At 42.5% G+C, this 276,972-nt stretch overlaps 6 protein-coding genes and 1 long non-coding RNA gene across 12 annotated transcripts; 4 read left to right on the top strand and 3 right to left on the bottom strand.

Moving 5' to 3' along the window:
* Positions 1-2,613: 2,613 nt before the first annotated feature.
* Positions 2,614-13,657, bottom strand: spsb1 (splA/ryanodine receptor domain and SOCS box containing 1). The gene is made up of 3 exons (XM_079558928.1): positions 13,456-13,657; positions 7,732-8,584; positions 2,614-4,044 (listed from the first exon to the last, which is right to left on the bottom strand). Exons 2-3 carry the CDS (start codon positions 8,423-8,425, stop codon positions 3,917-3,919), a joined length of 822 nt encoding a protein of 273 aa, XP_079415054.1. The 5' UTR covers positions 8,426-8,584; positions 13,456-13,657; the 3' UTR covers positions 2,614-3,916.
* Positions 13,658-18,670: 5,013 nt separating this feature from the next.
* On the bottom strand, positions 18,671-26,374 carry LOC306964643. The gene is made up of 3 exons (XR_013792987.1): positions 26,252-26,374; positions 18,807-18,914; positions 18,671-18,727 (listed from the first exon to the last, which is right to left on the bottom strand). It is a non-coding gene; the product is annotated as an uncharacterized lncRNA (long non-coding RNA).
* A 7,280-nt stretch (positions 26,375-33,654) lies between these two features.
* gpr157 (G protein-coupled receptor 157) lies at positions 33,655-37,518 on the top strand (the record flags this gene model as incomplete). The annotated part of the gene is made up of 4 exons (XM_079558547.1): positions 33,655-34,025; positions 35,351-35,564; positions 36,161-36,355; positions 37,059-37,518. The coding sequence occupies 4 exons, from the start codon at positions 33,655-33,657 to the stop codon at positions 37,227-37,229; spliced, it is 951 nt and encodes a 316-aa protein (XP_079414673.1). The 3' UTR covers positions 37,230-37,518.
* A 2,300-nt stretch (positions 37,519-39,818) lies between these two features.
* slc2a5 (solute carrier family 2 member 5) lies at positions 39,819-50,483 on the top strand. The gene is made up of 12 exons (XM_079559144.1): positions 39,819-39,922; positions 40,347-40,445; positions 40,618-40,778; positions 40,873-40,997; positions 42,600-42,752; positions 44,068-44,193; positions 44,751-44,938; positions 45,058-45,168; positions 45,245-45,346; positions 47,736-47,811; positions 47,970-48,097; positions 50,244-50,483. Exons 1-12 carry the CDS (start codon positions 39,881-39,883, stop codon positions 50,472-50,474), a joined length of 1,542 nt encoding a protein of 513 aa, XP_079415270.1. The 5' UTR covers positions 39,819-39,880; the 3' UTR covers positions 50,475-50,483.
* An 837-nt stretch (positions 50,484-51,320) lies between these two features.
* On the bottom strand, positions 51,321-57,384 carry ca6 (carbonic anhydrase VI). The gene is made up of 10 exons (XM_079559270.1): positions 57,286-57,384; positions 55,499-55,678; positions 55,231-55,379; positions 54,562-54,657; positions 53,161-53,227; positions 52,931-53,088; positions 52,717-52,843; positions 52,562-52,645; positions 52,463-52,495; positions 51,321-52,056 (listed from the first exon to the last, which is right to left on the bottom strand). The coding sequence occupies exons 1-10, from the start codon at positions 57,371-57,373 to the stop codon at positions 51,437-51,439; spliced, it is 1,602 nt and encodes a 533-aa protein (XP_079415396.1). The 5' UTR covers positions 57,374-57,384; the 3' UTR covers positions 51,321-51,436.
* A 4,557-nt stretch (positions 57,385-61,941) lies between these two features.
* On the top strand, positions 61,942-70,231 carry eno1a (enolase 1a, (alpha)). Its single transcript, XM_079558917.1, has 12 exons — positions 61,942-62,095; positions 63,854-63,948; positions 65,893-65,988; positions 66,422-66,480; positions 66,676-66,745; positions 66,947-67,080; positions 67,160-67,382; positions 68,174-68,371; positions 68,642-68,843; positions 69,210-69,318; positions 69,412-69,470; positions 69,730-70,231. The coding sequence occupies exons 2-12, from the start codon at positions 63,864-63,866 to the stop codon at positions 69,791-69,793; spliced, it is 1,299 nt and encodes a 432-aa protein (XP_079415043.1). The 5' UTR covers positions 61,942-62,095; positions 63,854-63,863; the 3' UTR covers positions 69,794-70,231.
* A 1,291-nt stretch (positions 70,232-71,522) lies between these two features.
* rerea (arginine-glutamic acid dipeptide (RE) repeats a) lies at positions 71,523-233,509 on the top strand. Of its 6 annotated transcripts, none has more exons than XM_079558572.1 (22): positions 71,523-71,814; positions 151,236-151,731; positions 163,181-163,251; positions 195,219-195,324; positions 197,206-197,302; positions 198,682-198,786; positions 203,695-203,743; positions 204,634-204,758; positions 205,095-205,194; positions 205,773-205,871; positions 214,343-214,423; positions 226,272-226,434; positions 226,519-226,611; positions 227,052-227,251; positions 227,475-227,633; positions 227,749-227,862; positions 227,970-229,294; positions 229,399-229,621; positions 229,702-230,419; positions 230,947-231,117; positions 231,281-231,461; positions 231,974-233,509. In XM_079558572.1, the coding sequence occupies exons 2-22, from the start codon at positions 151,380-151,382 to the stop codon at positions 232,005-232,007; spliced, it is 4,566 nt and encodes a 1,521-aa protein (XP_079414698.1). In that variant the 5' UTR covers positions 71,523-71,814; positions 151,236-151,379; the 3' UTR covers positions 232,008-233,509. The 6 variants fall into 6 exon arrangements, with proteins under 6 accessions (XP_079414698.1, XP_079414699.1, XP_079414700.1 ...); XM_079558573.1 differs by lacking the exon at positions 71,523-71,814 and adding an exon at positions 111,259-111,278; XM_079558574.1 differs by lacking the exon at positions 71,523-71,814 and adding an exon at positions 127,884-128,200 and having other exon boundaries at positions 230,977-231,117; positions 231,974-233,484.
* Positions 233,510-276,972: the final 43,463 nt, after the last annotated feature.

Genomic DNA, 276,972 nt, shown 5'->3' with positions numbered 1-276,972 from the left:
ACATTGGGTATTAGCCAAATTAAACCAGGTCATTGGACTGAGAGACTTAATGAAATATATCAGTTCCAAGATCTAAAATTTCTACCAACTCCAACGATGCATCCCCAAATGTTTGTAGGCTAGTTGTTTTCTATTATTTTGAGATAAACTACAATAATATATGGGCAACTAACAAAACTGTTACTCAAACAAATCACTTAATTGGGTGCAATAGCTTTCTTACTGAACAGAAACAAGTTTAAACCATAACACCAGCATTGCGTCCCTCAATTTATTTTGAGATTAGTTGATTTGCCTTGAAGCAAATGTGGCCAAACCATCAGGAACAGGAAACAAGTTTTTATTTTGATAACAGTAAGCAATGTCCAGACAGCTATCCATAAGGATATACAAATTCAAGTCGGAGTTTTTCTATAATTGGACCGTTTTATAATTTGTCCAGACTCTTTGCCAAATAATGCCTTGTAAAATAGAATATATGTGAAGCCAAGCTTTGTGCAATCAGTAATGACTTAGGCTTAATTTCGCCCTGGACTGGTGTAAACAATGGTCGTGAGCACTATCACACAGTGTCTTGTTTGTGCACATGAGTAAGTTACCTAATAGCTTTTATGAGGCCCAATTGTGAATGGCTTCATACAGATTTGTAAACAGTTCTTTATCTACCTGTGTTTCTGATAACAAGTGTAGAAGTTCTGTGAGAAAAAAACATGTTGAAAACACAGCACACTGTACTGTAACTGGACCATAACATGAGCCGTCTTGGTGCATGCGACCCCTATTATGGAATGTGCCTTCACACCTTAGACCCAGCTATAGGAATAGCTTTACTGTGCACCTTAGGGATTCTCTTTAACAATAACAACAGATGAGTGTTTAGCAGGTTCAGCAGTGCCTTGTCTTTTTCAAAAACATCTGTGAACTAGAGCAAAACAGACAGGAGAAACCAGCTGCACAAGTCTTAAGCATTTAGACCTTATAGGCACTGTGTTATGTTGTGTTTAATGTTGCACGTCTCACCAAGAAAAAATCCTCATTTGTGAACCTGTTTACAAACAATGGCAATAAAAACTATTCTGATTCTGATTCACTGTTTGGTACCAAGAACATTATAAATTAAAAAAGACCTATACATGTGTAGATTTCCATTACCATATTGTACAGTATCTCAAAAAGGTAAGTCCACCCCTGACATTTCTGCAAATATATCTTTTCATATGACAACTCTGACATAATGACACTTTGCTACAATAAAGTAGTCCGTGTATAGCTTGCATAACAGTACAATAGTGTGATTTTAATGAACAATCAAAATATCTCTATACATAACCAATTGTGTAAAAAAATCCAAATCGGGCTCAGAGTGTCCCAATATTTTCCAGCACATCCGTAACCCTCTTGGCCATAGAGTTCATCTGAGCTTCACAGGTTGCCACAGGACCCCTCTTCCACGGGGGATGTCAGAGACCTTGTGCTTCTACAACATAACCTCAAATGGATAAAGGTTATGAACTGGCCAAGCATGTCAGTTCATCTAAACCCTAGTGGGGCATCCTCAATCAGAGGTTGGAGGTGCACAAGGTCTCCAACATCCACCAGGTCAGTGGCGTCATCATGGACTGCATGTTGTCTCGTCTCAATGTTTTTCACATACTGTGGGCTATAATTAAAAGATACAGTAGCTATTATTATCAAAAGTAAAAACATCTCAATGTGAACACACCTCTGCGAACACTTAACTCAATAAAAACATTTGATTGGCTTTGCCAGACTAGTCTATTCTACACAGAAAGAAGCGGTTCTGCTTAACCAGTATAATACTGAATACTCCTCAATGTTCCTAGACTGAAATCCATTCATTCATTATATTTGAAAGAAATGGTGACATCAAGTGGTCAAAAGAGAAAACTACAAGTTTATTGCTGAATTCTTGCATTTTGAGTGTGCAATCTTCACACTACTTTGGTAGCATTTCAATAAACACGACTCTAGTGCATCTCAATCTGTAAGGCATTCCTTGGATCGTGAAATTGTTCTTTGGGATGCTTCTGTGTGAAGTTAGAGAATCAATGGCCTTGTTTGCATTGCTGTAAGGTTTTCCCACGCACTTCCTTTCACCTGTGGTCCTGTCCAATAAATTCTATGGGCAAAACACTTAAGCTGTATTTATTTTCTTACTAACCTTGTATTCACAGAGTCCTTCCATATGAACAGCTAGAATGTAGATACAAGTAGAGAATTACTCACTATAGCATAAGTTTTCCTAGTCTTTGTTTCAAACTTCCATTGATGATCTACACACACTGCAAAAGTGTCATTAATAAGAGTCACGTACAGCCTGAGCGAACAATTGTTTTTGGAGTCACGTTTCTACTAGCTCAGACGTACTTTTCCACTGCCTAAAAAGATGATCCAAAGTATTCAGGGCATGACTGTAGCCTGCAGTGTTTAGTTGCAGGTGAATGACATCATGAACTAATGGCTACGGACTAGTGGCCAAAAAACAAAATACCCATTAATCTATAAAAATGGATAATGTAAATGAGGGAGAATACAAATATAGTATAACCCAAAGAGAAAAGTCATTGTATCGGTTATAATTTCAAATATACTTTAATAGATATTTAAAACAGTTCTACAAATAAAATGGAAATTGCAAGCAAGGAAAGTTGGTTGTGGCACAGTCAGTAAGTCCATTTCCTGTACAGAACAAGGACTACATTTGCACATAAAAAAAAAACACTAAACATCGACAGGCGTGTGATATAGCGTGTCACTATTATATCTTGGCATTAAGACCTTGTTTATTTCATTTGTGCACTTGTTGTGGATTGTCTTTTTCGACTTTGATGCCTTTGACCTTCCACATTCCCACGATGCACCGCACCTTTTTCATACATCTGAACCCGTTGCATACCAGAAAACACAGACACAACATCAATGGTTGTCAACTATAAGCCACAGAGACCCACGATTGCAGAAATTATTCAAGATAGGTAGATCACTATTTAGTTAAAGTTGTTCTGGACACCTTGTAAGATATTTTAAATGTTATTGGACATTAGCAGCAGCACATTATAATGGTGTCATTGATCGTGTGTGCTGCCAAATGGGGAAATGGAACAACTCTGAATAGTGGGTCTCTATGGCACATATGTAAACTATTGTACAACTAAAAACAGGAGTGACCGACAAGAGACATGGTATTAAGTGTATTGAGAAATAATTGCTGAAAATGCATGCTACAATAATCACAGTGACTGTACCCTTCGTTTCTGCTGACAATGTTCCCGTCTCAAAGCTGAACAACCGGTCACATCAATCTCGTCGAAATATGATCGTGTAGTGCGTTTGGGAGACACTTCTCCAGTGTATTGCTCGCACTGCACTAAAATTCTTGTAGGAGCAGCTTATGAAGAGTTATCTTATTTATTCACTTTATAAAAACCACAAATCTTCTTTTGACAACTATTGATCCTTGACTTCAAAGTGGAAAAAGGGAATGTGCTGCCACTTTGTGGTCAGATACTGGCAGTGCACCTCCATCATCCTAAAGCCTCCGAAAGGTTAATTTTCCCCAAGAACAGCTTTATTTAAACCCAACCCATGATACGCAAATTTTAAAAACGCTACATTAGACATAATGACAGCAGAGGTACCGATCATGTATGCCACATCAACGTGCAAACTCAACATGTTTTACCAAAAAAATCAGCTTGGTCTGTCAGATCTGTGCATAGAGTTCAGTGATTCCTGATTTGAAGAAAGTTAGAAGACTGTTGAAGTCATAAAAACAAGTTAAGAAATGACTGACAAAGGAGCATGTGTCGGTGAATCACCCATGACTCAGCGCTGCGGGCGTCAGTTATGTGGCCGGACGAGATCCCAGGAAAAAACGCACCGGCAGGGGGCGCCGTCATTGGTAAAGCAGGTAGTTCTTCAGAGCAGCAGGTAACGGCAGTCTATGGATCTCTGGCAGACGCTCCTTTCCCAAAGCCACCCGGACCGAGCGCCGGCACAGGTCCATGAGGGACAGGGGCTCAGCTGCAGGAGAGGAGAGATGGATCAGGTTAAATATGCAAGTCTAACTATGTAACTATGTCTAATGTTTCACTATATGTATCACTATGCCTCACTTGCATATAAACCTTCATGGTCTTTCATGAGACAGACTCCCACTTTGGCTACAATATCAAATATATTTAAAAAAAAAAAAAAAGGTTTTGAAATAAAATAAATGAAATAAAATAGCCAAAATGTTCATCACTAGGCATAATTTTTACTTTTTTGGAAACTGTTTGGAGGTTGATTCTGAGCAGGATTGGATCTTACTAGGGCTGCAACTAACTATCATTTTGGAAATCGATTAATCTGCTGATTATTTTTACAATTAATTGGAGTAATCGCTTGGTTGTGAATGGTGTATGATAATTGTATTTCTTCTTTTCTTTTCTTTTTTAATTCCCATACAGCGAAAGTGGTGCCCCTTGAGGACATGTTGATGGAGTAAACTTAAAGTGTTTGAGTCTTTAGTGCCGATTCTGCTTTCTGATTGGATAAGACACAGAAAGATATTTATGAAATTTACAAAGTAGAAAACACTACGCATACCCATCGACAACTGATCAACCTATTGTTTCAGGATCCATCACTTACTGCAGCCTGGTCATCAGCAGGACTCGGAGAAACCTTTACAAAGCCACGCAGATGTTTTTGGTGGACGCAACTTCGCTTTGGTCTCAGAGCGCCTGCAGCCTTCAGTTCAACCTTAATCGATTATGGCACTTATGCACTCTGTTTAGGTGCGTGCACAGATTTTAAACTAAAACTTGCACCGCCACTTTCATACATGCATATTGTCAGGTTTTTGCACTACGGTGCACCATGGCATGGTGCATTGTTACACCCCTAGTCATATGCCATGGCTGCATAATCAGGGCAGCTAAACACGCATTTCCTCCCATAGCACTCCTGAATCGTCTTGATAAATCACCCGATATAGAAGATAACCTTCTACCGTTAATGGGACAGTTTACCAAATCTGATCCAAGAGCTGCAGTGAATCCAACCTGAAGCGCTGCATGTTCGCCACCCCGACTATAGCCTAAAAATATCTTCTGCATAAGCCAATGGATCAAATAAACTGTAAAAATCTAAATATTCCCCTAACCCAACGATAACCGGATCATGGCATTCCTCTGAAATAAGACAAATGTGTCCCATTCAAACAAAGTCCTTACAAACTCATGCATTTGTCCAGGATAGAGACTGCTACAATGGGAATATGCAGTTGCTTAAGATTTAATTGCTCTAGAATAGTGCAGCGTTTAAGAGGTCAGTTTGGCGCAATACAGTCCTCAACACACAATCAGACCTAAGTGACCCTGTCAAATTTGGCATTGCAGTACCAGTGTATCATGGTGCTTCCTTTAGTGCAGAGAAGTAGGTCAGGACTCCATGAGGACATGAAATCGTAATGAGTGCAGAAGATTTGAGGCTTGCTGGTCGTACAGCGGGTTTCGATAAGCACTATTCTCCCTCATTAAAAGCTCATGACCCATGTAGCACGTAGAATAATTGAGGATAATCCAATTTTACATTTGTCTGGAAGAGTATGTACCAAAGGAAATATGTAACACCATAAAACCAATGTCCCTGTTTTACACAGTACAGCCCAATAGCAGCGCACACAAAGGCTGCCTTTATGAAGAGCACAATTGTATATTATACATAGAATGTGCTTCAGATGCTTCACATCCAGCAACACTACAGTACATTTAATTAAAACCATAAGATGTCTTTTACAGTTCACAATTTTCATAAAATGTCTTAATTTCTGGAACATTTCCATAATAGAAAATGTTGAGATGCTGTTGAATACTTAAATAATAATAAAGCTGCCATAGGTCGGGTAGGATGAATATTAATTTAGGTTTTCATAAAAAATGCTTTGTGTGTTTTTTGTTTTTAAAAAGGACAAATGGCACACTACCTTGTTTTGGAAATATGCTCCAAGTATTAATTTCTATTTTTCAAAGGCAGTTTTGGATTGTAAAATTTTGCACATTGCCCCAACGGCCATTTCATAATCATCCTGCTGCAGACAATATTAACCACCTCTAAATTCCTAGTGGATAAACTTAGCCTTAAAGGGTCAGCATTTTGGGTTGTGCAGTAAGGGAAGACTAGTGTTTTACAAAACTGCTCTATTTGACAGTGACGCTGATCTGGTGAAGTGCTTCAGACAGAAAACATTCTCATTTTATAATGACAGTCCCATCAAAATGACATGAACTGTTATAAGATTAAACTGTTCACCCATGTTACTGATAAGAAGCATTTTTACCAATTTTAATAGATTGCCGTGAGCACTAATGAAGATTATCATGGTTTATTCATTGCATAATGCTAAATTGAATAACCAAATTAGTCCAAGACAAACATTTAACCTGAGGTGAATAAAGCAAAGCACAAAGTGCATTTATTTTTACACAAAGGGCAGCGCAGAGGTGCAGCGGTTAACGCTTTTGCCTTAGGGCAAGAAGGTCCCGGGTTCAATCCCGGACCAGGTGGGGCCTCGTTTAGTGTTTCCACAGTTTCAACCCTGTTTGGCCGCAGTACACAGCTTCGCCCGGTGTTACTCATCTACCATTTCCATTAGAAAGACAATGTTGTAGTTGTGGGCGGCGCTCCCACCGACACGCAATACATACGACATAAATACGACACTGGAAAACACATTATTGAAGGAACAACAGAATGATGACGTTTTGTGACACTGACTGTGGCACTGACTGGACAAATACTGCCTATTGATGGGGTTTATGGAATTATTCAGAGAGGCCAGAGCAAAAACTAGAGGAAAGAAGCAGCTAAAAGACGCACTATGCAGGCAAGCCATGTTCTAATGTTATGCCATCACCGGCTAAAATTATCAGCTAAATCACCCTTATGCCTGTGTGGAGTTCGCACGTTGTCCTTTGTGTAAGTTTCCCCTAGCCTGACTATCGCCAGACTAACCATCACAGGTTATATTTAGTCTGGGGACCACCAATTCATTTTCTTGGAGGAGAGGTTGGTTTACGAATGTCCATAGCCGTTTATAGGGCGCTACAAATGTCAATCATATGCGTCTGTACGCAGCCAATCGTATCCGAATATGACGTACCTGCTGTAAACTTTCATGCTAAATTATTTAGAACACGGTCTAAAACTTGATCGAAAGATGGCGTCGTGTCTGCTGCTGACATGTTGGATCCATAAATAAACGTTTTTATTTTTATGCGTAAACAAACTATAAGCTTCCATATGTCGAATAGCGCGTCATCGTCTTGCCGTCCCTCCTCGTTCTGTGATTGGTCCGCAAGTCGATGCGAAGATTTCGGCCATGGTCCCCAGACTGCTGTGCAGTTCGAAATGAGTCCAGCACACACAGCAGCATGGGTACTACCATTTTTTCCCATTTTTCTTTTTTTTACAATGTTTCCTGAAATATAGATTCCTCAAAAACATCGAGGAAGTTTCCAAAGTTGTTAAGTGGACAGGGTTGTTTGAGTTGGGGCCACTATGATTGTGAACGCATGGACAACAGAGCCAGCACAAACTAAGTACAGAATATTCCGAGTTAAAATGAGGAACTACTGACTGATTTGAATCATTAACAGCTTATTACTGTAACCCTTGGTTGCACACACACACGCCCAGTCTTGAACTCGTGAAAGAGGTACTTACGGTCAAGCCCATTGATGTAGCGGATGCGTATTTCACAGTGGCCCCACACCGCGCTCACTACGGGGTACAGCTTGCGGCCCTTGAGTCCCCTAAAGGCCACACCCAAGTAGTGTCCGTCCACGCTGTATCCCAGCGTGCCTTCATCCATGTCCAACACCACCAGCAGAGAGTCCGGGATGATGAACGTGTCTTCCGGCTCCAAGAAGGAGGGGTAGCTTTTCCCCGGATGGTTTTTACCATCATGGTACAGTTTACTCCTGCACAGGTCCCAGCCCCAGGACTCAGTGTTGCTACCAACCAAAGCCGTGTATCCCATAGAGTGCAGGGGTGCCTCGCTGGTGGCTACACCCACCACCGCGTGCGTGCCCCTTTGCCTCATAGCCCAGCTGATCTCCCACACGTGCAGTCCGCGGGTGTAGCCCACGCGGCCCCGGATGGCATCTGTGCTCTGGGCCACCGGGTGTCTGTGGAACACCAGTTTGTTGTCATCTTTCACAAAGATGTTCCTAGAGCGGTCGTCATTGTTCCAGGAGTGCTGCAGTTGGACATCTGCGCCGACAGGGGGCATGTCCAGCAGCAAGTCCAGCCGCGCTGGCTTGGTGTGGTCCAATGCTTGGAGCTCAAGCTTCAGGGGGCTGAAGGCTGGGTCCCGCATGTCAATGGTTTTGATGCCACCGGGGACTTTCTGCCCCATGCTCCGGGTGGGTTCAGCAGCGTGCCTCCTCCTCCCTCCCCCCGCCTCACACACAAATGGGGGGAGTTTAAAAGGTAAGAAACGTGTCCTCCACTGTGTTCCACTGTGCTCCACAGCCTCTGCCACGACGGGAGACAGCAGCTGCACTCTATGGCTGACCTGCAGACATTGGCAAACAAGAAATCTTTACACAATGGTAGTACAAAACCAAACAGTGATTAGAAAAATGTTGTCAGGACATTAGAATGTGGAAAATTACATTAAGAATACTTAGCATCTATAAGTTGCACTCTATAGGGAGGGGGCTCGAACAGAAAAGGCCCAAACTCTTTGTGGCCATTTGTGTCTCGGCACAACCCGATGCCATTCTGTATTCACCTTATTCCGGAGGCTCGCGTGGGCGCCGCCATTAATTGTGCCCGCCCCTTTTCTCCTATCTGTTAACATGGGAATGGAAAAGCCCACATAAAATCAGTCACTACATGAAAACAAAGCCGTTTTTAGGTCGCGCAGAGAAACTGTGCAGTGTTGACTTGTTGGTGCAAATGAACATTTTACACAAATCAATCGACTAAACATCAGATTTGAGCGGAGAACATTTTCCCTCGTTCTCCATTTAAATGAACGGGCTTCGCGCTCGACCGGAAGTGTCTGTACAACGGAAGTGCCGAGACAAAGCAAAAAGTGGCAAAAGTGGGCGGTGCGGAATAAGGTGAATAACATTTTAAAGATTAATGCATTTTTTAAAAACGAAATCTTATAGGCAGCCAATGGAGGGAACAACAAACTGGGGAAATGTGTTTCCACTTCTTAGTACCAGTTAAAAGACATGCTGCTGCTTTCTGGACAAGCTGCAATCTATGCATGTAGTATGGCTTTGACACCAGAATATAGGGCATTGCAGTCCAATCGTGAATAGATAAAAGCATGAAGTTGTTGGAGATAAAAATGGTTTGATTCTATAGATTTTTTAAATGATAACGGTCTGCTGTACAACACTGTATCTGGTCTCTTAAAATAAAATTACAATCTGTTAAAACACCAGGATTTCTGGCACTCTGTGCGACATTGGTTGCTAGACCACCAAGTTTGCCTGGTCTCTAAAATCAATTGGGACGACATCGGTTTTCAGCTCATTAAACATTAGAAAATCTTAAGCCATCGAAGTCTTTATTTGGCTGAAGCAATTATGAAAATTTACAAGACTGTTGTTACTGGAAGATAGTATCAGCATAAATTACAGGAAAAGGTAAACGATTCGATAAGATGGCCATAGGGCAGCATATTGAGATCAGATTATAGCCAAGGAACCCCATATTGTAGCTCAGCAGTTAGAGTAAAACATGTCAAAGCAGACAGAAAATTACCCATTTCATCATCAACACCGTTGAATCATCACAGTACAATGTCAAATTTCAAGAGACAAAGACTCAACTGTTGGGCAATTTAACATTTGCACAATGCAGCCATTTTGTCAAAATATACCAAGTAATTGAACAGTTCTTTGGATGAATTTAAGTTTTCCTTCATAGCTAGGCCTTAACAGCACGAGGGGTAAATGGTACATCGCACCAATGTTCAAGATCCTGTGAGCATGTAATGGAAAACCGAACATTGAACACTGTAGTAGCGCCAAGCCTATGAAAGTGACCTGCTGGAACCCCCAGGACACAAGAACGCACACTTTCTCAGATTATAGATTATGGTACCCACAAAAGCAAATTTGCAAACATTTTTACAAAAACTAAATTTTAGCCCAAAAACAGTGAGCAAAAGAGTGTATACAATATCAGTTAATACTGCGGCTGACTTATAAATAAAAAAATTAGATTTAAGAAATTTAAATTTAATGCCAGTTTGAATCATCTCATAACATTTTTCAATGAGCACCATTGAAAAATGTTATGAGCGCTTATAATTTAAGGGGCAGAAGAAAAAAACATGGAAACATGAAATGGTTTGACACAATTGTTTGGAAAGCACTACGTGTTGGTTTTAGTGAAACCAATCAAAAATACATTACAAATGTTTTATTTCTTTACATGGTCTTGAAATCGTACAACCACCGAAAGGTACCCACCCCCACTTTAGGAACCCCTGGTCTATTTGATTAGTAATTCACAAGAGAAAATCCACAATCATTGTATTACAGAACTTGTTTTCAAAAATAGTCAATAATTTTAATTTGATTTACTCCAAGTCTGAAAAGTGTCTTTGTTCCCTCATGTGATGTTTACCATCCTACTGTGAAGCAACTGACCTGATATGAGCGCAATCGTCATATGCATTTGTTGACATCAGCGTGTAGTAGTCTAGGAGTATCGCATAGCCAGACTGCCGCCTTATCCAATACGTCCCATCACTGTGACGACATAGTTAACTTCAAATATCTCCGCCTAATCTCTCCACTCTGTAGCAATCAGGTGAATCAGGGCCATGGGCCCCTCCCAGTCTGACAGTAGACAAACAAGACCAACAAGTTCCCAAAGGTCAACGAAAACATAGTTCTAAAAAGTTGAGTGTCTAGGATTACAATTACAAATAAAATGTAATCAAGATGGTGCTCAATCAATGAGGTCGTGATTATCTAGAACAGTGGTCTATAAAGGGATAAAATTGGCCTAAATCCTTACTAAACAGGGTTTTAAGTTAAACCATGAAAAACACTTAACATTACTAATAATAAGTTATGACCATCTCTAATAAAAATGAATAGTCTCAAATTGTAGATAACTCTGAGACATACAAATCTCAAATACCAAAAGTCAATTGAAGTGAAAACGTTACAAAACAATGTCTGAACTTGTCACTGTACCCTGTGGCCAACCCAGGTTCCACAGGTGAAAAACAACACAAATTCAGCCTTCACAAGGCGACCTTAAGTAGCACTGTAAACTGTGGTAAACATTAATGTTTGTCTGGTTCAACGCAGTCCATGACACGGCAGAATCATGAAAGCCACTCAAGACTGATTCGATTAGTTCTCAATTCTACACATTACTTTCACTGAAGGAGAGAGATTCAGGTTGGAGCCAAACCAAGAATTTGAAAACCTGTTGCCAACTCTGCTGTTGACACTAGAAAGAGGCAAACATTTGAGATACAGCTAACCACACAGACTTTATCATGATCTAAAATAATATTGGACTCTGCAACACTGCCACTTCTACATCTTAGCACTTTACTTCAACACTTTTTTTTTTTTTTTTTTTAAACACAATTTGGTCAATAGTTTAACATGGAACAACATTAAAAAGTAAATTATCAAGAAAAAAATTGAAAAAAATCAAATGTAGAAATGAAAAAATAAATATCCTCCTTGATAACCCAGGCAGGAACATTACATCTAATTGTCTGACCCTTACCCCGTACAGTGAAAATCCCCCATGCCAGACAGAGGGCTGATACATGACTGACTTGTGTTGATGGTAAAAACCTCTGCCCTTTGCTCCCTGTGAGTCTGCAGGGCTGCGGCAGGGCCCTCGGTGCATTGTCTAATGTGGAAAATGGTGCTACTGGGAAGGCCACTCTAATTGAATTGTAGACAAGAGTTCATTGAGAAGTGCTTTGGCTCCTCTTCTAATGCAAGTAAACAACCATTTAAATGGGTCATGTCTCTTCAGTGATTGGGAAACAGGAGGAAACAGAAAGCAGGCAGCGGGTGGCCACCATCTGAATGTAAACAATATCTTTTTCAATGGCTGTCCAGCTTTGAGCGAGAAACATGTTAATTTACACTGTCTTCAAGCCAGGAGTTTACCGTTCCCTCCTTACGTGGCAAGGAGCCATTTCCCTCACAACATGCACAAGCAAATCAAAATTACCCCAACAATAAAGGTCTTCCCACAGTTACCACGGATGTGAACACAAACAGAGCCGTCAGTGGGACAAAAGCTGGCTTGTGGTGGGTATTTTTGGGCCGGGATCCTGGCCGGTTAGGGTTCCTGGGCCCCAGCGCTGGTTTGGAGCAGATTAAAATGCAAGTGTAAACTCGCTGGATTTGCTGAGCCAAGGAAACACTTGTCTCTATTGAGGGGCCACCTGAAGCAGAGGCTCGGCCTGTTTGCAAACCTGTCGTCAAAGAAGGTTATAAAAATACATGTAAAAAAATAATAATAATAACATAGCTGGATAGGATTATCAGAAAAGGTACAAATGAAAACTCCAGGGCAAAACGTGGAATTTCACATGCTAAATAAGTGGTACAGAACAATGAGGAAGGGAGCAATAATCTGTAACAGTTTTATCTCAGATCATTTACATTTAAACATTATCATCAGATGGAAATGAGATGGAAATCCTCAGTGACTTGATGTATTGTGTCACCCCATATTGCGAGTTTTTTTTTCCACTACGTTATGAAGCCCTTACAAGTAAAGAGAGACAAAAACTCAAAACAACCACACCTGAACACAGCCACAAATGACAAAGATAGACAGGTTACAAGCAATGGAAACCAATAGGACCATAGATAAACTGCGTATAGTAATTTGCCAATAAACCACCACGTGACATGAAAGCGAAGGGTTATTTTGTTGAGGGACAGGTGTGCTATGTTGGCTAGGTGCACCCCCAGCATGTGAGTCTGTACGGGCCTTTAACCCCTTTGAAGCATATGTAATGTTAGCAGTGTGTGTGAACCCATTTGCAACCAGACTGACCCACCTGGTAAACTTCGGGCTCGGTTCTAATAAGACTGAACCAACTCCTGTCATTTGCCTATTCGATATTGCTCTTGCATTGGTTTATTTCCTTTATACCCTGCTCGGTTGCCCACACTCGTTAGCAACGGCGGCGGCGGCAACTGAAAGTGTGTTAGCAGTTAGCGACAAACGTTAAAGCATATTAGCGAGCGACTATCTCACAAACACGGCGATGGAAAACATGTCGAGGGCGTTTCTTTTCGCATTTATTATGTACATAACGCAAGCAAAGGGGGGGGGGGAAACACCTCCGCCTGTATCCCCTCACGAGCACACAACAACAGGGGGGAAAAAACACATTGAGCGTTGTAATTGTAGAGCACAAACCTGGCAGAGTTGTAGAGCAGATAAAGACACGGTGGCGGTGAGGGGTGTAGGGGCTCTGGACGGTACTACTCCATCGTGGTCGTGGCTTTACGACGCTTTCTTTAGCGTGCCTTACCTTTTAGCACTCGGGCAGGACATGAATTAGGTGAAATGATGATGGCTGCTCACTCACATCTCCTGATCACGTGGTCTAATGCTCCCAGCTGCTGCTGCTCCGCGAGATTGGGACCTCCCCAATGACGGATACATGATGGGACAATAACCTATGTTGTGGTGGTGCTGCTTCTGCAAGCTAATCTGCTTTCAATACTAACTACTTGAATCGATCTATAGAGTTTGGGAATGTGATGTCAAATCGCTAAGCATTATGGGATTAGCAGCAATTGTAAACTAATGGAGATTTTAAAAGTTAAAATACTGGAGTTATTGCTCACATTAAAACACTTGAACCACCACAGTTTGTTACATATATTTACCAGCAGTAACTCAGCAGCTAACGGAGTTGTTCCACAGCTTTTTTCTCCACTTTTATACTGTTTTTAGTTCATTTTAGTCAATGGAAATGTATGCTAACAGCTGCAAAGATGGCGGATCTCCATGGTAACTGTGGAATTTCACGCGTTAACTGCAAGGCTGTCAGAGATATCATAATCCCCAATACATTTTAAACTTTGCTATAATGTATCATTTTGTTGGGAACTGGCTTGAAGTAAATGAAATACTTAGGATGAAGCTGTACAGGTTTCTCCCCTCACTGTGATTTGGTTATAATATCATTTTACAATACTGCACTTCAAAATGACTCTTTCAGTAATTTAGATTAAGGTTCTGTTTACTTTAACTACAGATACAGAGTAGAGACGATGACTCAAGAACCTTTATCGAGGATAGACAACTCTTTACCAAGTTAAAAATCAAATAAGAGTATTACTAAGCAATTGAAACAAACTAAATTCAGTCCGACTGTCTTGCAATAAAAGAAAAACCGAAGTCCAAAAAAAGTTAGGCGGATACTGTCTGGGGTGATGCTTTTATGGAGGGCTGGCCCAAATCCAACAAGATTTCTTTTAGAAGTTTCCTGTTTGAAAGAGTTTACTGTCCTGAAAAAGGACAAAGACCTGCTCACTCCACAGTGACAAGCTTCATCTTGCCAGATTACATCTCTCTTCAAATTAAGTGCAATGGTTACAATACATCACCTAACAGAAAGGCTTTTAGAGTTGAAAAAGTGGGTCTTTGTGTGGAGATGGTTACTGAACAAAATTCTTGGAAGCTTGTCCTGATAGTTTGTCCTCCCCATTATCAAGTTAGTATCTTTACCATCACTACATCCCCTTTAACAGAACATTAACTTCATAGAATTATTTGAAAAGCCTTGATCTTAGTTTAGTCACATTGAGTGTTGTCTGCATCACACAGCATCACATCAGTTCTTTGAACACTCTATTTGGGCTTATTCCTAAAAATATGCTGTGCCTAAAGACATGATGTGAGATAAATCAAGACTGCTGCTCTGAGCACTCATCTCTATGTGATTAGCTGTGGTTGGAGCGTGATCATTAATATAGTGAACCGTGAAGCCTCATCTACTGACACTGTTGTTGATTTTGACTTTCAGGTCTTTTGGGCACCGTTGACATAGAGCAAAGAACAAAGAATGTCACGAACAGCCTGAGGATGCTTGAAAGTACTACATTCACAACTTTTGACTCACTTAGGTGGGCTCAAATCAAGATCCCATGGCAAAATATCATATGGGGCATGGATAACTTTAAACATACTGGCACTATAGCTATTTTTTAAATTGGATATTGGTTATGTTGATGATATGTTATGGTTAGGTCTGTGACTCACAAAAATGAGACAAAATAGGCATAAATTAATTCAAAATGTTTGATAGAATTATACTCTCAATTCCGTCACATGTAGTGACGGAATTGAGAGAATAGAATACAGAGAATAGAAATTGGTACTCCCAAACCCTTGGTGCACACAATAAAGTAAGACATACATCTGAAAAATGTAGAATACATAAGCAGAGTGGTAAAGTAGAGTAGTAGACAGGAGTTTGTGAATGTAGGTGGAAGCAAACCATTATAGCCAAATAGGCCAACAAAGTTTTCGGGTTTTTTTCTCAGTGAACAAACATTACCCAATCAATGGCAGTTGATGCATTAGAAACAACTGCCAGTTATTATTATTTTGTCCCGGTATGTCCCACAGTCCCACATTACAGCCACATTTGCTGTATAATATAATATAATGTCTCCCTCTAGTGGTTTATCAAGCACACGCCATTTGCTCACAGACCTATTATTTCTAATATTGACCCCTGTTTCCACTGGAACAGTTAATTGAATAATTCCCAATTCTTTATTAAATTACCATAAAAGCAACAAATGTGAAAGTGGAATGTTCAATTTTCTTATCTACCGTCTGCAATTTTAGATGTACTTTGCTTTACTTTACTTTGTCATATCTCTGTGAATTAAATGAACTAAAAATGACCTTATTTGTCCACTGTGTCAGGAGAGCACTGAAGGTAATACGGCTCATTTTACAACCTTGATAGGGAACACAGCTCTGCGACTAGAATTACCTTCCCCTCAGCTCGTCTACCGGTGAAAAAATCCCATTTTCCCATGCAGGGATGGCGCAATGTGCTGAGCTGGGTGATATCTCAGGGCCCCTAGTACAGCGGAGGAGGGGAGCGCAGACATGCTTACTGCCTCCCTTTTAGAAACCATCATTTCAGCAGGATCGATAGTACGCCCCACTCACTGCCTACTGCTGCTGCTGGGATGGGGGGAGTTGAGCCAAAGGAGAGGGGAGGGGGAGTGTGTGTGGACAGCTGCACCAAGTTAAGTGAGAGCGTTTGGAGCAGGCAGCCAAGGTGAATGATCGCGTGCTGCGTCAGACACTGGTTCTGGGATGCAGTTTGTGGGTGGATGCTGTCCTCAAGAGGAAGGTGCTGTGGTGGATGAAGACAGAAGATCAGATCAGCAGCAAAGTGTTTTATGTTCACAAGAGCTACAGTGCACTGAGCTGTGAATAACTATAAGAAGAAAAAAATATATATATATATATATATATTATTTCAGGCTGTAATATAAGCCTTCCAGTCTGGTATGTTGTAGATAGCAGCAAGTGATAGATAGTAATAATCATGCTTCTCTTGTAAAAACATATATACTATATTTTATGGCGCAGCAAACATGCAGAGTTTAGACTTTTGAGTAACGGCATTCATCAATTGAGAAGTTAATATCCTGATTTGTATATTTTTTCTTATAAAAGGTGTTATTTAGGTTGCGGAAATGTCGACTGATTATATGTATTGAGCATATTCGCCTGGGATAATTCACCAGCTACATGTATTTATCAAAAAAAATCGTATATTTAAATGCTATACTACATGACATTTATTTTGTGTCTGATTTAAAATAAAGGCAGCAGCATTGTTCTGAAGCAGTATGTATTTATTGTTGCGTTTTATAATGTTTTTAGGCATATAGATTTGTGGTCCTTGTAGTACTGTATGGACTGTGATTTGCAGCGTGGGCAGGGGCTTGGGTTTGAAAAGGTGCACCACTGCGGGACGGGGGGGAAGTGGATGGGACAGGATGTGTGCTGCAGTACGAGCATCCCCCTCTGTTCACATCGCGGCTCGTTTGTCAACGTGCCTGCAGGCTTGAATGGTGCATTGCTGCTAAAACACAAGGAAGACAATCGGCAGAAGGAACCGCACACACCTCTGAGGAGGGGTCCCAGGTGGGAATGGGCCTAGTTGGGAGATCTGCATTGGAGAGTGGAGTGATCAGGTCAGTAAATGCTAATGTCAAACAAAGATTAATTAGAATGGTTAATACTGTAAAATCAAATGAATGTGTTTTTTTTTTACTTAATTACTGGACAGGTTTAAGTCTTTATTCAGTGGTGCACAAAAAGCTCCTACAAGAAAAAGGTTGTAAAGAGCACAACAAGGAAAGGTCTGTTTATTATTTAAGTTCTAAACATGTCTTATCTAAAATGTACATTGATCTTCCAGGACCAAGAACATACATTACTTAGTACTTCCAACACACAAGTTCATAACGTGAATTGTTTACAATGACAATAAATTAAACTAAACTAAACTAAACTAAAACACACAGCAGAAAGAATGCGTATTTTCATTTTTCAAGCATTTTCAAAGTGTGCTTTAGAAAGTTTTGGGGAGACATTTACAAAATGTGCTTTGGACTAAGATAGAAAAAATAATTTACATTAACAGCTAATTAATAAAATATTTGTACTCACTTTTTGTCTCTACAGATTAGTAGCGCACAGGTAGTGGGCATTTCAGGGCATAAGGAGAAGCCCAGTGATATTGCACAGTTCATAGCCGCCTGGTTCTTGTGATGCACTTTGCAGTAAATAGGGAAACCCATGGAATGAAGCTTCAGGACTGCAGTGCGGGTCAAAGCTATGGTATAACCTAATCTGCGGTGTTCAGGGAGAGTGTAGCACATCGTCAACTCACCCAGTTCACTGGTCAGCTGCCAAGACACAGGACAGCCATGTTCACCCTTTATACTGGTGTTTGGCAGATGGCGGATTGCAGCTCTGACATAGGCGATCGTCCGTATATCTCCGCCATAAGGCAGGAAACTCTCCACGAGTTCGGCATGTGAGTCTTCCAGTGCAGAGATGGACAACTGGCCCTTTACCTAAAAGCAAACAATAATAATTATCATCGCAATATTCAAGAATAATCATTCATTCAAGCTAATCAAACACAACTTATAAACATCCTTTATCTCAGTTGCAGCAGTTTTTTGGTGCCTTGAATTTATTACGTATTACTTACTATTGTTTCAGACTTATGTGATTATGAAATACATCCAAATATGTTTCACCCAGTTACTCGACTGTTTTTAGTCACTTTTTTTTTACAGCATTTGTAATTTTTGCCAATTTTAATCTATTGATTTAAATTAAAGAATTTGCTTTAGAGACAGAGTAAAAGAAAACAACCAGAGCAAAATAGATTCTAATGAAGTCTGAGTTGAGTTGAAATAAAGTAATAATCGCAAAACGAAGAAATTCTACACTCTATAAAAAAGCGAAGCAAATATTTCTTTAAATTCAAATAAGTACCTCTGAACATGAGCCCATCTCTCCAGTTTATGACTTCTGGATGAACTAGCAAACCCCTGAGAGCCACGGGGTCCTTGGTGAATATGTCAGGAATCACATCCCAGTCTGCACCATCAGCATTAGCTCCACGGGCCTTTACAACGAGAACATACAGACATACGCAGGTAAATCCGAGCAGCTAAAAATCTTCTTTGTCCCGCTGTGTGCTGTACCTGTAAGTTACGATAACAAATGGCAGTGGTGAATGTAGGCCAGGAGTCAACGCACACTCGGAGATGACAGGCATTGTTTTGGAGGATACGCAGCAGACCTCCATAAACCTGGAAGAGTAAAAATGCTACAGCGCAAGCACAAAAAGAAAGAGTGTCACACCATCTCTGCAAATAAGAACAGCTCACATACAGTTTGCAGTAGTTTAGAAACACCAGATGTATCAGAGACTGTGGCAGCTCCTGATGAAGGATATTTTTCAGCAGACTGAGGTCCCGAACAGCCGTTAAGATCCTCATCTTGATTATCACTAAAACATTCAACTGTCGAAGGGAAACTAGATGCAAGTATTTGTGCTGTGGTCCCACCCAGACTGTGCTAAATGTGGCCTGTTGCACTATCAACCTTTACTGCGTTACAAATTAACTATTCATGTATTTATTGTTCCTGCTTTTTGTTCCCTTAATGCTTTCAGCAATAAGCTACTGTATGTGAAAGTAAGTAAGTAAAGTTTATTTCTAAAGAGCTTTTCACTCATAAAATCACAAAGTGCTGAGACGACAGAGGCTCAGATGGTAAAGCGGGTCGTCTTAAAACCGGATGCTTGAAGGTTCAAATCTCAGTGTCAGTGTGTCGCTGGGCAAGACACTCCACCCATCTTGCTATGAATGAATGTAATGTGTGAGTGAATGGTTGGTGTTGGTGGTCGGAATGGCGCAGATTGGTAGCCTCACTTCCGTCAGTCTACCCCATAGCAGCTGTGGCTACAATAGAAGCTTATTACCACTGAGTATGAAATGTATGAATAATGCAACACAAAGGGTTTGAGCATCCAGAAAAGAGCATCCAGAAAAGTGCAATATAAAGCCGATGGAGTATTAATTATTATTATTACGGTAATGTCAATGGAACTGCTTATTTCTGTTCTATCACATCAGAGATTGTAAAACGTAGAAATTAAGAAATATCATCTGAAATGGTATTGCTTTGGCATAATGAGTTTGAGCTAAAATCTGAAAGAGGTTGGTTTATGCAGCATTTTTCCTACAGAAGACAAAATGTAGGCTCATATAGGGACATAGTCTTTTCAACAATTATGGGAAAAGATCGCTCTCAATGCAGTGTAGCTCACTTACCTTCCTCCGAACACTTAAGAAAGAGCTTTTCTCTGCAGCTCCTCTCGGCAGTGGCTGATCTCTACATTGTACTAGAGCAGAGGGAGCAGACAGGCTGCTGCTGACACCCGCAGCTGACAGAGCGCACATTCACAGACAAGCACGGCTGCCACAAGTTCACATACTCCGTAATGTCAATCTGCTATTGACTCGTAACTACTGTTTCATCGTTTATATGGGAAATTGTGTCAATGTTTTGTGTAACATTACAGATAGCGTATTTGTGACCTACCTTGACTGACCTGCTTTGTCGCCTGTTCACGTGTCTTTGTCTCTTTATACAACTTTCAAAGGAATATACTCAGATTTACAAAATGAGGGCAACTTAGGCATTGGTGCAATGTACAAAGCCTATGAGCATAATTATTCTACAACAGCTTTTGTCAGACCTAAACTTATTTCCCCCAAATACATCTCCTGTTTTGCACACTGAGCTTTTTACAACCCGCCGAGCTTTAGCAATAAAATCTGCTGAACACCACAGCAAAGACAGTTAATTGTACAGTCTCAAAGGCCAAAAACTCAGTCGTCACTTGTCAGTCAAGACAGTTCTGCCTCTTGACTGAGTACTAGGGAGAATTAGTCTGAATTGATGTGTAAACCAAGCAAGCTGCTGAGCTTGTGAATCAATGTGTCTATTATCTTTTCCGGACAGATCAATAAAGGCAAGAAATAGGCTCCGAATGGCAAAACAGACAGACACGCGTACACTCACAGGCCACCACGCTCAACTCCATTATCTGTGTATGTTCAGGCATCAAGGCAGATAACCTTTTCAATTCACATGAGCATCACGTCACCACTGTCCCAGCTGGTCAGTGTGTCATAGCATCATCAATATTTACGAGCACAAAGTCCAGATCTCCCATTGGATAGAAATCTGAAATCCCCATTCATTGAGTTCACAATGAAAAAAAAATGTGTTCAATACTGTATATTACATTTAAAGGTGTATTATGGAACTTTTTATGTGGCTGTATGGGTGGTTAGCACGGCGCCCTTTTACTTTCCATCACAATGGTCTCATTGATGCTCCAGGATCAATTATTTTCAGAGTTTCTTGCAGGTTTTCACAGCTGACGACTTTTCTGACCAGAAAACCTACAAAACAATTGATTCTGGAGCGTTGTAGAGACCAGCGTGATCGAAAGTAAAGGCGCCATGCTAACCACCAATACAGCCAATAGGTCACAAAAAGGTTAATTGCGCACAAGTATCTTTTTGTTTTCTTGCGTAAAAAGTTCCACAATGGCCCTATATTTAAGCTCTATTAGTGTTGATCTAGTTTATAAAGACACATCAATTTAGTAGCAACAAAATCTGAGAGGGAATTATTGGATGAAATAGCAAACAATAACAATCAATGCAACAACGCTAAATCAACATCATTTTACACATTTCAATATTTATCTTTCTGAAAATCAAACAACCACAGAAACACAAGTTCTGAAAAACGTATTTAAGACACAAAAGTTATTGAGCATCCAAGATGTCCGATACAATGCTGAGGTGGATTAGTCATGAAGATATAACACCTGTGCAGCCCAGGGAACAACATTCACTGAAATACATACATATGTCTTAACTTATTATGCTTAAACTATGAGCCTTACACAATCTGAGCATTTACACACCTGCCTTTGCTCTGCTAACAAGAGGCAATGTTAAGACGCCAGGAGCGAAGAGGTGACAGTCGCCAGGTAAAACTCAGCCCTGTAATCTAATAGGACATGTAAAAGGGCCCCTCCTCATGCCTTATTCATCACTGGGGATGCCATTACTGAAAACGGCGTGGCCCGTGTGCGGGATCTGCTGCGGGGGCATTTTTACTTGAGTCAGTGAGTGCATAGAGGGCAGATGTTCAGTCAGACGCAGCGCAGCAGCATGCAGGTCACACATGCAGCAAAATATGCCCCAATTTCAACACCAGACAAATAGAAGATACCACCACTAATCAATTTATTTATTGGAGAAAGAGGAGCTCTATATGATGTAAATGCTGCTAATTTATATAAGTTCCATTGGCCAACAATATAAGAAACAACTGTCACTATAGTGCCTCAAACACCAAACTCAGACCTTAGATACTACACTCTCTGTAGAATTCATCGCAGAAGACCTGAGTCTCTGTCTGGGGCCCAGCAAAGTCAATGAAAAAGCCCCACTCCTGCAGTAAGCGCAGAACTGCGCTGCACTGCTGCATAGAGCCGCCAAGAGGCTAATGCTTCCAACACTGAGAATTTATAATGGGCCATTACACTACTCACAGCCCAAGCTGCACACGCAGTACGTCAACAAAAGAAAAAACGTAATACTGTAGATCCAAGTGCATTTTTGTGAAGAGATTGCAAAAAGTGAAGTTTAAGCTCATTGGCTGAACAAATGATGGATGATCTCACATTGAAGGAGTTGTGCAAAGCGCAAAAGACAAATTTGGTTGGTCAAGATATTTTCATTAGAGCACTGCAGAATGGCAGCAGTACAACAGTGCATTGTGGGTAGTGAAGGTTACAGCAAGAGCAACTACATTTTATTTCTTGATTATTATTTGTTTAGTTTTACTTTAGGAACTCTGCTTTACATCATGTGCAAATATAGCGTCTTAAGAACAACTTTCATTTTAAATAAGATTTGACTGTGAAAGGGGTAAAAGTGGGGGTGGGTGAAAGTGGTTAACAATTTCTGATATTTTGTACTGCATTCTCTGCATTCACGTACATTTCAAAATGAATCCATATTTCCATTGAACAGATTTAGAATGAGATTTCAGAGACAATAATGGCACGCTTCAAAGCAGCCCGTCTCTGGAGTCTGGAAGTGCGCTCATTCATGTCTCTGAGGAGATTTGCTGGTGTGTGAAAATGAATCAAAGTGGCTGAGGTGTGTGGAGGGGGCTCTTGCAGGAGTCGGTTACACTGATGATTGTTGGGGGGGTCAGTGGAGCAGGAAACGAGAGGGGGATGCTGAGGAGAACAGGACGGAGAGGCAGTTGGGTTGGGGATCTGCATGCGGGCTGACCCTGTAGGTTGCGTTCCCCTTTAAAAGTCCCATCCCACACAGATACGCAGAGCTCATGCAGGATCTGCTGCGGCAGTGGGGGAACACTGCTGAGCTGTGCAGTTTGTGCTGCCAGCAAGCGTGCACTGTAGAGGAGGGGGAGCGCGTACAGGAGAGGAGGGGTAAGGAGAGGAAGAGAGAGAGAGTGCAAACAATGTCATTCTGTTCAGGAGGCAATGCTGCAGTCAACTTTACCGCGCCATGAAAGCACATCACCAGCATCAGAGAGGCTCAGACTGAGTGCAGAGAAGTTTTGCTCCTGTCCCTCTTCAATCAGCCTCGTGAGTACATTGATGTTCTTTGGTTTGTTGTTTTTTGATTTGTTTCTCCAATGTATCCTTTAGCCATGCATGCTGCCTGCTATACTCACATTTTTTAAATAGATTAGTGCACTTTTGTACCATTACTTCTAGTAGGGGCAGTTCAATGCTGGGTGCCTGCCTGCCTCTGCAGCAACTACTACCAGGCACCAGACAGTTAGCAGTCAGGCTCCACTGCTCTCTCATCCATGTTTTACACATTGCATGGGATAGGAACAGCAGCCACGGTCAGATCGCTACAGCAATAGGCAAAAAGTTAAAACTAACCAGGCTGTAGTTTGTATCACACAGAAAAGACTTCTTCTAATTCAGTGTTGAGCTTAGCTGGAACAGGCAGTCCCAGTGTCCTGTTTATCATTAATTGTCTTATATTTTCAGTCTTGTGCAAATAGAGCTTTCCAAACAGTGCAGTGTATAATTTCAATTATGCAGAAAGTTCACAAGAAGCAGAAATGAGGAGATAACAAATAGGGTAGAGTGGCCTGCATGGGACAGTGAAGCCGTGGTGCAGTCCTGAAGTTGTGATCCAGCTAGCAAGACTTTGGTGCAATCCCTAAATATGGAATACAGTTTTAGGAGATTATGAAATGTAACTAGCATTGCACTCGTAAATATTGGTTAATGCTTTAAACATATTCTTAGACGGAAAAAAATATTTTTACTCTTGAGTGAAAAACTTGTCAGAAACTGATGCGGGTGTAAGGTATAAAAAAGAAATAGTGACAGAGATTGTGAGTGATGCTCTTGGCTTTGTCAGCTTATGTTTGTCAGTGTGCAGGGTTGTTGGCCCCAGGTTCATCTCAGGTAACTATGCTAAGACCTTGAAAATGTGAGGCCCATGTGTCGCAGCTGGAGGTTTGTGAGGTTACGGTAGAGTTCCTTGGCCCTCTGTCCTTCAGGCAGCAGTGGAGAGGAGCAGGCACAAAGTGTGCTGAAGGTCCGAGCCACATCCGGAGCCTGACATCATCTGCAGTTTCACTGGGGGTGGTGCTGCGCTGCCGCACTCACCTGATGTTCCTTGCACTTCGCTCCTGCCCTCCCCCACCCCCAAACTCTGCTCGTCCCTCCCCCTGGTCTCTAATTTCTCTACTGTAGTCTCTCTGAGATACAGTTGGCCAGCACAGCACCTCACCGGGCATGCTTTGCACCTATTTGAATGTCCCCCTCCCCTCACCCCCCTTCTGCCTCACACCCTCCCCACCTAAGAATTCTGCAGCACATGCTCCAAGCATCCTCCTTGAGCAATCAGAGTGAAAAGAGGAGAAAGAAAAGGCTGCGCTCATGCGGTGTCCTGCAGCAGCTGAGCTCCTGCAGTGTGCCGGCCTCACACTCACTGTGCTCATTGGGAGTCTGACAGACGTCTTCAGTCACGTGATACGCTGCTGCTGCTGCTGCTGCTGTAGCAGCACGGGCCCAGCCAAAGCCTGACTTCAGAGGAACAGACAGCCACATCCTGCATTTGGACAAACATTACTAACTTTAAAGGACACTGTGGGCAAATTATGTGGTTGCCCCCCCACCCCCCTCTCATGGTGCATTGTCCCATTCTAGCTCCAGTCCCGATGATGTAATCAATGCAGCAAGCATTGAACTTGCAGGGCCAGGGGTTTCTTTTCTTCCTCAGTCATTCTGGGACACACTCCAGTTGCTCAGAGATGAATGACCCCATTAACAACTTTGTATGATCCTTTCATTAACAAAGAGCAGAGAATGATCTCCTTGGAGAGAGTGTACTTAGACTTTCTCCATATTTCACTCATGTGCAAGCGCACACTTCCTGCTTCCATAAATTAAGGGCCACCTCTTGAAACTCTGGCACTGTGTCAAAGTGCTGCTGTTCGGTGCAGTGCCGCAACACCACTTCCAATAAATTAAAGTGACTATTTGCAGACAAACACGTCTCTTCAGCTTATTTGCGAAGTTTGTTTTCTCGCTGTTGTCTGTGGAGGATGGACAAAGCCCTGAGCCCCTGATGTAGATGTAACATCATGTGACTTTGCTCTCTCATTGATAAGGTCATCAGTGTTGACAGGCCGCAGTGAGACTAGCACACTCCTCAGTTCAGTGCCTTTAGGTGCTCAGCCAGCGAGTCTCAGGCCTAAGTAAAGCAGTTGAGTTTTGCTGAGCTGGATCCTACCGCTGCACCCAGAATCTGCCTAGTGATCAACTTCCACGATAGCAGTGCTGAACCGGCCTCAACCCTGCTCTCGTGAAAGCTAGCTAGCATTAGAGTAACTCTGCATAATTAGCACTCATTAAAGGTGATGATTCGGCAAAGTTAACCTCTCAGCGGCTAAAGCGAGAAATGCACTGCTCATTTATCATCGTGTGAAAACCTCCACAGCTCCATGAAAATACCATATTAACATCACACTCCAGGAAAATATTAATATTTTACAAATGCTTCATATTTTTGACAATGCAATCCCAAAGAGATCTGATGAATCAGCAGCTTTGATTTGAAGATGGTGCAGACTGTAGCCTGAGCTCTTATTTCTGACGTCTGATTTGAAACAAATTGTACTTACAAAGGGATAACGCTTCTTTCAATTTAATTTACTAAAACTAAATGAGAAATAGATTTTGATTAATTCCCTTTACTACGTTCATTGCTTTAAAGCTGAACAGAAAAGGTACTACAGGAGAAATTAAATTGAACTAAACATTATTCCTGACTGCAAAAGATTTATTTCAGTTTTCTTTACTTAACTTACTTAAGGGGTGCGTTAAGGGGGGCAAAAAGCCACAGCAAAAGGAGCTCTTGAATTGTAAACTTTGAAAAACATTGTGACAATAATTCAAAAGGGATAAATTATTTGATTTTGTTTGTAAACTAGTGAATAAGATTTGATTGTATTTGTTTGGGTATACGACTGCTGCATCCATCATCCTTACCTCTACACAGTCTTCATTCCTGCTTGTTACAATTGTCAATGGCATGTGTGTTTTAGCCCCTTTGGCTGAGTCACGCTGCTCCCCGGGTCTTTTCTGGGCTTCCCCCCTCTCTGATCCATGCTCCTCCCCTTCTCTGTGTGTCCTCTAGGAAACGGCTCCATCTCCAGCTCCGGCTGTTGGTGGCGTGTTGGGACATGCCTTGACTTGTACTGCCAGATTGAAGCAGAAAGACGCAGAGTTAAAGAGGGAGGAGAGAGGAACTGGAGAGGCCTGTGGTCAAGAGTTGGACAACAGTGTGCAGCAGCCAACAGGACGCGAGGAACATCTCCAGAGGTTATCAGCACCAGAGGGCACGGACGAATGAGCCCCATCTATGCCTGGTGAGTAGGAACAAAAAAACATCCTATATAGAAATATATCATTTACTCTGAAGACTTTCATTTATTGCTATTTCAAAGAGAGGAGCATATTCAAAGTGGAGCCTTTTGAAGTGCGTAGAAATCGCATTATACTTAACAAGAACCACTTGAGTCAGAAAGAAGCAGAGTTTGAGATACAGGCAAATGAGAAAGAAAAATGCTTTGTAAACTTCACTGAGAAAGCATCTTGATGTTAATGTGGCGCCATGGTAACAACTCCAAACAGTAATTGATCAGAGACAGACACAAAGCCAGGCACTGTGTCAAAGCAAAAGTATTAAAAAAGTAATAAAGAGCGCAGGTTATTTCCCTACACATTTCTACTCAATGTATTGAACATGCAAGGTACACAGTGAGGTCATTCCTACGATCAATTTCAACCTGGAATCAATTCATTGCTGTAAGAAACCGTTTGTGTTTTCAACAAATTCATTATAATTGCAATTTTTTACGTGTAGGGAAAAAAATATCTGTGTCTGAAAAGGCACCTACAAAAACGCACCTAGTTTAGTTATAGTTTTGGCCCAAAATGCTGGTGATCGTGTCCTATGCTTTGTGTATTTTACCTTTCCGGCGCCAGGCAGGTAGATAGTAACTGGGCAACTCTGTTTTATGGTCACCAGGGGTAATCCACTTTGAACGGCACCAACAAGCCACTCATGTGTCACTCTGCGAAAAACAAACAAACACACGAATACAAAGCAAAACAATTACAGAGGTCACACAACACGCGACGTCTGAAATAATCACCTAAGCTCACTCCGCATGCCATCACAGTCCTTGTCATGTGTGGCATTGTTTAACAGCGCGCCTCGACAGTAAATAGTAATGGCATTGTTAGGCGTAAGATGATTATGTTTGGAGCAGGAAAGCATGACTGTCTGGGTGTTGTAGCTGACACAGGAGCAGCCGCGACATGCAGAGGAAGAGGAGAGACCGGCGGAGTGGAGCGCAGTGGGCTGGATGGTGACGCTGACAGGATCCAGATCAAACTGTGTAGGTGGTGATGGGGCCGGGGAGTACTTTGAGTTTGTCCTGAGGAGAAGTCGGTCTATGGCAGAAGAGTACAGTGTCATAGATAGCCACACTACAGGAGTGAGTCTGGTGTAGAGAGAGTCAAAATAAACTCGCTACACACATTTACGTTTGAAATCTAACGGCATCATTCATTTGAGATTTATTTTGTAACCGGTTGCCCACTTAGCGATCGCTTGCCTCGCAATTTGTACCGAGAACTGAATCAGGGTTTGTAGCAACAACAAAAAAGCTTTACAAATTTGCAAAATCAATAAACACCAAAAGACACACACCTCCCATGACCAAACTAGATAGTACAGGAATCTCTGAGATAATAACACCTTTGATAACAGCTAACATCAATTTAATGGATTCAGGAAAATAGGTCTAGAATATAAATTGTTCTCTAAATATATATAGGTGAATCAGCAGCTTCTATAATATGTATTTAAATATCTCCAACTTCATAAACGCAGCACACACACTAGATGTAAACGTAGCACGTACACGGGACATTTTAGGCTTAGTATTGTACAGTATGACAAATGTAAAATAAAAATAATCAATGCAATAAAGTAGAGTGTGTGTGTTGAAACTAATACTGCAAAATCTGATCTGAAGGGTAAGAGTGCCGTGTGTTGCTGGTTTTGCTGATGCCGAGTTGCAGTCATTGGACCAGTTCATTCAATGAGCTGCTCTCAGTGCTGTTTGTCAATCCTGTGCTGGGGATTACATCAACTCAAGGCGGGAAAGGAATTTCTGTCATCATATGCTCAGCGCAGACAGCACGACACAACGAGACACACACATCCACTCGCTCAAAAATTAAAGCGCGGCTGGCGTCACAGCAGGATAATATACATTAGGAGCAGTGCGCAACAAATGGGAGTAATACGGAGGTGCCTCAAAGAATATTAAAAGTGAGAATAAATTGGGAGAAAATATTTAATCCTTGAAATGTGTTTTAAATTCTACAACAAATAAAGACAATATATTAAATGTTAACAGATAACGCAAGGGATTTGTGTGATTTCTTTTTTCTTTTTAGACATCTTAATTTCTAGGGGTTCATTTAAATTGAAAAACTCTGGCATGAACTTGTGCTTTTTGGTCATTTTTATTCTCGGACCACAAAGGCACTTATAGAACCTGAATGTTTCATTAATTACACTGGAGCACGGCGTCAATCCAAGGTCAGCCTGTGTTCATAAATGTGCCTCTACTCTCACCTCCCACTGTACATTCACTAATGTACAGCTCTCCTTCACAGCCCACCCCTCATTTGTTACCTTCTGCACATTTCCCCGCAGTAGGTAACAAATCCGTGTTTGTCTTGTCAGCAAAGCACAGCCCACAGGGACAGGACAGTATGGAATGGTCAGTCGGCCCGAAATAGCTTCACAGTAAGCAATACACTCGTAGACACCAAAGCTCCGGCGCAGTGGACACAAGGAAGGACACACGAATAGAAGAGAGGCATCAAACTGAGCCTCTTGTTACTAAATCATGAGTCATTGTCTATTATTAGTTTTGGGGGTGTTTGGACAAGTTATGCTCTTAAAGGGAAGCCACGCTGACGGCTAGTGTTAAGAAGCTGTTTTGCCTCAAGCGTCTACACTGTGGGCACTGAAGCCAGAAGCATCAATGTATTATCACCCATGCAATATTGCTGAGGACAGAGATTCCACTTTCAAACCAAGCTGATGCTGTAATGATTTTTTGATACTTCGAACCCAATTTTATTTCCACTTTCTTCTTGTATTCTTTCCCAGGGCCTGGCGCGGGACCCACCAACCATGAGAATTTCATAGTCAACCACAACAAAAACCCAGTTGGCAAAAAGTGTGAACGCCTGACTTACTGGAGAAAGCGTGGAACCAAAAAAACAGTTTTTGATGTTTCGCAGCGGCAGAGGAAGTGGAGACGGAGGAGGTCCGGTTGGATGCGGCTGCTGTGGGTGTTTCTCTGGCAGTGTCTTAGCTGGTTGTTGTGAGGAGTGAGAACGAAGCAATCAGCAAGTATACTGCCGCAGAAATTCTTCGCAATAAGAGGCCCCGAGCGCTCATCTGGACACAAAGGGAAATTAGGAGTGAAAACATGATGTGGGTCACACGCAGAGAGCTTAACTTCAAGCATGGCTTTTTTCATTTTAACATCAACAATATGCACTTGGATCACAGCGTCAAGCTTCTCCAGCATGGTTTATGATCTTCTGCTGCCATCTTGTGACCGTCCTCCCATCATGCTCCTGAAAGGCTGCATTTTTGACAGATGAACGACAGCAAAAAAACCACACACATACATCATTGATTCCCGCTTGAATTTGCTTTGGTTAAGTTGCAAAAGCATGAGCATTTTAATCGAATATTTGCAGCATCCTAGACGTCAAAAAGTGTTTGAGAAAGTACTGCAAAATGATAGATATCTGTGCCAGAAGATCACAACAGAACTCGCAGCTTGCTCAATTAAAATGGGATAAAGTATAGTTTTGGTAATAATATTTTTGCTATGTTCTTATCGAAAAACGCTCAATAAAAATGTCAATGACCCTAAATCGATTGGCAATTTATTTCCACACATCCACATTTTGATTATGTCCTCTGAAATTGTGACCACGCCGCACTGTTAATGATGCCAAGTGAATGCTGCAGAGGTTACGAGGTCTAATGTGAGCAGAGAAGGCAGGACACCAGGTGCAGACTAATTCCAGTTTCACAGACTACAGACAAACATATACAGATCTTGCAATTGGACATCCTAATACCAGCTGCTGTCCTGAAGCTGCACGAAGACTTTTTCTTTTTGAGAGTACGGGGAGGGAATTAGTTTCGGCGATGGGAATGCAGATGTGCTCACTGCGGGCCAAGAGGTAGAGACATCATGCTTCTAATCTACTGCATTGCCACAAAGAGGATTCGCAGCATTGCAGGAGCAGTAAAAAAAAAAAAGGGGCTTCACTACAAGGTCGACCGGCAGCATAAATTTTACTCTTTAACTCTCTGGTGACCGCGGCTATAAGCCAACAAAGAAGTGCTGCTTTGCATAATTCAAGCCGTGATTTATTACCTGCCACTGTAATAATATTTACCTTATTAATATGTGAGGCCCTCAGATCCCTGAAGAAAGAAATTAAGACGGTGGTGTATTTTCTTTGAGGCATCGGATCCAAAGTGACCTTTCATGGGATCATTTCTAAATATGTGTATGCTGACTTTGCTTTTTTTCATTCAGAGAAGATGTTTGGTAACGCAATAAGTCAAAAGTGCAATCATTTTTTATAAATAATATAAACCCATTGTGACATTTGCCTGAGCTAAACCTATGATAATTTTAGCAACAAAGACGGAAAAGCATTTAAACATAGACTGGTGATCCATAAGTTAAGTCGCTTAGTCATAAGTGGAGTAAAAATAGGTTCCTTGTCTCGAGCAACTTTTTTTAAATACGGTATAATTTGGTCTAAAATAAAAACAAATGATTACCAGTTGTCACATTATAAAGCAACAATATATAATAACAGTGGCTTTAAACACTGATTTACCCGCACTACTTCCCTGTTCCCCCTCTGTTGTGTAACACTTTGGTTATGTTACTAATCTTTTAAGCTGCTAGTGCTGAACCCACCGCCTGCTTCTGCAATACTTCTTTTCTCTCAAGGTTGGGGTTTAATAAAGGTCACTATGGCAGGTAGCTACGGCGGGGTCTGACTCACTGACCTGCAAGACGGAGCCCAGGTCTGGCAGCGAGGAGAACAACGGGAACAAAAGGAGCGCTCACCTAGAGGCAAACAAATCAAATTACTGAGCTATGAAACGATCATCAGGCATTGGGTTTCAACACAGGAAATCACATGGAACGCATGGACAACACAGTCAAAAATCAATCCCACGTCTCTTTAGCTGCAAAGAAGCCACACTTTAAAGACTGCTTGGCTGAGACACATGGATGCAATTTCTGAAAACGGCAATAGTCATGTACCAGCGCTGGCTCTGGAACAAACTGAATGAGTTTCAGAAAGGTGCTTGTTATTAAAATACATTGTGGTGCAAGTAAAACAGAGGCAAATATATTAAAATTAAGCTTCAATGCACCCTTTTGCAACCCTGTATATCTGGGCCCAGTGTTAATTTTGACAACATATTTTAATTTAGTTTTAGTCTTAGTCTTTTGACGAAAATGTAATTCAATTTTAGTCTAGTTTTAGTCGACTAAAATTGCAAGTAAATTTAGTCGACTAAATTTAAGACGAATTTAGTCGACTTTGCATTAATAATATTCATTATAATCATATTTAATCTTGTTCCTCTGCTTCATGGAGCTGTTCCACATGAACAAAGCTCAGAGCAGATCCTTTGGCAGTGAATTTACATGATCTGAGGCTCTTTCAGACGCTCAATAGAAGTTTGGATGATTTTAGTCTCTCCCTTTCATTTTTACATAGTCTTAGTTTAGTCGACTAAAATATCTGGACATTTCAGTCACAGTTTTAGTCCAATTTTAGTCGTCAAAAATATCACTTTGACTAAAATTAAGACTAAATATTTTATGCGACGATATTAACACTGTCTGGGCCTGGTGTGTAGTTATTGTAATATTATAGTCACATCTGACCGACCAAAGTGAGCTATTAGGCAAAAAAGTAAAAAAGAAGGAACATTTTACTGGATTTAAATGTGTGTGTTCAATCAGATTCCTCATCGCCCCAACGTTCCCATTAACAAAACCTATACAATAAAATGGGCACAGAATCATAAAAATAATACTGTTGCGTTTTGAGAAAATACATGCATGTATTTATGACTTCATTGGACGGTATAGGCTGCAAGTCTTGCCGAATTTATCTGTAATCATCTGCAGGGGCGGACTGGCCATATGTCCATTCTGGAGGAGCACAGAAGGGCCACTGGCTCTAGGGCCACGGGTTTGGCCTCTCAATTTTCTCCTTAATCTCTCATTTTTCGCCTTAACCGAGCTTTGCTCAAATCTAAAAGCTCAAAAGAAAAGCGCCAAAACAGAAAAAAACGAAAACGAGGATGAACACGGGACAAAAATGTGCCGTAAAAGCAACAAAAAATGTGACAAAAATGTGACAAAAACGTGACAAAACCCAACAAAAACATGACAAAAAAACAACAAAAAAGAGACAAAAACACAGCAACAAAGCAATGAAAAAAGCCACAAAAACGTGATAAAACACAATGACAAAGCCACAAAAGTATTGAAAAAAACAACAAAATCATGACAAAAAGTTGCAATCACTCTTGTAGGTCTTAGCTTTCAAATGAGGCGTCACACTGTTGCTCTCCAGTTCAGGAGCTTTTAGATTTGGGTAATGTCAATATGTATTTGTGCTGTGCGCATTTATGCTAATTCGGGCCACACTGGTCAGAGTCCAGGGCCGTTTTTAAGTCCCAGTCCGCCCCTGATCATCTGTAACGTTGCAATGTGTTATTATAGGTAGGTTAAATGGTAGCCTATTTGAAAGTATTGTGTAAACACATGATTCGCTTTCAATATCTAAGCACCTCTAACAACGTACATCCAAGCGTTACGTCCAGGTTGAGCAATATCACAGATGAACAGATTTCTTACATGGCTTTGTGGCATGTCCTGCACCAGTGGAGATCCTATGGGCCATAAATAGAGCGCCGTACATCAGCTGACTGTGACGTGGTCTGGTTCCGGTTGGGCAACTTGGAGCAGAGGGGAGGGGGCGTAGAGGAGGAGGGGGGGAGAGAGCAGGAGAGAAAAGTTTAGTTGTGTTCCTTTTTACAGCGAGTTCAACAAGACGCAAGCAGTTCCTTAAGCTATGACGCTATGCTCACTTATTTTTGAAGTGTATGACGAGGAAGTAAAGACTTTGTCAAACATGAGGACAGAGTGTGCGGAAAAGCTGGCTGCACTTGTTTTGATCCACTAGTTTTGCAGGAGTTGCACAGAGTCCGCGGGGGGGAGATCATCATCATCATGGCAAACCAGACCGAGGTTTACTTTTCCGAGCAGGTGATCGTGTTGTTTTCCTGCGCGCTGTCTTTCCTGGGCTCGTCTCTCATCATCATCACTTACATTGTTTGGTCGGACTTGAGGACGACCCCGAGGAAGCTGCTGGTGTGGCTCTCGGTGGCCGACTGGTTGTCCGCCGTGTCGTACGCTTACGGGATCGGGAAGATCTTTCACACTGACTCGGTGGACTGCGTGGTTCAAGGAGCGATATCCACCTTCGCCAACACCAGCTCGTTTTTCTGGACTGTGGCCATAGCTGTTTACCTTTACGTGTTCATCGTGAGGTCGAACAAAAGGGCAGCAGACAGTTTGGTGTTGTTCTTCCATGTTATTAGGTAAGTATGCTGTTTTTTTTATTACTTATGCTAAAAAGCTATGCTAAGCGCAAATTGATCGTTTTCAGAAATCGCGGGAGTTTCAGTCAGTCATTGACCTCTACCATCGGATGGAAGATTGATTTTCCTAAACCTTAATATATTTTTTTTTAATTATTGCTCTTATTATTTCTTAGCTGGGGATAACGCACTGTTACTTGTCTAATGTTTCACTGTTATTATGTAGTGATTTTGTATAAGTAAATTGACCAAATTGCCATTTAGCATCATTAGCGTTATCATTGTTTCCATGGGAACGGTCGATACTTTGAATTCAACTTTATTAGACCTTGAGGGGACAATCCGCTTGATCTCCCTTTGGAAAGTCATAATCATAAAATTGATATCTTGTGATGGCACCTTCAAGTGTGACTTAATCTGAATAGGATGAAAGAAATAAGTGACATCTGAAATAACCTACATTCATTTATCTTATCCAACATGTAAATTGGAAAGACCTCCCCCAGATTTCATGACAATATGACATGATTCCATAGCTTGCAATATAGGATTTAATCTTGCACTGCACATCGTTCCTATTTTGAAAAATGACCTAATCCTTCGCCCTGTCAAAAACACTTCTGTTCATTTGGATTATGTAAATCTGTTACATGATTTGGCACTGCACTGGTCTATTTCTGGATGCAAAACATTCACACCCCTTGGCCTCCCCTTGGTACTGCTTCTGCTTTGTCTGTAATTTTGTTCCACTGCTCTATTGACTTGTGGATCACAACTGAGCCATTCATTAAATCTTCAGTGCATCACATAAAGAAGGGAGGCTTTGAATTTGCTGTAATTTCTCTCTGAAATAGCTTCATGTTCATCTGGACTGGATTCGATAAAATTACGCTTTATGGATCAATAGTAAAACTACACATTACTGCATGAAAACAATCTGTAAATTACGTCTTATTTGTTCTGGAACATGCCAGTGCTAATTAGGCCTCTCACAATAGCAAACTGTGAAGTTGATATAAAAATGTTATATACTTTTATCTCCAAGCAAAAATGACAGTGAACCTATGTTCCAAAAGTGCATTGCCTAAAATACCACATAAGCTGCAATAAAATTGAAATATAGTGTAATTCAGTTTGCTTTGGTTAAAAATCATAGTTTTTCAACAGAAAAATAAGGGGGAAAGGTACAGAAAGTAAATATTGAGCCCAAAAATGTATTTATATCGTGACACTTCTAGCGCTAATCCCCTCTTAGGTCTACCATGTGGCTATAATTGTCTCAGATTTTCTTGCTTGTAAACCTTGACCCTGTTGCTCTCCCATAGCTGGGGCGTTCCGTTGGCCATCACTGTTGCGGCTTTGTGTATGAATAAAATTGGCTACGATGCATCTGAGGTGTCCGTGGGATGGTGCTGGGTCAAGATCCAGGCTCCAGACCACATCATGTGGATGCTGCTGACTGGAAAGATCTGGGAGTTCCTGGCCTACGTCACTCTACCTGTCCTGTACATCCTGATAAAGCGGCATATTCACATAGCGGTGAGAGTTACCAGTTTATACATTTTCACAATAACACTATAAAATCCATTAAATACACAAGGCTAATTGATTCTATTAGGCACAAAGCACAAATGCTTATGTTTTGGAAAAGAACAGTCTCTCACAACTGCATATTTTTAAAGATCACATTTTGCCGTTTTCTAAGGTCTGTGGGGAAGTAGATGGGAGAAGTCATGCAAGACAGTAATAAAGTACTTGTGTAATAGCCTTTAGGGTTTCTGAAACTCATAAACGCAGTGTTGAAAGAGTGATGAAATGTGATTTCATATTCTTCCTTTTTGTTCTTCTTCAGTAAAAGTACATTACTTTTTATTTATATTTTGGGAATCATGTTTTGAAAAACATGTAAATGTTCCCGAGCACAGTTAGGCTAGTTTCCATTAATAGTCTCTTTGCATGATGTTAAAAGGCAGTTTGCACTGATATGCGCAGCTGCAATTCTGTCTGCCTACCCCAAGAGCAGCTGTGGCTGTGGCTCACCATCGCTGTGTTTGAAGTGAATAAAAATACTGTATCTATGAAAGGTGCTACACAAATAAATTCCCTTCACCTAACACCTTTTTGTCTTCGTGCAGCACGCAGCCTTGTCCGAGTACCGTCCCATTTTGGCCAGCAATTCGACTGCTCACTCCTTCTCATCGATGGCTGACATGAAGCTAACCTTGATCCCAGTCATCTTTATCTTCTTGCGGATCTGGAGCACCGTGCGCTTCATTCTGCTGATGGCCAACTCTACTGCCAGACAAAACCCTGTGCTGGTCACTTTGCATGTAAGTTATTAACTTCATCAGATACAGATGAATATATAGATTTAGGATTTATTTTAATATTGTTTTTTTAATATATGCTTAGTTGTCCATCTAAAGGAAAATATAGTTTTAGGGAATGCGTAAAGCTACAAAAAGTGACAAAGCAACAGTGGCTCACTCATAAATTTGCTGTTTAAATCCAGCCTAGACTAATGCACACGGACCATTGTCGTGTCCTTGGGTAGGACACTTCACCCGCTGTGCTTCCTGTGGCTGGTGCATCTATGAGAGTGTGTTTGTAAGTGCAAACGCAGGACAACGTACGCAAATTACCTGAGGGCTACAATTTGACGCAGTGTCTTTGCTTGCATGTGTCTCTCTGTGTTCTTTAGCATCCCAACCAAATAATAAAATATAATAATATATAGCTAATAACTTGGTTTTATGGTCGTTTGACTTGCTTATAGCAGGGATGCGGAAAGGATGCACGGTAAATAATCTTGGCGCCACCATTTGAGGCTTTCCACAGACTGATAATTTAATACCTATTGCCCATTGAAGTAAATGTCACTTCGTGCCGCCAACTGCAATAATTTACAATACAATATTCTTTGGTTATTTACTCTGGACCCTTTAGCTCTAAACAAGGCAATCTTTTTTATGGCGTAATCATTTTAACATGTCACTGCCAACCGGTTTTTATTTTTTGCGTTTGATCCAACAGGGAATTGGCAACACATTTCAGGGAGCGGCCAACTGCATCATGTTTGTGCTGTTCACTCGGCCCATACGAGCGCGCCTCTGCAACGCTTTGTGCTGCTGCTGCTCCAAATGCAGATCCAATCAGGGCGCTGGGGAGGGAGACGACACTGGACAGGCCCAGACAGAAAGATGACACCGGATATAAATATACAGAGGTTGAACTGTGGTGATCGAAGGATGGCATAGTCGCCTCATTATACCAAGTGCCTCCTGGGACTAGAGGTGCTGAAGATGTCTTCCCCGTTTACAGCAAGCTTTAATATACAGTATGTTTTTTTGGGGGCTGGGTGGAGTAAAGTTACATAAAATTGCACAATACCACTATGAAGATGCACTCCAATGTTGTCTGTGTATGCCTGCTTGTTTGGAGCAGCGGCATTTGTTTGTGATATTTATGTCATCACCATATTTTTACACTATTTTTGTTCCTTATGGTTGGATTTTGTTACAGAATGTTTCAATATTCACATGTATATTGTCTAAAATAAAAGGTGAATTGCATTGTTTTGTAAATCCTATTATTACTTGAGGATAAGCTCTCTGATTCAGTCTTATCCACTCATAACTAGCTTAACAGTAATTTAGGGAAGTAATCACTCATAATTTTGTTATGTGCTGTAAAAAATAATGATGAACGTTAATTACTTAAGTGAAGCTTCTAATTTTAGCCACGATAATACTAATAACACATTTACTTTGTATGTATTGCTGGAATCCGATACATTGTTGTTAAAAGCTCAAATCAACAAAGTAAAAACACTGTAACCAGGTTTTATAGTTTCATAACTTCTTGTTGCACCACTCACTCAGTCATTACATGTTGTGATCATCATTTGACTCAAAAGTGGCTTTGTCATCATCACTGTGGGCTGAATGCATGAACTATCACATGTTGTCCTTCCTCTTAGAAACCATATTTTACTTCTCTTTTAGACCCTTTCTGCTGTAGCGCTCTGTTGGTAGACTGTTTCATGGACCCAGCTGCAGCTTGTCACTACAAATCCCCTGAGGCCTCATCAGGTGAACAACCTGTGATCAGGAGCTTGTGCTAGAGCTTAGATATTCACTTGTATGTCAAGGAACTACTGGTAAATCTTTTGCCCTGTTGAAAAAACTGTAGAGTCAGTGGGATTTTCCCTTGTTATTCTTATTGTCACATAATTAAAATATCATGAAAAAGTTTATTTACTTCTGTTATTCAACTTGAAATGTGAAACTAATATATGATATAGATTTATTACATGCCATAAAGGCTACATATCTCACTTTGTAGTAATGTCTATATTCTATATTAGTTATTATTATTATTGTCTATATTATTTTCACAGTTTAAGTTGAATAACAGAAGTGAATGCACGTTTTCATTATATTCTAATTATATGACGAGCACCTGTACATTTTAAGAGATACGGTAATATTAGATGATATAAATACTTACATTATCAGATGATTTTAAAGGTGTTGTTTGATGTTTTCTTCGTGGTTAAAAAAGGGCAAAACAACAACAACTGAGCTTGAGTTGTCTAAAGCAACAAATGTGGACAAAAGCACTTGTTTCATTTGAAAGCTAAGAACATTCAGTCACTTGGCACTAACTATAGTAGCTAGTATCAGATCTGAACATGTTTACTTTACATCTGGGGACTTCATTTTTTTTTTTCCCCAGCTGGATGTTTGATTAAGTTTGTTGCATGTAACTTCCCTGAGAACGTCTACAGTTTATGCTGAAAGCATAAATAAACACTGACTGACTTTTCATTCCTATATTTTTAGCTCTCACCAAATTGGCCTCAGAGTCAAGGTTATAACTCTATGCTAATATTTAAAAGTTGCAGGATGTTGAGGAGATAGAGTCAGTCTGGGAAAGGGCAGGCATTTTATGCATAACATAAAACAACAGTGGCCGGCCTATTCACAGCACAGACTGATCCTTTGTGCTGGTTTGGCTGACATTGACAGTTGGTTTGGACTCTGCAGGCTCTGTGCCCACTTAATTCATTAGTCCAAGCATCCTGGGCTATTATAATGCACTAAATACTACAACCACTCATTGGCCCGTTCAGTCCATGAAAACAAGACAAAATAAATAGTCCTGTTGACTATAGCGTCGCCGGATGATGTGTTTGCTCTTGCAATGTTTATCCAAAAATACACATCGAGCTTAACAGGTACTTTTCTTTTTAACTCTACTTACTTGATTTGACGTAAGCTAGGTAGCCTCACCAATAGTTCTTGTGTTTTCATTTCAGCTTTGGGCATGAAGAGATTGTACTCTTAGCAGTTCCTTACAGTGACACTGGAAGAAAAATGCTGAAAGAAAGGTTATGAGAACAGAAATGTTTGCTTTTGTGAAGTACAGTTTTGAAGCCATGGACCAACTCAGTTATTTTGAGACATTTCAGTCTCTTTGATGTTTTATAATTACAACAGATTGTAATGTTTTCCCACTGAAACCTTCATTTGAGTTTAATTGCTTCTCATTAAGTGATTTCTCTGTGATGGCGCCAGCAGGTGGATAAGCAATCAAACTCTGCCACTATTATGATCAGAAAACAGCTGCACTTCCCATCAGGAGAATTAGGCTGAAGGTGCCATAAATGCATCATAACACACATGCTGTATCCAAAGTGTATTTTACAGAACTTTCCCTAAAGCCAAACGCGCAGTCAGCAGCACTGGAGCCATAAACAGAGCTCGGCTGTTAAGCAGAGCTGAGCGATCTGTGGTCCCACGTCCAAAGGCCAGCCTGGGTCCCGCGCTGTCCTGACAGCAAAGCCTAAAGTTATGGAGGAAAAACAAACAGAAAAGCCTCACGAGAGGAGAGGGGTAAGTCTGCATAGTGTGAATGCAACTGTTGCATGGAATATTTCAATGATATGGAAATTTGTGACTCTCCATTTGATCTGGTTTTCCGCCTTATTGTTACAGTTGTGCTTTATTAGGTAATTAGTAAACAGGGCAGATATAAACAAGAAGCAGTGAAGAGCACAGGCCTCCACAAAGGTGCTAAAAAAAAGTTACTTTTTAAGTCGTACTAAGAGTTACTTCTTTAGTTGTACTTAGGCCAGAACTCCTTTGTTACTGCTTTATTTAGTGATCCAGTTACTATCACCATAATATTTTGGTTACATAAGCAGTTTATTACCTCTGCAGTTTCAATGTGTTTATGTAAAGTGAAGTACTGAGATGTCAGATACCTTAATGAAGACTTTTGTGCTGAGGTTTTTCCTTTTCTTTTTTTTTATGACAGAGATTAACCACAGTTCTTGCACTAGCTACTCTCATATCTGCATTTGGCTCATCCTTCCAGTACGGGTACAATGTGGCTGTGGTCAACTCTCCTTCCCGGGTAACTATACCCTGCCCCCTGGGTTTCAATCACATTCCTGTTTCCTGTTATTGATGACATTTTGAGGACTTTTCACCCACTCTGAAGATATAATATTTTGCCTGTAATGCCTAGACCCATAAGCACCAGATACTCACTAGTTACCATGACTGAATCTGCTTTGTTGTTGTAGTACATGAAAGAGTTTTACAATGCCACATACCTGGGGCGTTACGGCAGACCGATGGAGGAGAACTTCCTCACTCTGCTGTGGTCCCTTTCTGTGTCCATGTATCCGCTTGGAGGATTTTTTGGCTCCCTGATGGTGGCTCCTCTGGTGAATAAACTAGGCAGGTAAAAATACTACGTAGACAAACGTTTAGGCATATAGTAAGGTATAGTGTGTTGTGAAGTGTGCGTTATTTCACTATAACTTTTAATTGATCAGGAAGGGTACTCTCCTCTTCAACAACATCTTCTCCATTGTGCCCGCTGTGATGATGGGAGTCAGTGAGATCTCAAAGTCCTATGAGATCATTATTGTCGCTAGGTTCATTGTGGGCATTTGTGCAGGTATGACCAGTTACTAAGTCTTTAATAATCCTACATTATGCTTCATTCTTTTGCTCTCCAGTGTCAGAATGGGTCACTGTCAGTGAAGGCACATTCACCAGTAGGATTTGTTTTCCGGTGCACTGGGCAACATGAAACATAAAGTAGTAATATAATAAATATAATTCTACAAGGGCATGCCAAATATGATCATATAAAATAGGATCAAAATAAACAAGTTAAAATAGCAAAACTCTGTATAGACAATACATACCACAGGCAACGATATGAATGTGAATAACCACATTGTGCAACGGCACCATGTGGTTATTCACATTCATATGTAACAGGTTATTCAGGGTTCATGAGTCTGATGCCAGAGGGGAAGAGCTGTTTCTGTATTGGCCTTCAATGTTTGATAACTTAATGCATTGTGGGGCATTAAAAAGCAGTCAAAGTCATTACATACATTTTGTTTTACCAAAATGAAAGCCTTAAATTTAATTAAAAGTCATGAAATTAGATTCACACTTGCTTTAAATCTAAATTTATTTGATAATTATGACATCGACGATATCACAATCATGGTCTAAACACATTAATTTTGCAGTTTTAGCTGAAATTGACCTCATCTTTAGCTCAAAAGCGAACCCGTTTTGTCCATTTCTCTTTCCTCGGTTTGATGAAATGTTTGCAAATCTTCAGAAGTTAAAGGTGCACTATGCAACTTTTGCTTTCCCTCAGAATCAATTATTTTGGGATTTCTGGACAGTTTCTGGTACTGACCCATAAAAACAGCTGATCCTGGAGTATCATAAAGGCCACTATGAGGGAAAGCAAATGTGCCATGCTGGACCCATAAAGCCACTCAGTCGCTACAAGGTCAAATATACACAAATATTAAGATTTCTTTTTCACTTCAAAAGTTGCATGGAGCACCTTTAAATATGTGCCGATTTCTTTTCTGCGTTTGTAGCATTAAAATACTACCCGCACTCATCCTATATAGGCATTGAGGAAAGTGACGAAGTGAGGAAATTTAAGGAAATGCTTTGTATTGGAGGCAATTTGAGTGTTGAAATGGTCAGAATGAGTCCAGTAAAGGTGTATTAGATGTTAGTTGTTAATGGATGTCTATTTTACTATGTGGTGTCTTCACACTCATATCTGCTGCTAACACTTAACGCACCTGCACATCTGTAAATACACTCTGTTCTGTGTCAAATTGTTGTTCTCTTGATGATAGTTAAGTGTAATCTTCCTACGCATGCCCTTATAGTCTTATAATTTTAAGTTTTTATAGTTTTTTATTCATCTGTGTTATATGTTTTATATTTCATGTTGCACGATTGAAGCCAAAAAAAAAAAAAAATCCTAGTTGTGAACCTGTTCATAACAATGGCCAATAAAACAATTCTGATTCTGAAAAACAGCAAAGAGTCTCCTCCTCATGACATCCGTTGGTGAGTGTTTTGAGCTCTGGAGAAAGAGACATACTTATTACGCAAATGCAGGAATGAAACAAACCACACCATCAGTACCAGTTAAATACAGCAGCAAAACGTCAGCTTCATTTGGGCACTTCAAATATCACAGCACACGTAACTGTTTGAATTTTAACAGGACTGTCATCCAATGTGGTGCCGATGTATTTGGGTGAACTCTCCCCTAAAAACCTGAGAGGAGCCATTGGAATTGTGCCCCAGCTCTTCATCACCATCGGGATCCTCAGTGCACAGGTCCTGGGGATAAGAAACATACTGGGAAACAGCACAGGTAAGAGCTCGGATGCACAATGGCTGTTTACTGCTATAATAATTTTTCACAACATTAAAGTGTATTGTGTTATTGATTAACATTGATTACTGGCGCGGTAGGTTAAGGGTCAACTACATCCGAGCTACAAATTAGTTTTTTATTGCTTCACCAATCTCATAAGAGGGTAAGAGCAGAGCAATAATGCACCTCAGCACTTCTTTTATGTTCTTTTTACAACAGAATGCTCTTAACTCCATAGTCTGTTTTACTATTTTACTATTTTACTTATACAAACACAATAAATTCTAAGTGACTGGCCATAATATCATAGTTTGCCAAAAAGGTAATTAAAGTAAGATTTAAAACCACGCACTGGGTTTTTATTACGAGCCTTTATTATCAAAATCAGTGGTACTGAACTGGTGTAGAATCTAGATCTGCCTTCAACCTTAAAGGAACAGGCCACCGTTTTTACATACTTAGATATGTTATTACCTGAGTTTAGACGAGTTGATGCATAACTGTCTGGTCTTTGTGTGTGTGTGCTCAGTCCCGCAAAAAGACCAAAGATGTTGTTAGGATTTAGCGTCTAGCCTCTAGCATGTAATTAGAAGTGACCAAGCTCTTCCACGTTTTCCATATTTTAATACGATTATGTGAGCAGTTGCACGATCCAAGTATAGTTACACAAAATTAAACATCGATTTTCTGAGCAGATAAAAGGGGGTACCATATTGCAAGCTATAATAACACCTTAGGAAAACTTTGACGTCCACACCGTAATATCTTCACTCTACTGCCCGGATGTCAAAGTGCTCCTAAGGTATTATTACGCCTTACAATATAGTACCCCTATTTGTCCGCTTAGAAAATCGACATGTTTAATTTTGTGTGACTATACTTGGATCGTGTGACTACTCACCGTATTTCAATAGGGGAAACGTAGAAGAGCTTGGTCGCTTCTAACTTCACCCCCGTTTGGCCCCATAGAGGAGAGGAGGAGAGGCTAAATGCTATCTTTGGTCTTCTTGCGTGACTGAGCGCACGCGTAAAGACCAGACAGGTACGCATCAACTCGTCTAAGCTCAGGTAAGAACATATCTCACTATGGAAAAACGGTGGCCTGTTCCTTTGATGAAAATTTAAATTAATAATAAGAATTAAAAGCATTCTTAGATCAAAATACAGTATTTCCTCACAAAGGTCTGTTGATTCTTCCTTTGATCAGCTGCTAACTATGAAAAATGACCACAGCAATCTATTTATTTTTTCTGCAGAGATTTGTCAGTCAGTCTGGGTTCAAACATTCTCACTTGCCACTTTCATCTTTCAGGTTGGACTCTGATGCTGGGCCTCACTGCCATCCCTGCTGTGATTGAGCTTCTGCTGCTGCCATTTTTCCCCGAAAGCCCAAGATACATGCTCATACAGAGAGGGGATGAGAAGACGGCAAGAAAAGGTAAAAATACAAATCTACAAAGCGATATATACAGTATGCCGGATTAAGTGGCAACTTTCTCTGACATTAGTTGTGGAAGTTTAGTTATTGGATCGTCACCTGCCGGTTCAACACCCATTTTTAGGAAAGACATTCATTGCCTCCACTGTATTAATATGCAGAGATGACAACCTCTCTGCTAAAATTATAAAAGCATGGCAGCTTTTCTGAAGGCTTAATCTCAATTTTATGTTTTACTGGACAAGCAGGCTACCTAATTTAATAATTTCAGTATCATGGCTCCTCAGGACACGTTTTCTGTTCGAACTACATAGAAAACGTGCCTTCCATATGATCAGGCGACCCCTTGAAATGATCTCCCGTCCCCCCAATCCCCATGTTGAGAACCACTACACTAAACATCAAAGACTTGTATTTAATGTTTAAAAGATACATAAAGTCATTAATAATTCATGTTAATGGCTCACCTCACATATGCCTCAGTTTGGGAGTCTTGAACACCCTGATGATGGCCTTGTCTATCACCAAAAATGTCATCAAACTGGTCCTGTTTCCAGGGCTGCAGCGGCTGAGGGGCTGGGAGGACGTAGACGAGGAGCTGTCAGAGATGCACATGGAGGACCAGTCGGAGCGCGCGGAGGGCCGTCTGTCCGTGTTCGCGCTGCTGTCCAAACGCTCACTCCGCTGGCAGCTCATCTCAATAGTCGCCATGAACATGGGCCAGCAGCTGTCCGGGGTCAACGCGGTAACAGAGCTGTCTACTCACTCCGTCCTTGGCTCTGGCCTGCTGCTATGCCATGTTTCTCTGAACACACAGCCAGCTCAGTTTTGTACACTGATTAGTATTCCTTTTCTTTTTTCCAGATTTATTATTACGCAGACAGTATTTATGCCACAGCTGGCGTCAAAGAAAATGACATTCAATATGTGACTGTGGGAACTGGTGCCGTCAATGTCTTCATGACCATAGCAGCTGTGAGAAACCCATTGATTCATCTGTAGGCGACTTTTTAGTGAAAATATATTAAGCCTATTTGTTCCATTTCCTTAGGTTTTCATTGTAGAGGCCACAGGGCGACGTCTATTGCTTCTCAGTGGATTTGGGATCTGCTGTGCTGCCTGTGTGTTGCTGACTGTGGCCCTCAACTTCCAGGTACCACATGGGTTTGCGTTACTCTGGTGCCCTCTAGTGGCTGAAAGCGCAATGTGAAGTTCTAGAGTACAGTCCGGAGCTGTAAAATCGTTATAGCAGGGGTTGTGTGACATAACAACATTGTATTTCTGTTTGTTTCTGAGTTTTGCACCTGGACTGTGGCTATTACCAAGATTTGACTTGTGCATCTCTTCTTTGAGCATATTGGTCAATTGTTTTTGCTCACTCAATACAGGCCAGCTTAATCTTTAAGTACTGCACATATGTGGCTTAATTCTCTAGGCACTTGAGCATTGTCATGGGCTAATTATGTAGCTTTTTTTTTTTCTTTTACTGTATCATCACTTCAATCTAGAAAAATTTCAACAAAGCCTCTGGACTTACGTTTCACTCCGCATCTAGGGAACTTCCCTTATAAGCTCAATTTTGACTCCAGCAAAACGCTTCAGAGAGAGTAAGAGGGCGAAGGGAGAGAGATAGCTTTATGAATGTCGAGGGAAATGTATGTGCCAGAAGGAGTGATTTTAAAGACAAAAGTACACATATATATACACAGACAATCATTGCAGGCTAACTTTAACATGAGGAAGAGCAAAATGCAGTTTATTTTCTTTCGCTATCCCTCCTTGCTGAAGAGGGAAGAGTTGAACAGTCCAATGGCAACCGATATACAGGACAAGGACATGTTCCTGTAGGAGTCTCGTTTAAGTCCAAATACACTCCAGAAGATATTTTACACTTCTGTTGGTAGAGGCGCTTCTCAAATGGCTGTAACATTTCCACCCTGTCCTCAAGAGGTATGGAGGACTATGCACCTGGGACAGAGCTGTGGTCAAATTCCATCGAATTGGATGCCTCCGGATTTTGGGCACCATTTTTACCTCATCCACTACTTCATCATCTTGTGGGTGAGGTGGTCACCAACAACCAGCAATGAGGAAGCGCCGCAAGTTAACTATGTGGATGACTGATAATTTACATAGTTTATTGTGTCTCTACTTGTGGTCTTTTGTGTGTATTTGATTAAGTTGAACCCACGTCTGAGCAATATTTCAATATTTTAGGGGGGGTTTGGAAACTGTTTGGAAACAAGGTTTTTGCTACAGAAAATGCACATCAGTATATATATATATATATATATATATATATATATATATATATATATATATATATATATATATATATATATATATATATATTCATTTGTGAAGATGATGAAACCACAAAGTTTTGGCGCTCCAAGTATGTATTAACTCCCCTGCACTTACTCCAGTGCTACAGACAGACCACTGATGACTGGACGTCTGTTTCTGAGATCATAGAGTTGTAAAAGACTGACACGATGCTGAGGCATGAGAATCACTGACCACACACTCGCCTCTAAACCAGCCTGATGTCACCTGCGCATCACTGGTTTTACGCACTGGACAAAGTTAGAAGACAGCTTAAACCAGACTGATAGTAAACATTACAACCAGTAGCACACTGTCATTTATAAGTGATGATGCATACCATGGGATTTGGTAGTTCTTTTCCCTCTAAATTTGCACCATATTCTAAACTTTATTTTAAGACATAAGTAGTGGTGGTAGTAGTAGTAGTGGTAGTGGTGGTTGCGATTGGATCCTGTTTCTTGAGGCTCTATCCCCAGGCTCATTGCATAGAGTCACGGGCTGTTTAGTGAGTAGTAGATTTGACTCACTTGTCATATGCAGGTTCCCACACAGTCAACAATGCAATTGTCAGCTCACCTGTCAACTCACTTTTATAAAAAAAATAGGACTGCAGTATATCAGCACATAGTATGTAAGTCACGCTCACATGTTACAGTGTGCCAAAAACAGGAAGGAGGAGGGAAAGGATGTAGTTGTTGTAGTGGTAAAAACGCATGCAGTTTTTGCTTGATATTTTTTTCTGTTTCATTCAATATTATTTACTCAGTGGTTATAAACTTTGTGTAGGCCTATGGCTAGAGCTGGTATGGCCTGTGCCCACGTGCCCTCTGGCCACATCACACCATCCCTTAAACACATTTAATTGGCAAGCCAGGTGAGATCCAGTACCCGAAGTATGAACAGTATGAACAGTATGAACTAATTGGAGCTGAGCTTTAACCATCAACTTTATGGAATGTGGGCTTTGATTCAGCAGGTAGAGTGGTATAACCTCACAATGATTAAGTCAGCAACTCATGAGACATCCAGCACACTGTTGATCCTGTCCCAAGCTAGGATTAATGTAGAGAATCATACACCAGCACACGCTTTTTGAAAATCTTTAATTATGTATAAAACAAAACAATGCCCTTTTACATTTTTCTTTCAGTTTTTTTATTGCATTAAATTTGAAGCCTTTTCGTCAGCGTCTAATTGGTGTTTTGTTTCTAAAGGACAGCGTGACGTGGATGCCTTACATCAGTATCGGCTGTGTCATCATCTACGTCATTGGACACGCCATTGGCCCCAGTGAGTACGGCTTATTTACCCATACCCCATCACCTCTCCATTAACCCAAGTGATGTTTAGATGCAGCCAGACGTGTAATGATACATGTTTGACTTTTGAGCCTGAAGACTGATGGAGCGTCTGTAGTGTTATGGTTTTGTGGTTTTCTCTGTGTGCAGGTCCCATCCCGTACGTAGTCACCACTGAGATGTTCAGGCAGTCGGCGCGGCCCGCTGCCTTCATGGTGGCAGGTTCTGTGCACTGGCTCTCCAACTTCACTGTGGGACTGGTCTTCCCTTTTCTGGAGGTCAGTTAAAACAATGGGACATGCCTTTCAGTCATGTGACTTTTGTTGGTATGGCGGCCATTTTAAATACCGAAGTAGAATTATGCAGTATCAATCAGTATCAAACTGATTGACAGTGGCATTTTTATTTGCTTTTATCATTGTTCAAGAAGATAACAGTAAAAATACGGCCCCAGACACGCACGTTTATGTGAAGAAACCATAGAAATATATAGAAACCAGTGAGTCAGTGTTTAAGGTGCTCAAGACATTAGCATGCTACCGGTTAGCATTTCGCTTCAACAGCTCAGCTCTATCATCTCCAAGAAAAAGCCCTGAACCACACTCCAAACATCTAGCCTTGGATACAACATGTGACAGAGGTCGGAGCTGAGCTGTTACTGTAGTATTTCCTCAGCGTTCATACATGTGAGCCACACATGTGTGTATAGTGTTGAAGCCATTGACAGTTGATTGATGACAGTTTCTAACCGGTAGCATGCTAACGTCTTAAGCAGCTTAAACACTGACTCACACTGAGACTCTGTTGACATGACGAACTGTATAAATCACATAGATGTCTTTTATGTGTTAATTTAGTCTGAGGAGTGAAGCAGATCTTTAGTCAGTCCTGCTGTCGCTCGACAGACAGAGCTGCTACATCTGTGCCACATTTGCTGGTTATATCACATAAATGTGCGTATCTGGGGCCGTGTTTTTACTGTTGTCATCTTGAGCAATGATTACGAGTACATAAAGATGCCACTGTCAATCAGTTGTCTTTCATTTTCATCCTGAGTAGAGATATTGTCACATGTTGTAGTCAATGGCTGCTGGCTGCACTGCTTTTTGACCACGAACTTGGGGGCCGCCATTGCTCCGCCATTGCTCCGCCATTGCTGTAGTACCTCCATATCGCCACTAGGCCCCCATTGAAAAGCATTGGAGTTTAGACACCTTAAAAACAACTTTAACGCCTGGTTTAAAAAAATTTAACACTAGACTAGGCTAGATATTCCTACTGAGATAACGCTGGGTTATTTACATTATATGAAACCAGGCTGGTTTTCTTAATATGAATTTCGTACTTAATGAGGGTCGGACTGTTAGCATTGGAGCAGCGCGAGCTACACGTCACGCAAGGGCCGAGTCTACGGTGAAAATCCCGCCCGTATGTCCTTTTTAGGAACATGCTTCGTCAGAGCTGGTGAGGGGGAGTCTGTAAATCCGCCATGAATTCCCCCACGGCCGTGGTCATTATGGTAAACGGGGAGGAGTGAGCATAAGACGTCCATTTTTTTTTACAGTCTATGGTTGTAGTGCTGCATAGTTCTACTTCGGTATTCAAAATGGCCGCCGGAACAATGCGTGATGTCATTGGAAACGCATGTACCGATGTGGTAAGAGGGGTTTATCTTTGAATGCATGTAATTTTGAGTTCTGGTTTGAAGTACACTGGGATTTAGTTTTGTCTCAAGACCTTTAAAAGCTTTTTTGATACCTCAATGACATAACTCATCGATAGACATAACCTTTGTAGCCCACTATGGATCCTGTTTGTAAGCTTTTGTAGGTCCTTGAGTCCACAAATAATTAGTGCATCAGAAAGACTAAACTCTCAGCTTTAAACAGAGTGGTTTTCTCAAAGAAGAGGAGTGCAAAGAGCATGACTGTCTATTTTGCGAAAACGAAACAGCACAAAGATGCACCACACGAAAACCAAAAGCAACTCTCAGTCATTGGTATCCATCTTAAAGCCATAAACCACTTTGATGACAGTGAGCTTAACGTTTTATCTAAAGCAAAGATTTGATTTGTGAGGGGGGTGAAAGGAACCATTTATGTGAAAAAACATACAACATTGCCAGTTTGTTGATGTGAAATCTTCAATGACAACTCCTGTATGACTGAGAGTCTGCACAGACTTGATGTGGAATCCATTCTCGCTACTTAAGGCAGTGTTGATTATTGGTCATTTGTTTTGCCTTTTTTTGTTGCATTTTGCGAATAAACATTACTTTTTCTCTGTACCGTTTACTTCCTCTTGTTGCCTCACTTGTGTGGGATGGTAAGTGTTTGGGACACAAACCTTTCTACAAACACCTAAATCACCTTTTTATTTCTCGCAGCTGTTTCTGCATTATCTTGTCCTTTGGTTTATTTTCAGAGTGGGCTGGGCCCCTTCAGCTTCATCATTTTCTCTGGTGTCTGTTTGGCCACGCTCGTCTACATCTGGTTGGTGGTGCCCGAGACCAAAAATCAGACCTTCTTGGAGATTTCCCAGGTTTTTGCCAAAAGGAACGGAGTGGAGATCAAACTGGGCGACGGGGGGCTGCCCTTGACCCAAACTAAAGCAGGAGGCCCGGAAAGCGAGGAGGACAAGGTCACGGCCTTTTGAGACGAATGGGAGCATCACGAGGGAACAGGAAGTACTAGCTCTGACTGTCACAGAGGGAAAGTCCCGGGAGTGTTATATCTCTGTTCACTGCACATTAATTTATTCTTTAGCACGTAAAGAACTATTCTTTCTAATGTTTTTTATGGTTAATATTTGTTTGTATTGTATACCTTAGTTAAGTTAACCTTAGTTCTGCATTTGCAATGCTTTGATTATGAAACTAATGTATTATGTAAACATTCATAATATAATATTTTACGTACACATTTCTTATGTGATTAAGAATCTTTCATTACTTTGTTTTCTTCAGCTCTGCAACACTAAAATGTAAAAAAAAATGTAGGCAAAAGGAACTCAAACAATTTATATTAGTTTATATTAGTTCCTATTATTGTAAATTATCTAACTGTGGGGTCTGGTCTTGGTTTTGACCATTCTCATGTACGATAGATGTAATGTCTAAAATTGGCTTCTATAGTTCAATAACAAACCAAAACAAATGGAAAAAGTCATGAGTCTTTATTGACGGAGCAAAGCAATAGAAAATACAATCCATGCAGTAGTTAGAGTTATATATTCAGAATCAATTAGTTTTTCAGAAGCACGCACACAGTTAATATATATGACTTTTAGATGTAACACTAAGAATGTATACCGGTACTTTATTGGCTTAAGCCTCTGTCGTGGGCATGTTGTTTGCAGATTTCGTTAAAAAGTTACATTTTAGACACACAATAACAAAGAAAAACATATTAACATTTAAAAGTGGTAAACCACCACATCACAACATGAACCCAGTAAGAGTCAATCTTATAAAGTCGAAGCAAGACAACTGCTGGACGAACATATTTAAGTCTAGACTGTCCTGTTTTAACTTTACTACCTGGATAACTGAGAATTTACCTTGTAAGAGCATACCTGTATACAAACTGCACAACCTCTATGAGAATTCACTTATGTACTTATGTACACCTATATTGAGAACCCAACTGCACCCCTCCGTACAGACTCAGTGGAGTAGTGCCCCAGCTGAACACATTGCCTGCCACTGTACTGTTGCTCTCACAGGACTTTTGGTCTCTGATATCCGCTGTTGTCAACTCATAGTCCCACACATTCACATCCGTCATCTTCCCCACAAAAGCGTCCGAGTTGGAGATACCCAGCAGCCCATCCTGATCCTTCCCCAGAATGAACATCCCTCCCGGGCTTATATTGTACGCCTTTTTGAGGTACCTCTGCTCCCCCACCATCCCGTTCACCCACAGCTTCGCCCCTCCCGTGTTGGACGACCATGTGATGCAGTAGTTGACCCAGTCTCTGGACCTGTAGTTGTGCGGGAGGTTGACAAACTCATTGCCAATCCACAGCCCTACTTCGCTGCCTATGGTGATCATGAGTTCGTTTTCATTGCCGTTGCTAGAGTAGGACAGGGCAGTGTGGACGCCGTCCAACTCGGTGTGGACGTGCATGCAGACGGTGAAGTGGCCCAGGTCCATGGGCTGGGACAGACGGGCCAACGCGTAGCTGTCGTAGTTCTTCTCTTGGAAGTCCAAAACTGGGGGCAAGAAGCCACGAGAGTCTGGAGGACATAGAAGTGTAATAAATTTGATTGTGCAGGAATGTGGTGTCATATCACAAAGCATCATGGGATTTGCAACTGACTTTTTCCAGAGCAAACAAATTGAGGTTTTAAAAGGTAAAATACAGGAGTTACTGTTCATATTTGGACACTAACAGTGTGTTGGATTTGCCAGCAGTGACGGATTTGTTCCACAGCTCTTTCTCCACTTTTTATACTGTGTTTTTTACCCCAAACAGAACACCCAGTAGGTCATATTATGTACAACACTGACATTTGTAGAAAGTGGTGCTTTGCTTTGGGCTAAAATTGGCAGTTTCAGCCCTTCGTCTTTTTACAATGAAGAAAATTGGGCCTCCACCAAGCAAACTTGCCCGTACAGGTTGTATTTTAAGAAGGGTCTCACCATGTTTGGAGGGTCTGGAGCCTCGCATCCCGCCTGAAAGGAAGAAAGATTAACATTAGCAACTTATTATCCATAAATATTCTCCATTCAAACAGTCACCTGAATTCATTTGCTTCCCGATAGATGTGATCAAACCCTCGATCTTGAGTAGTTTTGACTCGATCTCATCTTGTCGACAAAATGCTGAAAAATAAACCGTATCATTCACATTATTTTAAACAAATCGATGCGTATTGCGTAGTTTACACACGTACATCCTTTGCCGAGTCGTGGGAGGAAAGAGGACTCCACCACGCGGTCATTCAGAGGCTGAGCGATCCTGTAGTCATTCCATAGGGTCTTGTTATCAATGTCCATCAATGTGCTCTCCAGTTTACGAATCTGAAAAAACCCCACAATGTTATGATTATCATCCACTTATTTACAGACACTGTGCATTAAGTTAAACGGGTGTCGCTGAGTATTTACCTGGTTGTGCGAGAGTGTGATGGGGGTGTCGAACACGGTCCACAGGATGCTCTCGTAGCAGGGCGGGGTGGTGAGTGACCCCTGATATCTGAAGAAATGGTTCATGTTTTCAGGAAGCATGGAACGCACGTCAATGCTCGAGATGTTCATGGCCTGACCTGAACAAGACAGTCAGATGAATCCAAGGACACATCACATTTTTGGTTTAGACTCTTGGTTGAGGAGCTTACCATAATATTTAATTTTGCCCAAGTTGTTGATGAAGTCGCTGTAGTAGGTGTTCTCAAAATGACCGTCCTGAAAAGACAAATGCAATTTGTGTTTGAGGCGGTTTGACATCTTGAGTATATACTGTAAAAGAGATCAGACAAACGGTTACCCCTGGCTTAATTTAAAGCTAGTATGTAGATTTGAACATGTTTACTTCATAACTAGGGACAGAAAAAGATAATGTGAATAAAATATTGATTAAAAAAATACTACACGCCATCCCTTTAAAGCAAATTAACATGCTATATCTCCTGTGATCCTTGTGTTTTTACTTAACTAGTTTGTCTGGTAGTCTGTGAAAATATTGGCCACTAAAACTATGTGCTTGACTTAAAAGGCTGTTTAATCTATGAGATCAGCCACACCTTTAATCCATAGGATTTAACCCCTGAACCCCCGCCTTAACCAAGCACATTTTCTCCAGTTCAGCTTTATCCAAATCTAAAAGCTTCTTGAAAAGATTACAGCTAAGACCTGCAAAACTGACTTTTTTTGTTGCGGTGTTGCCACATTTTTGTCATATTTTTTGTAATTGTTTTATTCATCATTGGGTTTTTTTCTTGCTTTTTGACGCTTTTCAGATTGTTTTCACTCTTTACTCGTGTCTTTGATCGTTTTTTTTTATTGTATTATTGTTGCTTTTCTGGCACGTTTTTGTTGCTCTTTTGTTACTTTATCATCCTTGTTTTCGTTAGTATCTTGACACTTTGTTCCAAAAGCTTTTAGCTTTGGGAAACTGGAGACAATGTGCTCAGCTCAGGTGGGGATTAAGAGGTTTATATTGAGAAAGTTGGGCCACAAAACAAAATCCGGAGTGAAATGTCTGCCAAATCAGCATCACCAACTATTCCTTACTCCGAAATAAAGATTACATTAGTTCTGCTCTGTATGAGACTGTCGCCTTCTCACTTCCATGTTGGCTGCTACAGTCCTCAAATACACTGCTTTAATCCCAATTTACACACATTTTTTCATTTATTTATTTTTTCCAAAATGTTCCATTGTTTCACTGTGCCAACTGCACTGATATTTCAAAGTTATGTAATTTGATAAGATGATATTCAAAATATCATTGGCTTTTTGATCCTCAAAATATGGCACCCTGCCATAAAAATGTTCTCTATTCAGTCCAGTCTCAATGGGTTGTTGTACTGGAGCGGATATGGAAACTGTCACTGACTTCAAAGGGCTGTGATTTATCAATAAACACTCATCCAAAGGGCTTTTGTAGTATGTGAAGCCCCGAACAATATCAGTTTCATTGGAATGGTTTGTGATGCTTCCTGTAATTAGTAAACCAAAGCACGGAGGTGAGGGGTATTTTGATAAGGATAATAGGAAAGTGTTGGTGCCAGCCATACTTCATAGAAAAAGGCCAGCACTGCCAGACCATCCGTCTTATCTCTGGCCTCTGTGAAGCTCTTGTACTTGTCAGAGTTGTAATGGACCACGTGGAGCTGAAATACATGAATTGCACAAGTTAAATTAAACATGAAGTAATTATATCAACTTCGATGACAAATATGTTGAGTGACAATAACACATGTCTGTATCTGATGTCTTTCATTTCCAAGATTAATATAGATCTGTTTAGTCATCTTCTTTTATTAACATGTTGGGGGGTTAGGTTTGCAGCTATGACTTTTATTGCCCTCAAAAGGTATTCACGCCAGTTTACAAAGGATTACGCATATCACAGGTTGTTGCTAGATCTGACAGGCAGACAACTACTTTTTTTGCTTTCATTTCTAATTCACTGTCCTCTCATAAGTTCTTATATTCTGCACTGTATAAACTGATGTGAAACTAACATTTTGTTTTGGGAAACGGTTTAAACCTTTCTTTAATGCACCCAGTTTAATGCTTGACTGGACTGACCCCTGATCTCTGGCCCTCCATGCTGTATACACTTCAATATGCGGCAGTCACACTCCAGTCCAGAAATCCACTGACAAAGACTCATGTGCAATCTTGGTTTGATGAAAATAAGGATATTAAACTGAGGAATGTCTGAGAGTACATTAGTTTACCTCTGCCATGTAGCGAATGCCGTCGATGGTGTGCTCAGCTCCACTGGCCTCCAGGTCCCAGCCGCCCCAGTGCAGGTGCATCTGAACCGCTGTGTACTTTCCAGGGAGCCCCTTAGTGATGGCCATGCTGGGAGGCAGGTCGATCTGAACTGAGGATGGAAAACATAAATGCTATATCCTCAGATAAAGTGCATTGTTTGTGTAATTGTGGGCTGATATGATTGTTTACACAACACTGATGGTACGAGTAATAATCTTCATGTGATACCTGAGTGCCCGTTGTTGGACATAAGGTAGTTGCCTTTCTGAGCGTCATATCCTGTAAGCTCCAGCTGGAGCATGTCTGGGTTGTGCCTCACGCTTCTCCTCTGGATGTCAATAGGAGATTGTTTCTTACCGCCACAGGCGGGGTACTTAGTGGGCCAGTGCATCTGGTCCAAAGCCCCCTCTGTGGGTAGAGGAAGGACAAGGAAATACCATGAACATCAAAGAGCATTAAGATGTTGAATTCTGAGCATAAAGTCTGAATTTTAAGTCCAAATCAAATATGAAAAAAGATCACCATTGGGCACATGCATAACTAAATATTTCCAAATATAAGAGTGAATAACATTTACACGTAATTTCAGGTCAAAACAAACAACAATACTTCTTAAGAATTTGCAAAATGTTTTGTTTATCTTCAGTTGTAAATGTAATGAGCTGCACATGTTGGTATTGAGCTCAAAACTGATTCACCCATAGCAGTTTGTATAAATTTTGTGTTTTTTTTTATGGTCTGAAAAATATTATTCATTCAAATTTATATTTTTGAGCCGTTGAGGTTACAATATACATTCAGAAAATAAGTTATTATTTCTCCTTTGTTTATAATTCGACTATTAACAACATGATGCATTACATTTAGTTAGTCTGACCCTGCAGAGTCTACACAGGTTTTTCTGGTTCCCCTGGTGTCCATCTAATTTAAGCATGACTTTTATTGCCCTCAAAACTATTCACACCGGTTAATAAAGGGTATACACATAGTCGCAGGTTGTTGCTAGATCTGACACACACACACGACTTCTTCTTTGTGGTCATTTCTCACAGAGATGGGCAAGTAGCCAAAATAGTAAAATAGTAAGAGTATTAACGCAAGTAGAAAAAGTAGAAAGTACTCGAGTAAGAATAAAAAACTACTTGGGAGATGCTGTGACATAAATTATGAAACAAAACATGTAATTGTGTGAAAGTTCTAGAGTGATGGTCTGTAAGTTCAAATGTAAGTATAAATAAGTAATATCAAATAATTTTGCAGTTCCTCCCTTATCTCTGATTTCAACCACTGATCAGAATCCCCATTGCCATGACTTTGATCAATGAGACGAGCTTTCTGGTGAATGGCCTGAATCACGTGCAACGGAACGCAGAGGAGCTTACAGGTCCAATCAGGAGGAGAAGGGTAAGGAGCGTCATTGTTAACTTTTAAAGTTCTCTCTCACTCTTTCTCCTTATTTTGCAATCAGACAGGCTGTGACTTTAATCTGTAAAGCACTTTGTGTTACACTTTAGGTGAAAAGCGCTTAACAAAGTAAAAAAAACACATCGATTTTATACATCAACGTGAGGCTTTTGCCACTTGCCAGATTTACTCACTGTGGAACGAATAACTATTTTTTAATCAAGTACAGATACTTCATTACTACAATACTTAAGTAGAAGTAACTAGTAAAGCTTTAAGAAGTAGCTTACAGTTACTTCTACTACTACTACTGCTACTACTAACACCACTACAACTACTACTACTATTACTTCTACTACAACTACTTCAAAAGGTTACTGAAGTAGGCCTACTCGAGTAAATGTATCTGAGTACAAACGCCTATGCTCATTCATAATCCTCTCATAAATAGTTTTAGGCATGTAGGATACCTAATATGTGACTTTGTAGATGAAAGATGCTAATGTTTATTCCCTTTAATCAAATATTTAAATCAACGCGCAGTGGTGCTATTCTAGCTTAACATGATGCTCAATATTGCACTTCAAAAGTCCTAAACCCACTGTACTTACCTGTGTAAGTCCAGTGGATCCCATCGTGCGGCAGGGCGCGTACGGCACCGAGGAGCAGAATGTAGAGCAGCGCGCAGAGCAGCTCCATGGCGCGGCTGATGTTTTGTGACACATCGCACCAGTTTGCGCTCCAGATTTAAACCACGAGGACCAGAGGGAGGTGTTGGTACATCACACAAGAAAACGCCCATTTTCCTTCCCAGAAGCTGCAGCGGTGGTTTAGCAGTAACCCCAAAGTCACCCCAGAAGCTCCTACGCACTTATCATGAGTCCCAAGTTTGTTGCATCGATGTCTTTGGAACAATTACGCACGAACAATGGTGCGCGCAGCCACAGCGCATTAGATTGGATTCTAGCGATGCTGGGGCTATGCTGCTTAACTGCAATCCAATGCAATATAGAACTAGTTAACACATCTCCACCTCATGTTTATTTATTGCAACAACATAGGGCCTTAGGGGGCACATTATTTCACTGAACTGAGGCTGAGAATCCACAGATAGACGTTCAGGTCACTCTGTCTATGCCACATTCCTCTCATCTGAATCATTTCCAAGAATATCCCTCATTTTCGTGAACAGTCCAGCCTCTGCTTTGTATTATTGCTTAAAACACTACATTTTGGGGAAAGCCCAGATGATACAGTCTGTGATATTCAATTCTATCTAAAAACACAGCCTCTTGTTTGCTGCACCAGCCACAACATGTCCTGATCTCCACCTACAACTGCCACAGCTGTCAAAGAGAGGAGTGTCACTGTACAGGAATAAAAGTGTATATTGCATCACTGGTGGCAAAACATTAATGACCTCAATCGTAGAGTAGGCTACCTAAAACAACACAAAACCAATTAACTTGTGGCACCAAGGACAAGATTGAGGCTCTCCACTTCTTAATTGTGTCGTGCTGTACAGGATTTATGTTGGCCCTCACTGAAAATGTGACAAATAAATAAAAACTAGCACTGTTTTCTCAAATTGTGTGAAAAGATATATTACTCCTACATGAATGAATGTAAGGAGGGTATATTGTATCAGTTGCAAATGTTTAATGTCCAATTATCAATCTAACTTATTCCCATAGATAGACTTTCCTTTACATCTTGGCCTGACCCTGGATGGTGCACTTGAGCTCACTTTATTATAAAACAACCAGGGGGCTTGGCTTGGTTTAAGACCTATTGTTCCAGTCATATCCTTTAGAGTTAAGAGTTTAGACCCTTCTCTGCCCCCGCTCCTGATTGATACCAGTTGTTTGTGTTTGCGCCATTGGAACCGGCGGGCAAATAAAGAGTCTTTAAACAGGCCCAGGTGGAAAAAGACTGTGCTGAACTTTACGAGTGCTGCGACACGAGACGCACAGTCCAGAGCTTGACATCATATTGTGGCTCGTGTTTCGATGCCTCTGAGCGCTTTACTTCAAAACGCTGCCTCTGAGAAATGTCTTCTTCCCTTGTAAATCACCGAGTTTATCTGCACCGAGAGGATCGTTTCTTAAGTTCAGGGCGAGTTTAATGATGGAATAACAGCAGCCAGGAGCAACTGAAGATTGACTGGCCATATTTAGTAAACTGAGTGTTATTCAACTGTATATTGTATTAAACTGACATTGTAAAGCACTTGTTGTTTCCTCGTAAACCTTTTTATGCTTCATTTTTGAGTAGTCATGCATTTTTAAAGTGTGTCCTTCACAAAAGCTTTCAGTGCCGCTTACCCCAGAGTTATAATACAATTTGATGATTTCAGCACTCAAATTGCAATCACTACAAATGTTTGTTGCCATAGCTGGTGGCAAATGCTCTGAAACAGTGTCAGCAAAGGAGGACTCCGTATATTGTATGCTCAAAAATATATAATACTTTGTCATACATTATAACAATACTGTGGGTGTATTAAGTAAATATAGGACCATAAGTGGTTTGACCAAAAAACTAAAATACCACAGATATTTCCTTTTTCTTTTTGACTGACACCATGCTCTGCAGCTTGGTCGACAGAACTCGAAGACCATTTCCCAGGAATGGAGTGGCTCATACTTGAACGGTTAGACATCTTCACACCTGGAAGCTGCCCAGCACAACACTCACAGAGCAGCTGCACTGGACATGGGGATGTTGGCTGTAGCTCTCGATGATATAGTTGTACACCATATGTTTCACAGACTCTGAGGGACAACCTGAGATAGACAAACAGGTCAGTGTTGAAAAAATCATATCGGATTATTTTTTAGATTTCAAGAAGTGTGTAAGAGATTCAGTATTGACCGAGGATATAAAAAACATGAGACGTTAAAATGGAGTGTGATAGGAGGCCGTTTCCCGACATTTACTTTAGGGATTGTCTCTTAAAGGAATAGGCCACCGTTTTTACATACTGAGATAAGTTCTTACCTAACCTTAGACGAGTTAATATATACCCGTCAGGTCTTTGTCCGTGCGCTCTGTCATGCAAACGGAGCACTATTCGTATCATTACGCCTCACAATATAGTACCCCTTTTTATCTGCTTATAAAATCGACATGCTACATTTCTGTGTGAATATACTTTGCTTGAAAACACTTCACGTAACTTTATTTAAATAGGGAACACGTGGAAGAGCTTGGTAGCTTCTATCATGAGCTTATTTGGAGCTATATGACATGTGGGAGAGGCTGCGTATGTGCTCCGTTTGCGTGACAGAGCGCACGGACAAAGACCAGACGGGTATATATTAACTCGACTAAGGTTAGGTAAGAACATATCTCAGTATGTAAAAACGGTGGCCTATTCCTTTAAGAGGCTAAAAATAGACCAGTTGATCTCCACCCTGTATGCTTGGCTCAACAGGTTTATGTTTGTGACAGGCCTGTTTTGAAGCAAAACAGGGAATCCCTCCAGCTGACTGGATACAAAACCGCCACCATGGAGGAGGCAATAGCCATTTGTCTAGGCAACCAAAGTGATGGGGGCCCCAGTATATGGCTGCTTTAGCGAACAGGGTTCAAAATGCAATGAGAATACAATGTGCCCTGTCAACAATTAAGTATGAAAACAAATGAATGATATTTGTTCACACTTATGTTATGTACATTTGAATAGGCCTACTTGCTCTTTGATGATACATGCTGGGTTTGATGTGGGACTTGCACATATTTTTTTTTATACGGGGCCCCATGGTTCTCTTTGAATTGAATTGTGCTTTACAGAAATGCACGCCTAACACAAACGATAAATACATTGAGTAGGCCTGACACGATAACAAATTTGAAGTTCGATATATTGAGGCAGGAAAGTATTGTGATAAATGATATTATTGATTCTAACAATACTAGATCCTGTCAACTCTCAGGCATAAAAATGACAGTAAACCATTGTTCTAAAAGTGCATCATCATATCCTCAAATACCACACAAGATGCAATAAGCTCAATTTGCTTCAGTTAGAAATCAAAGCTTTACAAAGAAAAATAGGGGGGAAATGCTAATAAATGTACAGTCGATAAATATCGAGCCCAAAAATGTATCGTTTATCTACTATTCATTGAAAGATAAGTCGATGTAGTAATTATCGTGACAACCCTAACATGGAGTCTAATTCCTCCCTGTAGAGAAACATAGGCCTAATTGCTCACACATTTCTGTCCCTAAAGGTCTGTATACAGCTTGTAAATTCCTGCGCAGCTCCAATGAACCCGAAGTGGTTTTGTGACACTTGTTGCAGACTGAACTGAGCTGTGCACAGGTGGGCAGGAGATGGCGCCATCGAGTTCATTTAAACTGCCTCAAGGTCACTGGACTGCAGAAGCATTTCATCCCATTGCTTTCTAGCTTCACCGTTCACAGACTGATGGCTCCAAGGATGCCACATACTGTAGGGCTCAGATGCGGTGTTAAAATGTGTTCACACGTCACTGTCTGGGGAATCCCAAAAGCTAAACAAGAGCAGAGAGAAGGCAGTCCCAATGGTGTTTCTAGGACTACCCTAACTGAGTACAATTTAAGCTTTAGGTTAATTATAAGGCCATAATTGTAAAAGCAAAACTGCTGTGTAGACTAAGAACCGATTTCCAACATTTTGGGTAAAGGTTTTGGTACAGTTGTCAAACCAAACCCATGTTTAAACCATTGACAGACCACACCGTCAATGGTTTGAACACATAATCCATGCTACGAAGCGGACGATGCAGATAATCCTATGGTTGTCATGGTAACGGTCGAGTCATAAGGGCGCATTTTTTTTACGTTTTTAAAAGTATTTATTTGAGTCTGTTCGGTAGCCTGTGTCTTAGTTCATTGGGTTCTGTAGGAAATTGATGTATTTTATGTATCCAGCAATTTATCCGAGAAAGCAGCAAATCATCATGTCCAAAAACGTGACCACAAAAATCACGTGACCCGCCGCAACGGAGATTCCTGCCTGGTCCTCTGCACGTACACATTTCTGCGTCATCTTCCGCATTTCCCTTGTTATAGGGCATTATACCGATGCAAGAATAAAGCCACACGCCTCACTCGGTACTACCCTTACGTCAGTCCTTTACTATAGTGCTCAGACGCAATAAAGGTGAAACTTAGCATCTTCCTCGTTGTGCCATTCATCGGGAGTCGGGATGGTGAACGTGTGCATCCTCTCTCGTACTTTTGAGTCGTGACAGCCCGCTCGGCCAATCGCGTCGCTCCGTTCCGTGAAGCTGACCAATCACAGGGCTCCATTCTGTAGTTTCTTCCTGGTTCTGTCCAGTTATCAACGCGCACCGTGCAACTCTTGCGCCTTCTCTGCCTGCCCGCACGAAGAGAGACAGCACCGTCCTTGCACACAGTTAGGCCGGAAAGGTACGTTTTTATTGTATTTTTTACCTTTTTTGTAGCTATTTCTCATCGAACTGGGTCTTGTCTCAATGAACGCTTGAGATCTGTGTCCATTCATAACATCATCTCTGACTTTTAACAACTTGATCACGGCGTTTTATCTATCGCGAACGATAACCTTTAGTCCTGACCTTGTTGGGCAATAGTTTCCTCCATTACTGTTTCGCTTTTCCGTCTTTTTCTCGCCCAAGATGATGATTTTTGCCATCGAGAGCAAGAAGTAGCTTGTAGCCCACTGTCTATTTTTAACCAGACCATCAGCTGCCGAGATGTCACTCCATTTTTGAGCAGCACAGTGTGTGGGAAACTAGGGTCAGGTTGCACCCCCAAGAAACAGACCCAACGAGCTATACAGAGGAGTAACCCATGTGTGACAGCAGCGACCCTTTATTACAAAACTAACCGATGTCTGTTCACGTGCTGCTGTGTCATGGGCCCCCAGCATCCTACCAGTTGCTTGTAGCAGACTTGGGGGTGTGTCCTCTGAGGAAAATTACTCCGTGTTCTCTGCAGCATTTTTGAAGACTATCAATCTGGATGATGCTACTACATACATTGTTAGTATCCAACATTTCACTCTTTCAGGGCGCTGCCTCCATGTTATGTTATATAGCATGTTTAGGCTTGCAGCTCATTTCTAAGCATTATCATGACTTGATGATTGACAAAGGTGTGGTGTTTTGGATTTCTTTAACATAACATAACTCAACTTACTTCAACATTATCACCGGGAGTTATGTGACCCCTTCTCCCAGTGCTTATTCATGTATTTATTTATCTGTGGGTGCCATTTTGTTTGCTCCTCTGGTGTTTACAATTAAAAAAAAAAGATATTTAACACAAGAGTTGCTCGAAGGTAGATTTAACATTGCTTTAGACAAGCTATGCATCCAAACTACAATTGGTCCTGACTTTGCCCCATCCAAGTGACTTTTTTGTATGAACCTTACTCAAGTGTACGCTCTGTTATGCTCTCAAAATCACAGATCTTTAAAACAAGTACTTAAGCGTGATGCGAAGTGTAATTCAGTCTCGTCTCGTGCTTAAATATTACGTTGTTTTCACCTGTTGGCTGTTGCCTGAAGCAAGTTTCCATGCACACTTTTGGGAGCAGGGTTTTCCATTCCGCTATCAATCTAATCTCCCACTCATGTGTTCAGTGTGGGTTGTTGGGGCAAAGTTACCCAAGGTTAGGCAAATACAAAATCAATACAGCTCAGTCAATGAGGCAATGCATCTGAAATCTACTTTGGCCTCAATGGAATTTGGATGGATAAGAACATTGAAACCTATCTCCAAAGTGATAAGAGGACAAAAATAGAGGCCCCACAAGAGCTGCAACACTTTCCCCGCATATTGTTCTCAGAGAGGACTTTCATTATTTGAGTCACTACAGTCCTACAGATTTTGTAAGCATGTCCCAACACCGTTTGGCAACCTGATCTGAGTCGGAATAGCACAGTCTTTGCTGCGGAAGCCACACCTTTCTGTGACTTGTATTGCTACAGTTGTGCCCAGCCCACTTTACTCTGCTCAGGGGGTCGTGCTTATATCCATTCAAGTGAAGCTGCTATTCACTTTCGATCCTACCTCAACACAAAACCTTGTTCATTTCTTCTTCAACCAACTCATTCACTTTTTCAGTAAGCGAACAACTCTGGATACATTGAGGATTCAAGTTCTTGATTGAGCGCATCAGTAAAAGCTTCTGTTTTTTCATAGATCCAGAACCATGTCCATTCTGAAAGTTCACGCTCGTGAGATTTTCGACTCCCGTGGCAACCCCACTGTGGAGGTCGATCTCTTCACCAAGAAAGGTAATATTCATTTAATTTGTTTGTTAGCAGCCGATCTTTAGTATTTATTAGTGTTTCTTTCAAAAAATAGTCTCAAGTCAAAAGTCATCATCCACATAAATTTTCTAGTAAAACCTTAAAATATGCATGTGATGAAAATAATACTTAATGTCTTCTACAAATTCAAAATGATATCACTCAAGTATATGTAAAACATAGTACTGTGTCATAAAACCAGAAAGTATAATTGCTTCAAAATGCTCTTTATTGTATATAGTACAATATATACAATAAACAGCATTGTATATATTGTACTATATACAACCTACAACTTTATTCATTTAAAGTTGTAGGTTTTTATTTTGGTGCTCCTGCTTTGAGTTGTTGAGATCAGATGAAAATAGCCCATGTAATATCAGACTACCTGTCACTGTAATGGCTCCCTCCAGGGACAAAATAAACGCACTACGGGAGCACTTCTAGGAACACTTCTAGGAGGAACTTTTTTGAAAAACCCACACCCAAACCTACTGATTTAACATAATTGTTTGCTGCATTATATAATGCATCACGGCCCGTGTTGCTGGACACGTAGGCCGGAGGATGTAATCAATTTACTCCACCAATGAATCGCGGAACAGTGAGGGACGTTTTAGGGCTCAGAGCTAAAACAAAAGAGCAGCTCACCCCAATCAAATGTCCCCAGAATGTTAATGGCTCAACCTGAATGTGCAGTGGCATGGAAGTGGAGCAAATGGACCTGTGTCCATCTACAAAATACTAGAAATCTGCAGCCTGTATCTATCCTCTGTTTGACATGGCACCTCTTGTTCCTCTTTTAGGAGCAATGCCTTTTATAGAGCCTTGCTGTATTTTGTCATCAATAAAAGCTCAGACGGAAGCAGCAGCAGCAGCAGCAGCAGCAGCAGCAGCAGCAGTGAGAACGTGTCTGCCATAGCTATTACTATGTCTCCTTGTTATGTAACCAGCTTGACTCTCAGCAGTGGTGCAGCTCAAAGCCCACTATGCTAGTGAGAGTAGTGATGAGGCTGTAAGCTCTCTACATTTCTCTATGCGGGTTTATATATTTGTAGGGCTTTTCTCTTGACACAAGTCACCCAGATCGCTTCATTTGTTTTACTGGTCTGTATTTCCATTCAGTTGTTGTACTCTATTATTAAAGCGAGTGCATCATGGTTGTTGGTAAAAATATGCTCTTGATTCAAATCAGGTATGTTCAAAAGATTTATGACAAATCTCGGTTTGGACAGGTGCATGGTTTTGTTTTTTGTGTTGTCTTAATTTGGCGTAAATCCATAGCTGGCGGCTGTGGCTCTCCAGTCTAATCCCAAATCTCTACAGACCCACATATTTCTCACACTTCAGTGAGTACACACTGACAGCGGTGATTCACGCATCCCTGATTTCTTATTTAGGTGAATCCAAAAGCCAGGCTCCCATTTAGAGGCGTGGTCTGGGCCCCTCTGCAGACTGCACACAGAGTTCACTGCTGTCGTTCCTTGTTACATCACTGCCCTTGCTGCAGTGGCTCTGTCTCTAGATGAGAAAATCGAACGTACGGAGTGCTGCTGCTGCTGCTGTGTTCGTAATGACATGGCATGAATCTGATAGTAGATCCCTTAGCTCAGATTTGTACTAAATGTGTAACTAAAACCTTACAAAGACACAGCACTCATTTTCTCTCATTTCGAAGTACAATATGTTTTATTGTATGTCAAAAAATGTTTTACATTTTCTCCCCTTTTGGTCTTATGTAATTAGGAAAATAGCCTAAAGAAAATGATTGCACATACCTGTGCCATTTTACGCACTTAATTTGTCTCTATTAAGGTCATTATAGTTCCCTATTTCAGTTGGTTTTCACCAAATGCAGCTGGTCGACGGTCTAGACTATGACACAGCACTTTTCAGCCACAATAACTGGACGTCCTTTGTTTATTCAAGGTCTTTTCAGGGCCGCAGTGCCAAGTGGTGCTTCCACCGGCATCTATGAAGCTTTGGAGCTGCGTGACAATGACAAAACACGCTACATGGGCAAAGGTGAGACTTTAGACATCTAACTCATTTTGTCCTCTTAGACACAGTTATTTCTATCCATCTGTTCCCTTCACTCACTTTTGTACTTGTTCCATTTCCTCTTGGTAGGGGTCAAAAGGGCAGTAAAATATATAAATGAGTTCTTGGCCCCTGCTTTGTGTAATCAGGTAAATTATGTATGCAATAACAGGAAGACTACCATGTTGCAGTGACTAGCATGAAGAATGAGTTTGTTTTGTAAATTAACCCTGGCCAAATCTAACAGATGTTCACAGACCAGACAAGGTCACTACATCTTCTGCCTGTATTTGGATTTTACACAATCTTTGACCCTATCCACATAAAATTGGATGAAGTGCTCTGTGGTCATCTGTCCTGACTGCTCTGCATGGACTTCCTGTGTCTGGGTCAGTCACGGTCTGCTTGTCCTTTGCAGGTGTCTCTAAAGCCGTTGAGCATATCAATAAAAATATTGCACCTGCACTGGTTAACAAGGTAGGACAGTTCATTGTTTGACTAATATTGTGCTAGTATCACCAATATGTAAAATAAAATTAATATTTGTCGCACTAACGACTCTGCGTGTGGTTAACTGGCTTGTAATGCATTACTAAACCATCTTTTGGGGTGTTGTGTTTTCTAATTTGTTACTCTACGATACTGTTTTAATAAGTCACGTTGTCTCATCAGAATGTGAGTGTTCTGGAGCAGGAAAAGGTTGACAAGCTTATGCTGGACATGGATGGCACAGAAAACAAGTGTAAGTATTATATTGATATGCAGAGCGACTCAGGATATGCTGCCTGTTGTGAGCTAAAGATAGAGCTCTGTGACACATCTGTCTAATCTGTCTAATGTGTCCCATTAGAAAACATGCGGCACACAAATGTATTTTTGTTGCATCAAAACGGAGCTATTGAAAACTATATGCTGTACTAATGGGCTTGTGTTGGTCCACCAGCTAAGTTTGGTGCTAATGCCATCCTGGGAGTGTCCCTGGCTGTGTGCAAGGCTGGTGCGGCAGAGAAGGGCGTTCCTCTGTACCGCCACATCGCCGACCTGGCTGGTAACCCAGAAGTCATCCTCCCTGTCCCTGTGAGTACATTACTGTTCAAATTGATATCACTGTCAGTGGTTAGCCCATAATGTTATCATGTTCCTATTTTTCCGTTAGGCTTTCAATGTTATCAATGGAGGCTCTCATGCAGGCAACAAGCTGGCCATGCAGGAGTTCATGATCCTGCCAGTGGGAGCCAGCAGCTTCAAGGAGGCCATGCGCATCGGTGCCGAAGTCTACCACAACCTCAAGAATGTTATCAAGGAGAAATATGGAAAGGATGCCACAAATGTTGGAGATGAGGGTGGCTTTGCTCCCAACATTCTGGAGAACAAAGAGGGTGAGCCGATGACAAGGGTATCAAAATATTATCATAAACCTTTAACAGATACCAGTCCACATGCCAACTGTTTATAACGTGCCGGGAAATCAACAATTACCCAGACAGTGTACACACACAGACTTCCCCCCGCAAAGAGCTCACTTATCATCTCAATCAGAGGCTGACATATGGTTTCTAAATAAAGGGCCATACTCTGGCTCAACAGGCTGCCAGCCCTGACTCCAGTGTCAGGTCAGGGTGCTGATATGGCAAATGCCCCAATGGAGCACTACAAGCTTAAGGGGTGACTCACTTTTCACATTCATCTCAGTTTGTTGTTGCGACTGGGTCAATCTTACCATACCATACCAACTTTACTTATAAAGTTGATAAACATTTTCAAAAGCAATCGTAAAAAGGTGTGTTTTAATCAATCAACCTTTGTTGATTGATCAACCTCAGAAATTATTGAACCATAGTGCTTTCTATAAGTACTATGTAACAATGTCAACACAAAATAGAAAAACATCAAGTACACATGTACAATGAGTAGTCAAAAGCTAAAGGTACGTTATCAACCTTGCTTTAAACAGTGTCAGGTCAGTGATGGCTCGTAACTCAACAGTCAGAGTGTTGTAAGAAGGGACGGGCAGAGAATGAGTCTGTCTAATCTCTAAAGGCAACTGATTCCAAAGGCAGTTAAATTTACACCAAACGCACCGTGTTGAAAATTAGGGTTGCAAGTGTCAGGAATAACTTTCAACAAATACATAATTGTCAAACATAACAAATATAATATTTCTTCTCAGCTTTGGAGCTGCTGAAGAATGCCATTGCCAAGGCTGGCTACACTGACAAGATTGTGATCGGCATGGATGTGGCCGCCTCTGAGTTTTACAAAGATGGCAAGTACGATCTGGACTTCAAGTCACCAGACGATCCCAGCCGCTACATCACTCCTGACCAGCTGGCCGACCTCTACAAGGGCTTTGTCAAAGATTACCCAGGTATGATGTGTTACAGCGTAACTCGCGTTTTAAGTGACGGGCACAATGAACTCAAGTAGAGCAGAACCCTAACTATTTTGGTCCTTCTGCTAGTTTGCTCTAGCACAAATATATATTCTACATGTAAATTTATATGACCTTGTAATTAAGAGTTTGGCATTTTTTCACTTTTGTTACCAACAGAAGTCACATAAATAAAATATTTTCTGAAGACTGTTTTATAATGACTGTAGTGATTCTCAAATATGAAGGCCCCTCTTGTCCTTTCAGTGGTGTCCATTGAGGATCCTTTTGACCAGGATGACTGGGCCGCGTGGAGCAATTTCACTGGCAGCACCAGTATCCAGGTTGTGGGCGACGACTTGACTGTCACCAACCCCAAACGTATCGCTAAAGGTGTGGCCGAAAAAGCCTGCAACTGCCTGCTGCTCAAAGTCAACCAGATTGGCTCCGTCACAGAGTCTCTGCAGGCGTGAGTGTCCACAACAAACATCAATACTCACAACAGAGTCACATTTGTTGCCAAAGCTGAAGCATTCAAACCTTAAATGCAAAAGTTATTCACCTCACATCTGCTGCTTATTGCATATTTGTAAATCTGCCAAATCGCACTTTGTTTGGTCAATTTGTGCAAATATTGCATATCAAGTCTATTAATATTATTATTATTATTATTATTATTATTATTATTATTATTATTATTATTATTGTTATTACTAGTCAATGTTTCATGTCACACAATTTTACCAAAGCAAATTCGTTTGTGAATGTACCTTTTACTGCAATAAAATCTATTCTGATACGGACAAAAACAGGGTTAACATGTATTTTTATTTAGGTGCAAGATGGCGCAGAGCAATGGCTGGGGCGTGATGGTCAGCCACCGCTCTGGAGAAACCGAGGACACTTTCATCGCTGATCTGGTGGTTGGTCTCTGCACTGGACAGGTAAACTCAGCTCTTCAGCATCCTTTTGAAATGCAACTACTATGAGTAGTTATCTGTTGGCATTAAAAAGTTGACATCTTTACTCTTTTATAGATCAAGACAGGAGCACCTTGCCGATCTGAACGTTTGGCCAAGTACAATCAGCTGCTTAGGTAACTATTCATATAGTTTTCAATAATAAGATATCTCTGCTACGTTTGGTTGAGCTTTACATTATGAAACTATAGATATAGATTTACTGCAAGTGTGATGATAAACACCCACCTGACTATTTTTCATTTGGGTTTGTAAATTATGCAAACATAAAGGTCAATCTAGTCAGTTTACTAATGTACAACAGTGAAAATGTCTTAAGTTCAGCTGAGTCTGTTTTTAAATAAAAATTATGAATCTATTCTTATGCCCCTTCAGGATTGAAGAGGAACTTGGGGACAAGGCCCGTTTCGCCGGCCAGAACTTCAGACACCCCATTTGAGCTGAATGTCTTCCTGTCTGGGCCTCTGTGTGTTCATAACTCATAAATAATCCCCACACATACACGCCACGCTAGGTCGCGTATGGAGAGAAGGTGAAAACGACTCTTAAATCTAAGGTCCAAGTCTGTGGTCTGTGGCGTGTATCGGCTACAGAAGTCTTAGTACACCACAGCTCAGCCCATCCCAAACTCTGCTTAAGCTCCTGAATAGTTCTGTTCCCGTGTCTGTATCCGTGTAACTGTGTGAGAGCTTTTTGTTAAGCTTTTTGTGAGTTGTAGTGAATACTGCCTCTACTGAGTATCTGAGCTACTGTAACTTTAGGACTGCTGTCTCCAGTGGGAGTCCGAGTAAAGTTATGTGCAATGTTTCCCATACTGAAAGGTCTTGTGTTGCTGTAAGCGTTGGCACTGTGTATTATTAAACAATATAGTTTAAAATGTCTTATGAATCATTTAAGATTTTTTTTGGATCCTATCTTTTCTAGAGATGCTGTACTCTGGACTCTACTATCTACCAATGGCAAAATCCAAACCTTTTATAATGCAGTTACAGCTACTGAGAAGGCTTGGTCAAAGTGTACAATGCGAATACTGGTTAAATGTTGACAATAAATAAGGCCCATTGGAGGGTGAAGAACAAAATGCCCAAGTACTATACTACTCAGGCACCCTACAGTCCAAAATGTTTGATGTAATTTGAGTCCCAGAGAGGCAGCAACATGACCGCGCTGCACCGGGACGCCATTTCTGCTCCCCTGGGTAAAAGAATCCCGTGGCTCTCTGCAGCAGCCCTTTGCCAAGATAAATGACGCCCTATTCAGCAGAGCTATTGCACAGCGGGAAACTGCCAGCTGGGTCTGTGCCACACCAATTCACTTTGTATGAGCCTGTCTCAACCTGTCTCTATTCAGCCATCACCAAGGAGATGTGTTACAAATGGCTGGTACAAATTCTTCATTATTTACGTGGTTGACCTGTCCACTGACAACGTCCATGGATCTGTTGTCACTGAGTAGTAGGCTTCATAATGAAGTGTGCTATAGATGTGTGAACATTATGTGACTTTCCAGAAATTGTGATAATTTTCTTGGACAATTGCGCCCTCTCGCGTCTAGAAATGTACATAACAACTGAATGTGACAAAGCACCTGTAGGTGGGCTTGGGAAAATTGCATTACTACAATAGCTTTACCCAGAGAGGGAGAGAGAGCGAGATTACTACCTTAACCAATAGCGAAAAGTATAAACCTTGTGTCGACCTATATATTTGTTATAGTTTATATAAATAGGCTAATATAAATCTATCATTTGGTTACTCACTGCACTTTTGTGCAAGGGGCATAAATGTTCTTTCCTTGCATTCACAGGATATCCATAGGGGGTTTTACTCCTCGTGGCTTTATGGACTTTTCTATGTTACTGTAGGGGACGGCTGAACCTGACTGCCAGAGTTTCTAAATAGAACAGTATCACCTCACGCCTTACAACACAAATACACATTGTGTATTTGTGTCATAGATAATATTTTGTGCATTTTTTAATTATTATTATTTATTGGCTATTTTAAACAAAAATAACAAACAATTAAAACGAAAATCTCCAAGAACCACTTGAAGTTCTGTTGCAGTTTTATTCAGCTCTTGCAGCACTCCGTGCATGTTCCCCGTTTTGTCCAGTGGGTGACGATATTTTACCGGCTGAACTTTGAGATCCCCCCAACTGCTCTCACCCCAAGATGAAGGAGGATGCTGTCATGCTGAGTGCCTCTCACACACACTAGTCTGAGCATCCCGGCACCGATTACTCCCTCTTTATCCTCAACTCCATCATTTATGACAGCGTTATATCAAACGTGTGTCGCCTCTCTGTAGCAATACCTACATACAGGTGGCACTGCAGTTGTGGTGCTACTCTACAGTGGCGACACTTGGCTCTGGCTAATTGCCCCTACTGCTGCTTTTGTTTGTTGTTGCAGTCTCTCATCAAACAAATCACAGATGTTGTAGATCAAGCCCTTTAAGGTAAGTGCTGTGAGCTGCTTAAAGCCACCTTTCGCTTTTTACATTTATGAGTAAACGTGAGGGGAAACGCTGTTATTGGTGTAATGTTTTTAAAGACACAAGTGTTAACGCCATCCATAGCCTGGTAGCTATTTGGCTAGCTAATTTGCCCATTAGGCTAGGCTAGCTGGTTGGCTAATAGAATGCTAATAGATTTGGTTGCTACTGGTTACTGTGTAGAGTAACGTTAGCGGCTAGCGCCAGTGACTAGCACAGATTGAAGAAAGGCAGCGAGGAGCTTTGTAATGTCTGGAAACAAACAATTCATTGACATCGGTTACCACAAAACACATGCATTATAGTCCTTCTTCGGAACATATTGATTGGGATGATTGTTCGCTTGCTGTTCCTTTAGTTTATAGCGCATAGTGCCATGTAATCACTACTTTGCAAGTGTGGCAGGGACTAGTCTGTAGCCATTGTCATTAGCTCACGTTAGCAGTCGAGCTAACTTGGCAGTCTTTGTGGTATTTCTTGACTTATTAGTGTTTAATCCTCAAGGTTTCTAAAAAAGCCTGTATGTTTTGCTTTGGCTGTCCTGCAGTCGGTTTTACCTTGAATGACACGTGTGACGCCTAGTTGAATTTGCAAATGTCAAACTTCTTTCATTGAAGAAAAAAGTCTGAAGAAGAAGTCAACTTACTTTATTTATATCTGTCATGTTTTTAAGCTGTTGCTTCTTTCTCTTGTTGACATTGTGGTGCTCAAACGTCGATGCCTCTTTATCATATCATCATTTTGTGCTAAAGCAGTTTTTTGAGGTCTGGTTTGTGAATTGTAAACTCAGCTTGAGGAGATGCCACTGGAGTTTTCTGCAACATAAGTCAAGCATTAAGTCTCTCTTTAAATTACTTTGAGATGTTTTTCCTTGAGCAAGTAAAAGCATGGGATTTATTTTTATTGAGTGCTTATGACTCACTCCTGACTTATTCACAGACTGCTCTGTGGTGGACTTCACCAGAACTAATGAAGCAATGGGCAGTGTCAACAAGCCTTTGAAACTGTGTTTGACTGTCAACTTATTCAAAAGCTCGAAGAAAATAGAATCTTCTAAGCCAAGACACTTTTAGTTGTGCATTGTGTCACAGCCTTTGAAGCAATTAAAAAAGTGTTTCAGCTAAGCAAGGCTGGTTGAGTACAGTACGTTGTGGTTGATGCTTCAATTGTGTGCTGTTCTGCTCATGCTATAGCTCTGGGTAATAGTCCCAAAGTCACAATCACTTTTAATATTGTTTAATGATGTTGTTTAATGATGTTGTTTAATGATAACAAAAAACTTGCACATAATATTAAGAAATGTATTGTACAGCAACATACCAGTAATCAAAAGCAACATATTCAAAGCGCTCAAAACGTTAAACAAGTGGCCAATTTGCAATCTGTCTTATTTTCTGAGTCCTTCCTTCCATAGTGCCCTTTTACACACCGTGTTGGCTTCTTGTGCCTCTTATAGCAGCTCTTCTACATTTTGATTTCCCCTAACTACCACTTAGACCTTGAACTGGTGAGGTCAGATGTGCGCTCTGCTATTACAAGCCCTTTGTTTATTACTACTCTATACATGTAATGCTGGGTTTTGTGTTTGTACATATTAAAGCACTTTTCCCTTAAGAGACACCGCTTCCATTCCATAATTTGTCGTCATTTTCACTAAAGTCAGGCTATCTCTATGTTTTTTGTTCCAGTATGCAGCGAGTGTCTTTTGAGTCAATATTATCTGCAGGCTTTAAGGGTCAGTGCAGGTCAGGCTGTTTGATAGTGTTTCAATTTGAATGGGATCTTGTCGCGACAGTGGGTAAAATTACTTGGTATCCAATGGCTCACACCCCTCCCACCCAATGTTAATCTCGCTTGTAGCAGCATAAGAGCAGTGTATTAAGCCTGCTATTTTCTCTTTAATGGCTAACATTTGCTGGAGTATTTTGCTGTGTGTAACCGTCGCAAATAGGAATAGGAAAGATTTCTCTGTTTTCTGTGCAATTTTTATTTGTTTTGTCAATCCTCTCTGAATGAAATGTTTACATGCAGCAGGCACAAAGGCATGTCGCAGTTTTTCACCTCAACACCGTCACTAGATCTTTTCCCTTCACGGTGAACTGTCAGGAGAGATGATTCCCCCGGCATAATAGCATGCGTCTGCGGCTTGTACTCTGAGGCATTGTGCACAGTGTGTGCTATAACCTGTCATCTGTGTGGTCGGCCTGTAGTTTAAAAGAAGCATTTTTCTTCCTCTTTCCTCCTGCTGCAAGGATATTGTGTGTTGAAAAGAAAGGTGATTAGGCTGACGTATTGTTTTATACAGGCAGAAATTGCACTGCGTGGAGATGGAGGGGAACATGCGCCGAAACGACCGCGTGCCTTGAGCTGCAGGAAATGGTGTGTTATCAAACATCTCTGTATGTCAGGTTGGTCACACAGGGGTCGCTTTTATTAATAACTGTCTAGTGCACTTTCACGAAATAAAACGGGTGGATGCTATGATAGCGGTTTATTAGTCGGTGTCCATTTTGAATGTGCTATTTTTCTAATGGGTGTGGGGGAGTAGGGGAGTAATATGTACACAGTGTCGAAAATAATATGGTCTCTTATTATCCCTTGTTACCATCTTTATTTCCAACCTGTTACTGCGCTGCAAAGCAAAGTGCAACCGGCAAACAATAAGCCATCAACATTAGAGGGTCTATTACACTGTGCACCATATTATTACAGAATACAAATGCTTTTTCAAATAAAAGTAGGTACATCTAATTTCACTGCCTCAATGGCTCAGTGGATAAAGGTAGTTTGCACATAATTATCTTTGAGGTTTGATTCCTCCTCTGGGACATTTACATTTGCTTGCCTATAATGAAGTTCTACAGCTTGTGTTTATCATAGCACAATGCAGCTCAAAGATAATGCTGTTTACCAGGTTATTCAAATGGAGACTTGTGATGCTTTTGACTTGCTTTTCTTATGAGCTTGTAGTACTGTTTTCCTGTTGCTCTGTTGTGTATTTTTAGAAGCCGTTTATTCAAACCAGCACTCTGACAAAAATCACCTACCTGCTTTCAGTTTTGATCTATTTTTTTGTTATATATGTCTTGCTTTAACATAGAAAATTAATGCTCTGAACAAAGTGGTCATGTCCACTCAAAGACCTCTTGATGGGCCATTCAAGCACTGTATATTCATTAAAAATACCAGTCTGTCAGCACTTACTTGACAACACGCACAACAAGCCAAACACTCTTTATTGTTCTCCAATTTTTCTTTTTTTTTCTTTCAGTTTTTGTGCCAAGTGCTGGGTAATTGGCTGGAGCTAAACCTTGCATGTGTTGTTTTAAGATATTGGACAAGAATACAGGGCACAGACTGGCAAAAACAACTTGCTGCTTTTTGGCTTAGGTGGAACAATACTATATTCTACAGCGTTTCTCTTGACAGCTTGCCTTCACCTCTCATAAAACCCGATCCAAGCTGGCTGCCTCATATCTCATCTTTGTTTGATGCTACCCTGGCTTTTGCTGCTTTTCCCCCCACAATTGTAGCATACAGATAGTATCTAGCAAATGGCGGGCGTGTTAACAGTTGTGAGCTGTCTTGCTGCATGCTGCTTGCGGTATTTGATGTCCTAGATGTCATCAGATGTGCTTTGTCTGCTGAAGTCGGCTCGCTGTGTGCTATAGGGAGCATCTCTCTGGCATGGACTCACATATTAACTAATCAGATTCATAGGGTTGTGTAGCTGCCAGCCTCCCAGCATGTGATACAATGGGAAATATAGTTATTAGGGGGTTTTCAGCAGGGCATAGGACATGTTTTTTCTCTGGCTGTACAAAACTCAAAACATTGTTGCAGGCTTCCTGTCTCATTGTTTCCATCCAATGTAGTGATTTGTCTAGAGGAGGGTCATTTAGTTATTGCCACATTGTCCGGGATAACTTCTGTAGTCTCTGTTCTGAAATTACAAGCTTGTGCCTATTAAAAAATACATTATATAAAATAAATTATGGATCCTCCTCAGCAAAGCTTGGATGTCTTGGTAAAAGCAATGGGAGGCGCATACAGACATTCACATGCACACACAGAGCTCTTGTTTCAGAAAAATAAACTTTCAGAACTGGGTAATAGATTTGTATGCTATGTTTTTTTTTCAATCCAGTTCAGTGCACATTTTAAACTACCTCCATGAGCATTGAGAAAAGACCGAGATATGAACTGCTAAATAAGTACAAGAAGGTTTTTTTTAGGCACTAGGTATTTAGACTTTTCCTAAAAGAACCTTTTAAACAATTGTTGAAACAAGAAGACCTAATGAAAATACAAGAATAATCACATCCATTTCAGAACATGTTTACAAAGGTCTTAACTACAGGTTTAACAGTGTTCTTAGATAAAAACCTGCTAAGACTTTGGTTTATAAGCTATTGTTAAATGAGATGTGATCATTGTTGTTGCCTTAATTGGCTTGTATAAACAACTTGTCCCATTCCCCTCTGCATCCAGAAACAAAGAAAATCATGCTAAACAATGGGTGCATGATGCGACTCTCAGAACAAAACATTTACACCGCATCTTAAGTCCATGAATCATTTTCATCCACATGTCTCTTTAATGACTAGTCTAAACACAAATCAAACCTAGATAATCGCCTTTGTCTCTGCTCTTAATGCTCTGCTCTTAATAACAGCACTTAGTCAATTACACAACTGGAGACGAGGAATGTGCAATATGGAGGATAAAGAAGCCCCATCCATTTGACACGTTGTAAAAAAAGGAAGAAAATGAAATGGTTGCGGATCAGCTGGCTGACCCCCGAGGAGCAGTGTGTCAGTGGTGATTAGGTAAGAGATTGCCTCACGTAATGACACTGCATGGCGCTCGCAGTGCAGAACCACAAACAATGCATAGCCGCGTTTTCCAGCTCACGCCCTCCTGCAGCTGACGCCCCGGGACGCATAAAATAGACACACATACAACAGCCTTTGCCTTTCCCTCGAAAATGTTTCCCCATCTTGAGATAAAGACATCCGCCAAAGCACTAGCCCTCTCTCTCACTGCGCCACTACACGCACCGCAGATGAAAGATGGAGGTGATTAAAAGGAAGGCAGCACAATGGGGTCCATACAGTTTTCTATCAAAGCTTATTGTTGCTATTGACAGCGGTGTTTCTCGGTGCAAATACGCATTGTTAAATAGAGCTGCATACGTTGAGCTCTGTCGGGAACAATACGCTTATGAGAGAACACGTCCCTGTCTGTTGCGGTGGCTAGTGGGTGTTTTTCATCATAATTTCTACAAGAGTAACGAAGGATTTCTCCCTCATTAGTGCAGCTCGTCACACACCAGTCATGTCGTGACGCCGCATGTTCTTGCAAATGGACAAAAGGTGCATGGATTAGTGTTGCCTGACTGTACAACATGTCATAATCATTGGCCTTAAGATGCAGCTGGAGACATTGATTTTCTATAGACATGGGCCGATAATGGCCATCCATTGTCTGACACAAGCAGTCATTACTGGGGTGTTGCCTCTCACTTTTCCAGTCGAAGATGTGTAATCAGTGAGGAGGAATGTGTGACTTAAACTCAATATGGTGCAGATACTTGTGTAACTGTGCCAGGATCATGTGGTGCTGCTTGTAAATACGTTGCATTGTTAAATCGGATATAAAGACGTGAGAGAAGGATACATGCAAATCTAATTGTTTGTATCATATAGAATTATTCTGAAAGTAAAAACTGGCAAATTATTTGAACAGTTAATTATATGACAACACTATGCTTTTGGTTTGGATGACAGATTGAGTCACCAAAGCTGCAATTATTATTTAGTAATTGTGTCCTCAGAAACAACATCTCATATCTAGTCGTATATACTGTATGTACAAAAATAGAATAGAAATACTGTACGTGTGATTCTTGTGTTTGTTACTTTAGCACTACATGTTTCAGTTCTCTTTCAAACCAAACTACCTATAACCTAGTGGCGTGCATTTCTATCTCTGAGCGTAATGATCTCTGGTCTTTGTAGGGAAAACGTACAAAGTAAAAACATTAATAAAATACTTGCAATTGGATTAACAATTGCTTTTTTGTTTGTTTGTTGTTTTGTCAAATCATCCCATAACTTTAGGGTTTCCTTACTATGCTCTTCCTGAGTGTTTTAATGTGTATTTACTCCGTCTGCTCAAGCTAGTAGTATTCCATTAGATAAGTAAATCTGCAGGATACTTAAAACTGACCGTGGTTTGACAGAGGACAAGGTTGAGCCTGTTTTTTCCTTATTGAAATTAGAGTGATGAATTAGTCACGCCGTTCCAATAATGAGCAGAAACATTAAGTACTCATGATCTTGTGTAATTTGTTACAGTCCAGTCTATTGATTCACCCGAAGCCGCTGCCGCTGCCCTTTGACCTTTGACTAATGCATGCCTTTCTCCGGTGCTTATTTCTCCTTTGAGGCCTGTCTGTTTGCAGAGCTGGACATGTCACTGGTAATTCGGCGTTGTCGGTGGTTTGTGTATGAAAAAAAACGACCCCCTGACACCGTGTGCACCCCTGTCTCCTGTCCTGTTTATGAAGCGCACGCAGCAGGTGAAGTGTCCTTGTCCGCCCTTGTGGCTCGCTCCTGCCCCCCCGGGCCTCTTCTGCGGGACAGCGCTGCCCCTGGATTGACTAGCTTTAAGGATGGACACCTCGCCTCTTTGCACTGACTCCGCGCAGCCGCCACAGAGAAAATGAGATCTGAGGATTGGGTTTAGATTCGCCACTGTAGCACTTCCACTCTGATACACTGTGGCTAGCATCAGGGGGAAAGGCTGTCAGCGCCAGTCGAGAAAGAGCGAAGGAGGGGGAGAGGCAGAGACATAGCACAGCACCGCAGAGCTATCTAATAGATCAATTTGTAATAAATCTGTTGCCTCAAGCTGTTGTTGTTCGCTGCTACTCAGTAAAAGGTGTCTGCGTTTCTCAGGCAAGAAAATGCTTGTCGGGTCTGGCCATACAGAGCTATCAGTGAGCGAAGCAGGCCTAGAGCAGTAAATCATTTTCTCTGTACTAGCTTTACATTGCTTCGACATACTAGCCTTATCAACCCCCTTTGGTTTTAAGAAAAAAAGGCATGTTATTAGCGATCGATTGCTCAGAGAGTCAGCGCTCCCCTCGTATTAAATTCCCCCCGTTATCCAATATCAGCCATTAATCACGATGAAGGCGCTATTGATTAGGCCATCAGCCAATTTATTTGAGAGTCCGTGGCCCGGGCAAAGCTGCTGAGTGTCAGAGTTGGAAATGCCCCATTATTATGACACCAGTTTGATCTTTAAGGTAACAAAAGCAGCTTCTATAAAGACCACAGGGGACCCCCACTCCTGCTCCTCCTCCACCGGCAGCCATATGGACCGTACTAATTGTGTTTTACGCCAACCATTTTCGACCCTGTCCATCGGGGACTTGTGGAGAGTAGCTGTAGCTATAATGTCACCAGCAAGCGGGTTCGGCTCATGAAAGAAACATTAGCGAGCGAGATGAGAAGACAGGAAGGCAATACACTGCGAGTCAACACAATTATTGATTTTATTCAAATGAAAGCTCGCCGTGCCGCTGCCTCTGAATCTCTTGTCGGGTTTCGCCTTTTAAAAAAAAAAAAAAGTATGTATTTCCATTTTGTTTGTAGTCTAAAACAAGCGTTCACTTTGCTCTCTGTCAGCTGATGTTACTGTGGGCGTGATGTCAGAATGTAAACCAATTGTAAACCCCCCCTGCGCCTAACAAACAGTTGTACATTGTGATCTCTTTCAGGCAATCACATTTACGCGGCTGTAATTGCTCAATTGAGAAATGCTTTTTTTTTTCTCCATACATTTTGTTTTATGACAATACAAAATGGTAAGGCTTGGATGTTGAATGTCAATTTGGCATTTGCAAGGTTCGCTGTGCCCTTCAGGCCAGCTCCTGCTTGTAGAGGGTTTGATGTGCTAAGTGCGACACTGCCGACTCGGGGTGTGTGTGTGTTTTAAACGTGTATATAATATGCAATGATGAAAAGGGCAAGTCTGCGGGAATGAGCTCGGGGAGGGGCTGGCAGTTTTGCGACTCTTTGTGTGTCCCCTCTAACAGTTTTGCTGTAATTATTGAAATTGATGTTTGCCGCACAGTTGTAAATCAGCGCGATCTTGTGTTAATAAAGCGACAGAGGCAGCCGGAGTTGTTAAAACGGGGGAATAAAATGCAATGGAGCCTCTGACATGCCGAAAAAAAGGAAAAATGAACCAGTGGAAATCCTAATTAAAGGCGACGAGCAGCTCATGGAGTGCGCCTCTGTGTGTCAGGGCTGGGTTTAGTGCCGTTTCCATCCGATTCTATACACTGCAGTTTAGTTCATTTGTGGATGATTGAGGTGGTGTTAATGATATTGACTTGCGCTCCCTGTGCGTGACATACTGCCATTTAGAGATCGCAGCATTCACTTCATAAATAGTAACTGCCTGATAAGTGGCTTTATATATGAAGCATGTTGATGAGAGGGTGTTTTATTACACTAAGAAGGATGTTTTTCTGGTTAATATGAATCATAATGAAATAATAGTAGCATTTTTAGAAATATTTATTGGAAGAGTAGCTTCAGCGGCATAGAAATAGTAAGTGATTATTAATTATGTTTTATAGGATTCCTAATGTATAATGAGCTGATGTTATAGCAAGGCAACAGAAGCCAAATGAGTGGTAAGTCTGCATTGTTGCATTGATTTAACATTGATCGACTAAATGGGGAACTTTGAGGGCTTTATGTGGAGTGAAAAGGATGCAGACAACTAGGGCTGCGCAATATATCGCAAAAAATGTATCGCGATATTAGGTGATGCAGTATCCGTATCACAAGAAGCCACAGAAAAGAAAAAAACATCACTAAAGTCTTCATTGGACTGAGATCGACGCTTGTTTTTTGCAAACTCAGCCACAAAATGCCCTGAATTTATTCCTTTGTAAAAGTTCTAGTTAAAGTTTTAGTTAAACATTTCCTTATTTAGTTAAAGAGACTATATAAAAATGTGAAAACTAAGTATTTTCCTCCCCCTACATGTTCCAGCCACGTGTAGAATGAGCTCAGACCTGTTCACCACAACTGCCTCTAAAATCCTGCATTGTTACTCAAAAAGATGTTGATTCGGGTCAGAAGTGCCTAATATAGAAGCTGCAGTTACGCGTAAGACCTGAGGTGGCAGTAGTGATAAAATGACTAACTTGCATCTAACCCCTTTAAATTTTCGTCTTCTTGTGGTGCTGAAGTCTTGTTTTGACACAATTTGCTGAAAAACTAGTTACTTACAATTTGTGTATAATTAGAATGGAAAATATCGCAACAGTATTGTTATGGCGATAATGCACAATGGTAGGCCTGTCACGATGGCAAATTTGAAGTTCGATATATTGAGGCAGGAAAGTATCGCGATAAACAATATTATTGACTCGATACTACATACTGTCAACTCTCAGGCATAAAAATTACAGTAAACCTTTGTTCTAAAAGTGCATCATCATAGCCTACAATACCACACAAGCTGCAATAAACATGAAATGTAATGTAACTCTATTTGCTTAAGGGGGAAATGCTAATATAATAATGTACAGACGATAAATATTGAGCCCTAAAATATATCGTTTATCTGTTATTCATTGAACAATAAGTCGTAGTAGTAATTATCGTGACAGCCCTTCACAGCGGCATTGCATATCGCGACTTACTTCAATGTCGCCCTACAAACAACCACCACGTAAATGCTTGTACTATTATCTACTGTGTGAAGTAGTTTTGAGGGCGACGCTGGAAACCTTTTTGGAGTTTTCAGAATAATGATTCATTAGCGCTGTCGTAAGTTTAGCGCCTTATCTAGTTTGGTTTCTGTTGCCTGGAATTCAGCTGGAAAAAAAATCTTTGTTTCCAGCAATTAAAGTGTAATCATATTTTTGTTTTTGTTAAGCAACATATTCTCAACTGCAAATAGCTCCCAAAATGCTTACATTGTTGAAACCTCTTTCTTCTCCCTGTGCATGACTCTGAAACCGCTTCTGATTATTCTTCTGTGAAATGAAATGCTGTGCTTGTTTTTTTTTTTTTTCCCTCCCCTCTCCTTTTACACCGCTCTGAATCACCAAACTCTGAACCTTTTAGTGCCTTATAAAAACATTTAAACGCCTCTTAAACGTGTCTTGTGCACTAGTCGTGAGTAGTGTTTTGTATCTGGCAGCTCGATCTTCCTCCTTTAGTGAAGCCAATGCGGTGCCTTCTTTGTTGCCTGAAGGAGCGCGCGGACTCGTGCACGACAAAATCCGTGCGCTGTGACTGTGATGGCCCCTCTGATGGTTATTAGTGCTTATGTAAAAGTGCTGGAGAGACACTGTGGGGGAGGACGCATTGATCTCATCCTATTGACTTCAGAGATCTGTTTGAGGGTGACAATAAAGTTGCCTCTGTTTGTCATCTTTCGAGTATGACCTTGTCAATCGAGTGATGGTGGTTTGTTGTTGTTCTTTGTGCAAGATTTTGTAAGAAATATCTATGCACGATTTCTATTAGATTAGTGTTTTTGAGACATTATTTAGTCCACATTGCACACTCTAAATGCATCAGAAGCTTTTAACATTTTGAGACGAGGTTGAAATGAGAGCCGCATTTCAGAACATTTTGTAAAGGTCTAAACTATTTACAGAGTTAACAGTTTTTATACATTAAACCCATGGACACAGGTGTTTTTTAGTGGCATTACAACCTTAAAAAATGCTTCGACAATTTTGTGTGCTGCTCCGTGCAAATGTGAAGAGTGGAAGGTTGAATCTTCCTTTTTTTTCAACATATTTGTTCTTGTGTACCCTCGCACTGCAAAGGCTTTGAACCTGACATCCAGTAATCTGTAGGTTATATTAAAATGCTGTGCTGTGTTTACCCAGCGCCTCCTCTGTAAAGAAGCCAATGGGAAATAAAGAGAGCTCAGTGAAGTGAGGCATACTCGGTAATGGAGGCGGTTTCTGCATGAAGTAATGTATATCAAGACTGGCTTTTAGTCCAAATGGGTTCTTTATACAGACCATTTTAGGAGGTGGCTTGATAGAAAGCCATTAGCCTGTTGACATTTTGCAAAATTGTTGAATTTATGAACAATTTTTTGAGAGCATCTTTAAAATGTTGTGTTGAAATGCAGCAATACAAAACCGAGTCGGGTGAGATTGAATTTGAGTGGACATTTTGCTTTCGCATTTCTTCCCAAGCAATCGTTTCACTTTCTTTACGTAATGCCGTCTTTCTCAGAATCTTGCTTGTTTCTGTCAAAGTCTATTACTAACTACAACCTCAAGGGGTCAGTAGAGAAACTTTGATTTTTTTTTTTTTCATCTTTTTACATTTTCACCTGATCTTTCCCTGACTCCAGATTTGACGAGTTGCTTCCACTTTTACATTTTTGCCTTTTCAGTCGATAAAAGTTACTCTCTGAAAATAGACTCCACTGTAACACGATAGTTCAAAAGCAGTTTCCCGCCCCCCCCATTAACTACGGTCTATCCTGTTTGACATCTCAGCTTCCAAATCATGTTTGTGGTATCAACTATCTCTGAACCCGCTGAACTCTGTTACTCATGCTATGTTAATGTTTTATGACATGTGAACCTCGGGGGGGCCTCCAGCAGGGGGGGTTGTTCCCGTGGACTACTTTCCCTCCTTCATCACGGCCCATTTGACGCCACCCCCACATAACCCATGTTTATTGCAGTGAAGGTAGGTGGCCATGATTGATTATTTGAAACCTTACCTTGCCATCTGCTTTTCACTATTTACCTGTCCTATCTGCTTGGCCCTGTCTGTGAACGGCTTTGGCTTGGGCTCTCCTCCTTGGCCCCCCCTCCCCTTGTCTTTGTTGTACCACGCTGCCCGGAAGCCCCGGGGGGATGAGCCGACAAATACAAGACAGCAATAGGTTAGTTTCACCCCCTCGATTTCCTCAAGCTCTCTCTCCCTGGCGAACGCTTGGAGCCAGACAAGTTTGCAGCCACTCAAAAGCAGCAAATCGACTCACTGTTGGCTTCACTGTCACTTATAGCTGAGCCGGGGCATAGCAGCGCTCTAGGAGTCCAAATCCCTCCCCTCCTTCCCTCCTCCTCAGCCTCCTCCAATTGAACTGAAAACGCTATTTGGCACGGTACTGCAGAGGCTTGAGATTAGCTCGCCGAAATCTGCTCTTCATTTAAACATTAGTGGTGCGGCGCTCATAAAGTCTGATTAAGTGCTTGTCACGTTTTGAATAATTCCGGCTGGATGGATCGAGTCTTGATTTGCTGTGGTAAATCCAAAACAATGGCAGAAGTGTGACAGTGTTTCTAGTTTAAGGTTTTAAGAAATGTGATAAATGTTTGATTGAGAACAAGAAATCCAAAGTCATACTGTGTGTGTGTGTGCGTGCGTGTGTGTATTATTTTCTCTCCTTTTTCTTTTTATTCAAGGCACAAAACAAACGATCTGCTGGGCACCAAGCCAGCTCTCACTGCAAAGACAATGTAGTCAGCAGCAGCAGCAGCAGCAGCAGAGCAAGGTGGTGTCTGGCTGTGCTTTGCCCTTGCACTGTTGTGTTTGTGAAACCTATAAGTCGTCAGGGAATCTTCGACGGTAGAAGAGGTTTTTCCAAAGTCACCAATTGGACTAAGTTGACTGATGGAATGCGAAACCTGTTCAACTCAAAAAAGCTTGTCCAGTTGACCACTTTTGAAAACCTCCTTTTTTGTTTGCCTTGATCGTACTTGAAATTGTGTGGATGCCATTTAAAGTAGCACAGCACAGCAGAGTATGCCCTTGATGGTGCTTAGCATTGAAAACGCCATTCACTGTGTTATAGAAAAGTACATGTCGACACAAGGTTTTCATTTCACATTTATTTACTGTTTGTGGCTTAGTTTTGTGAAGGCTGTTCTTTGTCCAGGTTGACATTTAGGCTATTATTGAATAGAGGCAGCGAAGACAGAAAACATGAGGCAGAGAAAAGAAAGGCAAGTAAACAGATCTAGACTAATAGTGTTTGGCGGCTGTATATATAGGACAGAAATGAATTGATAGAGGAGTTTAATGGCTTGAGTCAGACTGTATAATGCTGTATGTTACAAATCTAGCCTTTGCTTTATAAAGAGCCATAAAGAAAAGAGCAGGTTCAGCCTGTGCAGTGTGAAAATATTTTATTGTCATATTTACTGTAGCTGCTGCTGGTATATTTCTTTAAATTATGCAGTCTTTTAAATCAATTCCGGATGTTAAAAGCATTGTGTTCATTGTATAAATCGAGCCGCGCAGACTCACAAACCACTACAGCTCCCAAGTCATTAGAAATGGAGAGAGTTAGTCAGTTTAATTCAATTACTGCACTCATGAGACCCCTCAAACTGAAGTCTTAAAAACTATTCTGAATCTTGTTAAATATTTGAAAATAATTAATTAGTGATGGATTATGAAAATCTTACATTGCGCGATTACATTTGGAAAGATGCTCTAATTGATCAGTTTTAGACACCTGTATCCCGCCATTTTCTGAGTGCTTTCTAACGTTAGCATGATTTCTTGAAGTGATCTTGTATCTGAGGAATGGTGGCTTTTAAACATGTAGCAATAGCTCTATTCATTTAGCTCAGGTGTATTGTAAAGAACTTGACAACAATAATACAAACCTGCCTCTATTCTGCGTCACACAGAGAGGGATCCATCGCCTCCAGAGACCTTCCCTCGCCCCCTGCTGCTCTTTGTATTTAGCACTACTCCTCTGTGGTAATCAGCCGAAGCCTTGAGAGAGTCTTCTTCTATCACCTCGCCTTTCTCTGCTTCTGTCTCATTCTTCCCTGGAGTTTTCTCTGCCTCGTGCAGCTGCTACCGTTATGATGCAGACAACAACAGGCTAAGACATAAAGGAGGCTTCTTCTTTGCCCCGCTGATGTATTAGTCCGAAACAGCACAACCTAGCATTTTTTGTTGCCATAAGATGACAACAATGACAGTCTAAAATGTCTTCTCTGTTGAGGAATGATGGAGGATATGATATTTCACATATGATTTGGGCTTTGTTTGCTGAGCGCTTGGCTGTGGGGGGACCCTCGGGGCGCCTCGTTTGACGGCTGTGTTTTAATTGTTTGTGACACATGAAATGAGAGACAATAATGTGTGAGTACAAAGCCCAGGGGATCAGTCTGGTCAACCACCATAGAGATGTATCAGGACTGCCACACCAGCCAGTCTGAGGTGTTTAGCCCTGGAAAACCTGTCCTCTGCACTAATGCCTGTGTGTGTCTTTGCTCGCAGCGCGGCTCCTCAGTGAATCTCCGCAGCACCACCTGATTTGACTTGGTAATGGAGCATTGATGAGTCTTGGGGGAAATCGGAACAGGAGCACAAAACCGCTCGGCGCTGTGAGACGGCAGCAGGCGCAGGCTCAATAGGTGTTGACAAAAGGAGAAGGAAGAGGCTGAGGGAGAAATGAAGGTGTGGAGATAGAGCTGTCATGTGTTGATGCCTCCGGCCGCACACCATTTCTCCAGAGGCGGCACTAAACTGAGAGGAGATCGTTTCACTGCAGTCAACTAAATGTGTGTTTTACTCTCAATAGGCTGGTGTGCTCTGCCGGACAGCAGATTATTTAAATGGTTAGCCCATTGCTCCCAGAATATTGAGTTCAGAGTAGAGGACATAAAAAGGTAGCCGAGGCGGCGGCGGCAGCAGCAGTAGTAGAGATAAAAGCCGGATCACTTATGCACTGGCTGTTATTTGAAGCACATTTGTACTGCTGTTGATGTAGCCTATAATTCATCCAGCCTTGTTTTATCACTCTGCTCACGCCTACAGTGTAGCTGCTCACAACACAAATTCCCCTTGACAGCGAGGGTAGGCCCTTTTCTAATATAAAACAAGGATTCAGAGATGAAATTCTCATCATTACGCCGCCTCACCACGGCCGTCCAACATGAGGAGTGCTCAGAACAAAAAGCAGGGCTGCCTGTGCTCGGCTCCCTCACAGGGGCATCTTGTCTGCTGTATCACTCCTGCTAGTGCTGCAATTAATATTAATGTGCTTTAAAGCACGCTCCAGCAGCCTCTCTCCTCCCCGCTCTGTGTGTCAGTGTGTGTTTGTAACAGGAGGAAGAGAGCAATAACGCTGGCGGGGATAAGAATCTAGGCAGGATATGACAGTCCTCATGTCAGCTGTCTGAGCTGAAGGGGCGTGTGGATAAAGACAAGGACTCAGTCCCTGCAGCAGACGCACAGGTAGTGGATACATGCAGCACAGAGCTGACTGAGCTTGTGAGCAGCCTGTTTATTTAGTCATGTTGTAATAATGCCTGACCTTTTCCTCTCAAGTCCACTGACTGACCTTTAACACTATACTGCTCTGCAAATCACCCCCGACACACAACATACACACACATTACAGTGAGAGAAGGAGCCACTCCTTTACAGCCAGCGTCACGCTCTGCCAACTCCAGCAGTGGATTGTTCCAAATTAGTATGCATTAGGTGCTAGTGCAAAGCATTTAATTATGCAAGATGGCTCTTAACTGTCTATGTTATGATTAGCCCAACACGTTTCAACCCTAATCTCTTTTTTTCACATGGAGGGGGTGGGTGTGTGGACGTTAGCGAGTGGCTTTAGTAACAGTATATTGTATTCCCTTTATCTGAGTTTTCTCTTCACCAGGATTTTTCTCTCGTCTGGCCATGCCCTCGGATACATTGTCGGCCCGATATTGAATCAAGCCTGTCTGCCTTTCATGTAAGTGTGAGCAGATCCGTGCCTCTCTGTCTTCACTCAGCAGGCTTTTCATGGTAGGCAGGGCTTTTTAATCTTGGGCAGCGACAGTGACAGCAGCAGCAGCAGCAGCAGTAGCAGCAGTAGCCCTGTTGGTTGAGTCAGTCCCTGCATCTCCCTGGAGGAGCCCATTATACAGCAGAGATATCAAACCATGAATCATTTACGCCAGTTCAGCCCCTCCCCACACACACAGCCCCAATGCCAAGCCGGCCGCCTGCTTCCACTGTCTACATTTTAATGAATGATATTACATTTCATAAGCATGCCCGACAGTAATTATAGCAGTATTGATCCCATCCGCATCGGCTGTGAGGTTGGGAAAAAAATGTTTCTGTTGGCTTTCTTCTCTTCACACATTAGATTTGTCACTATATGCTGGACAGAATAAATGCTACCGACGACAGATAGCTGTGATTTATTTAGCTTTAACAGTTGTTTTTCTTTGACAGCTTTGGCATTTATTAATTCCAAAAAGGTAATCATTCCTTTTTGTGTATTTGTTTGGGCTTCGGTGTGACTCATTATCATTGTGTTTGGTGGGAAAAGTGCAGGACACGGGGGTTAATGTGCTGGAAGAAAGTGATTTAGGTCAGTGGACGTGCCGGCATCTGTCAGCGTGACAAGTGAGTGCTTTAGGAGGCTTGTGCTTTTGAATAAAGCACACAGAGGGAGAGATATGCTTTCAAATAGGGAAAGCCTGACTCTAAAGTAGGGATGAATGATTTGGGGGGAAAAAATTGATATTCTTCTGACGAGTATTGCAATTATCGTTTTCTAAAAAATGTGCAACCTTTTCTATTACGTACCTGCAATCATTGAAAATTAAGATTTTTGATGTGATTGCAACCCCCCAGAGATTGAAGCCAGCGATGTGTTACATGTAGAAACCTAATCACTCTCATCTCTTCAACTAAAGCAACTAAAGCATTTGTAGATTAATTTACCGGTAGTCTTCGTTTCTCTCTCTTCGTCCTCGCTGCAGATTCTGTGTAAATATCACGATCGCTGATGAGGGAAAGTGCCAGTCGCTCTGCAGGGGGATCCGCACAGCCATTTTGTGTTTCTTATTAATGTATCTTTGGCGCTGCCTCCCTTCGAGCTGTATAGATTACCTCCTGCCTCACAGCAAATATTGAAAGTAAATGCCTTTGTGCCAATGCCAGTTTAATCATCACTGCCTCCTCTCAATTTCCACTGTAACTGTCTGTAATCCTTCAAATTAGCTTGTACACCACGCAGAGAGGACACATTGATTTCAGACTGTTCAAGCATGCAGTTAATTTAATAGAGCAATGTTACAAAGAGTTGCCTTGTTGGAGTTGTGAACAAGTCTACTTTGGTATTGTTGTTACCGGAGATGATTCCTAGTAATGCTAAGGCTAGTTTGTAGGATCTATTTGTTAGCAGGAAAACAGTAATGGATATTAGTGAGATGTGGCTGATTTGTGAAGTACCATAGTCAAAGTATTATAGAACAGTAATCACCGGTTTATCCTGACATGATTCAAATGCTAAACTCAAGGACTTTCTTTGTGAGATGAAATTGTTCCTTGCTGTACTTTGAGGCATGTGTGTGATCCCCAGATGTGTGATTGTATTATTATGTCAGTTATGATTTTGGAGGTACTTTACATACTTGACTCAGAATTGGGTGCCACTGCCAACCTCTTACCATTGTTGTTTAGTGGCAAAGCAAGTGTGCAGTTGCAATATGCTTATGCCATTTAAAAACATTCTTCAGTTCTTCAGTTAACAACAGCTCTTGGCTTGTATTTTTAATCTCTTGTTTCAGTTCTAGAAAACTGTGCCTTCGGAGCTTTGCAGATAACCCAAATGAAGTGGTTTTTGCGGTAGTGAACAAAGATATCACATATTGCATGTGTTTTTCCAGTACAACAGTGGCTCTCTGTAAATCTTTCACACAGTGCTGTTTTGAAGTAGCCTGCTCTGACGGTTCGCCTCTCCTCCAAACCCCGCGGCGCGTCCCTTTGTTCCACCACCACATGGCTCACTACAGGGCTTAGTCTAATCACTGCTAAATATTCAGCCCAAGCACAATCATTGTGGACCAATTGCATTCCTCTTGACCTCCCAGATGGAGGTAAACTGCACAGCCTCTCCATTGCACCGCCTCAATTACTGCAGCAGTAACGGTGATAAAGAAGAGCAGGGCTCAAATGAAAATGGCTGATTGATGCGGACACACATGACTCATAATTGGATTATAAGGAAGGACGTTAATGGTGTTAGGGCCGCGGAGCTGGAGACTCTAAACACTGACAAGGTATTTAATGATTTGGCCTCTGTGGCTCGCTCCTCTGCAGTTGTGCATCACAGCGGTATTCTCCGGGGTCTTGGCACAGAAGCACAGCCCTCTTGTTCCAGCGCCGATGCCATGTCAGGCCAAGGAAAACGCTTCTGTGTGTCACACTGACTGGATCCGTTATGCCACTGACAGCTGTGTGGTCCAAACAAAAAGCTGCCTATTTCCAACGCAGCAGCAGCACACACTGAGCCAGTCTCAGAGATATTAGGTTGCACTGTACTGCCAGTAAATCTATACAATATACTGTTGTACGTGTTCACAACATTCTCAGGATACACACATACTTTTTTTTACAATCACACGTCCCATAAAAATGAATGGAATGTAAAATGAATGATTAACACGGTTTAATCTCTATCATTTGCACAGTATACAGTGTCTAGTATCAGATAAAAGTCTTGGACACACTTAGTTCTTTTATGACTGAATTGAATCATCCATTACCGGGTAAAAGTGATTATAGCCCTCAGTGGTGTCTCATTATTATGGTTGGTGAGTTACTCATAGCCATTTGACCTCCCTTGATAATGCTTTACGGATAATGTAGTGTCTGTGACTTACTGTTAGCGTTGAGAAGTGCAGCTTTTTTTGTGCTGATAAAGATAATGAAAGTAGAAAGAGTAATTATCTCATGAAATAAAAGCACAACAAAGCTTCCTCTGGGAAATGGACCAGTGTTTTTTTTTTTTTTTCTTTCTTCATAATATAGCTTACACACTGTCCCCACCATAGCTGTTCTCCCAATGATGTATAGTGCTTTTTCGTACAATGAGGTGGCCAGTCGTTGCTCCTCTCATTTATTGCTGTACAGCCTAATGGTGAGTGTTAAGAGATAGATGTAATTAATTGGTCCTGACAGCTCCGAGGGGCAGCAGTGGAGTCTGGGAGCAGGTGCTGACTGGGCTGCCCTCCTTTCTCCTCCGCTGGCCCCTAATCTGAGAGTGCATATCTCCACTCCTCCCTCTTCTCCCTCACTCTGAGCGATCGCTTCAGACGGCTCTCGGTAAGTGCCATGAAGCAGGATGGACGACTGCTGTGAGCTGGGTATTACCAGCTACTGCCTGAAGGAGTGCTGTACATCCACTGACTATCTTTTTTCACTCCAATGCTCCAATCAGGTTTGCGTTTAAAGATCGTTTGTTTAAGTAGGACTCTTGCAGTGCTGTTGGCATGACAACGAAAGCTATCGAGTTGACAATCGCCTTAAGATTGAAAGTGCAATTTGAATTTTCAGAATCGTCTTTCTTGCACTAAAGAGAATTGTACTGTTTTTTAAATCGGTAAACAAGTAAGAAGTGTAGGAAACCTTTCAACAATGCACTTTCCATAAACATACAATCAAATAATACAGTGGAAGAAAAAAACATTTAAAAATAATGATAAATATTAGAGATGCACCGATCCAGCTTTCAACCAACCACTTTCTTAAAACTATTACAGTTTTGTTTCTTATAGTAAGACAGAAGGTTTAGTTTACCTGCTTGACTAGTTTCGATCTAGTCAAGCAGGTAAACTAAACCTTCTGTCTTACTACAAGAAACACAACTGTGATAGACTTAACCTAAGAAGACAGTATGAACCTTCTACAAACACTTTCTTAAAAGTGTCTTTCTCTGAGTAAAAAATTGAATTGACTCTTCTCCAATTTAAGATCAATAAAGTCATGTTCTATTGTCATATTACCGATCAATTATATATTATATCTATTGATAAACTCTTGGATAAACATTTAACAAGGATCACTGGACTTTTCTACACTAAATATCCATAGGTATATGACAGGCTTTCGGTTACATTAATATAAACAACTCACATGAAGTGATCTGATCATTACAAATATGTTAGAACAGTTATTTCTTAAAGGGGCTAGATGCAAGTTGGCCATTTTACACTCACTACTGCCACCTCAGGTCATACATGTAAGCTCGTGCATGACGGCACTTCGGACCTGAAGTAACACCTTTTTCAGTGACAGTGCAGGATTTTGGAGGCAGTTGTGGTGAACAGGTCTGAGCTCATTCTGCACATTAGGACATGGCTGGAACATGTAGGGGAGGAAAATACTTACTTTTAACATGTTTAAACTCCGTATAGTCCCTTTAAACTAAAAATACAAACACTTGGCTTCAGCAGTGGTTGATTTTATTTTGTTTTATTAGGCTACTTTAGGTATTTCTATCTTAGTTTCTGTCGCAGCGTTGATTAGGTTTCTCGCTGACGCTAGCTTTAGCATACTGACGCTAACCACGGCACTCACAGCGGTCAAAAATACGTTTGCGGAGGTTGAAGCTAACTCAGTGACTGAATTACCCTGGTTATTAGCTTTCCATCGTTATGCAGCATGCCCATGTTCACTTAGATTTAGGTGGTAAAAGTTATGTCTTTAAGGCGTTGACAGCCAAAACTGGTATCGGTTCAGTATCGGATATTTGTAGCCGATACCCGATATCGTATTTTTCCTAATAAATATAAGACGAAGGACAATGGAGACGCGATAAAACTAAACACGACAATCTCGAAAGGTTGCAATTATCAAATCGCAAAGACTATATTCTTATTGACAATGACATACCAGCCCTGTAGTTTAAACTTCTTCAAATACTGTATGTTCTGAAATGCATGTGATTCTCGTTTCACTTTAACCATCTCATCTCAGTTAATGCCCGTGAATATGTTTTGAAATGCAAACCAAAACACAACCATTGTAGTTATATATTTTTCCAGACTCTTTCAGCTCTTTTCTCGCCCCACTATACTTCTCAGCCGCATTCTTTCCTTCACTGTCAGTGTATTAAACTCAATCAGGCTCTTTTTTTTTTTCTCTCCCTCCGTTGTTGTTGGATTTGTAACAAGAGTCAAAGCTGTCGTGCCAGATAAAAGACAGCCTTAGCCCCTGAATTATACAGTGCAGGAGCAGTGTCTGTATTTACTGCGTCTCTCTCGGCTGGTGTCAAGAGCAAGGGGGGGAGGAGAAAATGGTGGACACAGTGGTGCATTCATGTGTCCGTGCATTGACATGTTTCATCAAAGCCAGAGCTGGACACCCCACTCTACTGTGAAGCCATCCGTCAGGCCGCGCCAATCCACCGCAGCAAGCAAACCCCACTGCCTGACAAAAGATGGTTTTATTGCTGCTGTTGACATTTTTTCTGCTATAAGACTCATTTTTTATCACTTAGCTTTGGCAGATCGACCAAAGGAGTGTGTGATAGCGGCGGGGGAGTACTCCGTTTATTGCTAAGCTTTTGTTTTTGCAGTTCAACAATCGCAGCGTGACAAAGGAGTGCTCGTGTTGTGCAGTGCTCCGTTTTACGTGATGGGCATTTTGACACATGCAAAAAAATCCGAGGTTTTAAATGCGTTGTACAGGCTTGTTTACAATTAGTGTAACTCAAATATTTGTCATGTTGTTTCCTCGTAGTTCTTTTGTGTTCTGCTCCCGACATGTCTGAGAAATCACTGTATTATAATTATTATTTTTGACTGACATAAAACATAGTATAATAGTGAGCGCAAGTGAGGATTCATAAGTTACTTTCAATATCTTAAACGCACTGAAATAGTAAGTAAGAGTAATTCAAAGTGCTTTACAGAAAAGCAGTGTATTGAAAGTCAGCTTTTAATGCATTGCGCTGAAAAGGCAAACAAAATCAATAGAATATAAATATTATGGAATTAAATCACAAGTGAAGATTGCAAATGAAATAGTAGATAGTTGTTTTATGCTCTGACAAATGGAGCCACTGTCAATGTTCAATAAGATTTATTTTATAGGGCAGTGAGACCTTAAAGGTACACTGTGCAACATTTTGGACTATGCTGTTGCTGGCAAAACAAAACATGCTTCTAATGACCGGCTCAACACCGAAAATGTTATTGCTGCAGTGGGTAATCAAAGAATGGATTTGGGTAAGAATGTAACCTATTTAAATCTCAAATGATGCTGCCTTCAGTCAACATCTCCATAGAGACGAGATGGAGACGTACCCTCTTCCGATAAAGTTACAGTCATGTCTTCAGAGAGCTGAGCCGCTCACAGCAAAAACACATAATTGTTTATACAGTTATAAGGGATTTTTCAATGATGATAATATCTGTCATAAAATAAATGCTTCTATTTCAACTTGATTTATCAGGTAAAATTCTACTTGGTGTGACTTTAAGTCATTAAAAAACATTCATCGGATTCAAATGGACATCAAATCAAAATTTCTTAGAACATATAATTTTACTGAATACATTTGTCAATAATATAAAAAGTATGGTCTGAAACACATTCAGCTGCAGTTCTGACCTAAATGTTTCAAAAGTTTCCCCCTGTGTGACTGGATGTTTACAAATGTTATGAAATGAAATAGACCATTTGTGGGATTAAAAAGTATTTAGGCATTAAAATGTCGTCATTGTGTGAAGGTCACCAGAGTTACACTTTTGTCTAATTTTGCTTTTCTTCAATTTAGGATGTTTTTACTGCTAAATGTTGTAGATTAAATGATTGATTGACTCATTAATGTTTGGAACAACTCTGGTCAGTGTTGCTTCTGAAATTGACAGCCGACATGTAATGAATATTCCTACAGTGACAGTCAATAAAACAATTTGGAAAGATAAACTGTGGCCCCTTTGACACACAGATGTGATGATATTACTTCCCCAGTACTTCGACTAAATCAGATAATTGCTTGTTATTTGGATGTGAACTGCAAATAAGTGTTTTTCTCCCCTCTCAGACTTACCTTGAAAACGCAGATTAATTTCCCTGGCTGCGACGGTGGGTCACTCTCATTTTTCAGCTGCAGCATCATTTCAGTGGGCTTTAATTAACACAACAAGGATCGGGTGTCCTCCTGTGTCATCCACTCACACAGCCAGCCCAAACTCATTAGCCCGGCCGCTCCCAGACAAAATGCTGCCATAGACTGCCTTTATAGTTCTTATTTAGTCATTGAGTTGTGCATAATAATAGGGCTTTTGGATCGTATGTTTTGTTTGGACTGTTATCTCCCGCGCATTAGATCTGCGGTAATGAGGAGAGATGATATCTCTTTGATTAAGGTTAAATTTCAGTATTTTTCAAAATGTTGCGTCAGTGTGTGTAACAAAGAGTGAGAAAGGTTGTCCTGGTTGGTGCTGTCACTGTATGTTTGCAAAATGGTGACTCTGTTTCTGCGTTCAATCACAGTACGGCTGCAATTGATTGATTTTTTTGTATCAAATTGTCATTAAGCTGTGGCTAGATATTGTTTCAGGTCAAGGTTGGTTTTGAAACGACTGTCTCCATAAAATACATTGTTACTTGATTTTAATATGGACAAAAACATTTTTAATTGAGATTGATCCATAAGGGGAACAATAAAAAGTTTATTTTCCCCATATCGCCCAGCCTTGAAGCTTAGGGTTTGTGCTTGTTGAGAAATTATCAATCTGTAAACTGAACAAAAAGCCCAAAGCTGGATATTTACACCTTTTATTGTTTTTATCTTCCCTTCCCACAATACACTTGCTAATTCAGGCACTAGGTGTTTTGAAAATGGCCGCTGACTAAAAATATTTTTGTCCTTGTGTAGCAAAAATGAAAGCCTTAGGTTTGTTTCAATAGACGATAGTTTTTCAATAGTTTCGCATTTTTTATTCATTAATGCAGCGTTACCATTTCAATTCCTGTACGTTCAAGCAAATATTGCCCGCCTCGTTTGCACAAGCAGTTTTCCTTGTGCCTGCATCTGCCTGTCGTCCTCTTACTCGTCTGTGTCCTTAGTGACAGCATGACTAATGTATTCAAGCCGCTGCCACGGTGAGAGCCATTACTTTACCTTTGTTTAATTGAGGGGAAACTCCCTTGACACCTGGTTAGCCCTGTGCTATGGTAGCAGAGCGTCCAACCCTAGGCACAGAGGCCACTGAACCCTGACTGAGCACTCCCCACGACCACCCCGGGACAGACGAGGGGGAGAAACATTTCACTGCTATGAGATGTTGATGAGAAGACAACCCCTCCTCCGATGTATCTAAAGTGGACGGTAGGTGGTGCCCCCTAGGAGTATTCAGATGTATGTTCTAAATATTTTAAAAGGTGCTGGAGGGTGAAAAATCCATGCGGCAGGTTTTGACATGGGATTGTTCAGTGGGTTAGGGTGCGTTGTCAAGGGCAGACGGGGCAGCCTTGTAATTGGCCGACACTGGACTAAAGCGCATTGCCTTGTGAGCTGTGAGGTAATGTGTGAATAAGGCAAAAAATATCCCTCCCACCACACCGCATACTTGGCTCCTCGTGGTGTTGATAGCTGCCATAGCCTTGCACCGAACCCAATGTTGATCCCAACTACAACAGACACTGTATTATTTCCCCATCTCCTCTTCTCCCCCCTTCTCCCCCTCTCCGGAGCTTGCCCCGCGTGAGGATTGGCACGTCAAGCCGACAGAGCTCCTGCCTGGTGTTTTAATTGTCCCATGCCCCAGAGGCTGCTGGGAGCAAGGTGGGTAGGGTTGAAGCCTGTCTCTTGTGGGGGGTGACGGCGGCAGGAGGGGGGGTTGAGGCGGTGTGTGTCATATGCAGGTGTGGAGACTAGGGGTTGATGGGGCACAGTCGGGAGATGAGTGGGAGGTGTTGCAGCAGAAATGGCAAAAAAAGGACATGTGCTCAGAAATTAATCAATGTTAAAGACAAAATAAGTCGTGTAATCAGTGTGTTTCGATTTGAATTGCCTGAAGTAGAGGATGATCAGGGGCTTCAGTCACTCTACCTTTTCCTGTTATGGACGCCATGTTGAGGACTTAAGACGACTCAAAAGAGATAATTTTGAGTTTAATTAGCAATCGCTATGGCAGTGGTCTCTGACTTCACGCTATATGGCATGAGGAGTATTACCGCACTATTAAGTGACGCAATATCCGACACATTGTGGCATCACAAAATCACTGACTGAGATTTACATATTTTTGTGAACACAGCCTAAACCAAAAACGCATGACTTAAAAATGTTCAGAAGTTCAGATTCATATACTGATTTTCTTGATTTTGTCTTTTTAGTTTAAATGTTGTCCTAATATACTGTTTTTTAAAGTTTTGTTTTGACACAATTACAAGGTTTGTTTTTTGTCTTTTGTCTCTTGAATTTAATGCAACATACTGTGTTCAAATGGCTCTGTAAAGGATTTTTCCTCATTGTGCTAGAGTGCTAAAGTCCTATAATCATAAATGCATCTCAATTCAAGGCACAAACTCAATTTAGGTTTAAGAAGTGCACATGCTCTTTGGAAATGTCATTTTTGTGGGATTTCTTTCACCATGTTGTTGCTTTGTTATGGATCCTTTCTGCAGTATTTTGTCAGCATCAGTAGCCTATTTTTTGTCGAAATAGTGTACTGAAAAGCCTTGTTAAATGGCTGAAATGTTGTGCCAGGCTGTAATTTTCACTCTGCAGGTCAGCCTAATAGATGCGTATTAAAAATAAAATGGACACTGTAATCAATAAAACCTGCTACCAGCCGCGCCAAAGCTGGAGACTGCTGTGACTACTGAGGTGCTCCGGGCAGTTAATTTTTCACTCATAAAATGTCCAGAGTTAGTTAGCGATGTGTGTCTTGTCAGCACTTTAAGCTACTATGAGTTTTGCGAAATGTAGATTTATGATTCCAGGCAGGAAGTGGCATGTTTTGACTGCTGGTGGCATTTTAATGTTGTTGCAAAACGGGTGCGCGATAGTCTGTTGCATTCAAGAGATTAAAAGAAGTATAAAAGCTTTGTATCCAGGTATATCCACTGTTGTGAATTTGTTGTGGAGACGGTTGCTTGGGTTGTTTCTATTGTGAGCCATATAGCTGCCTGCTTTTAACGATATTATCTATCTTTGTGTGCTGGGCTATAGCATTTACAATAACAGTGTTTTGTTCTATTCATCTTGCAGCCACACAAAAGCCCGCTCATGATAGAAACTCCATTTTATCAGCAAACAAAGCACTTGTGATTCAAATTTCTATTAGGCCGCTTCTAAAACTCAGACAGCATTAACAACTGATGTGATTAGGTCTATTCCCGCTATGGCTGTTGTTGAGTTAAAAGTAATTGAAAAAATCTGTTTACATGGCAGTTTGTTATTCAGCTGGTTGTCTCTGATGGGTAAATTAGCATTAGTTCTTCTCACAAACAGAGCCGTATGAGCCAAAGTCGGGGAGATGTTTTGCCACTAACACAACTCTGAGAAAAAGATGGGGTAAAATGTAAAGGAAGATGAGTTTGTACCATGTTTTACGTCATAGGGAGGCAGTGCATTCAGCAAATGAAAATACTGTTAACATTCCCTTCCTCTTATCCATGTTAAAGTTATTTACTCATAGAATTCTGATTTTGCTTTGTTGTATGTAATTGTGAGGCTGAATGAGAGGTAGGCACGTATTGTCAATGATATTGTTTTTTTCAAAATAGTTGTTTGGAAGTTATATATTATTGTAAAATCAACAAGAAGAAACTGGCAAATTGAATGGTAGTCTTCTCTAACATTAAAAGTGCATATTTATGACTTATTTAGAAGCATAACAACAGAAGAATTGTTATATTTATTTAAATTTTTAAGCTACTGACAAGAAGTGACATAGAATTGCTGGGTTGCAGGTTCTAGAATGTGATGATTTCATCGGACCCAGCGGGGGGCAAGAGCCAGTTTTTCCTATTAATAACATTACACTTTCACAAGTCGTAGCTAAAAAGAAAATATATGAATTTTAAAAATGATCTTTAATATCAGTCACTGGGTCCAAGATCTCTCTGTACAAGACCAAAAATTTCCTCAAAAACAAAATAATTTTTCCTCTATATAATAGTATAGGCCTTTAGAATGCTGTGATGTCACCTGCAACCCAGCAATAAGGTAACATTCCATAGAGACGGCATCGCGTCATAGAAGGGGGTGTGGCCTCAACGAAATCTTTTGGGAAACACAATTGTTCACTCTTTTTAACCATTTTGTGGCAAAATATAAACTTATTTCTTGCATACAAATAAAGTCAAGTCTAAATCGAGTCCATATGGATGTTTATTCACAGCAGGTTATTCAGTAGAAGAGAAAAAACTGCAGTCGTAGCTAGCAATAGCTAGCATTAGCATCATGTTAGCATTCTCCGTTATTTATGTATTTATGGGCTGTTGAACCACTTTGCTTCTCTCCATGTCTTTGTATAATTAGAGAAAGTTTAGATTTTTCTCAATTGTTCTCCCCCTTAACTGTTTTAAAACATGACAATGAATGGGCGATTCCAGAGATGCCGTCTGTATCTATATGTTTGTTAAGTGTGACGTCTCGATTTCCACTTCCGGGTCCTGGCAAATATGCGAGAAAAAACATAAAAACTCTTAAAAACAACCATCAATATTTCTGAAGCTCCACGGAGAGTTGCTGAACCTACTTATTTCTCAGACTCATTAGCCAAAAATTCCGCGCCTACTGCTTAAACAGTATTACTTACTAAAGTTAGTACTGCCGGGTTAGCGTAGCGCTAGCATTTTTCTCCGCTAACCCGGATGTAGCGATTTGAGTAAATATTACTTTTATAGCAGTAGGTACAGCATTTTTGGCTAATGGGCCTGATAAATAAGTGTGTTCAGTAACTCTCTGTTGAGTTTCAGAAATATTGATTGTGGTATTAAAGAGTTTTTCGTAGTTTCTCGCACATCTGCGAACCAGGCACGGCAACAGTTTAAAATGGTCACTTCCTGTTTGTGTCCAATAAGGAAGTGAAACTATAAACATCCCAAAAATGGCCAAACTAAAGATAGCTGGGTGCAATCTTTCGCAAAATCTTAAATATAATGGTGTTAACTATGTTTTAGCAAAAATCGCATCTAATGTGTCATATGCACTTTGAAGGGTATGGAGGTTATGTGTGGCATTTTTGTGTTGAAAAATGTTGACACTCTTTGGCGTCTGTTTGCATGTTGTTGCCGTGCTGTCACATCATCAGCGTACCCTCTATTAAAGGATATTTCTACACTTTTGATAAAGCTGTCAACACATTAAAGTAAACAAAGACGTTCAGGCACATTTTGTTTTGCATATTTCTTATGGTTGAAATTCAAACAATAAAAGAAACAGAATAGGTTTGTTTTGTTTTTGTCGACTTTCAAATCAGCTTTATGTTATTCACTCCTGAAGAAGCAGTTGCAGGTCTTGCTCTCTGCGTTGTTGCCTTGTAGTCGTCATCCATCTGAGGTCAGAGGCGCTGCAAACAGCCCTTAGGGGGGACCGAGGAGGCACCTATCACAAACCTGCTGTTACCCACCACTGTTAGCACAGACCCCGCGCCCCTCCCTACTCTCCCTGCTCCCTGCTCCAGCACATGCTTTCCAAATACCTCACACAAAGATGGAGAGGGGCCATTATACCTCTGGCTCCGTAGCACTCCCCACAGACACGCTCACTTACACCTGCGCAAACATGCACAAGCATACCTGCAAGCATTTGTGTTTGTCAATGACTGAGGGAAGCAGACCAAAATAGAAAGGCATTAATCAGGTGCATTAAGTGGTAAGAAAGGGAAGGCCAGTTAAGTTTATTTTAGACATTGAAATGTCATAAGTCGAGCAATTAGGGGGATTTCCTTTGTTCACAAATGTTGTTTTTGTTAGACGGCCTATAGACTGACTTTATTGATCCACAAGGTAAATTGCAGAAACATAATAAGTAAACGGCAATAGAATTTAAATGTTTGTTTAAGCTCTCAGTTGTAGCTATAAGAATCCCTTACAGATTGCAGCTAAAGAACTTCTGTGTTTGAATAAAGTAACTATATGATATCAATCAACATTTTTGCGCTGTATTGGTCAGACTAATTAGGATTCCTTTGTGGAGTGTGCAGTCCTTTCCTGTGCTTCCTTGAGGGACTTTCTGTGAATCTGTGATATTTCCCAAGCTCATAAGAAATGAATAAGAGTTAATTCGCCCTTAATCATATCGGCAAGAAATTGTTTGCAAATAAATAGCCATTCAAACTACTGCTGTGATTGTATTGCGGTGGCTCTGTTTCCCCCCGCTTAATTGCTTGAAGGTGATAAAATATTGAAAAGCTCCGTTTTCAAATCTACATACTTAGCACCGTGTTATCCAGCTCCATTTGTCCGAGTGAGCAGCTGAACCCTTTGCGGATCTGTGTACATTTGTTGCTACACATGCATCTCCAGCCTCGACCTCCCACACGCCCCACACCAGATTGGACTGTCACTGTGAAAGGCTTAGAGCGGCATCACAGGCGGCCCGGCTCTACACGGGGTCAGAGTTGAGAGCAAATTACAGCTGGTGTGCCGCCACGGATCTCTGTGCTCTTTCTGTTTACACACACACACCTGCACTGTCCTCCGGGCGCAAAGAAAAGAGGGACACGGGTGTAGTGATGTGAGGGGAATCAGATCTTTCAAACAGCTATTTAACATGGGTCTCATTTGTCTCATTACAGTATTTTTTACTCGGAGGTACCTGAACGAAAACAACCACCTTGAGATGAGGATGTTTTGCGTCTCAAATCAAGCGGCTTTGTTTGCAACTTATGATCGCTTGTATCATTCTGGACTTATTCTGTTGATATTCTGTTGTGATATATCTACGTATATAGATAATGTTCCGCCATTTTTATTCTAAGCAGCTTGTGAAAGTATTTTGCTCTTACGATTTGGCATAGCACTTGTAGCCTGTGGCGCCTCTGAGTTGCCTTGTGTACGAAATGCGCAGTATAAATAATAAAGCCTTGCCTTGCCTTGTTTTCTTGAATAGGTGCATGTTTTATTTCATACACATGTGTCAAAAGGGATAAACAAGTCAACTGTAGCCTTGGATGAAACCTTGTGCCTCTCAGGAATTATTTCTCAGATGACATGATAGAACAGACTCCTTACGAAAATCAATAAAAAGGAAGCAGTCTTTTGAACGGCTCTTTGAAATGAGAGATTCGGCTCCCATGGACGAGCTGTAAATCCCATCGCTAGACCGAAGCATCGCTGAAAAAACACACAGCCATTTTGTAACACCTCGAAAAATCTCCTCCCTGCTCTCCCCCTCTGTCTCTTTCTCTCTCCTCTCTCTGTATGAGGGATAGATGAGGTGGTGGCATTAAGTGAATTTGCTGTTATTTCCCCAGGCTCTTAGCTGAAGATGTCAAACCTCAGCCGCAGAGGCAGCACAGGATCAGCTTTACACTTGTGTGCAATTTATCAAATGGCCCGGGCGTGTGACGAATGGAGTTGCAGCTCCGAGGAGGGAAAAAAGCATTAGGTGGCTGTTATTCCCATGTAACAACTCACTATTTAATTACAGTAAATGGTAAGCATCACATACTCTGCAGCCGTCTTTTTACAGGACTAATTGCTCTGCTGCAGTTTTGTAGACTGCACTTCAGTGGTTACACCGGCAAAATCAGCTTATTAAACACAAATGCTTAATCCCATTATACCACCGGCCACTAGATTCACTGTCATGGCAGCAAATTAAAAGTACACCACCTGGAGATCTTATCTCTCCAAACAACGAGAGGTTTCCTATTCCTGCTATTCTTTATTAAAGATGAAGCTGATTGACTGACCACTGAAATATAGTAGTGCAGAGCTACTGGTGTTGCTTTCAAATCATAGCTACCACATTCTGAATACACTAGCACTTATTTCTTTTGCATACCTTTTGTTTTTGTCCTGTTTGATAGACAACACTTAATTAGCGGTTTGCAACACAATCTGCCAGTAGCCTAAAAAAAAAGGCTATTGCAAAGCACTTTGACGCAGCACCAGCACACCACCACACCACCACACACGCAAGTGAACAATAATACAAGGCACAAAGCTCACTCTTTTATACTGTTTATACAAAACATGTTCAGTCAGTTAAAGGAAGTCCTGCTTTATTGAATGGAAAAGTGTTGTTTTGATAACACTAATTTTTAAATCATAAAACTATCCGCTGGCTGTTTTTAACACAGCCCTCACAAACCAACTTTAAAGAGTTAAAGGGGGGGGGGCTATGCGAAATTTAGTTTTTAGAGCTTTTTACCATGTTAGTGTTGTTCCTTAATCAAAAACATTTGCTGTGTTTAATCTTTGAATTTTAGGCAGCTTCTTGTTCCCAAGCAGCTCCTCTTGAGGTCCCAAACAGCCAGGATCGATCTCTCGCTCAGCTTAAACCTGTTATCGCAAAGTAAAAACACTCATCATAGCTTCAGCTACATGAGCCACACACTTTTTTCAGGGAGTGAAACGACTGGATATTTTATTTTAGCATTTTTCTAATCAACAAAGTGTAAGACATAATGACAAAGACGTGTTTGGGATTTTTGCCAAACATCATCAAAAGCAGCGCATGGTAAACACATTTTTTTTTAACGCCATTTGCTCTTACCGCCCCCTATGTTCAGTTAGCTCTGAATGTGCTATGAGCTTAATGTTCCCCACATCTCTCCACATGTCTCTACAGTACAAGAGCCTGCTCTTCTCCCGCTGATCCATCCAGTTCCCATTGCACACTCCTCTCTCCCCCTCCTCCTCCTCTTCTCTCTCCCCTGCCTCCCTCCCTCCCTCCCTCCCTCCCTCCCTGCCTAAATAATTTCTTTACATGTGTGTGGGTGCCCCCTCTTGCTGTGATTCTGATACTTCATAACGGCGGGAGGAAATTGAGCTGACCCCGAGGCTGCCACGGCTCTTTTTATAATGCTGATGTATGGTGCTGCGGGCGCGGGCAGCCAGTAAGTGAGACGCATGTTTTTATTTGTGAGAAGACCAGGGCCCCGGTGTCAGGGCACATAACAGGGTTCATTTCTCGCCCACTTGAGCTACTAGTTACTACGGGAAAGCTTAGCGTGTCAGGCATTCGACTCCACAATGCGAGCTGTTTACCTGCATTAGCCTCTGTGTATAGCCAAAACAACTTGCATCACGCCGCGTCTGAAAAAGGACAGTGAATAGACATGAGTTTAACCCTGAGCGTGGCCCGACCTCGCTAGAATAAGATTTATGTTGTGCTGCAACATGTTGACGATGCTCGTGGTACAAGGTTGCAGTGCAGATAAATTTCGCCAAACCATTTTTTTTGGAGGCAAGGTGATGGCTTTGAATGTTTCTCCACAGCCTTGTATCACACAACGCTTATTGGTGCGGTTATTTGTTGCAAGTACATGGCCCACTTTCCTCTCCTCGGTGCAGCTCTTTGCTCATCATCGCAATCAGCTTCCTCCCTAACACAATCAGGCGCCTCTCAAATTACAGCCGTGATTGAGACTAAGTTGGTAGCAGCAGAAAAAAAAAAATGACTGATTTATGATTTGGACTGGAGAAGGCAGCAGAGGAAGGGAATGTAGTGAGTCAGTAAATATGGAAGAAATGTAAGCAATCTGGTGCAATAGTCCTGCAATCAATTATACCAGTGTGACAGCCTCTTGTGGCGACAACATCGCAGCATAGTCAGAAAAAGCTATCAGTGTGATGGTGTAACGTGCCACTGGGTTTACAAGTCCATAATACATATTTGCCTTATGATAGATATACTACACCACAGACCGTTATACGCCTTCGAAGTTTGCAATGAAAATTTTTACATGAGATAGCAATATGATGATAAAAATTGAAGCGAGATCTGATTGATGTGGCAATCTCTCAATTTGGAGACACTGTCATATAGTGAGTCTCAATGTAGCTTTATGCTCAAATACAGACGCTCTTCCCCACCCTGTTCTCATAGCGATCGGTCTCGTCATGTTTTGAGTGAGTTATGATTTTGTTTAGGAGCAATACTAGATTTGGCGGTTCCACTTCCATTCTGCAATACCCTGCTGTTGTGTCCTTGAGCAAGAGAACAAAGGGGGCTTTAGACAAAAGACATTCATTGTGAAATCTGCACATGCAAAGCACAGTGATTGACTGATAAGGAAGAAGCGGCTGTAAAAAGAACAAAATAAAACATGGCCTGTTCTCCACCCTCTTTCATTCTGCCCAGTAAAACCAATAGAGCCATCCAAAATGTGTCAAATCTCGAAAGATGATGAAACTATTAAGATAACAGCATTAATGACTAGAAGGTTAAAGCAGAACTAAGCAACTCGTGCCCCTAGCGGCAATAAGCGCCACTGCAGGTGTCGAAGCATGTTTTTTTTTACTCATTATTTGTGCGTGAGATTAAATACTACGCTGACAGAAAAGACAAAGGGAATATTGGGCGTTGTGCCACAACCCAATGGAGATCATTTTTATCACTCAAACTTGGCTGTAAATACTGCTAAAGTGGCGCTAGCCCACAGTTAGCTTTTAGCTTCTTCGTTATTCCATTAGTGTAAGTAGAATAGAGTCCGGGAATGTAATATCATACCGCTAAGCATCATGGGATTAGCACCAATAATAAAGTAATGGAGATTTTAAAAGGTAAAATACTGGAGTTATTGTTCACATTAAAACACTTGGACATCATATGCAATTTCTCCATCTGTGAGATCAATAAAGTACCATCTTATCTTATCTTATCTTATCTTATCACACTGTAAATGTATTTAGTAGTAGTAGCTCAACAGCTAAGAGAGTTGTTCCACGGCTTTTTTCTCCACTATTTATAATGTTTTTAGCTAATGTTAGTCTATGGAAAATGTATGCTAACAGCTGCAAAGATGGCAGATCTCCATGGTAACTGTGGATTTTCCCGAACTCTATACAGTATTACATAGCATGCAGTTCTGTGATGGTTCTTATTTATGGATTCTTGTGGTAAATTATACGGTAACTACTGTAAAAGTCGTGACTACTTTTGTATCACTGTGCTTGTGTAAAGGTAGCAGAAAATTCCTTTGCTTTGTTCATTGCATATTTTTTACAATGCTTGCATGTTCATTAGTCACTCACACATTTTACTTTCAAAACCTTTAAGTACCATCTCAACAGTAGTAATATCGTATGTTTGCAAACAAGTGAATTGCGAGTGTATTTCTCAAAACACATTATTTATCAAAACGAATTATGAAAAGTGTCCGCTTATGTACATGTAGCCCTCCACTGCTGCATTAATCCCTATGCAGCCTATAACCACGCACCTCCATTGTGATTTAATTTGCTTTAATGGCATCAATTTCCCCTCAAGGATGTCTTGACATGTTTAATCATGCATGTTTTCTGCTGTGGAGGCGACTGCTGTTGAAAGGCACACAGTATGTACTCCCTGATTATGCATAAGGTTTGGGCTTAATGCCTAATAAGAATGCACAGGGAGATGGAGATGGACTGTAGGCATTAAAACTCCCAATGCGTAAAAGCTGAAAGATTTTAGTGCATTAGGCTGAGTGGCTGACCAGCTTTTCATCATTTCTGTTCTATATAAAGAATGACTCTGGCCCCTTGACAATTTGTGTGGGAAATCCGAGTCGAGTTGATAAAATAGGTATGTCCGGTTGTTTTGTCGTATCTTGTGATAGTGAAGTTATAGACCACTGGTTCTCAAAGTTTTCACACCAAGTACCACCTCATAAAATATTTGACCTTCCATGTACTACTAGGACTCGCTCAAGATCAAATCGGGATTAAACCTGGTCTAAAACCGGGCAAAAAGCATACGCTAAACCAGGAAAGCACCTATTGCATTACAAAAGCTTCTCAATGATCTCAAACTAAAATGTAGAGACTAGCACCAAACTTGAAACTGACCATAACATTTTCACTGTATTTGCTCTTAGGCAGCTGTAAGCATATCAAGATAACTTTTATTCTTACCTTGTTCTTCAAATAGAAACAGGTTTTTATCTGAAAGCTGGCCTTGTGAGAATTATTCACCTCTGTCTGCTTCATTTAAAAGCTCTCTCTGAATAAGTACTGCCAGAGCAAATACAGCATGATACATTGAGTTTAAAGAGATGTACTTGACTATTTGTAGTATCACAGTAACCAACTCATAAAAGCTGAAACGCTGCCCGGGACTTGTTTTGACCCAATCTGGTGGCAAAGCAGTAATTTTGCGCCACATTGAAAGCTCAGTGTGGGGTGTTTTAGAACTGTCGTTGACATTAAGTGGAGGATGCTCACCAGCTCTGCCAATTCAGCTCCGTTCTCATATGGCAGTCCTCCACTCGCCTAACCCCGCGCCTGTGTGCTCCGGCGCGCAAGCAGGCAAAGGCCCAAAACATGCCCACTCTGTCCAACAACACATTGACTGCACCTCCAAATATGTTTCAGCAGCTTAACCGCCGCAGAGTAATCGATTGGTCCAGATTTTTCACTGCCCATTGATCACGGCGTGCGCTTTGTGCAGCAAAAAAAAAAACATGTCCAGGCAGTGACCGCATTGGCGTAGTCACAAAATGCTACCTGCTAGGGCTTCAAGATTACAGCGCTCGCACATTTGAATGGTTGCATTTGACAGGTCGCAAAGGCTGCAGTTATTTAGGCAGAGCAGCATCATGTGCGAGAACAAAAACTGTATTGTACTGAGCTAAGCTTAAAGGGATATTTCTGGATTTTTAACATAGGGCCTCATTTCCTAGTTATCCAGAGTGTTGCTGATTTCTGGAGATATTTTTTTTTGTAATTCATGCATTTCTTCTATTTGAAGAGCTACGTGGCGCTAGGCTTGTGCTAGGCTAGCGAATTTCTATGGTATCAGCTATCCTGCATTAAAAACAGCGTCTGACCCGCTCCACGGTGCACCACAGTGAGGCAAATCACTATTACCTTGCATCACATGAATGATCGCATTTTGAGGGACTATTTTCTAGCAGATCACTCCGCCGCTGCGTAGCTTATACAACCACGAAGCTAATGCTGCTCAAATATAAGGTCTTTTAAATGCAAAATGGTTAAAATTACTCTATCAACACAGACATTTATATCGTTTGTCTGACGTTATAATTGATTTGCCTCAGGTGCACTGTGGAGTGGGTCAGACTGTTTTTAATGCAGGCTAGCTGATACCATAGACATGCGCTAGCCTTGCACAAGCCTAGCGCCACAAAACTCTTCAAATATAAGAACTTTAATTACAAAAAAAAAAATCTCCAGAAATCAGCAACACTCTGGATAACTAGGAAATGAGGCCCTACGTCAAAAATCCTGAAATATCCCTTTAAGAATCTCCTCTATGATCTGAATGTTGATTTTAAAACATAAATTGCTAATGTAATCTCAATTATGTATTTTTTCCAAATACAATCCTGGCCTAAATCTATAATAGAATATGCACCAAATGTTCTTGGAAGCATTTTCGCTCACCAAATGCTACACACAAAAGCCCACATCGAGTTTAGTCTGTCTGTGAGTAGTATTATAGTAACAATATTGTAGCGAACACTGTGCTGCTGCCGCTGTTTTGATGATTGCTTGGGTCTGATCGCTCAATGCGCTCACCTAATAGGAGCTGCTATGCTGTCACGCTGTGTTTCTTGCCGCTCTTTCACTCTTGATTTTTCCTGAAGGAGCACAGAGAGGAGAGAGACGCACACTTGGCTCCTGCTGCAGACTCTACCTCAAAGGTTAATAGAGCCAGCTCACTGCACGCACTAATCACCAGTTACTCACTTTCATTTGACTGCACACGGAGTTAAGGTCAGTCATGCAGCTATTTTGGTTGCACAAGTAAGTCTCGAGATACTTGTCCAAACGAGGTGTTCAACAGGGAATCATTAAGTTCGTGGTGGTAAGTGCTTTGATTGATCAGGTGTCTGTGGCGAGCGATGCCGTAGGAGTTGACGCTCTCCCCTCACAGCCAGGTGGTCCCGAGTTCGATTCCACAGCCAGGTGGGGGCCTGTCTGTGTGGAGTTTGCTTGCTTAGTTCTCCCTGTGGCTGCTTAAGTTTCTTCAGTGTGCTCTAGTTTCGCCACTAAAAACATGTACAATCGTGTCTCTTGTGGGGTCAGGACTCTCCTGGCAGATATTCTAATCTTAGTGGGACTTTCCTAGTCCGATACAGTGGCTACAGTTAGCTTGAGGTAAATGCTTTGATAGGATTTTTTTTGGCACCACTTCATTTTAATAGACATTTTTCATTTCAAATGTTATAGTAAATGCAGCCATTTTTTTTTTAATCTGCACTGAAGTGGAAATCTTTATTATACTATGTAGGCTACAGTGTAAAATGTCTACCATCTACTTTTTTTTTACTGAATCGGGGTTTCTTACCCTTGATTAGACCCCCTCCCCCTAAAAAAAAAACAAACCAGAAACCTACCGTGTGTTTTACAAAGCCAACATGTTCCTGGTACATAGAAATCAGGTTATACAGTGTTAGACTCACATTTAGTCCAATCCCTTTCCATAGAAATAACTTTGCATATACACTCCATTGACATTCACACCTGCTTTTTGCAAAATGTGAAAATGGCGATTCAGCACAATCTATTTTGGGGGGTTTCTTGACTGCTAGTGCAACAGTGGCTTTTTAAAAAGCATATGGTGGGCAGCAGAGGCAGAACAGAGGTAAACCATAGCCATCAAAGTACAACATTTGTCTTTGATGTCAGCAGCAGCTAACACCGGCTGAGGTTCTCCGAGGGGACTGGGCTGCAGCCTGGGATTTGGGGATTGTCATGGGCACAAAGGGCCCATAGGGGATTTTAACACATTTGGGCTGCAGCATACAGTATGTGGATGTAAAGCTGGTTAAGGTGTGCTTTATTGTCCCCCATATTTGGCCTCTGCGTTTGACCCGTCCTTCAGTGCAGCTGGGGCAACCTGTCAGGATCTTGCTGAATCGTCAGGAGCACCTAGCTGCTGCAGGATTGTAAATATCACCTGAAGAAGAAATATATTATTCATGTTTACAGTAAAATGTTTTTGCTTTGAATAGTCACTTAGCTCAAATAGCATTACTTGTTTTGTGTAGCCTTTTATAAATATCAGAAGCTAAAAACAAGACCTTCTGCCGGAATAAGAGCAAAGTATTTCCTTTGCCATTTTCCAATTCTGTCTATTTTACAATTCTGTATAATGCAGATGTAGCACAAATGTGAAGTAATTGCCTTTTTGTATTCATGTCAACTCCACACGCTTTAAATATGCATGCAGCACAGTGTCTTTCAGAAATGAATAATGAATGTTATGTTGGTGTGTCCTCTTTACATTATTTTGGCTTTAGCAATGTGTGATTTGACAGAACAAAAGGTTTGAGCGTTCAGTTTGGAAGTGAGCCGTTTGATATATAAAGGCAAGCTATACATCAATGATACAGTTGGCTATGCTAATATTATAGTTTAATAAATAGCATCACAGTTCCATATCTGCTGGTGTTTGTTGGTGGGCGTCTTTGTCAAAAAGTAATTTGATTATTATGTATAAATGCTCAACCATGTGGTGAGCTTTCCACAGGGTTATGTGTTATTGCTTCTTAAAGGCCCAAGAGAAAGTTGAAATTGTTGAACCCAGAAACAGATTTCATGACAGGAATTAGTTGATAAGGACATTTCAGGGAGCAGTGTTGACAACAATTAACCTGTCAGTTCATTATCTATAGAAATGTTGTATAATTACTCACACAGACCTTTTCAAAAGCATTAATTTCACTACTAGTGCTATGGGGAAAAAATTAACATGGCCTTTAATAATGAATGCATACTGTTTTGAAATTATGCCGCATATGTGATGCCATTTGTCTTCAGACTTGAGCAGATTAAGCTGGTGAGTCAGTGCCCGGTTTATGAAGTGTGTGTGTGTGTGTGTGTGTGTGTACGTGTGTGTGTGTGGATGGCCACAGTGTCTGGCTGTGGAAATCCTAGAGTTAGCGCAGGGATTTGAACATCAATGTGAGCTATTCATACATGAATCTAATCCCCAGATTTAGTGCCATTTAATCTGTGGTTGTGTCTCTAATGCCATCAAACAGCTGTCTGCGTTCAGCCAGCAGGTTAGCGCGCACCTGGTGACACCGCCGCTCCCCCACAGTTAATAATACAGCCCCCATGTCAGAGGCTCCTATTGATTACAGTGTTGTAGTCAAGCAGATTTGAAATAACAGCCTGCAGTTTTGTTACATTCGTTGGACTTTTTCAGGTGAAATAAAAGTGTATCACAGCTTGCGATGGAGAACAATTCTAGCATGGACCTGAATGCTTTGATTCCATTCGACGCGCACCTGGTGTTATTTTCCAATTCTGAAGTGAACACCATTTCATTTGAGGCAGGATCCAGGCGCTGCGCTGCATCAGAATCAGCCGCGAATCGTTAACGTCTCTTCTTGTACATCCTCTGTTTGCAGATGCCGCTTTGTTTGCTTATTCCCTCAGTACATACTCGACAGTACGCAAACAAAAATGACAAGAAACAAGACGCCTTCATCTCGCTGACAGAATTTTAAGGTAACTCAGTGGCAGTTTTCTAGAGGCAGATTTTTTAAAAGATGTTAATTTAAAGCAACAGACTGTCTTTGGACTAAGTATAATAGACAGTGTATGGATAATGGCGGGCTTAAATAATTGATTAGCACTTGGAGAGTTAATTGAGAAATTGATTATTCAAGCAGCTGAACCTCGAGGAGCAGCCCGTTTGACATATGCAGCTGTCTTTGTTTTCATTGTTCATCGAGTTTGTTGAGCTCTGAATGTGTTGAGGTCAAACACTGACAGGGAGTGCGAGCAAGTGATGTGTTACTTATGAATAAAAGTTGCATTTTAATGACTCTTGGATAAACTTAGCGTGGAGAAATATGACAGCACATAATGGTCTGTTCAGGTTTAAATACGTGATAAATCTCCTGGATCTTCTGCCAATTCTTTTGAAAGCCAAGATCTATTGGAACACAGTTTATAATTTACAGTTTATACAAGATGGCTTTGTCACATGAACAGCCTTACACATTATGCAGCAAAAAGAAGAAAATGCTAGGAGTGAAATAGCAGATCACACATAGCAACACAAAGTAAAATCTAATATTTATTTAGGATAACTGAATAAAGAAAAGGCCGTTCATAGTTTCAAGTTTGCAGTAGATTCTGCAGAAAATGCGGATTATGCTTCTTATACAAACAATCTTAGTATTTGTAATTAGCATAAAAGGTTCTCTGCTTCCTCTTAGCTTTTTGATTAGCAAATGATTTGCATAAAAAGGATATTGCTTGTTATATTGTCTAGGCTTATTGTTGTTTGAATCATGAGTTTGAGAAACATATTTTTATTATCTGAATCTAAATGTAGTAGAATTGACAATAAAGCTAGCGTTTACTTTTATTTATTATTGCAATCAGCAAACATACATGTATGACATTGACAGTAGTCTTTTAGAATTGTGTCCAAGAACAAAATAAGACAATTGATAAAATATGTCACAACATCAAACCAAATTTAAATCTCGACGTCGTGCGCTTCGCTTTTTGTCCCTTCCACTTCCCTGTACGTTTAATGAGCTCATAGATGTAGATCAAAGGTTGCTGTTGCAGAAGCGGGAAGTGTCTATTTTAAACCAATTGCATTGTGGTTATTACTTATTTGTATATATTTTCGTATTACCACACAATAGAACTGCTTACATTTAAGTAGCTTGATTTAGCAGCGCGGTGCGTTTGAGTGCGTTAAACAGAGTAAATGCTGGAAAAGTGCGAGTGTGTCGCTGAATGTGAAATGTCAATGTTATTGAACAGGTGCTGTGAGGCAGAGCTGTGATGTTTTTATTTCCAAGCTCTTGTCGAGTGAAGCCGAGGAGAGAGGGCTCATGGGATAATGGGGGAGGCTCTGGTGGTGTGTGTGTGTGTGTGTGTCGCTCCGAGTCTATCCAGAGAGCGTTATTGAGTGGAGGGAAATGACGAGAGTAATAAATGCTTAGAAGGTGCTCATAGGAAATGTTAAATGCACTCTGAATGGGAGGTGGTGTGATTTGTTAAAGTGGCAGATTGTACATCCACTGTCTATAAATTCTCCATTTGTGCTGCAGTGCAACATTACAAATATGTTTCCATAAGGATAGACTCTCATAACATGCAGCAATCTTTGACATTCTCTTCCCTCTACTATTGATTGAAATGCATTTATCTTATTGATTATTCATCTAGGCTGGAATGCTTCCTACGGTATGTTCCTTGGCAAACATTGTATAGGATTTATCTGGAGTTAATTATAAACCACTGATTTGCTAAACAATAGTGTTCACAATTAAGTGTTGTTATTGCTTACTTTGACGTTGATCCCTGGTTCCTTGTGAGTGCGCATTAATGTCTAGTAGAAATATCGATACTTTCATTACAAGGACTGGGCGAGTATCAGTTTTCTGTCCAAAGTAATTAGTTGCATAAATTAATTCTTCATAGTTCTGCATGTTGCATGGACCTTTATGTGGCTTATATTGAAACACTATGATAGGACTTCCACAGCATTGTGTAGATTTGTGGCTATTTAGAAAATGAAATGCCTTTTGAAAAAGCATTTATGCATTATCATTACTGTGTAGGTCCTTTGGGGATATTGTAGTTTGTGGTTTTCAAATGCTTTAGTATTTTATGATGACGCTTGTTCCTCAAGTCAGCGCAGTCGCATTTTGATTTGATCTCGTGTACAGAAATGGCCGTCCCTGTAGTTTTGACCTCTACTGTACAAACATGTCCTGAAAATCATGTGCATTTTGTGTTTAGTCACTCATCTTCAGTCTTCTTACAAATTCAAACCGTAATCCTCGATGTGTGTAGAATGTGCACTGTGAACTGAATTTTCATTTCATAACGGTCATTTCACTTCATAATGATTGCAGTTGTTGTAGGTCTTATTGCTAGTGTGGGAAGAAATGACCTTGTTCTTTCTAGGTGACAGAGACATTAGAATTTAGAATCAATGTTTGTGTTTACTTTAATAAACATTGTCAACACAAGCTGCCATTATTTTCCAAACCCTGCCGAGAACATAATGACGACTGTTGTATTTAGAAGTGTCTTTATAAAAATCCGCTGTCCCTGTGTGTCGACTTGGAACCAGCCTGAGCCTCAGCGCTGCACACACGCGGCTCACTGTCAAGCTGTTCTCACCTCATTTGTTCCATTTCCACATCATTCATGTTTTTCTGCCCTTGTCCTCTGTCTGCCTCTTCCCCCGCTCTCCTCCTGCAGGCTCTGTCAATACTTGTTGAGAGAGGGGCCGTGTGGCAGGAGGCTAGCAGTTGAATGCAGTGCAAGGTTAGTCAACAAAGCTTCATGACACTCGCACACTTGGCTAATGCACTGTTATTCTCCCACTGTCCTGTCTTCCCTCCTGCTTTCACTTGGCTGTTCCCTCTCGCCGCGGAATCATTTCGTCAATTCATTTCCTCTCTTTGTCTCTTTTCATGGCCGTCCTCCTGCTGCTGCTCCTTCACAATTATTTCCAACCACATTATTTATCCTTGTGCAATGAACGACAATTGTATATGGTCTCCACTCTGCTTTTAGTTTAGCGTGACATATAACAGTCACCTCTGAAATTTAGATTCACGGTAATACCCCATGCATATTGTAAATGGGATTCTTCTTTATGAAGCATGAAAAAAAATCGCAAATCTAATCCGAATATACTAAGGATTAGCAATAGCAATTTCATATATTTTTTTCAAACCTCATGCTGCTGCTTTTACCAAAATATGCCCTGTCCTCTCGGCGCCCCTTAGACCTGAATCATTTTGTCAATCCATTTCCCCTCTCTGTGTCTCTGTGGCTATCCTTCATTGCTCCGACTGCCTCCCTGTAGACAGCCCCCCATGCTCCCAGAGAACAGCTCAAGCCTGTCAGCATCTATTCATCGCTCAGCTGTTAACTCATGCTAACCCATCTCCTGTCATTGTCCGAGTTCATCCCTCCTATTTTTAGCATTTCGTACCCATCGCTTTGGATTTGTTCAGGGTTCATGTCCTCAAAAATCCCCAACACGGTGCAGTTTCGTAAAGGTGTGATGAGACTGATTACTGCTTCAGCAACCGTTGTTATTGTTTTCAATGGGGGCTGCTGTACTTTGAGACTTGGCTCTCTGATATGCCTTTAGTGTGAATGTATTGTCTTTCAAAGCCACAATTTTGTAGTTATATAAGGCCCCTGTGGTTGTTGTTTAGGTCTTCTATATTTCTGTTGTAGCTTATGACCTGAGGCTTGTATCGCTGATCTTCTGAAGCTGCTGTTGGCTTTGACCTTTGGAAGCTTCTAGTTTGAGTTTATACTCTTTGGGTTTGTTGAAGTATATTTGACATTTGAGAGTACACTGTTGAGTGACTGACCCTTGAGTCATTCAGTAACATGGGCTAAAATATAGATATGTTGTAGCTATGCTTTGCAATTCCAGACAATTGCTATATATCACTGCAATATAAGAGGTTGAGAAATACATGGATTAGAAATACTGTGCCATTTCCTTTGTCTCTCGCCTGTACGCAGTGAGACCCCGATGTCTTCAAACTTCCCAATCCGCTGCCTGCCGTACCTCTCTCTGTTTTACACTTTAAATCCCAATGAGCAACATGCGAAAACGTGATTACTGTTGTACCTTTTGCGCCCGCTTTAAAAGGAGGTGCGAGACTGTGAGCTGCTGCCCCTATCTGACAGTCCACCATTGCGACGCCGTATCGAGCCGCGGCACGGAGGGGGCCCGCGGTTCAAAGCCGACGAGCAGGTTACTTAATGAGTTTGGTAATTGGCTCGCTGTGGCCTCCGCGCGTCCCTGCCCTCCCGCTGCTGATGTGAGCAGGAACACACGGCTTTTTCACGCTGCGTTTTTTTTCCTACCTCGCTCCATCAATCTTTGCCTCAACACTGCCTTTTTCACCGAGGCTTCGGTCAGACAGCGTTGGCTATGGTTTGAACATGTGTCTTGTTTGACACCTTCACTGTGCAATATTAAACGCGATAAGTGCGTGTCAGGAGTGTAACATCACAGAAAATGGTTATGTAAAGCCTGATGTCTGATGATAACAACTTACTTCGTCATTCGCTTTCAGATTTTCAAATGTGCTTGAGTGATGGACAAGATTGCCTCATTGACTGCATAATATTTTCAATTTATTGTAGTCACTTGGCCCTTGAACCTGCTTATGCATCAGCATAATAACAACAATGATTTTACCTGCCCTCATCGCTAATGAATATTGCAGAGGGTGTGCAGATTATTTCACCGCATGGCAACAGAAGCCAAATGATTGTCAACATTCAGTTATAACATGTTGTTTTTTGTTTTCTGTCACTATAGGCCCATACAGTGTCATGTGAAACCCTGCAATTGCCTATAAGTTTAACACTAGTCTCTCATTCAACCCAGTCTGTCGTGTCTTTAATTCATATTTTCATGGAGACAACTTGGCTCTGCTCTCTTGATAGCTCCACTCTGATTGGAGCTGTTAAATCAAATCACCAACTTGCATGCGGCAGAAAGCATATTTGGTCTGCAGTCTAGCGTAGCCACAACAATCACTATACAGCCGTGCAGTGTATTCCCAATTGCTCCTATTATAAAGACAGTTAGCATGCGGCGCGATGGCTCCCCACTCTACTGTATCAAATATCATGAGGCTTACTCCGTCTATCTCTCTCTCTCACTTACTCGCTATCACTTCGTCTCTTTGCTGCCACATTCACATCTATTATTGGTCAGATGCCGCATGCATTATGCAAAATACTGCCGTTTTAAACAAGCAATTTGTGCAAATTTCCAGTTCGCCACTTCTGAGAGAATGGCCACAAGATGCACAAACACTGAGTGGATTCATAAGGCTGGATGGGAAAGCAATAGCAGTCACTTGTAATTTACTCCGACAGATCCCTATCCTTCACAGTATCTAGTGTGCACTTGGAGCTGCTTTTCCTTATTGTTTTATTAAGACTGTAACATCTGCTGTCATTAACATACAGTTTAATTCACAAGCTAATCTCGAATCACGCTAATTAAGAGATATGCCTTTTTACGTTGTTTATAGCCGTGTTTGTGTCTAACAAGCCCCTCGACTGAATGCCTTCGGGGATGCACTGTATTTGAGGTTGAAAGAAAAACTAATATATTCGAGCTAATGAACCAGCTTCCCACCTTACTACCTGCGCTCATTAATTCTCATTTTGTATCTTTAAAAAGCCATAAATAAAATTGGAATATGTTAGTGAGTGAGCAAGCGAGCCAGCCGCCAAAGCGTGTTATCTACTGCGCGGAGGGATCGGGGAGGCCAGAGCGCGGCTAAGTGGCTCCTCTTGACCCGCGCGCTGGTCTCCAAACTGGATACACATCACCACGCGTTTCAAAAATACTGACCAACCATGAAAGTGACTATGGGTTACTAGTGCTGTTATTGCTGTCCAGTGCTATCTGCTGGCATAGACCTATCACACCACTGTTCACTCTGTTTTGATTCTATGAAAAACGAGCCACTTTGCTAAAATTAACAACATCCCTTGATACATTGTTCCTGGCAGATTCAGTACACCGCAATTTGCTATGTAAGGGTATGTAAGGGTATGTAAGGGTATGTAAGGGTTACGCACACAGTGGAATAATGTGTAGTAGTTTGGAGGTACATCATGTAATAAGACAAAAGACCCCAAATCTAACTCTAGCCTTATGTCTTATTACATGATGTATCTCCAAACTACTAATACGCATTATTCCATGGTGTATGCGCTAAATAGTGTTTACAGATTGTTACAGAGCACATTACATTGTGCTTAACTTGGTACATACAATGTATCAAGTGTAGTGTGAAATAGAGTGTAACTTGCAAGATGCTCAATATCGCAAATGTAGTGCCCTATTCATTCAGGCATAAAAGAAAATATTGTAATGATGACACAGAATTATGTAATTTATCGTTGAGTGTCTTTTAAAAAGTTATATGTTTGTGATTTCTCTTATATAAAAAAATCACTGATCTTCATTGAGACCTTAAAGGGATATTTCACTATTTTTGACATAGAGCCTAATTTTCTAGTTATCCAGAGTGTTGTTGATTTCTGGAGATATTTTTTTTATTTCATGCAGTCCTTATATTTGAAGAGTTTAGTGGTGCCAGGCTAATGCTAGGCTAGCGCATGTCTATGGTAACTAGTAGCCTGCATTAAAAACAGTCTGACCCAAGCACAGTGCACCTGAGGCAAATCACTTATAACACCAGACTACCCATATCATATCACCCATATGTCTGCGTTGACTGAATCATTTTTTTAATATAACCATTTTGCATTTAAAATAAGTTATATTTGAGCAAAATTAGCTTCCTGGTTGTAAGCTACGCAGCGGCGGAGAGATCTGCTAGGTTCTACAAATCAGATATGGCAACATTTGGAGGATGACACAATGATTTTGAAGAGGTTTTTAATGCAGGCTACTAGTTACCATAGTTGTGCTAGCCTAGCACTAGCCTAGCACTAATAAACTCTTCAAATATAAGAACTGCATGAATTAAATACAAAATCTAAAAAAGAATCAACAACACGCTGGATAACTAGGAAATGTCAAAAATACTGAAATATCCCTTTAATAGACTCGCTTTGTTCTGAGTTAAAGTTGTTATTTGAGTCCATTTGAAATATTGCAACAGTATGACGCATATTAGTTCAAATCTAATAATGCTATTTTTCCTCCTAAGTAGTACTACGTCACTACTCCAGTGTCAACACAAAGTTGGCTACACATCTCTGGTTTCCCCTAAAAGCCATTGTTCAACAGCCAATCAGAGCCCTCCTTATTGGAGTGTGCCTGTAAGCTAAAGCTCTTTTAACTTGTCTGATTTTTTTTTTTCTATTAGAGGATAGAACAGAATCATGTTTAACACCACGTCTATGCGCTGCCGCTTCAAATCACACATTTTCCCCATCACTGACACACTGACTGCGCTTTTGCCTCTCTGAGATCATATTCCTCTTGCTATTACCGACGCGTAAGAAAGTATAGAGTGAAAAATGGTCTCGGACGACTCAAGAAGCCTGTCCCTGTGACCTATAATAGATGTGCTTATTCTGGTTATCACTGGCTATCTGTAAACTAGATATCTGAATCATTAGCTTACACTCTGAGCGCAGCCGAGTGTGACCGGAGAATAATTGATTTGTGCAGAAAGAGCTGGTTGGAAGAGAAAAAGGCTGCACTGGGGGCCGCTGCGCCATATTGAGACTTAATATGCATGGATTATACTATTGTGCAGAGTTCATTTTTTATTTTGTTCATTGTGAGTCATGCCTTCCCTTTCCTCATGTGCTTGCGAGGGCTTGGTGACATGACCTTCTGCCGCTATTGTTAACTGTATTTTAACAAACAATACGATGAGGAATGTTACAACACCACATTTTTTCCAAATCAAGCGGCAGATTGTCAATGCAAATGCTAAAAGATAATGGCTTTTGTTGTCGACAATGGTTATTATGACTTCTGTTTATTTTTGACCAGCACTTTGGTCTTAGGGATGTCTAGACCAGCGGCTCTCAATCTTACCACCTATAAGAAAGTACTGCGCTCTCCCTGCATCGACAGATCGAAATCAGTCCATAACAAGATTGTTCTGGGTCTAAAAAAGAAATGGGGCTAAAATAGGTCTTACAGTAATTATGACTTTAGTTGTACACAAGGATTAACCCACAAAAAGACAAAAACACAAGTAAAATTGCATGTACCAATTGTACAAAGTAGTTATATGTACATAAAAAAAAAAAAAGGCTTGACCTGCACAGAAGCCTGAGTACCCGTACTGCAGTTTGACAAACACTGTTCTAGACCTATCAGTGAAAGATGAGCTATTGTTCATTTGAAGCTTATTTGAGGTTTCAAATACATAAATAAATAAATAAATAAGACAAATTTAAAGCCAAATCTGAGCCATTTAGTAATTAACTTGTCTCCATTGCAATAACTGATTTATGTCTCGGATGAAATTTTGCGTTTTTGGTCTTCCTTGTGTTGTTGTAAAGTGCTATATAAATTAACATGTCTCCGTTACAATAACTGAAGATGGCGATTGTCAATTGTGAGGTTTTGGTTGTTCTCACTGAACTGTTTCCCCAGCTTTTGTTTGGCTTTATTGCAGCCAATAAGCGGAGTGTGTAGTTCCTCTCTGCGTCCATCGGGTGGCAGTGTATGGAGGTGTTGTTTGAGCTGGAGTCTCGGCTATCTGAGACATTAACCACACAGGAATCACACACCCCAACGGCCACTTTCCCTGTGCTCCTCTACTCGTCTGTTTTTTTTTTTTTTCTTTTTTACACCGCACTCTCTGACTTCACAGACCTGCGCTCACCTCTGCTCTGAGCTCAGCCCCTGTTCCTCAACCCAGACTCAAACACATGCACTGTTTGTTTATCTTACACTGCCTTTGTTCACTAAAGGATTTGGCTGAAATGTAAACTTCCTCTTTGCTAACAGCCTGCCTCTCTCTCTCCTTCTCTCTCGGAAATACACTCTCATTCCTTAGACTCGCTTGCCACTACTAGACACTGAACCGCTTTTGTATTCAGATCAATGGGGCCCTGTTTTGCCTGGAGAATCAGACAGCAGACAGTTCATGTGAGAGCTTAAAGAATGTCAGAAGCTTTGTAAAGGTAGTAAAACCAATATGTATCTGAACAGCTTTTCCAAAGTGGTCAATTAAGCTGATAAAATGCAGTCCTGAGTTTCTTTATAATAAAAGCTCTTAAGCTGTTATCATCTGGAATTTAATTACAGGAACCTTTGAGAGTCGCAACTAAACAATAGTCTAAGCTCTACAGCGACTTTGAATACAGAGGGATTTGTGAATGAGTACTGGGGCTTTACACAGTGTGGTCCCAGAAACTTTCCAGACAGACAAAACTGACTTCAACTATTCATTGTTTTTAGTGACACCTCTTGAAGGGAAGTAGACCAAATGATCCAGCATGTACAATAGTCTCATCATAAAAAGGTCAATCACACTGCACTTCATGTATATCTAAATCTGCTGTGCTGTTAGCCTAATTGTAAATTACTAACTCGTGTTGCTTTGTTTTGCCTGTACATGTTTAGCATATGCACAGTTGAGGTCTGTTTCTCTTACAGTAAGAGTTATAGTTATTTTAATCATAGGCTATTTTTATTTGCCTGCTCTTAAATTATTCATGAATCTATTATTATTATTACTAGTCTATGAAATTCCTAGTTTGTTAAACCGATCACTGACAATGACAGGGAAAATGTGGATTTGGCTTGTGCTAACTTGTGAATGTAGCGTCATGCTTGTTAATGTGTGTATTGAAACATCTTTGTGCGGAGAGATTAACGTTACATTAACAAATCAGTGCAATTGTTTTGTATTCAAATCAGTTCATTTATTTAGATGATTCTTTGAAAATAAAGGTTTTGTGTCTGTTTGCTTCTGACAATGCAGTGCCTCAAGAGTAATCTGAGCCCTGCAGTGATGTCACATGAAAACTATGAATAAACATTTAACATTTAAATGCATTTATAATAATAATGTTCATACAGTTCCTTTTATTAGCCCCCTTTCTATACATTCAGGGTTGCCTTGCAGCCGTGAGAGACGTTAAAAGCTAAATTGCAAAGTGTTAACAGCAGGCTTTTAAAAGTATCATGTAGTTATGAGTTTGTGTTTGAAACATACCGTACCAAATGTCAGAGCCTATGGTTGTTTCCATCGACTTCTCCATTACTTATGAGCATTTCCATCTTGTTCCTTGACATAAACGTCTGTCATAGCAGTTTCTCCCACATTTCACAAAGCAGAAAATGTCATTTCCTCTCCCTGTTGTTTGCCAGGTGGTTTACTCCCTCCACCAGGAATACGACGCATCCATTTTTCTCATAACAAAAATACTTTCACCAAATGACTTCTGCCTAATGCTGCTGCTCCAAGCGAGTTTCGACTCTCCGGAGTAGATCGTGTCGCTTGGCAAAGACATTAAACATATGTAGCCTAACAAGTGTGTCATCTTCTTGGTTTTCAGTGAGTTGCGAGGGCTGCCAAACGCCACTGTGAATAGCTATGTAAACAAGATCGCTATGTGCAGGGCTAGACCTCGCACCCATCGCCTAAAGTGAAATACCATTCTCCTGGCTTCCCCTTTGCATTTTTACTACTCTGGTAATGATCGCAAATAAAGACTTGAGTTCGGTAGCTGCTTAATTACAGGCTGTCTGTCTGGATACTCTCCAAAGGGCACGTTAGTTTCTTTGTGTTTTTGTGTCACCTCGATGAAGCTAAAATGTCAAACGCCTTGCTTTTGTTGCTTGTTGTGCTTTCCTTCAAGCGTTTCATTTTGAAGCTCAACCTTGAAGCCGCGTCTCCAGCTTGTAGTTAACTCCGCTTAGTCGTGTCATTTCCTTGAGATTAGGGGGGATTGTTCCATTGCTTCCACCTTCTTTCTCAGCCCCCTGCAGGCAGTAAGTCAGTAGTTTTAATTAGTCATATTTCAAGAAGCTATTTTCTCGTCGAGTTGCCCTCCTAACTTGTAAAGCACTTTCTTTAAGGATCCTAAAAGGGCCAATGAGTGATATTTGAAGTCAAGCTTTTTTTTCTACTCGCCTGCCAGAGCCCCAAAAGGAGGGGAGCGATCCGGAGCGGTAACTTGAGGCAGCAGCATTCGCACACAGGCTTTGTTCTTTCTGGATAGAATACGTGTGTCAGAGAGAGAGTCAGCGCCTTTTAAGTGCCATCTGGAAAAGCACTATCCCATTGTATTAATACAACAGGAAAGGTTGCTATCATAACTGTCTTTAACTAACTGGAAGGAAAAAAACTGTCTCAAAGTTCACCAGCTCAGTATGGTTGACCTTTTAATCCTAAGAACCAATTACTCATATTTGTTTGTAAAGTGCCTCCAACCAATTCTAAAAAAAAAAAAAAAAAAAGTATGTTCACTGTGAGGACTGATCCGTTGCTCCACAAGGACTTACTGTACTCCAGATTACAACATGACTAAACCCGCTCCCAGATCATCTGAGAGAGCCGGCACGTCATTGCAAGAGCAGGACTGAAGAACTGTGTGGCTCTTAAAAAATGCAGATGCCCGTTCTCATTGTTGTCACAAATCCGTTCAGGTCGTGACTTATGTTAACACAATAATGATCAAGAGTGCGTGGTTTAGACCCTTGTTATTTTCATTTTTTATTATACCTGGTGGTTTAGTCTATGTCTAGCCCAGTGTCAGACCTATGACTCGGTTAGTTTCATCTTAATTTAGGCTTTTCATTTTTTAAGCCGGTGCGATGGAAAGCCAAATATTTTCATGTGGTGGAAACTACTGGTCTTGCCCATTCGTTTTCCCTTTTTGGCAGCAGCCAGGGGAGTTAGCTTGTTACACTGTCGAGATTTAGTCATGTGTTAAAGGCTTCTGAAGTGCACCCCCTCCATTGCCACAATCTCACCCTGCTATTGGTTTACACAGTAGCTTTCTCCCAATCCCCCCCTTTTTTTTCTTCTTCTTCTTCAACTTGTGTGCTCATCCCCAGTGAATGTATAAAATGAACTTACTAGATATGAGTGCTTAAGAGGCCAGCGCCTGAGCCGTGCCAAGTGTCTCTCCCGGCCTCAGTCATCCATGTCAGTTTTTCTGTTGTTTCAGCTACTACTGGCTCACTTATTTGTATTGCCGAGCACTTTCTCTCCTCTGAGCTGTCGTGTGTGGTGGTGCTGCTGCCGCTGCTGCTGCTGCCTGCTGAAAGACTTGTTTTGTGCACAGTGTAGAAATCGAGGCTAAAGCAAACAGTCTGTGTCAGCCCCAGTTTTTGTTAAGTATATATTTTTAATGAGCATAAGTGGCGACAGAATCCCATAAACCATGAACGGAGTAGTCGGGCAAAGCGAAGCGACTGCGGGGGTTGCGCCGGTCTCTCAGTAGTACTAGTCTTTTTTTGTTTTGTCTTGTTCTAATTAAGTTTGATGTCGATGGGGGAATATAAAATGCAAGTTTGGCGTTGCATCACTGTCCTCCTGCCCACTCGCACACCTTTTCCTATAAATCTTCCATAACGATCGCAAGGTACAAAAAAAGAAAGTGTCACTTCTTTCTCCGTGAGATTTTATTTCCTGAAGATTGAAGTTTTTGTTCTGGCTGAGAGAAGAAGAGGCTCTGCTCGGGGAAAAAGGCATTGTGATGGCTGGTTTGAAAGGCGGACAAAATCGAATAGACACAGTCAGCTTCCCAGATACATGCTTAGGCCTGTAGAATGTGGAGTGCTTTGCTTGTAACTGCGCCGCTTGTCTCCTTTCATTACGGGTTAATGGTGGCCAACTTGACAGAGCCATGTGATAAACAGAGGGGCTGTGAAATCCTGGAGGTGGAGTCCTCGTCTTCCTGATAATGGGATCTCATCTGCCACCGGGAGGGGAAGCTGCCTTTGCCTTTGCCTTTGCCCCAGCCATGCCGCCAATCCAGCTCTGCCTCTATTCCGCCTTCTAGTTCAGAAGATCCACCGCGCTCCGCTTTCAGAACTGTCGAGGGCAAATTTAAGCCTCACACAGTGTCTTTGTTGCCGGAGATCGTCAGAGGATAGTCTAAAACTGATAAGACTGCCTTTGTTGTGTTGGAAAAAAAGGAAATGTGTCTCTTCTTGTAATAGAACACAGCATTCCTTTTTATCTACTGGGCATAACGTATACCCGAAAATAGGTCTGCACAATATATCGCCCAAAAATTGTTATTGCTGTATAAAGGGATGCAATATTCATATCCCAAGAAGCCACAGTATTTTGCAAAATCACTGTGGGCTTCCATGAGTGTTTTCACTTTTTCGTGCCAACACAGCAAAACAAAAGTGCCTTGTAAGTCTTTTTCCTTTTTTTTCCCAAGCTATACTCGCATTGTCACAGAAACATCAGAAAGTGTAAAATACAATAACTGAAAAACTCTATAAACTGTTATTATGGTTGGGGGAAAATCTTGAAAGTTTTTAGAACCCTTTATGAACTGCCCAAAGTGCTATTCTTAATAAAACTCTTTCTTTTGAGGAGAAAGTCACAAAGCGGCTATTTTCAACGAAGCCACACCATCTCATAACTAACAGTGGGCAAACCGGCTGTAATTCCACAGTAGCATAAAGATCCCTGACAGATTACTGGGAGAGCTCTGTTGTGTGTGTAAATAGCTGTTTGAGATAAATGACCGACTACCACTGCTTGTCATTAGTGCGTCGGTTAAACGGCAAAATGCAGCGCCGAATGCACGGATACACGGCTCCCTGCCCCGGCTTGTGTTTGCCCGCCCCACGGCAGGCGACAGACTGGAGCGTGTGTGTAAATATCATAAAGACTGACCTTGTGAAATGTATACACAGTGTGATAAGGGAGGAGCTGCGGTGTTGCGTTACTAGGAGGGGAGAGTCGCCTCAGGAGCTGGAAGAGGTTTTGAACCACTTTGTTTTATACAGAGAGACCCCCCCGCCACCCTACTCCCCTCTCCAATACCACCCCCTCTGCCTATGTCCCCCTTGTGCTTTTCAAACCAGGACGGCACCGACGTGGTTCTTGTTCTGCAGCACAATGAAGAGGGGGACCCCCAGTAAGACCAGCCCCTCAACTCAATTTCTATTGATCTCTCGCAGGCTGTTCCTCTCCTGGTCGTGTTTGGCTTCAGCGCGTTAAAAAGAGAGAGAGAAAAAAAAACGAACTAAATGTGACCACTATTTGCCTTAGTTAATTGGATTTTGACAGCGATCCAATATTATGTTTGAGACAATGAAAATGTGTCAAGGCGGCTTGGTCAAATGGAAATGTCCCTATTAATTTAGGACTTAATACAGTCAGTCTTTGTTGTCCTGCAATGTCATAGCACAGCACTGTTTTTACTGGCTCACACTGAAGCAATAAATCCTGAACTTTGCAAAGGACGTTCTGTGGTTATGAGACTTGAAAATGGTTAAATCTGCACAATAAATCACGGTTATTTAGGCAGTGTCTCGTGATGCTTAAAAAAACCCCACCTAATCCTGTAGTTTAGAAACCTGTTTTGCAATGTATGTGATTCTTGGATTAGGTTAGCGGGTCACATTTCAGCCTCCTGTCAAAATGTTAATGCTCCTGGATGTGTTTACAATGTGCACAATGAACTGAACCTCACATCCTCAGACCAATCTCTAATTAGTTTTGGCAGATTCTTCAAAGCGATGGGATATTAGACGTTTTGTTGCTCAATTAAAGGAGCATTTGCTTTTGTTCATAACCTTTCTTAAACTTATTAATATTCGCACAAGGCTGATTTCACACAAAAAAAGCGGTGAAAAATCCGTAGTGGCGACTATTTAGGACTACGCATTATGGGGCTCTGATCAAAGGTTACTGTGATTGTGGCTTTGTTTTAACAGCATGACTAGCACGGATGGGATTTGCTGCGGCGCCATTTTCAACCTTCACCTCCTGAATATTACTAATGGTCTGCTCACATTGTCAACGCTGCTTGTTCCAGCCTTTTTAATGGGTGGGGTGACTAATTAATTCATTATCCCAAAATGCAAATGAGCTGCATCAGCCTCTCACTCGCCTTCCCGGCTTATCCCCCGTGTGTGTGTGTGTATATTCTGCCAGAAGCACCGCCTAATGTTTTCAGTAGGAAACCAGTGACCTGTGTTTAGATTTACAGGGATGATTTGCTATTTGAAAGTGTCTGTGTTGTTTAGGTATTGGTTATAAATGAGGAATAGCTTTCACTTTGTTTATCCATTCACAGCTATGATAATTGCCTCTCATTGCAGCACAGTGTAAACACTTTCGACTGTGTGAAGCGTTTCTTAACATAAGGCATAGAGTGCCATTCACGATTAGTTTTAGACATTAGTTACAAATAAGCTATAAACTTGTGGCTTTTGTTGATATGTCCTTGTTTTTCACTGTGACTAGAGACTCTTAACTTACACTTGGTTTTTACACAATGTTTTATTTCAAATGTCGCCTAGAGTCAGACTGGGGGGTTGTTTGTTCTCATACTAACGCTGAAGTGTAAGCATTTAGTGGTACAATATTTTCCAAATAAATGGACTACTGTACCGGATTTCAGCTGTTATCTGGTATCTGGTGTGGTAAATCCAGCCTTTGGAGAGGCATAAATCTCTGGTTCAAGTAACATTTTCATAGTTTAGGCTACACACTGACACCTGGAGTGGAGTGTCAGAGAAACTACTCTGTGGCCTCTTTTCAAGGCTGTAAAATGCTTTTCTCCAGGAAATGAAAGGTTGCAAAACACCAGAACTCCATACTGCTTTTTACAGAAAATCATTGCTGTCTAAACGGCTCATTTGGGAGACTTTGGGTCGTGTTTGTTCTTAGGTCTTAAAAAATGTGTGGCCAGCTTTAGTCACAAATGGGCAAATAGCGTTGGCTTTTTTTTTAATCCAAGGCTGTTATTGACTCTTTTGCGTAATATGGTCACACTACACTACTCATTGCCCTTGCTTCCCAACACTTTATACTGTGTAAACGGCGTTTCCCCACGGGAGTCTCCATCAATCAGCACCCCGAGCTGCCCCTCCACGTCCTCCACCACCTTAACCCTTTTGTCTTTGATGATTTCTTGGATCCATGCCATGTTTTTATTACGGACAGTGTTTTTTTTGTGTGTGTGTGTCTTTTTTCCCACTCTGTTTTTTTTTCCTTTCGCGTTGGAAGTGTGTGGTCGCCGCGCGTAATTCTACCAGTATGTGGATAAAGAAAGACTAGGTCAGCCATGTGGATGCGTCTGTTGAACAGCTGAAGAGGAGCAGGCTGGAGGGGGAGGAGGGGAGGGAGGGAGGGAATGAAGAGGAGGAGGAGGACCGAGGAGGGGGGGGGGTTAGTACAGAGACGGAGGGGGGAGAGAGCGTGTGTACGAGCGGTGTGTGTGCGCATTGGGAAGCGAGAGGCAACGGGGTGAGCGCGTGTGTGTGTTGGGAGCAGGGAGGAAAAAAAAAAAAAAAAGAGGAAGCCCGTCCGTGTAAACGCTTTCCTTTTACCTAACACCCCGCGGAACAGGCACTTATTTTTTTTTATTATTATTATTTTTCTTCTTCTTCACGTGGACGCTAACCTCGCCAGCCGCGGCCAAAAGGGAATACGGAACCGCTTTGAGGAGGACTACTCGAACTCACGCGTTGTGTTACGATACCAAGAGTCTATCAGTAAAGTGAAACCGCCTTTTGTGTGGAAGCAAGTGCTCGCCTCTGGTCCGTGCAGGCAGCGGTGTGGAGGAACAAAAAAAAGAAAAGAAAAACACACAACAACAACGAAGGGATAAGATTTGTTTTACGTTTTTTGACGCACGCTATTGGATTGGCTTTTATTTGGAAGTTCGCGGGTCAACTCGGGCAAACGGGATTTTTTCAACTTGTTTGCAGCGGTCTCTGGGACTCCTAAGAATCACCAGACTGGCGGGTGAGTAAGTTACACATGCAGAATAGAAAAAAAAGAGAGAAGTGCAGGATTGCTGTGGTTAAGGGAGGAAGGGAATGAAAGAGGGGAGACAAGAGTGGAATTTGGAGTATTGCTGTTACGCGTAAAAGTGCCAATCGCTTGCATGTGTCCTTTTTTTGAAAGTTTTCACTGCTTTGTCGTCCAACTTGGCTTAAAGTGCACCGACCCTCGAACAACCCTCGTGACCCCCTCTGGCCTGAAACTTATTACCTAGCTACGACTGGGCTGTAATGTTTAAGAGTTAGAGTAAACAAAACATATCTAACAACAAGAAAGAAAGAAGAAAAAAAAAGGTGCTCCAAGCTATTAATCATAATGAGGGTGAAAGATTTTATGACAGGGGAGGACAAACAAGTTCAAATCCTGATGAGTCACTTAAGACTGGTGGGATTCCCCCTTAAGATTCAGAAAGATGTTGGATTTGAAGCCAGAGTTGTGTCGTCAGTTGATCATTAGATGGTAATAATCACAATGGGAATCAACTTTGGCAATGTGGTTTTTGTTTTTGTTTTTTTTCTGTGCATGGGAGACTTTGAGTTGCAAACTGTTGAAGGACCACCAAATTAACTTGACTTCCCCCCTTCAGCACCCCAGAGGCTATGAACTCTGGCCCGAGCACATGCGGATCTCACTGTGGGGAAAGGGAGAGGGGGGGTCTTGGGCTGTTGTTGAAAAGAGCAAAGCAGGGGGGGGTGAGCTGGCTGGTGGGATAGTTTTATAAGGGGAGGGGGGGGGGGGACAGATTAGGATTTGAACTGCAGTTATTTGTCTGCGAGGCGGCTTATCTAATGTTTTCCAGTCCGACTCTCTTGGAGCGGGGAGGAGGAGGGCTTGTTTATTTAATATGGTGTAAAATTGGTCATAGTGAGTTTTCATGTGATTCTAGTCAGAAGTCCAAATCCCCCGGGCGGGCACACACGCAGAGATCCAAGCTGAGGGAACTGGAACGCCGTATAAAACAATAAAACAACTCCACTGCCACTTGTCAAGTGCCCACTCAGCCCTGTGTTAACTAGAAGTGACCCGCAGTTAAATGATTCATATCTGATTAATCCACTTAAGAGCTGGAGGTATGTGGCACAAGTAACACATGTAATGAATAGGTGTGAGCGCAAAACCGATTCGTGCCTCGTAAAAAAAAAACATTCACACAGTTTCCAAGCCAGGCAGGAATGTGAACATATGACATTGTGCAAAATAACGTTACAGGAAAAGTGACACCTGTCCCATTTCTACTGAACAGACTGGAGCTTTCCTTACTGTGCTTAAACAATGAATGCATTGCTCGTAGATATTGATCTGAACTGAAAGGGCTTTTTTCAGTTCAGTAGGCTAACAAAGCTTAAGTTGTTTGAGCATGAGTTGAGAAACGAGTTTAAAAGAGCAAAGTTGACAGCAGAACGGTGTCTATAGAACATGTTGTAACAATTACAATGTAAGAGCTCTTTGCGGAAAGGCTTGTATTGGCTATACAGTAACTTGAATGCTTTAGTGTTGGAAAGCTATCCTTAAGAGAGTACAAAGGGAGTAGTTGGGGGAATAGGTATTTTGTCCAATTCAGTCTTCTCTTTTTACATCAGATGCTCCCCCAAACAGAGCCCTTAGCAGATTATCACAAACATATGCTTCCTTATGACCCCTCTTTAATGGATTAGTATTTAGTTTGTATCCAAGTTGAAACAAAAGGCTGAATTGAAGCATTGTGTTCATTGTATCCTCTTCTCTTGCCATGCTTTTGAAACTATACACCGCAGTGTATAGCCAAACTACATTACACTATGAACTTCTTTCATACGGTCTATTAAAGTGTTAGCCAATTTAATGGCTCAGAGTTGGAGTGCACTTTTTAAAATGGCATCTCCCTCACTTCCTCAGAGGTCAGGATATCCATTTAGTCTCACTGCTTGCGGATTGAATGAAAGAGGAAGTGGTCACTGCTGTTAATGGCCTGCCTTGTGTTGCCCTGTGGCTTTGTATTTGTCTCTTTCTTAAACAGTAGCCAACCAGTATCAATCATGAATCCAGCGGTCTAAATCTTAATTATGTCTCCACACTTCTGCTCCTGCTCTGTTCGCAGTATCATTGCAGAGTGCTGTGGGTGAATGAAATCCCCAGTGTGATCCGATCTGGCTGCCTGTGTTGTTGTTGATTCATGTCGAGCAGGAGGAAAGGCATAGTAGCCGCGTGAGTCACCTCGCTTTACAAACACAAGTCCTCAGCGCTGACAAGGTAAACCGGCAGGCTGCTAGTCCGCATTCAGAGTATGAATGAGGCCCAGGGAGTCGGCTCAGAGGAGAGTGAGAAGTGAAATACCGATCAAAGATGATGTTTGGATAGTGGATAGAGAGACAAGCTGATATGAGAGGTGGTAAGGTCTGGCTGGCTGCTTGGTGTTTTGACAAGGCATTAGAGAAACATTATTTAATCCTCTTGCGTGATGATGCCCCCCCCTTAGGATTTAACTGTCATTTGTCTCTGTTAGGCCTGCAGCGTATCAATATGTGACATCTGGAAAACAATTCACAACATACTGATCTTAACTGTTTTTCATTTAACAAAAAGTCAAAACATAGTGTGCCTAGAGGTGGCCAGCACAATTACTTGCAAGTAAGTCTAAATTACAATATAAATGGTCGCCATTTTGCAGTTCATGTATCACCCTCTCAAAATGTTTATGCCCCTTGAATGTGTTGAATATGTGTTCATTGAAGTAATCGTAAACTTCTCCATGAAAGTGCCAAAATCTCACAACAGGATGTTGCAACAAAAATATTAAGTCTATTCTTGTGACATTTCTCTGCGACTAGGCGAGTTTTGCCAGTGTGTATTGCTTAAGTGCCTTTAAGTACTATGTTGTAATGTCTGTTGACTTAACCTTACCCAAATAGAACATGGAATCACCATGTGTCATACTTTGAGAACATTTTCGTTTGTTCACTTTGTCCTAGAAACCATTGCAGGAGTCCTTTTTATTCTCCGCGATCACATTTTCTTGCTTGTACAGAAAACTCTTTCACAGCGTCTGCCTCTCTCTATGCTTTAACAGAGTGATGTAATGCCTTAAGAATCAGAGAAAGGCCACGCAGTTGTAAATGATGCAGTGCCGGCGAGCCCCGTCGTTCTGTGTGTAATGAGCGGGTCTGCTGGGGGCTGGGGGGGGGGATCTGTTACAATGGGGCGAATGACTCAACTGTATTCCATAGTAATTACAAAGGAACGAGACATTTGTTATTTTAATCACCAAAGCAATGAAAACAGATGCAGCGGCGGACCAATAAACAGCGCAGCATTTGCATTAGGATTAGTATTAAGTGGTAAATAGTGGATTGGAAAGAATGACTAATTGTGTTTTTATGCACACTATCTGGCAGTTCAACTTATCTTTCAGTTTTAATTGTATTATGATCTTGTGTTTCTGTATTTGGAATTTTACTAGGTGTTTTTTTAAGTATGTTGATTCTTTCAAAAACATGTGGTGTTGGGCTGCACTGTTATTCAGAGTTAGAGTTAGCACTGCAGTCATAATGGCCAGCTTAATATCCCCTGCAGGCAACGTCCTATATCTATGAGGTCTTTACAGTGTTATACAATATGCTGTAGTTTGGACCTCTACAAACATATTCTGAAATGCTTGTGATTCTTGTAATTGTTGCTTATAGGCCTGTCACGATAACAAATTTGAAGTTCGATATATTGAGGCATGAAAGTATCGCGATAAACGATATTATCGACTCTAACGATACTAGATACTGTCAGCTCTCAGGCATAAAAATGACAGTAAACCTTAGTTCTAAAAGTGCATCATCATATCCTAAAATACCACACATGCTGCAATAAACATGAAATATAATGTAACTCAATTTGCTTCAGTTGGAAATCAAAGTTTTAGAAAGAAAAACAGGGGGGAATCTTAATTAATGTATAGACGATAAATATTTAGCCCAAAACATATTGTTTATCTGCTACTTATTGAACGATTAGTCGACATAGTAATTATTGTGACCGCCCTAGTTTCATATTGTTAATCTCTCTCTAATGTTAATGCTTGTTGACACGTTTAAGTTGTGCAAACTGAACTAAAAATCGCAAATATCCTTTCAAAATTGTGTTGAAAAGCCTGCGACGAAAGCATTTTATTCATAGATTTTTATTTACACATCTCTATTTTTCATGAGCCGTGATTAGCTGAGACGTGTCCTCAACGCATCCTCAGCTTCTAAGAGAGTACTTTTACCCTTTTTTTTTTTTTTCATTTACTAGCTCTCAGACCCATTGTGTCCACTTTACCTCATGATTTAACATGCATTTATGATAATGACACTTCTCCCTTATGAATATAGTCTTGCTTCATTTATCACCTAATTTTCCCCTCCCACTCTGACCCTCAACAAAACCCTAAACGTGAGACCGGCCTTGTCACAAAGCCTGGCGTAAAATCAATGAGGAGTCACGGCTTCTGTTGCATTGTTGGTAACACGGTCCACCCTCCCCCCCCTTTTTAATGTGGCCGGGCCAAGAGAAGACACATCTCATCGGGGACTGTTGATCCCCGACCGGGCTAATTCCATAACGCTCTGCCGCCGTGTGACCTGTAGGTGGTGCTGTGCAAGTCACTCATTTGAAATAGATTAATGGAAGATTGACACCCGAATCGCCATTGCCGGTGGGAGAGGCGCAGCGCAGAGAGGTACATTGAGAAGTCCATTTGTTGTGTGTACGAGCTGGTATCTTTAATTAAAATACACCTCCGGAGCAAGCAAGGAGTGAGAAATTGGGATAATTGAAAATGTATCTCTTTGCCCCCCCCCCCCCCCCCCCCCCCCCCACCTCTACTCCTCTGTCTCTGTCCGTACATCCTTAAAGCAGCTGAGCCCATCGGCGGGCACTTTCACACATGTTAAGTGGGGGGGGGGGACATCTGGCCTTGTTAATTCAGCGCATGGCCATAAAGTGGAAATGCGCTCCCTGTAGATTCTGCTCAGTCGGCTGGTCAGATGGAGACGGCGATGGAGCTGGTGGCTACTTCACTGCCCCTCCGACGCGGCAGACCCTCGGCCGCTGTGATATTCTCAAACACAGACGTCTGAAATGGGGAGCTCGGGTCTTTTCATGTCGCGGGAACGTGAATGCACCGTTTCATCCTAATTACACAACAAAGAGGCGATGAATCTTCGACTGGCAGCACATTCTTGATTCATGGATGATTCATGTGATTTGAATGCACAATGAAGCGCTCTGCGGCTACGTGCAGGACTTATTCAAATGACTACATCAGTGCTAAGCTGGAGGAGTAATCTTACAATAATTAAGACTGTCATTCACGACCGCTTTAAGATGAGATACAGTATTCTTCAAATGAACAATGCACTTTAATAAGGCAGAATTCGAAAGACTATGTAACTGAGATTTCTGTTGTTTTTGTTGATTTTTCTAAACTACAGGGTTAACTAACAGCTTTTAAACGTATTAAGATCCCATGAACACAGGATTTTGTTCTTTGCATGTTGTGGATATTGTGCTGCCTAATTAAATACATGAAGATTGTAATTGTGACTCTATTACGATCGATTGCACTGCTCAGTTGTTTTACCATTACCAGCTAAATATAAGCCATAAATTCATGGCATATTGTCTCTCTAAGCAGCTGGCAATGAAACCCCAACCATTTGTCTCTAGCATTTTGTTAAGAAGGTGACATTTTATTGGGTATTTTTCATTAATCATCATCACATTTTCTGCCTCTTCTAATTTTGAAATTGTAGTAACTCTCGTAAGTATTTATTTAGTCACTGATCCCCTTCATTTTTGCAATGTAACGCTATACAGCAGATTGGATATGAGCCGCTGGTGTCCATTAGCCCTGTGTTTGATGAGGAGAGGGCTGCCTCACTCCATCTTCCTGCATCCACCTTGCGTCCTTGCACCGAGAAATCGAACGACAGCCGCAGCGGGGCGGCGTCCATGCTGTGCACTCATATCCTATTTTAGCGAGTAAACATTTAACGTGTTTAAATGTATCACAGCGTTATTTATGCATAGAATCTGCTGTTAAGTCTGAATTATACATCAGCCCATGAATAATGCATCAGTGCAGTTCCTTAATGATTACTTGCCAGGCGGCGAATGGTAATATTTGCTGATAAATTTGCCCATTGATCTTGGTTTTGTTTGACCCGGCTCGTAGAGATGTTTTAGTGAGGTAGACTTTTCTTCTTTTTTTTTTTTTTCAAGGATGCAATTAAAAGCAGGCTAATTGTGTCTTTTTAATAAGATGTCTGCTGGAATTGACTGAGCCCAGAGGAGCAGAGATGTAAATGTTACCCTGGTTTTGTAATGGATCCGCAGTCGCCTTTTTGACTCCATCTTTGTAAGGTTTTCTTTGTTGCAGCTTGTACGTCGACTTGTTTATCCTTCGACCTCCACAGATCAATGTCCAATTACAGTTTAGTCTTTGTTGGCTCGTGGCCATTACATGATGGAGTATGTTGAGGGGCAGACAGTGTGCAGTGAGATGGTGATTCAGCCTGTGCTCGGTAAAGCTTGTATCAGTTTTTATTAGCACTGCTCTTAACAGGCGCACCCAGTCAGATTATTGGCACATTATCTCTATAATGCCAAAGCCTCGCATTACCTCAGCCTGGAACCACAGCCTGTTATAGTGCAGATGCATTGCTTGTCCACACAATGAGAAAATATTGACTTGTTGTCACTCACTCATTTGATTAGTTGTGCCGCAGATTCTGCTTTTCATTTGTCACCTTGGCAACAGACCTAGAAAACACGGCTCTGTGTGTGTGAAGTAATGAAGCAGTGGAGCATTGAGACTGTTCACATCTGGAATAGCTCTCTCTAAGCACAAATCAATGTCTCTATCACTCATAGTGTATCACTGCCACTTGTCAGCTCCGCTCGTATCCACAAAAGCCAGCATTTGACAGCTTTCCTCTCTGCTGCAGCGTGGGAGTCGTGTACTCCAACAATTCCACTTTGATTTTACAGCTCAGATTTATCTGTGTATTTACTGCCCTGGTGAGTGTTCTTTTCTCTTTGAGAAGAGCTTAAATCAGTCTGCGCAGGCTGTGTAAGCCAGGTCATAACAGAGCACCTCATATTTAATCCAATCGGATTCATCAGTGGCCTTGTTCTTCTGAAATAATGAGGTAGACAGTCAGGTCTGCCCCAGGCTGCATGTGGGGAGATGGTCTCTGTGAACCGGCAAATCAGCCCTGTTTTTTATGCTAAAGAGACAGCCTAATGACTTTGCTTGATGTGTGTCAGAGCTTTAAGTTAACTCGCATTAATTCATACAAAGATCTAATGGGCTTGATTGTCAAGCTGCGTGGACCCAGTCATGGAGGCTTGTGTGGGGTGGGAGAGGGGGGTAATTGTTTTTACTGGCAGTGATTTCTGAGTGGAAGGGATGACTGCACAATGCAGATATGTAAACAAGGGGAAACTGAGAGCCAATATGCTGATACCTCGTCTGTTTCCTCTTCATCGACTCAGGTTTGAATTGAAATCTCTGAGCTCTGCCCAAACAATTCTGAGCGACACTTTGGCAGCAGCCTTCACTTCACAGACTGGGCTGCTCTGCAAACCTGTGTCTCAAACACACACATCATGTGCAAAATGGACACTTTGAGGAAATCATTAGCTGTGACGGCGAGTTGTTGAACAAAGAGAAGAGAGTTAAAGACAACAGATGCTCAAAGGGCTTGAATCTGCTTATTGGAGCATGACTCTTATTTAGCGGAGCACTGGAGAATCTCACTGTAGACAATAATGCAGCGGCTTGCCAAGGCTCTGCCACTCATCTGCTCTCCAGAGGCATTTGCAAATTCATTTAATGTTTATGCATTTCTCCAAACCCCAGTCCTTTGTTCACTCATGCCTGCTGTCATTTCTGCACATTCACACACTGGCAGGTTGCTCTATTGCTTGCACTAGACATCTTGTAATGTTTATCCGGCTGCAGCTAAGTAACTCTTGTGTTTTATAAATAAGTGCAGGCAGGGGGGCATTGTGTAGTGATCCGCTTCTATTCAAGACGTGCTTCAAGAATGCTCCTTATAATGGTGGAAATGTAATTTAGACCTCAATTTACATTTTCTGGTATTCCCTAAGCATACACAGTATTACCATTTGCTAGATGCCATTTGTGATATATAACTATAATTCAAACACAGCTTGTTCTACAATAAAATGTTTATGCTATATACTAATCATCTCATTAAAGCATCAAGAAAACGTCCATTTCATTTGTTTCATGTAGGAACATAAAAGCGGTGTAGAATTTCAATGCACGTTGACATATGAATAGTTATCGCAAATTGCATGTTCTGTTGACAGTGTGTTTCCTGGCATTTTGCGCACAGTGACTGTGATTGACAGGCGTTTGCATAGCTCTATCTCTACGGCACTGTTTATTTAGCTGCAGCTGACATTCCAAGCTTGTGTAGCGCAACTATGCTGTGGAAGAAAAAAAAAAAAGTAGGCATTTCTATTGACAAGCTTCAGATTGACTCTAAGATTTGTCAACTATACATTTGCTGACTGTTCACTGCCATGACAGATGTTAATTTTATCTTTTGTTGTCCTGATTAAGATCAATGGAGCACTAAACAGTTCAGTTTGCAAACACAACTCAAGGGGTTAGTACAAGGGCAAGACCGGACATCTGTCTTCTTGGGATCTTTAACACTCACCATCCTCCCACGGACTGTTGGGATTTGGCGCCCGAGCTCTCGCGCCGGTCACTGCGTTTCTTCCACCCAGCCACCCACAGCAGGCTTATCTGGGCAGCCAAACAACAAGCAGGAGCGAGGGGGGGGGGGGGGGGGGGGGTTACAAAGGAGATCGAAAAGCAATCGGAAAAAAAACAGAGCCCGTTAAGAGCCCTGCGCCATCATAACTCCACTTCAAACTGGCCTTTTGTTCCCAGACTGTTGGAGAGCACATCACAGCGGAGTAAGGTAGCAGCACATCTTTTTCATCCTCAAATACTCTCCCACTCAAGCGAGATCCTCCGCCTGATAGAGCTGCATAAGGGTAAAAAAAGAAAAGAAAGGTTTTCCTATGGGACTCTTGTTGAGGGATTTCTGTGCCTCCACCACGCACTGATTAAAGGAGCACTTGTAGATAATCCCTTTAAAAATAGGGCTTTGTTGTGGCAGTGATGACAGCAAGTTTACAATGCAGGTAGGGAGTCACATTATTGCCTTGATTGTAACCACGTATGAAAACACAAGAAAAGGCGTGGCGTTCAGCAGGACACACTGAACTAAACAAATTGAGCTCTGTTGTTTGAATGTGCAAATTTCAACCATCAAAGACCCACATTGGTGTCTTAACCTTTAATTCGCTTATGCTTTAAGTGTTCTCTTCATCAAAACAGAATCATTGGCTTATTATCACATAGCACAACACTTATCCAACTTAAATAGAGCTCACTTCACCATGATGTTGAATCTCAAAAATAAATGTGTGGCCTTCATTAGCACATGCTACACTTAGACATTGGAAGACACATTATTTTCACCTTTTGCTAGTTTGCTTTAAGCATGTTTAATGAATAGTCTGGCTCACTGTGTAATTTCGGCAGAGAGTATTAAACTGTACATTTTTGAAAACTTTATTAGCAATCAGAAAACAATGTTTCAATTTGCTCTGAAGGTGCGACATTAGCGATAATAACATTTATATGGGGAGTAAAAAAAAAACATGGTTTGGTGGAGATTTACTAATCAAAAAAGACAATGAAACCCTTGGCATATGTTTCATGGAGTTACCGTAGCGACGGCCAGAACTCCCCATTTACGCTAATGGAAAAATAGTACAATTGCACAATTTCACCAAATGACGAAAGGCAAATGGAAACATTGTTTTTCTCATTGCTTATACCATAAGGTTTCCAAAAGTATAAAGTTTTCATTCTCTCCACAAAAATCCCTCAGCAGTGGACATCTAAACACAGTGAACCATAATGTTTGTCGCCAATGCCGTAGTTTGAATGGTCAGAAGTCCTTAAAGTTGCACTCAAGATATGAAAAGGTATAAGGACTGAAACCCATTATATGAAAGCAATCATTCATATTAACATTGATTAAGGTGTGCTCATTAAGTATTAATAAGCATTAGTAATCCTTATAGGGTTAGGTTAAGGGTTGGCGTATTATTGATGCCCTATTAGTATGTTAATAGATAAAAGTATAATAAACACTGTGTCAATACGTCACACGCATATTATTGCTTATTAATACCTTATTAATACTAAACAAGCACGCCTTAATATAAAGCGTTACCACGTCGACACACATTTCATGCTATTTTTAAGTACGCTAACTCAGCATGATTCCAGAGGCTAATACCAAAGTCTATATTTTGATTTTTAACTGGTTATCACCTTGCTACGATCAGCCACCGTGCTAAGATAAATATTTAATGACAAGCTGTCTGAAATAGAGCTGTAGCTGACTGCGCGTGAGAAATGAAGCTTCTATTTAGGGGCCACAGTGTTCCATAAAGTCATGTCTCTGGTCGACAGCCCAAGGTTATTAGTGCGGTATGACTGGAGCGGCCACTCAACACTTCTCTCTCCTTCTCCTGCTCCAGAGAAACGCGCCGGGGCTGTTATTGAGCGCTCATGAATCCTTGATGAATTACCGGTGTCGCGGCGGAGGCAAAAGCGGCAGAATGGTGCGCATTTAAGTCCCAACTATTTCTCCACACCACCAGGGAAGCAGCTGTGTACTCTGGCCTCTACTGCCTCCAGTTTTGCTCTGTTTCATTCCACATGCCGGCCGCCCTCTGGGTCCCCGTTTGATGCTGTTCGTGTCATGCAAAATTGATTGTGGCGTCTTGCACCGATGCTCGCCGAGATGAAGAGTTCACAGTGAAATGGATAGATTTCTTTTGTTGCAGTTGTGTTTAGTGACAGGTAAATACCCGACTTCCCCATAGGAAAAAAAAAAAAGCACATCAGCCTCAGCAGCTTATGTAATAAAAGTGCATTTAAGGTGGGTTATCAAAGTGTTCACCCGTGACCAGGAATGTCAAGGCGGAGAAGTGCGCTCACTGCATGACTCATGACAAAAGACATTAATTATTCATAGCTTAACAGTAGTAAATGTCACAACAGAATAAAAAGGCAATAAAAAGAGCTGTTTTACAATTCCTTACTGAGCGTACTTGTCTAGACCAGTTGTCTCCAATGTGACTACTGTTGTTTTTGATCCAAGTTGCTTTTTGAGCGATAGTATAAAGTGTTAGCAGACCACCATCATCATAGGGTCTGGTAATTCATCAACTGCTACTAGTACTGCAGTAACTTCTACGTCTATTATTCAACTTTCAGTGGATGTAAACAGCCTTTGGGAACAAGCTGCAGTGCTTCTTGTTACTGCAAGGCTGCCAATGGTACACTGGAGGTATAGCTTGTCATTTCAGGTGTGACCTTCATATCTCATTTATGCTTAATGAGAAGTGCTTTTACATCAAGGCTTTATGTTCCACCGCGGCTCACATTAAGATTTGAAATGGTTATTTTCTCATTCAAACACTCATGTAGCCCCAACATGATTGATCCTGTTTACTCATTACATGATAGCTGTGGCCAAGGCAATTTCTTCCCAAAGCTTTCAAGTAGCTTCCTTTTGGTCACAGCCTGCCTCCTATTTATTTGGCTGGCGCTCCCGAAGCACCCGCGGCGACCAATCAGTCCGGTGAGTGGCGTGGCTCTTTCTCCCCCGTCCCTCCGTGTGTAGGAAATAGGTGGGTAAACACGGCACCGAGTCCTTGAAGCACTTCCCCATTCCCTGCTATTGGATTACCAGCTGCCTTTCCGGGCCCTCGTGCGCCGCGCAGATGAGTGCCAAGATCAATGGAGCTCTTAGTGCAAAGCTAATTCGATCAGGACTGGCTTTGCTACTGCTGATCACAGATTATTCTTTTCTGACGTGAAACAAAAACTTAATCAAGTCAAGCCCCTTTTTCGCCCAGTAGTATTTTCAACCCCATGGACATCAATTAGGAGGCATTTCATATTCATTATTGAGTTGTTGGGGCGTGCTGCTGAGAAGACGCGGTGAGGAGGAGATAGCCGTGTGGTGAAGTGCTGTGTAAACTGATCCGTCCTCTTCTTGCTGAGTGAAGCAGGAATGCAGTCGTCTTCCCTCCACCGGGGGCATCATAAATAAGCGAAGATTTTCAGAGCGATGAGGTGTCTGCCGCGGTGACGGTGAGCAGAGGCAGAGGGCTGAAGGGCATATTGACCCTCTTGTTCAGGGAAGCACTCTCTCCTGCGCCCCCTGTTCCCCATTAATTATAGTTTGATGCTAATAAAAGCTAAGGGGACGGGGCATGTTATGAAACGTAATTATTCACCAACCCCTCCCCATGTGCGCGACGGGGGCGATCGGCGACGCTGTCCGCAGTCGACTACAGCCGGGGCAAGGATGTCCCATCAGCCTTTTAAGCAGGGGAAGAGGGTTGAAGGGCGACATTTGCCCCCGTGATATACGAGCAAAGACAGCAGTGTATGTAAGGAGCTGCTGAGAGAAAGACAGAAGGTCGCTGCACATTACACTCCGCCATTTACCAGACCGGGACATGGTGACCCCCAGCACAAATACAGTCCGCTGTGCATACATGAGCAATATATTAGCAAATGATTGTTAACCAATAGTTGGGGACATTATATCCATATCACAAGAAGCTTCAATATACTGCAAAATCACTGAGGTCTCCAACTAGTCGCAATATTGAAAGGCGGTAGCTAATGAAATATTGCAATTTCTTCACATTGTGCAGCCTCACGCCCCTTTTATTGAACCGAGAAATGGTCCGACCCCTGCGCAAACACAGTCCGCCGGTCATACTTCTATACGTTGTACGCGTGTCAATGGAGCACTCATTTTAGATTGACACGCGCGCACACACTGTCCGATGAATGCCGCACTGTAGTCAATATGCACTCAGAGGCTTTTTATAAGCTCACTGATGCAGCGGGAAGCTATTTTAACAAGACTCCGCACAAACCCAGCCAGACTTGCAACCGAGGAACAGAGACGGTGCTGGCAGTAAACACTCATCTCCTATGCACCAAGGCAACATATGGGAGATTTAGCACGATGCAAGTGTGGGATTAGGGATCATCTCGTCGTAGTAGTGAAGGAGATGCTTCAGTTGCTCAATGCGGAGAAGACAATGGGTGTAATTTCAGGACATCCATTATAGGACATTAAGTTCAAGTGAGATGTTATGTGTAGCCATCAGTCAATTCCTGGAAAATTAAAGCAGACAAGTAGCAGTAGTAGTCTAAAAAATGACTTGCAAGTGATGTCTTCCCAGGTGATATATAGTGGGGGGACAGCATTGCCAAACAAAGGACTGGTATCGATGACATATTGAAATTTCCTTCTAGATTTCAAACAATTGCACATTGTTTCGCGCATCTGAACTGCAATTATCCTTGGCTTGAGTTCAGGTCTGCGCCACGCCAAGCACATTGTAAAAAGTATATGGCTTTGTCGCAATAGAAACAGCTAATTGAATTGAATGCTTCTAATAACTCGGATGCTCTTTGTGCCGTTACATGGTGAAGTAATATAGCCTAAAGCACTGGAGCAGCTCAGCCAAGTCAACAAAATCCATATTACACCAAGCTTTCCCCCCATTTAGATGTGTGCCACGCTGATGAGCACATGATTGGTTGGGGGCTATAGTGTTTTATGATCATTAATGGCCCAGTAACAGGAGACGTCAGCGAGACCGCCGTGGTCAAAGCCTGACATTAACATTCCACAAATATTATTCGCCGTAACTCCACCACACAGCCGCTCTCTGTTCACCTTACGGGTACGAAAAAAAAAGACAAAAGTGCCGTATATCGTGGCCGCGTTGAGAGGTATTTTTAATGCCTTGTTTTTCATGCTGTGTATAATCCAGCATAAGGTGGAGGAAGATGAGAAGTGTGTGTGTGTGTGTGTGTGTGAGAGTTGCTAGAGGCATGGCACACTATCAGTTCTGGATCAAGTGTCTGTTTCACACAAGAAACAAGCAGCTTTAATCGCAGTGCTGTACACTGCTTAAAACCTTCTTGTATGTCCTCCCGAGCTAATTTTGTGAAGCACCCCCCCCCCACCCCCACTGCTTAAAGTTTGGGATAGTGGGCCCTTTTTTTAGTAAGTGATTTGTAGCCTAAAAACTCATATGCCCCGGTAATGCAAGTGGCTCATTCTTTGAAATGAATAGAGAGCGTGTTTGTAGTTACCCCGTCTGTGTGGCCTATGTGCTAAAGTGCCACTGCTCCTGCTGCTGCTGCTGGAAGGGGCTGCTGCATGTTTTATGAGCTGTCCTCTGGAGGATATGGGAGCGCCGGGCTCAGATCCCTCTTGTTCCAACAGCGTTTTCATCACTTCTGTGCGCACTTCCCCTGGGCCATTTTTTTACTAAACAGAAAGGAAACACATTCATAACTACAAGCATTCGGAGAGTGCAGACCTCTACTTAGGTAATGGATAGGTTTTATAATGGAAGGAATATATAGTGTGCAGTACTAGGCTCCATTGTTGGAAATTCTAGTTCAAGGGTAAATGCTTTCATCCCTCGAGCTCCATAGCCTTTGTTTTTTTTGTTCTGAAATAGGTTTGTTAGTGTTTTCATTTGAGTCTGGCCTTTTCTGTTTAATGTTTTTAACAATATCTAACAGTTACTTTAATTGGGTAACACTAAACACACAAAATGACACTAATTAGTTTTTTGATTATTATTATTTTATATTTCCCTCCAGCAAAATGTCTACCATCCTTCCAAATTATCGCACCGCGCACCAAATTTGCCAACACACTCGAAGCCGTAACATTCCTCAGTGGATATTTAACCGGGCTGTCTTGTTTGAATAAATATTAAGCGTGGCCTTGCAGACTGGTGATTGATATTGCTCTCCTCAGGCGCGCTGTAGAAGAGGGTGCTTCCCCCCTCTGTTTGGGATCACTGAGATGGTGGATGACAAGGCTCAGTGCTACACTGAATATTCCACTCCCCTCAGCCACTGCTGCTCCAGCTGTCTGCCTTCAACAAACAAATCTCCACTGCTCCCTGACACTGTCTATTTGCGGCGCTCATACACACCGACCTGTGAGTTATAGCTGTGGAAATTAGCTTGATGGTAGTAAACAAAGAATGTGCTATGCTCCAGTGGCAAATCCTCATATGCCTTGATTTCTCTTTTAGAAAGGTTAATTTGAGATCGGGCTGTTGTATTCAAATGTGGCTGATAGGGGAATGCTTTTGAAAGGTGACAATTATTTAAAAAGCTTTACCATGAAGTTCAGGAATGTGTTGTAAAAAGTGCTTTAGTCTTGGTACGCTTCTGATCTGTTATTTATGGAAAAACAAATAGGGTTTCGTATTGCTGTCAGTCTTGTAAAATTTAAGTATTTTTCTTACATTTGCCTTTATCACATTTGTTCAAATATTAGTCAAGACAGACCATTTGAATTCTTTTTCTATGTGGCGTTCACACTTTGTGGAAAGAAGAGTGCTGCTAACTACAACATGCAACAAAAAATGTGCAACCTATTGTTTTCATATGCCATGTCGGGAACCTCCACAATAATGTTAGTCGTTCTTTGCTGTGCCATGACTTGCCACTGGCAGAATGACCCATGCAGCAGCAGCAGCAAGAGCGGAGGTCTACTCGACTGTCTTATAAATAGTTATTTCCCCGCACTCAGTAGTGCTCTTAGGAGAGTTGTTTGCATATGAAATAAAAGCCTTCCTAATTAGAGGTAATAAAATCCCTTGCTTTTGCCGAGGTGGAGGTGTTATTTGGCGTAACGTCTTTGAATAGAGCAATTGTCCCGCTGCCTGCGACCATCTGCTCCGAGTTTGCCACCACAGAGTTAAATAATTTAGGCAGAAAAAGAAAAAAAAATGCATTTGTGTTCTGACCCTAATGGCTTTGTTTTCTCGTGGAGTTGTGCTCTTGAAGACACCCTCGGGTGCCCTCCCTGGCCTCAGCTGTCAGTCCTGAACCATCCAGGCTGCTTTATCTGTCACTCTCATCTATTTGTGTTGCCTCTTCTTCAGCGTGGCGCGGTGATTATAGGCGCTGGAGGATGTAGGGCAAAGCGGTAGGAATACATTTTCTCCCTCTTCGGCGCTCATTTAGATCGGCAGCCCCTGAGTTTTAAAGTGACAGATAGGATTGTTAAGCTGATAGGCAGATGCAGCAGCGGGAAGTGGAGGATATTTGATTGCCGAGTGTGAGTGGTGCATGATTGAACGTTCAAATAATAAAAAATCTCAAGAGCCCTCTCGCTAACACAGACAAGGTTGGTGTTTTTTCCCCCTTACCGCACTTACTTGTTAAATCTGATTTAGAAAATGCCATGTAACTCATTCTCTCTTATCTGCGCCAAGCTATTTTTCTTTTTATAGCCATAATCCATATAACAACATTGCGCTTTCACTGTATCCCCAGTGCACATTTGTACAGCCTCCGACCTCAACAGCCGTCCATAATAAAACATATTGAGTTGTCAGTGACTAGAAATCCTTTTGGAATAATCCACTTTTGCGCATAGTATCTACTGGGAAACCCAATTAAATAACCGTATTGGTGAGAGCGTACGCCTCAAATTCCCCGTGCTTCTTTTATCAATGACATGCCAAAAGAGGTCATTTTCCTGTACGGCTAGCGATTACGTTTTTCAAGAGCGCCTCGTTTTTGGATTGAAGGCGGAAAGGTGACAATGGCCCGGCCCTGGCATTTCCCCGCGGAGCCGTGTCTAAACATGATGCCCTGTGAAGCTGCTGAAATATCTGAGTGTAGTGTGTGGCGCGCACAGAGAGATTGTCTGTCTCCAAGTGGCTGGTATTAGGCCTGTGAAATGAAGTCTTGGTTTATAATGGACATGAAGGCTCCCCCCTCTGGGTCGTTTCCAGAGACCACAAACCGGGCAGGGGGGGGATATGGGATGCTTTGGGAAGAAGGAGCAGGAGCTTTGCACACCGCGGGATCTGTACGGCTGTAAATGAAAAGTGGCTATGGACCGTCGGTAAGGAAATATGTTTGTCTTGGCAGGACGTGGATCTCGATTACGACAAGTATCATGTGCGACAGAAGTCCGGGGAGATTTGAAATGTCACGGCTTGAGAGAGGCGGTATATTTTATGAAGGTGCCACGAGAGAAACTCCGACCTCAAGGCTATGAAATATGAAATTGTAAAACTGCATTCATTGATTCTGCGGGTAGTTTTATTCTGCTTGACCTGAAGCTTGCGCTGACAAGAATAATGCAGCTTTAGAATAAGACTATCTGTAACACAAGCAGCTGTAGTGGAAATGATGGACATTGATTTTCTATCAGTACAGAAAATAAGGCCATCATTAGCTGCCTTCAAGGTAAATGCAGTTATTCATACACTCTAGTATCAAATCTCTCTTACATATCATTCATTCATCATTGTTTTGCCTCTATCTGCATCATTCTCCGTAGGATGACTTTTCCCTGATAGTGAGGTCTCTCCCCTGAGCAGTGCTTTGCCCTGCTCAGCCTATTGGGAATCCCTTCAGACAATGCTACATAGTGTATTGTTTTCCACAGTGTCACTTCGCATAAAGCGCTGTTGGTTTGACCACAAAATCTCCAGGCAGGTTTAAACGTTGATGTCGGAAAAGCCCCAAGCGATCTTTTCTCTCTAGCTCTCTGGCTTTTACCTACTAACCTCACCCTAGATGCGCCACTAAAAATAGTCTCTTTTGTGAATGCGGCTTTAGCAGGAGGGAAAAAGCGGCGCGCTGTTGTTGCTCATCAGTGAATTGAAAATCAAGTGGTGCAGACAAGTGTCTTTGCCCCGGCCAACGCGATCCAAAAGCACCTCTGAGGATTTGCACAGCAGTCAAATGACACAGGGACAGATTAGGATGCCCCGTGTGTAAGGGCAGCACGGTGGCACAGCTGTTATTCAGTCTTGCCTCGCAGCAAGACCAGAGTCACTTCCCAGGTTTGCTGAGTAGGTTTTCTCTGGGTGATCTGGTTTCCCTCACAAATAAAAGCATGTACACTAGGGTCTGCACTCGGACCAGGACTCTGAAACTGGTTAAATAAAGGTTATTGTTATCAGAAAGAACACACAAATACATGGTAACATAAATGAATGACAAGGAATGATTTAAGGCCTGATTTAGCTTTGATTTAGTCTTAAAGCAGAACTAAGTAACTTGTTTACCTTAATAAATCCCTTTCGTTCTCCCTCTGTGGGGTAATGCAAGTGTTAATGGTATGATTGGGGGGGTCTTTCATCTCCCCCTGGTGTCTCTGGCCAGAAAACCTCAAATGCAACTTCGCTGCCTCCGGGTTGGATCCACCAATACACACTAACGGAATCACAGACAAGAAGCTAACAGGCTAACGGGCAAAGCTAGCTGCGCGCCACTTAAACAGTATGTACAGCCAAGTTTGAGTGGAAAAAAAAATTATGTAATTGGATGTACAATATCCCTCACTCCCTTTGTCCGTGAGAGTAAATACTGCACTGACAGAAAAGACAATGAGTGAAAAACCGCAACATGCTACAACACCTACCCTTATGGCTTCAAGGGGTTTGAGTTACTTAGTACTGCTTTAAGAGTCTTGTTATGTTGTGATTTTGATAGTTTGACAAATTGCTTTAGACTTTTGTACTAACTTGATAGAAGGCGCCTTGTCAAAATGGCCACATAAAATATTGTGCCACATACCTTAATCTGTTGTTTCTGCGGCTCTCAGAGGCAGCTTATGTGAGATGGCAGTTGTAATGGATTGGTCGACAGTCTCCCGTTGCTTCATACGGATCAATTTGAGCTGGCCCTCATTGTTAATAAGCCTCTGTATATTCATGCTAACATTGTTCCCCGTCTAATCTGTATTCACGCTGGTATTTTCATTCAATCTTTCCGCAAAGCCCTCCCTAAATCCTCAGCAGTCACATTTCTGCTACTTCATAATTCTCCACTTGAATGACTTTGTAGCCGCAGACTGAGATGTTTGTGTTGGCTAGTTTGCATTTAAATGTAAGCATATAGGTTTTTACTGCGGAATAAATGCTCATGTGTTAATCCAGGTATAATCAATTAGTAAAATTCGCAGCGCTGACTGAGACTGCCTACTGTTTCATCTATAGGTGCTCAACCAAAGCGTAATAATGCACATGTTTATCCTTTTGACGGCGTTTGATTAAAGCTGTGCGCGGATTTAGGCGAACGTGGGAGTGATTGGAATGAATTAAACATGTCTCTTTAAAGCAAAAAAAACAAAACAACGACGCTAGAGCAGGAAGTGTTTCGTAACCGAAGCCTGCAGCTGGGTGGCCATTGTGGGGGCTGATGTGTTAATCAAGCCACAAACTGTGTGTGCTTGTCCGGGCCAGAGGTCTCATTTAACCAGCCACCGAAAAGTGAAATGTGTTTTTTCGTGGCCGGTCCCTGCTGGCTGCTATAGCCCTTGACTCCTTTTGCAGTAATGTAAATGCTGGATTAGGTTGGAGACCCCTCTGGCCCCCCTCCTCTACTTTTCCATTAAGACAGCTGGTATCTTTCAAAGGGTCCCGGCCCGGTGATTGATGTGTAATAGCTCCGAGCCTCACCTGCCCCCCCTCTCAGCCGCATTCATGGGGCCAGCCGGCACTTTGTTTCCCTTGGCCGGTCAGGGCTGAACACTTTTTTTTTTTTTTTGGGCCAAATATGTAATCGCAAGTATCCTAGTATAGGGACTGGATATACAATTTTATACTTCTTAAAATCTTTTTCATGTTTTGTTGCGGTTCTGCTATTCACCCCTCATCTCTATAGAAGGGTGAAGAGTGGCTCGCCTTTTTCCCTCTGCACCCTCAATGCTGTCCTGACTGTTCATCGCAGCGCCGCACTACTATACTCCGCGCCATGACTCACTCCCTTTGCTCACTTCATTTGTCCACTGTTAAATCAGCCTTTATTCTGCATCAGACAAACCCGCCGCAGCTGCTCCAGTGGTCAGGCCGTTGTCGGAGCATTGGCCATTAACAATCGTCAAATGCAGCGTGACCGAATAAGTTGCTGGGAAAAAAAAAGTCCTGACGTCAGTTTAGTTTAGGGCTGTATTTTTTTTTCTTTCCAAGTTTAGCTTGTGTTTATCTCCAGGTGGTAATTACTGCGCTCAGCTGGGGTTGAGCGGTGTTAATTGTTTTGAAATAAGGGGCCGTTGCACAAGGAGCTGGAAATAACAATGGATTTATTAATCATTCTTTGCAGAAAGAATTCTTAGTTCTGTGCATGCTGTGTTATTTAGTTGCATTTAGCTCTGGATCGTTACAACTTGCATTAAGTTGGATTGGAATGCAGTGTTCATCAATGCACAAAGTAGCGTTTTACGGTTAATACAGTAGTAGCACAATTCATGGCAGATTTTATGGCCTAATAGCAAATCAAGGCATGGTTTCTTGTGTAGTTTAGCAGATAGCTTTTCATTCTTCTCTCAAAATGGTTCTCGTTTTGTTCCGCTGAATTATTATTTTAAAGCACAAGTCTAACGCAAATATAATCACAGTTGCAGTCATCAAAAATCCTGCAGCCTTTGTGAAAAATCCACTAATTCCCATGGCTTCATCAATTACTATCTAGTCGCGACGGCACAGAAGGAAATGGTTTGATTTCGTTTTCCGTAATGAAACCCAGTAATTGCTTACGGTATACATTTTTGCTAATCAAATTGCCGTGGCAATGTTTCCAAAAGCATGTTTATCCTAAATTGATCCAGTGTTATCTTGCAAGGTGAAAAACATATTTTAAACCGAAAACATATTTGTGTAGACGCAGCCAGAAACTTAGCGTAATCTCTACCCTACTTACGGAGATGATTGAGGATGAAGCATTTGAAGCAGGGCGGTTGTGCAAAGTGTAACCAGATGTAGGCTAATAGCACCTCGATTGTGCAGATACTCGGTGGCTTGCGCGGCCCCTGACTTCAAAGAGCCCTCCATTTAAAACAGTTTAGAGTCCTCGCCGCATGTTCCTGATTAGATCGAACGGAGAGAGCGGTGCTTTAGCTCAACGCTTGTGCCCCGTCAGCCCCCGGGACGCTGCCGTCATCCGGGTTTTCATGTTTCTCGCACCTCGGAGGCATGTGGCTGCGGACGGGCGTTGTGGCCGGGCTTTGACACTCAGCAGGAAGCACTGTTGTAATACTGTAACACTCTGCTCGCCAACTCAAACTTATTTTTACTCCTCTTAGGCGCAGTGGGATAGGTATTTTGAGACTGACCGAGAGCATGTCTGAGTGAAGTGTTTATGGCATTAGACAGTTTTGATGGAACACCTTTCGAAGTGAGTCAATTCCCGTTCTGTTTGGGCTTGTCTCTTTTTTAGCTTTGGAGGGCTTTGGGTTATTTGGAGTCTAGACTGGCCAATTCCATAACTGCTTTTTGGTGGAGGAGTTTATAAATGTCAAATTTATTTACCCTCCTTAGCCTTGCCAGTTGCCTCATCACTTTACCATGGAGTTGTTGTGACCTGTTCTTGTGTGGTCTTGACTCCCTACACCAAATGCAGTGTCTATTGTAGGTGGATTTGTGCCTGTCCCCGGTGTGTGTGCGTGCCCCGGCGGCGAGTGTGTCAGCCCAGTGGTCGCCGTGGTAACTCATCATTAGGTGATTAATGGGGCTGTGACGAGGCTGCGGTTTAATCAGGCCCGCTGTTTGTGTTGAAGCGGTCGACAAGAGCAGCTGCCCTGTCAGTTGGTGTCTGCTCACGAGATGACAGCACCCGCTGCTGAGGAGGGCCGTTGTCAAATGTGCTCCATTGTACCAGTGTATGCGCCAGAGCCCCTTCCCTGTCTAATCCTGACCTCACTCTCCTAACCAGCGCTGTCAATAAACTGGCTCGCTTTTTGTTTCGGCTTAGCGTTACCGGTCTCTATTTTCTCTCCTGCTATCACCTCCATGGTAACACGCTGCTGATTGCCTGGTTTGCTCCCTCTGGGTGCTGTAATAACTATTTCTAGTTAATTTGTTGCAAGCGGGGGCTGAGGAGGGGCCAGTGCTGGCAGTAAATGAGAAGCCTCCTTTGTAGACGCAGTGTGTAGGGCCAGTGTGGAGCATAAGGCTTGGCCCAGTGCTGTTTATGGAGGACTTCATTATGACCTGAGACGGCTGCTTTTGACTGTAGCTGTAAAAGGCAGTGGACTGAGCGTGGCCAATGACTCTGGCCCAGTGCTGTGGTCGTCCCTGCAGAGCTGTCACTTCACATTAGCCCAGCGCTGACACTGGGACTCACACACGTACGAGGAGAGACGGGGGTAAAATTGAGCTTGGTGTCATCACAGATGGTCTTCTGAGAAGCCGGCCAGTTAACTCTGTCACTGAGTTTTATCCAGAGCCCTGCAGACATCGCTGCTGAAAAAAAAAAAAGCCCCTGGATACATCCCCTCTCTAGAATCTGGAGACGCTCATATCTTTACTGCAGCATTACCATTTGTGCTTAGTCTGGTGAAACTGCCCTTTAACGTATTGTGTTGCACATTCACACTTTTGCTTCACTCCATTTTCGCTCATTGCCTTGCTCGAAGTAAATCTGTTTCATTGCCTCAGTGGAAAAAGAGAAATATGTTTGAGCAGGAAGCTAGAAGGCTCTGTTCCTTTGATAAGCCACTCAGTGCTCTCCAGAGAATACATGGCTGTGGAGGGATTGCCAACAATTACTGTGATGTTGAGAAGAGTCTGTCCGTCTGCCTGATTTCTGAGGGGGGGAAGCATAATTCGGTGCAATGCCTGCAAAATGTAGCTTATTCACAGAATCAATAATTGTTTGAATAGGGCTAATTTGTTTTGATGTTTGCATTGTCATCTGTAATTTAAGTCTCGTTTGAAACTGGTGTCATGTGTTCCATTAGCGGCCTCTTTCCAGTTTTAAATTGACTATTATCAGACATGTGTTTTTGCGTGCTGTGTTTTGACTAAACTGTTTCCCTTGTGTCCACAGCTCTTCTGAAACACTGGGGTTGTTGGTGTGGCCAAATTTTCCCTGGATTTGACTGGTAAATTCAGAAGACTGAAGCCCAGGCTCACAGTCTACCTTTCACGGAGGCCCAGCCGTGAGAGGACTGAGGAAGGCACGTGGCGGATCATGACGGCCGACAAAGACAAGGAGCGGGAGAAAGAGCGGGACAGAGACCGTGACCGGGACAAGCGCGAAGGGGGCAAGTCCCGCAGACACGACCCCGAGCGGGACGGGGAGAGCACCCGGCCCCGGCGCAGCTGCACTCTGGAAGGGGGCGCTAAGAACTATGCAGAGAGCGAACACAGCGAGGACGAGGACAACGACAACAACAGCACGGGCGGAGGCAGCGGGACGGCCGAGGAGGCGGGCAAGAAGGGCAAGAAGAAGACGCCCAAAAAGAAGTCCCGCTACGAACGCATGGAGAACGGAGAAATTACCTCCTTCATCACAGAAGATGACATTGTTTACAGACCCGGAGGTGAGTGTCGGGGTTGTGTGGGTCTGTGTGTGTGGATACACGGAGTCGGTTTGGGACAAGGTCAGTGCAGTCTGAGACACTGTCCTGGTCTGACAAATCGAACATAAATCACACTTAATGATTATCTGTTTGACCCGTGCAAAGAGATTAGCACATATTTAGTCTGGACAAGGACTTTGCCTAATGTGTGTCACTAAAAGGTGTTTGTTTTTGTTTTTATGTGAATGTTAAGTAGCGTGACTAACAAAGAATTCTATCTCGGTACTCAATAGTTTATGAGCATAACACAACAACTTTCGCTTGTACAAAGGTTTACTGAAACAATCCAAAATTCAACAGATGGCAAATTCTTATAGCCAGTATATCTTGGTGCAAATGAGCTACTAAACACTCCTCTTTGTGTGAGCGCAGTGCTGAGAGCGGAGCCAGAGGCCATTTGCATCATTAAATCAATTTCAAGGTGCCCTGCTTTGTGTATTTGTTGAACCACACGTCAATAATCCAAGTGTAGACGACCTGGCAGTGACCAGAAACCTTATAATAATTTTCTTCCCGCTCGGTCATCGCTCCTTTTCAATAGCAAATGAGATTCTACTTTTCCTGGCACAGCTGTGGTTCGACGTCTTTATTACAGCAGCTTGAATGAGGCTAAAAAGAGAGGCAACCTTTTCCGCAGTTGTAAACATGGCCTCTTGTTCACCTACTGTTTATAAATTGGTTGGTACGAGAAGTGGGAATGTCAACACTGGCTGTCAGAGGAAGGAAGGAAGCCAGGCCCCGCTCAGTGCAATCTCCTTGAACCTAAATCATCGCCGCCATGTCTCTTTATTCATCTCTCTGCCAGCGAAAGGTCAAGTAGTCGGGAGGAGGTGGTGCCCCGCATTGCCTTGGATATCTAATGGGATTGTATCAGAATTACAGCCTGTGTGTGTTGTCTTTTAGCGCCAACTCCCTCTTGCATCTACACAGAACCACACAGACCTTTGTTACGCAGGAGCAGCCAGAGCAGCGAGACGGGCAGACCTCCCCACCCTGCCCTCTCGTCTGCAGGAGTAATCTTGTTGGCTAAATTATCTCTGCACCGGTATCAGCAGAGGTCCTTGTGTAAGCAGCCACACTGGAGCACAGAGAAAGCTGGCTTGTGGCTTTGTCTGCAACACACGTCTGTGCTCAGGTTTCCTCTGTACAGCAGCTTTATGAGGCCTACACTGTTTCTTAGGAACACCATTGTAGGCTTTATTACCCTTTAGCTGACTGATTTAATTATAGTATTCATGTAACATAGCAAGTAATGCTCTAAATTTGATGACATTTTATGGAAGGTCAATAACTATAGATTAGGACCAGATGTTTGTTTTTTAAAACAAATGTTCTCAAATCTATTGGAAGAATTGGACATAAAAATGTGAGCTAAATTAAACCATGAAAGAAAACAACTGTGTTTAGGCCTAGGCAATGTGACAAAAAAACAACAACAAAAACGTTTTGATCAATCTCGATTTTCATTTAATTATTTTTTATTTACACTCCACACAAACATCTTCCATTGTACTCCTAATAACCATTCGGGTGCTGTTACTGCCACAGGTTTGGCTGCAGATGATTAAAAAGCCTCATGTCGATAATTAATTAATGATATAGTTCAGCTTAGCTTTGTAAATGCACTTACATATTGTTTTGTTTCTTGGAAAGTCGTGTGTCAATGAAAGCTGTAATACTATCTTACAGTACGCGCTAAAAGCTAGTTCACGGCATCAAAGCACTTGTGAATTTGCCACCTCCACTAATATTCCTGATCCAAGTTGCCTCTTTTCACTAAAGCATTATAAGAGAATCTGTTTTTAGCTGCACGCCTCATGTTTAACATTGAGAGTGCTCTCGCTTTGTCTCCTAGCCAACCATTCAGAAAGAGGGGGGCGCTTTTCGTTCTGCATAAGCAGTCAGTCTCTTAAATGAAACATTCAAAGGCAATATAAACAACCGTCTCAGTGGATTAGCTCCTGACTAATATTTATACTTTGACATCCGAGCGAACAGTCAGAGAGCCATATTTCCTGTCTTCTTTTTCAATTAGTTTGACAGGTTTGGAGTGGCCTAGACGTCACTGCCTCCTCCGTGCAGACTTGAGCTGTTAGAATGATTACACTGTATCATAGGTACACCATCTTATAATTTAGCTCCCATTGTCAGCCCAGTAGATCCATCAGCCCCCCCGCTGACTCTCCTGCTTATTGTTGGAGTGATAAGCCCAGTGAGTCTTCCTTGGTCATTGGTAGCAGCGCACTTCTAGCAATCAGATTGGATGTATGCGGCTTAGGCAGGCACAAAGCCTGCAATGGATTATGCTTTACTAAATGTTAAATCCCTTTATACCCGTCTAGTGACACACAATATGTAAAACTGACCACCCCGGGAGAGGGATTTACACTGTCCCAGACAAAGGAGGGGGGGTTACAAACAGTGATGTAGCACAATATTGAAAATGTTTAAGCCAAATTAAGTTAGCCCCAGTGACCCAGAGATGACTGACTGTACAATAAACAACCAACTGTGCACAGAAACTAATTTCTCATATTTATTTAGAGACAAATGTGTGACGCTAAGCTGCTTTAAAGTCTCAAATGGTGGCAGATGGGATAGCCTCACCCAAAACAAGAAATGTGATTTTTAAAGCCAAGCTAAAAATGCACTTAGTGAAGCAGTTAAGGGACATGGCGGATAAGAAAAATGCTGTTAGCTTGGAGTTCTTGTGGGTTTCCAATTTAACTGGGGATATTAGTAATGACAATCCAATGAGAACAAAGGATAGTTTGAATAGTGAGCACTAAGATTCTGAAGTCTTTTAAGGCATTTATTGTGAAAAAGATAAACGGCACATTTAATTATTGTGATGTAGAAGCCTTGATACTTGACACATATCAATAATAATTTGTTATGGGCACTCAAGGTCACCTCCATAGGAAAAGCATCACAGAACACTAGCAATTGAAGCATTAAAAGCCACACAATGCAAGGTTAAAACACCTTTATCTTACACGTAGCCTAGGTAAAAATGACATCTTAGGAACATGCAATAATTCAGTGTAAGTATCTTCGTTGACCACATCCGCCTGCTCACTCTTTCCCTATTGAAACCCTCCCTCAAGCCCCAATTGCGATCCCGTCCCTTCAAGATGGGCTCATGCGGCTTACTGCTTATCGATCAGTGCAGTGCGGTGCAGTTGCCCAATAGCGTGGAGGCGTGTGCAGCTAACTCCCCCTGATGCATTTTTAAAAGGCATATATAGAGAACACGCGCGGACTGCTGCCTCTCGGTGGCCTTAGAGGTGCGTCGTGGGCCATTTGCTGGACAGAGGACCCTGACAGACATCGCAAATCGATCTGCGCCCCATGGCTTAGCCCGGGACACTTCCCCAGGGCACAGCGGAGGCCCCCCCAGAGTCGCCGCCCCCCTGCTCATTCAGCCCCCTGCGCCCCGCATCATAATATGGATCCCCTCTCCAGAGATTATACACTCCACAGGGGGATCAATAGGAGACGCCCTTCTATCTCATAGACCTGTACATACATGAAGGATGAGGGCGGACACTGTAACACTTTTCAAATGGGAGAGAGATGTGCACGTTGAATGAAAGGTTTCCAATTCACTGTATTACGGATAAGTTACAGCATTGTAGTAGCAGAAATAGCTTCTTACAATTTTCCGGCTTGGAGGAAGTGATATTGTTTACTGGTAATGGATGCAGTGTCTTTAGTAGAGAAAAGTAAAAGTAATTGTAAAACATTGTCACTAAAACAAGCATCTCTCACAAAGGCTGTGAAATTAATTATTCACGATGTTATGCTTTTGTGCTGTAGATGTTGCATTGTATGTTCAAAGCAGACAAAATTGATTTCATGTGAACCCCCCCCCCATGTTGTAATAAAGTAAACAGCAATACTGTACCACAAATCTCCACACTAATGGCAACAATATAGGTTTGTTTCGCCTGTGTGTATTCGACAACGGTCGGCCTCCTCTGCGCTCAGGGGCAGGCGACTAGTCTCTGCTTCCTTCCTAACTGACTCCATTGTCTACTCTGTTGCGAACAAAGAATATTCCGCCCATCACCTCACCATGGACGCCACAGTCACCATTTCAGACTTGACAAAGAGCACGTGTCATATGCGGCGCGTGCATTAGCGAGTAATAGTGGATGGACAATAAGATCGAGGTTTAGAGAGAAATGTCTCGGAAGGTGACGGTGTGGACAGCTGGCATTTGGTGCCAGCTGGGGGGGGGGTATGTCCCACATACAGTGAGCAGTGTTTTGGATACACACAGCTCCTGATAACCACAGCACCTCCCCTCCCACATCCCCTCAGTCCTTACCAGTGTTCACAAACTGCCACCTCCCTGCCATGTCTATGAATTTTCAACCCGAGCCTTCACTTTTCACCCTCCAGGCACTGCATTACACATTACACTTTATATGGAAAGTATTACAAAAGGCCACTTATTGCTCTTTACTTGCACTGCTTATGGAAATAACAGTACTTCTTTCTCGCTGTTGAAGCTCCACCTTTCTACACAACATTCAAACCAAAAAACAAAACTAAAGCCTGCTAATGTTTGATGCAGTCTGCAGTTCAGTTGTGAGTGGACCACCTCAGAAGTCTGTTGCAGTAATTAGGTTGGCTGCTGTTGACCCAGGGAACCCTTTGGGAGAGAGCACTATTAGCATTAGCTGACTGCTTTCGGGCTGCAGTCCCTGGTTGTCTATCACTTTACCCTGCCCTGACTCCTAACACGAGCAACAGGCCCTTAGAGTCATCTCATATTGAAACATAGCGGTCTGATTCTGTATCCTGTCGCTATCCCAACAGATCTATTTTTAAAAACCGTCCTCTTCATCTCGCTCTCCCATCTTTCCCCCCACCACGCCGGAGACTCTGGGAACAGGGCTTTTTTAGTGAAATCCAACCACCTGCCGACTGCTAAATGAGAAAGCGTGGGCTCGCTGAGAGGGAGAGGAAAGGGGGGGAGGGGGGGAGGGGTAGTCAAAGAGCCTCTGTTCTCCCCCAGGAGCGCAGTCAGCTGTAGGCCCGGCCCTATTGTACAAAGAACCGATGCTATCACTTGCCAGGTATTTCCCACTGCTTTCTAGTGAGAAAAGTCGAGGAGATCTGACACGCCGAGTGAGGACGACTGAGTGAGGAGGAGACCGTTGGAGGAGTCCGCTCGTGGCCCAAGAGAGATACTGTGGTCATCAGATGTGCATGGGCGGTGGAGATGGAATGACACGAGAATTTAAATGCAGTGCACTAAAGGTTTTATTACATACATAGTGTGTATCATGCTTTGCGTGGGTGTAAAAATGCCACAATGGAACCTGCTGCAAAACGTGGACGACAAACACTAAATGCATGCACTGAGTCCCCCAAGCACTTTAGCCACAAATGTCTTACAACTGTCCTACAAACATTTTTACTGGAACATCATAAACTCTATATAAAAGATAGAAATACAACAGATCTCCAAGTAAATGGCTCAGCAGAGGTTGTCACATCCTTTTAGTGCTGCACAATATCACAGGAAGACACAATATATCACAAAAACACTGAGGCCTTTCATCTGACAGATTTGCATATTTTATATATACAACAGAAACACTCCGTGCCTTAAAAATGTACGCAAGTTCCATTTTACTCTCGCTCCTCCAGGTTTAGTTCCGTTTTAACCTTGTTTAGATCCTGAAGCTTCATTTGTTGCTGCTTTTTGAGGTTTTGAGGCGTGTTTTAATGGACCCAAGTGCCACAGCATTCCCAAGAGCTAAAAAAAGATACTTGAATTCTCATACCAGGAAAGTTCTCTACTTTTTAACAGACTTGAGTGTGACCCTGCCCCCGCCCCCTCCATAGTAGCTGTGTGGCCGGTCGTGGATCACTAATAACTACTAACTGCACAGCCCTCCATCATCCTGGGCCCTTCAGACCCCTCACACCCCTGCGGTTCCATTATTGCATTCCTTGTGCTATTTAATTTTCGGATCAGTACACTCGAGGGGGGGTTAGCGCCGCTGTTGATATGCGCATATGCCTTTTTGTGTGTGTGTGTGTGTGTGTGTGTGCGCGCGCATGTGTGTGTGTGTCTGCTTGGAGTTGTAGCACCACTTCTTAACAATGCAGGTGTGTCCCAACCGCACGGCCAGCTCCCACCACCTGCGAGTTTCGGACTAAACAAACATGGCTGTCTAGTTAATAAGCCTCTGTTCATTTGAAATATGGCGGGACTTAGTGCTTTGTTCTTCTGATTTATCACAGTTCTGACTTCCTTTGTTGCCCCGCACCACGTGTATTGGAGTGCAGTGATTCTCATCTGGTCTCGCTATGGGGCCTCAAATGCTTACCTGTTTATTCTGCTGTGACCCACTTTCTGCAGATACAATGCTATTTCTTATTGCAACCTTTAAAGGCGCGTATAATTATTATGCTTCAAATAGCCAAACTGGCCGTTAGCTTTTTTTTTTTGGGTCACAAGCAACTAAGTCTGAAACACTGCTGCTAATGCTATTGGAGTAAATGATTGTTTCAGAATCACCACAGCTTTACAACACGTCACCGCTACGTGTTTCTGGTTAAGTCCTGTTTTATGTCAATACTGCTGCGATAATTGACAAAACCAATTAAACACAGTCTTCTTTAATAACATTCAAATCATGTCAAGTTGCCGGCCGACTGTTAACAAATAACATATGAACCAGCCGCCGCTGCTTATACCAGCATGTGCCCCTCTCCTTGTTTGACTCGCCACTAAATTAAACATCTTTTTGTTTGATGCGCACGATTAGGACATGACTAGGTGTGTTTTAGATTACACATGCTCGGCGGCTGTGAGAGAATGGCTGGCTGAACAATGAGCCGCAGCTGAGAAAATTGCTGTTTGTGTGTGTGTGCGAGCCTCACAAGGTTATAACAAAGAGTATTACGATGCATGAACGCTGCGCTGACAGTGTAATTGGAGAAACAGGGACTGCAGCGCTCAGGTTTCAAATGGAGGGTCGGGGTCTTGAAGAAGGCTGGCTCACGATTATCTCACCGTGTCAAAGTATTGGACTTTGCCGGGGCTCACGCTCAGTGTGTCTGGAATAGGAGAGGTCAGATGTAGATACTCGTCTACAGGCGGCAGAGAAGTCACTGCTATCAAGACATGAGTAATGGGCTGAGATGGTGTTACTCCAGGGTCAAACTAACATTAAAAACAGGAGTAAATGCAACAATTGAGCATAGGATAATCCCTGCCTATACAGTGGCACAGCATTGTCTATTGCAAGCCTTAATCCCGGACTGAACCACGAGTTAATCCAAATTAAAAACATGACCTAAAGCGGAACTGAGTCACTTATTTGGATGCTCTTAAGTAGTTATTTATGATGCACCCAGAGCCTCACAAGCCTGAAGCATAGGTTGACAATTCTTCTTGTGACTTTACATACTACTCAATAACAACAAGCTGTTTCACAGAGAGCAATAAAAATGTGTATTGAACAAGCTCCTTCCTGAGACCACGTTAATTTTGATGCAAGGGTATCACATAACTGTTTATTCCTACTGTTTGTTGGTTGTTCTTTTGTAGCTTTAACAATGTTTGTATGATAGTAATTCTGAATAAATACAATGTTCACCAGACTTTTAACTCCAAAACGTAAATACTCATACAGATGAAAGCGTCTTGGCAGATCTCACCAGGACTGCACTCGGCTTTGTAAACATTAATTTGTCAACTTTCAAACTGAAACGTAACCGAATCAGGACTACACCCTTGCCCTAATCACTGCAGAACCCCATCCATTCATCTAGCACACTTAAGCCCACCCAAAACGCCCCTCCCCCACTGCCCAGACCCCAGCCCAGCCAAAGCCCTGCGTGGCCCTCCCTTTCCTCTCCTCCACTTGAGCTTGGAGACCCGCTTCCCAACGTGCACAAAATGGTGGGGAGTGCTCAACAAGAGGAAGACCCTGCATTACCTAGATTCGCTCCATCACAACCAAATTTACAGACTTTAGCTTTCATCTATTCTGTATTGTAGTCACAGCAAACGCCCTTGAGGAAGCTAGACTTTTCAGTGCTCCGAGATGAATTCAAAATGTGCTTTTGACATTTGGAGAATAGAGTCGCTAGCTGTCTGAATGATTAAGCTCTACATTCCTTTTTACCTTTCTTATATTTTCAGCCATCTTTTCCTGCCCGTGCGCTGCTGGGATACCAGGCCTTTGCAAAAGAATGTGTCCCTAAGCTTAAGGGGCGCTAAACCACCAGCGTCCACTGATTTGACTCCTTTTTACAACATGTCATCTCATTCAGATTAGCGTCTTTTGTTCCTCGCCGTCCCTCCTCCTCCTCCTCCATTCTCTGCCCTGTCCTATGTCACCCTAACACAATCACGCTTATGGATATTTTCATTCATGTTATCTTGTTAAATGACTTCCAGGAATGGCGTGCGGAGTAGAGTAGGGAGCGCTGAGCTTGGGAGAGGGCAGCAGAGAGAGCAGGAGAGAGATACATCACATTGGGGTGCGATAAACCTTTGCCAACCCCTCCTCTTTCCCCTCATCCTTTCAGAAGCACTGCTCATTCAGCTCACAGCAGATAACGAGTGCCCACCCCGGGGTTAGCGCGCACACTCCAAAAAACAAAACACCGCTGTGATGTCACGGGCGTACCCTCCCTCTACAAAATGCTATCTTGGGTGACACAGCCATTTAATATCGTAGCTACCTTTCTCTTTTTCCCTCCACAGAGCGGTAAGATAAACCACAGCCGGATCGATAGCTCTGTTGACACAAACAAATAAATAACAGATGATGCCACTGTCAGTCACTGAAAAGGTATCTCTGCGGCTTTTGTTCTGGGGAAAAAAAGCAGCGGCATATCATCGGGGCACACAGCCGCTCAGCGTGTGTTTCCATAAAATGAGCTGTTGTCACTGTAAATCCTATGTATACTGCTGGTGCTGGTTGTGTGGCAGTTTTTTGTTTTTGTTTTACTTGAATGAATGCTTCAAAGAGCTGCTATCACGCTGCTGAGAGAGTGGTTTTCCCTCTTTATAGCTGGATGTGTGTTTGTGTGTTAGCCGAGGCAGGGGTGCTATGCTCTGCTGCACCAAATGATGGCAAAACAGCCCTGTGCTATTCTGGGAGCGCTTAAATACTTACATGAATAGGGCTATCCTCTAACGGTAAAAAAACAAAACAAAAAAAGATTTGTGTTGTGTTTGATATCTTTTCATCAAATGTTTTCCTATTAAAGCTGTGAAAACGGATGCTGGTTGTGTAAATTGCAGTGCATTACCAACGTTGCATTGACGTAACTCATTAGTGGAAGAGTGTTGATGCAAATATTTCGGTCCTCATTCACTGCTGCAGAAAAAGAGGGACTATGCAGCGCACCAAGTACCACCTTAGAAAGATGCATCTCTCTATATCTCTGAGACTTCCAGATCTAGAGTAAGTTTATAACAGTAGTATACCAGGGCAAGTCTTGGCTTCAGTCAGGTCTAAATCTGGTCTAAACCATGTCTTAAAGGGATATTTGAGGATTTTTTAGATTCATGCAGTCTTTATTGAAGAGTTTAGTGGTGCTAGGCTAGTGCTAGGCTAGTGCATGTCTATGGTAACTAATAGCCTGCATTAAAAACCTCTTCAAAATCATCAGGTAGTCCTCCAAACGTTGCCATATCTGATTTGTAGAAAGCTCCTTTGTGAATTCCACATGTAGTAATGCTCCCGCAGGTAAACAAACTACTGTAGATCCGGTAATGTAGCAGATTATTCTGCCGCTGCGTAGCTTTCAACCAGGAAGCTGATGCTGCTCAAACATATGTTCTTTTCAATGCAAAATGGTTATATTTCCAAAAATTATTCACTCAGCACAGACATTTATATCATTAGTTTAGTGTTACAAGTGATTTGCCTCAGGTGTACTGTGCTTGGGTCAGACTGTTTATAGCACAGGCTGCTAGTTAGACATGTGCTAGCCTAGCCTAGTACTACTAAACTCTTCAGATATAAGGGCTGCATGAATAATAAATTAAAAAAAATATCTCCAGAAATCAACAGCACTCTGGATGACTAGGAAATGAGGCCCTATGTCAAAAATCCTGAAATATCCCTTTAAGTAGTTCTAAACAAGGACATATCAGAAAGTTGACACAATTGTGGAAAAGTGAAGAAGTAGTAGGCATGTACCATCAGTGGCACCCGTCCACAGTCTGAAAACCACTGATGTAAAGTATAATTTGTAAATCATGACTTTAAGAATCCAGTACTCTGTAAAATTCCAAATGTTGTCACTTGTGTTCCTGTTTCAAGTAAAACAACATGCATTGCGTTAGAGTACATTCTCATTCAAATTGAAAACATTTGGCTTACATGAAAACAGCCATTCTTATGACTGGGCCGATAAAAATATGTTTGCCATGCATTTCCTCCCTGTTTTCTGCAGCCAAAGGTGAATGGAAGACCATTATCCAGGCTTAACTTCCGTCTGTTATGATGTAATTGGTATAACTCCCCACAAGTGCAGTGCCAGCCTCAACAGTTACCATAGGCCCTGTGTGCGCTCCCCTCCCCCCTGTTCCCCCTGCTCCTTTCTGCAGAAGTGTCTGTGTGTTTTTTGTCCTCTGCAGCGTGAATGTTTTTGTTAAGGAGATGAGAGTTCACGACCCGGCCATACCACCAGTCACATTCGATTTAACCCAGCAGCCGGCCCGGGCCACCTTCGAGTCCTTGCACGCAATAACAAGTGGGACGTGGGACACTGGTTTATGTAATTTGGCACAGTTTAAAACGATCATTCTGTAACTCATTTCAACTCTGTCAATATTTGAGTCCATCTTGCGTCTCACTTTGCTTAAACAGATAACTAAGCCAGGCTGCTGGGTTAAATCGAATGTGACTGTGGTCTTACATTTGGCTATTCCAAGGTCATGAATCTCACATTGCAATGTTCTTTGACAATTAAAACTGCATATTCAATTCTTTTGCGGTCGATTGTGCCTCCCTGCCGTTGCTTAAAAGACTTCGTCCTTGTGCTGCTCACCACGGCCGCTGTATCTGGTGACAATAAGGAGGTGTTGTCTTTGAGTGGGCTGAAGTTGACGCAGGGTTAAAGACAGCATTGCTCACCCGCTGTATAAATGTAGTGGAACAATAACATAATTCCTCTTGGGCGTAATGTTTGCTTTGGAACGGCAAGGTTGTAGCGCTCCAAAAGTCCTTAATCCTATTACTTGCATTCCAATTGAATTTGACTCGAGAAGGGAGAAAAACTGTCTTTTCAGCACCGAGGTAACACCAAATAATATATTACAAAGTGTGCGTGCATAAAACATGAAAGCTCTGGGGGGGAAGTGTGAACATCCTCTTTCTAACGCTGCCTTTTTTTCCCCCCTTTTTCCCTTTCTTTGCAGATTGTGTGTACATTGAGAGTCGGCGGCCCAACACTCCTTACTTCATTTGTAGCATTCAGGATTTCAAACTGGTAAGTACCCCTGACCTCCCCTGTGCCCTCTCCATTTGCCAGAGTCCGTTAAATGTTTTCAACAACTTACTCGCTCTCCTCTTGCCAAATGTTGCTCAAGCGTGCCAAAAAAACTAGCGCCAGTATTATTGAGCCAAGAGTTTAAAAAAAAAGTTACAAAAACATCTTTATGATAGTGGTCAACCTATTTGCTTTTGAATGGTCAGGTAGACCACTGTCCTGTCACTGCCAGGGTTCACTCTGAATAGAAACTAGCCTAACTATCCGTAGCAGTGTAATAGTGCTTGTAATGGAAATAAAGATGTTTTCAGTCTTCTTAATTGATTTAATGAGCGAGAGCCGCGCCACTTTCCAATTGATTTTATGCCGCCTAATGTGGGCAATTTACCTCCTTTTTGCTGAATAAATGCAGTGTACTTTTTCCTTTTTGTGAGCGGCTGTTTCATCGAGTTTGTTTAGCAGTACTGATGCGGTTTCGTTTCACAATATTGTCTCATGTGCAAAGTGTGTTTCTTAAGCGTACATTTCACTCATTACTCTATAGCGCTGGCACATAATCCATTTTAAGTAGACGCTGTTTTGCAAAATTGCCCTTTAACAGGAGATTGCCTTTGTTCTCACTCTCATAATAGCGCCTGCGTGTGTGTGTGTGTGTGGGGGGGGGTGTTTAGTTACTGGTAGGTCAGAGTTCAATCAGAGCCGCTGGCCCAAACGGCATTTGAACTGAGTGTATGTGTTTTTAATTAGTCCTATTGTTTGTGCTCTCGGGCTGTTGGAGTTGAGTAACATGCAGTTATTCATGGGTTGTTGTTGGGTTTTTTTAGCAATCAAGGGCATCACAACATTAGACTCAATCACTAGACTATTCTTTTTTCATTTGGGCTCACAGTTAATTACATCGTAATTGAAAAAGCAAATTTGAATAGTCACAATAAACAAATTGCTAAGACTGCAGTAATTCAGGAAATATAATGACCACTGAAAGCATAAAACAAGCCGTCTCCATAAGGATTTATCATGTGCTATAAAAACTGCTCACCCTGTAATTTAGACCTCTACCATCATGTTTTTTTAAAGGCATGCCGTTCTGCTATTAGTCTGGCAGTTTATACAGTTTTACAGTTTTCTGTCAGATGTTAATGCTTTAAGTTATTTCAAATGTGCACTGTGAGCTGAATCTTCATTGTTTTAACCTACAGCCCCAGGGTAATCTCAGGAGTTGTCTTAGAAATTGCAGTTAGTTTTTTCCCCAAAGTGGTGCAGCTTTATTTCTGCGAGTATACGGGTATGAGACGCTGTTGTCTGGCAAACGTAACCATGACTTTACAGTTAGGCTTTGAGGTGTTTGATCATTAACAAAATACCAATGGACCCTCGTGACATTCTTGTATAGTAATTAAATCTACCCAGTATGTACAAGCTATAAGTGCTTAATGCTAAATCAATGTGCTCTGAAAAGCCTCCGGAGTGAGCATTACTCATCTCGGAACAGATTTGTTGTCTAAGCGCAGCTCGTTGTGAGGAGCAGCCAAACCCCGGGGGGGGGGCGTCGGTAATGGCCGCCAACAGCCAGAGCGATGATTGGAGGTCAGCGCAGAGGTCATACGCTGCTCTGCTCTCAAAAGGTGGACTCCAGCACTATGCATTCGGGACATGGGGGCTTTTTTTTTTTTTTTTTGTCTGTGCGTCTCTGCATTTGGGGAGGCTCGGCCGGCCCCATAGCAGCGGGACTTTAATCGGATTGCTGCAGGAGAGTGCTGAGAGCGGCAGGAAAGGAACCCACCTCCACGGAGAACTCCTTGATTAAGAGCAGCATAAGAGGTCCGCGTCGGTCAGGGGTAATTGTCCCAGGACGGTGAGAGAGAGGACCTGCTCCCAGCAGATGACGGCTCTTTCTTTATCTGCACTATGTCATACCAAACTTAGGCATGTTTTTGTTAATTCTCCTCCTGACTTAACTTAATTTTTCAAAGTCTTGACTTGAACAAAGACTCATGTTTCTGCCTTTCAGCGTTCTGAAGGCACAATATCAGCCAATGCGCTTTTTGTACTTGTTATGTAAGACTGTAGCTTGTAGGAAATTAGAAGATTTTTCATAGTTTCACAAAGTACATCCGTGAATATTTATTAAGCTTTCATTATGACAGTAGCTTTTATTAAGAAGACATGACTTTTTTTTTGCCTTTAGTGCTGGAACTGGCACACCACTGAACTGTTACACCACACGCACAAATAGGGAAGCGGTTTGGTTTTCCCTTGTGCATGCCAAAGTCAAAGTGAGAAATCTCCCACCGAGGGCTCAATAACGTAGCCTGATGTTGGCGTAGCGAGCGCTTCCTCTGTCTCCAGCCTTCTCCGCAGCCCCTCCCCCACCCGTCTGTAATTAATGACCAGCCATCTGCATGTGCCTGAGTGTGTTTGAGCACACTGTACCCTTGTCCTCTGATGTTAAAACAACAAGTCCCGCTGGCTTTGCAAACAACTAAGCCCCCTTTTTTTTCTTTTTTTCAATGAGCTCACTTTATCACCTGCTATAAATCAACGCCCTGAGTGGCACCGCTACATCTCCAGCTCCTAATCTCTTTTTACTAGACCTGGGTAAAGCCTCTTGTAAGGATGATCGCTGATTCGAAATTGCACTTGCACATCTAGCTGTTTAACCTCGAGTTTACCCTGCACAAAGAACTGGGACACACTTATGCCTTTGGGAAATGGGGAACAGTAGACTGCTGCTGCTGCTGCTGCTACAATCCACAAATGATTATGCTCTGTTGAGGAACCTGACGTAATCCGTGTTGCTTTTAACTTAGCATAGCGCGAATTCCCAGAAGTTTTGTTATTCTTGTTTTTTTTTTCATCACAGTGCTTGCGTGATTTATTCGTTAAGTCGGTTCATGCTTATTTCCCAGTTAAACTATTTGATTCAGTATAACATCTATTCCTTTGGTGCTTCAGGTATAGCTTTAGCTGCACAATTAATCGCATATGAATCAACATAGCACTTTTTATGGCCGCGTGTAACAAATCATAAAGCCTCTGAACTAGTGGAGCAGTTCGTATGCCAATCTTCTTTCAAATGTTAAAGCTATTTATCATGTGCACTGTGAACCATAATGATATTACAATACTTATCAGAGACCTACTGCTAGTGAATAAACCTAATTCACAATGCAACTAAACATGCCAATGCATTCTTTATTCCAAGATAGTGTTTTGTGTTAAGTAATACCGATATAGAAAAGGTAATTTTGTCATCTCAATCTTCAGTGAGTCCACTACTACACCGAAATCCACTCTTCCACTTGCAGTCGTCTTAATAAATAAAGTACGTGAGGCTTAGGAAATTAGCTCTCGCCGATATCCAATCCGAATGAATCCCAGCCCAGTCATCATCACATCCCACCATTTCCTGAGTGCTCATCCCTCTCCTCCTCCTCCTCCTCCTCAGTCTGCGACCCCCGTTTTTCTCTGCCTCTCGCATTATCGATCCACCTCTCTGCCCTCTCAGTCTGAGCTACTGCAGAGGCGGGAGGAGGGACGTCACTGGGGCAGAACCGAACAGCCTCATCGATATCACCTCTCCCGCTCTGTGCCTCCTCTTCCCTCAGTCTTTAGGCCAGAGCCGTCTCACTCATGTACTTTGTCTAATGACCTGTGAATCCAATTAGCGCTGTGTAGAAATCCTCAACGCATCCATCAATCTCCCCAGTGCGGTGCGGCCCGACTTGAAGCCTGCCCCCTTCCCTACATCTCTGTGCTGTATTCCTTTCTTCTTCATGCACGAAAATCCATTCTCTGTCATTATTGGGGTCACACGCGACTTGGAGGACAATAGTTTTTTTTTTTTGTGTGTGCCTTGTTTTGTTTACCTACCCCAGTGGCGTATGTGGTGCCCAGTCTAACCTCTCCCTGTGACATATTGATCCGATGTATGGATTTCAGCCTCCTGCCGTCGTCCTGTAATGTCTGCCCAGAAACAGAGGTGACCAGTAGGAAGCCATTTCAAACAGCAGAGCTTTTACACTTGACTTACTAGAGGCGGGTGGGAAATGTTGATGTAACATGGTCCATACGTAACACTAAACACATTTATTATCATTTTCATTATCATTGAGTCTAAACTTCAGGATTAGCAAGTTTTATACATTATGACTCTCTATGGAGAAAGAGTCATTTGTTCATTTTGGGTGACATTATATGGCTTGTATAATTGCAGCCTTTGTGATTTGCTAGTTGGGACCATTAACATTACGGTTGGATTCCAGTTAGTTATGCATCCAGCTGTTCAACACAGTCCCACATTTGAAGTCAAATAGCAATGATGGTATCCTGTTGTTATTACAGTGAAAATTTGTTATGTATCTTTTAATACTGTTTTCGAACTTTCGGTACCCCCCAAATGAATATGCAGAGAATCTGGGGCCCTCCCTCGGTATAAACAAATTAGTAATGTAGATAGTATGAAGCAAATAAACAAATCTATGCTCTGGGGATGCACCAATCTGATACTGGTGTCGGATATCGGTGCCGATACTGGAGAAATACGATATTGGGTATTGGCTGCAAATATCCGATACTGAACCAATACAAGTTTTGGCTCTCAACGCCTTAAAAGCACAATTTTTACCGCCTAAATCTAAGTGAATATGAGCATGCTGTATGTCATTGTAAAGCTAAGAACCTGGAGATTGCAATCGCTGGGTTAGTTTTCACCTCTGCAAATGTATTATTGATTGCAACACAAAATGCCGCAGTTAGCGATGTTAAAGCTTGTAGGAGCATGCTCATGTTAACGAAAACTAATCAAGGCTGGGCCAGAAGCTATGATCGAAAAGCCTAAAGTTGGCAAATTAAATAAAATCGGCCACTGCTGAAGCCAAGTGTTTGTATTTTAGTTTAAGATCAGATCACTTCTTGTGAGTTGTTTATATTAAAGTAACCTAAAGCCTGTCATATGCCCAAGGACATTTAGTGTAGAAAAGTCCAGTGATCCTTGTTAAATGTTTATCCAAGAGTTTATCAAAAGCTATAATTGATAATTTATCTGTAGCATCATGACAAGAAAATATGACTTTTTTAATCTTAAAATGAAGAAAAGACTCAATTCAATTTTTCACTCATAGAAAGCCACTTTTAAGAAAGTCTCTTGGTATCTGTAAATATCAGATATCGGCAGATACTCAAACACCAGTATTGATATTGGCATCAGTAGCAATAAAGCTGGATCGGTGCATCTCTACTATGCGCTTTTCAATTAAGAATTACATCAATATATGCCCTGTTTATAACTTGAGATCATCTTGGGAACCCCAGCTCAGTGCTCGCAACCCCCAGGAGGATCCAAACCCCCACTTTAAGGATCCACTATTCTAATAAACAGTTCCTGGAGATAGTCAGTTGAAATACACTGCAGTCAATTGGCTCTTCGCCATTGAACCCTGCTGTAACCCGAACTGTTACAGAGCAGCTCAGGAGCACAATCCTCTGGTGTTTTCCCTCCTCAGAGCCCTAGTCTCAGTTTACCCCCGCGCCGTGACCTTGTGTAGTGTTTACCATCTATATTTGATGAGCGGTGATCGTGCCAGCTGTGCATCCTGTCTGCACGTATACACTCACCATTATGGACTGTACCGCTGTTTACGTCCCAGCCACATGTTTGCTATTGTGAGAAAAAGACCTTTTCTTTCCTTTTTTTTCCCCTGCAGGGCACATCTTGTAAGATCTTGTGTTCTGCGTCCAGTAACTTTAAACTCCACGCACAAGCATTACAGCTAGTGTTTTATTTATCAAACAGCTCATTTTGACTGTGTGGATGAGTCCTATATAATACTGATTTAGCAGCTAACAGTGTGTTGGTCTGTAAAATGAATGCCTTATCTCCTCGCCTCTGGTTTATCTTGACTGATGCCTTTTCCACGTGAATGCTGTTGTCTCCAAAACCCTTTTGTGTAGTTTGGTATTTAACAAATGAAACGGTATGTCTTGATTGTAGTACTGCGTAAAAGTTAAGCATATGTATTATTTCGTGTGGATTGTTTTGAGGTCATTGTTTTAAAAGGTTTTAAATGAAGCCAAATGTCTTAATGTATCAGTCACAGTTCTTCTGTCTAATAAAGAGTGATTAAAATTCAATAATCTCTGATGACCAATGTGAAGCGGTTATTAGCTTATCATTGATATCAGATTCGACTTGTGGAGTTGTCCCCTGCCCTTGGTATCTCTCTTAAGCGCATGATTGACTTTGAATAAGGCTTTGTCCTCACACAGGCAGCGCTCTCAAGTGTTTTTTTCGTTTCACAGCGTTTTGCCAATCAAATCAGGTTTTCCTCTTAGTGTAATGCACAGAATGTACTGTTGCTTGTGTTGCGTCTTCACAGGCTGTAGCTTTGTCCTGCTATCGCGTTGCTGTAGTCCATTTAATCACTTGTTCCTTGTAAGTGCTGCCTCTGTCTTTCCCCTGGCCCGAGCGCTGAACAGATCTGCTGTCCGCTGACCCGGCCCACCTCCATCCATCCTGCTCTCCGGGCCGCTCTCGTCTCCTCCATCTCCATTCCTGCCACTGCCTCATCTGTCTGCTTCTCCACTTCATCCCCAGCACTCTTTATCCCCTGTCACTACGCCGCCCCCCCCCTCCGCCCCTCCCTCTCCTCGTCATTGTGTCCATGTCCTCAACACTCATTGACCCCCCTAGCGCCCCTCTCTGCTTGGATCTAACCTCATTTGCTGTTATTGGCTAAGTCAGCTGTGTCCGCTCCCCCCCCTCCCTCGCTTCTTTTGGCTAATGGAGTGATTGCAGTGATTTTTTTTTTTCTCCCCCTCTAGGGAGCAAAAAGGGATTGAGGAGGCTAGCACACACCCACACGTGCCGCCTCTTTGCTCAAACATGCTAACATCTCTGCCGCTAGATCTCTGTGTCTACTTATGGACGTTTAATTAGATGCCATGTACAATGTAATTATCTAGCCAGGAGTCCGGCTCATATGTTGCGAGCCTGATCAGCTTAAAAAGGATGGAGGGATTTTTCCATTGCCGTGCGGCCGGCTTTCATTTAGAGAGTGTTGACTTGGCATCATATTGTAGCGGTGTCAGGCTGTGATGTATGTGTTGTAAAAAGCATGTTAAGAGGAAAGAACGCTGGGTCGGACATGGACGTACACACTCCCGGCTTACTACTCTGCGATATTGATCATGTATAAAACCTAATCTGCCATTATTTAGCCCTGGCCTCATATCCTATTCAGCAAAACATACAGGCAGGTCACTCGACCGCTCGATAGCCAATCGTTAAAGGCATTTGTTAAATTGTTTTCACTTCTATGAGCAGACACACTCTCTGTTTATGACAGTAATTCAGCAGGTTGGAGAAATCCCTTTCTGATAAACTGACAATGAGGGGTACATCAAATTTCCGTCCTCTATGCAATTAAAATTAGGGCTGCACGATTTTGACAAAAAAACGTAATTGAGATTTTTCTGTCCCACTGCGATTTGATCTTAAAATTTTATAGCCTATGATTTATTTTTCACGCAATCGAGCTGCATGTATATAGTTTTAAAACTGCTGTTAAACATCTTGGCACTTCATGGAGCAGCAAGATACAAATCTGAAAGAGGCAGCAGAGAACCATTTAATGGAGCTGTCAGAAAAACGATCCATAGTTTGAATCATTCTTAAATAAACCTAGCGCTCTCACACTCTTTTTTCCTATTCAGCTGCATAAAATCATTCTCTGAGTCACACACTGCAAAACGCTGCTTGTTTTATGCCTACCCGCCTCATAATTAAGTCAAAAACCTGCTTAAGATATGTTACAATTAGACACGTCAATACAATGCCTATGCACATACGGCGATGAACGGAGGCGATGGGGTTTTTTTTGGGGGCCACCTCAACCCGCTCCACGCTGAAATTGATTCTGAGCACTGCAGCACATACAAACATGATTTTTCTGCAGTGACTTTTGATTGGCCAAAGGAAGCGAGGCTCGATAATTCTAATTGGCAAACATTTCTATCAATCAAAGGGTAGAGGGCAGGAAAAAACAAAACAAAAACCTCAGCCCCCTGCGGTTAGGTTACCGCAGCAGCTCAAACATCAATATCTATGCGATAAAGGTTAATCGTGCAGCCATAATTAAAATACAGTTGGTTAAATGAAAGATTCTGTGCAAAAACCAAGTCGGAACAGTGTTATTTATTCGAATATACTCAATGTTTTGCTTAAAATGGTCTGTATTTGTGTTAAAAAGTAGTGAAGAGATTGTTCTTTTTTCAGGTGACAGTATTAATTTATCCAAACTTCCTTTTCCTCTGGTAAATGAAAGGAGACTCACAAAGCTGGGAATATCTTGCGACAAAAAATTGGAACTTTATTTTCAAATGAAGGTCAAATGTCTTAGCTTGTCTGCACGAGCTTTAATGACCTCATTGCGCTGCATTTAATAGACATTGATGACTTATTGATTGCCTATAGTTGCCGTTATGTAATCACAACCTATTGTCAGGCGTGTTGGATGACTAACACTAACGCTTGCCCGGTTGTCATGTAAACAGCTTTTGTACACTTTCACCATAGATCCACCCGAGTGTTGATTCTTGTCCTCTGGTGACAGCCTGAGCGGTGCTTATCATACAGCCTTGGAAAATGCCAGCCGCTCAAAGCCCTCGCAATTAAAACGGTTTGATAAAGATGCAAATATATGTGCATAAATGTGCATGCTTAACACAAGCCGTTATTAGCTTTTCTGAAACCATCATACAGCCCTAATGGAATCCAAAGTGGCCAGAATTAGCCTAACAATGAGATCCACAAGCTAATCAGGTTTTGACTGGTTTGTTCCGTGCACATATGAGATCTGCAGGGAAAAACATCACTTAATGCTAAACGCGGCTGTGATCCGTCCTCGGGTTTCTCTCTCATGTTTAAGCGGCGAGTCAATGAAAGCATACGGCGTAACCCTCAGACTCTCGTAGTGCGGTGCGTGCCAGTGAGACTCGCGACTACAGGGGCATCGCTTTCCTCTTGTCACTGTGTTTCTGTGTTTTATCTCCGCTCTTCCTCCCACCCCTGTCGAACACTTTCAAACGCAATTATGGACCAGCGCGCGTCGCCATCAGTCTTGTTAATATTTATCGAGTGGCACAGCAGCAGCAGCCATCTCCACAGTCATTAGGGCCACTTTTAAATGTGTGTGCTTTCTTTCTTTTTTTTTTTTTTCTCCTCCTCATCCACGGTCCACTCAGCTGCTACATTTCACAGGCAAAGAGCATGTGGCGCAGCGCAACCTTTCAACAATAGCGTGCCCGGCTGTCTTAAGTGTCTGCTTGTCTCTGCAAGGAAGCGGCTTTGACAAGGGCATCTAGTCGTCTATAGAGCGGGTCTGGCCGAGCAAGAAGCCGTGAGCTGTTTGATTGAAGCATTCTGCCTGTAACGCTCCCTGTTGAATAGACGCCTCAAAAGCAATAGAGGCAGAATACAACGGCGACTATAACAGTGAATGGCCGTTCTCTGTCACTTACTCACAAAAGAAAACATGCCAGAAATTGCTGCTGACATTATGCCTCTTAGCTGCTGTTGGCGGGAATCCGTTAAACGATGAAGTGGATTTTTTTTTTTTTTCCTTTCCCCTCTCGATCTGCACAAATTAATTCTGCGCACATTACCTGCCTTGTATTTGACAAATAGCCCCCCTCCCTTCGCTCCCCTCGCTGTTGGCGGTGACTACTGCAGCCTGTGAGTAGAGGATTTTTTTTTTTTTTTTTTTTTTTACTGCTGCTCAGGCACTATCAGGTGACTCTGCCCATTATGACTGTTTTGATTAATGCTCCTCGAAGTCTTCTCCCCTCCCATCGTCCTCTCTCCTCTTCCTCTGTCTCTGCACATTTGAAATTTCACTTAGCTACTTTACGCTTGTAATGCCGTTTGATCAAAGGGTTTTCAAGCTCGCTGGTTGTTTGGACTGACAACCGGCTCTTGCCATGCCTCAGTGTTTGTGAGATCAGTTGGTGCACAGTTCCTCTCTTCGGGGAGGTAGGTGAGATTGATTGTCCGCGTCTATGAATAAATAAAACAATAAAAAAAAAAAACGCAGCTTGGCTGGTACAGCGGCGCGGTTCAGCTCCTTGGAGTGAGGAAAGCCGTACTCTCGAGGATACATCCAAACCTGCTCAGCCCTCCCTAGAGCCCCCCCTTTTCATCTTTTGGACAGATAACACTTTCTAGTCTCACCCTCTCTGGCCTCCCCATGCATTCGCTAAACGCTGCTATGGAAACTAGTACTCAGCCAATGGGATTATCTCTCCTCTTCTCCTGGATAGACAGCACAGTGGCGGCGGCAGGAGGAGGAGGAAGGGGAAGTAGACGCAGGCAGGAATCAAATGGGGTTTTGCTTGTGTTTTTATGAGGTGATTACCTTCGCAGATGGAGAGGCTGCAGCCCACAGACACAGGGGGGGCGGGATGTGGGAGCGAGGGGGCCCGGCAGCCATAGCATTTTTGTTAGCCTCTTTAAAAGCGTGATCAATAGCCACCTCCTTGACCCACCACTGCTAAATTATTCAACAACTGAGCCTTTTCCTCGGCCTCCCCCCTTTTGAGTTTTATCAGTGCTGCCTTGTTTGCACCGAGGGCTTGAGCTCAGTTTGGTGTACAGATTGTAACTGCTGTGTTTGTTTCAGTATTTACGGTCTCCCCCATAGGCCATTGAGTCAGATTATTGTTAACTGAAGAGATCTCATATTGCTGATGGATAAGTACATACGAGTAACCGGACACATTAACTAAAGGTGCCCATGTGTGTCTTAACATTCCCCCTTCGATTCCCACAGCTAATTCCGCCTCCGTTTGCAAAGTCACTAAAATATTCCGCGCCGCATCAGATCCCTTTTTTTTATCCTGGCACATCACAAGTGGAAATCTCTCCTCTGATGTCTTTACTAACATCTGAAGCAAATTCAATGCACTCTGGCGTCAAGCGGCACTACATCTTATCTGAAGCAGAACAAGAGCAAAGACACAGACTCTCTCTCTCTTTCTGGCTTTGAAGAAAAAACAAACATAGTGGGCGCTGACAAATAATGTAGGAATTTCTTTTTTTTCTTTTTCTTCATCTTTCGAAATTCAAAAACAATATGAAGGTAATAATAATGGAGTCTGTTCTGTCAGCTGTTCGCCAGGTCAGTCCCTTAAATGAAAACAGCTCACTTCTCCACAGGGGCTGCATGCTGAATTACAGGGGCTAAGGATCTTTGATGTACGGTAATATTCATAATCTTGAATTGAATTTGGCATTTAAATGAGGCTCTCTGGATGAAAACGTGCACTTTGCTCTCCTATCATATAAGCCAGTTTTCCTTTTTCATCTTCCGACTAAATGGTTTTATTCTACCTATTTCTAAACATGGAACGGCGTACTCGGACTAAATGAAAGTATCATATTAACACATTGTCAACGTTAAATACTAACTTGATATACCACAAGTTATATTATAAAGGTGATAATTACTATATTGCATGTTACTTATTGAGGTTGTATTGTTGCCCTAGAAGCAGATTTCTTCCCCCGGGTTTTTCCCCTGGGAGCGCTTTATTTAGCGCCTCTTGTCTCTGCCTAACCACCCAGTGTGTAGTGGGGTAACCAGACTCTAAACACATTGCAATTGGTCAAGATTTAATTGGATCGGCCTGTGCTCTGAGAATGGACGACTAATTCTTCCTCACACTTTACATCACGGCTCCACTCCTCCGGTCCCTCCTGGCTCGTTTCGTCCTCAAACGAAGTATCTGGTGTGCCTTACCGCTGTTTCCCAAGTAACAAACCCATCCCCAGCATAATTTCCAGCTTGTCGAATGTGTGACACGCCAATAAAAAGAAAAGGAAAAAAAAAAAAAGAATGAGAGAGAAACAGGAAGGGAGGGGGAAGTGCCGATTTACAGTGGTATCGAGTTCACACGCCTCAACCAAGACCCTTTTCCATTAAAGAACACATGGTGCAAATTAACTCTTGCCAGTCGAGGGAGCACGGGGAGGAAGGAAAGACTCAGGACGAATGAAGTACAAGGGCAAAAAGAGGAGAGAGAGGGAGAGAAATGGTCGGTAATCGGAAATTGCTGAGATTTTTGTGAGGTCCGAGGAATGTCTTCACTTGTACCTTTGCCTGGATGTTAAAACAACAGTGGCTTCCCCCCTCCCGAACAGCTAACTGACTGTGAAAATGTGCAGCAGCCGCATATCTGCCCCCCCCATCTCTTGTTGCAACTGGCTCACATCTGCTCCGACTTTGATCCCGAAAGAAAAATATCACTGTCCAATCGCAGTCCAAGAAGCAAGGACAACTCTGGTCTAATCCTTAAAACAAAGAGAATAATTCTATCAGCCCTTGTCATCGGGATTTAGACACGGGGTTGTTTCCGTAATTGACTCAGTATGTAAGCAAGTTTGCTCTTTTGATAAAGTTCAGTGGGTCTGTTGCTTATCCTTTTTGAACATCTTGACATTTGTTTGACAAGACAAAACCTTTTGCAGTAAGTGGGTAATGCGTACGGTTTGATCGCTGACGTCTGTGAAAAAATGAAAAGCGATATGTAGTCTATTGTATTGTGAACTACATTTTTAGCTATCGCAAACCTGGAAGTTGCAAAGTTAAAGCAGTAAAGCAAGCGATTTTTTTTATATATTCATTCACACCATGAATTTGCTGATCCTAGTGAATCAGCGAAACATTCTTAAAGCAGCACTAAGTAGCTTGTTTACTATAATAAATCCTTTTCGTAGTCCCTCTGGGGGTAATACAAGTGTTAATGGGATGATTGTGGGGTCTTTCATCTCCCTCTGGCCAAAAAAACATGCCCGCAATTTTCCCTGCTCCGACCCGGAGGCGCAATACACAAAAATGGAATCACGAAGAAGAAGTTAAAGGTTAACGGGCAAAGCTAATTGTGGGCTAGCGCCACTTTAGCAGTATTTACAGCCAAGTTTTAGCTAAAAATATTATCTCCATTGTGTCATTGGGTTGTGGCACAATGTACAATGTAATGTCTCCCTTTGTCTTTTCTGTCAGCTTAGTATTTACTCTCATGGACAAAAAAAAGCTTGTTGTGGCGCTTATGGCCACTAGGGGCATGAGTTACTTAGTTCTGCTTTAATATTGCTAATTATATAATGAGACTCCATTAAGCATTATAAAACCTTCTTCCCAATCGGTTTCCACATTCACATGAACTTGCTTTAGTTCAGTATCGACTCACTCAAGCAAGAGTTGTTCGTTTTTACTCGCGAATCCCTTCGTCTTGCTTACCCCCACGAGCATCTCAACAGAGAGTCAAGCCACTGAAAAACGCTGCCCTGGTATACTTTAGGTAACACCAGATTTAGCCTGTTGTGTACAGAAGGAGGGCTGCTGCGTGTGTGTGTGTGTGTTTTTCCATTCGGCGCGTCACGTTCCCGCCCACAGCGCCCATGACTGCTGTTGCATATGCTTTGATGGGCAAGACTAAATTGTGTTTGCCTGTCTGTCACAGCCAATGGCTCGCTCACACGGTCAGAGGGAACCGCAGCTGCCAGAGCTCCGAGACGCTTGGCCACACATACTCATCATTTAGTCTGCATAGGTGCTTTTTTACACATGCCTGTTTTCGTCCCTTATATCCTTTGTGTCTATGCTTGTGTTTAAAATAGCCACATTCTGTTGCAATTATCTCCGCCCTCCTTTCACGCCGCTACCAGTTGATTTTATAGTCGTCTTGCTCTTAAGCGGCGCACTACGAAGCGGTACCAGCAATGGTCTCCAAACAGAAAAAAAAAAGAAAGATCTAGCAGTGCTATCTCCTCTGTAGCCGTATTCAAACAGTCTTTGTTCTCCTCTTTATAAGAATGTACTTAACTGTTTTGCGGTAGTGTTGTTGTGTTTGCGAACAGAGACGCCTTTGTTTCTGCCGGCACTTAACACTGGTCTGCAGAGGAGAGGGGAGAAATGCAACATTATTAAGCCGACTGTTAAAATCGCTTAAGCACAATGTTAATAATAATTAAGAGAAGACTGATCTCCTTAAGCCTCTCTTTCGCAAATCCTTTTGTTGTGTAATACTGTTGTTTCAGGAGCGTGGCATTGAAATGGTTTGTATTAGTGTAGATTCTTATTTTTTAAGTGCAGTTGCAATTTTTCTGACAAACTGTGATTAGCTTTGCGACTTACGTTTTAGAATAAGATACTCAGTGATAAACCAATGCAGGAAGTACATGCATACATCTTTGTAAAGTTCTTTGGTGTACAGATTGTAACTACTGTGTTTGTTTCAGTATTTACGGTCTCCCCTATAGGTCATTGTGTCAGATTATTGTTAACTCAAGAGATCTCATATTAATAATGGATAAGTACATACGAGTAACTGGACACATTAACTCAGGATTAGTAGGTTTTATTCATCCCAATGGAGAATATATATATTACCCCCCCCCAAAACGCTTCTTTAATCATTTGTTTGTCTTGCGACTTTATTACTGGATGTTTGTAATTGACACAATGTGCGAACCAGTGCTATATTGATTGCCATTGTAAAAAGAAATAAACAAACACATAATGCTTTATCATAGACATGGACTATAGTGTTATTGTGATTACCCTCTGGACCTTGAGTCAGCTGTGTGTTTATTAAAGGAATAATAGGCACGTGGATACTGTGACAGTATTTCTGTGAGGTAACCTTGGGCGATTGAGCTTAACAGCCCATTATAGATCACCATAATACTCCTCTCCGTTTGAGAATGAAAAGCTCTGCATACCCGGCAATCATCTTCACTTGTCATATCTTACAGCATTCTTCACCTTAGTCCATACAACCCTTTTTTTCTGCTCCTTCTTCTCCTTTGCTGTCTGGCCCTTATGATGGATCTAGTGCCCCGGGGCATCATGGGAAAGAGGAGAAGGGAGGAGGCAGGCATTACTGATCACGGCTCAGCAAATGTCCGAATTGGTTCACATACCAACAAGAAAGGACAGTGCAAGAAGAAGAAGAAGAAGAGGGGGGGAAAAAAAATGTTGGTCCGTCCTGCTCCTTTTTCGAGGTGAAATGAAGTGATTTAATGCGCGACCCTGTCAGTGGTGGGTAATGGAGTTGGAGGATGAGGCCAGCCACTCTTTCCATCACTGGTTTGGGGTAGGGGGTGGGGGGTGGGGGGCTCGAGGTGATCTGGACCCCTGTCTGTCTGCGGTAGTGCTTTAGTGCAGACTGTGACCTGTAAGTCCTCTCCTCCCTGCAGAGCGAGCACATTCACATTGAACGTGCAGCTCACTGCTTCGTGGGGGAGGCGAACTTATCTCTGGGTAGATGTCGAGGAACAGATGGATCAATGTCTCCGAAAACTTGGTGTCGTTATAACGTGCCATACTTCTATATTTTTTGCACCGCATTCCAGCCAAAGCAAGCTTAATTGTCATTTGTACTGAGCAAAACAACTAACATAATATATCTCCCAATAACAGAAATACACACACACAATGGGGCGCAGCAGAGGGAGGGGAGATTTAGATGGGAAATTACTATAGTGCAAAAATGCAACTCCCTTTTTAATTTTATTGGGTAGTTAAGTTATGCAAATATGCCAGCTTTAGGCTTTCAATTTGCATAATGCTTTTTTGAATCCTCTTTTCTTACCAAACATTGTGTAAGCCATCTACAACCTTAAAGTAAGCTATAATTGCAAGCTTTAGATCTCTATTTTGCCATTACATCATTGTACAAACATGGAAAAGCGAAGAAGTATTGATGGCAGAAATGATGACAGGCGAGCCTATGGAGGAAATGCAGCCTGAAATGGCCTGCCTCAAAAGCTTGGCAGGATCATTAGCAGGTTTGTACATAGAAAGGGCTTTGAGTAATAATGAGACATGATGCTGTTTAGACAACAAAGCCCTGCCTCAGCTTCTGCCGAGCTGCTAATTGAGTATTTGTGCAGGTTAATTCAGGACGTTTTTTGTTCATCCACAATTGAAACTATGCACTGTGGTGTGGATATGTGTCTGTTGCTGCTGAATCCAAGCAGTGAGAGCTGGAGGTGGAATATCGACGTCTCTATTGATCACATACATCTTCTGCCTTGTCTTTGTCTCTGCTTGGGTCGTCCTTCCCTGCGAACGTTTTGCATCTTACAGAAAGCTGCTCTCAGCAGCACACATTCACATTCAGTCCAGCTCAGCAGAAAGCCTTAAGGCACAGATATTGGCTAAAGCAGTATTAACAGCCTGCTCTAGCTCCGGCTCAGCACAGGACACAGCAGCAACTGGCCATAATTAGGTGCAAACTGTTTGCTGCCACGCTAAAATGCCATTTAAATGCCAAATGGCAGCCCGGGTGTGTATAATATGTGGATCTCTGGCCTGTTGCTGCAGACCGTGTGCTGCTGCCAGAGAGAGGTTACGCACAGATAAGTGGTTGTTCTTGCGGCTTTGGCCCACGCTGGCCCTTGTAGCTCATCAACGCGGGGTCCCCGTCCAAAAAGCCTGCTATTGTTAACCGGCGTGCTATCTAATAAACAGCAGTGGGGAGGTACTGTATCTGACTAATGAGTGGTGCAAGTGAACACAGGAGATGACAAGCTGGAAGCTTTTAGACAATGGTAATGCATCTCCAAATAAATACATTTATTCTGAGCCTGTTCGCTGGCGTCTTTGGCTCGTCAATAACCTCTTAATGCTTTTGTTTATAGAGTTTTGGCAGCAGTTCGTCCCAGTTTCCTTTAACTGCTTTGGCTTTAGCCGCAGAGTTTACTCCCCAGTCTCCACAGCGCTGTCGGCCCATATAAGGAGTAGTGCAGGCTGTGTGGCTCTGCACAAAATCATGAGGTGTCTGGAGTCCACCTGTCAAGCACCACCAGTGCAGCCTTTAGCTCCGGCTGCTAGATTTACTACAGTGAGTTGATGTGCTTTACTGAAATATAGTTATTATGGTAATATGTCAAGCTGCGCTAGCCTTGAATGAAAAGAAGCAAGTGTTTTCACAGGCTAGAGCTGCATCTTTGAGCTTTCAAGCACAACTACACAGAGGCACGGGCACTAATGTGTGTGTGGGAGCAGTGTGTGTAATCATTTCTAGCTGGCGGGCTTAGAGCTAGAGAGAATCAATGCAGCGGGCCATGAAGGGAGCAGGGAGGGAGGAAGGAGGCTGATCAATATCATAGCAGCAGGGTGGGGTAATATCCACTTCATGCAGGGCTGCCACAAGCACAGAGGATGCTGGGAGTGGCGCGAAGGGGAGACGGGAGGAGCCAGCGTCAAAAGATGCAAATCTCTGTGGTACCAGTAAACAACAGGCTTCTTGTCAATCAACAGATGAACATTTTGCATTCACCTCTTTGCCACAGCCGTCAATGGATGCTTTGGCGATTGTTTGCCTGCCAGCTGCGTGCCCATTGGTCCAGGCTTGCTCGAGGAAGGGGTGTGGCATTTTCTCCCTCTGTGATAATGTATGGGCTGCCACGGCAGTGATACCCGCTGTTTAAGAGAGCCATCAATAACCCCGCCCAGTCGTGTCGAGCGCACTGTTAGTCAATGTCTGCGGGATGCTTCATCACCATCATCCTCCCTCATCATATCGCACCTTCGCACCATCAATTACGCGTCTGCACTTTGTTACGGAGAGGCAGCTCTAAGAACATAATCGCCGGCAACCAAGGACAGGACGATGTCAATCCTAGCAAAATATGTGAAGAAGAAATCTGTTGTGGCAAAACAACTACTGTATATCTCGACACAAAAGCTGTCATTTAAAAAATCGCTCTTAAGCCGGCTATGATGTTCAAACTCCTTTTTGAGTTCCTGCTGCAACTCAAAATCCAAGACAACAAAATACATGAATAAAGTATACGTCTTTGGAGGCAGTGGTTTAACAAAGTCATGATGCCAAAATGTATGTTTCCATGCAGATTTGTGTCACGTGCCATCTCCCTTTTGTCAGATTTCCCTTGATAGTATTGTCCTATTGGTTCTTTCTTATCTAGGAAACAGGATGTGATGGCCGACATGCAAACTGCAGACTTGTAAATCAACACTTCCTTTGCTGTGGGTAGGAAGTCCCCCTCTGAAAGCATATGGCCACAGCGGGACGCACAGATCGCTTAAGTTTGTGTGTGCATTCCTGTGTTTCCTCTCAATAGGATTCTCAACACGTTATTTATCCCTCTCCTCTACACTGTCTATTGTATCTCTGCCTCTGAACAAGCTCTTACGGCTAATTAAATTGACCTCGGCTCTTATCTTACACACTTAAAAGAGCGGTAGACGCCACTGACAGCTCGGGGATCATCACGAGGCCAGGCTAGAGGTTACACCAGAGAAGAAAGCCCTGTCTCAGAGGCTGACCCCGGCCTATTTCCCCTTGGTTTTTTTTTTTTTCCTTGCGGATAAACAGTCATCCCCCTCTCTGCACTGACAGAGTGAGTTGAGGCGAGTAATTCCCCAGTTGGAAAAATCTCCCCTGGTCTTTTACTCCATGGACACTGCTTCTGTGCAAAGTGAAGCCAGGCAGAGTGTGCGTGTGGCTTTTGATTTAAAAGCGCTCACTCTCAGATAAATAGACAAGCAGCTTTGATGTGCCTGGGATAGAAAAAGCAGCGCTGGGTGTGTGTTCCTCGTGGAAGCTCTGTTTTTTTTGTCTGTGAATGATAAGTACTGTGTTTGACATGTTCTGCATTTGCAAGCAGCAGTTGTTCACTTGAAGATGTGCTATTTCATTTCATATTGCCATTTGTGAGTCAGTTGAGGCATTTACAAGATGCTGCAGTTTTAGTTGACAGGATTTCACATTGTTGAATATCATTTGGGGTGTTTTGCATGCCCGCTTTGTAGGAACATTTTCCAAAGATTACTCTGTAGCGTATGGAGAGCTGAACTGAAACTGGTAATGCACTGAACTCTCCACTTCCCTGCCCTGTCTCCATCTTTGGCCCCTTATGTGCATATTTTTGATATTGCTTTCTATGCTATACTGTTTGCTGTAACCCTCTTTGCACCAAGGGTTTTAGAGTAACATAAATTCTCTGAACATGTGCTTCACATGTGAAACATCGCCGCTCACCATTATGACTTGCAGATGGTGTTCTGAACACACAAGTCTATTAAAAACAAATTTGACCCTTGATGCACAAAGTTTCCATCTTGAAATCTGGCTGACTGTTTAACACAAATGAAAAGTCAACATTAATTGAACAACAACAATTTTTTAGCAGTTTTTGTAAGCGACCTCATAGCTATAAAGTAGTTATGATTTGGCATCCAAACCTCGTAGACTAATTAATCAGTATTATCGCTCCCATAAAAACATGGCAGCTCTAAACATGATGAGCCATTTTGGGTTGCTCTGTAAACTATCAATCGACACTTGCTCGGGCAGTGATCCAACTGCTTTCCTTTTAAAAAGCTAAAATATGGCACTGCTGGACTACACTAGACCTAATATTTGGAGTAGCGAATTTTAGAGCTTGACGTTTAAATCATTTTCAGTCTGCTCTTGATTCACTCGTTCAATACTGCATGAAGTTAATCTCATCCAGATAATACATCACACCGTTTGGGGGTTTAGTGGGTCCTTAAAGCTTGTGCAGAGTCTAAAATTAATTACGGGTATCTAAATTGAATGCCTGTGTAAAAGTGTCTGGAGGTGTATATCTTCTCTCGGCGCGGGCAGATTTCTCTCCTGCATGGAAACAACGAGGCCTAATTCATGTCTTCAGTCATTTACACCAGACCTGCTGTTGTGTGAGGGTAACATGTCATCATTGTGTCATTAGAGCCGCTTTTTGCCCGATTGTGTGAAATCACACTTTTTAGTAGCTTGTTAAAGAAGACTCAAGTGGTGACTTAAGTTGGGAGATGGCATGTGTGGAATAGCAGAGACAGAAATAGTGTTTTAATGAGTAGCTTTAGTTTTGTGGAGATTGATTTTGCATTATGCTCTCAAGATCGGTATGCTTTGTGCGTTTGTTTCTTTGCTAAACAGACACTCAAAAATGTATTACCAGCGTTATCAGCATTAGGGCTGCACAATGAATTGCAACTGGATAGGAATCGGATTTTAATAGTTGTGGCTGGCAAATTGCAATGGCTGGTACTAGGGTGTGTATCTTTTGTAAACAACAAACTTTTCCTGTGGTTGTAAACCTGCAAACCCTTATACCTCTTCTCTCAAATGTCACCGCTCCGGGACACATTTTAAAAAGCTAAATCAACAGAATCTAGATTTGAACAATTGCAATAGTCTCCAGAAGGATTGCAACTGATCCAAAAGGCAGTTTATCGTGCAACGATCCGGAACATTGCCGAATTCCAGAATGTGTTGCGTGTTATTGCCTTATGAGCCCATAGCATGAACAATACCACGTCTTTTCATGCTTTACGGATAATCATTGTTCATTCTAAAACTCAGACGCTCATTATAGCTTCACTGGCTTCTTTTGAACCTTTGTGGCCACTTCATATTATACCAACTCTTAACATTTAAGCCAGCATATTACTCCTCCTCTTAATTGAAATCTAAAGTGAGCATGATTATGGTAAGCCTCTCTGTCACGTCACTAAACCCTTTCGGTATGCCTGTTCCAATATGGCCGTGGTGCGTAGCTGCCGGTCTAGACTGGAGTCGCACAGCTCGGATCCCTCCAGCACTGGGCCTGCCTTGTTATTGCAGCTGTGTTGTCTACAATACATCTCTTGTTGGAGCGCAGCGGGAGGCGGCTCTCAGCTCCTGGCATCTCTGTGTGTCTGTGCGCTACGATCACATTTGAACCGTTGGAACGCGCCTCCCCAAGCACAGACATTTTATTTTTTTTATTTTTATGGGAGCATGTAGCCGTGTGTCTTTTTATTGAATGTCCCATAACTTTTGTACCCCCCCCCCACCCGTGTTATCGCCGAAAACAGAATGTCTGACAGGCACCCGGCTCCATTTGCATCTGCACCGATATATTGTTACACGCGCGGAGAGGTAATTTGCATGTGATTATTTGCATATTGTACAAAGCCGAAGCAGCCGCACCCGGACCACCCACTGTTCGGGCCGAGCGGGGCATCTGGCGGATATGGATCTTACATGATGTATTACCGATAGGGCCGGTGTCATCGCTTTAGACGGACGGACAGACGAGGTCACCTTCAGAGGCGCGGCTAAGGAGGAGGGGGGGGGGAGAGATGGTATCTTCAGAGAGGGGTGTCCACATGAAACATTAGCGTCTCCACTGGACATCCACTCTTTCATATAGCACGTGTGTGTGTGATCCGCTGTTTTTATGTCGCTTTGATTATGTGCCTTCAGTCTCCAGCCAAGCGGTGCCCCTCCCGCTTTTCTCTCATCTTACGTGTGTTTGTGGAAATCACCAAGTGAGAGGTTGACACGGGAGCTCCTAAAGTCAAAGATCGCCCGTGTTTATTTACTGTGGAATGTTTGAACGGGGCGCAAAAAAATGTTCCTGGCCCGTTCATTTTACAACCCAAAGATGATTGATCTGCTGTTTGCAACTCAAGCACTGGAGCTTTCAGCTTTAATACCGGTTTCCCAATGCAATGCAATAATGTAGGGTTTTCAAATGGGTGGAAGGAGAAAAACACTCTTCCACACTTAACTCCTTTAAGCTCGTCTAGTTTGAGCTTTTTGTGATTTCATAATAAGCCACAAGAAACGCAATTATCTAAAGTGCAGAAGCCTAATTTTACACTACATTAATTTTTCATAAGATCCACTTAGTTCACCCCTGGTCGGTGTCACTGTTGATTAAGACACCTCAGCAAATATTAACAGCTATTTTTATTTAACATCTTCTCCTCAAAGCGCCGCTACTCGACCAAATCCCGTGAGATTTGAATCTAGCTGTTTCTCTGTGTTTTTTAGTTTGCTTTTGAACTATTTGTCTATCGCTTCATTATCTGTCTTCGTATCCCACACACACACACATCCTAGCCCCGAGTCTAAACCTTATTTGCATTGCTCATTCATTACAGCTGCATTTACATTAACCTACATTTTATCCTGGAAGCAAGCCGCCCATGTGTTTGTGAATTACACCGGGGGAGAGAGTGAAGGGGGGGGGGGGAACACACAGCGATTAGTATTGGCCCTGGCTGCTTCCTCATTTCCTGCCTTAACCTGCTCTCAGCCCCTTTCTCTGCTTTGGGTCTGCTCCTGCTGCCACTATTGCCTCCACACACACACACACACACACACACACACACACACACACATAGACACACAAAGGGGAGTGGGATTAGCTGCCGGGCAGACGTCCAATCTGACGCGCACAAACACACGCTCAACACTGTGCTTGATATTCATATCCTCTCCACACGCCCCGCACTTCTCTTACTCCTCAGCAGCAGCAGCGGGAGCAGTTGCACAGGCAGCATTAGTAAGACGTCTCATTACCTCACTGGGCTAGGCTAACAAGGCAGAGCTAACACAATGGAGTGCTCAACCAGTGGAATACAGCGAGAGACTGCAGGGTTGGGTTCATACTGTACAAACTAGGCACCCATTAGGCATGACTCAACACAACAAGCAAACGGAGACAGTTAACCCTTTAGGAAAACATTTGGCTTTCGTTATTATAAATGCAGTTGACCTTGGCTTTGCGTGGACAAGGCTATCTATTGCGAAGGTGTACTGTTTCACAGCCTAAAAATGTCTGAGATAAATAAATCCACTGAGAAAGACTGGGAAGGTAAGAACTAGAACAAATCTTTTGCTACTGACCCCTTGTGGCTGAAGTTGGTATCTCCGCCTCACGCAAAATCTAAAATTTGGAGTTGAGTCTGACAAATAGCAATTACCTTGTTGTTTTTTGTTGTTAATAGAGCCTAAAAGAGTAGACTTTATGAATCAAAGCGTTACCTTACTGCCTTGTACTTGGATGCCCTAGTGATTCTTTACGGGGCCATAACAGCCATGACTTCACTTGGCACTGCGTGTGGACCTGCCCGTTGTTTAAACACCGCGTTGCTCCAGTCTATATGTAACATTCCTCTGGCCTTTCCTCTGTGTCTGTCTCCCATTTAGAGCAGTGACTCACTGGTATTACCTTGAGACCAGACAAGTCCCTGCTCTGCTCCAACAAACACACACTCACGGTGACTTACGCGCGCAGGAAGCCAGGTATCAAACACGGACAGCTTTGAGCGGCTAAATGAAAGGGGCCGAAAAGGCAGAAATGACAATGTTTTTCTGGCGAGCTCTAACCGTGTGTCTGAGTGAGCGCAAGAGCTTGAGGAATAAAGTCGGTGTTATGATCGGGACAGCCAGATATGAGCTCTCCTAACCGCCTCCATCTGTCCAGCAAACATTTGAAAGCCTCGCTGTGCCTATATGCCTGAGTTTCTGTAAGGCTTCCTTCTGACAGTGTCGGATTCCCCTTTTTCTTTGTCCTAAAGTCACGGTACACATCCTCTGGTGCTTCTCCTAACTAGCATCATTAGTGAAACATATAGTCTTGTTTCCTTCTCGCGCAAAGCCTTTCGCCGCTTTCTGTAACGCCGCTTAACTGGCCTTAAATGTCTTGGCTTGGCCCTCAGTTCAGCGGGAGTGTTTTCCAGCCAAAAGCAAATATTTAAGTTGGACTGCGCCTGGGCTGTTTTATGGAGCGAACAGCTAAAAGGCTTATCCATTTTTTTTATTTTTTTTTACCGCCCCTCTCTGTCTGGATAGAGGGCAACGTGGTCAACATCATGCGTTTTCCTATTATATCAATCGTTAATTTAACCGGCTCCCACTGGGCTTTTGAAATATGGGGGAATGGGGAGGACAAAGGCCGGTGTGTTGGTGGTTTTATCATGAGTGGAGTGCCGTACATTGAGAGAAGGGGGGTGGGTGCTGCCTGGTCATGTGTGCCACTTGTGATCCTCCAGTGCATGCGCCTGTGCTTGGCAGCGGCCCTCAGCCCCCAAGTCTTAATTAGTATCATCTGTGCGCCATGTGACTCCACCCCACTCTTCTCCTCTCTCCCTTTCCCTTCTCCACTTCAGCCACAAGCCCATCTGCACAAGTACGAGCTGGACCTGTTAGCACTGCAGCAGATTTACGGCCAGGCACTTTATAATGAACAGGTGGGGTTTCCAATGTGGCAACTATTCAGTCTTTCTGTGACTCATTTGCCTTTTCAAGGTAGAAAGGCATCGGGCTGCACTGTACACGGCTGTACAATGCGCTGATGCATGAAGACAGCTCACTCTAGTGCCCCTTGTGGCCACTTGTAGTTCTTTATTAGACATATAACAAAAGAAAATGTTGCGTACGGGGGAATAATAGCTTCATATGGATAGATATACATCGCAGGACGAATTACTTTAACTTTTTAAAGTGAAAATAAAGAATAGGAAAATTCTTGCTTGATATATTACAGCACTCTATATTATATTAAATGTAGTCGTAGTGGTGATTTTGCTTCTTCTGCAAAATTGTTCGCCCTTTTGTCGGGGCTTGAACTCACAAGGCTGGAATTGGAAAAGTGTCTCATTTGGCATCAGCTTTATCCAGTAGACTACCAGCTGCGTCAAGATTGTTACTTCTTTTGACATTTTGCAAATCAATGAAGAACTCAGATGTGGGAAAATCCCTACACACGTAACCGCGTTTATCAATTTTCTCAAACAACGTGGTTTAAAAATTCGACTTACTTACAGTGAACCTGACAGTGTTTCCTGTGTTCCCGGCTTTTCACTGCTATGACTTGAAATATTTTTCTCCTTTCTTTTCCTTTCAATCGTTTTATTACTAAATTTACTGGTGTGGTGATTTATATTACCCTTTCTATAACGCTCTGTATCTCCACACATCTCCCCTCTCAGCTCGCTGTCACATTGCCGCTTAACCTCAACCAGCGACTGTGTTCAAATGTGATTTACGCTTCTTTGAAAGGAGCTTTTAAATTTCAAGCCATCGTGGGCGTTTATGCTTAAAGTCACACGCACACCTCGAGCGCAACAAGAGCAAATCTGCCCACTTTGAAGAACGCCTAATGCTCATCCAATCCAATATGGAGGCTGCCTGACAGATGGGCCCAGCGTGTTTGAAGCAGAGGGCGTACCATTTAATATCCAAACAGGTCAAGCCAACGAGAGGCAGAGCAGAGACGGCCCTGGTGTCGGCACGGAGCAAAGGTCCTGCCAGTGCCACCACCTCCGCAGCTGGGACCCTCCACTCCTCCCTCCTCCCACACACACACGCACACACACGACCATGATGGGATGGTTGCTCTCGTTACCGGGCAGAGGAGTAGCAGTCGTATTTTAAAACACAACCACATTTACCATAGCCCTGTGGAGTATGGAAAGCTACCCAAGTATAGCACTAAGTGACCATGCTACTTAGGTGCTGCAAAATCGGGAGACTTTTCCTTTGTGTTGTTTTTAGTTCTTATTATCTTGTATCGTTTTTGTGTGTGTGTTTTGGGACTAATAAACCAATTACCCGCACTAGTCCGAATTTCCTTCATCTTTATTGCTCCTTATCCCCTGATCCCACTGCCCACTTTTTTCCCCCTTCCCCTGTCCCTTGTCCTTACTGTAAGCCAGGTTGAAGCATTACCGTGTGTATGGCCACTGCCCGCACTGACAGCCTGATTTAGAGGTGCTTTCTCCTTTCTCTGACACAAGCCCCTCAGCCTGCCCCGCTCCACTGCTGGGCCGCCAGAAGAATAGTGGTGCTTATCCTGAAAGCCTGTTATTTGCAAAAAAAGGAGAGAGAGAGAGAGAGAGAGAGTGAGTGCAGTGGCTCGTCTGTGCGTGTTTGCTCACACAGCACGCCGGCATCTCTTTTTAACAACCTCCTTTGTCAGTCACTGAGATGTCGGAGATTGCGTGAGCACAGCAGATCTCTTGTACCTCGACAGTGTATGTATGAAGCCACTTTCCCCTGTGTGTGTGTGTGTGTGTGTGTGTTGCTGGCTGGCCGGCCAGATGGAAGTGCTTATGGAGTGCTGGTGTGCTGGCGGATCTCCGAGAATGCGAGAAAATGAGAAAGGGAGAAAATGCAGAGTGGAAAGGCCTGGCCCATCAGATCCATCATGTTTCTGTGTTTATGCGCCTCCCCTGCTCTAATCTTATCATGTCGGAGGAGCAGATTAGTCTTCCCCGATCCCCTCTCTGTCTCCAAATGCCACAATCAGCCTTTTGTTCTTGTGCTCGCGGTGCTGAGGTGAACACTCCCCTCGCCTTCTCCGCCCTGTGTGCCATTTTTGAGCCGCGCCCGTCAATGTCACGCCGCTACCAGCCCTGATCCAGCTCACCCCGGCCTGGGGGGGCAGCTAACTAAGCTGTTAGCCCACTAGCATGGCTCAACTGCTTTACATTCCTCGCTAACACCGAGAGCTGTGGCTGCTGTGGCTGTCTCTTTGACCTCCCCCTCCTCCCCCTCTCCTTTCCTCCGAACCGCCTTTGTGCTCAGGAACTTGTTTTAAGTACATCTATTTTGTTGTAAGTTGGCCTGTTGAACTTTTTTTTATATTCTCGTCTTTTCTTTTAGGTCTTTTGATGGGCTGTAGTTATACTTTCTTGCTTTTTTATCCGGGCTTTCCCTCACTGATATGCCACAGCAATCCATTTAGTTTCTACAGAGTTTGTACATATTTAGCATTGGTTTTAACCCCACATGCCTGTCTCTCCATTTTACGACTTTGTTGACTGCTATGCTCTCTTTTGGCTGGATTTTGCCGGGACTGTGTTTTTGCAACAGCAACAAAAAGAATGATAAACTAAATAAAAAAAACAAAATAAAAAAAATATTGTATAAATAGTGTGATTGCGCTGAGCACCTGACGTGGGAGACAGGTGCGTGATGAGAAGTGTCTTTCTTTTCTCCTTCGGGCTACTACCCCTTGGCTAGAGTCCTAGATGGTGCTGCTGATGTGAGGGGGGTGGGGTCTGATGGGCGATGGGGGTGAGCAGTCCCACGGTGTGCAGAGGAAAAGGAGAGTGTTTGAAAAGCAGTGAAAATAAACCTTGGTTTCCTGTTAACGAGGTGCACCGGGGCCCTGTCGTGTGGGACCACTGCTCTGGTTCTGCTTAAGCTCTAATGTTGCAGAGGGGGCTGGGGGAGGGGGGGGCGGGAGTGGAGGTTACAGGTTGTAACAACGTGGCTCAGTTTGGTTACAGGCTCAGCTTCTCTACCAGGCTTCAAACGCTTTGTTAATGCCACAAGTACAGCTCACTCCCAGGCCACCACATCGACTGTAGGCTCTTTTTTCTTTTTTGTCGAGAGAAACTAATTTACTCTTAGACTTATTTGCGAAAAGGGGAACAGGAGCTCTTGACATTTAAGACCCTTTTTTTCAAAATTTTGAGTATGCATTATTGTGTAGTTGTTATGATGTGGTGTCACTGGTTTGCCACTGTGCCACCTGTAAAACATTATGTATTGAACCGTTAATGTCCTTAATCTCCATGTGCCATGTGACTTCATATCTTACAACACTATAAAGACAACTGCACTACTTTTATGGACCCAAAAAAGCCGGCAACCTCTGCCAGACCCTCTTTTGTGCCGCTCATCCGTTTTAAGAGAGTGATAAATGCCTTTGTCTTAGCAGATAAATTTAATTCATATTTCAAAGAACCAGATGTAAATGGTCCCCTTACGGCTCACGTGAATGCCTGTTGCGGGGGCTCTAATCCAGCTCAGCTCTGGTGTGAGAGTGTGTGCCAGAGAATGCCACTGGAGGGAGGGCAGTCGCCGCCATTGTCCTCAGCCCCGGAGCATGACTTTCAGATTTATATCTCCCCAATGAATGGGAAAGGGAAGCCTAGTGTTGTACCCTTGGGGGCTTTTTTCAATACACCATGAGCAGTTGTAATTTAAAGTCAAGGGAAATAAGACCATCTCGCTCCTCCTCCTTTATTTCAACTCCTCACCTCTTAGTGTTACACATGTGCTTTTTTTTCCCCCTCCGTGTTTCATTTCATCCGGCGCAGTAGTGGGTTATAGTGAGTCTCCCCGGCCTCTCCGCGGTGAGCAGCGTTCCCAGGGTCGGGGCGCAGGGGAAGGGAAGGGGAGGTGCGTGTTTAGCCCCTGGCAGGACAGACAAAGATGGCTGACAATGTGCAGGGGCTCGGCTCTCGACAGGCAGCGTGGAATGTCTGTAATCAATTCAGCATTGTGGTCGCTGTGTTGGCTTCAATGGCGGGCTTAGGCGGCAACGCCAGACAATGCCGAGTGGTGGTTCATCCCGGGCTGTCCGTCATCTCGTTTTCATTTTCTTCCGTGTTGCTTATGCCATCTAATCGTTTTGTGTGTGTGTGTGTTGTCGTTTTTTTTTTTTTTTTTCTTCTAGCAGCGCGTTTGGAGGATTGCGATAATTGAAAGCCGCGGCGCACTCCCACACTACATGCCCCATATGTTGCGCCTCCCTTTTGGTTTTCTGCCTGGGAGCTCTTAATGTCAGTGTGTCTGTACAAAGCAATCTGATGCCTATACTCGGAGATAATAAATGATGTTTTCCTTTTAAGATTGCTTGAGGACTCTACAACCTTCTGTCATTCAGGCTATTGCTCTTTTGATTCTTCATGTTAAGCGTGCAGATAATTAGGCAAATACATTGGTTCCACAGGAAAAAAATTAAGATTGATTACTGTGGAATAAAAATACAATCTCACCCGTGATCAGCAAATCACAAAGGCTGTTTGAAAATGTCCTCTATTAACTACAATCTTATGTATAGACTTCCTAGTGTTTATCCTTTCATATACAGTACTCCCTGTATTGTTTCAATATCCTCTGCAAGAAACATAATAAACAAATCGTGTAGATTAGACCTTTATAAACAACCTACACTGGCTCCACAGCTCATGTTTCAGCCTTCTCCTAAATGCTAATGCTCTTAAGATGTGCACTGTGGATAAACCTGAAGCTTAAAACATGCATTACAAATCTTATTGCAACTGTAGCAGAAAAAAAACCTCTCTTACATATTTTTCTGCACCCATTCAGCTCTTGTGTAAGCAGCAGTTAGTCGACAATCCAGTCGTTCCCCCCCCCCTCCTCATAGACAGGAGGTGCTGCATGGCTGAGCTAAGTGGGGAGGGAAGAGCGGGTGGGGGGGGGGGGTACATGACGTCATCCTATACATTTCTCCACACAGGGCCGCAGTCTCTCTCCATCAATGTGGCGCTCTGTCGATTCACAGTCATCCAAAGCCATGAGCGCATGACCGGCCTCCAGCTGCTGTTTGACACGTCCGAGCTCACTTAGCCGAGGTGGTGGAGGACAATTGGAAAAGCCAGACACTAGACAGTGGTTAGAGAGAAACAGATGTGAGGTTACATCGGTCTGGAGCTGTTGTTTCAAAGAGTGAAAGGAATTATATATTAGCGCTACATGGGCCACCATCAAAAATAAACCAAGGACTGAACCACGTGAAAACATAGACTTACTGGTAACACACACACACAAAAAACCTTCCTGACTGTTTTGCATTGCTTTGCTGCTTTTAAATTATATATTACCGACTTATGGTTCATGGCGTTCTCAACATTTCTAAGTGGAAGCAGATTGATGGTATATATCTGGAATCTGGCACTGCTTTCTGATTGGATAATTGCCCCAAAAGCCAAAAAAAAAAAAAATGCACTTACTTTATGAGGGGGATACACAGTTAGGAAAGGTTTGTCAAATACTTCCAATAAACCATTCAAACTCTACCTTAAGTGCTGCAAGATTATTGTCTTAAGAGTTAACCACTATGTTTTAGTTTGGCAGGGGTAACTCGGTTGACATAGCTGCCTTTTAATCTGTCGGTGATGATTTCAGACCAGTCTTAAGCCTCGGTTCAGCTTGTTTTACTTTTACCATCAACAATAGAAACACCCCGCACTGCACGAGCACAGACTAGCACTTAACATTTGAAACCATTAGAAGTGTTTTGGGGAGGAGGATGATTTGCTCAGCTGCAACGTCTCCTGCGTTTCTCCCCAGTGACATAACAGAACAATGTCACTGAAGGCTTTAAATATCTCCGCTGTGACCTCATCCTCACGCCCGCACACACACACACAGTTACAGTCTGGAAAGATCGGATGTTAAACTGTCTGTCTTGAATTACTTCTTGGATTTTCCCCTCCCTTGGTTTTTCCATGTGCGCAAAGCGTCGGCAAGGGCAGGTGTGTGGCAGTTACTGCAGCGGTTAATAAAGCTTGCACAAGGTGGGGTCATTTACTCGAGTAACTTGTTGTAGAAAGAGAGTAAGAGAAGTCATGGTACCCTTACTTAAGTGAAACACTGGGTGACTGTTTCCATTGTAAATCTGTAAAGAAACTCAATCTTTAATGTTGATAGCTGAATAGATTTTTTAAGATGTGGTTTGTTGCAAATATTTCACTTTTTCACTTTATTTTACGCTGTATTGGTGGTTGGTTTGCCACTGCTAAAACATGTTTTTTTATATGGGGGTGGGCGGTATATCTGCCAACATTTTGGACCATTTGGAGGCAGTGAATTGGTGCCTGGTTTGAAATAGGCAAGAGGAATGAGTGGCGAACACAGAGCTGCAATCGAGAATAGCCCAGAATAATGATGTGACAATTTTGTCCTGTATTTTATTGTCATATCGTCCTGCCCTATACTTTCACACTCAAACAGTGCTTCCCTGCCCGATCAGTATTCTCCCCAAGCTACTTTTATTTGAGTAATTATTTTGCTTTTGACTCTGCTCCCTCAACTTTATTGAAATGAAATGTGACGTGACAGTGTAAATATTCTACCTACTTTACATTTACACACCTCCAGTCAGCAGTGCAGGTGCGTGTCAGTTACAGCACTGCATTGTGGGTAATAAAGACACCGCAGGGCCAGAGGGAGTGGGTCTCAGGCCAGTTCTTTCTTTTTTTGTAAGCTCTGGGATGGTCTGTTGGGCTCATATGAAGACCCAATAAATATTTTATAACATGAAATAAAAACAGTATTTTGCCCTTTTCATCCCTCGCCTCAGTCAAAGCTCTTCACTCACACTCGCTCCCCTCCTCCTCCCTCCTTTCTTTGACTGCTCCTTGAAGCCGAGGCTCTGTTCCCGCCCCAGTGCTTCCACCTGCTGGACAAATAAAGCAGTGCACTCCTCGATGACGTGCACTTAATTGGATGAAACAGTAGGTGGCAGCACTGAAGGGGTAGTTTGGAAAGTGGTTAGGATCAAGGAGATTTCCCACTCATTTCTACAGCTCTGCTTTTGTGTTTTATTTTCCTTGCCTTTTGTACAGCGCAAACAATATTCAGGAATTTTAAACAATAGAAACTGTCGCGGTTGTATTAGTTGAATTGCAGTCAAACAAATACATTTTCTATATGTTTGCATTAGGCTACTGCCCTCGGTTAAACAGAAGTGCATTACAATGTGTCACACCACATTTAGGCTGAGTACAATATACAGGTTTTATTCTTAGATTAGATTAGATTGAAGAACTTGTCGTTGCACATGTACAAGCAGCGTGCAATGAAATGATCAGCAATGCAAGCAAGTATTTACAGCAGTTACCAAAGTGCTATTCTAGATTACAGATTAATAGACACTTCCACCCCCATGTTTCTGCTACTGCTACTACTACTACTTCTATGTTTGCTGCTAAAACCATGACATTGCAGCTCCTCTTCCTGTTATTACTGCGTTAGCGCATGGCAGGGTTGTTAAAAAGGTAGATTTCTTTATTTCATGCAGGATTTTGATTTGTACACGGTGGATGCTCATGTCTGCTTTGTTTGGTCCTCGTTCCCCAAACAAAGCCCCATCCCACTGTTTGTTTTATGGAGGCTGTAAATGCTCTACAATCCCTTTTTAATTGACTTGGTCTCTCCGCGTGCTTTTGGCATCGGCCCTGTAAGTCATAAACAGCACGTCTGCGCAGCGTCAGTGCGTTTGCCAACAGCCCGTTTGTGATGTCGTTAACAAATAAAATAATGCGTGTCTGCCTGCGCCGGGTCTGAGCTCTGTTGTTTTCTCTGTGTGTTTGCTGCAGAGTAAACGGGACCATCTGCTGATGAATGTGAAATGGTACTACCGCCAGTCAGAGGTGCCTGACTCCGTCTACCAACACCTGGTCCAGGACAGGAACAATGAGAACGGTAAGGCAGTCGTTCCACAAGACGCACTCTTTATTTTATTTCAGCAAACAGACAAGAGCTACACAAACCTCTGTGCTAGGGCCGAGCGATATGACAAAGATTTTTTTTATTCGATATAGATTTTCGATTCTTTTTTTTTTTTCATCATGAAATTAAACACATGTAGACATATTTTGTACAAACCTAAGGTCAAACAAGAACAAATGTTTTCCTTCAGTTTCATTTAACACACAAAAATCTTCCGTTGTGTCGTCCAAACTCCAAAAAGGAGCTGTTTCTGGATAAAGAAATGCCTGCAAATCTGTAGATTATGAAGTCCTATGACAATTATTGAGTAGAGGTTGCGATTTCGAATAATTGCCCAGATCAAATACATTTTACAAATTCATATTGTAAAATAATAAGTAAAGAATAAAGGCTCCATAGTGTTACTGACATCGCTTGTAAATCAACCAAATATCAATAATATCTAATAAAATTTAGTTAAATCATATGGCTTTTACTTTGAAAGATAATGCCTTTTTAAATTTAGGCTGAGACATAAGTATCTTTGTTTTTAGTATTACAAACAAGACAATAGCATGGAAAGAGCTTGTTAACTAACAATAATGGGGTAACAAGACATCTTTCTTACCCTACATCCAAGAAAATACAAGCCATGTTTCCTGGTAATAGTGTGTTATTGACATGAAAGAAAGCCAGTGCGTGTCTTGCTTCCATGCAATTACCACCATGACCACCATACTTTGCTATTTCCATGATATTATGTTATTACTGTGCTCTCATGCGCTACCCTTCTTTATGTAGCTCCAGTTGGCTCCTCTCCTCCTCAAGCACCTCTGTCACTGTGCGGTCTGTCAGTGCACTTTGATACACTTTGACGAGACGTGAATGACTTTTCAGACTCAGACCATAGACGGAGCTGGTGAAGCAGTGTTCCTCTGGTGCTCGAGGCCAGACAGCAGTCGAGTGTGAATCACTCAGTCACGTGACCCTCTCCACTCTCGGCTCCATCAGGCACTTCACACTGCAACAAAGACACAGGGACAGCAGCTTCATGTTCACAAACACCAAACCACACAAAAATAAACTATTGCTGGTATTTATTCACTGTTTTTTAATCATTATTGAATAGTGATATCACAGAGATGGTGAAAAATCTTTTCTCCAATGTTGTGAATTAAATAGAAGCAACAAATTATGCCAAACCTTCTCTGTTTGGAGAACTGCTTCTAATATTTAGCCAAATCTGACACCAAGATGACAACATAATCCTCTGTTAGTGTTTTATTAAAAGTAGTACAACAAATGGGTGTTTCTCAAGCTCACCACTTCTTGTTAATATATCAGTAAGTGAATGTTTGCATATTATCACACAGATTATTACCGTGCAAACGTCTGTTGAATTACAAGGCATATTTCAATGAATAACTTTGCACCTATCACTTCATGTTCCAGGTGCACCACTGCAGTTATCACTCTGCACCACATTTTCTCTTTAGATAGACCAGTATTTCACTATCTGCTGTGTGTCCTTGCAGCAGTGCGCGCAGTGGGAGCACAGGATTATTAGAATTGATGTCAGGAGGCCGGAGCTCAGTGGCCACCAGCCGATACAAACCGGGTCATTTGTCAAGTGCGAATCTTGGCCCGAGCTGCTGATGCCCCACATGGGTCATTTTCCTCCTAACATTATGTCCTACTGTCCTGTACAACTGCACAACATCGACATTATTGAGTTACAGGCCACATTATTCACCTCTGTTGCATGAAGATTATTGTATTTGCAGGTTAAATGCAGGAGTCACTGTAATCTGTCACCGATGGATGAGTCTTGATGTTTTATGCAAAGACATGAACTTTTGATTGTTATTCCTTCAGACTCGGGCCGGGAGTTGGTGATCACAGACCCCGTGGTGAGGAGTCGAGAGCTCTTTATTTCAGACTACGTGGACACGTATCATGCTGCTGCTCTAAGGTAAATAATACAAAATGGTGGTAGATGTAACGGTGCCAAGGCAACACATGTCAGATAACAGGCGCACTTTGAAGAGCGGAGTCCTGGGGCGCGCTGAGAGCTCACCTTGAAGGGAGCAGATCACGCAATATAAGCCGTGCGGTGTGTCATCCACTCTTATTTTCAGTTAGTTCATTGTGACGTCTGTTGTTCCCATTGCTTATGTTGTGGGCTCTATTATATTCCTTTAATTTGATAATAGATGTTAGCTATGGCGATATATACGGCTTACCAACGTCTCTTTAAAGGAAAAGAGACGTGAAAGAATAATGGTCTAGTGTTGTGCTTTGAGAAGATTTTCAAGCTTGTCGAATATAAATAAGCTGTTATTATAATTATTAAGTGAAAGTTAAAGGTTTAAGTTATCCCAGCTTTATACAGTACATGTGGTGTCAGCAGACGCTCCGTCATAATGATAGTAAACCGGTTTCTTCCTTTCACTGGGGACTTCCTGCCTGTGTGTCTTGATCCATTCCTGGCTGACCACCTCTCCCACTTCTCCCGCGCTCTCCCTAACCAGAGCCATGTGTGAGCGGCTCGGCGGTGGCGGCCAGTCAAAGCCCCGTCTCCCCGAAACCACTGATTTCAGGGCAAATTAGCGGCAACATCTCCTCCACAGAGCCGCCTTTGATTTGACTTATTCTCCAGGCTTTAGATAAATGGGAGGGAATTCCAGTGGGATGGTGTAACGCCGCAGCTCTGCAGAGACAGGCCGCCTTCATGGAGCACTTTAATCTTCTCAAGTGCAGGGAGATACCGTTTCTGTGTGGGTCTGCCGTGCCTGTATTTGCCTGTCTTGGCTGTTATTGTGATATGGACAGACATAGAGGAGCTAAATGGGAAATGGCATTAAGGTGTGAGTGGGACTTAGTCGTTTGAACTCTGTGGGGGTTATGTTAATTTGGATTTGGTCACATGAGCTTCAGAACATCTTTTAGGAGGTCAAACTTCACACCATAACTAAATTGCTGCAGCCTTTGCACTTGCATCCATTCAAATTGTAATTTTGCTTTAATGTTCCACAACCTGATGCAACTTCCTTTTCAAGTGCAGCATGCGTCGCCAGTCCCTCATTATTCATATTTCAGCCATATATATGCTAAAAAGGGTACATCCCAGAAAAGCAGACATTTTATCAACCTTGTGTTTTTCCTCATGAAATGGGTTGTTCCAAAAATGTGTTGTTGACCCAAAGTCTCAAAACCTGTGCCCCCCTGACCCACTGTATACAACACCTCGAGTTCACACACCGATCTTAAATAAGCTGCCTCCTTCCTCTGCTGCAGCCTGTTTGTCACATTGTTTTTGTGTCTAATGAGAGTGTGTTTTATCTCACACAGGGGGAAATGCAACATTTCTCATTTCTCCGACATATTTGCTGCGAGGGAGTTCAAAGCCCGCATCGACTCCTTCTTCTACATCCTCGGATACAACCCAGAGACCAGGTGAGCGATGTCAGCCCAGTCACTGTGGCATTTATGGACACTGTTTCACTGTAACATAGAAAGAAAGAAAATGATAAATTGTTGACAAATTTGCTCCAACAACTACATTCCTTTTGCAAGAAATGCAAAAAACGATACTGCGTGCACAATTATTATGTTGACAAGTTTTTCCTTCACTTTTCCTTAACAGAAAGTCTGTGCATGTTTGTAAATGAAAGGAAGTGTAGCCAAAGTAGGTCCACGCTCTGAATCAGGTGTAGAATTCTTATGCAGCTATTTTTTTTTAAACACAAAATAGGAAGGACAAAACATCTGAAAAGTCACAGAGGGGGTGTAGCCCCTTGAAATTTAAAAAAATATTGGGATAGGAGGGACACAAAACCATTAAACCTGTTTCAGAGTTTTTCATTCAACGTTTTGCACGTTTAGCCCAATATCACAACTAGGGCTGCAACTAACGATTATTCTGGTAATCGATTAATCTAGCGATTATTTTTACAATTAATCGATTAACCGCTTAGCTGTGAATGGTGTATGAAAATGGTATTTTTTAATTTTTTTAATCACATAATGCTATAGTGGCATCACTTGAGGACATGTTGATGGAATAAACTTAAAGTGAGTGTTTTTGCAGGCTCTTAGTGCCAATTCTGCTTTATGACTGGATGAGACACAGACAGATATTTATGAAATTTTCAGTGTACAAAACACTAAAGACCCTAACTTGTAAAACAAAGTAGGTTTCCATCAAAAATTAAAAAAAATGTCATTTTTGCTCTTTTTAAGTCTGTGTTTACTAGAAAACGATTAATCGATTCGTAAAATAGTTGACAACTATTTCAATAATCGATTAGTTGGCGATTAATCGATTAGTTGTTTCAGCCCTAATCACAACAGGAGCTGCCTCACAGGGCTGCACCGAGCATTAAAACTAAACAGAAAAAAACAAAAATGGTTGCATAATAACTGAACGCAATTCCTCTCATTACAAGCACCGCCCGGGCTTCAATCCAACAGCCGTTCAGTTTGACACAGTTTGACACAGTTTGACACAGTTTGGAATTTGAAATGTGAAGAAAAAAATAACAATAGGGTCAAAAAACGATGGTTTAAGTGTTTATTTGATATGGACATAACAACAGCATTGGACAAACCAGACACCTTGTTTTTAGTGTTATAGCAAAACTACTAATTTGCAACACGTGTCCATAGGAGGCCAGGAGACACATTTCAGGGAGAACTAATCATTGTGCACACAGTGTAATCGGTTGTTATCATTATTTTAAAATGTACAAAGCTGCAAATATACAGTATTTTGGAACTAGTCTTTGATCCAAGAGTATTGTACAGTTAACAAAGTGCAATTTAAAAGCATTATAGAAGGTTGTGTGGAGAAAAAAAACATATCTTTACTATAGACCAGTGGTTCCCAACTTGTTTTGGGCCTTTCATTATTCTCTGAGTACCCATTTTCTTGAGGATGTAGACAAAGATTTACAAAGTGATCAACTACTTATTATTAACTACTCAATGCAGGGTGCTTACTCCTGAATGTTGGGTTTGAAATTGTTCCCAGTCGTGTTATGTGCTCATGTATTGACTCATGTTATAGACCATTACCATATAGTTAATTTTCGTGTTTGATATTGGGTGTGTTGAAAGGGTTTTAAAAAAGGCACAAACTAACAATTGTAAAGTATTGTTAGCATAGTATGAGCTTTGCAACACCATCTGCATTGATTTGGCCTGTGCCTTGGGGGGTGAAAAAACAACGCTTTTATGCATGGTTTGTTACAATACCTTACAACTTTGAGTGACCTTTGCTGGATTTTATCTGTGTGAACACTTTTCAATTACTTTTCCTGTGTTTGACATTTCTGAGTTGCCCAATGCTTTAAGCTGGTCCTTTTAATTGGACGATTTACTGATTTGTTGTTGTTTGGGGTCTGTCACGTGCTGCAGTGACAGTCCCTGCAATGGGCTCTGAGGAAAGCCCGTAGGGATCCCCCTGTATTGGGCCCCGTTCGGTCTCCTCTCCCCCTCCTTCCCCTGCTGCGGCTGTGCTCGTTTGGTATTCTGAGCGGGGTGTCTGCAGCCTTGCAATTTCACTCGTGTTTATTATGGCGCAGACATACGAGCAGAGATGAACTCCGTATCCCTGTGTCGCATGCGTGTCCGCCTGCCAGCGTGTGTGTGCGCGTGGTGCGCGCCGGTGTGAGGTCGCAGCACATGCTCAGTTGTGTCTGGAGAGAAATACGTGCAGACTGAGGTCACAGCACAAGCTCCGACACCTCTCCGGAGTGAATGCGTGCCGCTCCATTTTGAGCCCCTTGAAAAGGTGGGAGAGCCGATCACGCGCAGTGTCACCGGCCAACCTTAGGGCGATGGCAGACATGGACGATCTGTTCAGCCCCAGGAGGTAGGTGTGCGCTCCGGTTCCGTTCCTCTCTCCTCCCGGTCTGCGCGCTACGAGGCTCCACGCCGCTAATATTCTCGTGTTTTACGCAGCAGCTATTTTAGAGGAGTGCTTGTTCTGTACACGCATGGCTGTCACTAGCTTTACCTGTTGTCGTTCTTCTGTCTGGGAGGCACAATAACTGAGACAGACAACGAGTCTCTCATCGCAGACGGCTTTGCGCATCACTGCTTCCTACGTGGAGCTATGTGCACAATGCAGCGCTGTCGTCTGCGTAACTGCAACAATAAAGCTCGCGAAATGTCCCTCGTATTCTTTATTACGCGGGTATAGAGCGGAGACCCCAACCCGTGGCTCCATTTTGCAGCAGCCCCTTGTTTACAACCGAGGTGATATGGCGCACGCGGCGATATACCAATGCACAACACAAAGCACGAGGGTTCCCGGGACGTTTCCCTTTGCGTGTGTGTGGCGCACGCGGATCCCCGCGCTGTTTTACGTGCACAAAGTTTCAGTCTGTTATTGCTATGCTACAATTATGTCAGTGTGCCACAGGCGGCCGCTACGATTGGCTGAAATTGATGGAGGGGGCGGGGCTTGCCTTGATTGCTCTCTCTACACACAAAGTGGAGCAGATTTGTCGCTATTTTGGGTTTAATGAGTAAGTCTGTAATGACTTGATGGGATTTTCAGCTAATGCTATATGTGAACAAGTGTTAAACTGACATCCTTTGTCCCTTCAGAGACTTATTGGGGACAAAGGAAAACGAGTAAGGAGAGACTCAGACTTTTTTTGTATAGAAAAATAGCCATATGTTTAACATTTGTATAACAGCTGTAATTGCAACTTTGTAAGCTCACAACTCCAATGGCCAGCAGCAGACATGCCTTTATATACTTTGGCTTGAGTTTGGGTCTGAAATACAGTCGCTGTCTCTATAAAAAACCCTTGTCACGGTGCATTTATATTCTGGCTCCCCTCTCGGCCCAAAGCTGTCCTCAGCCCGATGTCGGTCGTCGGCTCTGAGGATTTGCCTGTCTAAAACATAGCTGTGCTCAGTGCTGTTTTTATTCTGGTGCATAGGTCCTCATTTGTCATCCTTACAGCCTGCCGCCAAAGCACTGCTGACCCGGCTCACTGCTCACCGTCAGGAACACGTTTGGAGAAGTTTTTTTCTTCAGTCAATGCTTTCCATATGAACAGGCAGTGTATTTTACTCTTTAGGTTTAATGCAGAGTTTATTACAGTGATTCGCTGTTCAAGTTTTTACCTTTGACAATTTACAGTTGCATTTTTATTTTAACTTTGCAATAACCGAATTTAAGTCTCAGGTTCAAAGCACTGTAGTAAAAGAACCTTTCTCAGCTTGCCTGTAATTTTAAAGTCGCCCACTAGGGGTCACAAGTCAGCATACACTTGGCTTTGTACCAGTCCCAACTTTACATAAATACAGAAATAGACATCCAGCATAAGAAAAAAAATTAAAGTATTTAGTATTCAGTATTAGCATTTTTTTGCAATGTCTAAACTCCGTTCTTGATAAGTTGAAACTTTCCACGAGCCACGAAGAACGTTAAGCTTTGAGTTATGAAATCCATTTATTGAAACTTTTACAATCCAGAGCTAAAGCACCACTGACGCACAGACCACCCCATTTTCATTTTATCAGCCTCATTCATCAAGTTTGTTTGCCAACTCCTTGCTTTATATTTAGTTTGCCCTGTCTGCCGTTGAGTGTTTGTAATAAACGTATTGAAATATTGCAGCATTTTCCCCGAGCGGAGGCAATGTGTCAAGCTGCCCTGACAGGCCCGGGTCATTTACTGCTTTTGAAATTTTGTTTTTTGGCCAGCTTACCACAGCGCAGTATACATTACGCATTCAAAACTCGCCGTCCTGAGCTGATCCTTAGGAGGCGAGACACAAGAGGGAGACATGTTTTTTTGGTTTGGGCGGTTTTGCAAGCTCTCGTATTTCCGCTGCTTGATCGAGTGCGTGTGCTTCTCCGGGTGCAAATCACGCTGACAGTTTCTGGGCCGCCCCGACACTCGAACGTTAAAAAAAAAAAAAATCTGTGCGGTTACCTAGGCAACAGGAAAGGAAAGGGGTTTTCAAAGGGAACATCTTGTCATTTCCTTTAATCCACTGCAGCTGGAGAGACGGAAACACTATTATTAAATTGCAGTTGCCATAGTTACGCACATTTGCACCGGCAGCCGCGTCGCCCCCACTTCGCCCCGCGCTCATATATCCTGCAGCTCCCCTCCTCTTTTCGGGGTTTTATTGCTGCATCCACAATATCAGGTCTGCTGCTCGCCCAGTAATACATGCTGCCTCTCAAAGCTTTTGTCTCGAAAACAAAAACGCCGAAACCGAAATGTACATAAAGGTTTTGAACCCAGAGAAGCGCAGATCCTGCTCACTGACAGATCTGACTGACAGGATGTCAAATCAATATTTAGTTTAACCCGATCCCTTTGTCTCTCCGCAGGCGTCTGAACAGCACACAAGGGGAGATCCGAGTGGGCCCCAGTCACCAAGTAAGTATGGCACATGCTGAAAGGGCAGTCAAAGAATGATTAATGCTGTTATAAATTAAAATACTAAACTGTCTGTCTTACTGCTTCATAATCCTTTATTGAGCTCAAAGTCCCTGCCTCAGAACCTGCTCAGTAAATTTTCCACTCTTTTTGAAAGATTGATCAGCTATGTGGTGAATACTAACCGCTATTCACTTCTAGCGCAAATATTTTCATAAAAAAAAAAAAAAAACAAGTACTGGAAATGTAGTAAATTATGCTTTTGTAAATTTTTGCTTAATTACCTCATGGATAATTCGCGTTCATCATTCTTTTAAACTTTTAAACTTAAAACTACTTACCCCTTGCTTTCAGAACCGAGCGTGGGTTTCGAGGTGGGCGGGACTGTTAAGCTCCATTGTGATTGTAATTGGTCTATTATATAAAGTATTCAAAAGAAATAACAAAATAATTCAGAACAATACTTTTTTTTTTTACTCGAATTGAATGACATTGGGTACAGAATTCCTCAAACATGTCTTCTTTATTTACTAAAGAGTTGTCCAGTCCTGTGCACAGTTAGCTGTATTTTGTCAGCTCGGTCTAAGTAAGTTTAAGACTGAAGTGACATTAAGTATCAAGACGCTGCCTGCTTCACATGCTTCATTTAGATCCAACAGCTCCAGTTACAGCCACAGAGGGTACTGTCTCACTCACATTAACGTCTCACCGTGATCCCACAGTGTTGAGTTAAGCGATCGAAGGATGCCACTTGTAACTTGTGCCCATTCCACTCTGCCAGCACTCACAGGGCGATGACAAGGGACAGAAAGAGGATAGTTTCTTCAAGCTTGTCTGCTATTTTTAATGTGACTCTAACTGTCCTTATGCTCTTCCCTGAAACTAATTAGGCCAAACTCCCGGAGCTGCAGCCCTTCCCCTCTCCTGGTGGACAGTCGGTGACAGAGAATGAGGAGCTGGTGTGGATGCCAGGGGTCAACGACTGTGACCTTCTCATGTACCTCAGAGCCGCAAGGTGAGCTGCCTGTGCACAACCTTGAGCCTGAACTGAAGCTTAAAAGCGCTTGTTTAGTTTAAGGTACACCAGAGCACGAACAGTATCTACACACAAGTCTGAACTTTTGAAAATGGCCTATTAGACTGGTCCCGACTTTAACCGTCCTCTAACTTCACCTGACTTTGAAAACGAAAAACAGTGAAATGGCACAGAGCGATCTCTAGCTCCGAGTGTATTGTTACTTTTGAATAAATACCATATTGATTTCCACTTTAAACGTTTAAATAGACTGTAAGCATGCCCACTGTGTTTCATTTGAGTTGTATATTGATACACTGGATGCTGTGCCTACAGGAGCATGGCAGCCTTTGCTGGAATGTGTGACGGAGGCTCAACAGAAGACGGGTGCCTTGCAGCCTCTCGAGACGACACTACACTCAACGCACTTAACACTGTAAGCAGTTTGACTTTTCTGGATTACTCCCGTATTAAAATCTTTACAAAATGGTGTTGGATCTGGTGCTGCAGATCTAGGTGAGTGTCGGAGACATTATAGTACCTCCTTCAGTGCTCCCCCAGCCAATAACGCTCAAGCCATAATGAGGCATTTGTCTGTCACATGGACAATGAATACTGAGGAATCAAGCACCAGAAAAAGATTACAATCTTCATAAACAGGGCATTTATATGCCGACTCTATAAAGTGGGAATTAACATAGCGGGCAGGTCATTGTCACTCGACCTTCCTTTGCATCTGCAATTCCAATGAGTAATGCTTGTTTATTCTCAGAGGAGAGGACTCAGCACCAGCTATTTTTCCCAGTCTGGCTGACAATGGCTTAGACCTATGGCCTGCCTATTTTGTGTGTGTGTCAAGGTTAGACATTTCAGCTGAAAGCTTTTCTGGAACAAAAAAAAAGTAAATAAGTTGCCAACCCATGATGCTCCTAGGAAAATAAATTTGGCACGTAAAAAACTCATTTAAAAACGAATGAAAAATGAAATTAAACTAATTTTGCATGTCCTCCACAGCTTCATGAGAGCAGCTATGATGCAGGGAAGGCTCTTCAGCGCCTCGTGAAGAAGCCAGTCCCCAAACTAATAGAGAAATGTTGGTCTGAGGACGAAGTGGTAAGTGCTCTGTTTCCTATGGTGTCTTTTGCTGGTGCCAACGCTCGCCCTGTGTCTTTAGAGGGAGCTGTTGAGAGAGTTAGCGCTGGTCGTTTGGCTCTGCACAGCTCACTAAAACTGCCTGTTTCCAAGGCTGAAGAGCAGCTGCATCCTGTTTATCACTCACAGGGTAAATCTTACTGTGGAGGCCTGCAGAAGAGATTGAGCGCTCCGCAAAAAGCCATATCGCCTCCATTTGAATTTAGATGTGAATTTTCCCCACAGCTGCCGAAGTGCTGGGATCAAACAGAGCAGCTTGCATTGGTAGGAGGCAGAGAAAAACAGTGTCAAAACTGAAGGAGTGCTGCGGCTTCGGTTTGTATACACCCATTTGCTTCTAAGATCACACAGAGGACTGATCCCACGGCACATTTTTTACATTTACTTTACACCTTGGAAAAACACACTGCTCCAGCGCTGACTCTGTTACACTTCCCTCCGGCTGATATCTTTCTGTTCTACTTTGATGTTGTTTGTTTAACAAAAGTTTGGATCCTGTTGGCCATAATAAGTGGAAATTAGTGATACTATTTTTCTTGGAATTGAACACAATGGGCACATTGTGATACAGAGATTTAGTCATGTCAATTGCAATAAATAAAGTCAGGTCAAATTTGTAGACTGACTTTGCTCATGCCTTCATATGATCTACTACTTTTAATAGCCATCACCAGTGTATATGTCTATGTAAGGACTGAACATGGCATTTTGGTAAAGAATAATATAAATGCGGTAGCTGCAATAATAGAGATTACACAATTGGTGCCATTAGTAGCATCAGTTCTACGTGTTGCAGTAATAGTAATGACTGTAGTATTGGTGACACTGACTCAATTATACAGACACATATACAACATAGTACTATATTTGATATGCTGTAATGATGTACACTGCCTGACTCCGCCAAAATAAGTTACCACCTGCATTTCACTGACTGTTATGATCTGATATTGCTGCAGTACAGCTGGTCACATTGTCAAAGGGTGATTCAGGAAACATGAGACAGCATTTTCACACATGGATTGGCCACAGAGTCCAGATCTGAAACCTTTGGGATGTGCTGGAGAAGGCTTTGCACAGTGGTCAACAGTTAATTAGCGAATGCGTGCTATAATTAAAGCTCAAGGCGGTCCAACAAAATATTACAGTGTGACTTTTTTGGGGGGTGACCTTTTTCTTGGATCAGGCGGTGTAAATTTGACATTGAACAACTCATTACCTGCCAACGTCTTCTATTTCTTGACATTAAATATTACGCTTTATTCAATAAGATTCCAACCAGCTCACTCGTTGGCTTTGACTGTTAAAGATCTGTGAGCTTGTTTCTCTGGAATGTAAAGACAATGTCAAAGTGCTCGTGTTATTCTGAGGAGGTTTGAAGTCGGCTGTCCTTCATGTCACATGCTGCCCACACTTCTGTCTCTGACACATGTTGTCACTGTGGAGGGGAGGAGCTGCGTGCCCTGTCCCGGCGCTGTGAAAGTCCGTTGTGTATTTGCAGCCACAGCCGTGAGGGACAGGTGCTCTGGTGTAGCCAGCCCGGACAGCTCACAGGCTCCTTATTTATTTATCATCCTGGGGTTCACTGTCGTCCCATCCCGCTCCAGGCTTCTTTTCATTATACCTCTTCCCTCCCTCCCTCCCTCACTCTGCTCCTCGCTCTCCATGTTTGTCTGAAGATGAGAATAAAAGTGACAGTGACTGGTGCAGAAATGACAGCATCAGCCTGTCTTCAGGGTCACTTGTCACTCTCCCCCTCCCCCTTTGACGAGTGCCTTTTCCACCATCTCACCACCGCTGTCCTGTCTTTAACAGTACGCTTTTGGTTCCTATTTTTTGTTTTGTATGAATTTGTTTTGGAGTAGTTTATTTGTTTAATTCAATGATTTGTTCAAGTTTGGCGTTTTCCTGCTTTTGACCTGGATCACATTCAGTTTAGACAAAATGTAGTACAATTTCAAACGGTTTTTCGACCCAGTTTAGTCAATTATTTTACGAGGTGATACAGAGTGTGAAAAGTTTGAGAAACACTTGTCCAGAAATCTTAGATAAACTGTTTTAAGTTAGTTGGGGTTGTTGTAATAGTACTTGACGGGAGTTAGATATGGTTTGTGCTTGTGCTGATGTTTAACTTTAGTTTTGTTCTTTATTTGAGCAATCAAGCAGAATAGTACTTCTCTACTATGTCACATCATTACCTAGTAAAAAGCTCAAAAGGAGCAGGTTCAAGCAATATATACTCAAGGGGAAGTAAATGCAAGTGGGCTGTGTGGTTGATCAATTAAGGAACAACCCATCATAATCTGTCATTTCTCGTCATCAGAGAATGCCTGATTTGTAGCAAAATTACCTTGAAAAATACCCCAGTCTGCTTCTCTCTGAGCGTGATCTTCACAACCTCAAAGTTAAAAAGCATTACATTAAAAACCATTGCACATAAAACGGCACCACTACACTTTTATGTGCTTGTTTTAACAGATGCCAGAATCAATGCGCACTTCCCACACACCACTCTGCGACGACCGGAGCTTTCAACCTGGAACACAGTGTTTACAGTTAAAAGGCCCAGCAGCTGCAGCTTTTGTGTCCAATAAACTGGGCCTTAGGAAATGCACTAGTATCACAGCACTCGAGCTGTTGTAAAGGCCAAAAAAAAAAGAAAGAAGTGGCCTCTTGATATAATTTGATGACAGGATGCTGTTTTATTGTAAGAGTCACTGCTCTGTTCTCACACAAAGCTACATTTGCCCAACTATAATCGAGGTGTTGTGAAGTGTAAGTGCAAAGACGGCAATATTTCTTTTAGTTTTTAATCCTAAAGTTGCATTTATTGTTTTGTATTACACTTCTTTTGAATGACATACCACAGTGGTTCTTAAACTTTTCACACCAAGTACTGCCTCATAAATAAGTGCGAACAGGCCTTGATCAAGACTAAACCGGGTATAAAAAGAGTCTCAACCCTTACCTGTACTGTGACAAAAATGTGTGTGAAGCGTGTCTAAATCTGAAAAAAATAATCAAATACATGAATTCCTGAAGCTTGAATTACATTAGTGTATAAATTGAAGTGAACAAAGTCTAACAGTTTATGCTGAGTACACCCTTAAAGCAATACTAAGTAACTTGTTTACCTTAATACCTTTTAATGCCTTAATACCTTTTATTAGTCACTCTGAGGGTAATACAGGTGTCAATGGGATGATTGGGGGGTCTTTCATCTCCCCCTGGTGTCTCTGGCCAGTAAACCACAATTGTAACTTTCCCTGCACCGGGTCAGAGGTCCCAATACACACTAATGGAATCACGAAGAAGAAGCTAACAGGCTAACGGGCAAAGCTAACTGCGGGCTCGCGCCACTTAAACAGTATTTACAGCCAAGTTTGAGTAAAAAAAATATCTCCATTGTGTATTTGGATGTACATTATCCTTCTCTCCCTGTGTCTTTTCGGTCAGCGTAGTATTTACTCTCATGGACAATCAATGAGAAAAAAAACGCAACATGCTACGACACCTGCAGTGGCGCTTATGGCCTCTAAGGGCATGAGTTACTTAGTACTACTTTAAAGAAGTCCAAGTAGGATTAGGATAAGAACTATTAACTTCTATACATCTTCTACATCTATGACTTGTGTTGCTTTAATTATGAACTGCTGTAATACAGCGACATAGAAGAATGAAGTAAGAGAATACGAAAACATAATAATGATTTTAAAAAACTTTTGCCAGATCTAAATTAATCTTATATAAAGCTTCTTACTTTTTTACTAAAAGCTTTTGCAAAGTTAATTTCATTGCGTTATCTTGTGCCTTGATTCACTGAAACCACTCAGACATTTTGTGTCTAATAAATGAGTGTCCTCAGCCGACTCCGCTGTCTCCCTCAGTGTTAAATAACCGCTGCTAATCATACATTGGCCAACAGGAGGTGCCATATAAACAATGTGGAGCCGCAGCCTTGCTCTGTGCCTCTCCATGTCAGAGGCAGCACAGGCTGATCTATGCCTGCTGTGGGGCTACCAGCTCTGCACCAGGGCTTATCTCCCGCCCTGTCCTCCGCTGATGGATGAGTCGAGAGGGCAGGGAGGGGGGGTCAGTGGTAGGAAGAAGACAAGGGAAGAAGTGGCCCCCCCAGTGGTAGAGACAAATCCAGAAACAGGCAGATTGCACACAACACGGCTCCCTGCTTTCTTTTGCTGGAGGCTGGCGATTATTTTAAAGTTAGATGAGGCTAGAAAGAGCTACTGCTGTAGTGTCAACAGTGAAAATAGTGTAGTGCCGTACCAGCATCGCTTTTAGGGCAAATCATTAGACACTAGAGTAAAGAACATTACCTAACATGTAGAAATAGCATAGGGATAGAACAAAGAATCAGAATCAGAATCGTTTTTATTGCCATTGTTTGTAAACAGGTTCACAAACTAGGATTTTTTTCTCGGTGAATACGTGCAACATTAAATCACACATTAAAACACACATATACAAAATCCACTTTTTTTTTGTTATTATCCAATTCCCTCCTGTCAAAAAACATACCTGGAGTTTAATTTTGTCATTTGTCAATTCACACAGTTTAGAGCAATCTTGTTCACTTTGGTTGTTTCTTTTTCTCTTGAAGAACTCTGATCTGAGTTTGTTGCATCAAAGAGAGAACATGAAACTGTCCTCCACATTTTTAAAGCTCTGTTTTATGCCAGTTTATGCCATCCCCAGTGCCTGTAGAGGTGACTCTATAGGCAAAATCAAAATCCTGAACAGCCCAGTCTCTTACCCCATTGTCTTGACTATAATTTTAAGGCTAATGCTTCTAAGCCTCATGCATATGTAGATTATCAATTGAAATAAATAAAAGATAATTGTGGAAGTGGTATTTTGAGCATGATAAGAGAATTGTAGAAATATAAGTGGTAGTAGCAGGAGTTCTTAGTTGTTGTAATGGGCGTAGTGAGTGCTGGCTCTGGGCAGTAATGTCAACTGTGTTTAAAGCATTGTGGTACTGGTGCGGTGCCAGCAATGCTTTTTGGGATTGTTTGGTAACTAAATATCGACAGGATGGGTGTGGGCTGGAATTTCCTGGCACCTTTTGTTTGAGAAAGTTGTGAGCAACGCAGGACTACTTCAAAATGCACTGCGCTTATAGCTCTGTTACCCGATTCTTTCAGTTTGATAAGGCCGTTTTTTTTATCTTTAGCTCTGGTGTCTGGTTAAAGAGGATGTGGCTCGACAGTGCGGTTGACCCTCTTTTCCAGCATGTTGTGATTTCCTTTCTGCAAACTCGGTGCAGACTTCATCACACACAGGCGACAGTGTTTTGGACTGTGGATAGCGGGCCGTTTGTGCCTCCGATTTAGAGTTTAAACACATCAGGCTTGTAAAGGTCAAGCTCTAACAACCAGCCCACTATAATGGCTCCGTATTGAGTCAAAGTGGCTTTTTGTGCTCAGGGTCGAACTTGTTTTTGCTGAATGACATTTAGGGGGAATTATGTTTGCTGCATTACGCCAAGAGGTGGAAAGAGAACTCCTTGTCACGTGGGCGAAAATTACTTTATTGCATAAAATTCTTAATGTTAAATGTGGTCAATAAATTGTGCTAAAATATGGAAACTTTTGCAGATTTTTAAGCTACCTATTGCTTTTGTTTTAGGCTATGTTTGCAAAAAAATGCATAGAATCGGAATAGGAAATATTGCAGTAATTATCATTTTTAAATGTATTTTGCAACCCTGAATAGTAAGTTGAATACTTGCTGGCTTCCACGTTTAACAATCTTGTAAACATGATTGATGCGTGTGTGTTTTTAACATGCCATACAGCTTTTGATTATCAACTCCAGTCCAGGAAGTGCGCATGTTTATAACAAAAGCCTATTTAATCTCCTTTCTGCCGCCTGTCTTTCTTTTATATCCTTACAATAGTGCACTGTTCAGCTGTGGGGAAACTCTGGGCGGGGAATTGCCAGCCGAGCGAGCGAGAGAGAAGCCTGTTGTTTCTGTTCAGCGATGGCTATTTGGTACAGCTTTAACACCCAACCCCCTCCTCCTCCCCCTTTTCCATCCTCCCCCCCCCCCTCTGTCCCGCTCGGCCCCTCCTCCCTCCACCGGTTGTGTTTCCTAGCAACGCCCGGGCCGGAGCAATTGGAGAGCGAGGGGCAGGATTCGGGGAGCAGATTGGCGGATGATTTATTAGCTGGGCTGGAGAGCAGTGAGCCCAGGCAGCTGAAATGGAGCCTTAAAGGAGGAGGATGGGGGGGGGGGAGGGGTGTTGGGGGGAGAGGGGAGGGTGGCGGGACGGAGGCTGAGGCACAGGATCAGGACGGGAGGGGCAAGAGCTGCTCATGTGCAGAGACGGATGGACGGGCTGAGTAAATAGTACAGTTAGCAAACAAAATTGGACTATGGAATTAGCTTAGACTCCATATTGTGCTGCCGTGTCTTATTCATGTTCCCAGGCAATGACGCAGCAGCACAAGATACCGTCTTAACATAGCTATTCAAATATTGACCTCATATTTATTCTCGCATTTATTAAAAGCTATTTATCCTCTTTAATATTTACTCACAGCAATCAGCACCTGCCAAATCAGCGGCTCAGGTTTACCTATGAGTCAGTGCTGGGTTACACATGCAAAAGTTTTGACAGACAGTTGAGATGCCCCCTGCAGTGAAAGCGGATAGAGGGTGGCGCGTGTGTGTGTCGGGGGTGCGCTTGCGGTGCTTACGGCTCCATCTACTGGCTAATGAGCTGCTGCGCGTTGATGAATGCAAATGCGCCGCTCCGTGTCACTCATAACGCAGTCTCAACAAGTGCTTTACACGCACCTTTTAATCTTGCGTTTTGAGGCATCTTTGTTTAGTCTGCTCCCAGCCACTTTGCATTTAGGCATTTCACAGTTATCCAAACTTTAAATCTTTTGGATGACATGTATGAAGACAGTGATTACTTTGTTGTTCAACTTTGTAATTATCTCAGAAGGGTGTATTTTACAGTCGCCTTTGTTGCTTCAGTAAATTTGCTCCCTAAAGCCCTTCAAAGCCCAGTATGTAAACAGTCGACGGTTACATAACATTCTGTATATGGTCCGGAAAATGCACTCCTAACCTTTTCGCTAAACTCCACGCCTGGTTTTGCTTGTTGCTTGTCTCTTTCCATCCGTGTCCGAAAACCCCTTTCCCCACTCAAATTCTCTGCCTTTCCCTCGCACTTTGGCAGCCTGTCCAGTTTGTGTACTCTGTGCTCCTAGTGCGTTCTAGCCAGTGGTGTGTTTGCCTCCTTAGAAAATGGTCAGCTTTTAGCTTGGTGTCAACAATAAGAAGTGGCCTGGCTCTCGTGCTCCACCGGCCCGATACTGTAGACGTTTAAGCTTTAAGGGATAAACGGCGCGCCTCACCGTGCCATGGATCACTGGACTCCACTCCAGGTTTTCCAGGCAGCCGTGAACCAGAGGCTCTCTTGCAGAAAGATCACATGTAAAGCCTTCCCCTTTGTAGTGGAGGAGCAGAGAGTGACAAGCTATTTCTTGCTTGTAAAAATAACAGCGAAAAGAGCCATGTACCTTCGGAAACGCCATGGATTTGCTGTTTTATTATGCCTCTATACCCGTGGTGGGATGTAAGGATCAGCGAAGCGCTCTCCCAGGACTTTAGCCTGCTTTTTTTTGCCTTTGGAGTTACTTGGTGGAAACGTTCGGATGGCTGGAGAGCGCTGAGGATCGAGTCTCGGCTCTGGAAACGAGAAAGTAAATGTTGCTTTGCTCTGCTTTGCTTATCAATGTGTTTTTTTTTAGCTTGGGCTTGAACATGCCTTTCAGAGTGTGGCTTTTAAAGGGAGACAAGTGTGTGTGGATTTGATGCCGTTGTGATTCTGTTTATGCACCGGGGCTGGAGTGTCCACATTTAGTTCATGTCACATTCTGCCCGATTTGAGCAGGGAGCACGATCTGTCACTGTGCAGATCACCCACTACCTCTCTTTTAGTTTAGTTTATTTGTCAATCTTGCATCTAAATACCCTAAATTAATTCACACATTTTACTCATGTGGGTGAAAACAGGCATAGTTGTAGAGAGAGAGAGACATGGGCATCAGCTCAACTTCTGCTTTGTACTTTTCAAGGCTGTTCCCGTCTATAATTAAAGCATGCTAATCTGTGCGCCTCTTGTATTTACGTGGTTTTAATCTTAGCATTTTTCTTGCTCTATTTTCCTTCTCTGTTAAAAGGTTTTTTTCCACTGCCTACTTTGATTGTCATTACCTCTCGAGTGTGAAAAGCTCAAGATGAATTAAAAAAAAAACCTCCGACCACAAGCGACTAAATCACAACACTGTTTTTGTGGTTGTGCGAGGCAGTTGCTCAATGCGCTCTCTCCCATTATACTAACTCTTTGCTTTTCTCCCCTTTTTTTTTTTTTTTTTCCCTCTGTGTGAAATTTCAGAAGCGGTTCATTAAAGGCTTGAGACAGTTTGGCAAAAACTTCTTCAGGATCCGAAAGGAGCTGCTGCCCAACAAAGAAACGGTAAGATGAATCAATTGTGCTTTTATGACACATACCTTTAGCCATGATCGTGTTCTGCATTGTGCCTTCATATCCCGGAGCTTTATTGCTAAACATTAAGTCGCTGCCCACAAAATATAGTATTTACTTCACTTTAAGCGACATAAAATGACTCAACTTTTGTTTTTAAAGGGAAAAGTAAAATGTGCACCGATTCCAACACAGAAAGCTGGAGTAGCATGCTCGACTCTAATTAGCACCCGCTGTTAGCTGTAAACAAACCAGTAGTAAACAAATGCTGAGCCACATAACATGCCCTAACTGTTTACAGCATCAGATGTTCACACTTTTTATTAAAGCCGCCGCGATAGTACGTACATCCACACAAAGTCCTAGTTCTGAGCTCTCTATTTTCTGCATGTCAAGACGCTGTGTATATTTAATGCTATAATTATTACGCATTACAACATATTTCATTACATAGGATTTAAGTCTTAAGATCACGTTGCACAATCTGGCTTGACTAACTTAGTTCTACTCCTGTTGCACAAATGTTTGCCCAGCGGTGGTGAGGTGTATCCACATCTGACCCACTTTAGGCTTGTTGATGAGTTATTCCACATCTACTGTAGTGTGTGTGCTGTTAATGATCACTTCTGCTTTGACAAATTGACAGAGTTTAAGCGGATTTTCCTGATTTTTAAGCGGTGGTGATGCTGTGACACAATAGTTTTGGATTTCTAAAATGTGAGGGGAACTTCAGAAAGGGCTGTCATTAGCAACCAATACACACAGCAGCAAGATAGCTTTAAGTTTGAAATATAAGGATTGCTCTTTTGGATTGATATCAGTGGAAGAATACTAGTGCCTGCAGCATTTTTTTAGCTTTTGCTACTATTGAAAAACAACTTGTGAACATTAGTTTGGCGTTGGCTTGGTTGACTTTCCTCCAGTCGTTTGCAGTTAGCATTGTATTGTACCCTTATATAATGCGCTTTAGTTAAGTTATGAAGAGAAAAATATTTCTGTTGTACGTCTGCTATTAACCTTTGAACATGTCCTCAAACTACAGCATCCATGTCCCGTTCACTGTCACTTACGATCAACTGAAACATCACTAATACCAGCTGAAGTTCCTTATCAGCACAACACAGGCTGTAAAAAGTATATTTAGTCTCAGCGCTGCTCCACGGGGCAGACCCCAAAAGGTTGAGATTAGTAACAGAATATTTGCGGGATTACACGGGGAACATGTTGTACGTGTTGCTCTGAAAAGGTCCACGAGTCTAGCCTGCCCCGTTAAAATAATTCTCCTTTCTGCGCTCCCAATTGGTGGAAATTGGGCTGTTTTCCCCGGGCCGCTCTTGCTGGAAGTGTGCCCATTCAGAGCTGACACAGACATCAAAGCTAAATCAAAGGTGTTTGTCAGAGTCCCAGGCACATTTTATATAACGCTTCTCATTTTGTGTCTGGGTCGCTAAACCACCATCTCTTTTGTGCTCAATTCTTCATTCTTCAAAAACCAATTTGAAACCCTCGAAGAAGAGATTAAAGAGTGTGAATACAGTTTTCCCCACAAAGATTTCCCTCAATTATTTTCACTGGTGTTTGAAATATACGACTTGTCCGGCTGATTGGCTATAAAGGAGGTATTAATGCGCCTCAACCTGGAGGGGGGAGTCTATTTGGCAGCAGCGGAGGTAATAGACCCACTCCGGGATCTGGGACTGCCACCAGCACACGGAGCACCCAAAGATTAATTTTCCCCTGGCAAATGGAAAATAAACTGCCCTTTAAACATATGAAAAGAGAGGGAAATGACGGGAGCGAGGGGAGGGCAGGACAGGCGGAGGTTGGCCCAATATACTCTGTGTAAAAAAATACAGGCTTGTCACGCGCACAGAGACGGAATAAACTAGGCTGAGAGTTGACCTTGCTTTTGTGTCTGAAGACTGGTATTTCATCTGATCCTGCAACAATTTCTGAAAATATTTCAGTGAAATGTATTTTTCAAGCAATGGGTTATCATACGGTTATTATATTTGCAATTCAGAAGATACTAACAATCATTACACTGTCTGAAAGAGGAAAAGTACAATAAACACAAATCGATGGCATGTCATAGCTCAGTGGTCCCCAACCTTTGTTTGCACTCGTTATAGTCTAAGCCCCTTTAACTCGTGATTTCGTGATTCATTTTGTTGTAATACTTCAGAATGATCCTTTAAGGTCATAGAATTATTCCAAAGTAGGGTTAATATCCAAATAGTTTCACCTTCTTTTAAAGTCTAAGCTAATTCCAAGCTTCATCTCTTAGTGCTTCTGTACTGTACCCCTGGATGGGAAACACAGACATACGCCACTAAAGCTAACATGGCCAAAAAGACCAAATGCTCCTCCACTGTGACATGTCCTGCCACTGTCGAACTTGAACTCGACACAAAGCTCTCGGTTTGAATCCGGGGCTCCTGAGGTCTTCACAGTGTGTCTGCCCCGCTCTCCCTCTAGCAGCTATTAGCCGCGCTGCCCCTTCAGACACGTCGCTGTGCCAAGGCTAAGCACCCGCTCAGTGTAAACAAGCCCCAGTCACTCTCAGGAATGCTTTATATAAAACACATAATGGCCCACAGGGGAAGTGGGTGTGGCCTCTGACCGACTGCGCTGCCACCATTTCGAGTCACTGCTCCCACTGGAGAGTTCTGGAAAATATAGCGACAAGAACACAGATCATAGATGGACTAAAGCAGCCATTCCTTAAGTCCAGAGCATCACCCTTTGATCCAAAGATCCCAATAATAATAATTCACTCTCTCCAAATGAATTTGTCATGTTTAAGGCTTAAAATTACATGGAAAACATCAAATAACTATGACTTTAGGCTCAATCATAACTTATCTTAGTCAATTTTAACAAATACTCAGAAATTTTCTATTAATTTCCCCCCATTGTACCTGTTTTTTACGCAATTATGCAGATTGCAATTGAAACTTTTAATACTTAAACTGTGCTGAAGTCTGATTATAATGATGTTCAATGACTAGGTTTAGAAGAAGATCTTTATTGACAGACATGGTCACAAAGCGCTTTACATGAGACAATTGTACATTCACTCCATACTCAGTGGTGATAAGCTACGTTTGTAGCTTCAGTTTCCCCTGTGGGAGACTGACAGAAGCGTGCACGACTGCACACGCCTGCGCCAACCGTCCCTCTGACCACCACCATACATTCACTCACACACATCATTCATCCTGGCCTATTGTACATGTTTTTAGTGGTAGGGGAAACCTAGAACATGCAAACACAGAAAGGCCCCGACCTGAAGGGAATCGAACCCGGAGCTTCTAGTTGTGAAGAGAGAGCGCTAGCCGCTGCGCTACCGTGCCGCCCATTAGTTGTCACGATTGATCTGTTAAGTCGGTGCAGCCCTGTCTTACACGCTGTGACTTCTGCTGTGAGAGCGATTGGCCAACTGCATTTGTTCCACATATGACAGTGAAAATGCAGAGTGCTGGCGGCAGAAAGACCAACCGTTAGCTTGCAAATGACCTGGATAAACATTCATAGCCACGATTTGCATACCTGCGCTGTACTGTGTCACTGAACTAGCTGCTGCCGCTGAGCCCGTTCCTCTTCTTATAATGCTATTGAAATCTGCACGGCTGAATAGAAAACATGCGCGCAAATGTCCCTGGAACAGTCTGTCCCTTCCACTGAACCGAGGCACGATATTATTTTATTTACTTTATGCTCGTCATAGGATATTAATGTATCCTCTTCCTGGAAGCATTGAGTTTATTTATGGTTGATAATGTTTTGCCGTGCTCAGCGAGGTTGGCATAATGCAGTAAATTCAGTGAAGCAATGACAAACAAACTGAAAGTGCACAACGCATGATGCTTTGTATGTGTTATAGTTGAGATCTCCCGGAGGCTGTATGCGCTCCTTCTGTAGTTATTTCTGTAACGTGGTAACCCTAACCTTATGACGTCATTTCCGATGAACAATAACGCTATCTTTTAATAAGTCCTGCATAGTTTCTTCCTCCTATCAAAATGAATAGATCAAAATGAAGCTAAATCAAGTTAATGTCTCGCATTTGCAGATGAGCCTTCGCTAAGTGTCTGCTAGCACCCCATACACTCGTGTCTCATGTTAGTAATATCTGGTTCTAATAATACCATTAATTGAAAACATTATTAATTGCATTGCTGCTTCCCTTCACTGATTAAAAACAAACCCATTCTTGAATCCGCCGTTTTAGAAACATAAAGACGACATGAAAAAGTCTAGTATAAAAACATCATGTCTATGGGTCCACCCAAGCCCTGAAGCCCAAATGTTGCTCACTGCCCCTCCTCGCCCCTCGGCTCCTGTCAGATACGGGACAGCCTACGGAAGTCCGCTGCTCCCAACACCTCGCAGCAGCTGTTCGCCGCAATACAAGCTGGAACAAAACGTCAAATTGAATTCACGACCGTGTCCTAATCTCGACTGTTAGCTCCTCTGGGATGATTATAAATACTTTCATTCACATACTAATTAAGCCGTCTCTGAACTGCAGGGGGCGCTCCACTGACAGCCAAAATCCATGTTTGGTAAATGATACAACTTGTTTGGAGCTTGTAAAATGCTGCCGACTGACGGGGGCATTAGCAGCGTGTATTGATGTTCCCGTAGCTTACCGCAGGCCATTTAGCGCGTGTAGGCAAATGTTTTTTTCTTTTTTTTTTACTCCCAGCCTAATAGATGGAGCAGGCGGCACCATAGCTCCCTGTGTAATTGAGTTTTTTAAGCTTGGTTCGGGGTGGGGATGGGGTGCAGCTTATCAGCAGAACACGCAGGATCGACCCATACGGCGGAGGGAGAAAAAAAAAAGCCACTGTTGCCATCCAATCTGCTTTTCATTGGCAAAAGCGCTTAGAGCAGGAGAAACTGCAAGTGCTGATTCTCGGGCGTGTGCGTCCCTGACCTGCGAGAGAGCAGAGCTTATTCAGACAGATAGAAAGGAGCGTGCGCAGCGGGGAAGAGCTGTCTGTTTAACTGCCTTTCACTGCCTCCGCCTGCTCCACCAGCCTTTCACTATTCACCGGCAGAGTCGTCGGCTCCGGCTTCAAGGCGATGCGTGGAGCTCGGAGGACAGCCTTTTGAATCGACGACATGTGGCGTATATCTATGGCACTCACTTAAAAAAAAAAAAAAACCTTCAAGTGCAAGATGGCCTCCAAGAATCATATACGAGTTTATAAACGTGCTCACATATACAACCCAGGGAATTACACAGCCCTATAAAGAAACTCAATTAGAGCTAACCTTCAGAAATTTGTTTGTGCAAATTTTTGTGAATGTACCACTTTTTATTATACTGCACTTTTATGTAATAACAGTTTTAAATTGCAAATACTGCCGTTATTTACAGTAGGCAGTACAATGTCCTTTGCAAAGTGTATGTCTCCAAGGGGTCACATTATGCACAAACCCATTAACCCTGTAGTTTAGACCTCTACAAACATGTTCTGAAAGTGACTTTAAAGTACATTTCAGTCATCTCTCAAAAGTCAGTGCTCTTGGATATTGGAATGCACATTGTAAACTGAATCTTGAGTTTTCAACATAATTCCCAATTGTAGTGCTTGTCAGAAATATCGTTTTATACATGTTTTTATGCTACACTTCTTTTCCCTATACGACAAAGGAGAATTTCTTGTACATTTGTCGTTACTGGGCTTTGGTATTTCTATTCTTGATTCTTCATGTTTTTGTACGATAGCCAAAAATAATGACAGGCATTTTTCAGTTTAGTCTGTCTGCTGTACAGCCATCTCAAGAATGCGCTTCACTAAATATGCAGCATTCTTTCATCTCAGCTGCCTTTTAATCGTCCTGTGACCTGCTTAACCACACCAGTGTTTAGAGTTGCCCTGCGCTCGCAGCAAGCACCCACGGAATCTAAAAGTCAAGCATCTCTCAGTGAGATGATCCAGTGTGCTTACCCGCCCGGTGGTGAGATGAAGAATACGGCGCACAGAGGTCGAGCACATGCATAATTAAACCTGGGTTTGATTTAGCTCACAGAAGCGCTCTCCGTCACTGCTGAAATGAAGCAGGCTGCAGGCCGGGGAGCAGGGCACGCTGCACTAAAGGATGTTTACACAACTCCGTATCAGCCACAGCCTCGGTCACATGGTGTTGTCTGTGTGTGGGTAAACAGCCCAAGAGAGACCTGCACTGATTTTATTTACACAATAGTTCTGCACACCATTGCAGTCATGTGATTCAAGAACTGTTGAATAATATAATGCTAAAATAATGTATAGATACAGACGGCATCTCTGGAATCGCCCTTGTATATGGTCGTGTTTGAAACTTTATACTCTATAATTACTCCAAAACTACTTAAACAAATGCTGAATTATGAATATAATTTTTAACCCAATAAAGTTTCAAAGACATGGAGAGGAGCAAAGTAGTTCAACAACCCATAATTACATAAGTAACGGAGAATGCTAACATCACGCTGCATGCTAATGCTAGCTATGACTGCCGTTTTTCTCACTTCTACAGAACAATCTGCTGTGAAAACATCCATATGGGCCCGATATAGATATAGACTTATATTTGACTTTATATTCCGCTAAGAAAACGACTAAGAAGAGTGAAAAATTGTGTTTCCTAAGACATACTTTCTTCCCCATCGGCATGGGGCACGCGCCCCCTGGTATAGATACAGTCAGCGATGCAAACTGTTTATTTTCTAAATTTCGCTTCTGTTCTGTTTCATTCCATGCATTTACATATCAAGCAAGGGTTAAAACTAACACCAAGACCAAGATTGAAATTTCAGCCACGACTAAATTGAGAAATCAAAACAGAATCAGTGTTTTTCAAAGCCCAGATTCAGCTTTGTGTCCCTTTAACAGAGCTTTGTCAAGAAAACTGTCAGATGAATAATAATTGATAGCATTCATTTCTTATAACACTGTTCTTCTGTGGTCGTGTTTGCATATTACAGACTACAGCAGCAGAATTGTAGGTTGATGGTCCATTGTTGTCCTGCCTCTCCCGCCTCACTGCACTCACTCCTGTGCCCTCGCTCGCGCCAGTAACGGCCCTAACTGTTTGGCTTTATGTCAAAGCTGGGGTCTTTGTGGCTCGGTCACAAATCTGCCAGGAAAACACAAACCATCTGCTCTGCGCAGGCCTGAGCTGGAACACAGGGTGTAAATACAGGAGTTTAGCTTTTGGTCCTGTCCCGTGCTCTCAGGACCCTCGAAGCCCAGCATACTGTCCCGCACACACAGGAGGCTTTAGAGCTGCACGAGACACAGGCTCGGTATAAGCAGCCGCCAGGATGAAGCCTTATCAGTAGAGATTAAACCAATTACACTGGATAAATCAGGATGCTTCATATTCTCTGCAATTATCGCCGGATATTATGACAGTGTGTGTCTGCATTAGCACATTTGTGTTCAAACATTTGAAGTGTTTGCCCAAATTAAAGGGTGGAATTTAAAAGGGTATGACTGATTTTTGCTGAAAAGATATCAAATATTAAATAAAAGGCCTCAATGAGAGGTTTTATCACCAAAATTGCATAGATATTAGGAAAATAATTATGGATCAAAATCCACATGCTTATTTGAACGAGAGTTAATATGTGCCAAAACATATGTCTGTATTAGTTTTTACTTTTTCATACATACAGTAGGCGGTTTATGTTTTTCCAGACTAAAATAAGTCAGTGGAATGTGTCTTGGACTTGGATGCATTTATTGGATGAATGCATTTAAAAGCTTTTGCTCTTTACTGTGATGTTTGAGTCACTTTTTCTAATTTTAGCTATGACTCACCTTTTCAGTCCTCAACAAAATGAGGAAGTAAAAGTAAAACATCTGTCATCTGTTGTGGAAAGAATATGTGAAAACTTGATTGACCAGGGTAATGCCGTAAATGATGAAGGCGTCTTTAACCAGTGTGAGTGTCCTGGGTTTTTTGTGGGGGGTTTCTTTTACTCGACTGACTTGAACTTGAAAGCATAATTGTTCCATTTACACTCGGGTCACAATGAACAGTCGTTTGAAAGAAATGTAGTTGTTTAAGGCATCGACCTAGTCAGTCCTTATGTTGTAACCATGTTCAGAGGAGGAGGCTGGAGTTGACGCCTGGAGAGCCATGATAGGAGGGTAAGCCCTTTCCTTGTCGGATAATCCACCGGCCAGAAGCTCCTGCAGATGGAGGCATTTTAAAAGGCCTTATAATACCCAGCTTATGTTGTCACTATCTCATGTTCAGCCGAGTGGCGACACACTCCGCAATGATTTAGTGAAATTATTGCTCCAAGGCCAGCAGTAGCAGGCTCGATTTCTATCAGGTGTTTTGGTTCCACACTTGAACTCTTTCCAGTGTTTGTTCTTTGATATAGTCGAGGAACAGGCTTTTTCAAGGCCTTTCATAGGTGAACAACAGAAAGTTTTGACAAAAGTACAAGAAAGACCCATATGGTACATTGTGCTTTGGACAAATAACAAAGAACCAGAGGAAGGACAAGCAGAACTCTCATTGTACCTGTGGATGGACTAACTAATGTTATCATGAGCACCTGGAACAATATGTCTGATACTGAGGATACACAATGACTAATCAAGTAGTTTTACTCGTTCCATTTTAGTTCGCCCTCACCTTACCCTTTATTCTGTGTCTATCTCTCTTCAGATGTCTTCAACTTGAGTTTATGGGATACTTTATTATCGCTGTAGGGAAATTTGTCATTCAATACTTGTGTTTGGAGGCATTTTTTATCATGCACTCCTTTATTCTGCTATAGCAGTTACACAGCACTTTGTTACATTTTGTGTTAATGCACTTTTCAATCTTAAATGAAGGTTCTTGAGTCGTCTTCTGTACTTGGTAGTTGAAGTGTCGAGCGTTTCACCTCTCATCCAAAAGGCTTCGTCATGCACACTGAGGTTTAGCTCAGCCCGCTGCCAGATATAGACCACAGGGACGGGTTCAGCTTGGTTTAGTCCCTCCTCTCTATTAAGTTCTATGAGAGGCAAAACGTTCTACACTTCAACTACCAAGTACAGAAGATGACTCAAGAACCTTCATTGAAGATTGACAACACCTGTACGACTCGAGCCTATCTTTTCAATATTAACACTTCAAAAAAAGTCAAATGGCTTTTGGTTTATAAACTTTGGACAAATGACTGAATACACATTTTAAGGTAAACATATTACTTATGTTTACTTACTGTATCGCAATAAGTATCTGATCGGCCACTGAGTATCGTGATGCGTATCGGATCGTGACAAAAATGGATCGTCCCAGGCCTGCCCGGGACAGCCTGCAGTGGGTCAGCAATACCGAGCTTAAACCTTTAGTTACTGTGCATGTTTCGGGCTGATGGGGGAAACCCACTCACACAGCTCCACATAGAAAGGAACACACAGTCCAGGAATCAAACCCGGAACCTTGTTGTAGTGCGGCGCTGTTATTGGTAATAAGAGAGACTTGTTGGTTGTAGAGCTGCTTCTTTATGTAATTCAGAGGCAGGTGGAACAAGTACAGAGCAACTGAAGAAATTCAGCAGAAACATTGTACCTATGACACGCTTATACACATTAATGGGAGAAGGGTTTGATGGCCAGTGTCTCTCAGTTTAACTTCTGTCGCCAAACTGCTGCAGTTCATCGCCTGCACCTGTTAATTCCCTTTCAAAACCACCGGGTTTACATTTTCATTACGAGCGGCCTAATATAATGCCACTTGACACAGTGTAAGTGATGGAGAGGCAGAGTGACCTTTCCCCACGTCTTGCCAAGCTGTTGTCGAGAGTGCGCGGTTGTCAGGCCCGCCGCGAGGAGTCATTATACGCCGAGCTCCACACTTCTGATCTGCACATTTCAATTAGATTTCTCCTCAGGACGCCCACCTCCCCCCGTTCGCACCTGCGTCCACTCGGCCCGCGGATGAAGCCGGCTGGAGAGGGAGGGGCACAGGAAGTGAACAGAAAGTTTCCAGCCGAAGAGGATGAATAGACAGATGGCTGTACACGGCGGGTTTAAGCGAGATAGTAATGATTAGGATTTTGGACTGTGTTCATAAACTAAATCCAGGATCATTTTGCACACCAGACGTGACTAAAGCCGGTTTATTTACAACGTTGAAACAAATATCAATGTTACGTTCTTTTCTGGTATTTTGCAAAAGTAATAAACATTTCAAAAAGTTATTTAAAAGCTAGTTTTGAAAGAAATGGTCTGGTCATACATCAGTCCAGCTGTTTGCATTCAGAGATATTGTATTACTCCCTCTACTACATTATGGACAATTCCTTTCTATCCTGGTGTGTTTTTGTCTTTTGGATTTCTGCTGGCTCCTTTTGCTGCCGCTCTTTTAAGCCATGAGGAATCCACTCCTCCAGATGTGCGCTCATCTGCACAAGTCTTCTGTTCCTGGCCCAAGCTGTGAGCCTGGGACACTTTCCACAGCACAGATGACTTTTCCATGACTCTCGAAAAACAGCCTAAAGCCACACTGCGGAACATTCCAGGTTATTTGTTTGCTGCACCATAAGAGCGGCAGACTCCTCACAGCATGAATATGATGCCAAACATGCTCCTCATAATCAATTGGCTAATGGATTTGCTAAATAGAGCCTTTGGAAAATATTACATGAAATATGTTATACAGCATTGCTTTAATAGGGGAAGGTTTTGTTGTGCGGTCTGGGTAACAGTTCATTGCAGCTTTGGTTGAGAAAGTTTTAAAAGCGCTGTTGGATATGAATTTACTAATAGAACCAAATTCTCAAGATCTAAAAAACTTTTGGTTTACTGAAACACATTCACAAATCACAAACCAATAAAAGTCTGCAGTGGACGTGTAACTTTTGTAATGACAGACAAATCTAGGATAGCGCTAAATAGAGTTGTACATGTATTTATATCTTTGTCCTAATCTAGCTGTAAAACACCTTCTTTCTGATTTGCTTGTTGTTTCTTTGGCTGCAGTCTGATGCAAGATGTTAAGCTGTTGTTTAAAAGCCATTAATGTGTTTGAGAGAGGATTATGCTCATTTATTTATGTCAACTTTCTCTGCTTAAGCCAAGAAGTGAAAAACAATCAATAGCCATTAAACCTGGGGCTTTGTCCAACAACAGTGTAACTGACGGAAGTGGCGTGTCTGTGCCCTCTGGGCCTGAAAGATTACAGGTGACTGAGGCTTACAACAGTGTCACACCTTTATGAATGTGTAGGAGTGAGGAATGTGGCTCTGACAAATGAGGGTTCACAGTGAGGTGGAAAGTGCCGGCGCTTAACAGGAAACGACATAATTGTGGTTGACTCCTGTCGCTCCGTTATGAGCGGTTTGGAAAATGGAGAGGCAGCACAGGCAAAGTGCTTTCTGATCCATGATTGCATGTGTTAATGTTTCAGTTGGGTATTGATTTCCTGGCAGCCTTTTGTACACTGGATTTATCCGCCTTGCTCACTGGCTGCGCGCACTCCGAATGTTTGATTAAAGTTCAATTGACTCTTCCAGTGAAGGGGCGAGGAACCATTTCACTCCCTATTTGTAGCGCCAAAGCTCTGCCTGACATGTTCTTTTGTTCCTATTCAGGCTCCAGCCACCCAGGCAGCCTCCATTGCACTGATCCTAATATCCCTGCATTCAGCAGCCTCCAAGCTTAATCCTGGGACAGACATGGCCACAGCATAAACATGCGCAGGCACATCCAAAACCTGGCATAGACTCACCACTCCATGGCCTTTAGTCGTTTCTGCACTGTCCAGATGAATACAATGTGATCTTTTTGTGTGTTTTATGGCTATGCTTTAATATTGTTTCATTTATGTCTTTCAGGGAGAGCTAATTACCTTCTACTATTATTGGAAGAAGACGCCTGAAGCTGCCAGTTGTCGAGCACATCGCAGACACCGCCGTCAGCCTGTCTTCCGCCGCATCAAGACACGCACTGCCTCCACTCCTGTCAACACTCCCTCTCGGCCTCCCTCCAGCGAGTTCTGTACGTACATACAGTGGATCTGACCTCCTGAAAGCATTGGGAGACCTGCCTGTTCTGTGAATAAAGGCTTTTCTCTCTCCTCAGTGGACCTCAGCTCTGCCAGTGAGGATGACTTTGACAGTGAAGACAGCGAGCAGGAGCTGAAGGGCTACGCTTGCCGCCACTGTTTCTCCACCAGTAAGACTCTGCCGTTTACCCACTCTCATAAACAGTGCTGTTATTCCTGCCCTGGCAGAATCAGGAGAGGCCTGTGTGACAGATGGGCATCTGAACATGTCGGAGCTAATTTGATCAAATCAGACATGAACAGCTCACTCTCTCTCCCTCATTATCCTCCGCTCTCTCACAGCTGGCTCCCAGTGCAGGCTCCATCTGACAGAGCATTCTGCCATCAGGGCTGGCTAATAACTACAGCACTGTGCAGTTAATCCACATGTTACTGACAGTGTAAACAGCGTGGCACGAATATTTAAGTCTCAATGAGAGTCGTGTACACATAGTCTTATTAGTTAAGGACTTTGTTTAACATCTTTATCGCTGTGGTTCAAGTTCATTGGTGTTTGTTTTGTGCGTCACTCTGAGGCTGGTTTTCACAACTGTAAATGGCTTTTCCTCAGCCTCCAAGGACTGGCACCACGGGGGCCGGGAGAACATTTTACTGTGCACTGACTGCCGCATTCACTTCAAGAAGTACGGTGATCTGCCCTCCATCGAGAAGCCTGTGGACCCTCCCCCGTTTATGTTCAAACCTGTGAAAGAGGAAGAGGATGGACTCAGCGGGAAGCATAGCATGAGGACCCGAAGGAACCGAGGCTCGGTGAGCGACTCTGTTTTCACCTTCGTCATCTGTAGGCGCTGGCACATGCATGTATATCCCTGGAGCAACAGAGCAGCACAGCGAGAGCGCTGCACATCAATAAAGCAATACTTTAACCAAATATCTTTTCTTTGTATTTCGAGCTGATATGTTGAGTAAACAATATGATATTGAGTGTTATTATGAGAGATTTGTAGTGAATGACTTATGCTGTTTGCTACAGATGTCGACGCTACGTAGTGGTCGTAAGAAGCAGACAGCCAGTCCTGATGGCAGAGCCTCGCCAACCAACGAGGACCTGCGCTCAAGCGGGCGAACCTCACCCAGTGCAGCAAGTACAGACAGCACGGACAGCAAGACAGACATGAAGAAACCAAGCAAGGTATAGTGGCTCATATTTTTGGTACATGCTTGTGTTGACTGTAAAGTGCAATAGATATAAACTTTGATTGATTGACTGTAAACTAACTACTTGTTCTGCTGTAATGACTCTGCAGAAGATTAAGGAGGAGGCTCCTTCACCTATGAAGAGTGCCAAGAGACCAAGAGAAAAGGGAGCGTCAGACACAGAGGAACCAGAGAGGGCCAGCGCCAAAAAGTCTAAGACACAAGTAAGATTGACGTGTAGAAATTATATATTTCAAATGTTATTTTATATTTGTGGCTGAGTTTTCTGCCCAGTCCTAGCTTTGTGAGTCTGAGCGTGTGTGTCCTGCAGGAGCTGAACAGACCCGACTCTCCGTCTGAGTGTGAGGGTGAAGGAGAGGGGGAGAGTTCAGACGGACGCAGCGTGAACGAGGAGCTCAGCAGTGATCCTAAAGACATTGATCAGGACAACCGCAGCTCGTCCCCCAGTATCCCCAGCCCCCGGGACAACGAGAGCGACTCGGACTCCTCAGCCCAGCAGCAGCAGCACTTGCAAAACCAGCACCCTCCAGTCATCCAGTGTCAGCCCGGGACCTCAGCCTCTGTGCCTGTCCCAAACACATCCTCCACCCCTCAGCCGACTCAGGCCTCCCCTTCTGCAGCACCCACCTCTCTACCTCCACAGCCTGCACCCCAGGCTAGTCCCATTGCTCTCATACAGTCAGGAGCTGCACTGCATCCTCAAAGGCTTCCTTCTCCGCACTCACCTCTGTCTCAGGCTCCGCCCTCAGGCCCCCCTGGCCCCCCTCCCTCATTACCCAGCCCTCACCATGGGCCTATGCCCCCCCTTCCTCACCCATTGCAGGCTGGACCCTCACACATGCCTCACCCACACTCCATGCCCCCCCAGGGCTTCCCTGTGGGACAGTCTCAGGTCCCTCCTCCAATTTCCAGCCAATCACAGCAAAGGCCACATACACCCCCTGCCCAATCACCGTCGTCTTCTCAAAGCAGCGGGCAGCCCCCCAGAGAGCAGCCTCTTCCTCCCGCCCCCATGTCCATGCCCCACATCAAGCCCCCTCCGACGACACCCATCTCCCAGAGCCACAAACACCCGCCTCATGTGTCTTCTGCCCCGTTCCCACAGATGCCCTCAAACCTGCCCCCTCCTCCAGCACTCAAGCCCCTCAGCTCTCTATCCACGCACCACCCACCTCCCACACACCCACCTCCGCTGCAGCTCATGCCTCAGGGTCAGCAGCTCCAGCCTCCCCCCGCCCAGCCGCCTGTCCTCACCCAGTCACAGAGCCACCAGCCTCCCCCTGCCCCACCGCTGCCACCCTCCGCAGCAGCGCCTCACCCCAGTGGCCCATCACAGCCACCCTTCACGCCCCATCCCTTCAGTACAGTCCTACCTCCGGCCGCTCTGCCCCCATCGTCTACAAACTCCATATCGGCCTTACAGACTCCTCCTTCTGCCTCTTCCTCTTCGATCTCCATGCCTCTACCCGCCTCTGTCTCATGTCCACCCTCGACGATGTCCATCCCACCGATTCACATCAAAGAGGAACCATTGGACGAAACAGAGGAGCCAGAGAGCCCCCCACCACCCCAAAGAAGTCCCTCCCCTGAGCCCACTGTGGTCAACACGCCCAGCCACGCCAGCCAGTCAGCACGGTACGTTCTGTGTGCCTTGTTTCTTTTGGCAACATAATCCGACCACCTCAAACTGTATAATCATGTTATTATTATTAACATCTACATTTTGTCTGTTACTGTAGGTTCTACAAGCATCTGGACAGGGGTTACAACTCGTGTGCCAGGACAGACTTCTACTTCACTCCTTTGCCCATGTCTAAACTGGCCAAAAAGAGAGAAGAGGCGCTGGAGAAGGCCAAGCGCGAGGTTGAGCAGAAAGCACGGGAAGAGAAAGAGCGAGAGAGGGAGCGCGAGAAGGAGAGGGAGCGCGAGCGGGAAAGAGAGAAGGAGGCCGAGCGAGCCGCGGTGAGTGATTTGTGTAAACTCTGTTTACCTCATTTAAATGTTTTCTTTTGCTTAACTAAACATTTTATTTGTGCCTACAGAAGGCTTCCAGTTCTCATGAGGGCAGGATGGGGGAGCCTTCAATGGTGGGACCAGCCCACATGCGACCGCCTTTCGATGGACCTCCCACCACTATCGCAGCTGTGCCTCCGTACATCGGGCCGGACACCCCTGCCCTGCGCACCCTCAGCGAGTATGCTCGCCCCCACGTCATGTCGCCTACAAACAGAAACCACCCCTTCTTTATGTCCCTCAACCCTGCGGACCCTCTGCTGGCCTACCACATGCCCAGCCTATACAATGCTGACCCAGCCATGCGAGAGCGCGAACTGCGGGAGCGGGAGATGCGGGAGAGGGAAATCCGGGAGAGGGAGTTAAGGGAGAGGATGAAGCCAGGCTTTGAGGTTAAACCTCCTGAAATGGACACACTGCACCCCTCCACTAACCCCATGGAGCACTTTGCACGGCACGGCGCCATCTCATTGCCCCCTATGGCTGGCCCTCACCACTTCGCCTCCTTCCACCCTGGACTGAACCCCTTAGAGCGCGAGCGATTGGCTCTGGCCGGGCCCCAGCTGCGGCCCGAGATGTCTTACCCCGAGAGGCTGGCTGCAGAGAGGCTCCACGCAGAGAGGATGGCCACAGTCGCCAACGACCCCATCGCCCGACTACAGATGTTCAATGTGACGCCACACCACCACCAGCACTCGCACATCCACTCCCATCTGCACCTGCACCAACAAGACCCTCTGCACCAAGGTGAGCGTCAGTCCTCCCGACACTGCTCACCCTGTAGACACTCTGTAGACTACTGTCACTTCATTACTTAGAAACTGCTCATATGTATCACTGCTAATGAAAGATATTTCACACATAAAATAGTTTTTACATTGTAGAAATGTGTATTTTATATTTTATTTCACTGGCACAAAATATGAGGATAATAAATGTTCTATAATATTACGCATGATTTTAAAGTAATTCATGTAATGTTTGTGTGGATGGTTTGTTGAATGAATATGTTAAGTAGTGATAAAAATTCACTTATGTCTAATCCTCAAGTGTTGTTTAACCTGCCAAGTGTTTTATGTAAATAAAATGTATTATTGTAGAAAAGCAAAAAATAATTCTTATGTTTTATTACTAAACTAGAAATTGTTTTAAAAAGTAAAATGTGATCTAGTATAGGTGTTATGTATAGTGTATGCTTGGTGCATGCCTTGTTGACTGTGATGAACTGTCTGTATTACTCTGTACCTTGATCCTAAGACTCTGACCTTCAGTAGGTGGTGGTGAATGTCTTGTGTGTTCTCCAGGCTCGGGGGCCCATCCCCTGGCTGTGGACCCTCTGGCAGCTGGGCCTCATCTGGCACGCTTCCCTTACCCTCCCGGAGCCATCCCCAACGCCCTCCTCGGACAACCCCACGAACACGAGATGCTGCGACATCCCGTTTTTGGTAGGTTTTATGATTATTTCTTGTGAGAATACCTTTAGACACACACCAGCTCCTCCTAGAGTCTTAAAACCATGAACACCCAACAATTACTAACATGGACTACTATTAAGTTGAAGGTTAAGTTTTGCCATTCACTCCTGACAATTTAATTCATGTGTTTTAGGTACGCCTTACCCTCGGGACATGCCCGGAGGCCTGCCCCCACCCATGTCTGCGGCCCACCAGTTGCAGGCCATGCACGCCCAGTCGGCCGAGCTCCAGAGACTGGCAATGGAGCAACAGTGGCTCCACGGGCACCACCACATGCACGGAGGCCCCCTGCCCGGACAGGAGGACTACTATAGGTAGCATTTTGTTGATATATGCACTAAAATTACCCAAAATTCACATATGACTATGTTACAATGCTATTCCCACATGAAACACAAACTCAAAGTTGTGTTTTGAGCATCTTTGAGTAATCTTTGAATCTTCTGTGGTGACTATAGCACAAAGATGCCCTCTTCTTACCTCCTGACCCTGTCCCTCTTTGTAGCACCAAAAGCCAAAAACAACAGCTTCACTTCACACTGCAACACCTTTTGTAGCACTGGCCAGAGCTGCAGAGGCTGTGGGCAGTGAGGGGAGGACTCTTAAAGGGACTGTGAATAAGTGCTTTTAGATCAATGGCATTTTCGAACAAAAGGAATGTGAGATATCGATAAATATGTGTTGGATATTAATTCTACATACATGTAAAAAGCATAATACCCCACTTTGATCATAAAACAACTCACATGCCTAAGATTACTAGAAATTTCTTTCACATTGTTCTCATTTCTTTTATTGGCTAATGTGTATTCTTTTGTCTTTGCAGTCGGTTAAAGAAGGAGAGCGACAAGCAGCTGTAGCCCGCTGTGGGAGGCGAGGACCGTTTGCAGGAGACAGGAAGTTGTTACTGAACATTTTCTTTAAACTCATCCAGAAGAACAGACAAGGCCAAGTGGATCATCTTATCACATCTGTTTTTTTAACCTGGGACTTTTTTTTACTATGATTTTCCAAGACTTTTGTTGGTTCATCGCCAGTAGTGACAACGTCCTCAACACCTCCTGCATGACAAGCTTCCCGACTTTTTTGTTTTTGTTTTTTTTCTTAGGTGCTAGAACAAGACACTGTGCTTATCGACAAAAAAGACCGATGAGGTTGGAAAAAAGTGCTATCTTAAATTCAACATTTATTTTAATACATCGTTGGAGGTTTTTCATAATTTTAAGGAAAGCTACCGCATGGCGTTTTTGAGTCTGTAAATAGTATATATAAACATATAATTATTATAATTATTATTATTACTAGGTGTGGACTCCAAACTCAGTCGTTTCAGATAATTGTTTTTGAAGCATTATCCCTTTGTTTCAGAGGGGAGCACCATGGCATTATACGAGCAGTTCCTGAGCATCACTGTGTTAGAGCTAGTCCCACTTTGTAAAACTGTCCATGTCGACCTCTTCATGCTGTTTTAGTCCGAATGTGTTTATCATTTGAAACACTTGAAGAGGTGACCCGGGTGTCGCCGAGGCTTGCACACCGAAGCCATTTATAACGTTTGCACTGAATATATAGCTTGGAATCTACACAATTAGGTTTTTAAATCAGTGTTTGACAAAGGAGTACTTCATTTACTTTTGTTCTTTTTAAGGAGATTTTAATTATTTAAAAAAATATGCAGCGGAAACGTATATTGTTTTTTAAAAGATCTGGACCTGTTTGTATCTCCACTACACGAGGAGCCTGTTTTTTAGGATTGTTTTAAACGTGTGAATGACTGGATACATCTCGTCTCAAACCACCCCCCCACCCTCCTCCAGCTGCACAACCCTTCACTGTGACACTATGAGGGGGGGGGGGGGCATCCCCGTCGGTCCCGCATAGGAGACACCAGGGGTCTTCATGACTGTATGTTCTTGTTTGTTTGTTTGTCACTCTTCTCATCTTGCCTTTGGTTTCCTTCGGGATACGAGCGACCCTGTCCCTTCGTGGGACGAGGGGGACGAGGGGGGGCGGGGGACGCGTCTGTGTGCCACTTTGACTGTTACGAGTAGTGTTGTCCGTCACACAGTGCACATCGTTTTTTATCTGTAGCCATGACGTCTGCTCATGCACTAAGACTGTTTTTTGCCTGACATTTTTGGAAAACTGTGGCTCTTATTTTTTTTATTGTTTTAAACCAAATGAAGAAGTGACCATATCTTCCCTTTGGAGCACTATAAGTAGAACTGTTTTTTTTTTTTCGTTGGAACATTGTCAGCCTTTTTGTTAAGTTTATTTTTTTATCAATCCAAAAAGTCTTCAAGTCTCAAACCACACAGCCTGTTTGTCACTCTGTCCGGCCATCATCTCTCTCAACCTCATCTCCCTCGCATCGTCAGACCCCCCCCCCCCCCCCCCCGCCCGCCCCCTCATGCGCCTTTTGACTTCTCGTGTCTCCAAAAAACCCTTTGATGTTAAATGTTGTCAATGGTTTAGCTTCTCGTTTCAAAGCGGCAATAGCAGAATGTACAATTCTGACTGCTAAGATTTATATATATACTGGTATCTTGAAGCTTATTGTACATATGAGTAGTCGCCATGGGATGACACAATGTAAACAAAAAGTAGAAATAATAAGGAAAACTTGTGAGTCCTGTGTTCTCCATTTGAGTATTTTGTAATTTTTTTGAAAAATTTGTGGAATTAAAATAAACTAAGTTACACCACAGCGCCGGCTTGTGTCGTCGTCTCTCCTGATTTGGATTACGTCGAGTGTTGGGGAGGCGGTAATCCTGTTTCAGAGCAAACAGCCCAGTCTTTTAACCCTGATGCTTAATCGAATCACGTAATACTCCACTTCTCATTCACTTTGAGGACACCCCAATGTTTACACAGAATTATCTTTGTTTTTTCTGTTCACTTGTTTAGAATAATACTACAGACTTATTATTGACTTAAAGGCCTGTGTGGGAAGTGAGTTTTGAGTAGTTGCAGTCGCCTAAACTGTTTATACCCACCATTCACAATACATTTTGTAAGGAACTTATCTTAAACGTTCATAATTGTTCATGAAAATAACTATTTGAATGTGGAAATCACTCCAAACAATTGCCAGGCTCTTGAATTGTATAGGATTTTCTCTGGTAACATTTCTAAACTGTTATGCTAGTGTGTTATACTGAAAGCTCTAACTGAAAGCCCTTACTGGAGCAACTATATCTGGGTTTGGATCTGGCACAATGGTCGCATTGTGATGGGAGAAACATGAGTGATGATTTGACTCGTGTGTTTGCTTCTTCCATATGTGACATGAGGAGGAATGTCACACTCCATATAAACAACCCTTATTTTCCATCTTCGCACAAACAAATCTTCAAGCAGCTGGCAGCGAATCTCCAAACCCTGTTCCGCTATAATAACATCAAAGCCGGGCTGAGCCACTAAAAACACCTCCACGCCGCCTCCTCCTCTCTGCGCTCGTGTGCGCGGTGCCTTCAGCGGGCCAGGGCTGTCATCTTCCTCTGCGGCGCGCGCCGAGTGATAGACCTGCAATCTCCGTGTGATGGTGCGGAGCCTCTGCTGCCGCGGCGGAGATGGCTGTCATTCCGAGTCGGAGCTATTATTCTCTGAAATGATGGCCCTGTCCCCGGGAAAATCTCGCTTCCTACCCCGAGGCCGCCACGTGACTTTGGAGAGGAATAGCCTTGTGCGTGCGCGCGGTGCCTGATATTGTTGCCGTATCCTCACAAGACAAAACAAGAAGACGTCAGCGCGCGCAGAGATCCGGGGATGGCTTCCTTGAATAATTTATCTTATCTCCCCTCCTCCTCCGAACCAGGAATGGAGCGACCGGCTCATGTCAGCTCAAATTCTCCTCATAAGGCCGCCGTGTGTACCCCTCAGGCGGACACACAGGAATGCACAGTCTTGGAAATCCACTGTCGTTCCGTCTCAATAGCGGTGTGTTGGTGGAGTTCATGTCTAATGCAGGCAGCAGCAGGTTACACGGATACAGAGGTTCTTGCCCTCCTCCCGCTCCGCTGGGCCCGTGTGCCAAAGAGATGCACAGAAGGAAGAGGACAGTGTGGTGTGAGTTTTCTGTGTCTGATCAAAGTAAATGGTAAATGGACTCAACTTAAATAGCGCTTTTCTCCCTTTAAACAGGCCCAAAGCGCTTCACTGTAAGGAACCAGTCACCCATTCACTCTCTCATTCATACACCAATGTACGCAGACACTGGAGGCAAGTAGGGGGAAGTGTCTTGCCCAAGGACACAGCGGCAGTGTGCATTTGCGGGAGCTCGGATAAAAACCCAGGATCTTCCAATCATAAGATGACCCGCTCTACCACCTGCTCCACCTTCGCCCTAAATGATGAATAAATGCTCGTCCATGTGAGCAGGAAGCAAATATTTAGGCTTTGTTTTAAAGTGACTTTGGGCCTTTAACCCTAGAACACTATTGCTGGGTGTTTTTCACCACATTTGTGTGATTTTCATTATGATGGTTTATCTGAGTGTCCTGGGTCTCTGTAGCTTCAGCGTTTTCTTTGACATCTTTGATGGCTTGGGTGTTTTCCTAATCCAAAACACACTTTTTCCTACAGACGCATGTTTGGGTGATTTTTACCCAGCAATAGTGATAGAAGGTAGGGTAGGGTTAATGTATTTAATCAGGCAATCTCCCTTTCAAGGTTGACATTCAGGGCTGCCACATTTATTTAGCGACTTCAACGACAGTTTTGCTCCTGTCGCAGAGATCGGCCTCACAGCAAGTGAGGAACACATAGCCTAGTTATTTTAGTCAGCTTTATACCCATTCAAAATATGACATATTTTGTGTCTTTCTCCTGCGGCTGTTTGTGTGCCATGAATACTGAGCCTTCACCAGAGAAGTCTCACACATCCCAGGAATGGTTGGACCAAAAAAACAAGTTTCCATTTCCTGTAATTTTTGTATGGTCCTCTCATGATGCTTTTCTTTCATCTTATTAGACATGACACAGTTTAATATAAAAGAACACGACTCAAATGTGTCATGTATTGTCATGTTTTGATAGATTTTGATGAAGTACTTTTTATGGGGTGTATTATCTCGGGTAAAAATCACCCGGCATTAGTGATGGTGTTGTGGATTTGAGCGAGTGTTCTAGGGTTAAGCGGGGTAAGGGGTGGGACAGTGGCCCGGCTTCTGGGCCTGGAAGAAAGATGGTCCGAAAGTGCATCGGTGAAGATTGGCTGCCAAGTATTCCTCAGTCAGCCTCAGGGCTGCTGTGTGCCTCCACCTCTGAGAGTAGAGAGTGTCCTGGCTGTTTGAAAAGCTTGTCAACTTCCGGCTTGTCGCTCAAGTTGAGTCCCAAAGAATAATATCAAAGCTCCTGAACAAAATGAGGTTCATATAAATTGTCAACACTGTCAGCTGTTTGTAAATCACGAGGTTAGATGAAGCACAGCTGGAGAAATTGTTTTTCATGCAAATAGAGATAATGGATCCATCTCCAACGCAAACAGCCCTGCTCAAATCCGTGTTTGTCTCTGAATATTGATGTCCACAACGTCCTTTTATTTCAAAGCCATATCATGGTCACACCTGGCATTTCAAAATCAAAGCCTTTGCTATGTCCAATCCAGGGAAGCGCCTGGCAGGACTTGGATGGGAGACCGTTTGGTAACACCAGGTTGCCTCGTTTCCTTCAGTCTACCCCAGGGCAGCTGTGGCTACAATTGTAGCTTATCACCACCGAGTATGGAGTGAATGAATAGTGTAATGTAAAGTGTCTTTGAGTGTCCAGAAAAGCGCTATATAAAACCAATGCATTATCATTATTATTATTATTATTATTATTATTGTGTGTAGAGTATTTTGCATACAAACATTTTACAACTACAGTGCACTTTAGCCAACATTATTTATAACAAGTCACACATCCACACCACTCTTCATTACCAGAGTTTGTAGATGCCATTTATTTAAACCTTCTTTCAGCCACTCTCACACTGTTGCTATTGTCCTACAAACTGTCGGCGTGCCAGGTTGTTCCCTCTGAGTACAGGACAATACAGTCTCTCCAGACTCAGTGGCTCCTCTTTAATGTGTGTCGTAAAACATGCAGCTGGCACACACAGCGGCCCTGCGTGCGAGCGTACAAGGCCCGCGCACTGTCCTGTACTCTCTCTCTATGTGTCTTTCTACCGTCTGGACACCGTTATGGGAACATGGGCTTGACATTTCAGCTTCAATCCTGTGGAAAAAGTGAAGATTAAGATGCGACTGCAGAGATTCAAACTGCCCTGTGTCAGTGCAGGCATTTCTCATCACACAGCACACACACAATCCCAAATCTGGTCTTTTACTTATTCTCAGAGTGGATTTTGTGGAGTGACTTTATCTAAACATTGATAGAAGCATCTGTTTTTTATACTTTTATTTATACAAGGCTTTGTTTACAAATTGTAAACTCAGTTATAACAGATCCTGGATCCCAAAGTTAAAAGAGTAAAGAGAGACTGATGGGCCTGTCCTCATCTGTCAGTGCATGGGTGTTGTCTCTTTTGACTGAGATTTTGGAATCACCATCTGATGTTCATCTGATGTTCATATTTCCACGGAGAACATGTAACAATAAACATCTGTTTTCATGATAAAATTTTCTTTTAATCACCACATACAAATGATTCAAAACTTGAATGAATCCAAATTTGAGGCTGTGAAGAAAACAAGCTAAACCTTATCACTCCAGCTGAACTGAGCCCAAAGATCAGTGAGAATACATCGTATGAGGAAACATTACACAAAGTTCATGAGATTTGTTCATTTGGCCTGAACAGCACATGTTAACACATGAACCTCATGCGTGGATTCATTTCCCCCGTTGTCCCCGTTGTACATGTTTTTAATGGGGATTCTGGAAAAAACAAAACAAAAAACAAAAACAGTTAAATAACAGTTAAATTCCACAGTTACTATGGAGATCCGCCATCTTTGCAGCTGTTAGCATACATTTCCATTGACTAACATTAGCTAAAAATAACAAAGTGGAGAAAAAAGCTGTGGAACAGCTCCATCAGCTGCTGAGTCACTGCTGGTAAATACATAACTCACTGTGGTGTCCAAGTGTTTTAATGTGAACAATAACTCCAGTGTTTTAACTTTTAAAATTTCCATTAGTTTTCAATTGCCGCCATTCCCATAATGCTTAGCGATATGACGTCACATTCCCAAACTCAGCTGTTTCCATAGTAACGATAAACATTTTAGCTGGTACTATTTTCAGGTAAAACAGATTAAAAAGTGAAACAGCTCCTACCCAGGACTTAAAAAACAAGCAAACAGGCCCCAATGAACAGTTTCAGTTCACCATGGTATACGTGCCTTTCAGTCATGTGACCTTTGTTGTTATGGTGGCCATTTTAAATACTGAAGTAGCATTATGCAGTACTACAACATGTAGCAATATCTCTTCTCAGGATATAAAAGAAAGACAACTGATTGACAGTGGCATTTTCATTTACTCGTAATCCTTGCTCACGAAGAAAACAGTAAAAACACGACCCCAGAGATGCACATTTATGTGAAAAAAACAGTGAGTCAGTATTTAAGCCACGCAAAGCGTTAGCATGCTACTGGTTAGCATTTAGCTTCAACAGCTCAGCTCTGACCTCTCCAAACCTTGGCTTCAACATGTGACAGAGGTCATCATTGTAGTGTGATATAGACTGGTGCTATGTGATTGAAAAAAACATAATACCCCCTCTTTAATACATTATTTTTTTCATTATTGGCCTGACAAGATGAAAATCCTTCACAAATATCATAAATTCAGCCAATAATGTAATAATACATCAATTTGAATTTATTTTCACATTAAAGAGTGTTTGTGCTGTTTTCTCTCAATTGTTGTTTCCGGTAACTTGTATCTCTTTTTCCAGAGTGTAAATTATGACGGAAAGGTCGCCGGTTCTAATCTCCCACAAGTGCATGGCGTCGCTGTGTCCTTGGGCAAGGCACTTCACTCACATTATGCATGAATGTGGGGCACGTGTGAGTGAGTGCTTGGCAATGGTCGGAGAGGCCAATGGCACGGTTTCCCAGCTGTGGCTACAATAATGGTCTGTAGCAGAAAAGGAGAGATTGTGTCAAGAGAATGAGCAGTGTCATATTGTGTTTTTTTTATTATCTTCTTATCACTGCACCAAACTGTGTCAGTAGTGGAACAAGTCTTCAGATACAGGATACAGATTCAGATACAGGAGCAGGGAGTTTACTGTTAGTCGGATCAGCCACTTGGGCCAACACCACCCACTCACTCTCACATGCACCACATTCATACGGATGAAATGACCCGGTTTACTGTCGCGGCGACCGTCATGGTCAGATGCACATGAGCTGTGACAAGTAACTTTAAGAGAAAAAAGACTGTGGAAAAAAAAACAGTAAAATGCAAAGACTGAGTTTATATATGGTGGTAGAAACTCGACTATGCCAAAGAATTCTGTATCTGCGAGCACGGGTATTTGAACGACACAGCCACACTACCAAATATACAGTATATCATATCATGTTTCATTTTTTCTCCTTTTACACAAAGACAACATGAATCAAAGAAGTAACTGGACACTCGAGCAGGGGGAGAGAGACCGCATAATATGGCTATTTATAATTGAGCGGCATGACTCTACAGACTGGCTCATATTTAGAAAGTTTATTTCCTCATTTTCATTCCGATTCTCCAGATTTATTTCAGTCTCTGGACATATTTTGAAACTGAAAGCAGAACACAAGCTACAATAAAAGTCCAACGAGTAGAAATACAGTCTTGGTCAGTGCGAGAGCAGAGCGGATGTGGGGAATTAAAGTAAGTTATAGCAGTGAAGTGACCCAGTTTTTATAAGCAGAGCGCAGTCTTGTCTGATATGGATCAAGCCTGTATTAAATGACTCTCCACAGTCTACTCTCGAGCTGTAAAACCAACTGGAACGTTACCGCGGGACCAAGGAATCTGTGTCCACAAGTCGATTCATGGGTGTATTCAGATAATGTTACAAATATATTCGCTGTTAAAAAGAGGACAGCGTCTCCCATGTACCTGAATGTTTGCTCTCATGTGTGCCAACTTGTTTACCCCTCTGCCCCGGTCCCTGCAGGGGCCTGGTTCAGTGCAGTGTCCCGTGGAGAGGAGCGTGTCCCGGGACGTCTCAGAGCCTCATACAAGCGCAGCCCCTCACATAAATCACTGTACTCCACTCCTCAGCCATTTCCTCTGCCATCATCAGTCTGAGGGGCAGGACTGATGGGACTCTGTCAGAGAGGGCTGCCACAGAGCGGGACAGTGCGGGGTGAGGGCTCTATAATGCTTTACACCATCGGCATCATGTGATCCTTTGCGTGACTGATCAGCCTCACAGGACTGCACAAACATCAAAGCAATGAAACAGTAAACAAGACAATGAAGCGAATGAAGTATCCAGGCAAACATAACGTCCAACTAAGCGTCAGCAGCAGGTGGTGACGGGTCGCGTGGACGTCGCCTGCTCTTGGACGAGGAAGAACTCCAAAACCCAGTGGGAGAAAAAGGAATCTTTGGGGAGAAACACATGTAACACTAGCAAGGTGTTTTTAAACTACAGGTAAGCTTCAATAACAAAGCCAGACAGTCAGTGTGGGTCCAACAGCCCTAAGGCAGAGTTCATTTACAATTAAACACAAATACTAAACATGGTGGAATTGGAACTGTGGTGGTGTGGCCTCGAGCTGGGGTGAGAGGGGTGTACTATTAGTGAAAAACAAACACAAGGTTAAACACAAATAAACACCATTTCCATAACAGAAATCACCCATATATACATGTGCCACCGCCCCCAAAACTACACATAAAATCACCACCTAGAGTGAACCCCTGTCCCACCCAGCTGTAGCTAGATTGGGTCCACACCAATTGGGGAGGTCTTGTTTAAATGAGATAACACAGTAAACTAAAACTAACTCAAAACTAAACGGCAACCAGCATTGAGCCTATAAAAAGCACAGTGCGATTAGTGAACAATATAACAGAACAATTGACAATTAAAAGCATACCTTTAAAACTGGACTGTTAGGACCCTTCAAAGAATTCAAAATAATTCCCAATGTCAGTATTTTTACAATAAAAAGAACCTTAAAACCTTAAAACCTAAACAGTTGTTCTCACCAGAAAGCAACGTGTGCACAGGCCTGCTCAGAAAGAGGAAGTGAGCATGTGTAGCTCCTCCCTTTATAGAATCATGTGATCACCTGACCAGTCCTGTCCCTGCCACACACAGAAGGAGAGATCCACTCCCATGGACGGACTGATACTGGAACCAACCGTTTTTGACTGTGGCTCAGAAAGTAAAGACCTGCCAACCTCTCCATGGTTGGGCGGCCCCCAATAATGGCTTTGAATCCCGGCTCCTGCAGGTGCAGACTGTTGTTATGTCCTTGAGCAAGACACTGCCTGTGTAAATGTAATGAGTGAGTGAGTGAGTTTTGCGCTTTTCTAGACTTGTTAACCTTTGACAGAGCTGACTACACAGTGATTAGAAATATTTATTTTATGTACCAGATGACCTTGTTGTTGCAACGAGCCTCTGTGTGGAGCGAGCATTGGGGGCAGGTGTCTGTCCAGGGGGCAGAGCGTGTTCATGTTGGGATAATCCTGGATCTTTCAGTTCCCAGAACAATCCCTGTACCCCATTGCACTACTGCAGCACAATTACACGTGAAAGATATTTCCAAATAAAACATTCCTCCTAATCAATCATTTTTGTTGTAATTAAGTCAATACAACATATGAAAAGTTGTCCAGCATTGTTCACACACAGGGGTTTAGTGAAGGATACATGTTCTCAGATGGTATAGATAATAGTCTTGATAAGGCCAGTTTATTCATATAGAGCACAACAACAATAAGTGGGTGGCACAGCAGTTGGTGCTTTTGCTTCACAGAAGACTCCAGACTCCCCTACCACTAAAAACATGTACAATAGGCCAGAATGAGTTTGAGTGTTAGTGGTGTTCAGATGGCACAGACTGGCAGCCTCTTCCCCTGGGGCAGCTGGGGCTACATTAGGAGTTTACCACCAAGGAATATGGTGTGAATGAGTAATGACGACAGTGTGGTGCTGTAAGAAACTTGGTAACACAGGCTTGAAAAGCGTAACATAAGTGTAAGTCATTATTATGATTATTTTAGTGCAGAGTGCAGATAAAATATGTTCAAATGTGCACAGCTAAGCAGAACCGTTATCAGCCTGGATCTGAACATTGTCAGAGTGAAGGCGTGTCTGTCTTCAGGAAAACTGTTTCAGATTTTAGCAGCATAAAACTGTGCGTCACGCAGCCTCATGTCATTCAGTCCGTTCGTCTCATATAGCACTTTTCTGGACACTCCAAGTCACTTTACAATTTCATGCCCTATTCAGCTATTACCACAGCTGCCATGGGGTAGACTGACAAAAGTGTGGCTGCCTATCTGTGCCTCTACCCCCCTCGCTCAAACTCCACATTCATTACAGACATGGTGAGTGAAGTGTCCTGCCCAAGGACACAACAACGGAAAGCTCGGAGTCTCAAACCGTCGACCACTGGGGTTGTGGGTCCCTGCTCCTGTGCAGCCTTGGATTCTTTTCGACTCAACATATTTTCCACTCTTAATTACGGTGCAGCGCTGGTGAACTGGCCTCTCGCTCCAGCACAGTGGAGGTGGTCTGAGAGGAGGTGTCCCGGGACAGAGGGGTGCAGCAGTATAGACCTCAGACACAGGGTGAGCCTCTGACCTTGTGGCGTTGTAATGGCCGCCCCGGTGATAGATGGTGTTGCCGGAGCGTCCCGTGCTGCGCTGGGGGGGCCGTCCACTCGCCCCGACGCAGATGGATGGGCCTTTGTTTTCCCCCTCACCTTCACAGAGTAATTAATCTTCCGGTTGAGTTTATGGAGGCGACTGCGGTGAGCGGACAAACTCACCTCGGAGCGCGGAGGAAGATGTTTAAATGCACACTGGTTATCAAAGAGAGAGCATTTATCTGGGGTCAAACAGCCGCGGAGTGGACATCGCTATTCAGCAAAAATGCACTGGTGCCGCCACATACCTGCTCCACATTAAAGCGTTTACAAATATCTGTACACAATAGTATCTTAAAGCCGTGTAACATTTCACCCAATAAACACAATACAAATACAAGCATTTATTTTATTACAGAAAAACATCAACAAACATGTATATCGCCTCTTCAAAGACCTGACTATCCCACTGCAAATATAGCAACAGTTTGCCTTTAAACTATAGATACAGACGGCATAGAAGGGGGCGTGGCTTCGCCGAGGGGGAAAATAGAATTTTTAGAGAAACACAATTTTTCACTCTTTTTAGCCATGTTCTAGTGGAATATGAACTTATTTATCACATACAAATAAAGTCAAGTGTAAATCGGGTCCATATGGATATTTTCTTAGCATTAGCCCGATGCTAACAAATAGCATCAGGTTAGCATTCTCCGTTATGTATGTATTTATGGGCTGTTGAACCACTTTGCTCCTCTCCATGTCTTTGTATCTTTATTTAGTAGAAAACTATATTCATAATTCAGCATTTGTTAAAGTAGTTTTTGAATAATTAAAGAAAGTTTAGATTTTTCTCAATTGTTTTCCCCCTTAACTGTTTTCAAACATGACCATATATGGGTGATTCCAGAGATGCCGTCTGTATCTATCTATATATACTTCACTGGGAGCGAGGACGCCTCTCCAGCTCGTTTCCATGGAGACGTCGACTAAAGGCAGCCAAATATGAGATTGAAAGGGACTATACAGAGTTTAAAAATGTTAGAATTATGTATTTTCCTCCCCCTACATGTTCCAGCCATGTCCTAATGTGTAGAATGAGCCCAGACCAGTCCGCCACAACTGCCTCTAAAATCACTCAAAAAGGTGTTAATTCGGGTCTGAAGTGCCGTCATGCACAAGCTTAATATAGAAGCTGCAGTTACGCATAAGGCCTGAGATGGCAGTAGTGAGTATAAAATCACAAACTTGTATCTAGCCCCTTTAAATAGTTTAGGTCCTCATCCAAATCCATTCTGTGATAACCCACTGCAAATATAGCAGCAGTTTGCCTTTAAACTATCTATATATAGGCTATATTGAAACATAGGCTATAGAAAATGAAAGGAGTCTTTACTTGAGGATTGAGGGCGGGTTTCGAGGTGGACTGGATCGAGCAGCTCCATTAACTTTGAACCCCAATACCTGACCTTTTTAATTCACAGTCAATGAATGAGGGAGAGTGTTGAGTTTAACCTGGGTCTAAACTCATTCCTTACTCTTTTTTTTTTACATTTCTAACATCCCGGCTCTTTACGCAGATGACTTTATTAGCACAATTTTCAGGAGCAATACGGTCACTGCTAGGCTACACATGCCTTCCATTATTCTGGCTAATGGACGTTCACTGGAGAATAAAAATGATGAACTGCTACGCTCTTCCCCTAAGATGGTGAAAGACTGCTGTGGCGTGGAGGGAGCTGCGCAGGAGGAAGAGGGAGGAGGAGGAGGGGCTGACCAGTGCAGGACACCACGCTCTGAAACGGTTCAGCAGATCAGAGGAGCACAAAAGTTAGTACACGTGAACACAATTTCGTTGTACGGTACTTACTCACTGTCAGTAAAGTAAACGACATAAATTAGCTGCTGGTTCACGATCAATAAAACAGCTTTATAAGAAGATGCAACAGTGTCTTTCTTCACAAATGTCTGCTTTTACAACACACTGTCGGACAAATTATTTTCATTCCACTACTTGGAAATAGCATCGATAGCATCTGGTTTGTTAAATGGCAGCTTGTGAGACTTTTCCAATCAATAAATCTTCACAGAATATGAGAATAATCAACTATTTGTACACAACTATTATGTTTTGCACTTAAAGGAATAGGGCTTCTTTGATCATTAGTTCAGACGTAGACATATGTTTTAACACGATGGCATTAGTGCTATAAATAGACTCTTGTTTGTTGGATAGTCTTTAGTGATCTGAACATCTGTGCGCACATGTGGAGCTGTGGAGCTTAGAGCAGAGTTTGACCTGAAAACAGTCAGTGGGAGGTCAGGCTGCTCATCTCACTTCAGCTGTTAATCCACTCAGCTGCTTTCTTTAATATACAGCGGATTCAGGAAGCGTTTACGTCTGTTTCTCCCATATGTTGAAGAAATTAAAGACACTAAAGATTTTTGAATTGTACGGTCTGCTCTGCACGCAGGCTTATATAGAGGCAGTAGTTTTCTGTATGAGCAATGAATGGAATTAACCTGAACTTTAATGAATGTTCAAAAAACTACCGGAGCGATTGAATAGGTCTGCAGTTGTTGTTTTAGCTTTTCTCACTTTTCATATTTATCTAAGAGTCATATAAGCTGCTATTTGGGAAGAAAAACAAGAATCATGTACAGAAAATGGCTGTCTTTAATTTTGGAGTGAGACGAATAAAGTGAAATTACAAAAGAGGTCTTAGAGACGTTCCGGGGGAGCCCACAGTGCTATTAAACACATTACTAGATAAGTGTGAGCAGTTGTTCGTGGGCAGTGATTATGACTTGGTTTAAACCCGATTTGCAGTGGCTGTAGGCTGCTCATCTGGGTTTGGGCTAATCCCTGGATGTGCAACTCAGAGCGGGTTATAGACACATCCTTCCCCCCAACTACACAGGGGTGTGAGGAGAATCACTGAGCCACAAAACTCAGACAAATACATGCCAAAGAAAGGACAATTTACTATTTCTTACAAAAAGTTGGGTACAATATGTTTTAATTTAGTCATTTTGGGACGGAAACACACATTCATGGACTCTTTGGAAGGAACGTAAAGTTCTGGATTCCTGCATTCAGTCTATGCTGTGACAATGTTGCTTAAAAATGTCATATTCATTCATTCAACAATATTAATCAATTTGATTTAAAACTGGGATTTGTAAAGTTTGCTTGTGGTTGTAAACTCTGCCTTTTAAAAGTATTTAAAGGGGCTGGATGTAAATTGGCCATTTTATACTCACTACTGCCACCTCAGGTCATACGTGTAACTGCAGCTTCTATATTAAGCTCATTCATGACGGCACTTTGGACCCGAATTAACACCTTTTTGAGTGACAGTGCAGGATTTTAGAGGCTGTTGTGGTGAACAGGTCTGGGCTCATTCTACACACTAGGACATGTCTGGAACAATAGGGGGAGGAAAAGACATATTTTTACATTTTTAAACTCCGTTGTCTTGATTATAGATACTGACAAACAGGGGTGGGTAGTACTCAGTTTGCGTTTACTGTAATTGAATACCTTTTTAAGTAATTGTACTTCCAAATGGTACTTTTTACTTCTACCTGAGTATTATAAATTTGTAAAAAGAAATAGGCGGCAACCTCCCTCTCTCTTGGTACAGCTGTGTTTGTTTTTTCCTTTTTCTGCAAACTGCATTTGTGGTTTCTGTGCTCCACATTCTTTTACCGGATACTTTTGTGCATCTTTTAAAAGTAAACAGCAGCTTACCAGCTAAACCCGTTTGAGACCCACACATTTCTTCTTCTGAAACAATGAAGAGGCACCGAGAGCCCCGAAAACCTGCTGCTCAGTGGAGGCGTCACAAGAGGAGCTACAGGACAAAAGGAAGGGGCAAATGAGGAGATGGTGAAAGACTGTTGTGGAGCAGAGGGAGCTGCGCAGGAGGAAGAGGAAGGATTGAGGAGCTGACCAGTGCAGGACACCACGCTCTGAAACAAACCCAAGAGGCGCTGCACGGTTTCAGAGGATCAGAGGAGAATAAAGGCAGGTTTCCTCCGGGGGAAACACCTGAACACTATTTCATTGCACGCTTACTCGCTCCAGAGTGATTTAATCTTACGGTGGCAAAAACTTCATGTTTTTCTGTGAAATATTTTGGAAATTCTGGTAACACTTTACATTACGGGCCGGTAAGCCCATGGTACTTACAGTGGTAATTACTAGTAATGACAGTGGTACTTATTGTGGCACTAAAAGTGGTAATTACTTGTAATTGGGGTTAGGGTTAGGGAGTCACAGAGTAACCACTGTATCATACCATACCATACCAACTTTATTTATAAAGCACTTTAAGAACTGTACAGTAGGCCAAAGTGCCGCACACAGAAACAGATACAAATATTTACAGTAAAAAATATGAGGTAAAAAGTACAACACAACAGCAGCAACATCAATTTGCGTTAAACGCCAGAGAAAAAAGGTGCGTTTTTAGGAGAGATTTAAAAACAGGAAGGGACTGGGCCTGTCTAATCTCTAATGGCAGCTGGTTCCACAGCCACGGGCCGGCAACAGAGAAGGCCCGATCTCCCCGAAGTTTGCTTGGTTTTTGGGACAACCAGTTGCAGCTGATCCGCTGACCTGAGAGCACGAGAGGGAGCGTAAGGCTGAATCAGGTCAGACAGATAGGAGGGGGCGAGGCCATTCAGACTTTTAAAAGTAAAGAGAAGAATTTTGAAATCAACTCTAAATCTGACTGGGAGCCGATGGAGAGAAGCTAAAACCGATGAGATATGGTCATGTTTCCGTGTCCCTGTTAAAAGCCGAGCTGCAGCGTTCTGAACGAGCTGCAGTCGAGAGACAGCTCACTGGCTCACACCAGCATAAAGGCCGTATCATTACAAAGAGATACAGGGGTAACTCTTAGTAATGAAGGTTGTACTTCTATTTACTATGGTATTTACTGGTAATTCAAGGATACTACAGCACCAATTCATAGGAATTAAATGAGGTACTTCTACAAACAGAAGTAATTTCTAGGATTGTGTGACTATATAACATAAAACAGCATTAGGGAAAACAAGAAGTACAACCTTCATTACTCAGAGTTACCACTGTTTCTAGCAGTACATACCTTGTAATTCTCACTATAGTATCCTTTTAGTACCACAACTAGTACCTAGAATTACCACTGTAAGTACCACCATAAGCACCACTGTAAGTACCACAATACGTTCCCAGAAGTACCACTGTTATTACTAGTATTTACCACTGTAAGTACCACCATAAGTATCTAGAATTACCACTGTAAGAACCAAGGACTTACCGGCCCGTAATGTAAAGTGTTACCGAAATGCTTTACAAATACTGTTCACATCATTTCATGTTTTGCTTCTCATAATTGATGTCAATACTAGTTTTACGCTGAAACAGTTACTCACAGTAGGCCACTCACTCAGGTAGTGTCTTCCACAGGCACTTCTTTTCACTCTTACTCAAGTAATTATTTGAATCACAACTTTTACTTATTCTGGAGTAAAATTAGTTCAAAAGAAAGTTTACTCTTGCTTGAGTAAATACTTAAATACTTACTGCTCTACCCACCTCAGCTGACAATAATGATTATCTGTTTTCCTCGGCCAAACAGATAATCATTTACACAAACAGTCTGTAATGACATTAACATTGCAAGTGATAATATCAGAGAGCGTAACCCTGGGAACATGTAGCTGCCGCCGCTGGCCTCACCATGACAGAATTTAGAGCTCCACTCCTGATATAGTTACAATAAAGCAAAACAGCTGAATGTGAATTACAAAGTACCTCTCTTGTCAATAATGTCAAGCATGTGTGATTACGCTGGTATCCAAAGCCTGCAGTTGTCCGCCTATGAGTGAGTTATGAGCCCTTTAGATATTATTATAGCCAGTAGTTTCAGAGTGTACTCAGTTGACCTCACGTTACCAAACTCGCTCACTGCAGTGCCAGTTTCTGTTCCCCATTTTCACTGCTTTAAACAAATTCCCTCCTGCACTGAGCACAGCACTGTATGAAACATCAACATTATTTACAGCCTGGTTTAGTCTTGTCTTAAATATAATGTTGACTATTTTGTCTAATGCAGTTGATATTTTCTGTACTCATTTTGTGCATTCATTCCTCCAACAGTGTATATATTTAGTTTTTGTGTTGCTAGTCGGTAAAAGTAGTTTATAATGTTAGTCCCCTCTGCAGCTACATCATGTTACTCGCAAAATCTCACCCAATAAAGAGATGAAATACACACATTTATATAATTGGGGATCTTTTTGTCATTGAAAAATACCTATAAACATTTGCTGCAAGCTGTAACTTTATCATGATGTCGACTAAAGGCAGCAAAATATGAGATTTAAATGGACGAGATCCTCATCCAAATCCATTCTTTGATTACTCACTGCAAAAGTCGCCTTTTTTGTGTCGAGCTGATCATTAGGAGCCTGTTTTGTTTTGCTGGAAACAGAATAGTCCATAATGTTACGCAGTGTGCCTTTAATGATGCAGAACATAATAATTATGACGTCATTATACATTTACCACGTAACCGCTCTCTATTATAGATCTCCAAACATTTGTTATAGAAATGTACAGTGTTATGAACCTCGACACACTCTCTGTGTCTATCATAAACATTAACCTCTTAACTCCCGCCTGACCTGAGAAGATTTTTTTCCTCACGTCATCAGATTTTTTTTCCATCATTTTTTTGTTGGGTATTCAACTCATTTTTGTAACTTTTTTGTCATTTTTTGTCACATTTTTGTCATTTTTTGGTGAATTTTTATCACATTTTTGTCACATTTTTTGTAATTTTTTGTAATTTTTTTGGTCCTTTTTTTGTCATTTTTTGTAATTTTTTTGTGAAATTTTGTCAATTTTTTGGTCCTTTTTTGTCACATTTTTTGTCATATTTTCGTCAATTATTTTAATAAAATTTTTGTCATTGTTTTGTGACATTTTTGTGACATTTTTGCCACTTTTTCATCAATTTTTCGTTATTTTTTTTGTCAATGTTTTTTTCACTTTTTTGTCACATTTCCATCATTTTTTTGGTGGGTATTCAACTCATTTTTGTAGCTTTTTTGTCATTTTTTGTCACATTTTTGTAATTTTTTTGTGAATTTTTATCACATTTTTGTCACATTTTTCGTCATTTTTTGTCATTTTTTTGTCATTTTTTTGTCATTTTTTTGTCAAATGTTTTAAATTCTTTTTATCAATTTTTTGTCATTTTTTAATCAAATTATTGTCATTGTTTTGTGACATTTTTGTGACATTTTTGCCACTTTTTCATCAATTTTTCGTCCTTTTTTTGTCAATGTTTTCTCACTTCTTTGTCACATTTCCATCATTGTTTTCGTCTCAGTTTTGTTGCTATTTTCACAGCTTTTTTCCAGAAGCTTTTGAACTGGGGAAAAGCCAAACTAGAGAAAATGTGCTCGGTTCAGGTGCGAGTTAAGGGGTTAAACTCGCCCCTCCAGTGTTTAAAGCAGACATTTCTTTGAGGCGCCCTCTGGTGTGAGTCTGTAGCGGTGCACACTCTCGCCCCCTCCCCTCTCTCCCCTCTCTCCCCTCTGTGTAACCCTCCACTCCGGTGGCTGGCTGCAGATTTAATGGGTTTAGCAGCTGTTGAGGAAAAGCAGCCTGGGCCTGTGGCATATGCTCTGGTTAGAACAAAGACAACCCAGTACCGCACGAAGGGCCCGCACTTACACTGTTTTACTGCGCGTGCCCGCTTCATTTACTTTATTCATTTTGTAGCTAACAAGACTCTGATGCCACTTGGACAGTTTTTCCCGTTTTCAAACACATTTTTTGGGGGTTTGAATTCGTGTTTGTGGTTGGCCTGGATGTGTGCAGCAGAGAGAAGAGCAGGGAATGCTTGTTTTTTTTCTTTCTTTCTGAGGTTTTAAAGACTTGACAACAGTTGACGAGGCCGCCCCCTTCAGGGAGAGCCGTGACCTCGCCAGCACATCTGTTTTTAGTCAATCTTAAAAGTCAAAGTGGTACACGGAGCCCTCTAGTGGACATAGGAATACAACACACAGACCGAGCACAGCATTATGACCACATAATATACAGCCCTTCCAATGTTTGTATGAACTATATAGGCAACTGTATCTGGTAGAGCCGGTGGGGTGAGCACATTATAAAAGCAAGGACAAAGTTAATAGCAGCTGAACAAAGACTAATTAAATTAAACATAATTAAACTCCATAGCAAACAAGGGAGTGAGATCAGATCAGATATTCAGTATTTTCATGCCCTTTTCTTGGAGTTTTCTTTGGAAATATCACGATAATCCACATGATTTTATGTTTTGTTTGAAAGTAAATCAGACTAAAAAATATGCGCAACACAATGTACAAATGTGTGTCCCATTGAGCTTCTGAATCTCAGTGGGACTTTCCTGGTTAAATAAAGGTCAAATAAAATAAAAAATACAGTTAATCACAGTACTCAAGTAATTATTAAGTTATTAAGTTATTATCAAGTAATAACATTATCTCCAAATACTTTTTTGCTTATACCTGAGTAACGTAACTCTTACTGGAGTAAATATTTTGGCTACTCTACCCAGAAGAGTCTCAGGGTGCAAAATAGACAGATGCGCAATCAAGTAATAGTAATTAGATACATATTAAAAAAAACACACACATTTAAACAGAATTAAAATATAGAAATGGCAAGAATAACAAAGTCAACATTGGCAGTGCAAAGTTTAGTCATAGTGCAGGCGGTTGATAAAGTGACGCTGATACAGAGATTATTGCTCGTAGTTTTGCATAGAAGTATTTGCATAAGAGTTACTTTATCCTAGTGTTGTCTGACAGCGGTGGGAATGAAGGACCTGTGGACCTGCTCCTTCTTGTACTGAGGGTGTCTCAGTCTGCCACTGAAGGAGCTGCTCAGCTCCTCTACAGTCTGATGTTGTCCATGATGGAGGTGAGCTTGGCTGACACCCTCCTGTCCCTCACCTCCTCCACAGAGTCCAGGGGGCAGCCCAGGATGGAGCTGGCCCTCTTGACCAGCTTGTTCAGTCTGTTCTTGTCCCGCTCTGTGCTGCCCGGGGCCCGGCACACGGCAGCGTAGTGGAGAGCAGAGGCCGCCGCAGAGTCATAAAAAGTCCTGAGCAGAGGAGCAGAGGTGAAGGCGGCTTTGGCCCTTCTTGTTCAGGGCGTTGGTGTTGTGGGACCAGTCCTGTTTATTTTTACGGTGAACACCCAGGTACCTCCTCACTGTCGTCCCCCTGGATCTGGTGTACTAATGGGTTAAAAGTAAGAAGTTTGTCCTGAATATTAAGAAAAATGAAACCATCCTAATAATCAGGTCAAAAACAAACTTGTGGTCTGACTTACACATTAATGCTGTTGTCAATAAGATGGAAAGTATGTTTGACATGACGTGAAAAATGACACTTCTGACAACACTGCTTCGTCATCTAGTTCTAAAGTGTGGTCTTCTGCCTCTCAGAAAGAGCTTGAAAACAAAGCGGCCAGACTTGTTCAGCTCAATAAAAAAGTAGCTGTCCAGAGAACACATGTATTGTACTCTTTCATGGCTCAATAAGAAATATAAACATGCAAGACACATTGGGCACTGTGATATACTATACAACACTAGTTTATGAGCCTGTTTTTATATTCTACCAAATTGTTTAATCAAATTATCAGAGAGAAAACTGTTCTCTATAGAGATATCTACACAGAGCTGTATTCCAACTGTAGTGTGTGATCTTAGAAACAATGTGCATCAAGTTAAATGCGTGTAGACTCTGTTATTTATAATCTGCACTTGTAAAGACCACCATGGACTGATGTGAGTTTGTATAGTTAATAGTAGTAGTATAGTTAAAAAGTATTTGTACTACATTTTAAGGCAATTTTTTGTAAATATTTTTGCATGAATGTGTAATGCTTTGTGTGCAGTGCTGACTGCATATAGCTCTCAGCTAACGGGATCGACATGAAAAACAAAAAAAACCCTTGGAAAAGGTTCATTGTGTCTTTTTAGTAAAAACTAGTAAAGGTTGTTCTTTAGACTGTTCTTACTGTCTATCTTTTATAGTTAATAAGTGATAACTGGTTAAGATCTGGAAGGCTGCTGACCGCCCCAACCACAAACAATGGACAAACCAGCTGTAAATACTCTTTTACTGCAACAGAGAAAATACTCCAGTAACTTTGGATATGGACTTATTGCGACAAAACTTCTGACAAAAACAAAGAAAGTGAATGTTGTCTTCAGTTTAATCCGTGGTTTTGATATGCCCTTGTATGGAGAGAGGGGTGGGTTCCAGGAGGGCTTTCTTTTCCTTTTTGGTTTTGCATTGTTTTAAATGATAAAATGATAAATAAAACCATTGAAAAAAAGGCAGTCCTGGCTAAACACGCTGTCAGCAGAATGGGGCAACTGCAGTGGAGCAATCCGGGACCCTGTTCCAGATCTGGAGCTGTGAACTGTAGCTGGGAGATTCTGTTCACTTCATGCATGATTAGATTGATGAGAGAGGAAACCCACAGACCCAGGGAGACCATGCCAACTCTACTCAACAAAGGCCAGAAGTTAAATCCTGGACATTCAGGGCACTGCTCACTCAGCCTCTGATACGACATGTGAAGCATTGGACAAAATGACTTAGCATTGGACAAAATGTTCCCTTATTGCCCAACAAACCCCATTAGCCTATTCATTTTCACTAATTATATTGTTTCACTATGTCAGAGTAAAGACCCTCAATAGAAAGTTATATTTATTTTGCATAATACACAGGCTAATGAGGACGATAATTATTGAAACTACTGTGTGGAAGAAGAACAGACTCATTTATATTTTCCTGCCTGGAGCCATTTTGTTTAATTTGGCTGAGTGCTCCTCCGCTGCTGCTGGAAACCTGATCCGATCATTAGCAGAAAACTAATTAACTTTGGCAAATATGGGATCCCACATTCATACTGGTTTAGTTCTGCACAGGGAGGTTATAGCTCTCCCTGGGACCACTGCAGAGACATTTTACACAACAGCTATTTGTCTATGGCCCCAATGCAGACCTACAATAAATACATTTTAATGTTTTATATCGCCGGTTAATACATTTATGTTTGGGTCAAGGTCAATGCAAACCAAATACATGTGGAGAAATGAACACAATGTTGATTTCATGAGTTCAGGAGCTTGATTTCTTGAGGAACCACAAGTGGATGCATTCCTAAACCTGTGTAAATAATGGTCACTTCAGGCATGTTTGTGAAAGCTTGTGAGTGGCTATAAGACCTTTGCCATTTGTTATGTCATAAATGGCTGAATAATGTTGGTAAGATACGACGCAGTTGTACAAGGAATCAAGTCATGGACCTGAAATGGCTTTGTTATAATCACAGATGGCAGTTTTCTTGAGCGGGAGCTGTGTCAACACAGATATGGCGGCGTGTTTGCTGTGGATGTGTGGGGTTTGCCAACGGTTTGCAAACACACTGGTGCCATGCTCAGGGACAGATGATGCAGCTCCAGGTGCTTGTCTATGGACTGGCCATGGGTAGCACTGACCCACTGGCCACTTTACTCTTAGGGCTTTTCCACCAAGGTGTTGGTTCTGGGCTGGCTCAGAGCTGGTTCAGAACTGGTTCTGGTGCCGGGTTGGTTCCATACTGACTTGGTTTTCCACCAAAATGAGAGCTGTGCCTATTGTCATAGCAATGCTTTGGGAAGTCAACATCAAAAATGGATAGTAACATCTTACTACAGCCACTTCTGGTTATAAAATACAGAAAAATAAGTTTATGTTTCAGTCACAGCAGCCGTTAACATTTTGATTTCTTATTTCTAACTCTTGTTTTAGCTAAAGAGTATAAAGCAAAACAACAGTTTCCTCCACAGAGACTGTTTTGGCTTCTCCAGGAAGTTATAAGCACAAACTAACTAATATTGATTGTTTGTTGGAGGAGAGAGCCACGCCCCCAGCTCCTGACATCACTGGTGCTCCTTTCTTGGTCCAGCTTTTAACTGGTTCCCAACCGGCACCAGATTTTGGAACCAAGAGCCAGCGTTTTTTTCAGTGGAAAACGAAAGAACCGGTTCTGAAACTGAAACTGGCCCAGAACCAGCTACGGCACCAGCCTGGTGGAAAAGGGCTATCTGAGATGAATGATGATGATGATGAATATAGAAAAAGTCCGTAAAAGCACAAATCTATACAAGAAAGTCTGCCTGAATGCTGAAGTACTGTTTTTTTTGTTTTCTGTTTAAGCCATGGGGCTAAGTGAGTGAAAAACATCTGGACACAAGCCCTCTCTCCACACCTGGCGGTTAATACATATATTGAACAACTTTATAGTCTGTAGAATAAACTGGGGAGTCACGATGTTTTGGCTGTTCATTGAGAAGAATTGCCAAATTCAGATGTAAACTCTGATAATGTGCGCTATAAAAGCATAGGCCGAACATGGGCTTTGTTTAAAAATAATGTGGCTTATTTTGCATGTAAAAAACAGATAGAGATGACTTCACTCTCGATTATTTTGTTTTCCTAGAAGTAAATGGCTACTAATAAACCCCTAACCCCCCAACATAACCAAGAACATTTTCTCCTGTTCGGCTTTACCCAAATCCTAAAGATTCTTGAGCAAAGGCATCAAAATAGCGACAAAAACAACATGAAAAGTGCACAAAAAAGGCATCAAAAGAGCCACAAAAAAAAGCAACAAAAAGTGAGGTTTGTAGGCCTGAGCTTTCAAATGCGGCGCTACACTGCATGGCTGTAAACTCTAGTGGAGAAGCTTTAAGATGTGGGTAGTTTTGTCACTTTTCTTGGTCACTTTTTCATTGCACTTTTCTCACTTTTTTGTTGCTTCATCCTAGTTTGCATCTCATTTTTGTCGCTTTTTTTTTCCAAGAAGCTTTAAGATTTGGGTAAAGCCGAACTGGAGAAAATGTGCTCGGTTCTGGTGGGGGTTAAGAGGTTGATTGCACCGTGGAAAATATTCATTAAGTACTATCTCTACTGCCCTCTTGCGACCGATTGTTCCAGTGTCGGGGGAAATGACTTGTGCAGCGCAGACGGTTTGGCGCGCGCGGTAAGGTGTTGTCGGACACTGGAGAAGACTGGTTGGTAAATTCATGTTTAATGGTTTCTAAAATGTCACAGAGGGCAAACACTGTAAAGAAATGGAGACTTGTAGGACCTTCTTCCAAAAATGGCAGAAACACACCCCACGTGCGTTTGGAAAAGACAAAAAATGTTTTTCTTCTGGTAGATATTGACATTTCTTTTCAGAATACATCTTAAATTAAGGTTTACTTACAAGCTATATACTTCTGTCTACATTGGCTTTTGTGTAGTTATTAAGTAGTTTCTCCTATTTTCTGCTTGGTCTGTGCGTAATTGGTTCTTAAAGCGACAGTCGATCTTGACCTGGCAATGATCTTAACTTTTGAGGTAAAAACGTAATGCACGCATATTTACGCTGGATGGCGCTGTGACATCGTTCATTGTGATGAAAGTCGGGGGAATTTTTGTTTTTCTTGTGTCTGAAATTGGAAAAAAGAACATTTATAAACTCTAGAGGGCGCAAAATATTCACTTTTCTCGTTTCAATTGTTTATTATTTCATATTATTTTTGATATATTTTCATTAAACATAAAGACTGGATTTGGTGGTTAAGTTTAAATTCCTAGAAAAGTTGAGATTCTGTTACTGATGCTGAGATATTGTTCTTTGGACATTATTTTGGAGATGTCTAACCCCCCCTCTAGCTTCTGCCAATAGAACTAAACCGATCCATGTTTGTGCTGCTGGTCGAAAAGAGTTTCACTGGTGTTCTTGCCCTTTGACCTCTCCACAGCTGTAGTGATGTAACTCAGTGGGAGGAAGACGAGGCATATCCACAGCAAACATGACCTGAGGCCTGCCTTGTTACACCAGATATATCCAAGAATTTGATCAGGTATCGAAGAACAGTTTTATCCACCAGGCTATCAGGAAGCTGAACTCCCTCCCTTCCCTGTGCTTCCACCCTTCACTCACCACCCCCCGCCCCACACCAGGGAAGTGAGAGATATTACTATTTCGATTATGATAAGAATTGACAATGAAACTTTTGAATTTGAATTGAATTTAATATAATCTGCTTAAATCTACCTGTTATATCAGAGCGAGAAGGTTTGACCTTTGTGTTTCAGACGAAGGTACCACTGGTACCATGTGCAAGGTTAGTTTAATTTAGAGCCAGTTTATTTGTTTTGAACTTTAAACTCAGAGTTCAATGAAGCTGACTGAGGCACTCACTTTCTTGGTGGACGGTAGTTGTGTCTTCATTATTAGGATGGGCATCTGGAGCAAGAATCTGTCAAAATCATTGTGAAACTGGTTGACTTTGGCTGAATGAAATGGCTGAATTTCTCTTTATGTCTTTCTTAAAGAGAAATATTCTCAAGAGTCAATGTAGTGTTTGTTGGTAACTTGGTGTGAAAGGTTTTAGAAATTATTGTGACTAATACTGATACAATTTTATGGTGTTATTAAGTGTGTAATTCACTGTAACGTGTATTTATACTAAAATAAATGCCCATAGCATGCCAATCAAAGTGATGCTTAGAAACAGTTTGTTGGAAAGTCTTAGCCAATTACCAGGCAGAAATGGTTGCCTCCAGCTCCCAGTATAAGCCCCTGGTTGAAGAAAAACAAATATTGATCTTCTAGACTACAGTATAATGGTTAGGTTGTTCACCTGATTATAGGCGATTATTGCAGATATTGTTTCTCTTTCCCAATTAGGAGAATAATACACTGTATTTAGCTGTTCTGCTCTCGAGCAAGTGCATGTGTTCCTTACATTTTGTATCGAGTCTAGGCTTGATCTAAGTTTGATTTGTGAAGTTTCTGGGTTAGGTGTTCACTGTAGTCAGAGCTGCTATATTGCGAGGGGTGATGCTGTCTTCCTGAGGCTGCTCACGGCCTTCTTCCCAGCGCCTTGTTTTGGCCCGGTGCTGCCTGTGTGGAAGTTGTGTGGGCACCCTCTGGATTGCCTCAGCGCCGGAGCATGCCGGACCCTGTTATCCAGCTATCCATCTGTGTTATTGATTTTTCTCCCTCTTTGTAGAGTTTCATCTTTCCTCCACTTTTCCGAGGAGCGGTGGTGGGGAGAGAGAGGAGGGGCAGAGCAGAGATCTGAGAGATCTGAGGGGTTCATAGGGGTACAGGGGGTGGGGCACAGAGCCCGGACTGTGAGCCGTGGAGCAGAGAGAGGCCCACTCTGAAGTGTGGAGCTCCTCTCTCTCTTTCTTCGCTTTTTGCTTTCTCCTGGGACCCCCCCCCTCCTTTCTCTCTCCTCCTGCTCCAGGCCCCGCACACGCTCCACTCCCCTCCCCCTGCCTCCCGCTCCGTCCGCCTGCCTGCCGTCTCTCCTTCCCGGGGGGCCCGGCCAGTGCTGCCGGCGCAGCCGTGATTTGCAGGAGATTTGTCTAAGTGAGAAGCAATTAGTGCGGCTAAGCACCGCTAATGTATGCATGCTGAGGCCGTGCTGCCCCCCGCTTATGGTGCCAGGGCAGACCAGGCTGGGGCACCACTGACGTCTCTGCCTCCTGCTCCCTTTAGACGACCTGGCTCTGTCTGATTTTATTAGCACTGTAATGAGTTGACCCGGTGCTGTAGGTGCACATTCAGAACTGAGTTGGGGTGAGGACGGAGACTCCAGACCCTGCAGTGTATATTGTTTTACTTTGGGAAAGTAAATCCTTATGGATACATTTGTAGTGAAGTAAACATGTTTACTGCCTAATATAAAAACAACTCTGTCCCCAGGGCTAAGTCCATAACTGTACGGAGGGTGAATTTTTGATAGAACAATCTGTTAATGTAAGTCATGACTCTGTCTCTTGTTAGGTTTACTATTGGCTGTGTTCAATGTAATGTGGTGGTAAATAGATAATTTAATTTTTTTACAAAATGTTGTGAGTTAAGTCAACATTATGCAGTCTGCTTGATGTATTGGACTCATATTTAGTAAACCTTTTAGCGCTCCATTGTTTGGGTGTTGCACATTCTACAGTATTTTCCATCACTCGTGATTGTCACCCAGATTGTGTTGTGATCATAGACCACGCAGAGCTGATTGATGTGTATTTCTCTCCTACATGTGTTTCCATAGCAGATTTCTTGAGATGGAAATTTAAGAGCGGCGTGACAGTGAGGTAGAGCCTAATTTGGCTGTAGTCCTCCGTCTCCACACTAGTGCACGAATGCACTGCCGCCACATCACAAACGCTGCACAACAAAGTGGAACAGCGGTGGGTGGTAGGCTTCCCTTTGAAACCTGTGGTGTGGAAAGCCGTGCGTTTGCAGGCGTGCGCGCGCACATGAGGGGACGTTCTGTTTGGTGCAAATCCCCAACTTCTCAAAGATGAACTTTGCCCTTTCCTTACACATTAACTCCCTCCCGCTAACGACCAAAACAAGATTAAACGCGCTCATCTTCATGCCGCGCTGACTGCTTTCCAATTGGGAGCCTATACGCCGGTCTGTGGGTGGTTTTTGGAATCACGGAGCTCGTTAATTAAAGATAGGCTAATTACTGGCGCTTCTTAGCCTCAGCTTTTGCGGCGCCGATAAGAGGATAATCCGGGAGAGAGGTGCGGAGATCGAAAGCATAGCCCCGGAAGACCAGCCCTCTCCTGCTCCAATGGGCCGCAAGAACTCACCCCCACTGCATACCCCGCAATGTCCCGGGTCTCTTGATCTAGTAACCAGAGACTATAGAATATTCAAGCAGCGAGCACTTCACCAAGAGGAAGCCTATGAAAAAAAAAAAGAGGAAAAAAAGGCATTATAGCCACTGTGCCTTCAGCAAGCAACATCCATCTATGGCTAATTATCACAATGCTTGGGATTTTTTGACACTGTTGACTTGTTGCAGCATATAGAAAAATGCATAATATTATCTCCAGGTGCATCAACTCCAGCATATTGGGACGGTCATCTATTTGTGCTCTTGCGTATTAATCAATCTCTCTTGTTTTCAACTCAGCCCATTCAGGGATGCTATTAAATGTACAAAACCACCTCGCACACAACATCAGACGGATTACCTGGCGATCACTCACGCATTTGGGGTCGCATAGTTTGTCATGGAGAGGTAGCCATTAGCATTTGCTGGACTGTTCCCATATGCTGGGGCTGCACAGATCTATAATTCAGGGGTGGCAGATGTCCGCTTGCATTATTCATCTGCGCCGTCTCCGCACGCCGAGCGCAGAGCCGCGGACAGCGCCTTCACAAGGGCCTTGCTTATCCAGGGTCTCCTCCGCGCTGACCTGCGAGTGCACCTTACATGTAAGCGCTGCAGATGAACGGCAGTTTCTTGGAAGGCCTGGAGCTGGAGTCTCGCAAAAGTCACTGTGGCCTCATGAAAAGAGCGCTTTAATAAGTTTGGGGAGAAATACAGGGTGATATTGTTTGTGGGAACAACTGTTGAGGAATTTGACCAACTACAGCATGTTATATTCTTAAGACTTCTAGGTTGTTCTCATACATTAATGAACGCAATGGTTTGGACCTATTGCTGGTCATCGATAAGTGGCAACCGGGTCCGTCAATTCACTGTTAGTCTGTCTGTTTTATTCTTGAATGGTTGTTATTAGTTATGGAAACAACTATTCCAATAATAAAGATCCCTCAGGACAATTAAGCCTCACTCATAGTGTATGCAGAGCTCACTGGTTGGGTGTGGAGGACGTGTGGGGTCACATGGGATATTTTCTGGGACTAGATATGCAGTATATCAAGGGCGGAGGTAAAGGTTATATTTTACCATTTTAGATAATATTTTTTAATTTAATTGTTTTGAAGGAATAAATCTGATGATCTATAAACCCCACCTTAACAACCGCATTTTCTCTAGTTCAGCTTTACCCAAATCTAAAAGCTTCTCGACTGGAGCTTGCAGCCCATAGCTTAGATCTACAAAACAAAGATTTTTCTACGCGTTGTTCCTGTGTTGTCGTCACTTTTTCCGCCCTGTTTATTGTGTTTTGTTGCCTCTTGGTTGCGTTTTTTGTTGCATTTTTGTTGTTTTTTTAGTTGGGTTTTGTCAAGTTTCGTCACTTCTTTGTCGCCATTTTGACTCCTTTTTGTTGTTTTTAAAGTTGCATTTCTTGCCATTTGTTATGTTGCTTTTTTCATCACTTTTTTGCCACTTTTTCCAAGAAGCTTTTGGATTTGGGCAATGATGAACTGGAGAAAGTGTGTCCGTTCATGCAGGCATACAGAGTTTAATAATGTTTAAATTAAGTATTTTCCTCCCCCTACATGTACCAGCCATGTCCTATGTGTAGAATGAGCCCAGACCTGTTCACCACAACTACCTCTAAAGTCCTGCACTGTCACTCAAAAAGGTGTTTCTTCGGGTCTGAAGTGCCGTCATGCAACAGTTTAATATGGAACCTGCAGTTACGCGTAAGACCTGAGGTGGCAGTAGCGAGCAAAAAATGGCTAACTTGCATCTAGCCCCTTTAGAGAATGAGATCAACTCAGTACTGTATTTCTATTGCAGTTGACCACTAGATGGAGTCATGAGCTACTGCTTCGAGTCCCATCAGCATATTTTAATTTGCTTTTTTGTGTAAATCATCTTTTAGCTTCGGTAACTGCATGTTATTTGAGACAACGTCGCAACCATGAACTTTGTGGCATTGGCAACTGATTTGTTGTATTTGTGGTTTTATTTATCTTTGTCTTAAAAATCTTTATTGCATACTTTTTAGAGTATGCTGTATGTACTGGTGATAGATGGAGCAGGTGAAGAGGTTGCGTTTGCGTGTGGAAGCTTCAGCTCTGTAAATCACACCCTCGTACCTGGAGGAGACAGCCGTGTTGTGCTGATACGCTCAAAGACCAGCGCACACACATTCACACACTGGCTCCAAGATCACAAGCCGCCGCCAGCGTCAAGCCTGGCCGGCGCTGAACTGGCAACCTGATACCTGCTCCGGAGCCTGCGGAGGTGGAGGGGGGGGGTGTCTGTCCCGCCGCTCAGCCGAAACCTGACCTCCCAGCAGACAGCCTGGGTGCCTCGCGGTCAGGACGGCCCGATATGAGACAGGACGGGCGACATGCTGCCACACGCTTCTCGCCACGCCACGGAGCGGGCGGGGGTGCAGTTCACACGCTCGGCTTCTGTTAACTCCTGTCTTTATCCTGTCTTTGCACACACGCATTACCAGTCTTAAACATTTGCGCCCGGACAGGCTAATTTTGTGGCTGTTTTCTGACTGACCTGTCCTCTTGTAATTGGTACAGATGACGAGATGACAGAACCTTTATCACACTGAACGTTTTTTTGCTCCAGGCTGCTCTCCAGTATCTCTCCTCCTTCTCTCCAACGTGACCATCATCCAAATGATCCCAGACTTCAGAGAGAGAATAACTTCAGCCAGCTTCTATTGCCGGTCACTGCTGCCAGGGTGCTGCCCTTTCCGGACTGTGCAGTTTGGTACAACGGTTGGAGGCGCTGGGGTGGACAGTGTCAGATGGGGCAGGGACATGTCCTCTTGTGTGGTTGCTGAGGGTGAGGAGGTTAACGGAGCCGCAGCGGAGCGGGTGCTGCTGGGATATTGACAGGTTTGAACCTGAGGGCTGCTGCAGGATAGGAACACACTGCCAGAGGCTTGGTTACCACCACCGCCTGCCTGCCTCCGAGGGAGGGAGGGCGGCGGCAGCGAGGAGCCAAAGAGCAGTTGAATATGAGAGTCTGATACTGTTTAACAAAATATTAAGACAATAAAGTTTTATGAGGATACAAAGACATCGCAGGTTTTGTGTTGATCCACAGAGGGTCTAAGGTACAAACGTTGTCATTGTGCCACTGAGCAACACACTGTCACTGCCTCCTCTAGTGTGGTTGTTACAGGTACAGCACTGGGTATAAAACCTGTGAAAAGTCAATTGTTTATCCTGGCCACCCTATAGTTATTGTTAACCAGGTAATATGGTAAAGGTAAAGATCCCTCAACGCCACTGGACGGCCTGTAGGGAGCAGTGCACAGCTGCAGTGCTGCTCCCGGGGACCCATCTCCAGATGTGCAGCCAGGCTGATGATCAGAATCACCTGGATGGAGGATTCACCTATTGCACATGTTTTTTGTGATGGGGGAACCAGAGTACTCGGAGGAACCCTACGCAGACACGGGGAGAACATGCAAACTCCACACAGAGAGGTGGGAATCTAACCCAGACCTTCTAGCTGTGAAGCATGAGCGCTAACCGCTGCACTAGTGTCCAGTCCTAATAATGTAAGCACCATATCAAGCTGGAATAGCTCCACTTATGGAAACCACTTGTGATTGAGGCAGGATAGTGGTGAAGATGCTACAAAGGGGAAGCTTATGCCACATTATGTCAGATAGTCACTTTAACAATAGCTGTTAAGGTCAGGGACTGTTTAGCCATGCGGTTAAACGGTGTGACCTGAGACAGACCCAGACCCAGTGACATGCGTGTCAACAGGTGAGCTGAACCAGGGCCCAGGCCGACACTCTGACAACAGTCTGCCCTGATCCAAACCAAAGCTGTGCAACACGTACGTCTTCACAACTTTTAAGTCAGAGCACAGAGTGTCTCTTATTCCTGTCTCAGTCTTTATGGACCTGGCCTCCTATGCTTGCTCTCACTGTGGAGACCTGTGTGGTTGCAGGGTCATTCGCCATGGTAACAGCGGGCAGGTCAGGAGGTGATTGGCCGAGGCACGGAGGATGCTGGCGGCTGTTTGTTGATTCTTTGATATGGGTGACCGGCCCCTGACCTCCACACAAATCAATACTGCCTCCTTAAACTTTCGTTTGTCCTTGTTTGCTCATGCTAACCCCTGATTGGGGCAATCAGTGCGGGTTTTCTAGGTTTAAAATAGGCCCAACGATGAGGTCACAGGAGGATCCCAAGGAGGATCCTATATGACCTTTTGGGTTGTATCGAAACCACAAATGCCAACTGTGTACTGGTGAATATAGGCAATTATAATCAGTTTGGATGAGGTTTTGGACAGTGACACTAAGATCAAAGTAAGATTTAGTAAATTAGAAGTAAATGCATTGGCATTTAGGCAACTGCCTGCATCTGTTTCAACACACCACGAGTATCGTATGCACAGCAGCCTACAATTGTGAATAGGTATTGTCTTGCTTGACACCAGTTCATCATATTCCTGTCTCTTTTTCCCCAACACAGAATTTAACCTGTTCTGGTAGACAGTTTTATTCTGACTATTAACAGATCACATCTAAGTCGGTAGTTCCACATGTCTATGTCCATGTGTTTTGGCATATAATTGTAGTAATAACTCGTCCATTTATGTTCAGCTAAAATTTGACAATGCAAGAAAATGTCTTTGAGGCCATGGTGATTCACATTTTCATAGTCTTTGAATGCTCTTTAACTGTTGCCTTTAACAGCGTACAAATGTCACGGTGCTACAACATCTGAACTCTGGCCTTTACAACATTTGCAAAGTGCGGAACTTTCCGGTGTGTTTTCAGAGAACTATCGTTGCTCTGGTGCTGGGAGTCCCTCCGACGCAGGAAACCCTCCGAGAAGCTCCTTCCTGTTTCTTCTCCACCTCTTCATTCGACTTCTTTGTTTGTCTCTCTCCCCCTCAGTCTCACTTTCACTACCCAGAATCCCCGGTAATGCCTAAAGGGCACAGGGTGATGTTGCAGAGTCTGTTTCTCCATTCTGGGGTTACCCCGTCCCACACGCAGGGAATCACCTCTGAGTGTGGGCAGTGTGACTTCCCCATAGTCAAGTGATGTGTTGTATTTTTAGCTGAAGGAACCAGCAATGTGCCCACTTTCTGCACAATGTCATATTTAATTTCCTCTTTATCAAAGCTGTGAGCTGAATTCATAGACACGATTCACAAACTGGTGATGGACATAATTAAATCTAGGCTTCTAACTGTAGATGGGGTGAAGGATTGCTGGTTTAGACCTTTTTTTCTCATAGCTACCCCTTATCTGTCCATTTCAGTATCCGCTAACATGAGAGTGCAGCTGGTTCTTTAGAAATTAATAACTCTGATTTATTTACAGCTACATACACTCAAATCCTTACTGTATGCTTTACTCCAAAATGTATTCGGAATAGATTTCCTTTGAAATCCTCTGTTTTACTCTGAAGCACCCCCTGCTCGGGGGGGGGGGTCACCTGTACCCCTGGTTGGGAAGCACTGGTTGAGACTATCGCGTGTACACAGGTAACTCAAGTCACAGCTCATGGCTGTTTGTAACAGGAAGGGCATTTAGTGCAACAGAATATCTGTTCTAAACACAACTAACCAAACAGAACAATAACTTAAATTAGTTCATTTTAGAATCACTGCCATAAAAAAATTCCACATTGAAATTGAATAACTCTCTTCACTACTCTTCAATGATTTTTTGAAAGCAGGGAGAGACATTCAGTAAAAAGGCTGAGGCCGGAGCAGTGGTTCATGTAGTTTAGTTTAGTTTATTTATTTATTTGAACAGGGACAGTGTACAATATACATTAACCTCAAAGGGAGAGATGCATTGTACCAGGTTATAGCACTTGTGCTAATTTCCACCTGCAGTCCCTGGGCAGACTGATGTCAACAAAGTCATAAAAATACTAATACAGAATAATACATTTCCCCAAAAACAGCATTAAAATCAACACACACTTCATTCATTCAAAGCATTAGATTTCACGCTCTTGCACACACACCAATTACAGGACATTATGGGAACAAGTTTGTTTTAAAATAAGCCATTTTTTAGCCTGGTGTGAAAAAGTGTTAAAATTTACACATGTGGTCAGCTCTGTTGGCAACATATTCCACTGTTTGATGGCCACACTGGAGAAAGCGGAGCTGCGGAGTGCGGATTTACACTGGGGCATCCTACACTCGCCCCGAACAGTCGACCGAGTGGCTCGATGGGCAGCCGCGTCACCCACAAGGCCAGGGGCAGGTTTTGATGGCGAGGCGATGTTTTTCTTACTCAGTGGTGGAGAGCTGTGCCTCCTCAAAGTCACCAAAACTACTTTGGAACATTACAAGTATTGCTCAACATAATGAATTATAGAGAGACGGGTGTAATAACTTAAAATCACCTCAGGGAGCTACTGTAGGGTGGCTCCCGGGCTGATGTTGCCTAACCCTGCGCTAGGCTTTGCACCTTATTCCAGAAGTTTGTGTGGGCGTCGCCATGAATTGTGCCCGCCCCTTTTCTCTTATCAGTTAACATAAGACTGGAGAAGTCCAGATAAAATCGGTTACTCCACAAAAACAAAGCTGTTTTTAGGCCGTGCAGAGAAACGGTGCAGTGTTGACTTGTTGGTGCAAATGAACATTGGATATTTTTCAAAAATCAATCTACTAAACATCAAATTTTAGCGGCAAACATTTTTCCTCGTTCTCTGTTTAAAGCTTCGTGCTCTACCGGAAGTGTCAATACAACGGAAGTGCCGAGACAAAGCAAAAAGAGGCAAAAGTGGGCGGGGCGGAATAGGGTGAATTAGGGTGAAGGCTACAACTCTTCAACACCATTGTTTTTGCAGACGAGGAAGACACATTAGTTCAAGGTGTACTTTATTTCTCCTACACTTTAATATACTGTTTCGATATTTTGTTGGTGAGTATTAGATTGTATTGGAGGAGAGTTGTGATGCTGTGGTGAAGCAGTAAGAGATGGTGTTGGTGCAGGAAACACGTCAAAGACTGAGAGCTAACTGGAACCAGATGTGAGGCTGGAACAACCACGTCAACTGCTCCCACCGACGCTCTGCGTATCTCCTGCAATCACACTGCTGCTTTATCTATGTGCTGTATGTCATTAAAAAAAGCAACAACTATATAACTGAAAGAGATTCAGTAAAGTATGTATCAATGTTCAAAGCCAAAGCATGGTTCCTAGATTAGTAATTGGAACAAACACAGAACTTGGGTAACGCTTCAATAAGTTTTTACCTCTAATCCCACGGAATGAACCAAATTTGTCTTATATTTAAAGGGGGCGTATTATGCAAAATCGACTTTTTCAAGCTTTACACCATGTTATCATGTCATTCCCTCATTAAAAACATGCCTGAAGTGTTGCCTTGGCACATTCACGTATTTTTGAGTAATCTGTAAAAACTCTGATGGCGGCCATTTTAGGGATAGGTTTGCCTGAGTCCTCCTAGGAACGCCCCCACCTCCTGGAGACGCCTCCGAGCTTTCGTCACCAGCCGAGTAACCAACCACTGCTCCTCAGTAGAACCCCCCCCCCACTGATGCCACAGACAGCATGTGGAGGGGGCGTGTCGGAAAGGCTCAGAGGTTCTTAAAGAGACAGAGGTCTATTTCAAGACATTCACTACAGCCATTTTGAGAGAGCAATTTTATACAAGGCAGTTATTCTAATTTACTGCATTTACAGACCAATAGAAGGTTTCGTCATCATTGTAGTGTGCTATAGACTGGTGCTATGTGATTGAAAAAAGCATAATACCCCGTCTTTAACCATGATTAATGTCGAGATAAGGACTATCCCAAATTGACTCTAAACATAGTCTGGAACCATTGGTCAGTTTGAGAAACTACTCTCCTGTAGAGTTGAGTGTTGAGGTGACGTGCTTTATGTTGAAAGCCCCACCACCAGCTCGTATCGATTAACCTAACCAAAACTTCCCTTTCTCGATACAGTATCTTTTTCGTTCTCTGCTGAATGTTTTTGTAGCTCTCAGTCATCCATGAATCTTGCATCATAGTAGGGATTTTCAAATATCGTGGACTCAGTTGAGGTTTCATTTCTCGCTTCTTCTTGCTCTTGTAGTCAGAAGTAGGAATCATACTGCTATAACCACATCATTTCTTGTTTACACTCAAACAGTTTCACAGATAACCATAGTTCTGGACAGTCGTTAGGGGACGGCCCCATTTAAATTTGCATCTGCGGATCGTAGAGTGTGGACAAATTATTTACACCATAGTCCCACACACCTCTATTCAGTTCAGTCCACAGTATTTGAAACTTTTTTGCTGAAAGTCATTCGAATTGTTTATCTGGGCTTGGGGGCCACCATTTGTAGTGTGATTACTATGACAATACACTAAGTCTCCCTCAAATAAAACTGAAAATAACTGAATACTCGCCGATTTTAGCTCACTGAGTGCCATCGCGGTTGTTGCTCTACATACATTCAGTCAGTGTGATCTAACTGTACCACTGTGCCCAGGCGTCCTCTGGTCTATCGCGGGGCGTGCAGTTGGCCTGGTTTCCGTGCCTGGGAGCGTGGCCTGGCCTCCTCCGCTCTGCTGCCCTGACTCCCTATCACACACACACACACACACACGGGCGCCACACACAGTTCACCAATGCTGCGCGCTCATGCAGGGTCGCACATGGCACGTGCACACCACCGCCGTAGATCTATGAAGTCGCAGATCTCCAGCTGAGGCTCATGGCCACAACACATGTCCCCTTTACAGAGCTGTGAATAGCAAGTCAACAAACCAAAAAAAAACACGCATCAACACTCTGCCCCCATTCATTGACAAAACAAGTCTTTGCATTTGCCATTTTGCTCATACAGACTATATTTTAATGACGGCACATTAACTGAATGGCTAGCGCTCTTGACTTACAGCAAAAAGGTTCCAGTTTGATTTCCGGATTGGTGTGTGGACGTTTCTGTGTGGAGTTTGCATATTCGTCCCGTGTCTGGATGGGTTTTCTCTGGCCTCGGTTTCCCCATCAACCTAAAACAATACGATTCGGACTAGCCTGGTATAAAACCAGACTGACTTTATTTATGTATTTATAAATACAAATAAAAGACAGTCTGGAATTGTGGTAAGAGGATGCAACTTCCAAATGGAGACTGGAGGCGGGGCTAACGATCGCAGTTTGAACGAGAGAGAACCAATCAAACAAGCGACCTATGCTTTGCGTTTTACGTCCTCTGCCATGATTGTTTGTAGTCCACACGTGCAGTAAATGTTCCGGTGAAAGCCCTCTGAGCAGCTTGCTGTGGCTTTAAAGGAAGGCCTCCGATTTTACATACTGAGATATGTTCTTACCTGAGCTTAGACGAGTTGATACGTCTGATTTTTGTGCGTGCCCTCAGTCACTTAAAACTGCCAAAGAGGTCGTTAGCATTTAGCCTCTCCTAGCATATTCCTATAGCTCCAAACGGGGTGAAGTTAGAAGCGACCAAGCTCTTCCACAGGCACGCACAAAGATCAGACAGGTACGTATCAACTCATCTAAGCTCAGGTAAGAACAACAGAAGAAAGGGCACTGGTAAAAGATCTATGAGTCGTGGCTGCCGTCTTCACTGTTTGGTTACGGCCCGGAGTAGCACTGGTTGACGGGAAATCCTAGCACGGAAGATGACGCACCATTAAAGGAATAGGCCACCGTTTTTACATACTGAGATATGTTCTTACCTTAGCTTTGACGAGTTCTTTAGGACCTGTCTGATCTTCACCCGTGCCTTCAGGCACGTAAACACAGCGCAGACGGCGTTAGCATTTAGCCTCTCCCTCTCACCACTATAGCTCCAAAACAGGTCAAGATAGAAGCTACCAAGCTCTTCCATGTTTTCCCTATTTAAATATGGTTACGTGAAGTGTTGCACTACAAAGTATAATTACACAAAATTAAACAATGTGGATTTTCTAAGCGGATAAAAGGGGGAACTATAATGTAAGGCGTAATAACACCAGGAGTAGTTTGGCATCCGCACAGTAAAGTGAAGATTACTGCGCAGTTTTTGGAGCTATAGAGGAGAGGGGGAGATGCTAAATGCTAACGCCGTCTGCGCTGTGTTTACGTGATTGAAGGCACGGGGGAAGACCAGACAGGTCCTAAAGAACTCGTCAAAGCTAAGGTAAGAACATATCTCAGTATGTAAAAACGGTTGCCTATTCCTTTAACTCCCACCTTCAGTGCTATGATCGGCTCGTCTTGGTTTTTCCGGAGTCAACCAGATTCAAATCGCACAATTCCAGACTGTATCCCCATGTGTCTCTTAACATGGAAGATCAGTCTGACTCGTGCCAGACTATATTCTGACCACGAGCCTAGCACAATTTCTCACTTGCTTTTCCCTTAGAATTTTCAGTTCTGGGAAATACCAGGATCATTTTCCATACTATTTTTTGAAGTTTTTGTTTGGATTACGTTTCTGCAGTGTGGATATCCCCGTGATCCTTGATACCAGCACCAGAGCGGGATCATTGGTATATTTGTGGTTTGTCCTGTGAGAGCTGAAAAAGGATGGAGCCTAAACGCTGAAGGAAGTACATGAGGAAAGGATCATCAGACTGCAAATGAGAAGCAGCGCTCTTTGCAGTCAGTGCAGCACGACGCCTCAGTCAACCTCTTTTTAATAAGTGAATCCCTTTAGTTGCATGGCACAACAGTTCCCCTCTCGTTACATGACGCTACAAGTCTGTCCTTGCGCCAGGCGGAAGATCAGGCTCCGTCTCAATAGTTAAAATTGCTTTTTTTTTTTTTTTCCCTTAAATTGTGCAAACCTAGAATCCGGTGTAAAATGAGAAAGAGCTGAGAAAACAACATCATCAACACCATATGCGCATGCTGGATGCTTCAGGACCAGAATAATTGACTCTGATGATGACGACAAGAAATGAGCAATCGGATACACTTCATGGGTTTAAAGTGCGTCTATTCTTGACTGTACTGTAGCTGCTGGGAAGTGGCCCGTCACACCCCACCCGGATGTCCTGGATGGCTCTGGGTGCAAAGCGTCTTTCGGCAGGCTGTTAGTCTTATCATCGAACACACACTTAAGACACTGTGCCTTTGACCCTGCCCGCTTCCTGCCCCGAGCTGATCTATTGGCTGCCGTGTGCCCCCTGACTGCAGCGGGGCACACCGAAAAGACCGGGGGAACCAAAGAGTGTGTGTGTGTGTGTGTGTGTCTGGTGCTGCCGGCCTGTCCCAACCAATCGATATCTGTCTTGTATCCTAGAGCTGCGCCTGACCCCTGCTCAACCTTGCCCCGCGCTGGAGGTGGGTGTGTTTTTTTCACTGGAGTTTTAGCCTTTTGCTCCAGAGCTGTGAGGAAGGGAAAAAACATACTTGTATCTAAAATAAATGTTAAAAGTGGGAAATGATTCAAAACATAGGAGAGAGATCAGAACTATGTGTTCGTCATTGGCATTTGGTGGGACTCTTTTTAACTGCTGAAAAATTGTAAAAATATGTAGAAATCTAAAGTGGCTGTTGTCCCATCATACTTCACATTGACCCAATGGATTTTGGCTCAATGAGTCAGTTAGAGATCCAGCTATATCTCACAATGAATGATGGCCTGATTTCACCAGAATGCAGTTGTAAAATTGTGTCGCTATGTTTCAAGGTTTTTTGTGGCTCTGTAATTCGTTGATACATTCCTTTTTTGTTTTAAATGCTACAATGGGCAGCACGTCTTCATTCGGAGGGAGTTTTTTTCATGCAGATTTGTCAGTGGGCTGAGCGCGGCATGTGAATGGTTGACCCTGCTCAAAGCAGTGCTCTGACATGTCTCGCTCCTCTGTGTGTGCGAGGCGGACCTGAACTTGGCTCCAGTCTGATGCGTGTTGTTGTGTGGAGATAGAGGCAGCGCGGGCCGTGGGTGTTATCCGCCGCTGGTGCTAATTGAACCCTGCCGCTGAGGTAAGGGGGGCTGTCAGAGCGGCGGAGGAGAGAAATATCTCGGTGAGGGCGAAGTGCCCCTGGGGGTTGGGTCCCTGCCTGCCTCGCTCTCCGCTCGGCCCCTCCTCCCGTCTAAATAGCCGTGCCGGCGCTGCAGGGCTTCCTGCGCCTTATCTGCTGATAATTGGGCACTGGAGCTCCACAGCGCGCTTATGAAATATAGATTCCTGACGGAGGCGAGTGGGGGAAGGAGCATTCGATGCAGAAGTGTGTGGTTGAGAAAGCCCCTGGTCCTATGTGAGGCCTGAGCGCTGTAGCCTACACTGTCACACTACATTGGAAAACAAGGCTTTGTTCAAGTCTCTGTTGTATTCATTGCATTGATGTAAACTGTGAACATGAAGGCTTGCTGTGCCATTTATTACAGCCATGATATGTTTTCGCTACAATTAGCAACATGCTTGTAAAAATAGCTTTTTCACATTGTAGATTCCAACAATAGTGATGAATAGTGTCGTTTGGCCATTTCATGATCAGAGTTTGTTATTAAACTCCCCGTCCTCTTTGTGGATGTTATTTTGCACAGCGAGATTGGGACTCTCACTGAGCCTCAAGGGAAAATGGACCAAAACATGGAGCTGAGATACCAGAGAGCGCCGAACGCCTGGGCATCATCAACAGCATATTCAGGTTGCTCATATTCATTTGCAAGTAACAAGAATTATTTTAAACATGTTTAAAATGTTAAATGTTTTTATCGCCCTCACTGGCACGAAGAAATATTTAATGTAATTTCCCGTCTTCATCCGTTTTGGAAAATTAGAAGCTTCATCTCAAGAGGCATTTCAGAAATATGTAATAAAATATGAAGTGCAATGCAAGTCCACTTCATTCATTAAACATACTGTATAGTTTTATCAAAGTTTGCCTGTATTTTGGCCTGGACTGGTCATAGGAGCTGAACTAGACTGGAAGGCAGCAGTCTTATAAATTAGTTACTGCTCCTCTTGGTTATCAGTGCATAGGCAGGTTTTCTCTGGCTCCAAAGCCACAAGCGCATAGAAGCAATACAGGATTTGGTTTTAATTTAATTTTGTCCTGCCCATTGAAATTGACCCCATATGACATCATCACATTGCTTAATCTACCATTTGAATAAATGTTGATGTTGATGTCATAGTTCAGAAAATGATGACCCAAATATTAGTAAGTTTATTTGTCTGTACAATTCTGAGCTGCTGCGACTCTGGGCGGCGCCAGTGTGGTCCAACCTGATGAACATGTTTTTGGAGTAAGGGAACCTGGAGGGCTGCTTGCTCCTTCTCATCTTCAGTTTGTCCTTCTCGTCTCCTCTGGCATGGCGCCATTCTTCACCTGAGGGTCACCTGTGAAACTCCACCTTACAGTTGAGCCAGGACTCAGTGAACAGTCTTTCACCATCTTCTGGGAAGCAGCAGCAGACGAATATAATCCATCTTATTCTCCGGTGAACGTACATTAGCCACCACAAAATTTCCGTTTCTCGAATCCTCCACGGCGAGCTGCCATAATGTGTGTCAATCGACAATGTTTACGTTCAGCTCTCAAGCACATAATGTATATGATCGTGTCTACTCTGAGCTACTGTAGTGTGTTTTTTTCACTGACAAGGAGCCATGTGATCGATTAGTGTGCACGTTCAAGACATCTTGAAAATAACAGACTTCGAATGAAAGGAAATACGCTGTTTATCACTTCTCCTGTGATAAAATGTCCGGAGCAGACTTTGTAGTGTCTTGGGTCAGGATCAAAGCCCTCTCTGTTTATTCTCGAAAGCCTTTCTGTCTCTGTTCCTTGGTGATAAATCACTTTTGGGATAATGAAATATTGTCTCTTCGTTGTGTCGGGATCAGCACCATTTGTACAGCCCCACACAACACAGGTGTGAACTATTGCTTCTGGATGATATCAGTGATCCGTAACACAAACAATTAGATGCTTAACACATATGATGGAGTTGTGGGAGAAATGTGATTCATCGGAAATCTATCTAAGTAGGGATGGAAGGTCCGTGTGGCTTAGCTGTGAGTCTTGCCCAGATACCTCTTCGTTTGCCCCTTTCTTGTTTCCTGTAGCGCCTCTTGTGACGCCTCCACTGTGCTGCAGGTGTGCTGCAGTGTTTCAGAAGAAGAAATCTGTGTCTTTGTAGGTCTCAAATGCTGCTTAAAGATCTTCAGATCATCAGCTGTTTGTCTACTTAAAAAAGCTATTTCCGTAATTGCCAGCAAGGACTCTCTGCAGTAAAAAATCAGCTGAACGAAAAAAAAAACACTTCAAAGATGTACAAAAGAATCCTGCAAAACAATATGGAACACAGAAAAGGCTAAGTTGCCGCTGTGCCAAGGGAGAGGGAGGCAGCTGCTTTATTACGCGCCGCCATGGAAGAGAGATTTGCTAAACTACTTCTCATCATAATATTTATGCTATTGTGAAGTAGACTTCCAGTCTTCTGTCAAAGCGCTGCCCACCTCGTGTGATCTGTAAAAGGTCACAAGCAGCCACTGTAGCTTCGGCCCTTTGTCCTGGTCAACCGGGCTCTCACATTTGGCAACTATCACCCCAGCCTTATTTTGAACAGTCTGGAAACTGTTTGGGATCTGTGCCGCTTCTTCCTCTGTTGGTTTCTACTATTGGCGTCTGAGTCATCCCAGGCCAGACATTTCCACTGGGACAATATTCCAGTCCCTCGCGGCCGCTCTCGCTCCTGTTTATCCAGCCCCGTTCATGGCCCTGTGAATTTTCGTGCAGCCCTCTCCTTCCTCCAGCCTCCGTCCCCTTTGAACAGTTCGCCTCAAAGGGCCAGAGTGTGTGCGCGTGTTTGCGGTGGTGTTGGGTGGGTGCCGCGGCCAAAGTCAAAGGTGGCTCGTCGGGACTGGAGATGGTCGGGCCAATAAAAACAAGTGGTTCGGCCGCTGTAGGCAGACTAAACATGTGCTGGGATACATCCTGACGGCTGTGAGGGGGTGGTACTCTGTGGAGAACAAGTACAAACACCTATTGATATTCACTCAAACCTGTCGTGATTCTTTGACTCTTGATCAGAATTCATCTGTGGATTATTTCAGTGATTTTCATCATATTTAAAATACTTCAGTGCTATTTCACCATTGTGTGAAGTTCTTATTACAGAGTATTGGGACTATCTTGCTGTTTCCTTCTTACCATCCAGCGTGTAGTGGTGGCTTTTTCATTGAACCAGAGGTTAGTTAGTTGGGTTTGTTCACACAGATTACTTTTGACTAAACCCTGACAGCCCATAGACTACTAAAAGCCATACAGCAAACCATTTCACCAGCTAAACACTCAGTCTGACCCAAAAAAAAACATCACCACAAAAAATGGTCACAAGCCCTAATATTTTGTCGGACCGCCTTCAGCTTTGATTACAGAATGCATGCGCTGTGGCATAGTTTCAGTAAGATCCAGTGTGTTGCATTAACTTTTAAACAAGATCTGGTATTGATGATGGGAGAATGTGACCACTGTGCAAACCCTTCTCCAGCACATCCCAATTTTCAATGAAGCTAAGATCTGAACTGATCCGCTCTTTCACAATGTGAGCTGATGGATCCTGGCATTGCCATCGTGGAACATGCCCGAGCCATTGGGGAAGGAGAAATCCACTAATGGAGTGACCTGGTCATTCAGGACGATCTCATTCTAGAGACCTAGACCTGACCATATGCAACAACCCAAGATCATAACAGTTAAATCAAGGTGCTGACTTTTTTTTTGTTAGGCTGTGTAAAATGAAATACAAGCATATGTTTAGAGGTGTTTTTAATTGGTGGCAAATGCATTCAAAACACACCTCTTCCCAGACCTGACTTGTGGGGAGTGAGACATCAACACTTCATCTTTATGGGATAGTGTTGCTTTTCTTTGACCACAGGTAGCCAAACATGAGGTTTATGTACATTTGATCTCCTTCCAAATGCTATATTGTGATAACCAACAGCAGAACTAACATTACTGGTGTTTATTTGAGTTTCCTGAGATTCTAAGGAGTATGATCACCAGCATTTTTAAGTTTATAATGCGCAGTGTGGCTTTAAAGATGTGTTTTTTAACCTCTTACCCCCCGCCTAAACCGAACGCATTGTCTCAAGTGTGGCTTTACCCAAATCTAAAAGCTTCTCGACTGGAGGGAAACAGTGTAACGCCTCATTCGAAAGCGAAGACCTACAAAACTCATCTAATCTTCTTCCTTGTTGTGATTGTGACGTTTTCATCCATTTTGGTTGTGTTTTCATCACGTTTTTCTAGCTTTTTTGACATGTTTTGGTCACTTTGTTGTGGCTCAATCACAGTTACATTGCACTAAAAAAAGCATTGAAAAGATGACGACAAAAATGCTACAAAAAAAAAGCAAAATCTGATACAAAAAAATGTGGCAAAAATGTGAGAAAAGTTTGGAAAAAATGATGTGACAAAAGAGCAATGAAAAAATTATTAAAATACACAACAAAAACGACAAAAATGTGATAACAAAAACAAGGAAGAAGCTTAGATGAATTTTGTAGGTCTTAGCTTTCAAATGAGGCATTACTCTGGCCTCAAGAAGCTTTTAGAGTTGGGTAAAACTGGTGAAAACATGCTCGGTTAAGGCGGGGGTTAGGTGGTCATTTTTGAGCAGACAAAGCGCCTTGTGGCACAGAGGCGACTGAGGCCGTTAAAGTAAAGCTAAAAACAATAGCTGCCAGATAGCAGGAATAAATGTAGTGTTCTTGATCAGAGAGCTGAAATGAACAAAAAGAATCATGCTAAGCTGTCTGAGCTTAAAAAAGCATGAGTTGGTTGAGTAGGTGTTTATGAATGCATGATGGAAATCCAACTTCAGGTATTTGAAGCTCAAAATATTGTATTTAGCATTTAATGTTTTAGCAGCTGGAAACACAGTGCACTATTATGTATTATACTCATTTTTGCATTTAGTAGGGCAATAAAATGTGAAGTATTCAGATCTGTAATATGATTTCAAGGAAAAGAACTTCCAATACAGGTTGTTACAGTTTACGTACATACCTCAGAATTCTGCAGCTGGTTTCATGCGTCAAAACAAAGCTGTGAACTCACCTAAAACCACCTTATTACACATATGGAGGTGGCCCCTGGTTTGTACAGTCATCTCTTGTTATGATTCAGAGTTATTGATTCTGCGGGGGAAATGCCATTTGTCTCATGGTAATTCGAATCATCGATATTAAGGGCAATGCTATTAGAGGGGCCGGAGTACAACATCATCAGTATTGACACAGGGAAAAGTGAGCGCGTTTATATGGGTTTACTGTCTGTGAGAACATTTTCGTCTTGGAAATGTATGTGATTTGGATTTAAAA

The sequence above is a fragment of the Gobius niger genome (assembly GCF_951799975.1).
Source record: "Gobius niger genome assembly, chromosome: 6".
Lineage (NCBI taxonomy): Eukaryota > Metazoa > Chordata > Actinopteri > Gobiiformes > Gobiidae > Gobius > Gobius niger.
Note: the sequence above shows the minus strand (reverse complement) of the source record. Positions and strands in the feature narration are given on the sequence as shown.

What these genes read in the sequence shown, in the direction of transcription:
- spsb1 (XM_079558928.1), bottom strand. Translation starts at nt 8,425, where the DNA reads ATGGGGCAGAAAGTCCCCGGTGGCATCAAAACCATTGACATGCGGGAC. An exon ending in CTACATCAATGGGCTTGACC is followed by an intron (nt 4,045 to 7,731) that starts GTAAGTACCTCT and finishes CCTCTCCTGCAG; the next exon opens with CTGAGCCCCTGTCCCTCATG.
- slc2a5 (XM_079559144.1), top strand. Translation starts at nt 39,881, where the DNA reads ATGGAGGAAAAACAAACAGAAAAGCCTCACGAGAGGAGAGGG. An exon ending in AGCCTCACGAGAGGAGAGGG is followed by an intron (nt 39,923 to 40,346) that starts GTAAGTCTGCAT and finishes TTTTTATGACAG; the next exon opens with AGATTAACCACAGTTCTTGC. An exon ending in TGGTCAACTCTCCTTCCCGG is followed by an intron (nt 40,446 to 40,617) that starts GTAACTATACCC and finishes TTGTTGTTGTAG; the next exon opens with TACATGAAAGAGTTTTACAA.
- ca6 (XM_079559270.1), bottom strand. Translation starts at nt 57,373, where the DNA reads ATGGAGCTGCTCTGCGCGCTGCTCTACATTCTGCTCCTCGGTGCCGTA. An exon ending in GATCCACTGGACTTACACAG is followed by an intron (nt 55,679 to 57,285) that starts GTAAGTACAGTG and finishes CTCTACCCACAG; the next exon opens with AGGGGGCTTTGGACCAGATG. An exon ending in CTCCAGACCCTCCAAACATG is followed by an intron (nt 52,057 to 52,462) that starts GTGAGACCCTTC and finishes TATGTCCTCCAG; the next exon opens with ACTCTCGTGGCTTCTTGCCC.
- eno1a (XM_079558917.1), top strand. Translation starts at nt 63,864, where the DNA reads ATGTCCATTCTGAAAGTTCACGCTCGTGAGATTTTCGACTCCCGTGGC. An exon ending in GGATGGCACAGAAAACAAGT is followed by an intron (nt 66,746 to 66,946) that starts GTAAGTATTATA and finishes TTGGTCCACCAG; the next exon opens with CTAAGTTTGGTGCTAATGCC. An exon ending in AAGTACAATCAGCTGCTTAG is followed by an intron (nt 69,471 to 69,729) that starts GTAACTATTCAT and finishes ATGCCCCTTCAG; the next exon opens with GATTGAAGAGGAACTTGGGG.
- rerea (XM_079558572.1), top strand. Translation starts at nt 151,380, where the DNA reads ATGACGGCCGACAAAGACAAGGAGCGGGAGAAAGAGCGGGACAGAGAC. An exon ending in ATGTACCTCAGAGCCGCAAG is followed by an intron (nt 204,759 to 205,094) that starts GTGAGCTGCCTG and finishes CTGTGCCTACAG; the next exon opens with GAGCATGGCAGCCTTTGCTG. An exon ending in ACATGAAGAAACCAAGCAAG is followed by an intron (nt 227,634 to 227,748) that starts GTATAGTGGCTC and finishes ATGACTCTGCAG; the next exon opens with AAGATTAAGGAGGAGGCTCC.